At 48.9% G+C, this 287,752-nt stretch overlaps 1 protein-coding gene, 1 long non-coding RNA gene and 1 pseudogene across 6 annotated transcripts; 1 reads left to right on the forward strand and 2 right to left on the reverse strand.

Moving 5' to 3' along the window:
- Positions 1-32,098: 32,098 nt before the first annotated feature.
- Positions 32,099-226,113, forward strand: TPD52 (tumor protein D52). Of its 5 annotated transcripts, none has more exons than XM_054708230.1 (7): positions 32,099-32,225; positions 93,367-93,482; positions 96,391-96,539; positions 97,891-97,992; positions 106,785-106,826; positions 108,245-108,305; positions 108,579-108,857. In XM_054708230.1, exons 1-7 carry the CDS (start codon positions 32,207-32,209, stop codon positions 108,690-108,692), a joined length of 603 nt encoding a protein of 200 aa, XP_054564205.1. In that variant the 5' UTR covers positions 32,099-32,206; the 3' UTR covers positions 108,693-108,857. The 5 variants fall into 5 exon arrangements, with proteins under 5 accessions (XP_054564205.1, XP_054564207.1, XP_054564204.1 ...); XM_054708232.1 differs by lacking the exons at positions 32,099-32,225; positions 106,785-106,826; positions 108,579-108,857 and adding exons at positions 93,107-93,232; positions 132,353-132,534; positions 225,706-226,113 and having other exon boundaries at positions 108,245-108,293; XM_054708229.1 differs by lacking the exons at positions 32,099-32,225; positions 106,785-106,826 and adding an exon at positions 93,114-93,232 and having other exon boundaries at positions 108,245-108,293.
- LOC129147194 (uncharacterized) lies at positions 88,067-88,967 on the reverse strand. The gene is made up of 2 exons (XR_008554526.1): positions 88,711-88,967; positions 88,067-88,347 (listed from the first exon to the last, which is right to left on the reverse strand). It is a non-coding gene; the product is annotated as an uncharacterized LOC129147194 (long non-coding RNA).
- LOC129147274 (transcription factor BTF3-like) lies at positions 161,391-163,301 on the reverse strand (annotated as a pseudogene).
- Positions 226,114-287,752: the final 61,639 nt, after the last annotated feature.

Genomic DNA, 287,752 nt, shown 5'->3' on the forward strand with positions numbered 1-287,752 from the left:
CCAGGGGCCTCGCTGTGCGGGGGAGTTGGGTTCATGGCACAATGTTTGGCTGCTTCATGATCGGCCTGAGGACCGACCCCGTTTCTGTGTGAGGGGGAGGGTCCGTCTGGGGAGCACGAGATACATCCTTGTTGAGTGAAGAGGGATGACTCAGTCAGCCCGTCCGGGCGGGGGTGCGGGTGGTTTGTGAGCTGGGCCTTTCCAGGCCACCGGCACCGGCACCGGCACCAGGGAGGGCTGCCGGGCACGCCGGCTCCCCACTGCGGGCACTCGGAACCATGCTGGTGTCCACCTGAGGGAGGGCACGGGGCGGCCGTGGAATGACAGGGGGCGGGAGGCAGAGGCAGGAGCCCCGGCCCGGTTCCTAGCCATCCTCTCCTCTGCGTCTCCTTGTCTGTTCCCCTCAGACGCACAGACGCACAGACACACAGACACACAGACCCCGGCCACCAGGTCCGTCCCTCTGAGGAGCGGTGTAGTTTTCCACGGGCTGGTCCCTGAGGCAATGAAGGAGGTGCTGCGCTCAGAGTGCAATGGGGAGAAGGGGGAGGGCGAGGCCGGGGGACTGAGCCGGGCAGGCGGCCGGGGGAGGGCCACTGCCTGGTGGAGGGTGTACCCCCGAACCCGGAGGCCGCCCTGGGACATGACTGTGTGGATCCGCTGGGTCTGTGGGAGGGACATGCTATGGCTTCTCGTAGTTAGAGATGCTGTTTTCCTTCCAACCTGGGGGAGGACATATCCACGCACATATTTTAGTCTCTAAAGGGCTTTCCGCACAGGCCACCTCAGTATTTCTTAAAATATGTTTTTACTGATTTCAGAGAGGAAGAGAGAGGGAGAGAGAGATAGAAACGTCAGTGATGAGAGAGAAACATCGATTGGTGCCCCCTGCATGCACCCTACTGGGGAGCGAACCCCCAACCCAGGCATGTGCCCTGGCCTGGGATTGAACCGTGACCTTCTGCTTCGTGGGTTGACGCTCAACCACTGAGCCCCACCGGCCGGGCAGACCGTCTCAGCATTGGACTAGGGGTTGCTGTTTGTTGCCACCCCATCGGCCTCCCTCACACAGCATTCAGCACCCAGGACGTGCCAGGATGTGCCAGGGGCCTGGGGCCCCGAAGCCCTGGCCCATCTTCAAAGAGGCTCTGGTCCAGAGGGAGGCAGGCGGGCGGTGGAAGCACTTTGGGAGCCAGGACAGGTGCCAGGGAGGCTGCGCGGGAGGCTCCGGCTGAATCACAGTGAGCAAAGGCTCGGCGATTTGCTGAGTTGTTTTCATTGGGGGCAGCGGGGTGTGGGGAGGGGAAGGAGTTCTTGGAACTGAATTATTGTATTGTGCAAACTGGAAAGCAATTCCTTGTTGTTTAAGGGCGACGGAGGGACGGAGGCAGAGCCCTGAGCACGGCTTTGTCTCCACAGAGGCCGGTGGGTGAGACCTCCCCCTGGGGCAGAGCCGCCCACCCAGCCGCCCCCTCCCGCCCGGGACTCCCGCTCCGGCCGCTGCTCCCGTGGGAGTCACCGAGGAGGGAAGCATGGCCCCCGGCCTCGGAGTGACACAGTGTCACACCAGGTGATCTCTCCGAGGCTGAATCTGCGCTCTTTATCAGCCTTTCCCATCTCGGCCTGCTTCCTGGCATGTTTATCTCCAGAGCTGAAGGTTCCCAATGGGATTGGAGTCGGGCCAGCGAGGGAGCTCTGAGCGAGGCTGAGAATGAGGGAGCCCCTCGGGCAGGGTGGGGCGGCGGGACACGCCCTTCTTCTCCCCCCCCCCCCCCCCCCCCCCGTGGAGGGCATTTCTCTGCAGCGTGTGCCGCGTCCTTCCCCGGATGGGACGTGAATGGCCAGCGTCCCGGCTGGGCCCGGCCCTCATTTGTCAGGTCCTACGGGCCCCACACTGTGCCATCTCGCACGCAGTGTTGGGAGAGATGTGAAGCAGATGCCTTCAAACCACACACAAGAGAATAAATAAGGAGTCAGAACAGTTAACCTTTGCTAGAACCTTGCAGTTTACTAAGAGGGATGTCACTTCATTCCGCCGGCCAGTCGGCCCTCCGCGCCGGCCAGGTGTCTCCTCGTCTGAGGAAGAAAGCGGGGCCGGGGGGCTCAGCCACGTCCCCAGGAGGGCACGTGTGCTCATGACAGACGCAAGCAGCTGGGCGCCAGCATTGTGACCGCCGGGCCATCACCGACACCACTCACCGACCCGCAGGAAGGAGAAGTCCCGCCCCCATTGTAGGACACACGAGTCCATGTCTCTCCTACTCAAGATTTCCAAACCAAGTGAGGATAATAGATTCTCAGATCGTGACCCGCCCCCGGCCCCCTTCTTCCTCTAGAACCAACTTCGTCAGGAACACGAGTGCAACAAGCAGTCACTCTAAGGAGCACCTTCCCCACCATGGCCGTGGGGTGGGCCATGACTCAGCAGGTGCCTGGGGCGTGTGGAGGGCACACAGTGGGGCTGTGGGGTGGGCCATGACTCAGCAGGCGCCTGGGGCTGTGGAGGGCGCACAGTGGGGTTGTGAGGTGGGCCATGACTCAGCAGGCGCCTGGGGCTGTGGAGGGCGCACAGTGGGGTTGTGAGGTGGGCCATGACTCAGCAGGCGCCTGGGGGGTGTGGAGGGCGCACAGTGGGGCCGTGGGGTGGGCCATGACTCAGCAGGCGCCTGGGGCTGTGGGACGCACAGTGGGGCTGGGCTTTGTTTGAAGCCCTGACTCCCCTCCTCCCCACAATGGACGAGGCCTCAGATGTGTGGCCTCGTACCTTCCTAGTTCCAAAGGGCCTTCCACCCAGACCTCAGCTTGGACAGCCCTCATATAAAAATGTAACAATTACAAATAGCAAACCAAATAGACACACTACTGCCTGTCTTTCAAACACATGAGCACATGACAGAGAGGCGCTATGATAATTTCTTGCTCAGAGAATTTTTGGTATTAACGTCCTCCCCACTCTGCCGCAAGGTGCACTCAAGGTGAATCCCCAGAGCCTAGTGGGTGTTTGCTGCTCGGCAGTATTTATTGACCGGTGGGCTGACCCTCCAGCCCACACCGGGGGCAAGAAACAAGAGTCAGGAGAGGAAGCAAACCCTGAGTCTGCTGAGTGGGGATGGGGCTGGGGTGCTGGCGGGTGTGTGCTCAGAGGATTTTAAATTTAGCCAAGGCTGCTGTAGTGGAGGGTGGACCGAGGCCATGGCCTGGAGACGAATTCCGAGTTCCGACAGGGAGGACAGGGTGGGAAGGAGGTGGTGCAGGAGCACGAATTCCGAGTGCCGAGTGGTGAGGACAGGGTCCCTGAGAGCAGGCATCAGATCTAGTTTACGTCTCCAGAACTATCCTGGCTTTGCCTGGCCTTGAGGACGTAATTTTATCCCGCCTCCCCTGTTTCTTGTCTGTAAAATGTGAACAGCAGGTGCCCATGTCAATGGCTGGTTGGTCTTAGCTTAGACCAGGCAACGTGTGTGAAGTCGGTTGTGAACGGGAGACCGCACCTGAACACGCCTGGGTGGAGGGGGCACGCTTGGGTAGGCGCCCGCATGGCTGGGAGGGCACGGTGAGCGCTCCCCGGAGGAACGGCTGGAGGAGGGGGAAGAGCTTGGCAGACTCTCGGCGGGCAGGAAGTTGGGAGAGCATTTCAGGATAAAAAGAGACAAGAGGAGGAGGTGCTTAAATGAACTGAGGGAGGGTGTCAGCTGGATCGATCATGTGGGGCGTCCTGGGAGGACTAGAGATCAAAGGGATCATCAGGGCATCTTGACTTGTCCCTGAGCCTCTACCTCCGTGCGCAGCCACCAAGCCAAGGGGTCCTCTCCCCTAAGCCCTGCAGGCCGTGCCTGCGGACGCCAAGGTGCTTGGTGAAGGGGGCGGGGTCAGGGGCTCTCTTTTTCAGACGGAAAAGTGGAGCACACATACCACCCAGATGGAAAGGACCTCTGACAAGGACAGAGGCCACGTGTAACGGCCATATTTTGCCAAACGCAATATGCCGTCAATTTTAAGATGAATAGCTATTTTGTAGCTCACCCTGGAGAAAGACGGCTGCCACATCACAACGTCTCATTCTGATTTCCCAGATGGAGACACGGGGGCAGAAATGCAGCATCGTCAACAGAAGCAGGCACTGCTGAGTCCAGGTGAAAGGTTAGCCATGACCAGCCAAGTGTCAGATCGCTCGTGTGTATTTAACAAGCCCGTGTCTAGTGCTCCTGGTCCTTGGTAAATAATACTTTATTTAATCCTTGAAGCAACCCTGTGAGATCAGTACTGTTGTCACCCATTTTACAGACCAAGAAAGGGAGGCACCGAGAGGTTAAGGAACTTCCCCAAAGTTAATCAGTGAGGATGCAAGCTGCCACCCCGGCCGCCTACCAAGCACAGCCCAGTCCGTCCTGCTCAGCACCGGGGTGTGTGTGGGCCAGTCAACGCTGGGTGAATGAACACACGAGGGAGTGAATGAACGGAAAGGACAATCAAAGCCAGGCTGCCGGCACAGAACTTAGCCTGAGTGTCTCCGCCGTCCCTGCTCCCTCAGGAAGAGGGACAGCGTGTCTTCTGCAGGTTCAAGGTTGTGGGGCACTGTCACGTTCTCAGGGAACTGAGAAAGCAAGCGCAGGGCGTGGGTGTGGCCTGTGGGAGGGAAGACACATTGCAGGAGAGTCAGCATGGCGGTCCTGTAGCTGCTCCTCCTGGTTCCGCTAACTGTCCTCTGAGGATGAATCAGACCGCCAGGCCCGAGGAAGCTCGGTGTGGTGGCAGAGAGCGCCACCTACTGCGTGGCCATCCAACGCGGGAGAAGTTCACCAGGACGCGCCGCCGGAGGAGGGAGGAGGGAGGAGAGAGGATGGGCTGCAGAAAGGGGCCCCACGGAGGCCAGGAGGCCGATGCACCCGCAAAGGGTCTTGAGCTGAAAGCCACCTTCTTATCCAGGCCACGCGGAAGCGAGCAGCTTAGGAAGCCGTCTTGGGAAGAGGTTGAAGGTCAAGCCCTGCTTGTCCCCAGCCCTGAGGACTCTGCCGACTTCTGAGGCCTGACCTGGGCGGGGCTTCCATCCAGCCACTGTCACACTCCAGCCGCAGAGGGGAGGACGGAGCTCTCGGGAGGAAGAAACCCTGGGGACTGAGTTTCTCCGTGTGCGGTAGAGAGGCGCCCATCGCATCGCCACTCATTCGGTGATAATGACTGAGCCGCTACCAGCTGCCAAGCACGCCCGGGACCGTGAGAGAGCAGCCCCGCGTCCAGGTGCCTGCCGCCAGGAGCTCACGGGGCGAGGGGAGGCCCTGATGGAAAATGAACAAGCACCCCAGTAATTTCAGACAATAAAACCAGAAAGCAGGGTTAGAGTGGTGTATCATTAGCCACTACCAGTGGTCTCGTGAGATGGTATCACTCGCACTCTGCAGGCCCGGAGGTCAGGTAAGTGCCGTGGAGAGGCAGCGAGTGAGCGCGGCCGGGGCTGCGGGGTCTCATTCCGTGCCTCTGGGGCCCCAGCGGGCTCCCCGGCCAGGGGCTGCCCAGGAAGGAGGCGAGGTAAACACAGCCGCGCCGCTGGGTCCTTGCCGATCGGCAGTGCATTGGCCAGGAGGCTCCCTCCACTCTCTACATCCAGAAACTGGTGTGATTTTTTCATCACATGAGCCCCGTGTTGGAGGACACGTGGGCTTCCTTGTGCTGCCCCTTAAACTGCCGTTTCCCAGGGGCGCTCTGGGGTGTTGGGCCACGTGGTGTCTGCCCAGTCGCCTGGGGGGACGGGGATGTGGGGGCCCTCAAGGAAGGGCTCCTTTTGTGTGGGAGCTGGGAGGATGTCCCACCGCCTCTCGTGTGTGTCCCAGGCGGGGTCTCCACGTGGTCCCAGCCCCCCTGGGGCTGCGCGGAAGCCGGAAGGGACATGTGTTTCCTCTCCTGCTCGGGGCCAGGCCGGGGTCACGGACTCGGGTGAGCAGGGCACTGAGACCCTCCCGTCGGATGAGGGCAGAGAATTTATGGTGGTTTCCAAGCACAGGGTGGGTGCGCCTTGCAGCCGAGCTTAGCCAGACAGGAAGGCTGAGTCTGCCGAGTCCACTGCACAGCCCACTGTCCTTGGACCCACGGAGGACAGGGGCCGCGTGTCACCCACACACAGGCCCCGGGCGTGCCGCGGGCACCGTGGACGCCAGAGGGACCAGCGCAGACCCCCCCTCGCCACCCAGAGCCTGCACTCCTTCCAGAAAGCCAGGCTCCGTGTCCTGAGCGCTCGCTGAACGTGAACCAGCCGCGAGCACTTGGAAGAAATAGCCCATCAGGAGGCGGAAGGCAGCCAGGGCCGCCTCAAGGCTTTTAAAGTGAGGGCCGTAGGGCTGATGATGCCAGCACCCGCCCCGCGGCCTCCTGGGCGACTGGGGTCCTCGGCATCCTGCCCGCATCCGTGACGAATTGTCCCTGAATGTTCCCCACGGTGGGCCCTGAGGGGACCTTCCCCGCAGAGCAGGGGGGCGGGGGGCTGCGCTTGCCACTCCTCCCCTCACCTCCTGAGTGCTCAAGCCCAAGAGGAGGTCCCGCTGTCACGTCTCCCTCCTGGGTCCGGACCCCTGGGGGGAGCCCTGATGAGGGGCAAGTGCCCTTCCTGGAAGCCCCACCTGCCGGACACTTGGCACGTCCCCGCGTGACTCTGGCTTCTGTTTTATTATCATGGGTCTGTCATGCGGACCCGGGGGACCTCATCTCCGCCTAGCGCTGCGTGTTGACTATGACAACGACGTTTCCTCCGGGCCATTGTCCAGGCGGCAGGCTGGGGAGAGCGGGCAGGTCTGAGCCCGCAGGGGTACAAGCCCGGCCAAGTGAGCGCGTGGGGCGAGGACCGTGGGGCGAGGACCGTGGGGCGAGGACCGTGGGGCGAGGACCGTGGGGCAGCCCCAGAGGCAGGCGGGTTTGAGAAACTCGAGCTGGGGTGGAGGGCAGGCGTGGGTGGGGGCAGGCGTGGGTCGGGGGCAGGCGTGGGTGGGGGCAGGCGTGGGTGGGGGCAGGCGTGGGTGGGGGGCAGGCGTGGGAGGGGGGCAGGCGTGGGTGGGGGGCAGGCGTGGGTGGGGGCAGGCGTGGGAGGGGGGCAGGCGTGGGTGGGGGGCAGGCGTGGGTGGGGGCAGGCGTGGGTGGGGGGCAGGCGTGGGAGGGGGGCAGGCGTGGGTGGGGCACAGGCGTGGGTGGGGGGCAGGCGTGGGTGGGGGCAGGCGTGGGTGGGGGGCAGGCGTGGGAGGGGGGCAGGCGTGGGTGGGGCACAGGCGTGGGTGGGGGGCAGGCGTGGGTAGGGGGCAGGCGTGGGAGGGGGGCAGGCGTGGGAGGGGGGCAGGCGTGGGTGGGGGCAGGCGTGGGTGGGGGCAGGCGTGGGAGGGGGGCAGGCGTGGGAGGGGGGCAGGCGTGGGTGGGGGCAGGCGTGGGTGGGGGGCAGGCGTGGGTGGGGGCAGGCGTGGGAGGGGGGCAGGCGTGGGAGGGGGGCAGGCGTGGGTGGGGGGCAGGCGTGGGTGGCGCGCTGAGGGGCGCAGGACGTGCGGGGACCTGAGACATAGGCCACTCGCACTAGTTCAAGATCCCGGCTCCTGTGCTTACCAACCGAGAGTCCTCTTAGGCGCCTCATCCACCTTGAAATGTCAGACCCACACCCCCACCCCCACCCCACCCCACACACCTCTGCCTTTTTGGGAGGGCAAAAATCATTTTATAGTTTTTATAATTTTTAAACTGACTTTTTTTGCCTGCAGAAAGCCGTATGTAATTAATGTAGGAACTCGGTGGACTGGGAGACCGTGTGTGCCGGGAAGCCATGGCCACAATCTATACCATTAGCTTCGTCCGCTCCCCGAGCGTCTTCCTGCCCCTGTGATCAGTCGCCATACCGTTTACCCTCTGCTTTTGATGAAAAATAACATGCCTGTCCCCCCGGGAGGGGATGACGCCATGTGGGGAGATTTGTGTCACACTTCGTGCCTCTCTGACAGCCTCCATACAGCCACGCGTTCGTAAATGACACCGTATTTGGTTATACACTTCGGCTTACAAGGTCCTTTCCAAAATCACCCTTCCACCCCATGTGGGACAAGTGAAGCACGGGAGTGTGTGGGTGTATTGTGGGTACTTAGGTTTCTTTCATAAACAGCTGTATGGCTTTTGGGAAACTCAGATTGCAGTGAAGTAGGCATTTAGTTAGCTGTTAATTGGAGAAAGCAAACGACACTGGTCTGCGAGAATTGCCATCGTTCAAGTCCCCACGCGAGGGCGGCAGCCCTGAGCCACGGGCCCAGCGGTGGGCGAGTCATCCCCCCCACAATGCCGTGCTCTCCATCCGCCCTGCCCACCTGTCTGCATGTGCCCGCAGAAGGCGTGTTGTGAAATCCTGCCTTCCCTCTTGCATTTCACCGGGGTTTTCTACTGAAGTGACGTGCACTCAGCTCCGGCACACAGCTGACTCCAGCCCCTTAGGAATGAAGCTTCCTTTTTTTTATCATAAATTATGAGGTGACATGGACAGGGGTGACGTCACATCCACATGACGCAAGACAGCCAGGGAGAGGACCAGCTGGCTTTTAAATGGCATCAAAACTAAGCTGGGGCCGAGGCCGGTTTGGCTCAATGGATAGAGCATCGGCCTGCGGACTCGGGGGTCCCGGGTTCGATTCCGGTCGAGGGCATGTGCCTTGGTTGCCGGCACGTCCCCAGTGGGGGGTGTGCAGGAGGCGGCTGATTGATGTTTCTCTCTCATCGATGTTTCTAACTCTCCATCCCTCTCCCTTCCTCTGTGTAAAAAATCAATAAAATATATATATAAAAAAAAACTAACCTGGGCATCTTGGTTTCTGGCTGTAAGAGTAAGGAGCTCAGAAAAAACACATCAGCGAAAATAATTTATATCACGCACGTTCCTTTTCTTCAATGGCAGCATCTCAGAATAACCAGCGGTGGGTGGGAATTCAGACATGAGTGAAGCTGGCAAAGTAGTGGGTCAGAAAACTAGGCTCTACAAAATGGGACCGCGTTCATGCTGCTGGCCATGTCCGGAGCTGACGGGAAAGGGCAGACCGGAGGCTCTGAAGAGGTGAACAACACACAGGAACAGCTCCTCTGGGCCCAGCCTGCGCTTCTGCTCTTGAGAAATCAAGGCTGACTCCTCTGTATGTTAGAAACCTGCCAGTCACCATTCTGGGACATTCTACTTAGTCACCAGGATAGCAGTCCTTGCCCCTTATTGCTCTCTCTCCTCAGGTGGGGGTGGTGCTGAAGTTCCACTCAAAGGCGAGGGACCCGAGCAGCCTGAAGTCAGTGCATGACCAGAAATCCCATTCCTAGGACCCCACCCAAGTGAGATGGAACCACACGTCTACACAAAAACTTGTCTATAAATATTTATTTTTTAAAAATATTTTTTCTATTGATTTTTAGAGAGAGAGGGAGGGAGAGTGAGAGGAAAAGAGAGAGAGAGAGAGAGAGAGAGAGAGAGAAGAGAGAGAGAAACATCAGAGAAAGTGAAAATCTATGGCTGCCTCCTGTGCGCCCCCCTATTGGGGATCAAGCCTGCACCCCAAGGCCTGTGCCCTGACCAGGAATCAAACTGGAAACCCTTAGGTGTACCGGAGTATGTTCAACCAACGGAGCCACACCAGCCAGGGCTTTTCTACAAATATTTATAGCCATATATATATATAATCTTTATTATTGAAAATATTATGATGTCCCTTTTTTCCCCCATTGACTCCTTCTAGCTTGTACCCGGCCCCTGCCCCAGGCCTTCACCACTCCATTGTCTGTGTCCATGGGTTATGCATAGATGCATACAAGTTCTTTGGTTGATCTCTTCCCACCCACCTACTCCCACCTTCCCTCTGAGACTCGACAGTCTGTTCCATGCTTCTATGTTTCTGCATCTATATTATTCATCAGTTTATTTTGTTCATTAGATTCTACATAAGAGTGAGATCATGTGATACTTTTAAAAATATATATTTTATTGATTTTTTACAGAGAGGAAGAGAGAGGGATAGAGAGTTAGAAACATCGATGAGAGAGAAATATCGATCAGCTGCCTCTTGCACACCCCCTACTGGGGATGTGCCCGCAACCAAGGTACATGCCCTTGACCGGAATCGAACCTGGGACCCTTGAGTCCACAGGCCGACGCTCTATCCACTGAGCCAAACCGGTTTTGGTGAGATCATGTGATACTTGTCTTTCTCTGATAAGTAGCATTTTTTATGATAGCCCAAAAGTGGAATCAACCCCAATATCCCTAAACTGGCAACTTGGTAAGTAAATGTGGTATATCCGTACAATGACATATTGCCCAGCAATAAAAAGGAACAGAGTACTGATATAGGTTACAAGTTGAAAACATGTTAGCAAAACCCATCATTCACAAGAGGCCCCATATTGGATGTTCCCTTTCTATGAAATGTCTAGAATAGATTTATAGACAGTTAATGGATTAATGGCTGCCTGGGGCTGTGGGGGCAGGGGAATCGGGAGGGAATGCTGATGGGTAAGACATTTCTTTCTGAGATGATGAAAATGTCCTAAAATTAGATTATGGTGATGGTTGCACAGCCCTGTGCGAAGGCTGAAAAGCACCGGAAAAAGTTAAGGGGCCTAACACATGGACCTAAACTCATGCTTAGTGGGCAGGGGCTTTAAAAGGGGTGTGTGTGTGGGGGGGCGGCTTGCTCTCCTGGGTTTCTCCAAAGGAGGGATAAGGGGTGGGTGAGAAGAGCTGAGCTAACTAACCTCGAGGAGCAGGAGGATGAAGAGTGAGATGGGGGAAGTGTGGAAAGGAGGAGGTTAGCAGAGAAAGTCAGTGCTTTGGTCTCTTCTCCGGGGATCCTGGTTAGCTTCACGCGGGAGCAGCCAGCGGCTGACCTGGAGCCCAGGCCCTCCTGTCTCTCGGGCAGCCGCTGGGCAGCCGCTGGGCAGCCACCCTCCCTCCTTTCAGGCAGATGCCACCTCCCCGCCTCGAGTCCGTGACCCAGTGTGATTCCCCTCGGCGGCTGTGGGACTTGGGAGCACGGACCTGGTGGCGAACAGCAGAGGGCGCTGTTAGCATGGGAAGTCCGGGCGGGGGAGCCCAGCAGGAAGTGGTTGGATGAGTGGGCGATGCGAGATTGCATCTAAGCAATCAGCCAAGAATAACAGGCTTTAAATTTGGAACACAATCGGCACATCTTGAAATAATGACTTGGCACATCTTGAAATAATGATTTGGCACCCGTTCCACTGTATGAAAATAAACCCAAACTCCAACAGTTCATTCCTAGAGGGGTGATCTGTAGACCGTCTGGACCTTTCTTTCCTCGGGTGTGTATCTGAGGATGGAAATGTCTTTCCTCGGGTGTGTATTTGAGGATGGAATGTCTTTTGCTCAGGCATTGGGTAGGTGTTCTGGTGCAGCTTAAAGCCGTCATTCCCACGCGCGTGCTGCTATCGATGGATCTTAAAAAGGAAAACCGCGTCACCCGCACGCACACGCATCGCCTGAACGCGCTGCCGGGGAATGGGACTCCAGGACGCAGTACGGTCAGGGACTATCTGACAGAAAAGGGCGGGGGCGGATTGTTGGCTTTTTAATCTAGTTTTCCTGCCAACTCCACTGCGTGAGAGCATAATATAGCTGGATTTATTCAGCGCAGGCGCGGTCCAGGCACTGTGCTAAATGCTTTCCAGCTTTGATGTAACAGCATCTGCTCCCCGGAACTTCTGTTAAATGCAGAATCTCAGGGGCACCCCAGACCCACGGACTCAGAATCTGCATTTTAGAAAGATTTGAATGCACATTAGTGTTTCAGAGGTACTTTTCTGCTATGTATGATCTTATTAAATCCCCATAATCATCCCCAAACCAAGGTATTATTATCTCAATTTTAAAGTGGTAAACTGAGGCAAAGAGAAGTTGGGTAACTTGCCCAGTGCAAAGTTGCTTTCATGCCCACAGCCTTGCTCATATTGCCTAAGTGTGCCTCTCCTTTACCTTCTTCTGTTTTCAGATGCATGAAATGGACATAATAAGCATGTCTGCCTTGCTATCATATTGATTAGTCACTGAATACAAATGTAGTTGAGATCCTTAAAGTAAAAGCGCTTCTAATGGGTCACTCACACGAAGTCAAGTCTAAGCGTTCCTTTCATGGGAGTATTTTCTTTACCACAAGTACTATTTATCACAAGTGTGTTTTTATGTTTGTCTCACCTACTTTTCACACACCAGGTGGACTCCTACCCCAGGGCCTTTGCACTTGCCCCACAGATCTTCAGGCCTAGCTCTCTTCCTTCCTTCAAGTCTCTGTTTAAATAGTACATTCTCTACAAGCCTTCCTTGACTACCTTATCTGAAATTACAATGGCCCTTTTCTAAGAAAACACTTTAGGAAATTAATATCTACACTAATAAAAGAGAAACATGCAAATTGACCATCCCTCCACTACACTCACTAGCCAATCAAGAGTGAGTATGCAAATTAACCCAACAAATATGGCAGTTAATTTGCATACACAGGCATGGAGCAAAGACTGAAGACAGTGTGGAAGGAAGCCAAGCACGGCAGAAGGGAGTGAAGCGGCGGAGAAGGGAGGGAGCGAGGCATCGAAGAGAGGGGGCGAGTTGGCAGAGATGGGAGGGAGCCAGGCGGCCGCAGGAAGCCCTATTCTTGCAGGAATCTTCCTGCAATGGGCCTCTAGTAAATAATAAAATAAAATAAAAAGGAATAATAAAATAAAAGGGAAAGAAAGATTCCCAAAATTGAAGCAAAAGAGAAGGCTTTATTCAAAACTGAGAAAGCAATAAAGAGAGAAGTCGACAGCTAAAAGGAGGAAAAGATCCACCCCTCTCTCACCTTCCAGTGGCCAGGACACCGAAGCTCGGAAGGCAGGCCATGTCCCTCCAGAAGAATGATCCCACGAGGACTAAGTTTGACCTCTGTGCTGCCCTCAGGTTGCCTGCGACTTCCAGGTGGGCCATGAACAAATGGAAAGCAACAACACATGTGCTCAGTGTGGTTGTCAAGGGAGGGGTGAGCTGTGAAGAAGCTCTGCAAACCCTGATGTGCCAAGGTCAGCACCCCGGGGACAGCAGCAGCCATCCCGGATGCCAGCCCACCATGATGCCTTGAATGCTGTCGGCAAAGCTGCAATTGCCTAATGCAATCTAGCTCACTAGTTTTAACATATTAAGGTTTTCTGTGACCCAAGGAAAAGTATTATAACTGTGTTCCACATCATGCCTGTGCACGCATACATGTGCACACAGACACACGCCTGCCTTATTTCTCTTCTCTGCTTTATTTTCCTCAGTAGCACTTTTTTAAAAAAAATCTTTATTGTTGAGAGTATTACAGCTGTCCCCCTTTTCCCTTCCATTATCCCCCTCCACCTGGTTCCAACCCCACCCCAGGCCTTCACCACCCTATTGTCTGTGTCCATAGGTAAGATCTTTGGTTAATCTCTTCCCACTGCCCACCAGCCCGTCCCTCTGAGATTTGTCAATCTTTCTATGTTTCCATGCCTCCAATTCTATTTTATTCACCAGTTTATTTTGTTCATTAGATTTCTTGTTCGTTTATTTTGATTTTTAGAGTCAATTGTTGATAGATATGTATTTATTGCCATTTTATTGTTCATATTTCTTCCTCCTCCTCCTCCTCCTCCTCTTCTTCTTCTTCTTCTTCTTCTTCTTCTTCTTCTTCTTCTTCTTCTTCTTCCTCTTCTTTCTCCTCCTCTTCTTAAAGCATACCCTTCAACATTTCATGTAATACAGGTTTGACTTACTTTTAATTCTAAATGAGAGCTTCTAAATGAGAGGACTTACAACCAGCAATATTGGTTGTAAGTCCTTCCTTTTCATCACTTTGGATATTTCTTGCCACTCCCTTCTGGCCTGCAAAGTTTCTGTTGAGAAATCAGCTGACAGTCATATGGGCACTCCCTTATAGATAATTGTTTTTCTCTTGCAGCTTGTAAGATTCTCTCTTTGTCTTTAACCCTTGGCATTTTAATTGTGATGTGTCTTGGTGTGGGCCTCTTTGGGTTCCTCTTGTTTAGAGCTCTCTTTACTTCCTGGACTTGTAAGTCTATTTCTTTCAACAGGTAGGGGAAGTTTTCTGTCATTATTTCTTCAAACAGGTTTTCAATATCTTGCTCTCTCTCTCCTCCTTCTGGCACCTCCATAATGCGAATGTTGGTACACTTGAAGTTGTCCCAGGAGGCTCCTTGCACTATCTTCATATTTTTGAATTCTTTTTTCTTTTTGCTCCTCTGATTGGGTGTTTTTTGCTTCCTCATATTTTAAATCATTGATTTGATTCTTGGCATCCTCTACTCTACTGTTGAATCCCTGTAAATTATTCTTTATTTCAGTTAGTGTATGCTTAATTTCTGAGTGGTCCTTTTTCATGTCTTTGACATTCTCACGATGCTGCTTGAAAGTCTCACTAAATTCCTTGAAGCTCTCATTAAGATCCTTGAGTAATCTTATGATCATGTTTTTGAACTTTGTATCCAGTAGTTTGCTTGCTTCCATTTCTTTCATCTGTGATGGTGGCTGCTTCCCTGTGTTCATTTCTATGTATTAGGTAGAGCTGCTATGTCTCCTGGTAGAGTGGCCTTGTGTAGTAGGTGTCTTGTAGGGCCCAGTGGCTCAGCCTCCCCAGTCACCTGAGCTGGGTACTCTAGGTGCATCCCTGTATGGGCTACATGCACAGTCTTATAGTTGATCCTTAGTTGCTGTTGGCATCTCTGGGAGGAATTGACCTCCAGGCCAATTGGCTGTGAGGACCAGTTGTGACTACAGTGGGAGAGCTGCTATGCAGAAAACACCCCTATGGAGCAGGACTTGCTTCAGTGTGGCTTTGTTGCTCACTGAGTCTGCCTCTTGAGTGTGTCACTTGTGGATGTGTAGAGTTGTAATCTGCTATGGTCTGAAGCTGCCCACCAGGTGCACTGGCTCTAGGGACTCCCGGGAGGTACAAACTCAGCCACTGCCTGGGGACACCCTGCAGAGCTATTTGTATTGGGCTTGGAGGTGCCCAGGTGAGGCCCAGCTGTGAAGCAAAGCAACCTGGAGCTAGGGCTGGTCTTGGGCCTTTTATCAATAGGTTTGGGGCACGCTGTCACCAGCTGCAGCTTGTTTGAAAGATTTTAGAAAAGTCTGAAGCCTGAGCAAGAACAGGCCATTCACATGGAAAATCCACTGCAAACAGGTTTGGTGGGGCTGCAAATTGGATGGGACAGGGTCTCAAGGAATCACCAGGGGGGAGCAAACAGATGTGGCTGCCAGTCAGCCTTACGAATGGGGAGGTCCCAGCCCAGGATAAGCACCCCTGTCTGAGTGAAAGCTGCCCCTGAGTTCTTGCCCTGATGCCAGACAATCCAGTTTCCCCCAAAATGTGTCTGGCTCCCCCAATGCTGCCAACTGGGGCCTGGCGCTGGAGCTCAGAGCAAGCGGGGCCTTGTAAGTTCGTGGGCCGGTCCTTTAAAAGGAATACCTGGGTCTCCAGCCACCTCTGTGTCACTCAGCCATAATCCCCACTGGTTTTTACAGCCTGTAGTTATGGTGACTTCTATTCACAGCTCTGGGACCCAGGGTGGGAGGTCTGGTGTGGGGCTGGGACCCCTTGCTCCTCACGGATGATCTCAGCATAAACAACCTCCCTCCTGATTAAAAAACAACAACACAGCACATGTGGGTGCCGGTCCAGCCCATTCCGTGCCTCTGCGCACCCCCACCCCCAGTCTCAAAGTGCTTTCTTCTTTACTTCTCTAGTTGTAAGACTTCCATTCAGCCAGCTTTCAGGCAGTTCTGCATGATGGTTGTTCTGTATTTCATTTGTAATTTTGATGTGGCTGTGGGAGGCAGCGAGCATAGGCAGTCTATGCCACCATCTTGGTTCCCTCAGTAGCACTTTTTTACAACCTGGTAAATGTATGTTATTTCTTTACTTGCTTGTTGTTGTTTTTTTTTCCATTAGAATGTACTTTCCCGTGAAGCACAGGATTTCTGTTGGTTTTTCTGTTCACTGTGCACCCCTCCCCGACCCCCGCTCTTAGACAGGCACCTGGCACAGCACAGGAGCTTTAACATTTTAATGTTTGTTGAATGAATGAGTGAACAAGTGAATGGTTCCTACATGACTGCAAACTTCTGTAGATGTTGGGCCATATTTTACTCAGTTTTATACCTCAAAATTCTAGCAGTGCGATTAGTAAAATAAATGCGTATTGAAACGGAGCTGCTGTCTTGAGAGCATCCTTACAGAGGCTTAGGCCACCGGTGTCCTTTTCTCTGTGTTCAGAAAAGACCAGGTCAAAATCTGGGCTTGTGCCACAATTCATAAGAGAAGCCCAGTCAGCGGTAAGAAGGGCCTATTACATGTGGTGCATCTCATGTCTTCACCATAAACTCCCTGGAGAACAGACTCCAAGACAGATAAAAGGAGAAATTGTTATTTACAAACCAGTTAACAGTGAAGCAACTGCTTATCAAAAGCAATAAAAATGGAGACAGCTGGGAGCAAGAACAGTTGGACTCTCACGCTCCTTGCGGGCCACGTCTCTATTTGGGAGACTCCCACTTCAGAGGGGTTTGTGATGAAAGCAACCCATCTCTGGTCCCTTTGGCGGACAGGCATGCATCCGGCTCATCCCAGACCCCCATCGGTCAAAACACAGCTGGCTCTAAAAATAAGGAAGTGGGCCCTGGCCGGTGTGGCACCAAAGGTCACTGGTTCGTTTCCTGGTCAGGGCACTTGCCCGGGGTTGGGGTTTGGTCCCTGGTCAGGGTGCGTGCAGGAGGCAATGGGTTGATGTTCCTCTCTCACATCGATGTTTCTCTCTCTGTCTCTCCCTTTCCCTTCTTCTCTCTCTAACATCAATAAAAACATATTTTTTAAAAAAGGCAGGAGAACGGGAAGGAGGGAGAACACACATGTCTCCCATAACTCACTGGAAAGTCTTAGGACCTGCTCAAGACGCTCTCCTCTCTGACCCCAAATCCCATAGCATTTTCAGGTTCATACAGGCACCAGCTCCCGGCTCTCTGACTGGAGAGCCTGCCACTTAGCCTAAACATGTTCCCAAACCCAAAGTCAAAAGCTCAGAACTCCAACCTCGAATAATCCAACCATAGCTGCTCTCCAGCAGCGGTAACTGTGTCCCAGGCCGGTGATGGAAGGTCCACAGCTAAGCAAGTTCTCTCTGAACAAGCCAGGTGGACTGGGCGAGGCGAGAGCTGGAAAAGGCGAGAGGTAAGATCTGGAGAGACAACGCAGCCCGAGCACAGGCGGGCCCAGGACAGGGGGGCTGGCTTCTGGGCGGTGGTCTGGAGGGCAAAGAGGGTCATTACTGGCTCGGGGTCTGAGAGGGGCCACGCTTGGAAGGAACTTGGTTGGGAACACACGGGTGGCAAACTTGAGCCCCAGGGAGAAGGCCCCGCCAGTGCACCTGCGAGCTGCTTCAGGGTGGGCAGTCTTTATCAGAGGTCGGCGTGGAGGGGCGGGGCCTCTCTGTGTGCAAAAGAGTGAACTGACATCAGCAGCGCGTCCGGGAGGCTGCCTGGGGTCCAGCGGGCCGGCAGCGGCACCGAGCCTCGGGCCACCCAGTGGCAGCAGTAGTTCAAGCGCAGGGCGCGCTGGGCAGCCCTGTGATGTGGCCCGGTTCCAGGGCACGGCCCGGCCCGCTGCGCTGAGAAGGCGCGCGGCCTCAGGGCCCCGTGGGACAAGCCAGAGCGACTTCGCTGGGTGTTCCACAGGCTCCATGGGGCAGCCACCTGGAGAGAAGCTGAGCTCTTAAAGGCAGAACGTGCTAAGCTTTTCCACATGTTGGCACGCGTGTAATAGCATGTGTAGATACACACGATGCTGCTCACCTCCAGAGAGCCATCTCGGGAGCTCAGGCTGGTTCCAACGCTCAGCTACCCCGGGGCGGAGGAGTTCCATCCTGAAGTTAACCCGTTCGGGGCGTAAGGAGCCCAGGCAATCATTTGTGGAGGAACAACGACAAAAAATCAGGGACATTCACTGAGGCCTAGATTTTACAATGTGTTTAAACCTGTTTCCAGAAACTTCATTTACCCTGGAGATCATCCCATTTCCTTCAAGGACGGTCAAGCAGTATTCACAGCCCAGCCTCAGCCCTGTCCCTCTGGGTCCAGAGTGCAACGATGGCCAATGTTTAGAAAGTGAGGGGGGTCTCTCCTCCTTAACACTTGCCCTCTAGGCCCTTCTTCATAGCCAGACACAGAATCTCCCCAATGGAAAGAGCCCCCCTCCATCGGAGCGAGAGATCCGTGAAATGTCTTTGAGCGAGAACCTTCACGCTGGCCAGCTTCTCTCTGGTCCCCACGATGAGGAAAGAGCTGGCAACTCCTCCTGTGACGTGTGAGGAGGAGGGCCACTGTGGTGACAAGAGGGTGGGACAGTGGGTTTAGAAGGGGTGCCAATACTTTGGCTGCTAAGCTTCTGCGACACCTCCTTTCAGCGTCTCTGAGAAGGTTTTCCAGCCCTGCCTCCTGACCAGGGTCAAGGTCCAGGCCACCACGGAGCAGCCCTGCCCGCCCGTCACCACCCTGTCTCAGGCGGAGTCTTGGCAGTTTGCCTGAACTCCAGCTGTAGGCCTGGGGTCAGGACAAGCCATTTGACAGAATCGCCCAATAGTGGAACGTTCAATAAGTAAGACTTTTCCAGCCAATCAAATATGCGGTCCTCACTGTGGCATTTATGGCCCTGAGGAGACCTAACCCTGGAGTTTCCCCAGAGGAAGGTCTTGGGAGAGGGGCCGGGGCGGGGGAGCCCTCCGGGAAGCCTGTTTTCACAGGAGGCCGAGGCGCAGGCGCCGAGCACTGGGAGGAGGCCTCTTGTTCACCATGTAAACCCTCGGGGCTCCCACTCCTCCAAGCCCCGATTCTGGGCAAATAGTATAAAGATGAGCATCAAAGAGGAAAAACAGAGAGGAGAGGAAGGAATATAGAGGGAGGGAAAGAAATGAAAGAGATGAAACCACCAACATCGCAAATGGGACCCGTGAGAGACTAAAAAGACGATAGATGAGATGGTCAGAGCTAATATCTCCAAATTCAAGAATAAAAATGTAAAATATTTGGGAAGGCGATTTTCCAATATCTAATAATATTTTAACAGTTCATACCTTTTGACTGAGAAACACACTGCTTAGACTTTATCCTTCCGGTTGAGTCACATGAGTGCATGAAGATGTGTGTTCACGGGCATCCAAAGCAGAATTATATTTAAAAATGAAACATTAGACACAACCTGAACTCCCCCAACCAATTAAGTCCCCGGCTCAGCCTCGGCTTTTCACCTCTGCCCCAGAGCCCGTCCCCTGTCAGGTTGTCAAGGACTTTGCTCCTACGGCCACCTCATCATAAATCACCATTTTTCTCTCTCAGCTGGACCAATTCGCATTAGTGCGAAACATGATGTCATTGTCATTAAAAAACACAAACAAAAAACCGAGCAAGGCTCTTCCTCGACTTTGTCCAGTTGCTCCATCGTTTGCTCAGCTTCGAGAAAACCCCTCCATCAGTTTTCTCTCCCAGATGTTTCTATTCCCACGACTCCCATCTTCTCGTTAACACCCGACTCCAGTTTCTGTCCCCGCCACTCTCGGGGCCTAACCCTAACCCTAACCACTGACCTTCACCTCCTATAGCAGTTTTCGGTCCTCATCTCACTTTCTGTGTTGAAGTGTTGGGCTGGGTAGACCTGTGGGAGACCCATTCCATTGTTCCTAACGACGGCTCCTTCTTCACACTGCCCTGCCCTTGCCCACTGCTGGGTGTGGAAAGCCCTGGGACCAAGGCCCTCTCCTCCTCGGAACTTGTATCCTCCTCCAAGTATCACCCTCCCGTGGCTGTAAATACATCACGTGTGGAAGACTTCTAAATCGTATGCCCAACCCTCTTGTCACCCCTGGGAGAACTCCACCACCTCAACATGTCCACGGTAATGTCCAATAGGTCACCCCACCTTGCCATGTCTAAATCAGGGCTCTTCCTCCCCCCCATGTCTCCTCTCATCCCTACTAAAAACCTTTCGGGACTAAAAGAAATAAAAATAAGTAAATACCGTTGGAGACTTTCCGCTGCCCCTAGAATAAGTCGTAGACCTCTCTGGTTCCTTAACAGGCCAAAGCCCACGTCCCATCCCTGGCCCTGAGCGCCAGCTCTTCCTCCCCTGAACGCCCTCCAGGGCACCCCTCATCCAAGCTTCTGAGAGTTTCCTTACTTCCCGGTTCATTCTCTTGAGGAGAGTCACTCAGGAACAACCAAGAATAAAAGTTCTCCTAGCCCTTCCTGCCCGCTGGGTCCGTCCTCTGAGGCACTTACCACTCACCTGCTTGCTTGTTTGCCTTCTCTATGGCCTTCTGCTTGTGGACAAGGACGCTGGGGATGCCATCGCCCACTGCTGCCTCTCCCCACCCAGAGCAAAGCCTGCTGGGAAACAGGTGTTGTGGTTTCTGAACCAATGCATGGCTGCTGGGAAACCTTTCAGACATATTTAACTGAAAAAATGACATATACAGTCAAGTCCCATTAATAGTCATACTAATAAATACCTTAGTATAGATTTATATGCACTATTTGAATGAATGCATGGGGAAATCTTCAAGATATATTTTTGACTGAGATACAATTGACATATACTCTTGCATAAGTTTGGTGATTTGATATTTATATATTGCCTGGGCTGTGGCCACCGCCAATGGCCCCGAGCGGTTTATCCCAGTCCTGCGAGGGACAGCGTGGGACACGAGACCGGGCGCGATGCGTGCGGGAGACAGGAGAGCTGTGTGCTCTGTTATGTCCCATTGCTCAGCAGATAATCTATTTCTATTGAATTATGTGAAGAGAAGCAAAATGCTACCTTGATCGAGTTATGAATATCGCCTCGCAGCGTGGGACGTATAGAAACGGGCATGGTCGCTCATCTTCAAGCCATAAGCGAGGACGAACCGGAGAGGGGGAGCCGGACAGAGCGAGCGAGGCTTCCGTGCGAGGGCTCCCTTCTCACACGCTTTCCAGGCCCTCTCATCTCGGGGATCCCCCAGCAAAGACGGGGCAGCCCCCGGACAGTGGCCGGAGCCCACGGGCTTCTGGGACTCAGTGTCTCTCCCTGGTCTGAGGTTTACTTTCCTGTGTCCTTGAGTGACACGTGGTTTCAGAGCTCCAGGTCAAAGGCACATTTCCTTCCACAGCGCACACGTTCCGTGCACTTTAGCATCTGTCCGTGCAACCTGAACATTCCAGAATCGGCCAGGGCAGCAATGATTCAGGACCTCCCAAGGCCAAAGGTCAAAGGCCACTTAGCCAGCTCAGCACCTGACCGGCAGCTCCAGCAAGGCAGTCCTCTCGCCGCTCCCTTCTCCCTCCCTCCCTTTCCCCCCTCTCCCTCCCTTCTTCCTTCCCCTCCCCGCTGTCCCTCCCGCCTTCCAAATCTGTTCTCATCCCAACTTCAGGAGCCGGAGCCCAGCCTGAGGAGCCGGCACCTGCCGCGTGGCAGTGACAGCGCTGTCCCGCACGAGGACCTGGCCACCAAAGTGTCTCACTCTGGCTCCTCCGAGTTTCCGTTCCCGAGGTTTACAGTTGCTGGAACCTCAACCCCTGTGTTCCCTCCAGGTTTCCTCCCCCAGGATGTGAATGAACAGCATCACACGTTCACCAGGAGGAAAGCTGCTTTAAGGTGTGGCCAGGCGAGCCCTGAGCAGCGGGCGGGTTTAAAGGCGGCAGCAGCGGGCTCGTCAGTGGGGCGCTCGTGTCTGTGTCCCTCGAACCTCCGAGCCAGGGAAGGCCATCTGCTGGGGCGGCAGTCACAGCCCGGCGGTCATCGCTGCGTGAATTCCTACGAGCCTTCACCTCCACACTCTGCAAATCTGAAGCAAGGCTGCCAGGCTTCCGGGGCTCTCAGGGAGCCACAGTAAATCCGACACCGTCCTCACTCTAACAGGGAATGGAGCCAGCCAGCTTCATTACAGAGCACCCCAAACACCCCAAATCAGCGCGGCTGATGGTGGGCGCAGTCCCGCCGGTAGGTCCCTCCCGTGTACTGTTGCACTTTCGTCCTGTCTGTCTCGGAAACCCCCGCAGGGACAGTGAATGGGGTCTTTGTTTCATTCTCTGTGAGGACTGGCACTACATTTTTCTCCAGGCGCTCAGGTGGGTGACAGAATAAAATGGCTGCTGGAGCCAGAGCACGAATGAATTCACGCCCACTCCCTGTTCATCAGACGTTGTCCCCACAACCAGTAACAACCACGCCCCAACTGACGCACATCTGTTCCTCTCGGGGGCAGAACTGCTTCTGGGTGCACAGCTGAGGGGGTTACTGTCGGACTGGTCCCCTCATTTGTTAAACAGCCACGAGGGGTGGATGGAACGATGATTCCTCACAGATGTCCACGTCCTGACCGACACCGGAGCATGTATAAGGGAAAAGATCAGGATTTCAGCGCAGAGGGAGAGGGCCTGGCCAGGGAGCTCAGTTGATTAGAGCATGGTCCAGCTATGCCAAGGTTGAGGGTTCAATCCCCGGCCAGGGCACATACAAGAATCAGCCAATGTATCCGGCCGGTGTGGCTCAGTGGTTGAGCATCAACCTATGAGCCAGTAGGTCATGGTTTGATTCCTGGTCAGGGCACATGCCTGGGTTGCTGGCTTGATCCCCAGTAGGGGTTGGGGTGTGGGGCATGCATACAGGAGGCAGCAAATCCATGATTCTCTCTCATCATTGATGTTTCTCTCTCTCCCTCTCCCTGGCTATCTGGAATCAATAAAAAAATTAAAACAAAAAAAGAATCAACCAATGAGTGCATAAATAAGTGGAACAACAAATCAATGTTGCTCTCTCTCTCTCTCCTTCTTCTTCCTCTCTCTCTCTCAAATCACTTTTTAAAAAAAGAGAGAGAACATAGGGAGAAAGACATAATTTACGGAGCGGGGTAGTTTACATAATGGTATGCCCACATCAAGCTTGGGAGGTGGGCTCCCTCAACTCAGAGAGGTTAAGTAACCTGCCCACCATCACACAGCTAGATAGATATTCAGTCCAGATTTAAATCCCTGTTTGTCTGACTTAAAAGCCCATGATTTTTCCAGCATTCCTTTAGACTTTATAAGAGAAAGGGGATTGAAATTTCTATCTTGAAACACTAGTTTGGCTTAAGAAGACATCTTATACAGTATATCTTTATCATCAAATAATCTTTCTGTGTGAAACGCTGCCCATAGTTCACGGCTGCCACTCTGCCGGTCCTGGTCTATTTATTATGTTTGCAAAGCACTTTTACAAACTGCACCGTGACCTTCCAGGGGGGTCCAGAAGGCGGAGGTTGCTCCTCCTCCCTTCCGCTGACAAGAGCTCCGAGCTCCCAGGCCGCTGCCCAGCCCGTGTCTGACGGCACAGAAAGCGGCTCCGGGCTCCGCATTTCACTCCGGGCCCAGGGCACTGGCCTCTGGGAGCGGCCTTCCCATCACGGCCAGAAATGTGATTGCAAACATCTTCCGGGGCCGGAACTGGGCTGTGGTCAGCTGGCAAGTCGGCATTTAGGCAAATGAGCCCGGAAACCGTGTGCTGAGCTTGGGAGTTATTTTGAGGTCAAAAGCCAGCCCTTCCCAAGCTGCGGGAGGCCCTCGGCAGCCCCGGAGCAGTTCTCTGAAGGCCGCTGTGTCCTGTGACCTGCCTTCTCCTGTATCCTGTGTGCTAGCAAACACACAGGCTTAGGGGAGGCGCGGGCATTTTACTTTTAGTTTTAATGGTGTAAAAAATACAAAACAACCGCATTTCTTTCTGAAGTTCTTTTGTATAAACACTGTAGTTTCTCTTCTCCCTCCAAGCTGGGTAGCCTGTGTTCATTCGTTTCCAGGAATTTTTCTTTACACAATGTAAACGCATTCCCGCAGCCGGGAGGTAAGTCCGCAGCAGCCAGCCCTTCCTTTGGAATTAGGCCCCACCCCCTGTCCTCCCCTGGGGACACCCACAGTCAGTCAAGCAAACCCACTGAGCACCCCCTCACTGTTCACGTAAGTTTACATGCTTTTCTAAAATGTGCACAAATTGTTCAGGGAATTTTGCATTTACTTGTTTATGATTTCAAGTGTTACTTTAAGGTCCCATTGATGTTTCTTGTATATTTACATCTTCATGTTTGTTTGTTTGTTTTTAAATATATTTAATTGGTTTCAGAGAGGAAGGGAGAGGAAGAGAAAGAGGTAGAAACATCAATGATGAGAATCACTGATGGGCTGACTCCTGCACGCCCCCTACTGGGGATTAAGCCTGCAACCCGGGCAGGTGCTCTTGACCTGAATCAAACCCAGGACCCTTCAGTCTGCAGGCCGATGTTCTATCCACTGAGCCAAACCAGCCAGGGCCATGATTTGTTTATTTTTAACCCACTATTTTGAAATGCAAAACTCATTGAATGTTGTGCTTGGTTTTATTTTGACAAAACAACTCATATTTCTAGTCTCCTCCTCCCCTTCTACTTACCTGCTGTGCATTCACAAATATAAAGGATCTGATTTCTGAGCATTTTCATTGCTTGAAATTTTGAATGAATTGGTGCTTAAAATGGTAGAATGAGACAAATGATTGTCTACTACACCCACACACATTTAGCCGGCCACAGTGAGAACACACTGTTAGCGGAGTACTTACAAGCAAGCGGCTTACTTCGTTCTAAGAGTCATTTCCCACATTTTACCATTTCTGAGATTGAGATCGGCCTTACGGCCGGTGTGGTCAGAGCGTTGATTCCCAGTGCTTTTCTTTCTTGGCGTCTGATAGACACTGACGCTGCATCGCTAAGAGCGTAGCATCTTAGACTCGAGTAAATACAATAGATACGAGGACTGTCCACATGTTGGGCAGACGACCTCGTGTAATCCTCCACGCAATCCCATGGCATAGGCGCCATTATTCTCCGCATTTCACAGAACAAGGGCCTAGATGGAGGAAGCTGCCCCACTGCCTGTCGGCTCCACCACGGGCTGCGGCAGGCTGAGGACACCAGCCGGGGTGGGAGGGGGCTTCGATTCGTAACTTCCATGGGAAAAAGACTCTCAGTGTGGCCAGCAGCAAGGCACCAACAGGAAGTCACCGAACATAGAATCGGGAAGGCAGGCACCAGCACGTGGAACACATCACCAGTTAGAAGTCACCCAGGAGCACACGTGGCACAGGTCCCCTCAGAAGACCCCGTTAGCTGCCTTGCCCTGCCTCAAACCATGCCCAAGCCCCATTAGCTTAATCTAGAGCCAGTTACCCCTGAACTCTACCTCACACTATTTCCAGTTACCTGAACTGGTAATCCCCTTCTTTTCTTTAGTTCAAATTGAGTTTCTATCACTTAAAATCAAGAGTATTGATGAAACCCTGGCCAGTGTGGGCATTGTCCCGTGCACTGAAGGGTTGCCGGTTTGATTCCCATCAGAGGACATGCCCAAGTTGCAGACAGTCAATGCCTCTCTCTCTCTCCCTCCCTCTCTCTTCCTCTCTCTCTAAAATCAATTTAAAAAAACATATATATATGTTTTTTTAAAAAGAGTACTGATGAATACAGCAGAGACTTACAAGATGTGCTAAGAATTATTGTTTAAACCTTGAAAGTCCAGTGTAGTCACAAGCAGAAGATTTTAATCACATGAATGATATGGTCAGCGTATTTGACTTTCTCTGGCTGGTCCTGAGTTGGCAGCAGGATGAAAAATAAGGAAACTGGTTGTCGCTGCCCAAGTCCTGACGGCCCTGGGCTGTCTGCTGGGGCTGTGGTTGGCCTCTTGGACTGGCGGTGGCTCAGGGTGTCTTGTCCTAAGTGGGCCTGGCCATCACCCATTTCTACATTTAGTCTTTCGGGACCCTCTTTTGGTCGTTCTCTGACTTTTGAGAAGTTTACCAACTCAGGGGATGCTTGAGATCTAGATCTTTGATTCTTGGGGTTGTCCAGCTGTCTCCATAGCCAAGTGTTGAAAGATCTCCTTGACTTTTTCTATGTCATCATGAGCACCACCCAGCCAGAGCGTGACTGAGCAGATGCATTTTAAACTGGAGAGAATACAGTGCGCCACATCATGGCCACTATGGCAAAAAGCAGAACATCTGCCCTCACCTGTAAGGTGCTTCAAAACCAGGAACCCCGCAGCCCAACCCAGGACAAGAAAATAAATCCCACAGGCCTGGAGGCTCAAGTTAAGCAAGCCAACCAGCTTCATTCCTTCAGATGGGGCATGGTCTCTTTATCTATTCTAGCCTACTTTCTTTCTTTTTGTTAAATATATTTTTATTGATTTCAGACAGGATGAGAGAGAGGGGGGGGGGGGAGACAGAGAGAGAGAGAGAGAGAGAGAGAGAGAGAAAGAGAGAGAGAGAGAGAGAGAAACATTATTGATGGGAGAGAATCATTGATCGTCTAGCCTGCTTTCTTGATCCAAGTTCAGCAAGAAGTATTCGCAGTGACCAAAATGCCCAGGACCAGCGAGCAGGGACTCGGAGCCACGCTGTTGTCTGTCCTACTCGTGCCAGAGGGCTGTGGCTGACCTGTGTCCCATCGCGGGCAGAGTGGTGCTGCTGTAACGTCCGCCAGAGCTGGTGAAATGTTTGTCACTGCCGTTTCATTTGTATGGATTTCCACGTTGAGGAATATGTTTTATTTATTTATAAATGTTTTATTTATTTTTTTTTATTTTAGATAGAGAGGAAGGAAGGGGGGAGAGAGAGAGAGAGAGAAAGAGAGAGAGAGAAAGAGAGAGAGAGAGAGAGAGGTGAGAGAGAGGTGAGAGAGAACATCGACTGGTTGCCTCCCATAAGCCATGACTGGAGATCGAACCCACAACCTGGGCATGTGCCCTAACTAGGAATCAAACCTGCGACCCTTCAGTGCACAGGACGACGCTCCAACCAACTGAGCCACCCGGCTAGGGCTAAACATTTCTTAAAATCATGACTTCATGAAAACGCTTATTTCATTAAAGAAACTTTGAAGTTATGTCCCATAAGAGCTGCCCTCAGAACATGGCTTGTTAAGAGATTTTAAGCATTTAGCAATCTTCCTCAAACTTGTTCAGCTCCCAAGATGTAATCTGATGGACACAGAATTCAAAGCGGCTTAAACACATACAAGGAAGATGAAGTGGTGTATGGCTTTCTTAACAAAATCAATGCCCTGAGCCACTTCCTGTGATGGTTGCAGGATCTCCTCGTCTGACTTGCATTAGCGCAAAGTGCGCTTCCTTGCCATATCCATCTTTACACCCTTTCCAGGTTGTTTATTTCACATTCACAGTCTTCAAAGCCGAGAGAATGCAAGGCTGTAATGTTTTCTTTAGCAATTAAATGCTAATTACCTGACGTTAAATCAGTACTTCTCCAAAACTGGCTTTTGGTTTCTAGGATCTCCTAACTCTGGGTGATAACTTTTTCAAAATTATGATATCACTAGTGTTTCCGTTGCAGGAAAAATCCTGCAATAGGATTTCCTGCTGCACTCTACCCCGCCTCCGCTCCTCCCTTGTTGCCCGCCCCGCCTTCTCCTCCAGCCCGCCTGCTTTTCCCTTCGCCCCTGGCTTCTTTCCATGCTGTCTTGATATGCAAATTAGCCGCCATCTTTGTTGGGGTAATTTGCATACTCGTCCTGATTGTTTGGTGGGCGTGGCTTGGCTGGTGGGCGTGGCTTAGGTGTAGCGAAGGTGCGGTCAATTTGCATATTTGTCTATTATTAGATTAGATGTGCTCTTAGTTGTTTGACTAGAGTCCCAGTGGTCGGCAAACTCATTAGTCAACAGAGCCAAATATTAACAGTACGATTGAAATTTCTTTTGAGAGCCAAATTTTTTAAACTTAAACTTCTTCTAACGCCACTTCTTCAAAATAGACTTGCCCAGGCCGTGGTATTTTGTGGAAGAGCCACACTCAAGGGGCCAAAGAGCCGCATGTGGCTCACGAGCCGCAGTTTGCCGACCACGGGACTAGACAGCCAGAACTGCCCGATAGGGTGGCCAGTCAGCAAATGAAATCACAGGGACTCATTAAGAATTTGTGTGTTGCAAACATTGCAGGGGCTATACTTACACTAAAAGTTATTTCTTGTTCATGTAAAATTCAAATTGAACTGGGTGTCCTAGATGTTATCTGGCAGCCCCAGACTCAGGCTCCTGGGCGCCCCTGGGCTGGGCCCAGGCTTTAGAATCTGCCCACCTGGGCCTCTCATCTGGGTGAACAGTCCTTGGGGCCAAATGGACAGGCCCACCCATTCCTACCCCCTCCTTACACCCTCACTGGGAACCTACAACTAACTCCCAAACCTCCCTCCTAAACTGCCCTGGATGTGTTTTCTGGACATTCGTTTTGGGCTTTTTCCCAGGACAGAGTTTTTTGTTGTTGTTGTTAATTCTCACCCAAGGATACTTTTTTTCATTGATTTTTAGAGAGAGTGAAAGGGGTGGGAGTGGGGAGGGGGAGGAGAGAGAGAAACATCAATGTGAGAGAGACACAACAATCCAGGTCCATGCCCTTGATCGGGATTGAACCTGCGACCCTTCGGTGTGCGGGCTGCCGCTCTAACCACTGAGCAATGCCAACCAGGGCTGTGTGTGTGTTTTAAATGAAGGGAGTTCTTTTTATTTTTATCCTCACCCGAGGACACGTACCCGAGGACATGTTTAGAGGCAGGAAGACGTGTTTAGAGATAGGAAGAGAGAGGCTGAAAGCGTCCTGAATGGGGATCAAACCCACAACCCAGGTATGTGCCTGGACCAGGAATGGAACCGGCAACCTTGAGGATTGCACAGGACAACACTCACCAACGGAGCTGCATGGCCGGCCGGAGGCACTTCTCTGTGCTTTCTGCTGGCTCTCAGGGGGTGGGCCCCGAGGGCGGAGCCAGTTTCCACTCACCATGCACAGCATCCCTGTCCTTCTAGCCCCTTGAAAATTTCCATTTCTTTCGATTCATCTGCTTTAGGGGGGATTTCCATGTAGACATTTTACCAACAAATGGGTGTTTGTAAAAAGAAACTGAAAAAAGGAACCGTGTCGCCATGAACAGCAAGGACGCGGCAAAGTGAATCTAGTGTCTTCCTCGCGTCCCGGGCCTTTGAGGGGGCGGCTCAGCTCTGCCCGGTGATGGGTGCAGTGCTGGCCGTTCTCCCGGACCCCCGGGTGCGCCACCCCGGTCTGTTGGTTTCAGAAGGAACACAGCCCCAGCTGCACGTGCCGTTTCTGGTTTGTCAGGAAAAGAAAAGCAAGTAGCGGGAAGACACAAGAGAAAAGCAGGCTTCTGTGGAAATCCCCTCACTGGGCTGTCTGTGGTGTGGACAGGGCTTACTTAACCTCACAGAAAGAGTAAGTTAATATTTACCTGCGGCTCGGGATCGCATGGGCACACCTGTGCTGGTACATAACAAGAGGGGATTTTTGAAAAATGCCTTGTTGTTTGTTAGGATTGCATTTGGCTCCATGTAACCGGAAGCCAACTAGAGCGGCTTCAAGACGTCAGGGGCTGCCCTGGCCCGGGGCTGGGTTGGTCGGAGTGTCGTCCCGATACACCAGGTGGGGGATTCAGTCCCTGGTCAGGGCACATACGAGAATCAACCACTGAATGCCTAAAGAAGTGGAATAACAAACCGATGTCTCTCTCCTTCCCTCTCTCTCTCTCTCTCTCTCTCAAATCAATTTAAAAAAACCAAAATGCCAGGTGTTTATTTCCTCCCCATGCCCCTGAGGACCCAGCTTCTTTCTGCGTGTCTCCTCTGCAGAGGGTTTTGCTTTCATCCTCTGCTAGCAAATGGCCGCTGACCTTCTAGACAGGAAGGGGGAAGGTGAAGGGTAAAATAATGTTGCCAACTCTGTCTTCTTCTTAAATGATTACTTTTTTAAATATATTTTATTGATTTTTACAGAGAGGAAGGGAGAGGGAGAGAGAGTTAGAAACATCGATGAGAGAGAAACATCGGTCAGCTGCCTCCTGCACACCCCCTACTGGGGATGTGCCCGCAACCAAGGTACATGCCCTTGACTGGAATCAAACCTGGGACCCTTCAGTCCGCAGGCCGACGCTCTATCCACTGAGCCAAACCAGTTAGGGCTTAAATGATTTCTTGGAGGTTGTGACGAGCTAACTTTGCTCATATCTGGCCTCTAATGTGGCCTCTAATGAGAGAGCCAACCCCAGCTGCAAGGGAGGCTCAGTGGCCAGGGTTTCTGCTGGACACTGCTCGCCCAAACAACGTCTGGGATCTCTTAGAAAGGACAGTGGAAAGCAAGATACTGGGTGGGCCGCTAGCCTTCTCTGCCACTGGTGGACGGCAAATGCATTCTTTAAAAAACCAGGCATTTTTCCTCCCAACATACATTAAATAGATATGAGTAGAATAAATAATATTTCTAGCCCAGCTGACGTGGCTCAGTGATTGAGCGTCGACCTATGAACCAGGTCACAGTTCAATTCCCATTTGGGGCACATGCCTGGGTTGCAGTCTCTCTCCCCAGTGTGGAGCGTGCAGGAGGCAGCCGATCAGTGATTCTCTCTCATCATGGATGTTTCTGACTCTCTATCCCTCTCTCTTCCTCTCTGAAATCAATAAAAATATCTTTAAAAAATAATATTTCTAACCAACATTAGTGCTATTGATTTGTCCACAAGTTAGCCCATAGGCTGGGAGATTGTCTCTCCAGATGTTACAGCTATACGGTAGATCTGAGCAGCAGCTAGTCAAAAATTCCTTACATAATGGAATTCTTGCCAATGCCAAAATTTACTGTACCATTACACTTCAAAAGTAAGTTTAAAAAGGCAGACTATTGCGCATCTTTGTTACCAACACTGGGTTGTTAGCAGACACAATAGACCTCATTTTAAAATGCGAATATGAAAGCTAAACTTACAGTATTGTTCAATGCATGCTCTCATAAAAGGCATGAAAGCAAGGCCAGCATGGCCCTTGACCCGCTGGAGCTTATCAGCTAAGAGGCTATAACCTAGTAGGACGTCTGGCTGTAGCAGTGGCCTGATGGGTGCCAGGCATGAGTGGCACCCGCAGGAGGCGGGTGCAGTGGGCGCAGGAATCAGAGGGAGGTCTCCTGCGTTTGCAGAGGGCAGCGCATGGTCTTCAGCTGACTATGACAACTAAACACACCTGGAGAGCAATGCCACGCTGCAGGCTGGAGGTCAAGGCCAAGGCCAAGGCGGAGTCTCCAGGTAACACCGGAAGAAGTTGCATCACCCGCAGGCTCAGCTGTCTTATGAAACCGAGGTGCCACCTTGGAGTGACAGAACCGAAGTGCCTTCATGGAGAATGAGTAACCGCAGTGCTAATGGTAGTAACCACACGTCCTGCTCCAGGCCCTTCAAACTGTCCGCTTGGTCAGTGGACACCAAACCTCAAAGTGCATTTCCAACAGAGCCTGCCGGTAGTGCTGCCGGCTGGTTAATTTAATGCATCTAACCCTGCACTCAGAACAGTTCTATTGCAGGAAAACCTTCCTGATTTGTCGCAGGAAAACGCGCGCTTTCTGTGAAAAGATGGGAGGACATGAAATTTGGAGATTCGGTGTCGTTTTCGCCATTGGGACCTGCTGAAGTCGGCACGGGGATGATTTCCGTCGGAGGGCCGATGGGGACGGCAGGGAAAGGCATTTCTCCAGACCCTTCCGTGCGTCCCACTCTACCTGAGCGCAGGTGCTCGGGGGCGGGGGAGGCAGCGCGGCCGCCTCGCAGGAAACGACGCCACACCTCCCGCGGCCCCGCCCCCGCCCGCCGCCTCCCGCGGCCCCGCCCCCGCCCGCCGCCTCCCGCGGCCCCGCCCGCCCGCCCGCCGCCTCCCGCGGCCCCGCCCCCGCCCGCCGCCTCCCGCGGCCCCGCCCCCGCCCGCCGCCTCCCGCGGCCCCGCCCCCGCCCGCCGCCTCCCGCGGCCCCGCCCCCCGCCCGCCGCCTCCCGCCGCCTCCCGCCCCCCGCCCCCCGCGGTCCCGCCCCCCCGCCACCCGCGGCCCCGCCCCCCGCCTCCCGCGGCCCCGCCCCCCCGCCTCGCGCGGCCCCGCCCTCCCGACCCGCTACGTGGCGGCGCACCGGGCGGCGGTCAGGTGGTTGGGAGGCGCCGGACGCCTGGGGGGGGCGGGGACTCGGCGCCAGTGGCAGCGGAGCGAGGAGGAGCCGGCGGCGTGGTCGGAGCGGGGCCGGCGGCGCGGGGAACGCGAGGTGGCGGCGATGGAGCGCTGCGAGCCAGGTGAGGGCGCGGGGCGAGGCGGGGGGCGCGGGCCCGGATGGGGGGCGCGGGCCCAGCAGGTGCACGGCGTCCTCGGCGCCGCCCGCACCGGCGGCGGCAGCTCCGGGTCCGATCGCGCTTCCTGCTGTGACCGGCTGGAGGAGGGCGCTGGCGGCCGGAGGGACCGGTGCAGGGAAGGTTCTAGGAGGCGGCGGCCGGCCGAGCTGCGTTTTGGGTGGAAGGCGGCGCGGAGCGAGTGCCGCACAGCTCGCTCTTGTAACAGTGGAAACTGAGGCACCGGGACCGGGTCCTTTCGCCTCGCAGTGTGGCAGCAGGACCCGTCTCTCCTCTCCTGGTGGACGTGGGATCTTGTTGGCGTTGGATCTCACGGCGATGGTGGGACGCAGACTTTTAACATGCCGGGTGTCCGCAGCCGTGGGGTGGTGTCTGTGGGGTTACTTGGGGGCGGGGGGAAGGCGGCTTTTCCTAGGAAGGGTCTTCTTTTACCCTCGAGATGCAGCTCCAGCACACAGAACCCAGCCTGTTCCCACTGCTCAGGGCGCGCCTGGTTCCGAAAGCTGGATTCGCCTTGCGGGGATCCTTGTGTGTGGCCTTGCAGGGCAGGGCCAGCTTTCAGGGTTGCTACCTCCTGGAGGAACTGTAACGTGCGCAACACGCTTTAAAAAGATGCAGAAATGCTAAAAAACACAACCGAGAACAACCGGGCCAATTTAGAAAGTTGGGGTAGAAATGACTGTTGTTTTGAGCCTCAACTCAACAGTTTTCATTTTTTGCTTATTACCCTCCAGTGTTTTCCTTCAGGCTTCTGTGTTTTATGTAAATAAAACCATATTTCATTGATGTATGTTACTTAAAAGTATGTTACTTTTGAGAAGTTGTAAGATTCTTTGGAGCCTTCCAGCTCTTACTTTCTCACCCATCCTTCAAGTTATTCTCACATTGAGCACTTACAATATGTAATATGTATTTTACATATCTGTATCTGTATTTTACATATGTATATATACACGCGCACACGGACTGTCTATGTTTTTAACTTCTTGAGGGGAGAGGCATGTCCTTTATCTTTGTCCAGGGTTGGGTAACATGGTGATTTGCACATAGTAGCCATTCAGATGTCCGAGTCAGAAAACTCGTCACCAGCCTGGTGTGTGTTGTGAGGAGGAGGCAGGGCCGCCATGGAAGCCAGCACCGTCCTCATTTTGAATGGGAACAGTTGGGGTGTCAGACCTCAGCATGCACTTTTGCCCGTGTCTTCCATTGCCATAGTTAACACGACGTGTTTAGAACGACCATGCTTGGTACTTGTCAGTAGCTGTGTCCGACTTAGGTGAGTGGAGGGACTAACTTGATTGGATTTTGGTTCCAGCTCCTCTGGTAAGAATCAGTATTCCAACTGGCTGCCGCACTCCGCTTGGTTTTTGTAGGACGTGTGTGTGTGTGTGTGTGTGTGTGTGTGTGTGTGTGTAAGACATAGTCATGTTAGTCTTTGTTTTTTTGTGTGTGTTTTTTTAAATATATTTTTATTGATCTCAGAGAGGAAGGGTGAGGGAGAGAGAGATAGAAACATCAATGATGAGAGAAAATTAATTGATCGCTGCCTCCTACATGCTGGGGGTTGAGCCCACAACCAGGGCATGTGCCCTGACCAGTAGTCGAACTGTGACCTCCTGGTTCATAGGTCGACCCTCAGCCACTGAGCCACACTGTTAATCCTTGCATTTAATCGTTATTCCTCCTCTTCAAGTGGAGGGATGGAGACTGGTCTCAGAATGACAGGTGAGTCGCCTGCTGGGAAGGTCAGCGGCTCCCTGTGCAGCTGTGGGTGACGGCCACGGAGCCTTGCCTTACACGGCTGGTTCCATCTGCCTGTCTCTTTGGCCTTTTTATCTTTATGTCCCACGGCGCACAGTAGGTGCTCAGAAATGTCTGGGGGTAACCTGCAATGGAAGGGGAAATGCAGGAGCCCCTTCCAGCTGTCAGAACCGCTGGTGACCTTCCAAGTTGGACTCTCGATTTCTCCTTCCTCCTGTCTCCTGCTCTTTTTTCCTCTGTAATTTTAAAGGAAGTGGAGCTGTGTGGTTAGGTGGAGAAAGTTGCTGATGAGGCTGTGCAGGGCTTGGGGGAGGGGTGAGTTAATGTGAGGTTTTGAGCTGCTGGAGTGGATGGCTCAATCTTCAGTGACTCAGGGAGATGCCTGGCTTAGCGTGGAGGCGGAGCCTAGGATTGTAAACCCTACTCACTAGCAAATAATGTTTGCTGAAGCAAGGCTTATCCCTCTGTGCTTGGCTCTTGAATTGCGATTATTTTGCATAATTTTTAAAACCAAATCAGAACATTTTTACTGAATATGTGTGGACTTCCTTGCATTTATCTGTCCCTTTAAAAACACACCTTTAGATGCAAAATTAAATGCCCTGCCTCTTGTCTTAAATGCATTTCTCTATTGAAAGTGTCTCCTTTACCTTCTTTCCTATATGAAGCTGTCAAAATGTATCCTTTGTGTTGTTCAGCAGAGCTGTAGAGTTTGGAAATGAACAGTTTTCTTTGTGTCTTCAGTGGCACATTCTAATACTCTACAGTGTCAGGCTCCGATTCTAATAGTTCTCACCGTCCTCTGTACCAAGACTTTGTATAAAATGCTCTCCTTAAATTGAGAGCTCAGTCAATGTCAAGTGGTTTAAAATATACCTGAACCTGCTGATGCCTGTCGAGAATTTCAACGTGTTAAGCCCGGCACAGCACGTCTAATGTGTGTGGTATTTCCTGTTCTGTGCTAACTAGTGCAAACACGGTAAAAACCTCCCTACTGCTTTTTATGGGGCTGAATAAATATTTATGCTCGCTACTCTGTTAGTAATAACCTCTAGTTTGGCACCATTATATGGAAGTGATAGTCAACTAGTCACTAAGCGTTTTTGTGTTTTAATTACACACACACACACACACACACACACACACACACACACTTACTTTATTTTAAGCGGGGAAGGAAGGCCAAAGAAAGTGGGGAGGAGGGAAGGCCGAAAGAAAACGGTGACACAGTAAGATGTCACTGTGACTTGAGCATTGTAATTAAGCCTGAGAGAGAACAAAAATGTGAGGTGTCGCTTACTGAAAAGTAAGACAATACGGAGTCGCTGGGTAACAGGGGAGGTCTGGTCTGCTCACGGATCTTTAGGTGCGAGCAGCCCAGGTTCTCGGTTTCTTTGGTCAAGTCTCGCGTTCCATATGGCGCTGATGTCTTTGTTAGCTCACACTCACTTCCTGCATTTATTTTTGTGCGGAAGCCTGCCTGGTCCCCAGGGAAAAGCTTAAGTGGTAGGAGGAGGGGTCATGAGTGGTTAGCAAGATCTCAACGCGGAATAATTCATGCACACAATCTGAACAGCTCCCAGTTCAGAGCAAAAAGAACACCCAACCCCCTGACCTTCACGGAGCCTTTGTTGTAGGTGCAGATCGTTTTATTTTCCTTTGGGGGTTCATTATTTATGTTTTAATTGTTGGCTGCATTTAACCTCCCTCCGGAGACTCTGCCAAATGTTACTTAAACTGGGTGGGGACTAGCTATACAGAAACCATAATCTCAGCGATATATTTTTGTTAGTAAATGTCCGAGGGATTTAATGTTTAGTGGAAGTTAAAAACCGTCTGAGTTAAAAGTACTTTTTTGGTGGTTGAGAATAGTTGTTCATTTTAGAGAAATCAGTAAACACAGGTGGAGAAAAAGAAAAGAAAATCACTTGTAATCCTGCTCTGAAAAGCCACTGAGAGCATATTGGCTTATAGCCGTCCACCTATCTAAATTTCTCAGCAACTCCCGAAGTAATCTCCTTTGAATTTTTTATTCTATTCCTTGCCTTAAAAAAAACTCACTGTATTTTAAAACACTTCTCCAGCATCATTTTGACTAGCATGGCCAGGTAATTAATGCACATGACACAAAATTCAAAATGACTAAAAGGTTGCAAAAGGTAAACCTCCCTGCCAGTCTTGTCTCCTGGGCTCTGTCCCTTGGATGGCAATGCCACCACCGTTACCAGTGTCTTCTCTACCCACCCAGAGAGTCTGTGTATGTAGTTTCACATACGCTTTTATTTAGATACATAATGCGGTATGCACTTGTGTGGCTATATGACATACACAAATTGTTTAGTGCCTACCTTCACTTAAATACAGTGTGTGTTGCCGAAACCGGTTTGGCTCAGTGGATAGAGCGTCGGTCTGCGGACTGAAAGGTCCCAGGTTCGATTCCGGTCAAGGGCATGTACATTGGTTGCGGCACATCCCCGGTAGGGGGTGTGCAGGAGGCAGCTGGTCGATGTTTCTCTCTCATCGATGTTTCTAGCTCTCTGTCCCTCTCCTTTCCTCTCTGTAAAAAGTCAATAAAATATATTTTAAAAAAAAAAATAAATACAGTGTGTGTTATTTTTTTTAATTTTTTTATTTTTTGATCCTCACCCGAGGATATTTTCCCATTGGTTTTCAGAGAGAGTGGAAGAGAGAGGGAAAGATAGAGAGAACTGTTGATGTGAGAGAAACACATTGATTGGTTGCCTCCTGCATATGCCCCAACCAGGGCTGGGGCTGGGGAGGAGCCTGCAACTGAGGTACGTGCCCTGGACTGGAATCAAACCCAGGATCCTTTGGTCCGAAGGCCGATGCTCTATCCACTGAGCCAAACTGGCCAGGGCCAATACTGAGTGTTTTAGAGGTCCTTTGACATGTAGAGTGGCTTCCTTTTAATGACTATTTATAGATGTGTATTTGTAGATGTATCATGTTATTGAGGGGAACCAAAGTTTTGCCATCCCAGATATGCTTTTTGGTTTATTGATTTTAACCTTTTGCACTCGGATGTCGAGTGTGACTCGACACGGTTAGCATTAGAATAAAGGAATCGAGAAAAAAGCAAGTGAGTGCAAAGGGTTAAACTGGTTATTAAGAAAAGAAAGACTCCCACAGCCCAAGTGCCCATGAGTAGATGAGTGGATAAAAAAAACAAACACACCTCTGGTACATTTATACAACGGAATACTGTGCAGCTGGAGCCAGCATGGAGGGACCTGGAGAGCATTAAGCTAAGCGAAATAAGCCAGTCCGAGAAAGACAAGTACCACATGATCTCGCTAATATGTGGAAAGTAATGAACAAAGCAGAACCAGAAGCAAACGGAGATACAGGGAACAGACTGACCGATGTCGGAGGGGAGGAGAGGAGGGAGGGTTGCATGAAGAAGGTGAAGGGATTAGCCAATAAACATAGGCATAACCCATGACACCGACCATGGGGGGTGAAGGCCTGGGAGTAGGGGTGGATGTGGGCAAAGGGGAGGGGATGGGGGAAGTCTGCAGTCATGTCAACATTAAAATGTTAAAATAAAAACAGTATCCCCCAAAAAAGGAAGACTCTGAAAGAGCTCTGACCTGCCCCCACCTGCCTAAAGACATTCAGTAGAAAAACCTGCTTAGAGGAGGGAGCGTCACCTCGCCCAGCCTGTTGGTTGGACCTCCTTCCAGGTCCCATTGTTTCTGGGTGGCCCAGAGAAAGGTTACGCACTTGCTCTTTCTCGTCTACATGTGAATGACCTGCTTCCCTTTGGAAATCCTAGGCCCCTGCCCCCTTCTCTTTTGTCCGAAGTGGTACACCAGCTGCAGCTGCCCAATGCAACGTCTTTGGGTCCCACAGTCTTACTGCACCCCACATGTGCATCCGCCATAAACCTCGGACACTCCCTCCTGCTGATCTGTCTCATATGAATCTGATGATCGGCACGGCTAGAACTTGGAAGGTGGAAGGGAAGCGATTTTTTGTGTCCCCACATTATGTACCGTAAGGGCGATATTTAACTTGTTCCCTGCTGGTGGAGCCTTAAAACAAAGCTGCAGCAGATAGATGTGTGTCCACGCCATCCCATAAATGTGTGCTGTGCCCGTGGGAAGCGTTCTTAGGAGAATGTGACTGTTCAGTTTGACGGTGTGGAATCCTGCTCCGAAGAAGCGGTGCCAGTTATAGACGGGCCAGCCCCGGCTTCCTCCGCCTCCCCGCCGGGTGCTGTCACACTTTGTCATCTTTGCTTCTCTCGTAGGGGAGCAGGTATATGTTTCATTATGTATTTTTCTTAAAGTGAAGGTGGTTGTATTTCATTTGATAGGCTTAAGACCTGTATTTCATTTTCTATGAAATGTCTGTTCATATACTTGGCCAATTTTACTATTGTGTTATTGGTCTTATTCTTCTTGATTTGTAAATGTGGCCCCTGTCCATGATATTAATTACTAATATGTTTTTTCCTAGTTTGTTGTTCCTTTTTTGACTTTATAGTGCCCCCGCCCCCCCCAAGCAGAAATACCAATTGATGGTTTTTTATCTTTAGCTTCTAGCTTTTGACTCATTCCCAGAAATGCCATCCTCACTTGGTGTGTATGTTTTTATAGTTTTAGTTTTTACATTTAAATCTTACATCCATCTGGAGTTAATATTTTAAAAAATATGTTTTTATTGATTTTAGAGAGAGAGATAAAACATCGATGAGAGGGGAACATGGATCAGCTGCCTCGTGCAGGTCCCTTACCGAGGACCAAGACCGCAGCCCGGGTGTGTGCCCCCTCCGGGAATCGAACCAGTGACCTCTTGGTGCATGGAATTATGCTCAATCTCCTGAGCCACACCGGCCTGGCTGGCGTTTATTTTGATAAAAAGTGTGATGTGTCTGGAAGAGTTATATACGCTCTCCCTTTCCTTTAAAAGGTATTGTTCAGAAAAGCAGCAGGCTGTGGTAGCGCCGTGGGCAGGGACGGTAGGGAGTGTGTCCGCCAGAATGTGGCCGTGTGTCTGTCCTCGTGGGTCAGAACTAGTTATACATGTTTAGGGCAAAGAATGCTAGACTTGCAGTTATGTCTGGGTGGAAAATTGAGCTTCATCATTTTCTGGTTATGAGATACTGGATAAGTCACAAACCTCTCTGAGGCTGACGATACCTCATGATAACGTAAGAAACATTCCAACCTGTGAAGAATTTTTGTGAGTTGATTTGAGCCAAACTGTTGACAAATGCTGGGAAGCAGAACCTCAAGGGATTGAGAGAATGCTCCGGAGAATGGCAGTTTTGCACCTTGTTTTATACCTCACAATCGAAGGAGGAGACGCAGGTGGGGTACATGAAGTCCATTGGTGATAGATTAGGGAGGCGGGAGAAAGTAAAGTGGGGAAACCTCTGGGATTGGATAAAAGGTAGAATGATGGACACACACCTCTTCGGCTTAGGTGGGTGCAGGATAGTTAACAGTCAGCAAGTGGCTCAGTAACTGAGGGGATTTGTGGCCTCCGCAGAGTGGTGCCTGTGAGGGGTCCGGAAAATTGTTGTGACATTCCAGTGATATGTAATCGTAGATGCAGAAAGACAATAGACAGGCTCAGTTAGGGCAGAAATTGACCTTTGTCAGGGAGGTTCTGGCCTAGGACATGACTACCCACCATAAACTGCTTTCAGTTACAACGTTTTCATTTCAGACCATCCTTTGTGGTTCCTTTAGGTCTCCGAGTTTGCAGGGCCGCCATGCAGGCCTGCCTTGAGCTGGTCAGGTCAGCATGTGGCCCCTTTTCGTCCACACTCACGTATTTTGGAAATTAAGGAGAAATCTGTGACTAGCACTAGCACTATAACTAGAATATCTCAATATCTTATAACCAGAAAATGATGAAGCTGAATTTTCTACTCAGACATTCAAGTCAGTACATACTTATTGTGAAACTGAAGATAAGCTATTTCTGTAAAATGCTCACCCAGTGGTTCCCATTTCAAATTAAACACTTCATTTCTTCAGCAGCAAGTGCAAGCGTACAACGAGGCCACTCCAGCGAAATGGGTGTGGATGGCTGCGTGACCGTGGCCGCCGAGGCAGTGGACAGCTAGGCCGGGCCTCTGTAAGGAAAGTGGGTGATCTTCGAACTTGGACTTGAAGGCTAAGTAGGAAATCTTTATAAGAGAAAGAGGGGCATGGAAGGGAATTGGGGGTGAGATCTGGGGTGCGGGTCTGAGGGCAAAGGGGTTGGAACGGGGGTAGAATCTAGGAAAGGAAGAGCAGATGCAGGAGGGAGGGTCTGTCCCATTGGAGCCCTGGTCACCCAGAGCTGCATAACAAACCGCCCACACCTCGTGGTCTAAAACGGCAGCCTGGACTGTGGCCACAGAGCTGTAAGGTGCCTGGGCTGAGCAGGGGCAGCTCGGCTGGGCCGCTCAGCCTCAGTTGGGACCACTGCCGCCTGCGGCTGGGACCATCCAAACGACCACGCGAGGGCCGGTTGTTGTGGGAAGACACGGATGGCTGGAGGTCCGGCACCTGCTCCCCCGTGGTCTCCGGCCCACACAGCCTGTTTGTTGAGGGCTGTTTGCTTGCCTGCGTGAGTGTTTTCTCTGGAGACCATGCTGTTGGCCCAGCAGCAGGCGCTCAGGAAGTTAGCTCAGGGCTCCCCCGGGGGAGTCCCAAGAGGGAGGCAGGGCGCAGCTGTGTGGCTTTTTATGACCTGTCTCGAAGTCACGTGGCGTCACTTTTCTCTCATTCTATTAGAAATGGGTCACAAAGGGCCCATTCAGGGAGGGGGGATTAGACCCCACTTTTGGTGGAAGGAGTGTTGACTGTGTGCATGTTTTATGGCCACCCCAGGTCCTGTGGCGCATGTGCATGGCAGTGAAATCTGGGGCTAAGAGAGGAGTGGGCAGAATGTCATGGTTTGGGGACCTTGGCACAGGTGATGTTTGAAGCTATCAAGTTGCTGAGATGATTTCGAGGAAAAAGTGGAGCAAACAGGACATTTCAGGGAGGGGAGGGGAGGGGAGGGGAGAGGCCAAGCAGACTGAGGGGGAGAGTAGCTGTAGGCCTTGGTGACGAGGACAGTCGGGATAATGCTGAGATGCAAGCCCATAGATTGGGTGGGGGTGCGGAGAAGGAGGGAAGGCCTGGTGGGTTCGGGGCCTGTGGAGTGGAAAAGGGAGGCAGCGCCAAAGGCCAGACTGCTCTTTCCGGAAGCCCCGTGGTGTTCGGAAGGGACGTTGGGGGTAAGTGATGGTGATTTGCTTGCCTGTGCTTGACATTTGTGTGTGTTTGTGAAATTAGCGAAGAAAGTGGAGGCAGGGGGAGTAATGGGGCTTACTGTTCCTATAGTATTTGCCACTGATTTTAGCAAAGATGCGTTTAATGCCAAACGTATTTGAATAGTCATATCTAGGCTTTGACCTTCAAGCAGCTCAAGTCTCTAAGCAACAATTCACTTTAACGTGCAAGAGCCTTGCAGACAGTAAGAGCTTGTTAAACATCAGCGGCTGAAAGTAGTATCCTGAGCCTGGGTGAGACGCAGGGGAGCCGACAGGTGACATTTGAGCCAAATCCTGGGAACGCTGTGATGTTTTCCCCGCCGGTGGTTTCTCAGGGCGACGTGAGGTGGGCCGTGGGACTGACCTGTGCGTGATTATTTGTCCTGGCTTCTTGCACTTTGGAGTTTTCATTCCCAGTGGCCGCCCCAGACTGAAGAGGCAGTCGGCTACTTGCTCGGTTGTGGTTGAGAGAGAGGCAGGCCTTCGAGGCCTGTTCTGCTGATTGAGAAATGGTGCGACTGCTCCGTGCTCCGTGCCCTGGGCTGGAGGAGGAGGACTTGGCAGGTTCCTCCCGCTTTGGGGGCCTGTGTTCCCAGGTGACAGCCCCTTCCCCAGCCCACTTCCTCTGTCAGCCCTGGCGGGGGCTCAGGCCCGGGTCCCTGCCTGCTGGCGGCCTCTGCTGCACTGGGCTCCCTGCAGGTCTGGTGGCGTTCCCTGGCGTATCCTGTGCGTCACGCGGCTGTGGATGTTACACCTGAAGGGCAGTGAGCGCTGGTGAGACAACCAGCTTTGCCGAGGGCGCTAGACAACTGATGATCCCAACATCTGAGCCTTAGGCCTGCCGTGGCACAGCAGCCAGCTCTCTCCGTGGGCTGTCTCCGTGGGCTCTGTCCGTGGGCTCTGTCTGTGGGCTGTCTCCGTGGGCTGTCTCCATGGGCTCTGTCCGTGGGCTCTCGTGGGCTCTGTCCGTGGGCTCTGTCCGTGGGCTCTCGTGGGCTCTGTCCGTGGCTCTCTCTGTGGGCTCTGTCCGTGGGCTCTGTCCATTGGCTCTCTCTGTGGGCTGTCTCCGTGGGCTCTGTCCGTGGGCTCTGTCCGTGGGCTCTCTCCGTGGGCTCTCTCCATGGGCTCTCTTTGCGGCAACGCTTCTCCTTCCTCCCGCCCGCAGCCTCTCTCTCTTTTCCTGACTTTTTTTCCCACCGAATTCCATTTTCTTCTTTCTCTTTTTATCTTCCCCGACTTGGGCCAGAAAGTTGTTTTTGCTTTGCTTTTATTGAAGGGATTTCATGGACTCATTCAATATACGTAATGTATGTTTCTTATTAGTATTAAAAATTTTTCCAGTAAGAATTAAAAAAAAAACTCTGAAAATGGATTTCCTAGGTTTTTTTTCATTTATTATTAATTAATTACATTGCTATTGCAAAGCTAATTTAGGTCTCTCTCTCTCTCTCTCTCTCTCTCTCTCTCTGTGTGTGTGTGTGTGTGTGTAATGACTCAAAGTTTAGAAAAATATTTCAAATTATTGGAAATTTCCAAAAACCATACTTTATCAGTTTAACTCTTTGGGTTTCTGTGTAATTCCGGGCAGAGTGGAAACACTTGGAGGCCATATAATTTTTAGAAGCGTTAGGAGATGAAGAGGAAACCTGATGTTTCTTTCGAATCCGGTGCCGTGCCCGCAGGGACTGTCGCATTGTCCCTGCGCTGACACCGGCTCCAGGTGCTGGCCGCCCTTCCCTCGGCCTCGGACTCTCAGGACACTTCCCACAGGTAAGAGCAGGGACCCAGGCCCAGCCCGGCTTCTGACCACGTGCCCACCTGCCAGTCCCCTCGTCCTTTGGGGAATTTCTCATGTGGGCTTTTCCCATTAACACCACACGTCGCATTCATGCCTCTGAGCTGAACAGAAGGAAAACGTCATTGTGTCCTTCGAGGACAGTCCTGCTCCTCTTGCTGTGGAGGCTGGAGGGGTGAAGGGGGGAAGCAGCGGGGCGGTGTGGCAGGCGTGGCCTTTCACCTTGAGGAGTGAGGTCCTCGTTCTTTCCACCAGCGCGTGAGAAAAAGAAGGAATTTGCTGGTGGCACCGCCCTTACCGAGGCCTCCTGGGTCCTGGCTCCAGCCACGTGATGTGGGCGGTGAACCCCTTATTTGGTCCCTGCACTCGGCAGCACCCCCAGCGGCCACCACACTTTGTTGTTTGTTTTTTGGGGAAGAAACTGTGGCGGTCATTGAGCCCCTCCAGGTACTGGCGTGTGTAAAGCAGCTGTGCTCATTCTATTTAGTATTTCTCTGTGATTTGCAGTAATTCTTATATATTTTTTGCATAAGCTAAACGTAATCTGAGTGGAGAAACATGTATAAACACTTCTTTTTAATAAGAGCCTGGTGACCTCGGAATCGTAAGCACCCTTCCCCCATCTCCCCCTTGGTGCGTCAGCATCCGTCTCTTTGAATGTAGATGTTAATTAAGGGGCCAACACACTGATGGAAATATAACCTCGTCCGAATGAAAGTGAAAACCAAGGCAGGCTCGCAGTGTTTGCTCACTAGTGCGTGCCCCGCCCCCTCCGCCTCCCCAGCACCCCCATAAGTCAGTATCCAGGCTCTTAATCACAGCGCTGACTGAGACGCAGGCCTCCCGGATCGGGTTTCCTGTGCAGGGAACCGGCCTGCGGAGGCTGTCACAGGGGGCAGGGCTCCGGAAAGCTGCTGCCGGCACAGCGGTGGGCAGTGCTGGTGGACAGAGCGGGGCGCGGGGTTGAGTGGTGGGCAGTGCGGGGCGCGGGGTTGAGCGGTGGACAGTGCGGGGCGCGGGGTCGAGCGGTGGGCAGTGCGGGGCGCGGGGTCGAGCGGTGGGCAGTGCGGGGCGCGGGGTCGGGCGGTGGGCAGTGCGGGGCGCGGGGTCGGGCGGTGGGCAGTGCGGGGCGCGGGGTCGGGCGGTGGGCAGTGCGGGGCACGGGGTTGAGCTGTGGGCAGTGCGGGGCGCGGGGTCGAGCGGTGGGCAGTGCAGGGTTGAGCTGTGGGCAGTGCGGGGCGCGGGGTCGAGCGGTGGGCAGTGCAGGGTTGAGCTGTGGGCAGTGCGGGGCGCAGGGTCGAGCGGTGGGCAGTGCAGGGTTGAGCTGTGGGCAGTGCGGGGCGCGGGGTTGAGCAGTGGGCAGTGCAGGGTTGAGCTGTGGGCAGTGCAGGGTTGAGCTGTGGGCAGTGCGGGGCGCGGGGTCGAGCGGTGGGCAGTGCGGGGCGCGGGGTTGAGCGGTGGGCAGTGCAGGGTTGAGCGGTGGGCAGTGCGGGGCGCGGGGTTGAGCGGTGGGCAGTGCAGGGTTGAGCGGTGGGCAGTGCGGGGCGCGGGGTCGAGCGGTGGGCAGTGCAGGGTTGAGCGGTGGGCAGTGCGGGGCGCGGGGTCGAGCGGTGGGCAGTGCAGGGTTGAGCGGTGGGCAGTGCGGGGCGCGGGGTCGAGCGGTGGGCAGTGCAGGGTTGAGCGGTGGGCAGTGCGGGGCGCGGGGTCGAGCGGTGGGCAGTGCAGGGTTGAGCGGTGGGCAGTGCGGGGCGCGGGGTCGAGCGGTGGGCAGTGCAGGGTTGAGCGGTGGGCAGTGCGGGGCGCGGGGTCGAGCGGTGGGCAGTGCTGGGTTGAGCGGTGGGCAGTGCGGGGTTGAGCGGTGGGCAGTGCAGGGTTGAGCGGTGGGCAGTGCGGGGCGCGGGGTCGGGCGGTGGGCAGTGCGGGGCGCGGGGTCGAGCGCCCGTTGCGTAGGAGGGGGTAGGCCCAGCCGCGTCTCAGACCTGGCCTTGGTGACTGTGGGCCTGGCTCCTGCAGGCTCCCGGAGGGCGAGGGCGCGGCGGCCCCTCCTCTCCAGCTCAGCCCTCTGCCTGTGGGTGGGGATCAGAGTGGGGGTGGAGCTGGAGGTTCAGGGTGGACCTGCTCCTGAGGTGGGGGCCGTGGGGGAGGTAGAGGCAGTTCACTCTGCCTCCTTCCCTGGGCCTTGACAAATGTCAGCTCCAGCAGGTGTCTCCAAGGCCCGGCCCAGCAAGGTGGCTGCCCCGGTTGCTCAGTCCGGCTCAGGCTCTGGTTCCTGTGGAAAGCTGCGTCTCAGGAGATGCTCAGACCTCTCGGGCGAATCTGCACGGGAAACCAGTCCCGTCCGGTGTCCGCTTTAACTTAACTCGCATTCTGGTTCTCTTCGGGATAGATGCAGGACCAGGGGGAGTACAGGAGGGCCCTGTGGCATATCGCAGACCTCCTCCGCACGTGCTCAGTTAAGTCTGTCCTTCGGAGGTGAGGGGTAAAAGCCTCTGTTCCTGATAATGGGATTAGCAGCTATACTTGGTGTTCAGCTGAGGCTTGGCAGTAAGAGTAATCTGTTCATCTCTACCCTGGTTATACTCTCCATGTCAGGGCAAATCTTTTTCCTTTAATTGGATGTTTCTGCTCTGTGAGGCTAGAATAACGCTCTTGCTTCATCTTCTCTGGGTCCAGGACCCAAACTGCTTAAACAGTAGACATCTGGTCTTGTTAAAGGAAGAGGCGAGTTGGCCGGGTGTGGGAGCCGAGGAGGCGAGGCGCTCAGGTTCAGAGCAGCGGGGTTTTTCTCGGCCCCGGTTGCACACAGCGGCTTCCTTGTCCTCTGGTCACTTCAGCGTGGGTTCCGCTCGTATCAGAGACCAGCGGGCTGTGATGACCTCGAAATATCCAGGACAAGAAAGCCTGACACTGGAGCAGCCATGTCCCCGCACCCAGCCCGAGAGCGTCCTTGTCTTCAGCCTTTTGTCTCCAGTGAAATTTGAAGAGTTCTTTTTATAAAGAGCGAAACTTCTACCTGATGGTTAATCGCAGAGTTGAGATAAGAATACCTAGGCCATTGGTTCCCAGCCTTTTTCTGGCCACGCCCCACCTACTCGTCTCTAAAATCCTGATGCCCCCACCCCCCTCCGTGACATAGAATTCCTGTTATTCAAAAAGTGACTCCTATTCACGTGGAGGAAGCCCAGAAGGCCACTAACTTGGTCTAAACAAGCTTCCAGAGAACATGGCATCCACGAAAGAGAAAAACAAAAGAATGAAAGAACGGTTGAAGTACTGAGGAAGAAATCACTAAGAAATTGTTTAAAAAATAATATGAAGTGATGTGAAAAAATAGCAAATAAAGTTTCAAAACATAATAGAGAACTGAAATGCTTAAATATGTCAAAGTATATATTTATCTGAGACCCCTAGAACCATAAGAAATGCAAAAAAGTCACTGTTAACAACTCATTCTCGAATTGCCCCCCTTAAACATCACATTGCCCCCTGTGGGGCGTGTGCCCACGTTGGGAGCCACTTTCTCACCTGGGGCTAAACCAGAGCTGCTAGGCATCCTGTAAAATGTGCCTTCTCGGCCCCTCACAAGTTCCACCGGACATGGGCTCGGGCTCCCGTCACTCCTGTACACGCCCCGGAACAGTGCTGCTCAGCTGCCCTCCCCTCTCGGACCCTGGATTGATAGGAACGGCCCTCGTCAGCAATGGAGGCTGTGGGTCCAAAGTTCACTTTTTATGGGAAGTCATTAGGAGAGTTCTCCAATCTGGACATTGTTCCTCATGTCAGACAAGATTTATAACCAAATGCAGCCTTCCCGTGCCCTCCACCTCCTAAACCGGTTATTCCTTTTCCCGTGCTGTCCCCGCCGTGATCAGGTTAGGTGAGCCCACAGGTCCTGGTAGTCACAGGGGAGTTGTAGCACCAGTAAGTGGGTGTGACATCCTGGCACCACCATTCCTAGTATTTTGGATCTCACAGATTGGCAACATTAAAATTACGGAGTTGGCCCAGCCTGTGTGGGTCAGTGGTTGAGCATCGACCTACAAACCAGGAGGTCACGGTTCCATTCCTGATCAGGGCACATGCCTGGGTTTCAGGCTCAATCCCCATTTGGGGGTGTGCAGGAGGCAGCCAATCACTGATTCTCTCTCATCGTTGATATCTCTCTCTCTCTCTCTCTCTCTCTCCTCTCTCTCTCTCTCCTATTCTCTCTGAAATCTATAAGAATATATTTAAAAAAAAATAAAATTACAGGTTGTCATTTCCTTGTTTTCCTAAGTCATTAAAAACAAAAAGCCAACATTTAAAAACGTAAGTGTGAGATTTTTAACACCTCTTTACCCCCTCCAGAGTCAGGAAGAATATTATCTCAGAATAATGGGCATTGCTTCTAAGTTCAGTTTTGAGGGGAAAAGTTATTTTTCTCCTTTTGCCTCAGACACTGATTTAGTGTGGAGGTGCCCTAGTATGCTGAGGAACCTGTCATTTCTTGAATGTCTGGATTCGTCTTTCCTGGCTTGTCGTACCCTTCGAGGTGCTCCTAAGAGTGACACGCTGGGGTGGGGTGGTGTTTAACGTGCCCCCCTGAAGGAGGAGGAAGAATCTCAGGACCCCTCCAGCCACTCGTTCCCACCCTTTGAGCGTCTGCCCTGTGCCGGGCCCTGAACCAGGTGCTGGGCGAGAAGCAGAAGGGTCCCTGTAGCTCAGCTCTCCCTGATGGTGTGAAAACGGTCCCGACTTCGGTGGCGCTGCTCAGAGGTCACCTGCCTTCAAAGACCTTTACCCGTGGCCGTCCTTCTGGCCACGAGCCCGGCTTAACCAAGGTCCCCGCTGTCCCTCTGAGCTTCTTGGGAGCACCTGCTCTTAAAGCAGAGATGCCCTTCCATCATCAGGAAACCTGAGTACCGTTACCTCCTTCTGCTTTGGGGTGTGAAAGTGCCCTAATAAATGATAACCATTTGTGCTCATTCTAACAGCAGGGCTTCCCAGATTTAGAACGAACCCCCCTAGGAGTGCTGCAGCCTGAGACAGGCATGCGTTTGAACCCATGTGGTGTGTGGAAACAGATTACAAAATAACCCACAGTAACTCATTGCAGTGTGCATTCTTTCCAAACGACCAAGGTCGGAGGGGCCTACTGGGTTTTAAAGAGGTAAAGTGCTTTATTCGATTTTTGTTTTTCTGTTACGATTGCTTGGATGTGGTGCTGAGGCGATTGGGATGAGAGAAATGGGAAGAGCCTTGGGTTCTGAGCGGCTGTAACGAAGCGGACACTGAGGCCTGGTGAAAGGGACGGCCACCCGCCAGCCCCACGGGACCCTCGCGGGCACTCCTCTTCTGGGTGAATTCGGGAATCTAATTGAAACGGGCGTTTGCAGGGCGAGCAGGGGCCTCTGCGTTGTGTGGCATCTAATGAACTCCCCGAAGGAGCACTGTCTGGACCTGATACATATTTCATGTCGGGAGGAGCTGGCCTTCCTGGGCTGGAGGGCCTGCTGCGGTTGCTATGGAGAGGCGGCAGGCCTCGGCTGTGTGAGGACGCCTGGGCCTCAGGGAGGGGAAAGGCCATGAGACCTCAGCCAGCTTGCAGAGCCCCTGGTTGTGATGGGTATCGACCCTTTCCCATGTCCCCCTTAAGGAGATGCCCACTGCTCAGCCTGCAAACCCCAGAGGAACCTCAGTGTTTTTCAAGTTCTGCGTTAGTTTAGTCACAAGTGGCTTCCTATTGCAGAATCCTCGCCTCATATGTTGGGAAAATCAACATGTAGTTTATTTACTACGTGTTCGTAATATTATCATGAGATTCTTCATGGTGGAAGAAAGAACAAAATATTACAATACCCGTTTGCCGGACAAGGATTACTTTCATTTGAAGAAGTATGAACGCCCAGGTTGAGTTGGACTATATTTTGAACTTTTAAAAAAAGCTTATTATAGAATTTGTTACCTGTTATTTAAGTTTTGGAATCTCTTACATGGATTTCATCATATAGGTTAACCCAAAAATGAACTAATATGCTATTTGTCATTGCTTAAAAATTTGATCTCTGTATTGCATGAATGTGATGAGAACATAAATAACATTTTAAAAAAATGTTTTGCTGTTTTCTGTCTGCTTTGGTACCTAATACAGGGGAATATATTAGAATCTCAACCACTTAGCACATGTGCTTCATGTTGAAATGGATCTGTTCAGCCCCTACTAGGTGTTTTAATGTTGGGTTACGGGATATCTATAAGTTCTAGAAATGGTAATTTCTAGTTAATTGATCAGTTGGTTGCTTTTAAAGTGGTGGGCATTGTGCTAACACTGAAGCTTAAGCAAACAAAACAAGAAATGAGTGGGTGGCTCCGACCCCGACCCCGACCCCGGAGGAAGGTGCAGGCAGGCGGGGGAGGCATGTGTGTTAGCCACGTAAGTTACGTGGGTGAGACGTGTAATTAGCTGGGGCATGCTGTGGGTGGCCTCTTGCTAAGCTGTAATGAGTTTTGGTCCCAGAGCAAATGTATGTTCCAAAAGATCCCGACTCTTACATTGAGGCTGGGTGTAAGTCCAGAAGACAATTTGAGGGCTTTCTTCCCAACCCAGGAGCCCCTTTGGGGATTTGTAGCAGCAAAGACAGAGAGAGACGCGCTAATGGAGTCCTCTTGCTAGGGCCCGACCTGCCCGGGGGCGCAGGTCTCTGTCTCCGGAAGCGGAAGCGGCTCGCGGGGCAGGAGGTGGACATGAGGAGCAGCTCTGGGTGTCTCACAGAACCCTGTGGTGGGCTCATGAGCCTACTCAGCAGCTGCCTGGAGAGCGGTATGGTTCACAGGTGGGGGATCCGAGTCCGGGGAGCGGGGCTTTCTTCCCGGTCGTGTGGTTCCTCTGTGTGGACTCAGGGCGGACACCCGCCGGGCCTCACTCCCACGGTCACGCTCCCTGGCACTGCCATCGGCTGCTGGAAGCGACCCTGCCTTGCGGGTGCTGTTCTGTCCACCCTGCAGTGCCTGCTCCCCCCACTCCCCACCCTCTCCTGAGGGTCATGGGGAGGTGGAGGAAGCGCAGGGTCCGTGCTGCCCAGTCTGATTTGGTCTCTGGCTGCCCCCATTTTCTGAATGTGGAGCTAAATGCAGTCAGGCTTCTCCGCTGCCCGCAGGTGTGGTCCCTGAGCAGGCCAGGCCCGCTGCCCTCAGGTGTGGGGCTGAGCAGGCCAGGCCCGCTGCCCTCAGGTGTGGTCCCTGAGCAGACCAGGCCCGCTGCCCTCAGGTGTGGGGCTGAGCAGGCCAGGCCCGCTGCCCTCAGGTGTGGGGCTGAGCAGACCAGGCCCGCTGCCCTCAGGTGTGGTCCCTGAGCAGGCCAGGCCCGCTGCCCTCAGGTGTGGTCCCTGAGCAGGCCAGGCCCGCTGCCCTCAGGTGTGGGGCTGAGCAGGGAAAGCCCGCTGCCCTCAGGTGTGGGGCTGAGCAGGCCAGGCCCGCTGCCCTCAGGTGTGGTCCCTGAGCAGGCCAGGCCCGCTGCCCTCAGGTGTGGGGCTGAGCAGGCCAGGCCCGCTGCCCTCAGGTGTGGGGCTGAGCAGGGAAGGCCCGCTGCCCTCAGGTGTGGGGCTGAGCAGGCCAGGCCCGCTGCCCTCAGGTGTGGTCCCTGAGCAGACCAGGCCCGCTGCCCTCAGGTGTGGTCCCTGAGCAGGCCAGGCCCGCTGCCCTCAGGTGTGGGGCTGAGCAGGCCAGGCCCGCTGCCCTCAGGTGTGGTCCCTGAGCAGACCAGGCCCGCTGCCCTCAGGTGTGGTCCCTGAGCAGACCAGGCCCGCTGCCCTCAGGTGTGGGGCTGAGCAGGCCAGGCCCGCTGCCCTCAGGTGTGGGGCTGAGCAGGCCAGGCCCGCTGCCCTCAGGTGTGGGGCTGAGCAGACCAGGCCCGCTGCCCTCAGGTGTGGTCCCTGAGCAGACCAGGCCCGCTGCCCTCAGGTGTGGTCCCTGAGCAGACCAGGCCCGCTGCCCGCAGGTGTGGTCCCTGAGCAGACCAGGCCCGCTGCCCTCAGGTGTGGTCCCTGAGCAGGTCACGCCCGCTGCCCTCAGGTGTGGGGCTGAGCAGACCAGGCCCGCTGCCCTCAGGTGTGGGGCTGAGCAGGCCAGGCCCGCTGCCCTCAGGTGTGGTCCCTGAGCAGGTCACGCCCGCTGCCCTCAGGTGTGGTCCCTGAGCAGGCCAGGCCCGCTGCTCTCAGGTGTGGTCCCTGAGCAGGCCAGGCCCGCTGCCCTCAGGTGTGGTCCCTGAGCAGACCAGGCCCGCTGCCCTCAGGTGTGGGGCTGAGCAGGCCAGGCCCGCTGCCCTCAGGTGTGGTCCCTGAGCAGGCCAGGCCCGCTGCCCTCAGGTGTGGTCCCTGAGCAGGGAAGGCCCGCTGCCCTCAGGTGTGGTCCCTGAGCAGGGAAGGCCCGCTGCTCTCAGGTGTGGTCCCTGAGCAGACCAGGCCCGCTGCTCTCAGGTGTGGGGCTGAGCAGGCCAGGCCCGCTGCCCTCAGGTGTGGTCCCTGAGCAGGGAAGGCCCGCTGCCCTCAGGTGTGGTCCCTGAGCAGGGAAGGCCCGCTGCCCTCAGGTGTGGTCCCTGAGCCGGCCAGGCCCGCTGCCCTCAGGTGTGGTCACTGAGCAGAACAGGCCCGCTGCCCTCAGGTGTGGGGCTGAGCAGGCCAGGCCCGCTGCCCTCAGGTGTGGGGCTGAGCAGGCCAGGCCCGCTGCCCTCAGGTGTGGGGCTGAGCAGGCCAGGCCCGCTGCCCTCAGGTGTGGGGCTGAGCAGGCCAGGCCCGCTGCCCTCAGGTGTGGTCCCTGAGCCGGCCAGACCCGCTGCCCTCAGGTGTGGGGCTGAGCAGACCAGGCCCGCTGCCCTCAGGTGTGGGGCTGAGCAGTCCAGGCCCGCTGCCCTCAGGTGTGGGGCTGAGCAGGGAAGGCCCGCTGCCCTCAGGTGTGGTCCCTGAGGAGGCCAGGCCCGCTGCCCTCAGGTGTGGGGCTGAGCAGGCCAAGCCCGCTGCCCTCAGGTGTGGGGCTGAGCAGGGAAGGCCCGCTGCCCTCAGGTGTGGGGCTGAGCAGGGAAGGCCCGCTGCCCTCAGGTGTGGGGCTGAGCAGGGAAGGCCCGCTGCCCTCAGGTGTGGTCCCTGAGCAGGCCAGGCCCGCTGCTCTCAGGTGTGGGGCTGAGCAGGCCAGGCCCGCTGCCCTCAGGTGTGGTCCCTGAGCAGACCAGGCCCGCTGCCCTCAGGTGTGGGGCTGAGCAGGCCAGGCCCGCTGCCCTCAGGTGTGGTCCCTGAGCAGGGAAGGCCCGCTGCCCTCAGGTGTGGTCCCTGAGCAGGGAAGGCCCGCTGCCCTCAGGTGTGGTCCCTGAGCAGGGAAGGCCCGCTGCTCTCAGGTGTGGTCCCTGAGCAGACCAGGCCCGCTGCTCTCAGGTGTGGGGCTGAGCAGGCCAGGCCCGCTGCCCTCAGGTGTGGTCCCTGAGCAGGGAAGGCCCGCTGCCCTCAGGTGTGGTCCCTGAGCAGGCCAGGCCCGCTGCTCTCAGGTGTGGTCCCTGAGCAGGCCAGGCCCGCTGCCCTCAGGTGTGGTCCCTGAGCAGGCCAGGCCCGCTGCCCTCAGGTGTGGGGCTGAGCAGGCCAGGCCCGCTGCCCTCAGGTGTGGGGCTGAGCAGGCCAGGCCCGCTGCCCTCAGGTGTGGGGCTGAGCAGGCCAGGCCCGCTGCCCTCAGGTGTGGGGCTGAGCAGGCCAGGCCCGCTGCTCTCAGGTGTGGTCCCTGAGCCGGCCAGACCCGCTGCCCTCAGGTGTGGGGCTGAGCAGACCAGGCCCGCTGCCCTCAGGTGTGGGGCTGAGCAGGCCAAGCCCGCTGCCCTCAGGTGTGGGGCTGAGCAGGGAAGGCCCGCTGCCCTCAGGTGTGGTCCCTGAGCCGGCCAGGCCCGCTGCCCTCAGGTGTGGGGCTGAGCAGGCCAAGCCCGCTGCCCTCAGGTGTGGGGCTGAGCAGGCCAGGCCCGCTGCCCTCAGGTGTGGGGCTGAGCAGGGAAGGCCCGCTGCCCTCAGGTGTGGTCCCTGAGGAGGCCAGGCCCGCTGCCCTCAGGTGTGGTCCCTGAGCAGGGAAGGCCCGCTGCCCTCAGGTGTGGGGCTGAGCAGGCCAGGCCCGCTGCCCTCAGGTGTGGGGCTGAGCAGGGAAGGCCCGCTGCCCTCAGGTGTGGGGCTGAGCAGGGAAGGCCCGCTGCTCTCAGGTGTGGGGCTGAGCAGGCCAGGCCCGCTGCTCTCAGGTGTGGTCCCTGAGCAGGGAAGGCCCGCTGCCCTCAGGTGTGGTCCCTGAGCAGGGAAGGCCCGCTGCCCTCAGGTGTGGGGCTGAGCAGGCCACGCCCGCTGCCCTCAGGTGTGGGGCTGAGCAGGCCACGCCCGCTGCTCTCAGTGAGAACCTGGAGAGCCGACCTGGCAATGTGGGATCAGGCCTCTGAGCATTCACAGCACAGGATAGAATGACCTCTGCTGATTAAAGAGTGACCTGTGAACTTGACTTCAGAGACAGGAGGCAGTAATCCTGGTGATGGAGCGTCCAAAGCATTTTCATAAAAAAGTCGTATATAACCAATTCATACATAGAGTATGTGCTGGATTGTGTGTGTGTGTGTGTGTGTGTGGTGTGGTGTGGACTCAGGTGGGCATCCCTGTGGGTGTTGTTTGCCACCGGGAAGCCTTAGCGGTTGTTACAATGCTTACTTTCCAGAAACTCGTTAATCTCTTCCAGGCCGTTAAAGGCGCAGAGGCCCTGTGTCTGGGTCCGTGTTCCTGGGAAGCAGCGGCCATGCAGCCAGTGTGTGTGTCACAGGGGGACCAGGGCTGGGACTCTCCGGGCCTTGGCATACAACAAAGGCACATTGTTGCGCTGAGAGCATAAATAGGCCTCTTTTCTCTTCTTGTCTCCAGTTCGATGTGACGTTGGCATTGCTGATGGTAACAGAGCTCCCTCTCCGAGCTGGCAGAGTGTGGGTCCAGGAAAAGGACCAGAGGCCGAGCTGGGCCGGGGGCCGGCATGGGGACTGTGGGGGACACTTGGGAGGGTAGGAGAAAGCCATTCTGCTTTGTTTAAATTAAAAAAATGTGTGTAATTGTTGACATTAGTACCGATGTCTCCTATTCCCCCTCTTCCCCCCCCGCCCCCCCCCCCAGTCTCCGCTCTCCTCCCCTCTGGCCTCACCACAGTGTGATGTGTCCACGGGCTGTCATATATGTCATTTGGCTGTTCTCTTCACCTTCTTCCATCCGTCCGCCCATCCACCTCCCTTCTGACGTCTGTCAGTCTGTGCCATGTCTCTATGTCTCTGGTTCTGCTCGTCAGTTTATTTTGTTCTGGTTGAGCGTGTTTTGTTGGCCCGAGGCGCTGTCCGGATCCACGGCTCCTGCCTTGTTTAGCAGGGTATTGCTTTCCCCTAAGGGAGGGCTTATGCCCTTCCAGTTCTAGATCACACTGCATGCATTTTATAATTTTAGATGTTCTAAAAGTTTGCAAGACTGAAACTCTGAAAAAAATATTTTTTTCCCCATAAAAACACTATCCTAGATGCTGATGGGCATGGGGTTTCCTTTGGGGGTGATGAAATGTTCTAAAATTGGGTCTTGGGGATGGTTTCCCAACTCTGTGAACAGACTAATAACTACTGAATTGTGCCCAGTATGTGCGTTATGGCTCAGTAAAGCTGCTACTATATTAAAAAACAAAACACTGTCCTAAATATTATCTAGAAAAATCTCAGCCTTCCCTCCTCCCCGCCAGTCTCTTGGACATGGGTGTTCAGTACACACAGGTGACAGGATGTTGAGAATGGAGCTGAAATAATCCAAGTAGCATAGGCAGGTGAGGGGGCGGCGGGCGGCAGTGTGGGGGGTCAGCTCCAGGGGGCAGTGCAGCAGCAGGGTGGGCAGGCTGGGCCAGGAGGGGTCTTCTGGCAAGAGGGAGGGAGATGGTGGATGTTGTCCGGGTGCCACACGCCCTGCAGACCTGGGTGGGAGGGGCTGGGTGCAGGTCAGACGTGAGTCTTGTGTTTGAAAGTTGGGGATGCTCGTATTTTGTCCAAATCTGCTTACCTTGGCCTTCTGGATCTGGAAGCCATGTGATGACAGAGTGGGCTGGAGGCCTGACAGTGGATGCTTTTGGGGGAATTCTGGGAGGGGGGTGAGCCACAAGATCTTCATTTTCAGAGTGTCAGTGTCCTTAAGTAGCCAGGTGAAGAGCCCGATCAGGTACCCAGACTGACGAAGGCCAAGAGGTGTGATGTGGCACGAAGGCAGAGCCCAGGCCAGAACCCAACAGCTACCGAAGATCTGGTTACAGGCTTTGGGGTGGGGTGTTGAGTGACTTTTTGGGGTTCATTTTCAGTTTTTTCATTTGTGTATCCTTTTGTGTGTTTTTTTCATTTTTCTTTTTCAATTACAGTTTATGTTCAGTGTTATTTTGTGTGGGTTCCAGGTGAACAGCATTGTGGTTAGATACTTTTGTTTTGGCAACGTTAACCCAAACTGGGAGGGGCCTGCTGTTGAGGGCTCCGACCGACCAGTTTTCGTACTTTTGAAAAACAATGCATGTCAGGGCAAAGGAGTCCAAGCGGTACAGAGGAGTGTACAGTTACAACCAAACGCTCGCCTCGACCCATTTCCCAGGCACAGCTGCCCTCGTCAAGCCCCGGGTGTTCTTCTGGAACGGGTGGGGAACCTTTTTTCTGCCAAGGGCCGTTTGGATATTGATGACATCATTCTCGGGCCATACGAAATTATCAACTTGAAAAATTAGCCTGCTGTATTTGGTCACACATTTAATTAACTCACCTCTAATGCCTTGGCAGGGCCAGACCAGATGATTTCACGGGCCTCATACGGCCCGCGGGCTGGATGTTACCGCCCTGTTCTAGGAACATCATGCAGGTCATGTGTGTAGCCATTTAAAAAACCCAGGTGGGAACGGGTCATACACTGTTCTGCACACTGATTGTTTTAACTAACACGTGTCTTCTTGGATGTTTTCCTTCTCTTACACATGTGGATAGATCTTTTTAGAAAAACAGCTTTATTGAGATATAATTTGCAATCAATAATGACCATCCAGTTTACCTCAAAATTCACTCGTGAGTGTACGACTGGTTGTTAGTAACCCTGCAGAGCCCGCGCCGTCCCCAAGCCCGGCTGTGGGCCGGTCCGTTAGCACCGTGTCTGTTTTCTGTCCCGCACGTCCCCCCCGGGCGGCCACTCCTCCTTCCTGTCTCTGTGAATTGATTTTACTCTTTTCACGGCACCGTGGCTCATTTTGTGGGAGTACAAAGATGTGTTTCACTGGTCTCTATTCAAGCAAACTTAGTGTTTTGCTGATTTTTATTTTGCTGCCTTCCTACTTCCTTTTTAAAAAATTGACAAGGTTGAAAATTTGCCTCTGAGCGAGAGTGGGTAACAGGGATCAGGGAATTTGAGTACGGGCTGTGGGCTGTTGGATTTTCCAGTCCCTAGCTGTAGGACTGGAGAACTGTAGGGCCTGGGTCATGGATTACCTACATTTGAATAGAAACGGCCCGCGGTCCTCCGAGATGAGGTGGAAGCCCAGGCGTTAATGTGTTTTACGGATGTGCAGAGAGGAGCTAAGTATTGCCATGCGTGGCCGAGGGGAGTGTCTGACGCCGGCTTTCCTGTCTCACCGTTGTCTCTCAGGAAGACTTTAGGATTGCTGCGTGTTCTGGAGTGTGTCTTGGGGTCTATTTTTCAAACTGCGTGTTGGGTTGTGGATTCTGACCAGCTGTTTTTTTTTTTTAATGAGGTGGAACAGAAGAATAGTAAGTGTCTTACCTGTTGTCGTTAACCTAAAGTTAAAAAGGCAAAAAGGAGAGGCGATAAGCGTTTATTTGGGATCACAGAATTGCAGTTTGGGGAGCACAGATTCAAACAGAAACCCAGATACTGAGGACGGGGTTTTTACGAGAAAGGGGAAGGGATTCCTGTTGGTGCTAACAAGCTGAGCCACTCCTGCTGGGCCTGGCGGTCACTCACGCTGTCCTCCGACGAAGCCATCTTCAGCAGTCCCCTGGGCAGGGTGGGCGGCCGCCTGCTCCACCAGCCGCTGGTGGCAGGCGCAGGGCGTGGCCCAGTCCCGAGGTGCAAGGAGCCAACGGGGAGGCAGCTCCGGGATTGGCTCCGCTGATGTCAGCTGTCACTAATGCTGCGCATCTAATGGGAGGTGTGTGTGTGTGTGTGTGTGTGTGTGTGTGTGTGTGTGTGTGTGTGTGGTGTGTGTGTGTGTGTGTGTGGTCTGTGTGTGTGTGTGTGTGTCTGTGTGTGTGTGTGTGTGTGTGTGTGGTCTGTGTGTGTATGTGTGTGTGTGTGTGTGGTCTGTGTGTGTGTATGTGATGTGTGTGTGTGTGTTGTCTCTGTGTGTGTGTGTGTGTGTGTGTGGTCTGTGTGTGTGTGTATGTGGTGTGTGTGGTGTGTGTGTGTGTGTGCGTGTGTGTGTGTGTGTGTGTGTGGTGTGTGTGTGTGTGTGTGGTGTGTGTGTGTGTGTGTGTGTGTGGTCTGTGTGTGTGTGTGTGTGTGGTCTGTGTGTGTGTGTATGTGGTGTGTGTGTGTGTGTGTGGTCTGTGTGTGTGTGTGTGTGTGTGTGTGGTCTGTGTGTGTGTGTATGTGGGTGTGTGTGGTGTGTGTGTGTGGTGTGTGGTGTGTGTGTGTGTGTGTGTGTGTGTGTGGTGTGTGGTGTGTGTGTGTGTGTGTGTGTGTGTGATGTAAGCATCTGCAGTGTTGAAAAGTGGGTGCCTTAGTGGTTACAGTTTCTCAATTTCAGTCCAGGGAACAAATGTTACATTCAAACTTCCTGCATCTGAGCTGTTTACAGCCCTCCCAGGTGAGAAGACAGGACGGGGCGTCCATTGGCTCGGAGACCAGCTGGGAAAGTGAGCCAACTTGTCTGGGAGAGTGGGAGCTGGAAAAGAAAATGCTCAGGCAAAACTCCTGTGTGAGCCCATTTCTCTATCAAAACAATGTTATTTCCAAAGTTCTAAAGAGGAACCTTTGTGTGAGCATTAGTCAGTGTATCAGCTATTCAATTCTGGATTTTTTTTACTATAACAAGACCTACATCTAGACTAGGGAGGTGTTCAGAACATTTAATCTCATCATTATCTTGTAGTTGGAAGTACCAGGAATTGCACTGTGACCTCCTGGCTCATAGGTTAATGCTCAGCCACTGAGCAACATCAGCTGGGCTTGAATTTTTTTTTTTTTTTTTAAGAGTTTTTGTTTTGAGACAAGCTGATGTGAGTAGTAGGAACAACCAAGAGTTTTTCATTGTTAATAAACCCATGGACATTTAATGTAAATGAGGAGGTGATGAGAATGAGCTGGGATCTTGCTTATACATTTAAAATCTTGAAAATAAATGAAAGGACATAACCCAAATTTACCTTCAAGTTACAAGACATTCAAGCCAACCTCATAATTTAAAGTTTTAAATGATCCTATAATTCATATTTTTACCAGAGGCCCGATGCACGGAATTTGTGTACAAGTAGGCCTTCACAGCCGCAGCTGCCCGGATCCCTCCCTCACAGCCGCGTGGCTGCCTCGATCCCGCAGCTGCAGCCCCGGAAGGACATCTGGAAGGACATCTGGTCTAATGAGCATATTACACTTTTATTATTATAGACTATAGGCCCAGTGCATGATTAAATCATGCACGGGTAGGCTGTCTGTCCGCTGGTCGGACCCGGTGTGGCCAGCAGCTCCGAAGTCCCTGGGCCCCTAGGGCGAGGCGGGGCGGGGGCGTGGTCCTCCTGCGGCCGGAGCCCAGGCCGGGGTCTTGCCTTCGCCTCCCACCCAGGAAGGCTGGGGCCACCGCCACCTCCTCTGCCTTCCGGCTCCCTCATGAGCCCTCCCTCGGCCGGCCCGCGTGGAAACCTGCGTCCTCTCCTGCGGCCCAACTGCCGCTAGACTCGCCAGACTCCTCCCCCGGGAGTTGCGCCGCCTGCCCACCCAAGCCGCCTCATCAGCTGGGGCCTCCAAATGCCTGGCTCGCTGCCCCAGAGGCTCCTTCTGTGCCGCAGCACAGCCACGGTGCAGACGCTGAGCTCACGCCACCACTGGCGACGCGAGCTCAGCGTCCTGCCAGCCCAATCACCACCCCGGCCACCCTGAGTCCCGCCCCCTGCGCCTCCTGCTGGCCCAATCGTGGGCATAGCGGAGTGATGGTAATTTACATATTACCTTTTTATTATGTAGGATGTTGGACTATGTGAGTACCCTGTCCAGAGTACACCGATGTTCAAGGCCACTCTGAGCAAGGACACAGCAGTTGTACTGTACGCACTGCGCAGGCGTACCTTCCTTTAACCCAAATATTGATGTCACTATTTGGCAGGAAGCCTCTTTTGTCTAAGTTGGTATAAGGATGTGTTACTGACCAGCTGGCGCACGGCTGCTTTTCTAGCTCCTATGTTTGCTGGGCTGTTCTATGTGACGACGGCTTTGGTAGCGGCTGCCTTGTGAGGCTGCTGTGAACAACTGTTTTGTCTGATGGCTCCTTGTTAGCAGTGGCTACTTGGTCTGCAGTAAAGCCTCTCTTACATGCCTGTGACTTCTCATGTCTTCTCCGTCCACTACCCGGCATCCACAGTCCCTGGCGGAGAAGGACCCCTGCTCCCACAGACTGTAACACTCCCCAGGATGCAGTCATTCTGGTATATTCCATCCTTCCTCACCCTCCAAAAAATCCAGATGGAAAATGATCTGGAGAAATTTGGAAAACATGAAAAAAGTGAAGAAGTGAATGTTTTTAAAAATTATTGCAAATTTTGATGGAAATGGTAAAACTTTCATTGATAAATTATAACACTTCCTGTAAGATAGGTAGATTAAAGGATGTGTACCTGAAATTCACAGTCAAATATTTTACTTATTGCAAATAGAATACATAAGGCATCATGATATGTCTTTTCCTCCTATGCATAAAGTATAAGTTAGAATAAATGCTAAAGGTGAAATTTTATTTTATAAATTCTTAATCTAATATATACAAAATGGACAAATTCCAGGTGAAATAATAAAGGCTGACACATTGTAGGACATTATAAATGAGATAGTTATTTCTTCTTTTTATTCAGTAAGGAGGTAAAAGTGTCTATAGTACAATGGACAGTGGGCAATTTGTGTAAGATAACCTTTGACATTTTTCAGCAGCTCTCTGATTTTTATGAACTCCTTTTGAGTAAATTTATTTTAAAAAATTAAACAGCACAGGGAAGTATTAACTGAAAAGCAGAAGCATCCTTATCTACTTCCCTGATCACCTGGTCCCATTTCAGAGAGAACAGCTGCTAATGGCTTCATATTTACCTTCATATTGCTTTATGATACATCAGTGTGTGTGTGTGTTTGTAGAAATTACAAATGGGCCTGTATTTGTCAGGTTACAGGTCACAGGATAACTCCTGTAACAAGTCAGCATTTCAGTGGCTCCACATAGTGAAAGTTTAGTTCGCACTCACACCGTGGACCAGTGTGTGGTGCTGGTCACGGTGTCGCTCCTTGGCGGCTTTGTGTGAAGGAGAAACCGGTGACGCAGGCTCCTCCTGGCTGCTGGCTGTGTTCCGGCCCGTGGAGATGTGAGAGAGAGAACATTAGAAGTCGCAGGGGAGGTTTCCATGGGCCGAGCCTGAGTATCAGGGCCCATTTGCACCTGGGTTGCAATAAAGACAGCCCTAGTCCCACCGTGAAGGCCTGATCACGAGTTCTCACGAAAGAAGGGTCATGAGGTTTTAGCCAAATGAAGTAATTTGCGTGGTTTTCAGTTTTCTCAGCTATAAAATGGTAATGATAAAACCTCGTCGCCCATCGTGATTTTTCTCTGATGGCCTAAGTGCGATAGTATATTCAAAGGGCAGGGGAATCTGTAGGGTAGAAATAATAATGAAAAACACAATTCTTTTTGTCTTAATTATGTAATGACTGTGTCTTATTACCCATAGCTCAGCTGGAAATCAGCGGAAATATTCCAAATGAGTAAAGAAAAGGGTAAATAAACTCAGACCGGAGGCCTGTCTGTAGACCAGGCCGCTGCTTGAGAGGTGAATCAGGTGATCACCCAGTGCAGGTGTGGGGTCTTGCCGGCCACCGGCTAGGTCTGGGCTTGGTGTGCTTTGGGACTAACTTCAGGCATTTGTACTGAGAATATAATCCCAGTAGGAAGTCCCTGTACAGATGCACGGGTTCAGGGGCAGATAGTGATAGTGCCTGTTCCAAGCGGCCCCGAGGCTTCCCAGGCTGAGTTTGGCTGGTCTGCGTGGGGTGGTGTACTTTTTTGTTTTTAATATATTCTTATTTCAGAGAGGAAGGGAGAGGGAGAGAGAGACAGAAACATCAATGATGAGAGAGAACCCAGGCATGTGCCCTGACCAGGAATCTAACTGCGACCTCCTGGTTCATAAGTGACGCTCAACCACTGAGCAGCACAGGGCGGCCGGGGTGGTCTCCTTTATACAGTGTTTTGTTAGCTTTGTAACATGGTGTCATGAGGATGCGTGAATGGCTGCACTGAGAAGGAACAGGACTCTGAGCGCATTTGAAAGGCATTCAGTCAAAATGTGTGACCATTGTCTCTTGGTTGAATTGAATAAGGTGGCCTCTTACCTGGCACGGAGAGAAGGGTCCCGGCACCTCGTCGGAGTTTGGGGTTCCTGTCACATCTTGCCTTTTCTGGGGCTGTGAAGGGTGGAGTTGTGCTGTGTTCACCTTGAATAAATCCTAGTTTTAAATAGATTATTTGTTGTTGGTGAGAAATGGTAGTGTTGACTTTTAGTCGTCTTGGTAACGATCTTGTACCTAGATGGCTATATGCACAAATTTTGTGGGGGTAGAGGAAGAGAAACCCAACATAAATGAATTTGAATGTTTACTTTAGTGCAGATTTTTTGGCATTAAGTACCACACGGGTACTGTCTCTAGAACATAAGACATATGGTCATTAAATAAACCCTGCTTGCTGAGAAATATTTGTCTTTGTTGTGTGTGGGTTTTTTTGGCTGAAATAATTATAAGAATTATAACTTTTTTTATTTTTAAAAATATTTTTGATTTCAGAGAGGAAGGGAGAGGGAGAGAGAAATAGAAACATCAATGAGAGAGAAACATCATTGATCAGCTGCCTCCTGCACACTCCACACTGGGGGTTAAGCCCACAACCCAGGCATGTGCCCTGACCAGAAATCGAACCGGTGACCTCTTGGTTCATGGGTCAACACTCAGCCACTGAGCCACAGTGGCCGGGCAACTTTTGGGTTTTGTATCTTAGAGCAGTCATCAGTTAAATTATGAAAATAATCTCCTGTAGGTTTTCTGACATTTTTATTGGGTATATTTACTAATGTTTACCTATAGCTTTTTATTCCATCTGGAATTTCTGTCCTGAGTTAAGGACAGGGTTATCTTGGCTGATATTAACACTTGTCATATATAAATTTCTTTGTGTACAGGGATCTGTTTCTGGACTTCAGTACATTTTATTGATCTGCATATCTCTTCTTTTTTTAAAACTTTCTTTTATCCTCACCAGAGGATATGTTTAAAAATTTTCTTAAATTGATTTTAAAGAGAGGAAGAGAGAGAGAGAGAGAGAGAGCGAGCGAGAGAGAGAAAGAGAAAGAAATCTGTTGCCTCTCATAGGCACCCCGACCAGGGATCAAACCCACAACCTGGATATATGTCCTGACCAGGAATCGAGCCCACACCTGTGGCCTTTCAGTGCACAGGATGATGCTCCAACCAGCTGAGCCACATGGCCAGATCTGTGTATCTCTTCTTATGCCCGTACTGTGTAGTTTAAATGACCACACAGAGCTCTTATTCTTTTAATTATTTTTAAAAAGTTTATTTTATTTTACATGGTGTGAAACAAATTTTAAGTGAACATCAAGGAATAAAATAAAAATTGAAATTTCTCTTTCTTTTTTAAAATATATTTTTATTGATTTCAGAGAGGAAGGGGAGAGAGAGAGAGAGAGAGAGAGAGAGAGAGAGAGAGAGAGAGATCAATGATGAGAGAATCATTGATTGGCTGCCTCCTGCATGCAGAGAGAGAGAGAGAGAGAGAGAGAGAGAGAGAGAGAAAATATCAATGATGAGAGAATCATTGATTGGCTGCCTCCTGCATGCCCCCACCGGGGATCGAGTCCCCAACCTGGGCATGTATCCTTGACCAGAATCAAGCTTGGGACCTTTCAGTCTACAGGCAGACACTCTATCCACTGAGCCAAAATGGCTAGGGCTGAAATTCCTCTTTCTTTAATCCATTGTGCATAGTCTCTCCTTTCCCAGTTTTAGTTACTGTTAAGTTTCTTGATTTTTTTTCCCCAGAAAATTTTTATCTGTGTTCCAGCACACACACTTACCCATGGGCAAAAGTGTATTAAAATGGGACCATGATCTATATACTATATACAGTATTATCCTTTACCTTGCTTTAAAAAACAGTTTTATTGAGGTAAAATTCTCATACCATTCAACTCACCCAACTACAATGAGATACCACCTCACAACTGTTACAGTGACTGTTATTCACAAGACAAGCAGCGACAGATGTTGAAGAGATTGTGGGAGAAAGGGAACCCTCATCCACTGCTGGTGGGAATGTAGACTTAGTACAACCACTGTGGAAAGCAGTCTAGCGATTCCTCAGAGAATTGAGAAGGGAGCTACCGTACGACCCAGCCACTCCTCTCCTGGGTGTATACCTGAAAACCTCAAAATCACGTATTTGCAAAGATACATGCACCCACCCCTATGTTCACTGCAGCATTACTCACAGTGACAAGACATGGAAACAGCCAGTGTCCCACGATAAGGGCTGGATAAAGAAGACGTGGCCCATACACACAGTGGAATACCATCAGCCGTAAGAAAGGATGAAGCAGCGCCATTGGCAACAACGTGGGTGGACCCTGAGGACATTGTGCTAACTGAAATAAGTCAGGAAAAGCTAACAACCATATGATTGCACACACAGGTGGGATATAGAACTGAAACTCATGAACACAAACAGCAGTGTGGTGGTTGCTACAGAGGGAAGGGGTGGGGGACAAGAGGGTCCTAATACATGGTGACAGGAGAAGGTTTAACTTTGGGTGATGGGCACACAGTGCATACCCAGATCTTGTAACATAGAAACCCACACCTGAAACCTATGTGTCATGTTGACCAATGTCACTCCGGTAAAATTTAATAAAACACAAAGCACACCAAACTATTGATTTTAAATGGAAGTGTTGAAGGCATCCACCATCTTCCTGCTTCTCTTCCTCTGTTTAATCTTCATTTACAGAGCAAATGCTATAAGAAGGCAGTTTCTGTTTTTGTTTAAAAGTTAAAAGGGACCAGTTTAAAGCATTTGTCTTCCTATTCAGCTTGTCATGATCACCAGGGTCTCTGGCACCTTCGGAGCTGGTGTCCCTGTCATCCGCCCTCTACAGTTCTTGTCCTCTGATTTTCACATCTCAAAATTTGGAGGCCAGCTTTGCCCAGGGCCATGGTCGGCAAACTGCGGCTTGCGAGCCACATGCAGCTCTTTGGCCCCTTGAGTGTGGCTCTTCCACAAGATACCACGGCCTGGGCGAGTCTATTTTGAAGAAGTGGCATTAGAAGAAGTTTAAGTTTAAAAAATGTGGCTCTCAGAAGAAATTTCAATCGTTGTACTGTTGGTATTTGGCTCTGTGGACTAATGAGTTTGCTGACCACTGGCCCAGGGGATTATCTTTCTAAATCAAATTCTCTGATGGAGACGGAATTTGGAATTTCTCTGTTTTGATCATCATGCTGGTTAAACGTTGAGAAGGCTGCTTCATGGCAATGCTGGGGCCACGTTTGCCTTCTTAGAAACCCGTGGGAAGAACGAGGGCCACGTGGTGGTTGTATCAGACAGCGATGGGTTTGCCATCTTGCTTGGCTGTTTTCACTGTATTTTTCCGAGGAGAAAAAAAAGACTTGAAGGATCAAGTGTAGGCCTTGAACATGGTGTCCTACTTCTGTATTGAGTAGATGTCTGTTTCTGTTTTAGAAAGATGTTAGACCCCTCGCCTGCGGGGCAACATTCTTTGAAGATGATAATACTCCTCCATAAATTTAATGATACTCTTTATTTAGCCAGGAAGCAGACATTCGATTGATTTTTTAAAAAAAATTTTTTTAGAGAGTGGAAGAGAGAGGGAAAGACAGAGAGAAACATTGATGTGAGAGAAACACATAGATTGGTTGCCTCTTGCATGCACCCCAACCAGAGTCTTGGCTGGGGAGGAGCCTGCAACCAAGGTACATGCCCTTGACCAGAATCAAACCCAGGACCCTTCGGTCCACAGGCTGATGCTCTATCCACTGAGCCAAACTGGCTAAGGCAGAAGCAGACATTTGAACCGCTACACTGTTTTTTAAAATGCACTGGAGGAATTTAACCAGATCTGCCCGGGTGGGTGTCTCCGTGGCATTAACAATGGAGTTTGATAATTCAGTCATTCTTTCTTCAACGTGCACTCAGACCTGCCCTGGAAGCTGCACATGACGATGCTCTTGGTGACCGCTCAGGTACTCATGGCTGGTAATAGCCCAGCAGGTGAGTCTCAGCGCCCTGGGGATTTCCCCAGGTAGGGTCTGGACTGGGTGACATTTTTTTTAAAAATTAATTTTTTAGAGCAGTTGTAGGTTTACAGAAATTGAATAGATAGTATTGAGAATTCCCATATCCACCCCTCCACCCAGTTTGCCCTATTAGTGTAGTACATAAGTTATAACTGATTAACCAATATTGATACATTATTATTAACTAAAGTGCATAATCCTATATAATAAAAGGCTAATATGCAAATTGACCAAACAGCAGAATGACCTGTCGCTATGACTTGCACTGACCACCATGGGGCAGACACTCAACACAGGAGCTGCCCCCTGGTGGTTAGTGCGCTCCCACAGGGGAGCACCGCTCAGCCAGAGCCGGGCTCACGGCTGGTGAGCGCAGTGGTGGTGGTGGGAGCCTCTCCCGCCTCTCTCTCCTCTCCCGCTCAAGCAGGCCTAAGCCATCAGTCAGACATCCCCTGAGGGCTCCCAGACTGCAAGAGGGCACAGGCCCCCCTCCCAGAGTGCATGAATTTTGTGCACCGGGCCTCTAGTTTACATATAAATGTCTAACCACCATGCTGTACACGTAAAACTAATATAATATTAAATGTTAACTGTAACTGGAAAAATGTAGGAAGAGTAATAAATCAGTTTGGTGGTTGGCTAGTATTCTTAGCCATCTGATGTAAAATGATGAAACAGCATACCTAGTTCTTTCCTTTCATCTGTCCTGGACGGCATGACCAGAATTGCGTGATTTCAGGGTTCTGGGTACTTTCCAGGAATGCATTTCTCCCCTCCCTGCCCCTCGCACGCTGCATCTTCCGTTATCCTGTCCTTCCCCGCGGAGAGAGCTTCCTGGAATAAACACCATTATGTGCTCTTTTGATAAATACCTGTTTGCAGTGATGTTTGATAAAACGGAGAAGAGGCGGTAAGGAGCGCTCACAGCCACAAACCCAGGTGTCATTAGTCAGGTGTGCAGTGTCGGGTTCTCAGCCGCAGGCCAGGAGCCAGGCTGCCTGCAGCCTCCCAGCCATGGATTCGGTTTCGAGGTGACGTGTGGCATGGCATTTGACCTTTAAAAGGAAATACGGGAAAAATTGTGTTAAAAAGGGAAAGGATGGGAAATGTGTCATTAGAAATGGCATTTCTTAACCAAAGTCACAGGTTCAGATAGAAATGCTCTACATTTTATTATGACACTATTTCTTAATAAAATTTAGGACAAAATGGGCAATATTTGTGCTGTGTATTTTTTTTAATGGCTGCCCATGGGAGAGGCCTAATTAAGTTATTAGGGTTTAGAGCAAGCCCAGCGGCCTCCATGTCTAACTTGCTGGTGGAGTGGAGTGTGTTGGTTATGCCTCAGCTTGCTGACGATGGAAGCTCATGGCCGGGTGTTAACTAAGAGCCTGCTGGTCGGAGCAGCTCGCGCACTCCCCGACCCTCTAGCTGCTGGGAATAGCTGTGTGCGCGTGGGAGCTTTTCCTAATTAAAATCTGCTCCCCAGTTTGTTTATTCCCTTCGGCTCTGACATTGGGTGTGTTTATGCCCCCTCCTCACAGCCAGTCAGCAAAGTGGAAACATTTGGCTTGGAAGCAACGCCTTGACCTCCCCGTCAGCTCACCGCAGAGCCCCTGTGCTCTGTCTTAAATAGATTACCTCTCGTAGACGGAGTAGCCTGCTCTCACCGCTTCCTCCTGGGCCATCCTCCAGACGGGGTGTATGGCTGTCCGTCCAGACTAAGTAATCCCTGCTGAAAAGGCCAGGCAGCCGTGTGCCCTGTCGTGCCATAGCCAGTTCTGTCTCCTGGTCTACACTTGCCCGCTTTGTGGCCCGTTAGGATGGCAGGAAAAAAGAAGCAAAAACTCTTTGGCCACAAAATCTGTGTCTTCTTTTTAAAGAGATACCTATTTGGGAAGTGCTAAGACCACGTGGAGTGACGGGTCTTGAGAGCTTGCTCAGGCTTTATCCTAAGGCAGACGCCGCCGCCGCTGTCTAAACAGGCCTCAGCAGTCTCGCACCCCTCCCCCCCCACCTGTACAGTGGGGAGGGACCCCTCCTTCAGCGCGGTCCCCGGGTGGTCTGTGAACACGTGAAAGTGGGAGAACTTGGCTCTGAGCCTGTCGTCATGGAAACCACCTGGGTGAGGAGGGACCCGAAAACTGAAACAGCTCTGTTTAAAAATGAAAACTGTGGATGTTGCAGTTAGTGACCTGGTACCTACGGAATAGCGAGCTCTTGCTATGGTTTCCTGTTGTGCTAACGAAACTCTCCGGTCAGAGCAGGAACGCCGCCTGTGCAGGAGGGCGACCTCCTGGCATAGTGAGGCCTCTGTACTTTTGGGATCCAGCCTCCCACTCCCTCGTGATGGAGAATTCGGGCATTTTTTGACATTTATCAGCAGGTCCTGGTTTTCCCCGTTAAAGGCTCAGCTGGAAAATATGTTTGAAAATAGGTTGAGGGGGAATAAAGTCTTGTTCTCATTATAACTCCTGCTCTTCACTATTTCAAAAACCATTTTAAAGGGAAGAAAGGCCCCTGGCCTGTCTGTGGGACACAGAATCGATTTCAGTTATTTTGGGAGGACAGAAAAGCATCCCGCTGGGAGGTTGGAGCGCCTGCCAGGTGAGAATTTCCTTGCAAGTCCATCGGTCAAGCAATGTTTAACCTTGTGATTGGGCAGTCAAGTGGACACAAAAATTAACCATTCCATATGGGCCCTTGGGTTCCTATTTTCAATGATGTATAACTTTGCTGTCCTTAATTAGGTTGTGGTTAAATTGTCCCGTATTTGTCCAGCTGTAACCCCTTCCCGCTGGCTGCCGTGGTAACTCGTTCCTGTGTCTGATGTCAGTGCCTGCCTCTCCAGTTGGGTAATGGCATTGTCCGTCTGTGTGCACTCTGAGGCCCCCCAAGAGAATTTTTGTACCTGTCATAGCTTTTACATCAGACCATCCCTTAAGTATCTTTCAAAATCAGGGAGAACCTATCCAGACCTATTTGAGTGATGTGTTAATGGGCAGGTGGAAACTTAATATTCTTTATAGTTGTTTGTTCTTCCTACATTTCCATCTGCAACAGCATGAGTCATCTAATGGGCTGTTGCTCTGTAGTGCACTTTGCTGGCCAGACTGAAGGCTGAGCTGCTCAGGGGCGCCCTCTGCTGACACGGCCGAGCATAGGTACTTTCCTGGGGTTGTGTGACATGGATTTCTCCCGACAGTTTCTTTCTCTCGGCTAGTTGGTCTCTCTCTCCAATTATTACACATTTATAGATCATACAGAACAAAGAGTTTTGGAACCTTCTTTGTTTATGGACTGTCTCAAGAATATCTTTCCCTGTAAAACATACACATGTCCTCACCATCATGTTAATGTTGGTGTCATTTTCTATTATGTGGTTGTTCTATTTAGCATTTAAACCATCACCTTTAGCAGGCACATGTGCTGTTTTTCCTCCACTTCAGGTAGCACTAGAATGACCATCCCTTGTGCGCATACCATTCATAGATGACTTGTTAAGTTGAGCTGGATGAGTGGGTAGGAATTTGACAGGTAGAAATACAGGGAAAAGAGGCCCCAGTTTAAGAAAATTGTCTTGTCGAGTTCAAAATGTGTCTGAGAAACAGGAATATCAAGTTTGGCTGAAACGTGATTGAGGTAATAATGGGAAGTGGTTGGAAGGTAGGACTTTTTCTACTGAAATGATAGAATCCAACCTGAACCATAAGTGGAGTCGCATAGAAATGTATCTATATATATAAAAGGCTAATATGCAAAGTGTCCCCGTGGGTGTTTGACCTGGAGACCAGGAGTTCTATCGCTCGTTATGACATGTGCTGACCACCAGGGGGCGGCGTGGAACAAAGGAAGGCCCCAGCCAGCAGCCGGCAGCCGGCAGCCGGGGGAGGGAGGCCCCAGCTGGCAGCCGGAAGGCCCTGATCAGCCACAATAGCCGGCCAGGCCTAGGGACCCCACCTGTGCATGAATTTTGTGCACCGGGTCTCTCGTTTGTTTATAACTGGGAAGCCAGGACAGCTGGCTGGAGTGGCCCAGATGCGGCTGCGCCATCCCTGACCTGTCTCTGTGTCTTCCTCTGCCCCTTCCCAGTCTCCGCATGGGTTTGTCTGCTGCCTGTTCACCTGGCAGAGCAAGCGCCTCCTGACCTCTCCAAACGGAGTCCCTCTCTCTCATGACTCCTCCCGGGAACATCAGGGGAGGCCTGGAGGTGGTGCTGTTTGGGTCAGATGTCTGCCCTTAGGGCAGTCCCTGTGAGCAGGGGATGGGGAGCCTGCAGGGGCCGGATCTGAAGCACAGTCCACGCCTGGAACCAGGGCACAGGTGGGGTCTGTGGGGTGCTCTCCCGCGCGGAGCAGGTGAGGTGGAATTCCTCGAGGAAAGGAGGGTGCTGGGTGGACACACAGCAGGCTTCTGTCCCGTCACAGATGTGGGCGGGTCTCTACCTAAACACTCCAGGTCAGCTGAACGTGGCCAGTGACCCAGAGCGGAAGGGCGCGAAGGACATGGAGTGCAGGTTGGGTAGCAGGTCTGGGGGCGCCCCATAGAGTGGGGGAAGACTTCGGGACCTGGTCGTAGGAACATTGCGAGGGAACCCGGTAAACTCAGCCTGGTCCCTGTTGATACTGAAGTACCTTTGGAACGCCCACACGGCGAAGTCCGGCAGCAGAGGACTAAATCTTTCCTGGTGTTCCTCCTTCGGGCCCACGGCAGACAGGGAAAGAGCTGCACCAGACCAGACGCTTCTCCCTGGAGCCCGACTGCAGCGGTAGGCGTCCCCGAGTCCCCCTGAGCCTGTTTCTGCCTCTGGTGCACCCTCCGCACCCTCTCCAGACAGACCTTTATAAAACTCTCACCCCGTCTCTGCCTGGCTCACACCCTCCAGTGGTGCACCCTCCGCACCCTCTCCAGACGGACCTTTATAAAACTCTCACCCGTCTCTGCCTGGCTCAGACCCTCCAGTGGTGCATCCTCCGCACCCTCTCCAGACGGACCTTTATAAAACTCTCACCCGTCTCTGCCTGGCTCAGACCCTCCAGTGGTGCGTCCTCCGCACCCTCTCCAGGCTGACCTTTATAAAACTCTCACCCGTCTCTGCCTGGCTCAGACCCTCCAGTGGCTTTTTGGCACATTGTGTGAAGTGTAAAAGTTTGTCACGCAAGGTCTTCAGTGGTCTGTCCCCAAGCTACGTTCCCATTTTCTGTATCTTACAACTCTCTTCTCCTTGGTGTGGGACCTTGAGTCAGCTGGGTTTCTGCCAGTCCATTGACATGCCCCATGCTGTCCCGCCTCCGGCCTCTGTCCACTCACCTCACCTGCTGGAATGACTGGGTGGGACCTGACTGGAGACTGATGGCCAAGAGGCAGGGTGTGATGTATCCGTCCTGAGATTGTACCTAAGCAGGTGGAATAGTAATTTCAGATATCTCTTAAATGCTAAATCCTCACATTTATATACTGTGGAGAGTGGCTACAGCGTTTGGACAGATTCAAGCCTCGGACTAATAGAGGGCACAATCCTCTTGTGGCAAAGTCACATGCAGGTCCCAGCTTGGAGGGCAAAGCCCTCCCAGCACAATTATAGCCAAAGGCTATAGTTGTAAGCTTGACCTTATGGTCCGAACCTGTGGTCCCAGGTGGCTAAGTCCATGGTTGGTAAACTGCAGCTCGAGAGCCACATGCGGCTCTTTGGCCCCTTGAGTGTGGCTCTTCCACAAAATACCACGGCCTGGGTGAGTCTATTTTGAAGAAGTGGAGTTAGAAGAAGTTTAAGTTTAAAAAATTTGGCTCTCAAAAGAAATTTCAATCGTTGTACTGTTGATATTTGGCTCTGTTGGCTAATGAGTTTGCCGACCACTGGGCTAAGTGATATAGGCTGCAGGAGGTGCAGCAAGTGCTGCCAAAAGAAAGCAGGTGCATGTAATTGAGTAGATTCGAAACCCGCAAGAACATTGTAAACATCTTGACCACGCCCTTACTTTGCCTCATGAAATCTGGCTGTAAAATAAAGACTCGGCTTGCAGCCTGTGGCACTGTCTCCCCATCTGAGAGCAGCGTCCCACCTAGCCCCAGCTTTATTCTCTTGTCTGTCTTCTTTAATCCTTCACCGCACCCCCCTCAGGTTCACCCCTGGCCATGCTAAGCGGGGCACAATACACAAGACCTTCTTCATTCCACTTTGATCAGCCAGACCTTCAGGGCAGGCACCACAATGGAGAATCAGTGCCCCTGCCAACGAGGACGAGGGCTCGGGGCAGGAGCACGCCCAGCTCTGTGTGTTGCTGCTGTGGACGAGGGAGCTGGGAGGGGAGAGGGCTTCCAGGAAGAGGTGGCGTTTCTGCCTGGGTCCTGAAAGATGAATGACTTTAGAAGGAGAAAAAAAGGTGGCACTTCAGACAGAGGGTGTCGCGTGGCCTTCACGACTGCAGATTAAGGGCTAGGGGTTTGGAGGGACGGTGACAAGTGTGGAGGTGGCTGTGCTTATGCTGTCTGTCAGCATTGCTGACTCTGTCTTGGCTCAGGCTGCTCTAATAAGTGACCATGGACTGGATGGCTGATGACAGTGACACTCATTTCTCCCAGTTCTGGAGGTGGCAAGTCCAAGGTCAGGGTGGATCTGATTCCTGGTTGGCAGATGGCTGTTGTCTATTGTGTCCTCCATGGTCAGAGAGACTTGCAACACTGTGGCTCTAGGAGGGAGAGCGGGTGTGGAGAAACACTTTTTCTGCCAGTGAGAGACCAGTGCATGGGGTGCTCAGAGGATGGGGACCCCATTAACCACACTCTGGTCCAGGGGCAGTCCTGTGGTGCCTGTCCTATCGCATAGGAGGTCCTGTGGATCTCAAGAAACCAGACAATTCATTCTTTCAAACAGTAATAAAAATTATTCTATGTCTAAATATGGAATGAACAGCCTCTACAGTTGTCCACATTTGGGTGTCTTTTAGGAGAAAAATATAGATTGCTTGTTGCTAAAATTCAATTTTTTAAAAACTTAAGTAAGATAAAGACTTGCCCAAAATAGAGTACAACATGAGAATTAAAAAAAAAAAAAATAGAATATGGCCCAGCCAGTGTGGCTCAGTGGTTGAGCATTTATCCATGAACCAAGAGGTCACGGATTAAATTCCCAGTCAGGGCACATGCCCCAGTTGTGTGCTTGACCCCCAGTAGGGGGCGTGCAGGAGGCAGCCAATTTATGTCTCATTGATGTTTCTATCTCTCCATCCCTCTCCCTTTCTCTCTAAAAAATCAATAAAAACATTAAAAAAATAGAATATGAGTCACGAATTGGGACAAATATAGACTGTGTTGGTGCATATACAGTGTATACACTAGACACAGTCTTTTTTTAGGGCTTCAGATATTTTAGGTTTTCTGTTTGCTTCCAGTCGAGGGAGAATATATTGGTTCCCTTTTTGTCTGGTAGGTTTGAAAAGGCAGGGTGGCTTTCTTGTCGTTCTGCAGTGACAGACCACGCCCACCTAAGGGGTGGCCCTTCTCTTTACTCCTCAATAGCAGGTGAGCCGTGCGGGCGGAAGCCCGGTCCCCCGGGTGTAAAGAAAAGAAACTGGTGTAAAGGAAGGAATCTGGTGACGTGGACATTCAGCCTGAGGGGCGGGCCGGGTGCACTTTTCCTGCACCTTTGCCCACAGGCGTGTTGCGCCTGCAGAGCGGGGCCTGAGTTCAACAAAGCGGGTGCAGGCACACGGGGCGCTCGGCCTTGGGAGTTGATTCTTCTCTGCAGGACATGTGACCAAAACCGGGTCTTTCAAGAAGAGGAGGGGGCGGGGGAGGGCGGGGAGGGCAGGCAGGTCAGACTGAGGTTTTGGTGTACCAGCTCAGACTTAGATAAAATGATGGTGGAAATACAGCTTTAATTCTGTACCAGGTTGTACTTAGAAAGCTGATCGCGAACGCAGGAAGCGTGGCCTGGAAGTGCGCTCTGATCCGTGGAGAGGTGCCGGCCCAGATGGAGTGGCGGGTTACTGCCCGGTAATCCTCCCTTGTCCTGGGGGATTAAGTCTGCGGGGCCATGTTGGTCAGCTGACTGGTTAAACACACAGCAGACCTGGTGGTTCTTGAGCCCGTGCCCGTGTGGCGCTGCTGGAACTGTTTGGCACCTGTGGGCGCGTCACAGGCTGGCCCTCCTTTGTTGACCCAGGAGAGCCGCTCCCCCGCTGGTTCCTGGTTCCGTTGCCCCCCCACCCCACCCCCAGCAGCAGCTGGGGAGCAGCAGCTGGGGAGCAGGGCGGGGCAGCGCCTCCTGGGCTGCTGGGTGAAGCCGTTTATCGGACGAACGCCTGTGCGACTGCGGCCGTGAGGCTCCGGGAGGAGGCCCCTCTAAACCCTGGACTCCTCGGCAGGCGGGGGTGTGGCCCGCAGCTGAAGGACACGGTGGTGGCCAAGCCATGCTCCCCGCTTTCTGGAATGGACCTGGGGGCGATGGAGCCCGACGAGGACTACCAGTCCCCCTTTGATTTCGCTGCCGGAGTGAACAAAGAGTACCTGTACCTGTCTCCCAGGGGCCACCTGTCGCCGCCCGGGTCGCCTGTGCCGCAGAGACTCGGTAACCACGAGTGTCCCGAGTTCACTCGGCTGTCCTGAGACCTCGGCCCACGTGGGGCTGGCCTGGCTTTGAAATGATCTGTGTAAGGAGGGGCTGGGTGTTGCTGTGTAGGAGCCAGTGGACAGGGCTGTTGCAGATCCAGGCAGAGACAGGGCTGTTGCATGCGTAGTGTGTGTATGTAAGTGCAGAATTGTGCGTGGGCTTTCGATTTCGCTGCTTATATGAGTGTGAGAGCTCTTCTGATCACTCGGAACTCATGAGCTGTTAAGTAATCTAAATGGGGGGATCAGGCCTCTGTTCCCAGTCGCCTGTACGGTTTCTGAAGACATCTACCCCCGGTTTCGCCTCCCCCAAGATGACAGCATTCCGTAAAAGAGGGACTTTTTAAAAACGCCGTGGGATGCGGGACAAATTGTTAAAAATCGGGACTGTCCCGCCAAAAGCGGGACGATCTGGTCACCTTAGCATTTCAGGTCCTACTTATGCCGGAGGTGGTCCTGGATTTTGTCCTGGAACAAAACACGAAGAGCAACATTCGGAAACACCCCGGCAAGAGGTCTTTTAGACAGGAAAACTCAAAGCGGCTGTTCTTTGGCCATTCCTGCATCTGCTTGCGCCAGAGTGTTCTGAGGCCAGGGCTGCCGTTGGGTCAGGGTTTGAGGGTCCTGAGGGCCGGGCTGCCGTCGGGGTCAGGGTTTGAGGGTCCTGAGGGCCGGGCTGCCGTCGGGGTCAGGGTTTGAGGGTCCTGAGGGCCGGGCTGCCGTTGGGGTCAGGGTTCGAGGGTCCTGAGGGCCGGGCTGCCGTCGGGGTCAGGGTTCGAGGGTCCTGAGGGCCGGGCTGCCGTCGGGGTCAGGGTTCGAGGGTCCTGAGGGCCGGGCTGCCCTCGGGGCTCCGGGCCCAGGAGCGCTGGGCTGCACAGAGCGGGGACAGCCTGAGCACCACAGGGCAGTTCGCTCTGTCACAGCTGACGGTTGGCCACGGGGAAATGACCGCATCTGTAACTTACCAGAGAAGCAAGCTGATTTTCCTAGAAGTTCATTTTCTCCTTCATTTGCTCTTCGTAAGCTGAAAAGGGAGTGATCTAGGAAAAACAGACACGTGTGCAGTGTGAAACCTCGTTGTCCGTGTTCGGGCTGCGGTTTGCAGCCTTCTCTGAGGGGTGGTGGCAGCCTGTAGCCCGTGGGGTGCGGTCTGGGGTGCAGGAAGGGAAGTGTGGAGGGGGCGCTAGAGCTGGTCTCTGGAGTTGGGAGCTGCTGCAGCAGCCTGGTGCCGCCGGGCCACCTCGGGCCTGTCGCAAAGGGGTGCCTTCCCTGTGCCCGGCGCCTGAGGATGGGCCGTCCGTGCCGACCTCTAGCCCTGTGTGGGGGGCTGTCCCAGAGCAGCACGCGGAGGGAGGGGGAGTTCGCGGTCGGGGACAGAGTGAGACGGGCGCAGTGCCTGACTTCAGGTTGAGCTTGGGGCCCACGTGGCCCCAGGAGGATTCGTGGTGCTGGTCTTAGTCCTCGGGGTCTGTCTCAGCTCCTTTCCCTCCCCGTGGACGCAGTTGCTGTCTTTGGATGTTTTCTGCTAGAACAAAAGCAGTCGGTAGGGTTGGGCACCTTGCCAACAATTAGGATTTCAGTTCCCAGGAGCAGCCTGTAGGGGTGTGGGCTCACAGCAGAGTGACCAACAGAGACCAAACGCAGGCGCCCTCTAGGGCTCAGATTTAGAGTTTTGCTTCAGTTGGAATAAAGGAGGGGAGAGAGCATTAAAACAAACAGCAGTCACCGTAGCCACCCTCTAGTAAGAACAGCTTGGTTCTCAAATGCGCCCACGGAGGGGCCTGGCTTGGTCCTCCCCGCCAGTCCCGGCCCCCAGGGCACGGGCGGCCGCGGTGTTTGAACATCGGTGATGCAGGGGCCTGGGTGGATGGCTCCTGTGTAGGAGCTCTAGGCCGATGGACCACCCAGCCATTTACAAGCTCCTGTGGCTTTGGCCGCAATGCATTTTCTTAATCAGCCGACGAGAAGTGCTCAAAAAAGGACTGACGTTCAAAGGAGTCCTACTCGGAAAGGTTGGGAACATGGATCTGAAACACATATTCTTTGATATTTATCCAAAATGCCATCCCGGGGCCAATGAGGAAATGACGAGATTTAATCTGTGGGCAGAGTGTTCCTGAGAAGCAGTCTGCGTTCAGGGCAGGATGAGGGCCGGCGGCTGGAGCCGAAGAGGTCTTTATCGGCCGGCCGCTGGCCCCTGTTCAGAAGTGCCTCAGGCTTCTGGACTCCCAGTCCTCAGCAATGCACATGCCAGCGGCTGGAGCAGAACTTACTCTTCCCATGTGTGATGGACTCTGAGATTTTAAACTGTCCCATCGATTCTTTTGAAAATGGGTTTCACAACCCATAGTCTGAAAAACATTAATTTCTAGTAAGTTTCAAAATCTGGAATATAAGCTCCATTAGATGCCAGTCTTCCCCAGCACCTGGAATAGTGCTTGACATCTGTGGCTCAACACATATTTGCTGAGTGAATGAATGACTGGATGGATGAATGGATGGATGAATGCATGAATGAATGGATGGAACTGGCAAGGACTAGTTCACACTCTGGTCCATTTTACAGATGTGAACATTGAGGCCAGGAGAGGTGTTGTGAACTCGCCACATCACAGAGCTCAGTTCTTAAGCCAGTGTTTGATTTGTTGTTTTTTTCTTTAGTTCCCACTAGTTTGGCCTCCGTGGTGAGGATATTATGGAACAGGCTGCTCACTCGAGGGTAACCTGTCCTTTGATGAGGGTTACTGGACTAGTTGATGCTTGTGCCGTGTGGACCTGGACACTGTGTCATCTGCAGTGGCCGATCACGGGCATGGCCTCGGGCGGTGGCTGGGCCGTTTTCTCTTTCCTTCTGTGACCACCTACAAGGATAATTTCCCAAAGGGTATTCACACCAGATCTCTGCCTCTTAAGGATTTTCCAGTGTCAGGAGGTTGCAGTCCCGGTTTATTAAAAAGCAAACTTGGGTTGTTTCTCGTGATTTCAGGAAATAGGAGTCATTAAAAAACCTGACATACTTAATGCGGTCATATTAAACCTAAAAGCACTGGAACAAACACACGGCACGGAAATGCCTCAGCTCGGAGGCCTCCTGGTTGCTGTCCTACTTCCCTTGTGATTTCTGCTCGGGGTCATGCACTTCCTTTTAGGAAGCGGCGATCACATCTGGAGGTTTTTCATGATGGCAGAGGTCTTGGTTAGCAAACTTGTCGGTGGCACACTGAGTGAAAATCAGTGCAGATTTGGAGAAACGTAGACCCTCCTTTTTCCTAGAGAGGAAATTTAAGGGTGTAAGCGACTTCCTGTCTGGGAACCCCCCAATCTCTCCGTCACTGACCTTCCTCCTCTCTTTTGTGGGGTGCCCCATTGTGAGTCTTGCATTTGGTTAGGGTTGTGGGGGATGATGGCTCCGAAGGCGTTGCCTGAAGACTTATTTATTTTTTTAAGATGAAGGAGATTTAAGGGTCCGTTTAAGAATACCTGGAGGAGCCCTGGCTGGTGAGCTCAGTGATTAGAGAGTCGGCCTGAGCACCCAAGGGGAGGGTTCGATTCTTGGTGAAGGCATGTCCCTGGGTTGCAGGTTCAATCCCCTGCCCCGTCAGGGTACCTGCCAGAGGGAACCAATCCATGTGTCTCACATCGCTGATTGCCTCGCTTCGCTTCTCCCTCCCTCCCTTTCACTCTGAAAATCAGTGGAAAAGATATCATCGGATAAGGACAACAACAATTGTTTAAGGAGGGAATTAAAAAGAACACCTGGAGGAGGCAAGTCAGGCATTTGGAAATACGTGCTCTGCCTTTGCCATGTCTCCTTCCTCCACCCCCCCCCCCCCCACTGACTCTGTGGGAGGTTTTGTGAGGTGAGGATTTGGAGGGTGACCTTTTCGGGGGGAGCTGGTCTTGGGAGCTCCCTCTCCCTCTGTGCTTTAGTGCCGTGTGCCCTCCTCAGCCCTGACCCCGCCCAGGGCATCTCCTGGGTTCTTGGGTCTTTCTCAGATGGGGTGGCACAGGCTTCCTGGCTCCCTGTTCCCGCTGCCTGCTCTGTGGTGGCGTTTCCCCCTCTGCGGCTTACTGACCTCGCCACGGGCACACGTGGGCAGTGACGGCCTCAGGAGCTGAAAGTTTCCACGGCAGAGAATCGGTGTCGAGCAGGAGGCATCAGATGCCCCTTCGCCTTAAGTCCCTGGGTTTCACCCGGGCAGGCGGGTCGCCACCCCCTTCGGGCGTTTGGCCACTTAAGCAGCTGATGCTGAGATGCCTTTGGTTGGCATAGCTGGGCGTGGGGAGCGACTGCTGCTGGCATCCAGAAAGCAGCCGCCACGCGGTGAGGCACGGAGAGCCCCACCACCCGGGCTCACCTGGCTCAGGATGTCCATCAGGCTGTGGCTAAAGCCCTGTCTTAAGTGGGGCCCTGGTATGTGGGGCCCCTGGAGAGGACCGCTGTGGGGGGCCCTGTGAACACCCCCTGCGCCTCCGGGGTTCTGTTACATCCGGAAACAAAGGCCAAGGCCGAGAATGGGACGCCAAGCACAGACCTCGGAGGGGAAAGACCTGTGAGCTTTGGATGTTACCACCGGAGGTGTTTGGACACAAGCTTACCTCTCTTTGTGTCTCTTGGTTTAAAAAAGGGGGTGCATATTTTCCTCTTGTTTGTGCTTAAACAAAACAGTCTTTAGACACTGGAGTTTCTTATTCCTACTCTGGTCTTAAAACGTTGTTGCCTCTTTAAGACTAAGAGGTGGATACGGTTTTGTTGACAAATTTCTGGGGCTTGATTATAACTCTAACCAGTTAGAGATTTCCCCGTGGGGGCGGCTGGATTCATGTTGTTCCTGTAACGTCACGGGTACCCCGCCCAGACTGCCACGGCACGCGTGGCTCTGTGACGTGAGGCAGGGCCTGCTCCAAATGTAACTCCTTCGATAGGTTATGAGGCAGAAGTTGTATTTTTTTCTTAGAAAAGTGACATTTTAATATTTTAAATAGAAAAACGTTGGTAGTTTTCACCACTGAGAAGGAAATGTGTAAAATAAAAAGCTCGAGATGTACGGTAGAGGAGGAGGAGGACTGAGTTCTTACCGCGGCCCTCACCCAGCGTGGTCCTCCCTGCAGTTCACGTTCAGGGAGTGTCGCTGGCGGGGGGCCAGGCCCCGGCAGGCGGTGCCACACGCTGGCCGAGGAGGCGGGTGGGGACTCGGTGCTGGGCCCGGGTCCAGCCTCGCGGGCGGGTCCTAAGAGCAGTAGCTGGTACTCCCGGGGCCTTACACCCAGAGCAGGGCCTGGTCACAGGGCCGGGAAACCCTGTAAGGGCAGGGGACACCTCACACGGCCTCAGTAAATGGGACGAGGAGGGGTGTCAGGAATGGAAAACACGTGCAAAGACGTAAAAAAGGGAGCTTGCTTTGGAAAGAGAGGGTGGAGCTGGTTGTACAACACTCTGAATGTAACTGATGCCCCCCCCCCCTTCCCCCCGAATTGTACGCTTAAAAATGGTGAAAATGGCCAATTTAAAAACATTAAATGGGCAGAAAGTATGTGAGGTAGTTGATGTTATTTTACCTTTTGAGTTAATACATTCCTTACAAAACCAAAGCATGGCTGCGGGGAGTGGCACGAGATGGAGTGGGTGTGGGTGGGCTCCACGAGCAGGTGGGCCATGGCAGGAGTTAAGGGGAGGGGGTGCCAGGTCAGAGTCAGACTCACTGGGGCAGTGGTCAGTGGGCTGGAGGGGACAGAGAGCATCAGGGAGCTTTGGGGGCCAGAGTCTGAGCAAGAAGCAGTGAGCCTGGGCTGAGGCCGACGGCGGGGCTGGAGATGAACCGTTTCCGGGGAGGGCCGGAGGCCCAGGGAGGCGGTGGGAACCGGAGGAGCGGACAGGCAGACCGAGGCTCAGAACTGGATGCCTCGGAGACGTCCCAGGTGACCCTGCCCGGGAACCGTTCCTGGTTGAAGGGGCAGCGGAAGGCCACATGCCAGGTTGCAGGGGGAGGGGAAGAGATGGAAGCGAGGGAGTGAGCTGTAAGCCCAGCTTCGTGGCAGAGCGGAGGAAGGAGAGAGGAAGTCTGGGATGACTCGTGGACGTGGAGAGGTGGGGACGACAAATCCTTGGGCAGCATTAGCACGTGCCTACTCCTCATGTTCATCGCCCTTTAGGATATTCTTATGCAGACCCAGAGAGGGGGTGGCATTGCCCTTTTGTTTTTCTTCAGCAGGTAATGGGGTTAGGGCTCAATGTCTTAGGGCGGTTGCAACATACTGAGTGGCTTAAAATAACAGAAATTTCTTGTTATTTTATATTTTTAAAAATAATTTTTCAATTATAGTTTATGGATATTATATTAGTTTCAAGTATACAACCCAGTGATTAGACATTTATATAACTTACGAAATAATCACCCGGTAAGTCTGGTTCCCATCTGACACCAAGTGTAATTATTGCCATGTTACTGACTGTCGTCCCTGTGCTGTGCTTTACGTCCCCGGACCGCTTCGTAATTACCAGTTTGTACTGCATCCCTCGCCTCTCTCACGCATCTCCCACACCGGCAGCCGGCAGTCTGCTCTGTACCTCAGGCTGTTTCTGTTCTGCTTGTTCATTTAGTTGTTATTTTAGATTCCACACGTAAGTGAAATCACATGGTGTTTGTCTTCCTCTGACATCTCACTCTGCATTCGTCCTCCAGGTCTCCCTGTTCTTGCAGATGCAGGTTTCGTCGTTCTTTATGGCTGAGCCACAGCCCGCTGTATCGGCCCCACTCCAGCCATTGATCCAGTGAGGGCACTGGGTTGCTTCCATATCGTGGCTACTGTAAATAATGCTGCCGTGAACATGTGGGTGCATTGGTCCTTTCAGTTGAGCATAAAACAAGAAATTTCTCGTATCTCAGGTCTGGAGGCTGGAAATCAAAAATCAAGGTGTCGGCGGGCCACACTCCACGGCACCTGAAGCCTCCAGGGCTCATTCCAGATCCTGGTGGTCGCCGCAGTGCTGGCCCTCCTGGCTGTGGCTGCATCACTGCAGTCCGCTCCCTCACCTCAGTGCCCCCCAGTCTCCGCTCCCTCACCTTCAGTGCCCCCCAGTCTCCGCTCCATCACCTTCAGTGCCCCCCAGTCTCCGCTCCCTCACCTTCAGTGCCCCCCAGTCTCCGCTCCCTCACCTTCAGTGCCCCCCAGTCTCCGCTCCCTCACCTCAGTTCCCCCCAGTCTCCGCTCCATCACCTTCAGTGACCCCCGGTCTCCGCTCCATCACCTTCAGTTCCCCCAGTCTCCGCTCCATCACCTTCAGTGTCCCCCAGTCTCCGCTCCCTCACCCTCAGTGCCCCCCAGTCTCCGCTCCCTCACCTTCAGTGTCCCCCAGTCTCCGCTCCATCACCTTCAGTGCCCCCCAGTCTCCGCTCCCTCACCTTCAGTGCCCCCCAGTCTCCGCTCCCTCACCTTCAGTGTCCCCCAGTCTCCGCTCCATCACCTTCAGTGTCCCCCAGTCTCCGCTCCATCACCTTCAGTGTCCCCCAGTCTCCGCTCCCTCACCTTCAGTGCCCCCCAGTCTCCGCTCCATCACCTTCAGTGTCCCCCAGTCTGTGCTCCATCACCTTCAGTGTCCCCCAGTCTCCGCTCCATCACCTTCAGTGTCCCCCAGTCTCCGCTCCATCACCTTCAGTGCCCCCCGGTCTCCGCTCCATCACCTTCAGTGTCCCCCAGTCTCCGCTCCATCACCTTCAGTGTCCCCCAGTCTCCGCTCCATCACCTTCAGTGTCCCCCAGTCTCCGCTCCATCACCTTCAGTGTCCCCCAGTCTCCGCTCCATCACCTTCAGTGTCCCCCAGTCTCCGCTCCATCACCACACAGTGTCCCCCAGTCTCCGCTCCATCACCACACAGTGCTCCCCATTCCTGCTCCATCACCTTCAGTGTCCCCCAGTCTCCGCTCCATCACCTTCAGTGTCCCCCAGTCTCCGCTCCATCACCTCAGTGTCCCCCAGTCTCCGCTCCCTCACCTTCAGTGTCCCCCAGTCTCCGCTCCCTCACCTTCAGTGTCCCCCAGTCTCCGCTCCCTCACCTTCAGTGTCCCCCAGTCTCCGCTCCCTCACCTTCAGTGTCCCCCAGTCTCCGCTCCATCACCTTCAGTGCCCCCCAGTCTCCGCTCCCTCACCTTCAGTGTCCCCCAGTCTCCGCTCCATCACCTTCAGTGCCCCCCGGTCTCCGCTCCATCACCTTCAGTTCCCCCAGTCTCCGCTCCATCACCTTCAGTGTCCCCCAGTCTCCGCTCCATCACCTTCAGTGTCCCCCAGTCTCCGCTCCATCACCTTCAGTGTCCCCCAGTCTCCGCTCCATCACCTTCAGTGTCCCCCAGTCTCCGCTCCATCACCACACAGTGCCCCCCAGTCTCCGCTCCATCACCACACAGTGCTCCCCATTCCTGCTCCATCACCTTCAGTGTCCCCCAGTCTCCGCTCCATCACCTTCAGTGTCCCCCAGTCTCCGCTCCATCACCTCAGTGTCCCCCAGTCTCCGCTCCCTCACCTTCAGTGTCCCCCTGTCTCCGCTCCCTCACCTTCAGTGTCCCCCAGTCTCCGCTCCCTCACCTTCAGTGTCCCCCAGTCTCCGCTCCCTCACCTTCAGTGTCCCCCAGTCTCCGCTCCATCACCTTCAGTGCCCCCCAGTCTCCGCTCCCTCACCTTCAGTGTCCCCCAGTCTCCGCTCCATCACCTTCAGTGCCCCCCGGTCTCCGCTCCATCACCTTCAGTTCCCCCAGTCTCCGCTCCATCACCTTCAGTGTCCCCCAGTCTCCGCTCCATCACCTTCAGTGTCCCCCAGTCTCCGCTCCATCACCTTCAGTGCCCCCCAGTCTCCGCTCCATCACCTTCAGTGTCCCCCAGTCTCCGCTCCCTCACCACACAGTGTCCCCCAGTCTCCGCTCCATCACCACGCAGTGCTCCCCATTCCTGCTCCATCACCTTCAGTGACCCCCAGTCTCCGCTCCATCACCTTCAGTGTCCCCCAGTCTCCGCTCCATCACCTCAGTGTCCCCCAGTCTCCGCTCCCTCACCTTCAGTGTCCCCCAGTCTCCGCTCCCTCACCTTCAGTGCCCCCCAGTCTCCGCTCCATCACCTTCAGTGTCCCCCAGTCTCCGCTCCATCACCTTCAGTGTCCCCCAGTCTCCGCTCCCTCACCTTCAGTGTCCCCCAGTCTCCGCTCCATCACCTTCAGTGTCCCCCAGTCTCCGCTCCCTCACCTTCAGTGTCCCCCAGTCTCCGCTCCATCACCTTCAGTGTCCCCCAGTCTCCGCTCCCTCACCTTCAGTTCCCCCCGGTCTCCGCTCCATCACCTTCAGTGCCCCCAGTCTCCGCTCCATCACCTTCAGTGTCCCCCAGTCTCCGCTCCATCACCTTCAGTGCCCCCCGGTCTCCGCTCCATCACCTTCAGTTCCCCCAGTCTCCGCTCCATCACCTTCAGTGTCCCCCAGTCTCCGCTCCATCACCTTCAGTGTCCCCCAGTCTCCGCTCCATCACCTTCAGTTCCCCCAGTCTCCGCTCCATCACCTTCAGTGTCCCCCAGTCTCCGCTCCATCACCTTCAGTGTCCCCCAGTCTCCGCTCCATCACCTTCAGTGTCCCCCAGTCTCCGCTCCATCACCTTCAGTGCCCCCCAGTCTCCGCTCCCTCACCTTCAGTGTCCCCCAGTCTCCGCTCCATCACCTTCAGTGTCCCCCAGTCTCCGCTCCATCACCACACAGTGTCCCCCAGTCTCCGCTCCATCACCACGCAGTGCTCCCCATTCCTGCTCCATCACCACGCAGTGTTCTCCGTGTCTCTGTATCTTTACATGATGTTCTCCTTCTGGATCTCTGAGTCCAAATGTCCTTCTTCACATAAGGACACCGGTCTCGGATGAGGGCCCACCCCATCTAATATGATGTCATGTTCCCTGGGTTCCATCTGCAAAGACCCTGTTTGCAGTACTGGGGCTCAGGCAGTCCACTGTACCCTTTTTGGAGGACACAACGCAACCCAGCACCATCTGATTTCAAAGTTCATGCTTGTCTCTTTCTGTTCTTTAAAAAAATCTGTCCCCAGTTTCTTCTTCTCTGTATAGTTTGAACTCAATGATGCAAGATTCTGTTCAGATCTAAAATTGTCTGACAATGGCTGAAAAGGTTTTTTCTAAAATGTTTTTGTACTGACTTCAGAGAGAGGAGGGAGAGGGAGAGATATACAAACGTCAGTGATGAGAGAGAATCATCGACCGGCTGCCTCCTACACACCCCACACTGGGGATTGAGCCGGCAACCCAGCATGTGCCCTCACTGGGAATCGAACCATGACCTGGTCAACCACTGAGCCATGCCGGCCGGGCACAGCTGGCACGGTTTTCATTGATGGGCACAGAAAGTCGTGAAGGAAGCACTTGGTCTTAATTGGGTGAAAAGTCAAGGACTGTTGGGGTGGCTGCTCCCACATGGGGGCCTGGGCTGCAGGAGGTGCTCACTGGACTCCCCATCATGGCTTCATGGTAATTGTAGGTTCGAAATTCGAATGAAAAGGCTTCGCTTCCTTCCCGGGCTGACGTTTTGGGGAGTATGGGGGAGCACGTGGCTGTCCGTGGGAACGTGCAGAGAAACCTCATTGGAATAAACCCTTCCCCATCAGCCGGGTCCCATAGAACATCTTAGCATCGGCTCTGACCCAGCCCTGACTGAGGAGGAAGAGGCGTTCAGACGGGAATCTTCCCCTTCCTCGTTCTCCCCGCTTTCCTCGCGCATCACTCACGTTCTCGCTGAAGCCTGACGAACTTCCTTCTCCTCAGACTAGCGAGTTCCTCGAAGTGGGAAGCATCGTATTTCAGCACAGCTAAGGCACCGCAGGAACTTTTTGCCCTTCTTTTTAAATCTTAAAGAGTTTACTGTCTTACAGTTCCCATGAGTGGGTAGTTGGAAGACCCCACAGATTTCAAGAGGAACCATTGTTTTATGTTCCATTAAGGGGGAAAATTGCTTTAAGTTAAACTGGGGAAAAAAGTTTATTTTTACTTAAGATTTTAATTTTATGCTCATGAACATCCTTTCAGATTTGTTCAGACACATACATTGGTCATAACCCTCCTGTGCACCCTTTATAGAGAAAAATAAGTGTAAGTTTTCCAGAAACACATCCACGTGCCCTAACTTACCGGAATTGCTTGTCAACTAGGAGTAATCCGTGTTTGCTTTGCTTATTGAATGAATGGGAAAACGCCCGAGATGTACCCTCTCTTAAGAGAGCAGTCTCCATGGTCTGAGCCACTCCCACCTGCTCTGGAAATGTTGAGGCCGGGTTGCAGGTGATAAAGCAACTCTGCCCCTCGGACTGCTTACCTGGCAGGCTGCACAGTGCACTCAAGGTCACAGCTGCGAAAGGCAGAACTGTGCCTTAGGTTTGATGGGGACGAAACTCTGGTCTCTGTCCACCTTCTCCATCGCCCCCTGGCCCCAGCGGCCTGTCTGTGGGCTCCAGGCTCCCCCGCCCCAAACTCTCCAAGGGGACCTCATGGGTGAAATTGAAGACTGGCAGACCGTCTGTCTGCACAGCTAGAAGAAGAATTGAGGAAGTGGCTAAAATGTTAATAACCTGGGGGACAAATTATTGCCAATATTCAGTCACTTGGGCTCGATCGTGGTACCTGTGACTCCAGGGATCCCCGTGCGTCCCCACACCCTGTGGGGAAAGCCTGGCCCTCTGCGTCCACCCTCCCTCTGGACTTGGCCTGTGACCCCCCTGCTCATTGGACTCTCTCTAAGAATAAGAGGAAGAGGTTAGTCAGAGAGACCTGCGTTTGAACGTCACCTCTGTGCGCAATTTGCTGACCTCGGAGGGCCTCAACTTCCTGACGGAAATAAATACCCATCCCGGTGCCGGTGGGTAAGTCTTCTGTTTTTATTGATTTTTTATGAGATAACATGGAAATCTCCCTGGTGGCGTGTTAGACCTCAATAAATATCCGTCATATTTCATCCTCCGCCGAGTTTTATATATCTTTTTTTTATTTTATATTTTATTGATTTTTTACAGAGAGGAAGAGAGAGGGATAGAGAGTTAGAAACATCGATGAGAGAGAAACATTGATCAGCTGCCTCTTGCACAACCCCTACTGGGGATGTGCCCGCAACCAAGGTACATGCCCTTGCCGGAATCGAACCTGGGACCCTTGGTCCGCAGGCCAACGCTCTATCCACTGAGCCAAACCGGTTTCGGCTTCCGCTGAGTTTTAAAAGCAGTTTTCCATCATATTTTGAGGGGGAACATTAAAGTTAATATCCAAGTAAGAATTTTTTCGATTACTTATAGTTTTGAGTAATGGGTATATACAGTAAAACGTTTCCATTTCCCAACTTTCATGTTGCGAGTGAGAAATTGGTATCTTTTCTCTCCAAAGCCAGATTTCATCTCTACAGTAAATACTGCTCTCCCACTGGGCATAGGGGAAACGGGGCAATATTAGCTAGGAAATCCCCTAAGGCAGCCGTCAGCAACCTCCCGGGCCTCGCGGACCGCCCGCGGTCTGCTGCTCTAAGGCCCCGTTGGGACCCGCAGGTGTGGGAACGGCCTGTTTGGACCTGATGGAGCAGTTGCTTTTGATCTCATGTGCCAGGTTCCTGTACTCTGTGCAGGTTCTTATTTATTGTTGCTTCTAGAAGCTTCCCAAGTCTGACCTCTTAGTTCGACTCTTTATTTGTATTTTGGAAATCAGTGATTTGAAGCGTGTGCTTTCGAATCAAACCATCGAGGGCCCACACCCTAACTGCCCCGTGTTTTCCGATGTGACCACGGGCAGGTTAACTTCCCTGAGCTTCAGGTGCCTCTCCTGCACGTGGCTGGTGACCCCGCCTCGCAGACACGCTGCCTGTGAACGGTGGACCCCCGGACCGCTCCGCTCGGAGAGGGCAGCCTGCGCTCCGTGGTGGCTGTGGCGGTGGATAGTGTTCCCGGGTCACGCCTGTCTGCGGTGCTGGTGATCTCAACACCCCGCCCCCCCCCCCCCCCCCCGCCCCCCGCCGTTCTCCTTCTGTCCTCTGCTTCCTTTGATTTCCCTCCCGTGGAAACCTCGCCTTTAAAGAATAATGCTGATAATTTGCTGCCACCTGCAGGCTAATATGGGGAGAGCAGGGCACGTAATGTGCTAACTTCGATTCTGAATATAAAATCTCAAGGTCATCTTGGAGGCCCCAAGGCCAACGGGGGGCAACCCCATGACCCCATTTTCTGAGATATTCTTTTCCCCTGGTACTCTAACTAAATACAGGAATGATACTCGAATCCCTTTAGATTCTTTCTGGAATTGGGCAGCTATGCATAAAGCACTCTTAGTAACCAGATCCTGAAGTTTCCTGCTTAAGTAGATTTGCAAAAGGCTGTTGATGAAAAAGTATGAGTCTTTGTTATTTAAGCCACGGTTTAGCATCTGAGTTTTGGGGTCTTGGTGTGTGTGGGGGGGTGTCTTGTTCTAGTTGGAGAAGTAGAAAGGTCTGAGGGAAACATTAAAAGTAAATAATGTTGCCCTGGCTGGTGTGGCTCAGTTGGTTGGGTGTCATCCCCTGGGCCAAAAGGTTGCTGGTTGGATTCCTGGTCAGGGAATATACCCTGGTTTGGGGCTTGATCCCCGGTAGGGGCGTGCAGGAGGCAGCCAATCAATGTTCTGCTCTCACATCAATGTTTTCTTTTCCCCCTCTTCCTCTCTCTAAAAACCAATTAAAAAAAATCTTTAAATCACATTTATAAGGAACTCTCGTCTGGTTCCTTCTGTGGTGGCTGTATGATTGCTGCCTGGATGCCTGTCTTCCATTTTCAGCCTCACACGCCTTTGTAAGGTAACCTGTGTCGGGATGCATTTGCAAGCACACGTGGACCCGGGATGGATTCTCACAGCGCCTTGCCCGCAGTTTGAATCGCCCGCAGTTGGAGTCCGCGCCGTGTCACTGCCGAAAAGCAGGGGCAGGCCCAGTGAGGCCTGGGTGCGGAACTGCAGGGGGAATTTGTCCTGAAACCATAGGGGACGACTGAAGGATTTTAACCCGGGGAGGGACAGGATCACATTTCTGTCCTAGAAACAGCACCCAGGCACCCGTTCACAGCTGCTTAGGGGAACCTGTGGGAGCAGTTATTCTTCGAGCCTCGCCACCCGACTGCCCCCCCCCCCGCCCTGGTGGTGCTGCAGGAGAGGCCCCGGTCTGCCGGCCCCCCCAGTCTGTGGCTTCAGTGGGTTCATGTGCATGGCTGTGAACACCTCTCCGTAGGCACCGTTTCGATGTTGTTCTGCTAGTGATGGATGTCGTTATAATGATAGCTACCATTGTGCAGGTAACATACAATAGGCTGGGTGGCAGGTGTCCTTGTACCTTACCGGATGTACACGCTTGTGTGTCATTGACTCGCCCCTCCTCGTGGCCTGGCTGCTCGCTCGCGCCTGTTGAACGGTGCGGTGTTCTTCCTTCTTCCTGTCCACCTGGCGGCTAGTCTGTCATCGGCTGCGGGCCCCCTGCTCTGGGCGGTGCCACATGCTGCCGTGGCTGAGCTGGCATTTCCAGGGATGATGTGAGGCGGGTGGGGAACAGCCATGGTGTCTGGGATGCTCAGTGGTCCCCCGTAAAAGCACCTGCTGCCGTGGGAGACTGAACACACGCACCTGTGACGTGGAGGCACCTGTGACATGGGGGGAACTGTGACAGGGGGGTAACGGTGACAGGGGGGCACCTGTGACATGGGGGGTAACTGTGACATTGGGTTAACTGTGACATGGGGGGTAACTGTGACATGGGGTAATTGTGACAGGGGGGTAACTGTGACATGGGGGTAACTGTGACAGGGGGGTAACTGTGACAGGGGGGGTAACTGTGACATGGGGGTAACTGACAGGGGAGCACCTGTGACATGGGGGGTAACTGTGACATGGGGGATAACTGTGACATGGGGGTAACTGTGACAGGGGGCACCTGTGACATGGGGTAACTGTGACATGGGGGGTAACTGTGACATGGGGGTAACTGTGACATGGGGGTAACTGTGACAGGGGGTAACTGTGACAGGGGGGCACCTGTGACATGGGGGTAACTGTGACATGGGGGCACCTGTGACATGGGGTAACTGTGACAGGGGGGAACCTGTGACATGGGGGTAACTGTGACATGGGGTAACTGTGACAGGGGGGGTAACTGTGACATGGGGGGTAACTGTGACATGGGGGCACCTGTGACATGGGGGTAACTGTGACAGGGGGGGTAACTGTGACATGGGGGGTAACTGTGACATGGGGGCACCTGTGACATGGGGTAACTGTGACAGGGGGGAACCTGTGACATGGGGGTAACTGTGACATGGGGGCACTGTGACAGGGGGGGTAACTGTGACATGGGGGTAACTGTGACAGGGGGGTAACTGTGACATGGGGGGTAACTGACAGGGGGGTAACTGACATGGGGGTAACTGTGACATGGGGGTAACTGTGACATGGGGGTAACTGTGACAGGGGGGTAACTGTGACAGGGGGGTAACTGTGAGAGGGGGGTAACTGTGACATGGGGGGTAACTGTGACAGGGGGGTAACTGTGACATGGGGGTAACTGTGACAGGGGGGTAACTGTGACATGGGGTAACTGTGACGGGGAGCACCTGTGACATGGGGGCGCCTGTGACATGGGGTAACTGTGACAGGGGGGGTAACTGTGACATGGGGGGTAACTGTGACAGGGGGATAACTGTGACATGCGGTAACTGTGACGGGGAGCACCTGTGACATGGGGGCGCCTGTGACATGGGGTAACTGTGACGGGGAGCACCTGTGACATGAGGGTAACTGTGACAGGGGGGGTAACTGTGACAGGGGGGTAACTGTGACATGGGGTAACTGTGACGGGGAACACCTGTGAGAGGGGGGGTAACTGTGACATGGGGGGTAACTGTGACATGGTGGGCACCTGTGACAGGGGGGTAACTGTGACATGGGGTAACTGTGACATGGGGGTAACTGTGACATGGGGGGTAACTGTGACATGGGGGGTAACTGTGACATGGGGTAACTGTGACAGGGGGGGTAACTGTGACATGGGGGGTAACTGTGACATGGGGGGTAACTGTGACAGGGGGGGTAACTGTGACAGGGGGGGTAACTGTGACATGGGGGCACCTGTGACAGGGGGGGTAACTGTGACATGGGGGGTAACTGTGACATGGGGTAACTATGACATGGGGGGTAACTGTGACATGGGGGGTAACTGTGACATGGGGTAACTGTGACATGGGGGGTAACTGTGACATGGGGGGTAACTGTGACATGGGGTAACTGTGACATGGGGTAACTGTGACAGGGGATAACTGTGACATGGGGGGTAACTGTGACATAGGGGGTAACTGTGACATGGGGTAACTGTGACATGGGGGGTAACTGTGACATGGGGGGTAACTGTGACAGGGGGGGTAACTGTGACATGGGGGCACCTGTGACAGGGGGGTAACTGTGACATGGGGTAACTGTGACATTGGGGGTAACTGTGACATGGGGTAACTGTGACGGGGGCACCTGTGACATGGGGGCGCCTGTGACATGGGAGGTAACTGTGACATGGGGGGTAACTGTGACAGGGGGGCACCTGTGACATGGGGGGCACCTGTGACAGGGGGGGTAACTGTTACAAGGGGGATAACCGTGACATGGGGGGTAACTGTGACATGGGGACACCCGTGACAGGGGGGTAACTGTGACATGGGGGGCACCTGTGACATGGGGGTAACTGTGACATGGGGGTAACTGTGACATGGGGGGTAACTGTGACATGGGGGGTAACTGTGACAGGGGGGTAACTGTGACATGGGGGTAACTGTGACATGGGGGTAACTGTGACAGGGGGGTAACTGTGACATGGGGGTAACTGTGACAGGGGGGCACCTGTGACAGGGGGGTAACTGTGACATGGGGGTAACTGTGACATGGGGGTAACTGTGACAGGGGGGTAACTGTGACAGGGGGGTAACTGTGACAGGGGGCACCTGTGACAGGGGGCACCTGTGACATGGGGGTAACTGTGACAGGGGGGTAACTGTGACATGGGGGGTAACTGTGACAGGGGGGTAACTGTGACATGGGGGGTAACTGTGACAGGGGGGTAACTGTGACAGGGGGGTAACTGTGACATGGGGTAACTGTGACAGGGGGGCACCTGTGACAGGGGGGTAACTGTGACAGGGGGGTAACTGTGACAGGGGGGTAACTGTGACATGGGGGGCACCTGTGACAGGGGGGTAACTGTGACAGGGGGGTAACTGTGACATGGGGGCACATGTGACAGGGGGCACCTGTGACATGGGATGGGCAGGCGGGCTGTGACACAGTAGTAGAATTTAAGGGGCACGAGGAGCTCGGTGAGCAAGGTAAATAACATGAAAACGTGGTACTTTTAAAAACTTAAGGTAAAGAAACCATGATGAGCAACATGCTAACGTTTTAAACAAAGACAAGAGCAGGATCAGTTCTGTGCAAAGCTGTTTTGGAGCTTGTGGCAAAATTTGGGTATTTGCTTCATCGTGGGCTCTGAATTAACTTTGATTTTTACAAATGATTACATTAAAGGGTTAAAATTACTCATAGTGAGTTTTTTGGTGCCCCCTTAAATTTTGCACCGATGCTGTGGGGGCTCACTGGGTGGTGGGTGGAGGTGAGGACAGAGGTGCTGCCCCCTGGTCTTGTGCAGGAATGCTGGGACTGTGGGCTCTGCCTGCAGGACGATCAGGCCCGCTCCGCCCCAGGGCAGCGGGCGCCGCTGCGACTGGTCTTGAAGAATGTGGAGAGTTCACATGGGTGCTGGTCTTTTCTCTGAATATACACATTAGGGGTTGCTAAGGGGACCTGGATAATACACACACACACACACACACACACACACACACACACACACACATACATGTATATATATGTATATGTACAGGGTGGGGCTAAAGTAGGTTTACAGTTGTGAGTATGCAAAACACAGTTTATTCTTATATTATTTAACTAAAGGCCCGGTGCACAAAATTTGTGCACAGGCAGGGTCCCTAGGCCTGTCTGGCGATCAGGGCCAATCTGTGGGGCGACTGGTGGGGTGATTGGAGCCCCCACTCTCACCCGCCTTGGTGACCTGGCACTGCCTGCTCATCAGCCCTGCCCCCCACTGCTGCTGCCAGTCGCCTCCTTCTGTGGGGCAACCAGTGGGGCAATTGGGGGGCCCCCGCTGGCACCCACCTTGGCTGGCGGCCTGGCGCCGCCCACTCGCTGGCTCCACTCCTTGCTGCGAGGTCGGGGCCTGTGGGCTGGGGCAGCTCCTGCATTGAGTGTCTGCCCCCCTGGTGGTCAGTGCACGGCATAGCGATCGGTTATTCCACCGCTTGGTTGATTTGCATATTAGGGTTTTATTGCATAGGATTATTGTATTATTTTCCATACAAATAACTGTAAACCTACTTTTGCCCCATCCTGTATATGAGCACGCCACACACACACACACACACACACACACACACACACACACACATAAAAGCTACGAGAAGGTGTTTCCTACACCCACTCCCTAGTGGAAGGAAACAGGCCGCGTGCTCAGCGGTTCCCCCTCGCCGCGGGGTGCAGTGTGGGTTCACAGCCAGAGGAAGCTAGAGCCTCTGGAGCGCCCCCCGCCCACCCCCGCTTCCTGAGAATTACTAGTGGTGCGAGTCACTAGTTTAGAACTGCAAGCCTCCCAAGATTTCATTCCTGGCCTTGTCCCTCCTCTGCTTAGCATGACTGGGGACGTGAGCAGAAGCTGAGCAAATGCTGTGTTTTCTAAGTTCCAGCTTTGGCAGAGTCGAAGCGGCGGTTTTAGTGGTTAGCGCCGAGTCTCCTGTGGCCTTTCTGGGCCAACGAGGTTGGTTCAAGGGCCAGAGAGATGATGCGTGGGCCCACCCTCATTGGCTTGATTCTGGTGGGGTCGGGGTCGGACGTAAAGGCAGACCGTGTTTAGCTTGCATGTCTCACAGCCTTTCTTTGTAACCCCGACAGGTCTGCTGAGAACAGACCCGGTGCCCGAGGCAGGAGAGGATGCTGCTGCCGCCATCAGTGTCACGGAGACCCTGTCCGAGGAGGAGCAAGAAGAGCTGAGGAGCGAGCTCGCGAAGGTGCGGGAGCATTCCCCCCGGAGCTGGCCGCTCTGCACTTAGACTAAAGCGCCGCTTGGTTTTCGGAAGCTCTCGGTGACATCCGGCAGTCAGGGCCAAGGGAGAGGAAGCGGCGTGTGTTCACTTGTCCCAGAGCGGGAAGAGCAGGAGGGGAGAGAGAATCACTTTGTTTTTGCACGAGGGAAGGTACATTTGGGTAAAGTGGGTCTGGGGAGGAGGGTGATGAGGAAATGGATGAGACGGGTCTTCCTACGGTTAATACCCTTGGCTTCCTGTCTGCATCCGTGACTTTGTTCTACCCTGGGCTGCGGTTTGGATATCAGCACCTTTGAACCTGCTCTCTCTCTCTCTCTCTCTCAGAATTAACCATTTATAGTGTACAGTTCAGTGGTGTTTGGCACAGTCATAACGTGTGCAACTGCCACTTCTGTCTCGTTCCAAGCATTCCCAGCACCCCCAGAGGAGACCCACAGTCATTAGGCGGGCACCCCCCGGGCCCCCCTCAGCCCCTGCCAATCTGTTTCTGTGGGTTAACCTGTTCTGGATATTTCGTAGAAATAGCATTTTCCGGCACGTGACCTTGTCCCTGGTTTCTTCCGTTCAGCGTGTTGGTGGGCGTCCCCCTCCTGTCGCATGTGCTGGTCGTCACTGCTTTTCATGTGAATGACAGTCCACCGTCTGAATCGACCGTATTTTGCTTATCCATCCATCCATCCATGGACATTGGGTGTTTCCACCGTTTGACTCACAGAGACTGAGGAACACTTGTGTGAAAGGATTGTTTGCGTGCCTAATTTCAGTGCCTTTAGCTATAAGCTTGGAGATGCTGTGCCATATGGTTATTCCACAGGACTCTTTGGGGAGCCATCAAAACTGTTTTCCGCAGCAGGGACACCATTTCACATGCCCATCAGTACATCCCTGCTGCCAGCGTTTGCCATTTTCTGTCTTTTTTATTATTTTATTATAACCTATTAAGTGATAACTCGTTGTGGTTTTGATGCTGTTTACTAGTGACCAGTGCTATTGAGCATCTTTTCTTGTGCTTATTAGCCATTTGCATATATTCTTTAGAGAAATGTATATTCTAATCCTTTGCCCAGTTTTTCAAAAACTTTTTTTTGGTCTTTTTGTTGTTGAGATAAGAGCTCTCTATGAGATTTGCAAGTAAGAGTATGATTTTCAGATGTTTTCTCTTCTTCAATATGTTGCCTTTTCTTTCTCTTCATTGTGTCTTATTGCACAAAAGTTCCACATTGTGATGAAGTCCAGCGTATTTTCTCTTTAATTGCTTGTGCTTCTGGTGTTATATCTAAGAACTTATTTCCAAAACTGAGATCATGAAGATCTATCCCTGTGTTTTCTTCGAAGACTCTCAGAGCGTATATTTAAGCCTTCGATCTGTTTGGAGTTAATTTCTGTTTATGGTTTGTTGGCGTACAATTGCTCGTAGTACTATTCTCTTTTAACCTGTAAGGTCAGTAGTGATGTTGCCACTTTCATTTCTGATTTTAGTTATTTGTGACTTCACTTTTATTTGTTGTCGTTCCAGCTAAAGGCTTGCCAATTCGGTTGATCTCTTTAAAGAACCAGTGGGTTCCTTGATCTTCTCTGTTGTTTGTCTGTTCTCTGTTTCATTTACCTTCACTCTTATCTTTATTACTCCCTTCCTTCTGTTCGCTCTGGGCTGAGTTTTCTTTTCTTTTTCTAGTTCCTTAAGGTATGCTATCGCATTGATTTGAGATCTTGCTCTTTCCTAAATGTAGGCCTTAGAGCTGTCACGTCCCCTTGGCGCACCCCGTTCACTGCGCCCCGTAAGTCTTGTGTTGTGGTTTTGTCCATCTGAACCTACATAAGATGGACAGGTTCCTAAAAACTCATAAATGACCATAACTGATCCTCCAAAAAATAGAAAATCTGAACAGACCCACAACATGTAAAGAGATTATATCAGTAATCAAAAACCTCCCAAAAAAGTACAAGACCAGATGGCTTTACTGGTGGATTTTACCAAACATTTGAAGAATGAATGCCAGTGGATTCTTCCTCACTCATTCTAAAAGGCGGGATTAGCCTGATCCAAAACTCAGACACGTGTCAGCCTCATCCTGTCCTGCCTGTGCTCGGGGCTTCTCCACGAAGTCTTTCCAGCTCTGCTCCCAGGGCATTTCAGTGCCTGAAGCCAGGTACTTGTGAGGGCCTCCTGAGTCACCCACCTCCTCACACCAGGCACCTCACTGGTTGTTGGCCCCACGGGGGCGGGGGGTGGCTGTTCTTGGAGCCGGGCCCACTTCCCACCACCTCCCTAAGCGGGTCAGTCAGCACCAGGTCCACAGGGACTTCCATGGGGCCGGACGCTCAGGGAGACAGTTAGATCTCTTCGTGGCTGTGGCTTTGGCAGGCGCTGGGGCTGATGTTTCCCATACAAACGCAGATGGTGTATGCAGAGAGGTTGGATTTTGTGCGTGTTTTGGTGGGAGCTGGAGATTAGCTTGAGATAGTATGCAGATACCGGGTTTTATGGGCATTCGAGTAGAAATGTCCAGCAAGACATGTGGGCCAGAGGTCAGGCGAGGGGTGTTAGGGTGATGGGAATGTTATCTGGGTAGAGGTTTGAGTCCTGAGGCTGTGAGACAGCTGAGTAAGGACGTACAGGGACAGGGGAGAGGGTGAGGGACTGCAGAGGACCCCGCCACATGGAAATAGCCGGAGAGGAACGAGAAGCCTCACCGGAGAGATGAGCACATCGCCAGTTTATTAACAGCATCCTCTGTTATCTAGAAAGAGACAGATACAGTGGATCAAACATCGTTTCAGAATGACGAGAATTTTGAGCATAGTTTTGCACTAACAACCTTAACTCATTGAATGACCTTGCTGTGTTCTCACCCCAACCTCTTGCTGGCAGGTGGAAGAGGAGATCCAGACTCTGTCTCAGGTGCTGGCCGCGAAGGAGAAGCACCTGGCGGAGATCAAGCGGAAGCTGGGCATCAGTTCCCTCCAGGAGCTCAGGCAGAACATCGCCAAAGGGTGGCAGGACGTGACGGCGACGCCTGCGTAGGTCCCCTGGACCACACGCTGGTCTTAAAGGGCGCCTTTGCTCCTTTTGTCTGGGGAGGGACTAGGGAGGCAGTGAGGACGAGTCTGCAATTTTCTTTGTACTAAGCAGGGCACTTTCCCCTAACGCTCCGGCGTACCTCAGTCTCCTGTGACTTTGGCCTTCCAGACTGTTGAAGGGACTAGAAAGAAAACCAGCCTCAACATGAGTCGAGGAAATACCATTTACGTTCCAAAAGTGTTCTGTGTGGACTTGCCAGACCCGCACATGTCGTTTAGTTCTGAGGAACGGGGTAGAGTGGGTGGTGAGAGAACCTGAGACCAGATGGGATCAGGGCAGTCTGAGTCACAGACCGATCAGAAAGGGGGGCAGGATCCTTCTGCCCTCCTCTCTATTCCCAGGAGACTTTCGGGTCACCACCTCTGACACGTGCTGGCGGCAGAGGCCCACCCTTCAGCTTTCAGTCATTTCGATCACATGATGCGTTTTGTTTCCCACACGAGGAGGAGCACACGTCTAGCAATAGATTCCGAGCTGTGCTCTCTGTCACCTGCATTCAGTCCCATCTGCTGAGCTGGGGACCCGCAGCAGTGAGGCCCACTGACCTGACATGACTGCACCCGGGTGCCCACCCCGGGGCCCCCTTCCACCCAGACATGGCGGCAGTGGGAAGACACGCAGGAAACCGTGACACTGCGTTGGTTTTTCATATTGACCGCGAAAGGGTCGTTCTTTCCTATAATGTGGGTTCTGGACCCCTTTGCCGAGGGCTTTGCTAATCCCTGGGGAGATGAGAGAGGGAGGCGGTGAGTCAGACCTTCGTGTCCCCGCAAACAGCACAGCCAGTTGTCACGGTTATTCTAAATATCAGACCTGGAGGTCTCTGTGGAGCGTCCACCAGCCCTTATCGGGTGGCTCTGCAGACGTGCCGCGTTCCCGAATTCTTCGTGCTCATTCGGTGCATGTGGGTAAGGAAGTGCGCGTGGGCCGACCTTGCGCCCGGCCCGTTTGTAGGGAGGGACTTGTGGAAGGTGTGTGAGGAATTTGACTTCATCTTTGTTTTGTTTGCTTACCCGGCCAAGGCGAGGGTAAGAGGGGTCCTTTCTCCCAGCCTCTGGCTCACTGTCACTGTTGCTCCGGGACTACTTTTAGCCCTCGCCCTAACCGATGGCCCTTCCCAGGCCTCTGTCCTCTGGCTGTCCGGGCAGCGCAGAAGGTTGTGTCCGCGGTGATGGTTAAGGATTTGGATGCCGTGATGAGGCCGACCCGGTCATGGGAAGGATTTTAGATGATCTAGAAATGAAGGTCAGCTTCCCTTTCTTTGATCTGTTCTGTTCTAATTCCATACAGATACAAGAAGACATCTGAAACCTTGTCTCAAGCCGGACAGAAGGCATCGGCTGCTTTTGCATCGGTGGGATCGGTCATCACCAAGAAGCTGGAAGACGTCAAGTAGGTCCTGCTTTTCTGGCTCGTTCTGTGGCTGAGGCAGATAGCAGTGTGCGTGGTTGCCTCAGTGCCCCGGCTCTGGTTCCTGGTGACCCTGGATTCCGTGCCAGGGCAGCGGCACGCCTTCAAACCAGGGCCTGCAGGTCCCCCAGGCCTGGCCCTCTAACCTTTAGGTATAGTGTTCACAGTAACCACCTTACGAATTCATTTAAGGTTCTTGAACAATTCTGGTTGTGAACTTTTGTCCTTCGAGTCCTTCCTGATCATATGGAGTTAGTATGCCCCTTGTATGCAAGTTGTAGTCATGGGCCGAGCCTGGTGTCTCCCTGGGGGTGAGTCCAGGAGCACCAAAGCGCATGCGTGGCCTGAGACCTGCCTTGCCTCTCCGTGGTGCGTTTTCACACAACGGAGACACGTACCACACTCACGTGTGCATTGCTATGCACTCATTTATAGGCTGTATCTGTGTTCCTGCTTATGCCCAAATCTTGATTTTGCACGGTTGCTTTTTGTTTTGCAGTTCTGTTTTAGTTGAGTCTGCAGACTTCTCCTGGCCATGTTGATAAACCCGCTTCCCGTGTGTGCCCCCACCACGTGGATAGAGTAGCACTGGAAAGGATGGATGTGGCTTGAATTGGCTGCGCTTCTGTTGGCATGAAAGATTTGTTTTAAAAACAAAACCCTTAGATTGCATGTCTCTGTGCTTTTCGTTTGTGGGGACAGACCTTACAACCAGAATTTTGTTGGCTGAACAACTTTGTCGTCCTGAGCATAAGGCGGTGAGCGCAGCGTCCTTGGACCTGCTCACGATGACAGCCCCCTCTCACGCTCTCAGCTCCTGTCTCGCTGACTCAGCTGGGTCAGAATCCAGCTCAAACCTGACTTTGGAGAAGGGGGTGATTTAATTGTTTTAGATTTACCCCAACTTCCTTTCTTTTTTAATGCTGGCTCTGGCTTCTTGCAGATTGCAAGCCTTTTCCCACTCCTTTAGGTAAGGAGCGTCCGCGCCGTCAGGCGGCTCAGCGGTCGTCTGCCGCGTGTGCTTCCTTAGGTTGTGGTGCCGAGTTGGATGGTCGTGTTCGTCCGCTGCCTGACTTTCTTGCGTTTGGAATACTTTTCTCTCGGGTGCTGTTCCTGTCTCTAAGGGAGGGTTTCTTGTAGGCCATGGGTAACGAGTAAATGAAAGAACTTTTGACATTGTGGCTCAAGGGCTGTGCATATGATTTTGACATGCCTTTTTTACTTTCATTTTTGTAAAGAAACATCTCTGCCATGGCGTGCAGAACCCCTCCCTTCTAACGTCTGACTGTGTGTGCGGTGCGTTCATTTCTTTGGTGCCCTCGTAAGGACGCGTCTGCCTGCTCCCGCGTGCGCTGTGCCGGCCCGGCTCGCACCGGCAGTCTGTCTCCTACAGCGGGCCCGAGTGTCTTTTATGTATGTGGCAGATATACATACGATAAAATGTGTGTATGGTAAAACACACATGAGATAAAATATACTAATACTCTGCACTTTTTAGTACCTGTTTTACTAGCTTAAAGTTTTACTATTTATTATTTCTTTTCCACCGTTATATTCTTTAACTGTGCACTCAGGGACGTTTCCCGGGCGTTAAAGGGAAAATAGAGTCTATTGGGCCAAAAGGGAAAGCCCATCAAAAAGACGTCAGGCCAGATGGTGCCTTCCAGAAGGAGCCACCGCGATGCTGGGGGCACCGCTCCCTCCCCGTACAGATGGCTGAGCGTTAGGCAGGCGGCCAGGGTGGAGGGGTCCCTGGAGAGCAGGCGGAGGGCTGAGTGGTCGCCATCTCTGTCCTGCCATGCGAACGGTCTTCTCGGTCACTCGCTATCCAGCTATTTGTCTTCTTAAGCAAACGGGGACTTATGGCGGAGGCCCTTCTGTCCTAGGGACACAGCCCTGCAGGTCAGAGTAAATGTCATGTTGAGATAAATGAAGTCTAAATATTGAACCATCTAAAGCTAAAGTGTGCTTTAAAAAAGCAAGAAGTCAGTGATAGGATGGGGATTCTTTATCTTCAGTGTTCAATTAAAAATGGTCTAAGTGATAGAGACTTAAAATAAAAAATACAAAAAGTCAATGAAACCAAGAATTGATTCTTTGAAAGGATAAACAAGATTGATGAACCATTAGCCAGACTCACCAGAAACAGAGAGAGAGGACCCAAATAAACAAAATCAGAAACGGAAGTGGAGAAGTAACCACTGACACCACAGAAATACAAAGGATTGTAAGAAAATACTATGAACAACTATATGCCAACAAGCTGGACAATGTGGATGAAATGGACAAATTCCTAGAAAAATACAATTTTTCCAAAACTCAATCAGGAAGAATCAGACAACCTGAATAGGCCAGTAACAACTGATGAAATAGAAGCAGTAATCAAAAAACTCTCAGCAATAAAAACCCGGTCTGGATGGTTTCACAGGGGAGTTTTGCCAAACATTCAAAGAAGAACAAACACCTATCCTCCTCAAACTATTCCAGAAAATCCAAGAGGAAGGAACACTTCCAAGCTCTTTTTATGAGGCCAGCATTATCCTAATTCCAAAACCAGATAAAGACACTACAGAATAAGAGAATACAGGCCAATATCCCTGATGAACATAGATGCTAAAATCCTCAACACAATTTTAACAAGTTGGGTCCAGCATTGCATTAAAAAGATCATGCACCATGACCAGTGGGATTTACTCCAGAGATGCAAGGCTGGTGCAATACCCACAAATCAATAAACATGACATATCACATAACAAATGGAAAGTCACATGATCATATCAAAAGATGCAGAAAAAGCATTTGACAAAATCCAATACCCATTTTTGATAAAAACTCTCAGCAAAGTGGGAATAGAGGAAGTATATCTCAACATGATAAAGGCCATATATGACAGACCTATAGCCAACATCACACTGAATGGGCAAAAACTAAAACCATTTCCCCTCAGAACAGCAGCAAGACAGGGATTTCCACTTTCACCAGTCAGGTTCTACATAGCACTGGAAGTCCTAGCCACAGCGATCAGACAAGAAGAAGAAATAAAATGCATCCAAATTGGAAAGGAGGAAGTAAAACTCAATATTCTCAGATGACATGATATTGTACATAGAAAACCCTAAAGACTCCATCAAAAAACTACTACACTTAAAGAATTTGGCAACGTAACAGGATACAAAACTAACACCCAAAAATCGATGGCTTTTTTATACACCAATGATGAATTCTCAGAAAGAGAAACTAAGAAACAATCCCTTTTTGTTGCTTTTACCATTGCAACAAAAAAAATTAAGATACTTAGGAATAAATTTAACCAAGGAGGTAAAAGACTTGTACTTGGAAAACTATAGGACATTGAAAAAAGAGATAGAGGGAGATATGAACAAGGAGAAGAGTGTACTTTGTTCATGGATTGGTTGAATTAACATAATTAAAATGTTCATACTATGCAAGGCAATCTAATCTATAGATTCAATGCAATCCCTATTAAGATACCAATAGCATATTTCACAGATCTAGAACAAATATTCCAAAAATTTATATGGAACAAAAAACAGCAACACCTTGAATAGCTGGAGCAATCTTGAGAAAGAAGAACAAAGTTGGAGGGATCACAATACCAGATATTAAGTTATACTGCAAAGTCACTGAAATCAAAACAGCCTGGTACTGGCACAAGAACAGGAATATAGATTAAATGGAACGGAACAGAGAAGACCCCAGAAATTGACCCAAACCATTACACTCAATATTTGACAAAGGAGGCAAGAGCATACAATGGAGTCCAGACAGTCTCTTCAGTAAATGGTGTTGGGAAAATTGTACAGATACATGTAAAAAATAAAATAGACCACCAACTTACACCATACACAAGAATAAACTCAAAATGGATAAAATACTTAAACATAAGATGGGAAACCATAAAAATCTTAGATACCAGACATATCTTGTAGCAATATATTTACTGATACAGCTCCTAGGACAATGGAAACTAAGGAGAAAATAAATAAATGGGACTACATCAAAATAAAAAGCTTCTGCATAGCAAAGAAACCATCAACAAAACAAGAAAGCCCACTGCATGGGAGAACATACACTGAGTGGCCAGATTATTATGATCTCTGACTGCATAATAATCTGGCCACTCAGTGTATGTATGTATATATGTCTGTCTGTCTGTCTGTCTATCTATCTATTAGAGGCCTGGTGCATGAATTCGTGCATGGGTGGGGTCCGGCCAGCCTGGCCAGGGGGAGGGGACATGGGCAGTTGGCCGGCCTGCCTGCTGGTCGAACTCCTGGTCGAGGGGACAATTTGCATGTTAGCCTTTTATTATATAGGATATACACTGAGTGGCCAGATTATTATGCGTTCAGAGATCATAATAATCTGGCCACTCAGTGTATTTGCCAGTGTTACATCCGATAAGGGTTTAATCTCCAAAATTTATAGGGAACTCATACAATTTAACAAAAGGAAGATACACAATCCAATAAAAAAAATGGGCAAAGGACCTAAATAGACACCTCTCGAAAGTGGACATACAGAAAACCAAGAGACATATGAAAACATGCTCAAAGTCACTGATCCATCAGAGAGATGCAAATCAAAATGACAATGAGGTACCATCTCACACCTCAGAATGGCTATCATCAACAAACGACAAGTGCTGGTGAGGATGTGGAGAAAAAGGACATACAGATGGCCAAGAGACATGAAAAAATGCTCCAAGTTACTGATGTATGCAGTAGTAAAAAAGAAGACTCTCTTACCCTCTGAGACAGCATGGAGAGACCTGAGAGAATCCTGCTAATGAAACAAGTCAGAGAAAGACAAGTATCTCATGATCTCACTCATATGTGGAATCTAAGTAACACAATAAACTGGTGAGGGGAGTGGATCCAGAGACTGGAAGCACGGAGCAGAGTGTGGAATCTCAGAGGGAAGGCGGGGAGGGCGGGTGGGTGGGTGGTAGTAATCAACCACAGACCTTGTATGCATTTATGCATAACCCATGGACACAATAGGGTGGTGAAGGCCTGGAGAGGGGGCGGGGGCGGGGAGCTGGAGGGTGTCAATGAGGGAGGACATGTGTAATACTTTCAATGATAAAGATTTTTTTTAAATGGTCTAAGTGCTCCAGGTAGCTGTTTCGACAGTTTTATCTAAAGCTATGTGAGTCCTAATACATATTCAGTCCCATCATCCATCCTGCAAACATCTAAGTGGCTGTTGGAGGCAGGTCCAAAGCACAGCCCCTCACCCATCATGGTTCCTTTGGGGAAGACAAGGACATCGTGGGTGGGTGGAGCGGGGAGGAGAGTGGGCCTGGCAGGGAGCTGGGAATGGAGAGCTCTGTTCCTACCTGGTTACCAAACAGTGCTCGGTGTGATCTGAACACAGACCTGAAAGCCTGTGGCTCTGGAGAAAGGACGTTTGGTCAGGATGCGCACTGCTTTCGCTCTCCCTTTGGAAGAGCCAGCAAATGCGCGCAGGCGGAGCCTCAGCGCTTCACGGAAAGGCACCGTGGCGCTGCTCCTCCCCTCCTTTCATCTTTCAGGAAATGTTCCTGAGCCATGCGCTCCTCCTCCGATGCGCTCCTCCTCCGTTGCCAGCCCTGTTTTTAATAACCCATTGCGTGCCAATATGTGTGAGTTAAAGTAAGGCTTTTGGTTAAAACTTGGAAATGAGAGAAATAAGATTATCTTTGAAAGCTAAATTTGATAATTCTTACAGATTAAAACTTGGGGAAAGTTATTTAAAAAATAATTTCTAGTCCAAGAAGTCCTGATTGTAATCGGGTTTAATGTGTTCGTCTATAATAGAAAACATACCTAACAGGAAACATGTAAAGAAAACCACATCTTTTATTTATTTTATTTTTCAAATAAGTTTTTATTGATTTCAGAGAGGAAGGGAGAGGGAGAGAGATAGAAACATCAACGATGAGAGAGAGTCATTGATCGACTGCCTCGTGCACGACCCCTACTGGGGATTGAGCTGCAACCCAGGCATGCACCCTCGACCGGAATCGAACCCGGGACCCTTTGGTCCACAGGCCAGTGCTTTACCCACTGAGCCAAACCAGCTAGGGCAAAACCACATCTTTTAAATCAGTGAGTCGCAGAGGCAAATACAGGCCATTTGCCCCGAGGACCCCTCAGGGAGGGAGCTGGGATAGTCTCACTCTCAGCAGCAGGCGTTTTCTGGACGTAGGCGCCCTGAGAGTGGCCGTTAATCCTGTTAAGTCCCCTTTGTTCTGGCTCCTCGCTCACCCAGAGGACAGTGGCAGGCATCTCAGTCTGCGGGAATTGTGGGTATTCTGCTGAATGGAATTGTAGGCTCAGCAGCAGTTTTTATTTTATGTTGTCAATCAATAAATTAGCATTTGGGATTTGGATTCTGTCTTAAGCCTCTAGCGGGTGTGTGAGGGGGGGCGGCGAGGAGGAGGGATCTGTATATGACGCCCTGAGAGGCAGGTGCAGTGCGTGTGGGAGGCGGAAGGAGTGTTAGCCTGGAGGCCCTCTGGGGACAGCCAGCTTTCCCTGGTGGCGTGTTCAGGTACAGCCTCTCCTTTGCTTACCTTCTACATATATGTGCTCAGCACTGACTCTTGCTTTAATGTTTTGAGAAAAAACAAAAAACATTAAACCACCCCTTGGTTCTGGTGTTGAACATCCATGCTAGAGTTATTAATAGCGTATATAATAATTCAGTAGCCTCGTTAGGCAAGTATTTTTGGTATACTTAAGAGGAAGTGCTAATTTGTCTTTATTTCCAAAGGAGATTTTCTTTTTAACATGTGTTTCTTTATATAAGCCTATAGCTATTTTTTACTTGTTCTGGGTTCCTCTGCGTTCTTGCAGCTGGCACCTGGTCCCCAAAATGTCTTCCTGGACATTTGAGCTCAAGTATCTACCACTGACCGACCGCGGCTGAGTGTCCTGATCACAGCCTCTCCAGACGAGAATCCCAATCGTCTGAGCTCTCTTTTTTCCATTCAGTCCAAACAGTTCGTAGATCACCAGGAGGTTAGCTGTGGTCCAGGTGTCATGTGACGCTGGCCCAAGTGCCAGTGGCAGTGTGGCTGTAGGCAGCTTTTTTAGGGTCCCAGAAGGGCCAGTAACGTCTGGAGTCCTTATACTGTGTTGATTTTTATTAATTTCCATCCTTCAAATATGGATCCAACATCAAGCATGCAAAGAATTAGAAGACTTCTCTCAGAATAGATTCCCACCATTCTAGGACAGAGAGAATGCTGAGCTGTGTGCATCTTTTCCTGTGTTATGAAGACATTAAATCTGAAGATGTCCACGTGGTTGGTTTACTCATTATCTTGACTACACCAGCTGCCAGCATATTTTGATTTATATCAAGGTCATACTTCATATTATTACATATTAATGCAAAGCTAGATTTGGGGAACTGCACTGGAAACACGCTGTCACTTGTAACAGCTGAGTCTTTGAGAAAATTAAATCACACACACACACAATTTTTAAAAAGAATAGAGAATTAGCCCTGACCGGTTTGGCTCAGTGGATAGAGCATCGGCCTGTGGACTGAAGGGTCCCAGGTTTAATGCCAGTCAAGGGCATGTACCTTGGTTGCAGGCACATCCCCAGTAGGGGGTGTGCAGGAGGCAGCTGATCGATGTTTCTCTCTCATCGATGTTTCTAACTCTCTATCCTTCTCCCTTCCTCTCTGTAAAATATCAATAAAATATATTTTTTAAAAAAGAATAGAGAATTAATACCTTAAATTGTCTGTCAGAGTGTTTGTTCTAAGCCGAATAACAGCATCCGTGGGATTCAGTGACTGTGAGCCCAGGAAAGGCCATCCTGTGAGGTAGCCTCTGTGGGAGGCGGCTGAGAGGAGGCGACCTTGACCCTGAGCGGTCAGTGAACGCATTGCCCTTGAGTAAGAAGTTGGTCCTAGTCAAACAGGGGCCGAATGTTATTTGGATGACCATTAAGAACATTTCATTTAATTGATAGGAAATGCAAGTGTTTCTTACTAGAAAACTAATATGACTACTACCAAGGAAGCATATGTAAATCATTAATATCACCAAATAGGCGATTTGCTTTGAACTTTCCTGTTCTGGTGACAAATACGTGGGAGAAAGATGGTCAAGGAGCCCTCCCTGGCCTGGCTGGTATGTGTGTGTACCTGTATGTGTGCGCACTGATTTTTGAGGGGAGGTGGTGAACATTAAATTGGGAGTCCCAAAGACCTGGGTTCCATTTAAAAAAAAATTATTTTCATTGATTTTAGAGAGGAAGGGAGAGAGAGAGAGAGAAAACATCAATGATGATAGAGAATCATTGTTCGGCTGCCTCCTGCACGCTCTCTTCTGGGGATTGCTCCTGCAATTGGGCATGTGCCCTGACCGGGAATCCAACTGTGACCTCCTTGTTCATAGGTCAACGCTCAATCACTGAGCCAAACCGTCTGGGCGATCTGAATTTCATTCTTGATTCCGCCGTAACCTTTGGTGAATCATTTACTTCTGAGCCGGTGCTTGATGCCCAACAGATCCAGGTGGAAACAATTTCCACGTGCTGTAAACATGCAAGATTGAACTGCTGGCTGTTAACTACTGGCTCAGGAATGGAAGTACATATTAGAGTAACTTTGACCCCCTCCACCTCAAAAAGTAGATAATTCTTTACAGTGCCACAGGAACATGCTTCTAAGAGCCAACTTCTGTTTATTTTATCATGTCTCATCACCCGTGTACTAACTTCATTTTTCTCTTTTTAATGCTGCCTTAGTATACGCTCCATTCAGCATTCAATTAGCATGCCCGCTATGAGGTAAAGTATATTTTTACAAAGTGTTGTTCGTCTTCTGCTTTCTTAGTCTTTGATGAGATGATCACCAGGAGCTTTCTGAAGTAGAAGCCAGAGTTCTCCCTAAACAAACCGCTCCTTTAGGCTCTGGATCAGTTTTCAACTGCTCCTCCTATCACGATAGGATGGGTGTGAGAGCTCCATTAAATGTTGTGATTTCTTAAAAAAAATTATTTGTTTTATTTTGTAAATCTATTGTTTTATATCTGAAATCTGTTTCATTGAAAATATGACCACGACTCATCAAATAAACCCTTTCTTTCTCACGAATACCGGTGCCGGACCTCTGTCCACCGTAGCTTAGTCACACTCCCCTTTCTCCACCCTCTGTTTCCAAGTCCCTCATCCCACGGGGACATTTGGAGCCACCGTGACTTAATTCTGTCCTCTTTCATCGGGACGCCCTTGCAGATCCTACAGGTTAGGGCCTCGCTTGCCTCCCTGGAGAGGCAGGTGGAGGGTCTCCAACAACCTGTTCGGCCTAACTGTCCGTGGGCACAGAACCACCTGGAGGGCTTGTGAAGGGCCCCTGCTTGCCACCCCCTAGAGTTTCTGATTTGGTCCGTCTAGGGTGGGACCTGAGGATCCGCATTGTGAACAGGTTGCCTAGAGCTACTGATGCAGCTGGTCTGGGACCACACTTTGGACTGGCTGCCCATTGCCACTGTGGAAGGAGGAAGGCCCTGTCCCCTCCCTCACCTTCATCTCGGTAGCAGGAAGGATATTCGAGGTTGGGTGGATAGTAAACGGCAGCCATCCGATCGGAGCGACCAAGGCCCTGCGACCCCCCTGGATGAACGTGGATGGGCATGAAGGCGTGGGAGGGGCTTTCCGTGGGCACAGAGCTTCTGCCCCGGGGCAGCTTTGTGAAGAGGCTGAGCCAGGTTTCTGGGCTCCTTCCCCATCTATTATGAAGCCCCCGGGAAGCTGATTCCTGTTACGGGACTGCCTCCGGTTGGCCTGTCCTGCCTGATGTGGATTCACGCAGGAGTTGTGCCAGGCAACGTGTGGACTTAAACACGAGTTCTAGAGCATGGTGCCTTAGCCAGACTAAACTGACCCAGCAGGGACATGTTGGTTGGGGAAGTGACAGAGTTGGTGTGTTACCTGACTTGTTTTGTTGTCACACATGCACTTGACTATATCTCCATTTATATGTCTTATACCGGCTTTGTTCCTGGGCCAAAGGCATCCCTGTAGAAATCTTAGAATAGAAGTGGACAGTTTTCCACCTGTGTGTGCGCCTGCACACCTGTGGGGTCAACCAAGATATCTGTTCTTCTGCTGAGAGTAATGGCTACGAGGAGTACAGTCAACTAATGATGTTTTCAAAATTTGTGGCTTTCTTTTTTTACTATATATATATTTTTTTCTCTCCATAGAAACTCCCCAACTTTCAAATCATTTGAAGAGAAAGTTGAAAACCTAAAGGCAAGTAGAGAGGTGAACATGGCTTTTTTGTTATCTTGCTTGCTGCCTGAACTCTCTTTGGTGTGGGTAGATTACTATTTTTAAAATATTTAAAGAACTTTAATAACTTTATTATTTACATGATTAATATATTTAAGGTGATCCGTTTTAATCAGTGTTCTGAATGTTTTGAGTGTATGTTGTAGCATGGTAGCATCCTAAATGCTGAAAAGAAATGTGTAATTTCTTAGAGTCAGCTAAGTTTGTGTTTCATGATATCTCTTTCTTTTTGAACTTCTTAAAAAGTCTAAAGTAGGGGGGCCCAAGCCTGCCGGAGGCGATTTCGGAGACGTCCTGACTTCGACTGCCAGTGCCACGGCCTCGGAGCCGCTTCCCGAGCAGACGCAGGCGGGCCCGTGAGTGCTGCCTGTGCCCACCTCTGCCAGATGCTGCCAGCGAGACCCAAGCACATCTTGTCAGCGTTCGTCGCCGAGAACTCCCTCCCCGCGTGCTTTCGTTTAGCCTTGTGTATTCCTTTGACTAGATAGTCTGTGGGTTAAACAAATAAAAATACCTTCACCTCTGTCCCTGGGAAACCCCTTCACTGTGCCTTTCGGGCCCTTGACGTAGGCAGCACCATTACACACCGTGGTACCCAGGAGCCTCGCGGGGATGCCTGGAGCAGAGGCAGGCTGTCCGCGTGGCTTTCCTGCGTTCCCAGATCGCTCTGGGTCTGGGCTGCCAGTTTGGTCTTTGTCTTCTCTATGATTTTCTTTTCCTCCTTTTTCAAGCCTCTGTATGTTTGATTTCTAACTAAAATTGTTCCTTTAAGTTTTCTGAATCCTGGTTATTAAAAGTCTTGGCATAATTTCCTTCACCTCCAAGGGGAGAACTACCAGCTGCAGACATTGTGGAGTAGACATTGTTTGGGTGTGAGGTTATCTTAGATCTTGGGTGTCTGAAGACAGAAGACTAAGTACATCAGCTCTACATCCCACTAGTTATCTATATATAGAAAAGCCCAAGCAACCGTTACGACCGAATGACCAGAACTACCGGTTGACCAGTCACTATGACGCACACTGACCACCAGGGGGCAGACACTCAACACAGGAACTGCCCCCTGGTGGTCAGTGTGCTCCCACCGCCAACCTCCCACGGCCGGCCAACCTCCCGTGGTCCCTCCCTGTGGCTGGCCAACCTCCCGCTGTCCCTCCCCCCGTCTCTCCCCCCCGGCCAGCAATCCCCAATTGGCCCAGCCCCAATTGGGACTGGGCAAGATGGCCTCGATCATGGAGGCCATGATCGCCGGCCAGGCCTAGGGACCCCACCCATGCATGAATTCGTGCACTGGGCCTCTAGTAGTTTTATAAGCGACAATATGTACAGTAATTCTAACTCCTTAGTGACTGGAGAGTGGGACCCCACATCCTTGTCACCATTTGTGACAGTAGTCATTTCAGTGCACTGGTTCTTATGCCACATACATCCCCTGTTTTTCACTGGATTAAAGTTGTGTTTCACAGAATGCGGGATAACATTCTGAGCCAAGCAGATTGTGTTATCAGTAGGTTGACATAGGAACACTCTCATCAAATAACAATTCAAAAGCCAGAAGTTTTTCAGACCTAGCTAGAGGTAAAAATGCTAAAATCAGTCACATTAGGGAAATCATTGCTGTCTTCATTTAATTCATGTCCCACCATTTAAAAATAAGAAGCACACAGAGTTATCTAATATAATTTGAACAGATTTTATACTAAGGGGTTGGTGATAACTCCACAGGATTTAATGCATTAATAAAAATCAACTCACCATTTTCTACTGACATGTTTTCAGTGTGTTAGAAATTATTACATGATTCTGCAGACGCGTGCCCTGCTTCAAACACTGCGTGTCAGGACTGAGTGCACCGAATACTCTGGAAGGAACTGCATGGAGGCATGTGCTCTGTTAATTGTAACAGCTACTGATTCGTCACCACTACCCTTTCCTTCTGCTGTGTATGGTTATGGCTTACAATGTTGTATTTGTTATTTATCAAGTTGTGATAGTTTTATTATTGTTTATGCCCGATGTTAATTGCCAAGCTTGGAGTGACCTACAGCGTTTTTAAAAGGCATGGCTAGATTTACTTTGACGGAAATTATCTTAGGAAACCACATTTGAAAATGCACAGGTGTTGACTGTTCTAAAGTAACGTGCGGCCCGTCTTGATTATCAGAGCTTGTTAGCACTTACGATGCAATGGGAACCTGCGCTATTCTGTGTAAGAGCTTAATAAACTCTGTGTGCCAAAATGTAGGCCTCGATATTACTATGAGACCAATGGTCCGCAAACAGCTTGTTGTATTAAATCATCAATGGGTGTCTCTGCTTTAAATCATTGCTTAATGGGATCAGGCTAACACATTATCAATTATTTCCTTATACAGGATTTAAGGCGTAGGTCATTGCAGCATTGTCCCAGAGGAGGAGATCTATAGAAATATGTTTCTTTTTTAAATAGAAATATTGTGGCTACTTGGCATAACTGTTAAGTTATATTTTTCTACCAACTATGTCAACTTTAATTTTTTTTATCACAATATCTTTTCATTATATTGTTTCTTGAGCATCCCGCTGTTACTATCTTTTCAACAAGGCAAAATGGAGTAAGATGGCAATTTTTTTAGTTACGTGAAATATCCTCAAGTCTCTTTAGCTTATGCAGAGAAGGGATAGAAATGGGGGTAGAAATGGGCTGGGTGTGAGGGGGTTTAGGCGATGGCTGTGAAAGGAGAAATCAGAGAATCACTACACTTAATCTAAAATGATTTAATTTACTGCATAGTAAGTGGCCTCTTAAACGAAGTAGTCAAAAGTAGGGGGAGGGTGAATTTAGAAAAATAGAGATGGATTTGGAAATATTACTCAGAGTGGTCTTTGTGAGGATTCCATGTTATGAACGCACAGCTCCCTCTGTTGTGTTTTATGTTTGACATAAGAAAACAGCAACTTGAGAGCAAACTCTCAGATATTCAAGGACTCAAGAAGTTTCTGAGAAGAAAATCACCTCTGAAGTGTCCCCTTCTTCAAAGGAACTGTCCTTGGTTTATGGAGTTTGTGGGAATAAACCAAGAATTCTTATGCTGATGAGGCCAAAGTAATCACTGGAAGAGAGAACTCACTGGATTATCATCTTGGTAACTCAAACTACTGAAATAGAGGAAAAAGCATGTTTAATTTAGGATCACTATTTCTGGATCTGTTAATCAAGAAATGCACACTGTCTATTTTTCTTTTGTATAGCATTTGAAAACAATAAAAATCCTATACTTTGGGTTTGGATCTTTTTGTGTGTATCTCCTGAAAGGTGGGACAGCTTCTCTCCCGTCCCTCCACGTCCTGGACATGGAGAAGCACAAGCAGCAAACAAAACCGAATCCGGAGTCAAACTGGAGGCTGCGTGCTGCCCACACAGCCGTCGCAGGCGGAGGTGTGTGTGTGCCAGAGGGGCTGCTGGGAAGGCCCTGCCAGGATCCCATCGATTTCTCTTTTAGGATAATTTGATCGAGGTCTAATTGACACCAAATGGCTCAAACTTAAATGTACAGTCTGGTGTTTCAACATGTGTGTGCATTCACCAAATCACCACCACAGTCCAAACAATGAACAGGACCCATTGTCCCCCTACCAGTTTCCTATGCCCTTTTGTTGCCTCTCCCTGAGGCCCTCAGCCCATCTCCAGCCAACCCTTGATCTGCTTTTTGTCACTAGTTTGTGTTTTCTAGAATTCTTTATAAATTGGATCATATTGTACACGTTTCTTTATAGCTCTGAAAACCCAGATGAAAAATTACATAATTTTGCCCTGAGGAGACATTTAGCAACCAACTAGTGATTGTCCCATTGTGATTTGATTAATTATAGGGACTATGTTAGGTTTCAGTGAATATAAAGCAGTATCACTTTTAAAAAAATATTTTTTTATTGATTTCAGAGAGGAAGGGAGAGAGAGAAACATCATTGATGAGAATCATCGATCAGCTGCCTCCTGCATGCCCCCTACTGGGGATCGTGCCCTTGACCGGAATCGAATCCAGGACCCTTCAATCCACAGGCCAACACTATCCACTGAGCCAAACCAACCAGGGCAAGCAGTATCACTTTTAAGTAAACCTGCAACCTTCGGTTTCACAATTTTCATACTGTCCTCACTCTGAAATCCAGATGAACCAAAATAAGGTAAAATAACTCACTGAAACGGTAAGCCACCCGAGAGTGGGGTCTGCATATGCCTGTCACCTGCCAGGATTTCATATTTAGAGAAATGCTGTAAGGCAACTAAAATTCTTGCCAACTCTCATATGTAATTTTGATGTTACTTAGACTGGCTGGTAGTGGTTATTTTAATGTGGTTTTCCTAGAATACAGCAAAAACCAATTTTGTTTGAATATTTTTAAGTGGGTGATGTCTTTCATTTTAACACTCCATTTCAACGTGCTTTAAAGTCACCCCTTGGTTTCTAGGCTTGAATCTCTGTTCTTATTTTTCAGTTTGCCTATTTCCCAGTATTCCCTTCTTCCAACTCCTTAAATGTTACGCCTATCCCCTCTCATCGACATGAACTCCCTAATGATCTTATTCATCTCTCTGGCTGAAAAGACTCGAGATACTAATATCTCCCCATGGTATGGCTAGCCCTATCCTTTTTTTTCCAGGTTTTCATGCAAGCTTAAGAGGCATGCATTCTAATCACCTCCATATCGCCACTAGTAGTCACTCTACTGAGCATCCAGTAAGTGCTGGGCATTGTATGCTCATTTCCTTTACTATTTTACTCAAGGATGTGGCAGCATCACCTTTTCATAGATGAGATCATAGCCAGGGGATGTGGAGCCAGGACTTGAACTATTTTCTATGCACTTTCCTTGCCATCGGCCATTTCTAACGTTTTTACAAAGCATACCAACTACTTGCAAGCGATAGGGGGGAAAGGCCTGTATCAGTGGTCGACAAACTCATTAGTCACCAGAGCCAAATATCAACAGTACAACGATTGAAACTTCTTTTGAGAGCCAAATTTTTAAATTTAAACGTCTTCTAACGCCACTTCTTCAAAATAGACTCGCCCAGGCCGTGGTATTTTGTGGAAGAGCCACACTCAAGGGGCCAAAGAGCCGCATGTGGCTCGCGAGCCGCAGTTTGCCGACCACGGGCCTATATGCTAAAGAAGGTGTGGTTCAAGGGGAAGAGCAGGATCAGAATCTCGGTGCCATGAAGACACTGCATCAGAGCTGATGCTACGGTTGGTGCTTGAACAGGCAAGGACCGTGTGCGGATCCCTCCTCGCTGATATGCCCAGTCCTCCCATTTGAGACTCTGATGCTGTACCAAAGGCAGAGAACTTAGCATAACTTGAAATCAGCTGATACAAACTCACTCATATATTAAAAACTTGAAGATTTGTCCCAAAATACCTGTTGTTAGAATCCTTAAGGAATTTATCATCTGGCTGAGGCAGGACAGGAACACAGTACATCGGTTATTTAAGAGCTGGGATGTTACTAATCCCATTTGTCCTGTAGATAGTGATGTAGGAGGTTTACACACACTTCCTTAAGTTTAACACAGGGTCTAGTAATTTGGTTTTACCAGAGAGGGAATCAAATTAACATTAAATTGGGTTCATTTTTTATTTATTTGTTTTTTATTTTTTTATTGATTTCAGAGAGGAAGGGAGAGGGAGAAACATTAATGATTGACTGCTGGCCGCCTCTTACACGCCCCCTACTGGGGATGGAGCCCGCAACCTGAGCATGTGCCCTTGACCGGAATCGAACCCGAGACCTTTCAGTCCGCAGGCTGATGCTCTATCCACTGAGCCAAACTGGCTAGGGCGAATTATGGGTTCTTAAGATCACAGGCCAATGTTCATTGTAAGTTACCACACTTCTCCCTGAAGTAGAAGGAAACAGCAACAGCCATACAGAATAATGCAAAAATGTCTTACACAAGACTCAAGTAATGGCAAGGGAAATGCATGGTTTAAGTGCCCCGAAGGAAGAACTCACTGGAGTGGAATTTATCTTAAGCCCCTTTTTGTAAGGATTACCTTACAGTTGGCTAACAGTAAGTCTGTAATATTCGACTCATAGTTATGCACCATTCCAAGGTTAGTTTACTTCTGGTGTTTTGTATTTTGTCTGACCATGCAATTGATGAGAACATAAAGGCATTATTAAAATAGGGGCTCTCTCACATAAAAATCCCTTCTGTCAAAGTGCCTGCAAATAAATTGGGAAGGGTGCTTGCCGTCTCCTCTCAAAATAACTAATCATCCTACCTAATAAAATGGTAATATGTAAATTACCATCACTCCACTACGCCCACGATTGGGCCAGCGGGAGGTGCAGGGGGCGGGACTCGGGGTGGCCGGGGTAGCTGATTGGGCCAGCGGGACGCTGAGCTCTCGTAGCCAGCCGCGCCATGGCTGTGCTGCGGAACAGAAGGGGCCTCTGGGGCAGCGAGCTCACGTCCCGCCGGGGACCATCAAAAGCGGGGGAGCTGGGTGCCTGTCTGCTCCGGCACCAGGCCTTTCAGAAGCCTCCGCCGAGCCGGAGGCTTCTGAAAGGCCTGGTGCACCAGCGGACAGGCACCCAGCTCCCCTCGTGATCGAAAGCGAAAGCGTGTAGGGGACCCTACACGTGCATGATTCAATCATGCACTGGGCCTCTAGTATATAAATAATTACATAACTAATTAATATAAGATTGTTGGGTAGAAGATGGTTGGGCAGCTTAATTCGTAAACACTTGTTCAATATGGTATTGGGCTCGGTTTTGAAGAGTGTGGGCAAAATCTGTGAATTAACATTGGGGAAGAAACACGGAGAAAAATCACGAGTGTGGGTGGGGCGGGGCTCTGGTGGAGCATATTTAAGCACATTCCGAAATCTCTCAATCCTCCAGAAGGGACTGTAGTAAGTAGAGATGACAAGCAGGTCTCGGGAAGATCAGTGTTTTTGAAACGTGGGTGGACGGGCCACAGGAGAGGCAGAGACCAACTGGGCGCAGGATTTCACAAAGGTCTGAGGCCGGTGTTGGCCGTCCAACAGCAAAATGGGGGCGCAGACGCTGAACAAAATTACTGTAAGTCAACTCTATGGCGTATTAAGAAGTGCCAAGTGGAACAGCGAATACCCGGGAGCCCGACAGTGCGTATTTGGGGTTCCAACGAAGACCTGAAGAGCGGGGGGTGGGGGGGGGTGGGAGACGAGCCTTGGGTAAGGTGACCAGACGTCCTGCTTTTGGCGGGACAGTCCCGATTTTTAACAATTTGTCCCACGTCCCGCGGCGTTTTAAAAAAGTCCCGATTTTTGGAAAGAATGAACGACAAGCTAGGGAACGGCGGGAGAACGGGAAGGGAATATACGGTTTTCAGCAGCCATGTGGCTATTTAGCCAGGATATGAGTTTTATATTATTTTTGTTAATTTTATAATGTTAAACTTTAATAATAAATAATTGTTGAGAACTGATGATCGAGAACTGCTTATCAAAGTTCGCATTGTTGATCAGTTGTTAGAATTAGACCACCATTGTTTGGACTTAATGAACAATGGCATTTTTGGGGATTGGCAACGACGAAAACATTTTGTAACTGTCTCTCAGACGATACACATCGTACTGCGTGCTAGTAAGCTAGTTAAACAAGTGATGTCATTACAAATCAGCTATTCAGATAATTTAGGTAAGTAATTTATGTATTTATTTCATAAATACATAAATTTTCTTGAATTTAGCAGACAGTACTCGTATTGTTTATATTTTATAGTGGCGGCAAAAAGTCTAGCGCCGGCCTTGAAAGTGACACTTACGACTTACGTTACGGCAAATTCAGAGGAAAAATAATACAGGTTTGTTCATGTAATTATGTACCTACTTACTGTGTTTTTAAGCAATATGTATATAATAATTTATAATATAATTTTAAATTATTTTTTTAGATTTTTAACATAATGAGTAAAAGAGGATGCAAATTCAATGATGATCTACGAAGTGAATTTCCTTTAATTAAAAAAACCAAAAGCGATTACAATATAGACCAAATTTTTAATCAAGAACCCCCCCCCGCCCCCCCCCCCCCCCCGCCAATGGTGTCCCGCTTTACCAATGTTAAAATCCGGTCACCTTAGCCTTGGGGCCACCTGGGCACAGGCGCAGGCGGCGGGACGGCATGTGCAGCAGGACAAGGCCCTCGGGATGCCTGGGAGGGCGAAGTTCCTGGGCGAAGAACGCTTTCCCCGCTAAGCGAAGCGGGCCGCGGCCAGCACCGGACCTTCGGCCGCGGACTTAGTCCAGCCAGGAGCCCAGGCTCGCCTCCAACTCCGCGCATGCGCTGACTACACCGCGCCCCGCCCGCAGTTAGTGCTGCGCGGTCAGTGGGCGGGACGACGGAAGCCCCGCCCGTGACCTGCGCGCTGGCGGAGAGGTTGAAGGTCAGAGGTTCAGTCTGGAGCCGTCATGGCCGCGCTGTGTCGGCCCCGTGCCGTGACCGCCGAGAGTCGTTTCCTGCGCGTGTTGTTCTTCTCTCGGCCCTATGGAGGCTCGGGCGCTGAGAGTGGCTCCGGGAACCAGAGTTCCGCGTCCGCGGAGGACAGAGCGCGCCCAGGCGGCTTCGCGAGCGCCCTGGAGAAGCACTCGGAGTTGCAGCGGAAGGCGGAGCTCGGGCCGTCACGGGTGAGTCGCGGGAGCTGCGCCAGGGACGTGGGAGGCGGGGCCTTGGCCGGGGTCGGGGCGGAGCCCGGGGTGGGGGCGGGGCCTGGCGCGGGGAGTGGAGCGCGGAGCCCGGGGTGGGGGCGGGGCTGAGGTCCTGGGCGGGGCCTGGGGCGGGGCCTGGGGCGGGGAATGGAGCTCGGAGCCGGCTTGCTGCTCGGCCCTCTGGACACTTTGAACGGAGCGCGCGCTGTTGTAGTTTCTCCTCTTGTTGCGCTTTTGTGCGGCATTTACGTGCTGGACCTTCGCGTTGCCTTCTGATGCGATCTAGGGCGACCCCTGGACTCGGAGGCGAATCGGACTCACACCAGAGAGGCTGGGCTCTCTGCTTGTCTTGTAGCCCCAGTGCGATGCTTGGTGCCTGGCGTGCAAGGTTCTTCATGTTTGTTAATTCAGTGGGTAGGTGAATGAGAGAATTAGTCTCTGTGAACTTGGGCAGAGCAATCTAAGCTGTCAGGGCCTCACTTTGCTGTAAATGACAAGAAAAAAATTCCCATCTGACTCAGGCAATACTTTTGTAAATACGATAGAATTACTAGAGAAATGAAATCGAAGAAATAAACATAAATGCAAGCCAGATTTTAAAAAATTATTAGATTAAGCAGACGTGAAATTGGATGTCTGACAATGTTAAATTATATTAAAAAAAACAACAACGCAGTTTCTGTACTTACTATCTCTTTGGGGTCCAATACCAAACAGCTCACAGACTGGTGGTGTCCTGGATTATAGGATAAACTGACTGGCATCAGTCTGTGGGCTGTCAGTGTTTGCTGAAGGGATGAATGAATGAATAGTACACATAGTGCATATTTGAACTTCAATTGAGATATCTGTGTGACTGCTCAAAAACAGTTGTACAAGTGCGAATAGTACAGTTATGAGCTCATCCAAAATAATAATTGGTCAAAAACAGTTGTAAGAGTAATAAGGTAACCGAACATACACTTGTTTGAAGTTTAACATTAATTGGAAGTGCTTTCCTGACATGTTTATGCCGAGGAATATGAGCAGTTATTAGGTGTTGAGAGTCAACTTTGTGAAAGGGCTTTCACTTTACTTTTTGAAATTTCTAGATTTTTAAATTGAAGAGTGTCCTGAGATTACAAGATGAATAAAATTCCTCTTTATTGTGTGGTCGAGATTAAAAAAAAATTCTTTATTTTTGAAAGTATTACAGGTGTCCCCCTTTCTCCCCCATTGACCTCCTCCAGCCCGCCCCCCTGCCCTAACCGCCCCATTAGCAACATCCCGTAGGGTGGGGCTGAGGGCATGCTCCCTAAGGCCACAGGTAGCCTGAGACTCAGGGTGCCCATCCAGCGGGTGAGTCAGGGATGGGCCCGCCAACTACTTTCTTCTCCCGCCCTTGCAGATCACCTCCAACTACCAGCACCCAAGAGCCTCAGGTGTGCAGGCAGCCTCCTGCGGACACGAGCAGCTGGCTCCGCCTGGCGGGTTGTGTGGTCAAGATTTTTTTGGGGAAAAAAATTAAGTTTACTAAGTAATATTTGCTTACTTTAAAAAGAACTTAAATAGCACTGAAGGTTATTGTGGGATATGTAAAAGCTCCCTTTCTCTTTTACTCATTTTCTCAAGGCTGGAGGGTGTATTGTTTAAATTAAAAAAAAATTTTTTGGTCTTTTTAAAATCTTTATTGTTGAGAGTATTACACATATTCCCCCCACCCTCTTCCCATTATCCTCCTCCACCTGGCTCCGGCCCCACCCCAGGCCTTCACCACCATATTGTCTGTGTCCATAGGTAATGCATATATGCATATAAGTTCTTTGGTTAATCTCTTCCCATCTTCTTCTCCCCCCTTCCCTCTGAGATTCCTCAGTCTGTTCCATGTTTCCATGCCTTTGGTCTATTTTATTTATCAGTTTATTTTGTTCATTAGATTCCTTGTTCATTTATTTTGATTTTTAGATTCAGTTGTTGATAGATATGTATTTACTAGAGGCCCGGTGCATGAAATTAGTGCACTGGGGGCTGGGGGTGGGGGCTCTACCGGGCCTGTGCCCTCTCAGGGTCTGGGACCCCACGGGGGATGTCTGCCTGCCGACTTAGGCCCGATCCCTGCTGAGTGGCGCTCCCCCTGTGGGAGCACACTGACCACCAAGGGGCAGCCCCTGTGTTGATCATCTGCCCCCTGGTGGTCAGTGCGCATCATAGCAATTGGTTGTTCTGCCGTTTGGTCGATTTGCATATTAGGGTTTTATTATATAGGATTGCCATTTTATTGTTCATATTTTTTATCTTTTTTCTTCTTCTTCTTCCTCTTCTTAAAGAATACCCTTCAGTATTTCATGTAATACAGGTTTGGTGATGAGCACCTTTAGCTTTTTCTTGTCTGTGGAAGCTCTTTACCTGACTTTCAATTCTAAATGATAGCTTTTCTGGGTAGAGTAATCTTGGTTGTAGATCCTTGTTATTTATCACTTTGAACATATTTTGCCACTCCCTCTGGCCTGCAAAGTTTCTGTTGAGAAATCAGAAATCTCCCTTGTAGGTAACTAACTGCTTTTTTCTTGCTGCCTTTAAGATTCTCTCTTTGTCTTTAACTTTTGGCATTTTAATTATGATCTGTCTTAGTGTGGGCCTCTTTGGGTTCCTATTATTTGGGACTCTCTACACTTCCTGAACTTGTAAGTCTACTTCTTTCACCAGGTAAGGGAAGTTTTCTGTCATTATTTTTTCAAACAGGTTTTCAATATCTTGCTCTCTCTCTTCTCCTTCTGGCACCCCCATTATGCAAATGTTGGTATGCTTGAAGTTGTCCCAGAGGCTCCTTACACTTTCTTCATATTTTTGGATTCTTTTTTCTTTTTGCTCTTCTGATTAGGTGTTTTTTTGCTTCCTCATATTCCAAATCGTTGATTTGATACTCAGAACACTCTACTGTTGAATCCCTGTAAATTATTCTTTATTTCAGTTTGTGTATGCTTAATTTCTGACTGGTCCTTTTTCATGTCTTTGATGTTCTCACTAAGCCCCTTGAAGCTCTGTGGGAACCATGCTAATGAGAGCACAGAGGCCTGGTTATTCATACACCAGGATGTTCAAGGCTGTTCTTTCATGAGCCCAAATGGGATGTCCAAGGACTCTGAGCCTGGGAATCATAATCAGGCTAAGATACCGAGCGGGTGCAAGGACACAGTACACTGTGCCCTTCTGTAACCCAAATGATTGATGTAACCCAGCAGCTAGCATCTTTGTCTCTGGAATAATATACAGGTTACTGATAGGAGTCTGCTAGAGAAAGCAGCTGGGCAAAGTAGAGTGTGTAAAGAAGCAGAGGTGGCAGACATAGAGACTGTAGCTTCTATGTGTGCAAGAGAGGCTAGAGAGCTCAGACGGGGAGCTGAGAGTCGATACTGCTACGACGTAAGGCTAAGAGCTCACAGACAGCTCAGATATAGCTACCATGTTAACCAGCCAGTGTGCTGGGCAAGGAAGACAGGAGAAGCTGCTGAGGCTGAAGCTCCAAGGGAGAGCTCAGGTACTATTGCTGTGTAAAGCTAGGTGTCTAGAGGCAGCATGCGGCTGCTCATATAATAGCTGTAGGTTCAGAGACTAATGCTGCTTTGTGGGAAAGATGTATCTGTTCACCAGCCGGTGTACGGCTGCCTGCCTGTTGTATGGACTTTGCTGTGGAGAACTGTTTTGTCTGATGGCTGTATGGCCATTGGCTTCTGCAGTAAAGACCCATTCTTATATACCCACAACCTCGCATGGCTTCTCTGTCTGCCCCACCACCGAGAATTGACCTGTGTCTCAGTGAGCAGAGGATAAAGGAGGAACTTGGACTAAGTTCCCAACCATTAGTACAGTGGGCAGGGTTCGAGAAGGAACCAGCCCTGGTGTAGTCAGGAAGAATTTAGAATATATGGACACAGAACAACTCAGAGCGACAATGCTGAGCAGTGCTCCTGCTGGCTCTGACAAGCTCTCATTAAGATCTTTGATTATCCTTATAACCATTGTTTTGAACTCTGTATCTAGTAGTTTGTTTGCTTCCATTTCATTTAGTTTTTTTTTTTTTTTTTTTTTAGATTTCTCCTGTTCTTTCATTTGTGACCTGTTTCTTTTTCTCCACATTTTGGCTGCTTCTCTGTGTTTGTTTCTATGTAGTAGGTAGAGCTGCTATGTCTTCTGGAATTGGTAGAGTGGCCTAGTGTAGTAGGTGTCCTGTAGGGCCCAGTGGTTCAGCCTTCCAGTCACCTGAGCTGGACACTCTAGGTGCACCCCTGTGTGGGCTGTGTGCACAGTCTTGTTGTAGTTGAACTTTGATTACTATTGGCGTCTGGGAGGAGTTGACCTCCAGGCCAATTGGCTGTGAAGACCAGCTGCGACAGCAGCAGAAGAGCTGCTGTGCAGGAGACAATCCTGTGGAGCAGGATTTGCTTATGTGGGGCTTTGGTACTTACTGAGTCCGCCCCCTTGAATGTGTCACTTGTGGATGTGTAGAATTGTAATCTGGTATGGTCAGAAGCTGTTCACCAGGTGCACTGGCTCTGGAGCCTCCTGGGAGATGCAAAGTCAGCCACTGCCTGGGGCCACCCAGCAGGAGCTACAGAGCAATCTGCAGATGGCTGCTACTTGTGTTGGGTTTGGAAGTGTCCAGATGAGGCCAAGCTGTGAAGCAAGGCAGCTTGCTGCTAGTGCTGGGCCTTGGGCCTCTTATTGATAGGCATGCTGACTCCAGGTGCTGCTTGTTTGAGAGATTTTAGGAAAGCCTGAAGCCTGAGCCAGGACATATGGAAAAGCTGCTGCAAACAGCTCGGGTAGGGCAGCAAATTGGGTCTCAGGGAATCATTAGGGTGGTGGAAACAGTGTGATCCAGGTTGATGGAGCCTGCAAGTCAGCTCTGTGATGGAGAAGATGTCAACATAGGAACAATGCACTCTGTGAGCACCCCTGTCTGGGAGAAAGCTGCCCGAGTACTTGCCCTGATGCCAGTCAATCCAGTTTCTCCCCGAATGCCCCAGGTTCCTTTTAAACTGCTGCCCCAGCACTGGAGCCCAGAGGGATGAGTCTGAGTAAGTCCATGTGCTGGCCCTTTTAAGAGGAACTTCCTGGATCTCCAGCAGCCTCCCTGTCACTCAGCCACAATCCCCACTGGTTTTTACAGCCTGAAGTTATGGGGACTTCTCTTCCCAGCACTGGGAACTGGGCTGAGGGATCTGGTCTGGGGCTGGGAACCCTTGCTCCTCACTGGAGGCCTCCACAGCTGAGCTATCCCTCCCCATTAAAAAACACCACACGTAGGTGTTGGACCAGCCTGTTCCATGCTTCCTACCCGTCTCAATGTGCTTTCTTCTTTACTTCTCCAATTGTAGGATTTCCATTCAGCCAAATTTCAGGTGCTTCTAAATGAACGTTGTTCTGTATTTTAGTTGTAATTTTGATGTTGAGGGAGGCAGCGAGTGCTGCGTTTACTTACTTCGCTATCTTCCTGAGTTCCTCCTGTATTTTTAAAATGGCAATTTCCAGAGATTTTATATATACACTGGAAGCCCGATGCACAAAGATTCATGCTAGAATGGGCTTTCCTTTCCCTGGCTGCTGGCACCACCTTTCCACTCTGGCCCAGCCCCTTTCCGCTCAGGCCCCAGAGCCGCCTCTTTCTGCTCCAGGAGCCTCCTCTTTCCGCTCCGGCCCCGCCTTCCCATGCTGCCAGAGGCCCTGAGAGACCGGGGGTGGGGCAGAACGCCTGGCAAGTGTCCCGCCCCGTCACTCGGTGGCTGAGTATGTAAATTAACCGCCATCTTTGTTGGGTTAATTTGCATATCACTCCTGATTGGCTGGTGGCATAGCAGAGGTACGGTCAATTTATGTGTTTGTCTATTATTAGGTAAGACTAGAGGCCCGGTGCACGAAATTCATGCACTTGGGGGTGTCCCTCAGCCCAGCCTCCATCCTCTCCCAGTCTGGGACTCCTCAGGGGCTGTCTGCCTGTTGGCCAAACTGGCAGTTGGACATCCCTCTTGCAATCCAGGATCCCTTGTTCCTTACCACTCTCCTGCAGCGGAGGCGGGGGAGGCTCCTGCCACCACCGCTGTGCTTGCTAGCCGTGAGCCCAGCTTCTGGCTGAATGGTGCTCCCCCCGTGGGAGCACACTGACCACCAAGGGGCAGCTCCTGCGTTGAGCGTCGCCCCCTGGTGGTCAGTGCGCATCATAGCGACTGGTTGTTCTGGTCGTTCCACCGTAACGGTCACTTAGGCTTTTAATATATAGACTAGAGGCCTGATGCATGAAATTCGTGCAAGGGGCTCAGCCCTCGCAGCCCCAGCTTCATCTGGAAGGTCATCTGGAAGGATGTCCGGTCTAATTAGCATATTACACTTTTATTATTATAGACTAGTGACCCGGTGCACAAAATTCGTGCACGTTAAAAGGGGATTAATTAGAGGAAATAATTTAATATTGCTATTTGCCCTTTCTCTATAATAGAAGTGTCAGAGATGAAAGAAAATTAGTAAAATGTATGTGAAAACCTTCCTCCTATCAGAGTCTGGGGCACACTATGGGACCCAGAGTCAAGTCCCCGCCCACCCACATGCACCTCAAAATCGCGTGAGACCCAGACCCAGCCGCCCCCCCCCCCACCACTGGGCTAGATCCAGACCTGGCCAGTCCCACCCTTGTCAAGCCCTGCCGGGCAGGGTGCATAGGCTCAGGTCCCCTGGCCTGGCGCCAGGACGGGGGGGCATGGCCTGAGGTCCCCCAGCCCAGACCGGGGCAGGGGGCATGCCTTGAGGTCCTCCGTCAAGCCCTGCCAGGTGGGGGACATGACCTGAGATCCCCTGTCAAGCCCCGCCGGGTGGGGGGCATGGCCTGAGGTCCCTGTCAAGCCCCTCCAGGCAGGGGGGGGGCGTGCAGCCTCAGGTCCCCTGGCCCAGCACCGGGAGGGGCCTGAGTTCCCCTGACCCAGCACTGGGGGTGCACCTTGAGGTCCCCCATCAAGCCCCACTGGGTGGTGTGGGGCACGGCCTGAGGTCCCCTGTCAAGCCCAGCCAGGCAGGGGTCGCAGCTTCAGGTCCCCTGGCCCGGTGCTGGGGCGGGGGTCGCAGCCTGAGGTCCCCTGTCAAGCCCCGCTGGGCGGAGGATGCGGTCTGAGGTCCCCTGGCTGGTGCCGAGGCGGGCGGTGCAGCCTGAAATCCCCTGTCAAGCCCCACCTGGTGGGGGGCATGGCCTGAAGTCCCCCGGCCTGGCGCTGGGCAGGGGGAGCAGCCTGAGGTCCCCTAGCCCAGCACCAGGATGGGAAGTGCACCTTGAGGTCCCCCGTCAAGCCCTGCCAGGTGGGGGACACGGCCTGAGGTCCCCTGTCAAGCCCTGCCAGGTGGGGGACACGGTCTGAGGTCCCCTGTCAAGCCCTGCCGGGTGGGGGGCATGGCCTGAAATCCCCTGTCAAGCCCTGCCAGGTGGGGGACACGGTCTGAGGTCCCCTGTCAAGCCCTGCTGGGTGGGGGACACGGCCTGAAATCCCCTGTCAAGCCCCACGGGGGCGGGGGAGGGCGTAGCCTCAGGTCCCTGCTGATTGCTTGTTAAGGCTCCTTATGGGAACTTGGCCTCAGCTGTCAATGAAGCCATCTTTGTGATGGAGTGATGGTCAATTAGCATATTCCCTCTTTATTAGATAGGATAAGCTCATTAAGTATAAGTGTAATTATACTTAAAAACACACAAATTGGTTGGTACAGTTTTGAAGTACATTATTACTGTTTCAGAGTCTAAACTCTGGATCCAGCAAATGTTGGTTTGAATTATGGTTCTATTATTTACTAGCTTGTTTCCTTGGAAAATTACTTAATATATGTGTATCATTCCCTTTTAAAAAAATACTTTTATTGGTTTCAGAGAGGAAGGGAGGGGATAGAAAAATAGAAACATCAATGATGAGAGAGAGTCATTGATTGGCTGCCTCCTGCACGCCGCCCTCCCCCCCCTCCTCGGGGATCAAGCCTGCAACCCAGGTATGTGCCCTTGACTGGAATTGAACCTGGGACCCTTCACTCTGCAGGCTGACGCTCTATCCACTAGCCAAACCAGCTATGGCTCATTCCCTTTTTTATAAAAGAAAAACCTATGTCATGGGATTATTGAGATTAAATGAATTCATTATGTAAACACAGCATAAGTGCCTGAGACTTAGTAAGCAGTATATTTTAGTTGTTACTGAAAATTGCTATTTTTACTTAAGTATGTATAACTTCAAATATTTTTCCTTCTCATTACACATGTGTTGAGTGTATATACCTCTTTGAAAAAAATATTTGCTTGGTATTCCATGGCATAATTTATTTAACCAGGCTCTCATTAATGAGCCTCTAGGTGTTTTTCTGTTTTATTCCCCCTTTAATACAGACAATGCTACAGTGAACATTTACATTTTTGCATATTTATGGACCATATGCTGGGTCACAGTGTACACACAGTTTGCATTTTTGATAGAGCCTGTTTGTGCTACATCCCACTTACAGTGTGTGACAGTGCCTGTTGCCTCACCCCCTTATCCATGTGGGGTATTGTAAGTGGACTTTTTTGATATCACTTTGAGATTTTTATCAAAATAATGGCATGTTTACTTTTTTTACTTAATAAATTTTAAAAATGTTTTTATTTATTTCAGAGAAAGGAAGGGAGAGGGGGGGAGAGAGAGAGAGAGAGATAGAAACATGTGATGAGAGAATAATCTATTGGCTGCCTCCTGCATGCCCCCTATTGGGGATTGAGCCCACAACCCAGGCATGTGCCCTGACCGGGACTCGAACCTTGACTTCCTGGTTCATGGGTTGATGCTCAACCACTGAGCCATACTGGCCGGGCAAATGGTATCAATTTGAATTCATAAAATACAACTATATCAACAGAAGACTACATGTATGTTATATATATTAGGGCTCTATGTAAGATTAAGATTCCATTTGTAACATGGCTTCTGCTTAAAAAATTTTTTTGGAAGATAAACAGTTTGCTGTTCTTTAAACAAATCTATATTTCTTTACCTTTTCTCTTTCCCCTGGAATTAGTGGCCCTGCCTGCAGAGTCCATTGGAAAAGCCGCCTCTTTAATTAGGCCTTTGTCATCTCCCCAACCAGATGAAACTCCTTTTGAATGTCGGGGCTTTGTTTTATACTATCTTTATGGTACACACACAACTCTTAAGTTATATTGAAGTCATTGTGAATTTGTTTTATCCTCTTTTCTGTATTACATTAGGGGTCATTTTTATTCACCCTTTTAAAAAAAAAGAAAAAAAAAGTTCAATCCTCACCCGAGGAGTAAGGATGTTTTTCCCCATTAATTTTTTTAGTGAGTGGAAGGTGGGCGGGGGAGGGAGGGGAGAGAGAGAAACAGCTATGTGAGAGAGACACATCCTGCACTCAGCTTGCCTCCCAAACTCATCCTGATCAGGGTGGGGTATTGAAACTGCAACCCAGGTATGTGCAGGCTGACGCTCCAACCACTGGGCCACTCTGGCCAGGACTCATTCATTATTCACCCTTTTCATTCCTTGCATAATGCCTTACACGTAAGTAGGGATTGAATATATATTTGTTGATTTGAATTGGAATTAAATTTATTCGGTTCAGTGGTTGAAATTGTACCCATTGATTTAATTCTTATCCTAAAAGTCCAGACTTATGTGTCTGTATGCACACCTCAGAAATAAGTGATATTCAGCCCAGCTGTCATGGCTCAGAGGTCAGGGTTCGAATCCCAGTCTGGGCACATGCCTAGATTATGGGCTCAATCCCAGTGAGGGGTAGGCAGGAGGCAGCCAATCGACGATTCTCTCTCATCCTTGACTAGTAGCCCATTTGCACGAAGATTCGTGCAATAGACCTTCATTCACCTGGCTGCCTGCACCAGTTTTCTGCCGGCACCGGGGACCCAGGCCTTGGCTGTGGCCACCGCCTTCTGCCTTCTTTCAGGGTCCGGGCTTGGCCCTGGGCGGTGGCCTTGGGCTCGGCTGCACCCAGCGTCCCTGCTACAGATCGCAAGAGCCGACCCCCAGTGATCTCATGCAATCGGTGCAGGCGCCCAAGGCCGGGAAAGCCAAGGCCGGGAAAGCCTCGGGCGGCTTTCCCGGCCTTGGGCTCCGCCACACCCCAGCTTCCCTGCAACAGTTTCCTGGTGGGTGTGGTTGATGGGCGTGACTTGGTTGGTGGGCGTGGCTTGGGCATAGCGAAGGTGCGGTCAATTTGCATATTTGTCTATTATAAGGTAAGATGTTTCTCTTTCTCTCTCTCCCTCTCTGAAATCAATAAAAATATATTTAAAAAAAGAAATAAGTCTTATTCAGTAAGAGCCAAACAAGTTATCTTTAAAAGGAACTTTCCCCTGCAGGTAGGAATTTAATCATGAATTCCTTATCCTCAAATGTCTGTGGATAGTTTAAATGACATGAAATGCCATTGTTTTGTGTGAGGTTTGTAGGCGCCCTTTTCCCATTTACCCACTTCTCTTTCCCTTGCCTCGTTACCTTTAATATTGGTTTATGCATCTGTCTCTTCAACAAGTGTGTGTTTTTTTCCATTTTTTCAGGGTAGGGACCAAGTTCTTTTCATTTTTGTGACCAACATATAGACACCCTAGTTTCATATATATATATATCTTTTTATGTGTGTATGTATATATACATATATACTTTTAAAAAAAAAAATCCTCACCCGAGGACATTTACTCTTTTTTAAAAAAAAGAAAAAAAATTCAATCCTCACCCGAGGAGTAAGGATATTTTTTTCCATTGATTTTTAGAGAGAGTGGAAGAGAGGGAAAGACAGAAAAAATATCTATGTGAGAGAAATGCATCGATTGGTTGCCTTCTGCATGCTCCCTTACCAGGGCCTGGACCGAGGAGGAGCCTGCAACCAAGGTACGTGCCCTTGACCTGAATCTAACCCCGTCCTTTTTGGTCCACAGGCCGACTCTCTATCCATTGAGCCAAACCGGCTAGGGCTATTTTTGAAGTCTGACACCTTTTTCTTATTTCTTTTATTAAAAAATTTTTTTAAACCTTTACCCCTCTTGTTGGTAGAGATTTATAGAACCTGTTAAGCCAGTTGGGAGCTCATCACCCATTTTATAGCCACAAGGTGGCAGTAGTTGAGCAGAGATTGGTTTTATGCTTTATGAGTATTACTGTTTTTTAAGGTAGAGGGTGGCATATTACTCTTCAGCACATTGAAAAAATGGTTTGCAAGAGTTTTTAAGACCACACAATAGAACATTGTATTATTTTAAGATGGAGAATAACATTTACTATTTTAGCTTATTTATTTGGAATACTGATGTTACAAGACAGTTTATAGTTTCATTTTAGTGATAGATTTTATGCAGATATTTTGTAAATGTTACTTTTTCCTTTATTTTGGAAATTGATTTCAGAGGAAGGGAGAGGGAGGAAGAGATAGAAACATCGATGACGAGAGAGAATCATTGATTGGCTGTCTCCTGCACACTCCACACTGGGGATTGAGCCCACAACCTGGGCATGTGCCCTGACCTGAACTGTGACCTCCTGGTTCATAGGTCGATGCTCAACCACTGAGTCACGCCAGCTGAGCTACTTTTCACTTTTTCATGAACATTTTTATTGGCATTTTTTATTTCAAAATGCTGGAATATCCCAGTCCACAGAATACTTAAATCAGAATATTTATATTTATATATATGTGTGTATATATATATATATATATGATTTACTGGGAAAGGCTAAAATATAGCTTATTTAAAGGATTTTTTTCTATATAAGAGGGGAAATGCTCATATTTTGAATATGTTTTAAGTCTGTTAAATTCATGTAGTAGCAATATCATATAGTTTTATTTAACCTTTTGTTTTCTCACCAATTTTATATTGACAACTTTAAAAATTATATCAATATTTAAAAAAACTAATATGTAACAGAATGTTGAAAATATTTGTGTGTAACCATAGTGCTGCTGGTTTTACATTAGCGAATTCTAGGAGCATTATTTCTGAGTTTGTAATAAAAATCTTCTGAAATCTTTAGTTTCAAAGTGGAATCTAACATTTTCAAAGCGTGTTTAAAAGAAATGACCAGTTAATATAAAAATAATGAAAGAGTGTGTTGGAAGTAGCTATGAATCTCTAGGGAAAGTAAGTTTTTGTCAACATCAATAAAATGTTTATAAATAATACTATACATTTTCTAAAAAAAAAAAAGAATATATTCTGCATGTATTTGTTTTGTGGGTGATCATATGATTTATTTCTAAGCAGTCAGACTCTTATGATTTCTTAAATTAGCATTAGCTTTTACTATTTTTATATCTTTCTTGAGTCTCATTTTTGCTTGAAAATCTTGCTCTCCTTTATTAAAAAATATATATTTATATTTTTATTATTATATATAAATATATATATATATATATAACGACAGAGAGTTAGAAACATTGATCAGCTGCCTCCTGCACACCTCCTCCTGGGGATGTGCCCGCAACCAAGGTACATGCCCTTGACTGGAATTGAACCTGGGACCCTTCAGTCCGCAGGCCGACGCTCTATCCACTGAGCCAAAAGGAGGGCCTTGCTCTCCTTTTAATGTGTGTAGGCTTTGTTTTATTTTGATTTTTCTTTTAAATGTCATATTAAATTTTTCTTTTATTTACATTAAGTTTTGTAACATGATTACAACTCTTGGGTTTGTTTTGATCAGCATTAAATAATGGGAAATAAAGGAAACTCACGTTTGAATGGAGCCTGGTTTGTAGGGTGGGGATATGGGAATAAAATTCAACAGTGTTGATGCAGTTTAAAGCTTTGGGTACTGTGGTGTTGGCAGTTGGCAGAGGGTGCATGAATGGTAGATGCCCCATCCAGGAGTAGGCTGCTCAACAAGTGCCTTGGCCTAGTTGAGACATTGGGTTTTCCCACAGGAAATAAGTGCAAACTGAGGCAGAGAATATTGATACCAGAGAAATGTAAACTTACGTTCATATAAAAACCTGTACACAAATGTTCATAGTAGCTTTACTTGTAATAGCCCAAACTGGAAATAGCTCAGATATCTTTTCAGCTGATCAATGGTTAGATAAACTGGTCCATCTGTGCCATGGAATACTACTTAGCAATACAAAGGAACAAGCAGCTGATTTACACATCAGCCTGAGAATCTCAAGGGAATCATGCTGAGTGAAAAAAGCCAGTCCCAGAGGGTTACGGACCCTGTGATTCCATTTGAGTGACGTTCTTGAAATGACAAAATTATAGAGATGGGGAACAGATTGGTAGTTACTGAAATTTAGGGATGGGGTGGGCAGAAGGGAGATGGAGAGCAAAATGTAGCGCTAGAACTGTCCTGCAACTGGACTGTGGTGGCAAATACATGAGCCTTCCTATGTGATAAAATTGTATAAAATCCGAATGCGATGGGTGTAATGTTATACTGTGTCTTACCAGATGTTACCATTGGGAGAACTGGGACAAAGGTGCGGGGATCTCCATGTGTTATTTCTTACCATTGCATGTGTATTTACAGTGGTCTCAAAAATAGGAAGTTTAATTTAAAAAACCATTTCACTAGTCTGTCAGGCCCAGCACTGGAAAGACCAACCCCATTATCCCACATCATTTCCTGTAAAATGATTTCTTTGGTTAGAAGCAGTGCTGTGTGGCATATCATGACTATGACTATGAAATTCTCTTAGTTTATGGATGGTGGTTTTGATGGAAGCTTTGTGGGCAGGGAAGGCAAATCCATATTCCGAGTGTCTATTCCAGTGATAATATACTCATTTAGAGTGGTCCTGTGTAACCACCCTGCCACCAGGGGCCGGCTGACCCTCCCCGGCAGTGCTGCTGTATTGGAAGCTTAGTGCTGGTCTCTGCTCTTGGCGGTTGGTCATTTAGCAGTGTTGAGTGAGTATAAGGCAGTGTTTCTTCCCACAGAAATTCAGGGTCCTGCAGCCTTGGCGAAATTTCTGGTTGTCCGGTGGTCCAGGACATGTTGAGATACCCCTCCGGCCCCTGCCACGGAAGCACATCCCTGCTGCCAGGCCACTGTGTTCTTGAACCCATTTGCGAGGGGAAAGAGCTTGACTGATGTCCACAGGACTGGTTGTCTTGTCCCCTGATTATTAAGCTTCCTCTCTGCTGAAGAAATCATTCCCATGTGACTCATTCGTTCTTCCACTCTGTGTCCATTCAGAGAGATCTATGGTAGCTACATGTCTTTCCCAGACCACCTGTCATCTATTTTCCAATTATGTTACTTCTAAATCCCCGACCATCCAGCAAAATCATGGGTCACTTCACACAAATCAACATAGATTCATACCTTGGCCCTGTCTTTGTCCAGGCAAAATGATCATTCAGGTGAACTGCTCAGTGTGGCTATGCCTTCACCACTGTCCTTCAGTCACCTGAGAGTCACCTGGAGAGGCTTGTCAGAGTCTCCATTCTGCGTGGCACGAGGCACAGATACGTCCAGGCACCCCCACGTGCCGGGTTGTAAAGGCCGAGCAGTAGAGTAGCCTGCCTGGTGGCCTGGACCTGTTGCAGAGCCTTGTCTTGTTCTGGGCCCCAGTCCGAATGGGCAGCTTTTCGGGTCCCTTGGTGTAAAGGTTGGAGAGGCATGTTCAAATAAGGTATTTGTTGCCTCCAAAATTCAGGCCCTGGTGAGCATAGGTTTGGAAAAACTGTAAGTTTTAAAAAAGTAATCAGCCTGCATTATTCGTTCAGTCATCCCTCAGTAATTCCAGTATGTAAAACAACTAGAAAGTGACAACACAAAACAATTAAAGAAGCTGTTTTCCTTTGAATAAAATTATAACAGGGTCAAGCCATTAAAAATACTGCATTATGAACTCATGTTCAGCTTGCTAATTGCAGGACCCTTAATCATTTTTATCTTACTGTGTGAAAATTGTATTACAAGAACGGTCACTCTCCCTAAGCCTGAATTGGAAGGCATGTTTTTGCAGGTGGTCAGTACTAGGAGTAAGTCCGTCGCCTCCTGGGATGCCCTCCTCACAGGCTCAGACTCCCCTCCTCCCCAGGCAGGAGGCTTTGTCCAAGGCCACTCCGAACCCTGCTCAGAGTCCTGGTTTCACTCGGCCACCCGGCCACGCTGGCTCCTCTTCACGAAGTAAAAGGAAAAAATGAAGTTGAAGAGTATACCTGGCTTTTTAAAGCAAAATCCTATGTAAATCTCTTTTACGATTGCTGCAAAATGTAAATATACAGCAAACTGACTTTTAAACTTCCCCAGTAAGATTTTATTATATCCACCGTATTATATCTTTATATTGAATTATATGCACATAAATACCTCTTTTCATATTTAGGGCTCTCTGAAAGGCGTGGAATCCTTCGCGTCTATGCTGAGACATTCTCCTCTCACTCAGATGGGACCTGCCAAGGATAAAATCGTCATTGGGCGAATCTTCCATATTGTGGAGAAGGATCTTTACATAGATTTTGGCGGCAAGTTTCATTGCGTGTGCACAAGACCAGAAGTGGACGGAGAGTAAGTACAGTCATTTCCAAGTGCTTTAATAGTGTTTCCATAAAGTTGAGATATTTCTAAAGTAGATTATTGGACTTTAGTTGGTGGTTTTAAAAAAGACAGAAAATATGCTTATTTCTCTCATAATGCCAGTTTGCCAAGTTGGGGCCAGATTCATGTCTTCTCAAAGCAGTGAAAATAGTTTTGGGGAAGAGTTGACTGTTCATCCTTTGTTTTCCCAAATGATAAACAGCAGTCACGGCGTAAGCCCTGTGGCTCTGGTTCCACAGTCTAGCAGTTCTTTCTAGCAGTGTGCTCGGGGGTGGCTCACTGCAGCCGGACTGCACCTGCCTGGCTGCCTGCTTCCTTCCCCCTCCCTCCGGGACACGCTCTGATGCCGGGAGCACAACTACCGCTCTGGGTCTACGGACAGTTTTTCTGAGAAAAACTTTCTACTTAGCCAGTTCTTTGTTGTCCAGTTTCCAATTTATCCGGGAAAGGAGGGTTATACTCTTTACAAAATAGTTGTCCAGTAGAGATGCTTCGGTTCTTTCTGAGACCCTCCTCCGGGGCTCTTACAGCTGCTTGTCACTTAGCTTTGAAAGTATACTGATCTTACTGTCTACAATATTTTATTTTTATTTTTATTTCAGAGAGGAACAGAGAGGGAGAGAGAGAAACATCAATGATGAGAATCATTGATTGGCTGCTTCCTGCACGCCCCCTACTGGGGATCGAGCCTGCAACCTGGGTATATACCCTGACAGGGAATTGGTTGCGGACCTCCTGGTTCATAGGTCGACACTCAACCATTGGGCCATGCCGGACGGGCTACCATATTTTAAAGTACTGTTTCAGTTATGTTGCCTTTCTACTTGAATCCAAACCAGAATTTGAGGGTGGGAGACATTTAATTCAAATCTTACCTGTAGCCTTTATCATTGGTGGAAAGATGACAACACCAAATGGGAAGCGATGAGATCTAACAGGTCTCTGGTCTCCACTGCATGCCAGCAGGTGTAGAGGACATGACAGGATGCAGCAGCTGACTGGCTGGACACATGTTTGCTCTCTGCCTTCATGTCAGGCCGCTGACTGCACATACTCTGGCAGATTCCTGCTCTGATGTATTTATTTAAGTGACTTTAAATAAGATGTAAGTATTTACCTAATTTGTTTATTATTCATCAGCCTGACCTTTTCTATCCCTTTTGAGAACCATTTTTCTCTTCATTTAGAGTTGTGTGTAGTTGAATCTATTCTACTGTAGGATCATTTAAATATTAATAAGATACATGAAAACTCAAATTTAATAAAATACCCAGCTTAACAAAATGGTTTAATTTTTTTATTATTGCTTTCAATAAATTCAGTGGCCTTTCAAACTTGGAGTAATGGATAAGATCAGAAATCATTTGGGTTAACCGAGTATCCGAATGAGTGAGGCACAAGCCTTTTAATAAGTTCTATAACTTTTTTTCTTTTACATTAGTTTTTGGGTTTTTTTTTTTTTTTTGAGAAAAAACTTTTGTTTATTAACTGACAGTGACTGATACAGGGTAAATGAATAATTATTTTACATTAGTTTTTGATTATGGCTTAAAGAAACGGTTTTGGCCTTTGTCCCAGGAAGCGCTAGAGTTGTGCAGAAAGGCTGCCGCGATTGCTCTGGGGCGGAGCAGCTCTGCATTCAACGTTTAAAGTGTGGGGAGTGGTGGTGGATATTTCTACTACAAAAAAGTAAAATGTTTGAGAAACATTTTTAAAAGAAAAATTAGTTCTAGAAATACACTACATTAATAGTAACATTCAGAATATAAACTAGTATTTAGGCATGTTCAGTAGTGTGATCTAGTTAGAGTGAATTGCAAAATAGAAATATTATAAGTAAATTTTGAGATTTTAGAGGTGTGGATGGGGCCTAATTTTTACAGTACCCACCTCAAAAGTTATAACTTATATTGTTTTTCTTTCATATCAGCTTCTGTCTTGCAATCAGAAATTATATTGTAACAAATCAGAATGACTCTGGCACTAACTTCTGGTAATTAATTGAAGTAATGACTTGCTGAGTTAATGAACATTCTCTTCTTTTCTATAAAACCCACTGTTGATACCAGTACTACATGGACAGTTAGAAAGTAGATGTCCTCTACTAACCTGGGCACTTTTGCTTCTTCCAGTTGAGGTATATCTTTAGCAAAAGCTAGTTGTGTTTGTTCCAAAACCTGTTTATATTCTTGTTAAGTAATATATTTGATTATTGCCTAAACTAATAAAATATGAGTACAGAAAGGGTTTTTGTTCTTATGAAATATAATTTTGGAAAGACTTCTCATAAAGGAGAGATTTTGTTTTTAAACAAAATTGTTATTGAATTTGAACGAGTAAACCATAACTATTGGAGGGGTCAGATCATAGAAATCTGGAAGGAATTGCTTTCCAAATGTCCTTCTGTCCCCGTTTTACACTGAAATGGCTGCCTCTGGCCATTGCAGACACTGCAGTGGGGGATTGTTTGTGTCAGGAAATCAGCACCGGGCCCCAGGATTGAGCCTCTACTCGGGGAGAAGGCCTGGCCCCACAGTAGGACATGTGCATTAATCGCTAAGTTAATGTCTTTGCAGCATACGAGTATATTTTTTAACGAGTCCTCACTTCAGTCTACTTTTCCATGAAGCACTCCTATGAGTCAGAGAGCTTCTGCTACTTAAAAATATAAAACACTCTGCCCATCATGTGAAGCTGCCTGCCCTTTTCTTCAGACATTTTTCCTGTGTCAATAATACGGCATACACTTTCCCAAACTGGTCCTAGTGTGGATTAAGGTCCCTTTTCCTATCCCAGTGGTCGGCAAACTCATTAGTCAACAGAGCCAAATATCAACAGTACAACGATTGAAATTTCTTTTGAGAGCCAAATTTTTTAAACTTAAACTTCTTCTAACGCCACTTCTTCAAAATAGACTCGCTCAGGCCATGGTATTTTGTGGAAGAGCCACACTCAAGGGGCCAAAGAGCCGCATGTGGCTCGCGAGCCGCAGTTTGCCGACCGCGGCCCTATCCCATGTGATAATCATGATAGCTAGGTTTTTTAAAACCTACATTGGACTTTATGTATGTCATCTGATTTATTCCTCCTTAAGAAGCATAGAAAGTGGAAGCTATTACCCCCATTTACCAAATCAAGAAAATGAGTCTCTGAGCATGAAGCATTCCAGTCATACAATTGCTTATTACCAAGGCAGGGGCTCCGACCTAGAGCTGTGTTACCAGTGCCGGGAATGTTCTCTTCACTCTCAAGTGCTGTTCTCTAAATCCTACAATATAGAGTTCTTAATATCTCATAAAAACCTCCTAAAACAGTCTCACATAGGAATCAGTTTAATGCAGGGACCTTGAAGGCATGTGGTAATGAAGCTTGATGGAGGTCTGTTCAAGAACTGTAGGTCACCTGTTACAGTGTCTTAGTTACGGTGTCCATGGTTATGGTACACCGGGGCCCTTGGTGTGGTGTCCACAGTGTGCTTGGATAGTGTTACCAGCAATTAGCTGATGAACAGTGGGTCCAGGTTTTGTTTCAGAATGAATGCTTTATCATAATTATAGTGATACCTGTGGTTACAAGAACTTAATGTCTGGCAATTATTAGTAGCTTAGAGTCAGCATCCCTGTAGTTACTTGGGAATAATAAGTTTATTCTACAAAGCGTAGAAAGTTGATTCTTTATAGATGTAATACTTAATTTTTAATTATTAGATTGATTCTTTTTGTAAAATGTCATCTACTTTCTTTGAACATTGTTAGACCTAAAGTAGTTTAACCTGCTTTTTTTGGTCTTTGTTTTTGATGACCAGGATCAAAGTAATAAACATTAATTTCTGTGTTGTATCATAATTCAAATATATAGAATTATTGCTCCTTAACCACATTACCCCCAGTTATGTAGTTTTTGTGTTTCACCTATGGGTGTCATCTTTTTTTTTTCTGTTGCTGCTCCTGTGTTTGCATTTTTAGCTTAGACCTCTTAATTTCTTCTTCTAATATTCTGATGCCTGGGAAACTGGTTACCAGATTTGTTGTGCTGAAAAAATAAGAACAACTAGTGCTTGAGTAAGAACCTTGCAGCCTCTTCTCTAGATAAGTGTGTGCACTTGGACTTCAGCGTGCATTTTGACAGCTCCAGCAGTCCTCAGCTTAACTCTGCATGGGTTCTGTGGGGACTTGATGCCACCAGATAACTGACTTCCTGAAGAGTGAGGTGTGACCGGGTTGCAGTCCTGCCTGTGTTGACGGCTGTTCACTGAGCTCTCGATAGGGTTTGTCACACATCGGAACAGTGTATGCTGACCTGGTCAGGTGCTGAGTGTCTTTGACATGAGCAGATACTGTGGTTGAGACTTTAACACCTCCAGCAGGACCAGTAGTGAAAATAACATGGATTATTGGATCGCAAGTACTATTTGAGGTGGTACCAATTCCTACAGTGAATTTGTAAGTAAATCAGTAAATTTCTTAAGAACATCATTAAGTCCAAAATATTGCTTTATGGTGTTGATTACTTTGGTTGGCATGGAATATACCTATAATACATTTTATGAGTCTCAAGAATTAAGCTGTTTATTTTATTTTTAAATAAAATGGGTCATGTACAGTTTTTCATGGAGTCAGCAAATATTTAATGAGCCACCTGTATGTCTAATGCTAGCGATGTACAGATTAAAGGCAACCCTTGCTCTCAGGGAGGTGATGGTTCAGTTGTGGGGATAGAGAGTGAACATACGTATATAACAGGTTTCCTGGCTTCTGTGGGGATTTGGAGAAGAGGGGATCACTGAACCTGTCAGCTTGTGCCAGGAGGTTTCCCAGAGGAACTAACATGGAACTGAGTTTATAGGGTGGGTGATGGTAGGAGATAGAAGTGGGGAAGGTAGAAGGGAGCCGCACTTGCAGAATACTTAGCGAGAGAGAGCCTGGCTCTGCTGGGGACTCAGGTGGCTTCCTTGGCTTAATTACATGATGAGAATTACGTGAATTACGCCTGAGGATCAAGAAAGGAGATTTTCGTTAGCAGTTTAGGGGACAGAAGGACCAGGTCTTGGTGACTGAGTAATTGTGAGTCGTGAGGCGGAAGGAATGATGTTTGGTTTCAGATGTAAATGACTATGTGGATAGTAAATTGGGTTGTATTGGTTGGGTAGGTGGGGGAGGGGATGTATTACATTGATATTTTTGCCAGCTTCAAAAATTAAAATGCCAGATTTAGATCGGTTTGATGCTGTCATTCCCACTCATGGTCATAATACTTTTGATTACTATCAGATAGAAATATAAAATCCTTGTGGTTAAATCATGCTTATCTTTTGGCTAAAGGGCCAAATTCTCTAAATCTTTTCATTAAGTTGTATTTTGATTTTTCATGAATGGTATACTTTTCTGTAAAATCCTGAAGTCCAGTTTTATTTTGTAAATATATTTTTGTTGATTTCAGAGAGGGAGAGATAGAAACAGCTATGAAAGAGAATCATTGATTGGCTGCCTCCTGCATGCCCCCTACTGGGGATCAAGCCCGCAACCTGTGCATGTGCCCTGACCGGGAATTAAACCCTGACTTCTGAGGTTCACAGGTTGACGCACAACCACTGACCCACGCCAGCTGGGCTGAAGTCCAGGTTTATAAGGGAAGTCCACTTATGTTTTAATGTGTTCATGAAGATTACATCTTTTAAAGCATTATTTCTACACTGGCATCTTTGTCACAACACACATGATTGACAGCTCTGAAATCGAAGTTTCAAAACAAGCCTGATTGGCAGTTCTAAGGTAACTAGCACATGCACTGAATATTATTTGTACTTTTGTGTGACAATAAGGTGGAATAAACAAGCTGATTTCCCAGTCTTTGTTTCCATTTCAGGTTGTATGATGTATCAGATCAAATGAAGAGTGAAGGGATAGATGTTGAATGTTTCAAAAACTGAAGTTTTCAAGGTGTATTTGTGGGGGAATAGAGAAAATAAGAATTTGAATGAAGCGGTTCTTTTTATTCCAGTGGATGTTGTACACAATTAAAATGCGTGTTTGTTTTTCAATAAATTGGTGATTGAAAATTATTATATTAGATTTTTATTAAAAGATCTCTGGTTATTTTTTAGGAAAAAAGAGCATCTGTTATATTTAACCTTTTAGTAAGACACCTTAAGACTATGTATAAATTATAAAATATGATCTCAGAAATGTTCTGAGTTCATGAAACACTTGTAATTCAGTCTTTGAATAGCATTAAGATAGAAAATACAAATAAATTAAAAAACCCTAAGCTCACAGAGACAGGAAACAGATTGGCGGTTGCCAGAGGGAGAGGCTAGTGGGCAAAATGAGTGAAGGTGGTCAAAAAGTACAGATTTCCAGTTATAAAATAAAGAAGTCATGGTGACTATAGTTAATAACACTGTGTTGCATATTGGAAAGCTCCTGAGAGAGTAGATCTTAAAAGTTCTCGTCACAAGAGAAAGTTTCTTGTGTAACTGTGTGGTGACACATGGTAACTAGGTTTACTGTGGTGATCATTTTACAATATGTACAAATATTGAATCATTACGTTGTACACCTGAGACTAATATAATGTTATATGTCAATTATACCTCTATAAACAAGTTTAAAAATTAATAGCATTAGTGGTCACCCCCCTGCCCCCAGGATATATGGCATAGCAATGTTTTATTGGATTGATTTATTCTATTGGATTCTATTTGATTGATGTGTGAACTTGATTTGCTTTCACGTAGCATGTTCACATATGTATAGCTGTATTATCCCAGAGATTGTGTAAGTTTATATGTCTAGTAAGGTTGTCCTATATGCCTTCCCAGGACTGTAAAAGTTAAAAGTGAATCTGGAAACTATGATGGTGGCTGCTTGTTAAGGAATGCAAGTAATTAAGTGTTCCCACAAAAGCTTTGAAGTTAATATCTTAATAGGACAAAGAGGAAAATAAGTCAAAGCTGTACTCCCACAATTAGTTCAGGCTGTAGTTCTATTGAGTTAAGAGTAGGTTTAAAAAAATTAAAAACTATCTTAATAGGAAGCGTGAGTTCTATTTTAGTTTATAGAATTTTGTATTAATTTAGATTGCCACTTGATAACATCTAGAGACTTTCAGAGACCCAGAATGTCAGCAAGTATTTTCTAATTTGTGATTAATAAGAATAATGATAGTTAACATTTGTTGAGCACTCTCTATGCGAGGCACTTTGCTAAGGGATTTGCAAGCATCATTTTCTTTCATCTTTACTACTCTAAGGTCCATACTGATAGAATCCTTACTTAAAAACACTAAGGAAAGAATAGCTTACAGAGCTTTTAAGCAAAGTACCCAAGGACAAGAGCTAGTAAGTTATCAGACCTGAGACAGTGTGGCTCTAAGTCCATGCTTTATGCAAACCAAGTACAGTTCCAGGTTTGTATGTGGTTTGTTCATTTTCTCAGCAATATTTACTGAGTATGTTAATTACAGTGTGCTGACTGCAGTCAGGAAGGATCGCGTGCTATTTTTAGGAGAGACACATGGAGCACAGGGGCACAGGAATGCATGAATAAAGGCTAAATGAGCGATAGGGTCAGGTAGGCATACAAGTGTTCAAAGGGGAAAGAAGTTAGAGAAATGATAGTTGAAATGGTTTTATAAACCAACCAAATAAGGGCCTCCTCAAAGCGATAAAACTTGAGCTAGATTCTGAAAGCTCGAGAAAGGGTGTTGGGAGAGTGAGCAAGGCACAGATTTGAGAAAGAGCTGGGCAGGGTTGTATGAATTATCTACAGCTGTGTAGCATATTCTCCAAAACTTAGGGGCTTACAACAGTAAACATCCTCTCACACAAAGGCTGGAGGTCAGGAACCCAGGAGTGTCTTAGCTGGACAGTTCTGCCTCAGGGTTTCTCCTGAGCTTCAGGCAAGATAGTGGCCAGGGCTGCAGGATTTGTTTCCAAGGTGGCTCCCAACATGCTGGCTGTGCGCAGGAGGCCTCAGTTCCTCATGAGGGCCTCTCCTGTGGGCTGCTTGAGTGTCCTCACACATAGTTAGCTTCCCCAGAATGAGTCATCTAAGAAGGAGCAAGTTTGGGGCAGTTGTGATGTATTTTATGACCTGGTCACACATTGTCACCTCTCCCATATTGTATTCATTAGGAGCAAGTCACTAAGCCCAACCCACACTCAAGGCGGGGAGGGTGTTAGTCTGCACCTTTTAAGAGGGAGATGTGTACCAAATGTGTGCACATATTTTAAAAGCACACAGTGGTCAAGAGCTTGCAGCTTGGCCGAAGTTTTAGGGCGGTAATGAAATATTTTCTTGGCTAGACAGGCCAGGATCCTTAAAGGGAAATTCTGAATTTCAGCTTAAATAGTCATGACAGTGGAGAGCTAGAAGAGTGGCTTTGGGAATTGGTCTTTTGGACGATGACCTAGCAGTGTTGTGTGAGAGGCATGGGCACAGCAAGCCCAGCTCTGAGGCTGCTGTACAACCCCGGAAGGGCCAGTTCAAGGGCCAGTTCGGGGCTGGGCTAGAGTGAGAGGTGGGAAAGGAAGCTAGGAGAGGCTGCTCAGAGAAATGACAGGTTTCCAGCCCCAGAGACTGAAAAATAGAAGTCCCAGCAGTAGGGAAGTGGGGTAGAGTTCGGCTGTAGAATAACAGACCTGGAATTAGCAACTTCATGTTGGCCTCTTTCTTTATTTCCTGCCTTTATCAGCAACAAAACAAAACAACCAAAAACCAAGGGCCGCAGCATTAGTGCAGCTGTGGGTTTGGGCCACATGAAGCCGGAGGGACTGGTTGGAAGAAATCTCGCCGTGTTCAGGTCGAAGCAGCCTGTTAGAGCAGCTTTATTTCGCAAAGTGAAGTGCAGGTTTGAAAATAGCAGATGGGAGTCCAGAGACCTTGCCAGGTGCCGTCAGGATGTGTTCTCAGTGTCCAGCCTCCGCCAGCGCTCTCAAGACTTGCGTTCATTTCTGGACTTCTCTTTGCCTTTTTTACTCCTAGCCTCTTGTTCCTCTTCGCCACCTCCTTAGCTGGTAAATCAAGCTAAGGTTTAATCTGCATGAAATTGCTGGCTTTTAAAAAATAGTTGAATAACTGAAATTTTATTGGATTCAACCTGATACTCCCTAGATTTCCTATTCTCTACCTTAAATTTTCTTTGATCATCTTTCTAAAGAGATTGATAAAATTGGGCAACATTTTACCTGTTTCTCCTTCAAACTATTGTTCTATTCCTCTGTCCCCTAGATTGCCCTGGTTTCTAAATTCCCATTTGTTCCTCAGTTCAGCCCACCTGGCCCTCCCTTGCCATTGTGCGTGTGTCAGGAACCTTCTGGCCACCTTCCTTCCCGCAGCTACCGCATGCTCTATGTAGGCAACACTGTGCCTTGCCTGTTCCCTTTTCTGAAATTGTCATAAAACTTCAACATCTCCGTCTACTTCCCTGTTCTTTTTAACATTCCTCTAAAAGTGCTGTACAAAATTTAGAGGATAAAAATGGTAGGGAGGAGACACAGTAGTTTTTGCATGTGCTGGGAGGTTGAGTAGGGCAAGTATCAGGAAGGACATGGGAGTGGATGACAAGAGGCTGGGTTCTAACCCTGGGCTAATTGAACCAAGAGAATTGTTCTAAGAGCTGTGTTTTGGCCTGGCCAGCATGGCTCAGTGGTTGCGAGTCAGCCTATGAAATAGGAGGTCACGGTTCGATTCTCCATCAGGGCACATGCCCGGGTTGTGGGCTCCATCCCCAGTGAAGGGCAGCAGGAGGTCAATGATTCTCTCTCATCACTGATGTTTCTCTCTCTCTCGCTCTCTCTCTCCTCTTTCTCTCTCTCTCTCTCTCCCCCTTCTCTCTCTCTCTCCCTTCCTCCCTGAAATCAGTAAAAATGTATTTTTTTAAAAAGAGCATTGTTTTGGAGTGCCTCTATTTTAAAAGCCACAGCATTATCATAATTGAAAAACACTTTGTATGCCGATAAATGACACTTATAAATGTCTTCATTCATATGTATCCCTTTTTCTTTTATTTGGTAAATTAGGAATCAGTGTAGCCCTATACTTGAAAATGTGATTTTTTGTTTTTAGCTTGTTTTAATTTTTAAGGAGAGATTTTTCCATAAGTATATTACAGCTAGGTTTCTTTTTTTTTAAATTTTAAAATATATATTTTATTGATTTTTTACAGAGAGGAAGGGAGAGGGATAGAGAGTTAGAAACATCGATGAGAGAGAAACATCAATCAGCTGCCTCCTGCATACCCTCCACTGGGGATGTGCCCGCAACCAAGGTACATGTCCTTGACCAGAATTGAACCTGGGACCCTTCAGTCTGCAGGCCAACGCTCTATCCACTGAGCCAAACCGGTTAGGGCAGCTAGGTTTCTTTTAAAGTTTGAATTCAGAACCTTAATTTGGACCTAAAATAAAATACTTTGTGTTTCTTTTTAAAATGCAAATTAGCGATTAAATAGGTGTAATTGGTCCTTAATTAGTACTGATTGAGCATATTATAACTGTTCATATGGATTTTATGCTGTTGCCCATGTCGTTTCTTTAATTTTTTAAGCAAATCTTTTTCTTGATGTATTTTTCTTGAAAGCATTTTCTTTTATATACAGTTCTTTTTCAAAATGGGGTTAGCAACTATTTGCTATGATATATAATGGAGAGAGCTATACTTCTCTTAGTGTGGAATATATGATTTGAAATTACTTGGTTTCCAAACTATATTGCTATGAATGCACATATTTTGAGACTTAGTATCTTTATTAGAGTTAACCTTACTTCAGAAGTTCTATTTTACTCACCACCCATTTTTTTTGGTTACCGTATTTTCCGGCGTATAAGACGACTGGGCGTATAGAAGATTTTCCTGGGTTAAAAAGTCGTCTTATACGCCAGAAAATATGGTATACTGATTTATTTTGTATTTATTATAAAGATATATGCCAAACTATTTTTGAAAGTTAATAGCTAAACATAAACTCTTTAAATCTGAAAATCATTTCCAGATATGAAATATCTTTTTTCTTTAAAAAAATATATTTTATTGATTTTTTTACAGAGAGGAAGGGAGAGGGAGAGAGAGTTAGAAACATCAATGAGAGAGAAACATCAATCAGTTGCCTCCTGCACACCCTCTACTGGGCATGTGCCCACAACCAAGGTACATGCCCTTGACTGGAATCGAACCTGGGACCTTTCAGTCCACAGGCCGATGTTCTATTCACTGAGCCAAACCAGCTAGGGCAAAATATCTTTTTTCTAATTGTCATTGTAAATATTTTAACCTTCCTGTTTTCTGGATGTAATTTATTTAGAAACTTTAATTCTGAATTTAGCTTGTCTTTCAAATATAATGCCTTCACAGTGAATTTTTTAAGTTCTTTATTTCATTTATTTCACTGAAGGAAACATACGAAATTTGAAGGAACTTGTTCCAAAAGTAAAGCTCAGAGAATATGCTAGTTTGTAATATAAGGTCTCTGTGTTAGTAATGGTCATGATGGTGATGATGTTCATGACTGAGAGTAGCAGCAGCCACTTCCTAAATTTTAGGACTGTTATGAAATTCTTCCTCTAAAATAATCTGAAGTCACTTTAAGAAAATAAACATATGCTATGTGTTTTGGTAAAAATAATTTTAATATGTGGCATAGTGCTTTGCAGATTATAAGTTCATCATAAATATTCATTGCTTACTTTTTTGATAGACAGGAGTCACAAAAGCATTTAGCTAACAACAGTAGAGTGTTGCAATTATTGTTTGAGATATACTGTCTTAGAGTTTTATTGGTGTTATAAAGGAATAAAATCACCTTCATTAAAGAGGATTGAGTATTCCTGTTTCAGTAAAGAATTGAGAGCCATCTAAGTTTTGAGAAGAGAAATAAAATTAATGTTGACTTCAATGAAAATTTCTTATTTTCTAGAATTGAAAATTAGGAGCTACATGTTCTTATCTTCATAGTTGTCTAATCTATCTATATATATAAAAGCCTAAGTGACCGAATGACTAGTTGACCGGTTGCTATGATGCACACTGACCACCACGGGGCAGATGCTCAACACAGGAACTGCCCCCTGGTGGTCAGTGTGCTCCCACAGCCAACCTCCCATGGCCGGCCAACCTTCCGTGGTCCCTCCCCCTGGCTGGCCGGCCCCAATCTGCCCAATCGGGACTGGGTGAGATGGCCCCTGTTGGCCCCGATCGCTAGCCAGGCCGAGGGACCCCACCCATGCACAAATTTGTGCACCAGGCCTCTAGTATCCTACCTAATAAAAGAGTAATATGCAAATTGACCATACCTTTGCTACACCCACAAGCCACGCCCACAAGCCACGCCCACCAGCCAGTCAGAGCGAGTATGCAAATAAACCCAACCAAGATGGCTACAGCCACAGAGAGCAAGGTTTCCCAGGCAACGGAGGAAGCCAAGCTTTCTGCCTGCCCTTGCCAGCCTAAGCCTCCACTCAAGCTACAAAGTTTCAATTATAGAAGGTAAACAAATCCAAACAGAAATGGCGGCAGCCACGGAGCTGGAGAGACCAGGCCAGGGTTGCCCCCGGCAATGGAGAAAGCCAAGCTTTCCACCTGCCCTGGCCGGCCTAGGCCTCCACTCCAGGCTACAAAGTTTCAATTATAGAAGGTGAATTAACCCCAACCGAAATGTCTGCTGGCCATGGAGCGAGCAGGAGGCTTGACTCCGCTCCAGGCTACAAAGTTTCAATTGTAGAAGATAAATAAATTCCAGATACCAGGGCATCTGCTTGGGTCGCCAGGGGGCGTGGCTGGCCTGAAAACCACCACAGGCCCCTTTCTCAGGCCGCCCCATGCCCCAAGGGAACCCCCACCCTGATCCGGGACACCCTTCAGGGCAAACCAGCTGGCCCCCACACCTGCACCAGGCCTCTATCCTCCTATCTAATAATAGACAAATATGCAAATTGACCATACCTCCGACACACCCACAAGCCACGCCCACCATCCAATCAGAGCGAGTATGCAAATTAATCCAAACCAAGATGGCTACAGCCACAGAGAGCAAAGTTTCCTAGGTAACAGAGGAAGCCAAGCTTTCCGCCTGCCCTTGCCAGGCCTAAGCCTCCACTCAAGCTACAAAGTTTCAATTATAGAAGGTAAACAAATTCAAACAAATGGCGGCAGAATGGAACTTGAGAGAGCAGGCCAGGGTTGCTGCCGGCAACAGGGGAAGCAAAGCTTTCCGCACACCCTGGCTGGGCCCACCCGCTTAAGGCAACAAAGTTTCAATTATAACCCCAACACAAATGGCTGCCTGCTTCGGAGGGAGCCCCAGGCTTGGCTCCGCTCCAGGCTACAAAGTTTCAATTGTAGAAGGAAAATAAATCCCAGATACCAGGGCCTCTCTTGGGTTGCCAGGGGGCGTGGCTGGCCTGCAAACCACCACAGTCCCCTCGCTCAGGCCGCCCACACCCCAAGGGAACCCCCACCTGATCCGGGACGCCCTTCAGGGCAAACAAGCTGGCCCCCACCCCTGTACCAGGCCTCTATCCTATCTAATAAAAGTAATATGCAGATTGATCATCACTGCAACACACAATATAGCTGCCCCCATGTGGTCAAAGATCCTGCCCCCATGTGGACACAAGATGGCCACCACAAGATGGCCAGCAGGAGAGGGCAGTTGGGAGGCACCCGGCCTGCAAGGGAGGGCAGTTGGAGGTGATCAACCCTGCAGGAGAGGGCAGTTAGGGATGACCAGGCCGGCAGAGGAGGGAAGTTGAGGGCAAACAGGCTGGCAGCAGAGTGGTTAGGGGGTGATCAGGCTGGCAGGCAGAAGCGGTTAGGGGCAATCAGGAAGGCAGGCAGGCAAGCAGTTGGGAGCCAGCAGTCCTGGATTGTGAGAGGGATGTCCGACTGCCCGTTTAGGGATCCGACTGCCCACCGGGATCGGGCCTAAACGGGCAGTTGGACATCCCTCGAGGGGTCCCATATTGGAGAGGGTACAGGCTGGGCTGAGGGACAACCCCCCTCCGTGCACGAATTTCGTGCACTGGGCCTCTAGTCCTATCTAATAAAAGAGTAATATGCAGATTGACCATCACTGCAACACACAATATGGCTGCCCCCATGTGGTCAAAGATCCTGCCCCCATGTGGACACAAGATGGCCACCACAAGATGGCCAGCAGGGGAGGGAAGTTGGGAGGCACCAGGCCTGCAAGGGAGGGCAGTTGGAGGCGATCAAGCCTGCAGGGGAGGGCAGTTAGGGGTGACCAGGCCAGCAGAGGAGGGAAGTTGGGGGCAAACAGGCTGGCAGGGGAGCAGTTAGGCATCAATCAGGCTGGCAGCGGAGTGGTTAGGGGGTGATCGGGCTGGCAGGCAGAAGCGGTTAGGGGAAATCAGGAAGGCAGGCAGGCGAGCAGTTGGGAGCCAGCAGTCCTGGATTGTGAGAGGGCAGTCAGACATCCCTCGAGGGGTCCCAGATTGGAGAGGATGCAGGCTGGGCTGAGGGACACCCCCTCCGTGCACGAATTTCGTGCACCGGGCCTCTAGTTATCATAATAATTATGTGTGTTATGTGCTGTTGACTTGGCTCAGACTTCTGGTGACCCGATGAGTGAGTGACATTCACAATGTCCTGTCCTCAGCTCTGCTCAGCTCCTGTAGACTCATGCCTACGGCTTCTTTTATGGAGTCAGTCCATCTCATATTTGGTCACCTTTTCCTGCTGCCTTCTCTTTTTCCCAGTGTTGTTGTCTTTTCCAAAGAACCTTGCCTTCTCATGATGCACCCAAAGTAAGACAACTTCATTTGTCATTTTTGCCTTCAGTGATGTTTCAGGCTTAATTTGCTCTAAGGCCCTTTTGTTCATCTTTCTAGCAGTCCTATGTATCCCTAGAGTCCTCCTCCAACATTGTATTTCAGATGAATTATTCTTTTTTCCTGTCAGTCTTTACTGTCCAACTTTCACATCCATACATAGTGATTGGGAATATGAGGGTGTAGATAGTTTTGGCTTGGTCTCTCATGATGCATCTGTGTATTATTAGGTTTTCTTTTCTAATTCTTCCATAACTGCCCTTCCGAGTCTCAGCCTTCTTGTGATTTCTTGGCTGCTGTCTCCATTTGAATTGATGAGTGAACTAGGGTAAGCAATCTTTAACATTTTCAATGTATTCACTGTGTATTTCTTCTGTAGTCAGATTTTATCATCTTTTTTTTAATCCTCACCTGAGGATATGATTTTCATTGATTGTAGAAAGGGAGTAGAGGAAGAGGGAGGGAGAGAAGGAAAAAGGGAGGGGGGACGGAGGGAGGGAGGGGCGGGAGAGAGAGAGAGAAAGAGAGAGAGAGAGAGAGAGAGGTGTGAGAGAGAAACATCCAATTGCCTCCCGCAGGAGCCTGGACTGGGCATTGAATCCAAAACCTGGGAATGTGCCCTGACCGGAAATTGAACCACAACCCTTCTACGCACAGCCAGGGCAGATTTTTGTTTTCTTGGTGTTCAAATGGGGTCCCGCTTTCTTCTTTCACTTTCATCAGAAGTTATTTCAAATCACTGCTACTTTCTGCAAGTAAGATGGGGTCATCTGCATCTCTTAAGTTATTGATAGTTCTTCCACCAATTTCCACTCCTTCCTCTGAGGTTAGCCCAGTTTTTTGTATATGTTCTGCCAGAGATTGAACAAATAAGGGGACAAATGCACCGTTGTCTGACACTTTGCCTATAGGAAACCATTCTGTCTCCATATTCTGTCCCCACAGCGCCTGCCTTCTCCACCAGCTTGAATATCCCACATTTCTGGTAGCTCTTACTATGGTGAGTTGCTTTTCTAAGCATCATTGTCCCTGAAGAGAGAATTTCTGAATTTGAATCCTGGTTCTGCTACATATTAATTGTGTGATCTTGGGCAAGTTGCTTAACTTCATGGGAGCCTCACTTGTCTTTAAAATGGACGAATGAAAACAAAATAAAATGGATGAATGAAATAATAGTACTTACTTCACATGATTGGGTGGGAATTAAATGAGGTCACCATGGTCTTCATTATCTTGAAGAGCCGACATGTTGACCCTTTTCTACATGTCAAGCAGACACTGTACACCGTGCCTCACTGACATGCCTACTTCACAGGTGAGGAGAGAGCCTCAGGGGATCTGTGGCTTTCCAGATCACTTAGCCTCGTTTCACTGCACATGGCAGAAAGCTTGATGACTGTGGCTTCGACATATGGAGACTTATTTTTCTGGCAAACGAATTCTGGACGTTGGCGGCTTCTGGGGTCTCTTCCGCAACTTGGCAGCAGCCGGCTGGCTGCCTGCGTCCTGCGCTCTGGGTGCAGCGAGGTGTCGGAGTCTCTGGGGCAGCATGTCTGCGTTTCCCGCAGGAAGACATGGGAGGGACAGTCAGCTTCTGTCTCCTCGTCTGGAAACAGACTCTAGAATCCTCTCCAGATTTCAGCCTACCTGTCCTCGATTAGCCCTGTGTAAGACGCCCCTCCCAGGCTCCGGGGAAGGCGCTGCAGACGTTAGGGATGAACAGTATTTTGCATTTTTCAGAATAAAAATTACTTACCTTTTTAGGGTGGCTGAATTTTGAAGGTAAAGTTGTGTGTCCCGCCCTATCGTCAAATAAAAATATAAAACAAAGCAAAAATTAGTAACTGAATGCTTTTCTTATTACTAAGATATGTTTGTTTTAGATAATTTCTGATAACATTTTTCAACTTTCTATAGTCAAGAAAACATAATACGTAATTAAAGTAATGAGTTTTTGCTTCTTTCCGTTCTAATTATTATGATTTAACTCATGAGTAAATGAGTTTGTTCTTTGCTCATTTCCTAAGAGTAGCTATTCACTGATTTCATTTTCTGGAAAATTATGTCATGATTCTTGGAAGCTGCTTATTTATTTATTTATTTATTTATTTATTTATTTATGTATTGTTTTGGTGGTTTTATTTTTTGGTGTTTTTTTTTTCTTCCAGAGATGGGGGTAGGGTGAAGAACGGGTGAAATTAGGTCATAATTCAAATTTTCTATTCACTTCTCAAATACATAACCATAGCTTATTCTTTTATTCTGTCTTTTCTATATTTGATGTAAATTACAGTGACTTTTGTAGAGAAAGGGTAAGATCCAGTAAGCTTGTGAGCCAGGAACATTATTTACTCTTGTAGGCATGGAGATCGAGGCTGGAGGAGTTCCGAAAGCCGTGCCGAGTCAGGAACCCCGCGTACCGTGGAGCGGGGGTGGAGCCAGCTTGCTCCACAGTGCACTGTGGGGATGCAGTCCCGAGCATTCTGTCCACTGAGGACAGCTTTCTGTTTCTTTTAAAATACAAATGACATGTTCACCAAATCAAACACACCTCTACTATCCCTTTTTACATTTCAGCAACCTTTCGTTGTAATAATCTTTTGTAAAATAACTAAGAAATATTATCTATAATAATAAAAGCATAATATGCTAATTAGACTGGACAGCTGAACGACCTTCTGGACAACCTTGTGGACCTGCGAGGGCCGAGGTGGCTGCAAGGGCTGAGCCCCTTGCACGAATTTTGTGCATCGGGCCTCTAGTTAAGTATAAGCCATAGTTGATCTTAGGCCACACTCTGATTTCTGTTTTACCAAATCACTTATCAGAGATATTATCAAGTAATTTTATCTAAGGTCAGGTAAATTCAGCCATTGGCTAATGCAGGGATGGCTGTTCCCACATTGACCTTTCTAGTCTGAATTTCAAAGTATGTCTTTTTAACTCATGACATTGCAGTGTGGTCGTTTTACATTTCTGTATGTACTAGAGGCCCAGTGCAGAAATTCGTGCACGGGTAGGGTCCCTAGCAGCTGCTGCTGCTGCCAGCTGGGGGGGGGGGCCTCCCTTCCCCCGGCCGCCTGCCGCCACCAGCCCCACCCCCTGGTCGAACTCCCGGTCGAACTCCCAGTCAAGGGGACAATTTGCATATTAGGCTTCTATTGTATAGGATAGCTCTATTTTCAGGTTCATTTTTTTTTGAATTAGGTAATTAACCAAGCAAAATATTTCTAGTTGCATTTAAAATATATTTTGATTTCAGAAAGGAAGAGAGAGGGAGTGAGAGAGAGAAATATCAATGATGAGAGAGAATAATTGATCAGCTGCCTCCTGCACACCCTGCACTGGGGATCAAGCCTGCAACCCTGGGCATGTGCCCTGAAGAGGAATCGAACCGTGACCTCCTGGTTCATAGGTCTGCGCTCAACAACTGAGTCACACCAGCCGGGCTCTAGTTGCATTTTTATAATAGAAAAGAAAGTAGAAAAAGTATATGTACATCTGTCATTGTAAATATCATCAAATGCATGTGCTCTGTTACGTTAAAACTGTGTGTGGTGATGAATGTGAGCTAGACTAGTTGTGGTAGTCGTTTCACAGCATATACATATCTCGGGTCATTACATAGTACACCTGAAATTAATGTTCTATGTCAGTTATATCTCAATTTAAAAATATATTGATAAAACTAAAAATAAACAACATACACACACCAAAAAACCCCACAACCTTCAAACATCTACCAATCATTTTGGTGAATGTCCTTCTAGTTTTTTCATCTTAGACTCAGATTTTTGTTTGTTTATGGTTTAGTCGATTTCTTTGCTACCCAGGAAGCACACCTGATAAAAGAAAGCAAAGTCCCTTGTTCAGAATATAGTTTTCTGCATAGTTTATAAAGATGTACCCAAATTGATTACCAAAACATTAGACAATAGCTCTTTAATGTCTTTATATGGTTGAAGATGCTAGCTTTTATTTTATTTTCCAAATCAGCATACTGCATTTATGTGGCCGTTGAATACCCTACCCATCAGCTTTTTATCTTAAAGACTTTTTTTTCTAATGAGTAAAAGTATGTAGATATCACCTCACTAGATAAATTCTAATTTAGTTTTTGGGAATATTTGATTTGTCCTTTTTTATTTATGTTTAAGATTTCCCAGTATTGTAGAATGTTTAACATGTATCTGTAGCCCATGTATAATACTTTCATATGGTTTAAGTAATGTATTTACTACATGTTAACCCTTTTTAAAATAACATTTTAAAGCTCTCTTTCTGTGTTCTGAACTCTGCATCTGAATTTCATGTAAAAATAGTGTGTAGTTTAAAAAAATGTATTTATCAATTCTTAGGTGTGTTTTTTTTCAGTTACCTATTAGCAGAGAATAAGAAGTTTGTACTCATGATCTGATTAGTTGTGATTTTAAAAACAAGAACTTTCTGATGGGTGGGGATGTAAAATGGTGAAGCCACTTTGAAAAATATTTTGGCAGTTCCTTAAGTACTTAAACAGAGTTACCATATGACCCAGCAATTCCACTCCTAGGTATGTGCCCAAAAGAAATGAAAACATGTTCACTCAAAAACTTGTACACAGCCCTGGCTCATGTGGCTCAGTTGGTTGAGTGCACCAGAAGGTTCTGGGTTCATTTCCCAGTCAGGGCACATAACAGGTTGTAGGTTCGATCCCCAGTTGGAGCAACCAATCTGTTTCTCTTTCACATCGATGTTTTTAAAATTAAAAAACAAACAGACTTGTTCACAGATGTTCATATCTGTATTATTCATAATGACCAAAAGGTGGAAACAACTCAAATATCCACCAACTGATGAATTGATAAACAAAATGTGTGTGTTTGTGTATATAGTCCATACAATGGAATATTACTCAGTCCTAAACGGGAGTGAAGTACTGATACATGACACAGCATGACCACCTTGAAAGCATTATGCATGCCAGTGAGAGGAGCCAGTCACAAAGGGCTACATGCTGTATGATTTCATGTCTGTGAAGTGTCCAGAATAGGCAAATATTTAGAAGTAGAAAGTAGATTAGTGGTTGCCAGGGATGAAGGGTTAGGGCCTGGAGGGATGATGGTTAAAGAGTACAGGGTTTCTTTTTGGAGTAATAAAAGTCTTAAAAAATTGATTGTGGTAATAGGTGAAACTTTAAATGGGTGAATTGTATGGTATGTGAGTTATATGTTAATAAAAGAAACTTGTCTGTGTAAGAATGGCAACATAAGGGAGTCAAAAGACTCAATTTCTTCCTGTTCTAGTTTTGTCAGCTTGAGCAATTCACACATCCTCTTTGATCCTCTGTCCCATTGTCTTGTTGATTTTTTTAGAGCCTCCCCAGTTCTAACATCTATGGTTTTAATGTTGGGGAATGATCTGATGACAGCTGTCAACAAATAAGCATTTAGGCACACTGATGGCTCTTATTCCACGGTTTCCCCATTGCAGGCCTCGCCCTCTTCTCCCCTATGGTGGCTTCTAAAGGGAAGCTCACTGTTTGTTTGTATTAAAGAGCATTTTCCCAAAGTTACTGTCCAGTGCAGTTCACCTCATTTCTTAGCCCAGACAATGCATGTGGTGCCACACAGTCTGCTCTGCTGTCACACAGCGTCAGTTACTCCGTTAGAAAGCATGCTAAGAGCAGCCCTGGTCACTGCGACGCTGGTCAGGGCCTCAGCAAGTAACCACTGACTTTATTTATAGCAGTGTGTGTTTTGGATTCACAACATTTTATCTGTTGTAGACATAGTGTGTTATTTGCTTGGTTGCTTTATAATTGTGATAGTTTCATGCCACCCACTGTAGGCTGTTGTGCAGTGCTCTTTCTAACCACAAATTAAGGAGTTATTTTTCTGTGGTTCAGTCATACACAAGGATTGTATTGCAAGAGTTGACAGAGCCCAGGTTCCATAAACAGTTTTTTTGGAAGAAATTTAGCAGAGCAACTAGATTTTTGGTGCTGAAAACATTGGAGGGCAGAATTCAGATGCACAGAATATAATTTGTTAGTCATAAAATTGTTGAACATCTTGCTATAAAATGTCAGATGAGGGATTTACTGAATGTTCTCTGGTTGGAATATGGCAGCAGTCCTTTCAATAGGACAGAGTTGTAGGAATTTCCCTACCCCGAGATCAGGGCATATTTAGACTTTTGGGGTCATGGGCCCACTTGAGAATACGTGAAAGCACCTTGTCAATGTAGGCAAATGTATGCATGTACATTTATGCACACCTTTGCATGCAATATTAGGGGTTCTCAGACTCCCCTAACACACACATGGACCTAAAGAGCCATGATCTAGAGATACGGGAACAAGGTAGGTTTTATCTACTGGAGTCTTCTAGTGGCAATTTGGAGTTGGAGCCATGTGGTCCTGATGGCAGTGCGTAAGGATGCTGACCTTGGTGGAAGATAGAGGTTGTCCCCATGATAAGGTGCCTGGCTCTTTTTTTTTTTTTTTTACTTTTACTGCTGTGCCCAAGAGTGTACAGTAGTAGGTGCTCTTTCAGTATTTGCCAAGTAAATGAGGAGATCCCAGGAGAGGGTGTTCTTTGGAAGAGCTGACTCTTGTTTCCACATCTCGCTGTACCTTGTTTCTGTCCTTTCCACCTGAATAGCTGATATTTGAGAAAAATATCAGAGTCCACCTAGTGATACCCCAGCTGTTCGCTTTAGATCCGAGCACCAGCTGAGTTTTCCTGTTTACGTCTCTCCTTGCACAACCATGTTGCAGATGGCCAAGTTTTCCTATTGCTCTGCCTTTTCCACTTCAGGTATTACTTTAGAAATTAGAGAAAGAAAGGGCAGGGTTCATAAAAAGGTTTTGTATTGTTTCTAGTTATTTTGAAAACCTACAAGATTTTTTGAAATATATATTTGGCTAAAATTTCGGTTTTATAAGTGATAAAAATTTTGCTCTGCAATTTCATTCCAGAGTTCTCCATTCTGTCTTTATTTAGAAAATAATAACCCAAAGCTAGAACCAATACTTCCTACTTCTTTGAAAATCAAATTGATAGCTCAGATTTCCAAATTGTTTCTGCCTGTCTAGTGAATGACTTCAAAAGACAATCTAAATCTTTTCCATAGAAATGACTTTTTTCTTAAATAGATTTAGTAGATCATCCTCAGTCACCTTTTGAGAAGTAAATGAAAATAAGTTATATTGTTAAATTACTTTTTTCAAAGTTTTGTACCACAAATAAGAAAGGGAATTCTTAAATTGATCGGAAGCTAACATAATGACTAATTGCTATAATCCAGGCAAATATTTTGCATGCATTAGCTCACTAACTAACAATTATATTGGGCACACACTGTTATTATTCCTGTTTTACAATGAAGGCAACTAAGGGCACAGAGAGGCTAAGTGACTTGTTCAAGGCCATGTGTTCTTCACTCATTAGTTTCCAACCTTGACAGTCTGGTTGCAGGGTCGTACTGTTCACCACCACACAGACTGCCTCTTAAACTCTAAGGCAGGAATAAATGCTACAGGCAGTCAAGGGAGGCTTCTCAGAGGCAGTAACATTTGAGCTGACTCCTAAAGAATAAGAAGCTCCCTAAGTAGAGAGGAGCTGAAGGCAGATGCGTGGCTGCCCAGCAGTATGAAGGGAAGAGCTGGGCAGGGAGAGTAGGAGGGAACGAGACTGGGAAGTAGGTTGGAAGCAGATTGTGAATTGACTGGCACTCTGTTCAGGGAGTCTGGGCTGACTTTTTGTTACAGAGTAGTCCCAAGACACAAATCCGAAGACGGATGCAGGACTGGTTCCCTCAGAATCAAGCGGGGAGCTCGTTAAAAAGGCACCTTCCTAAGCCCTGCCCTAGGGGAGTCTGATTCCGAAAATCAAGGTGAAGGCCAGGAGTCTAGGTGGTTCCGGTGGATAGAAAGGCACAGTGAGGCCCTCTGCTGTGAGGAGCTAGGAGAGAATTTTAAGCATGGGATGTGACCGGACAGTATTTTTCTTTAAAATGGAAATTATTGAAGCTAGTACAAAAAAATATTGGAGATTTGGAGGCAGGAAGATCAATTAGGAAGCTATTCTAAAAATTCAGAAGAGATAAGGTCTTGAATGAAGACCATGGCTTTGTTGCTGGAATGGGGTGGGGGGACTGATTAAAAAGATATTTTATTTATTTATTTTATTTTTTAAAATATATTTTATTGATTTTTTAGAGAGTGGAAGAGAGAGGGATAGAAAGTTAGAAACATTGATGAGAGAGAAACATTGATCAGCTGCCTCTTGCACACCCCCTACTGGGGATGTGCCTGCAACCAAGGTACATGCCCTTGACCAGAATCGAACCTGGGACCCTTGAGTCCGAAGGCCGACACTCTATCCACTGAACCAAACCGGTTTCGGCTAAAAAGATATTTTAGAATAAGACTAATCCTATTTTATAATAGACAAATATGCAAATTGACCATACCTCCGACACACCCACAAGCCACGCCCACAAGCCACGCCCACTATCCAATCAGAGCGAGTATGCAAATTAACCCAAACCAAGATGGCTACAGCCACAGAGAGCGAGGTTTCCTAGGTAACAGAGGAAGCCAAGCTTTCTGCCAGCCGTTGCAGGCCTAAGCCTCCACTCAAGCTACAAAGTTTCAATTATAGAAGGTAAACAAATTCAAACAAATGGCGGCAGAATGGAGCTTGAGAGAGCAGGCCAGGGTTGCCGCCGGCAACAGGGGAAGCAAAGCTTTCCGCACACCCTGGCCGGGCCCACCCGCTTAAGGCAACAAAGTTTCAATTATAACCCCAACACAAATGGCTGCCGGCCGGCCTCGGAGGGAGCCCCAGGCTTGGCTCTGCTCCAGGCTACAAAGTTTCAATTGTAGAAGGAAAATAAATTCCAGATACCAGGGCCTCTGCTTGCATTGCCAGGGTGCATGACTGGCCTGAAAACCACCACAGGCCCCTCGCTCAGGCCGCCCCATGCCCCAAGGGAACCCCACCCTGATCAGGGACACCCTTCAGGGCAAACCATCTGGCCCCCATCCCTGTACCAGGCCTCTATCCTATCTAATAAGAGTAATATGCAGATTGACCATCACTCCAACACACAATATAGCTGCCCCCATTTGGTCAAAGATCTTGCCCCCATGTGGACACAAGATGGCCACCACAAGTTGGCCAGCAGGAGAGGGCAGTTGGGAGGCACCTGGCCTGCAAGGGAGGGCAGTTGAGAGGGACCAAGCCTGCAAGGGAGGGCAGTTGGAGGTGATCAACCCTGTAGGAGAGGGCAGTTAGGGGTGACCAGGCCGGCAGAGAAGGGAAGTTGGGGGCAAACAGGCTGGCAGCAGAGTGGTTAGGGGTGATCAGGCTGGCAGGCAGAAGCAGTTAGGGGCAATCAGGAAGGCAGGCAGGCAAGCAGTTGGGAGCCAGCAGTCCTGGATTGTGAGAGGCAGGCAGAAGCGGTTAGGGGCAATCAGGAAGGCAGGCAGGCAAGCAGTTGGGAGCCAGCAGTCCTGGATTGTGAGAGGGATGTCCGACTGCCCGTTTAGGCCCGATCTCTGGGATCAGGCCTAAACGGGCAGTCGGACATCCCTTGAGGGGTCCCAGATTGGAGAGGGTACAGGCTGGGCTGAGGGACAACCCCCCTCCGTGCACGAATTTCGTGCACCGGGCCTCTAGTAAATAAATAAGTAGGAAGGAGATCGAGTTAGGAGTTTAGGCTGAGCAAACAGGTGGATAGTGATGCTTCACCTCAGTGATGGCCATACTACCATACTTATCTGTGCAATTAGGATAACATCAATACGTTGTCTCAGATAGCTGACTTGAGGTCAGGTAGAGGGTTTACTATAGAAAACAAAAACTCAAGATTTTTAGGACGGGCTCCAGGGAGAAAGGGCTGAGCAGTCTGTCAGAGGAGTCTCTCCTTGCTGGCCATGGCAGAGAGAGTGGACACCTGTCACTGTGACCTGCCAGCTTCCGAGGGCCGTGCGGCACACTGCTCTCCTGCACACTCTCCTGCAAGCAATTCCAGTTCCGTCCCTTGGATTTGGGAATGGGAACAAAAGCAAGAGAAACTGTTAGCCTATTCACATGTCTGGGGCTTTAACTTGTAAACCCGAAGGCCTTGAGCAGCCTTCTATGCCATGCTGACTGGAGGACAGAGAAAGCTGGTTCAGAGGAAGTGGGGGGATTATGCAGACATGAGAGTGAAGAGGGGGCGGGGAAGGGAAGATACACATCACTGCCGAGTCTCATGGCTCTTGTGTCTGGGCGCAGCCCTTCTAGAATCTGCTCTGGGGTTTCGTAAGGCCTCCATGTATCCTATAAAAAATCATGCTTCCTCTCTTTCTTCCTAAGCTAGTTTAAGTTAATCTCTGTTTCTGGTAGTATTACAGTATTATAGTATTATAGTAGGATTACAGGCCGGGCCTTCATCTTTTTCTTCCAGGGTAGGCATTTGGATTGAGTGTTACCAGAACGAGCACTTCCGGGTGGGAACACAGTAGTACATATCCAGTACATGTCCAAGTACATACCCAGTGTATCTCTATACATTTAATTCAGAGCTCTGCTTTTTACGTCCTTTTCCTTCCTTTTTCAAATGATTCTTTGATTCTTGCCAAGTTTTGTAGCCAGTTTATGAATATAGAGAAAATGGAACTTATTCAGCGTCTTGGCCTGTTTGGGCTCTTAGAATACCTTACATGAGATACCTTAAACACCAAACATTTATTTCTCACAGTTCTGGTGGCAGGGAAGTCCCACCATATAGACACCAGCCAATTCCATGTCTGGTAAGGACCTACTTCCTGGTTCATGGACTGCCAACTTCACATCATGTTCTCACGAGGCAGAAGGGAGGAGGGAGCGCTGTGGGTCCTCTTTTATAAAGTCTCTAATCCCATTCATAAGGGCTCCACCCTTGTAATATAATCACCCCAAAGGCCCACCTCCTAATACCAGCACTCTGGGTGTTAGGATTTACTATATGAATTTGGAGGGAGAGGGAGAAGAAAAGTTAAGTCCGTAGCATTTGGGAATCAAGATTGCTCTTAAATGCATATATGCAATTGCTCAGCAATTTTTAGAAAAGGATGTGTACATTGGAGTCAAAGAATCAAAATGTATACCTTCCAAGATGAAAAACTATACCTTGGGATAGCCTAGTCAAAGAAGGTTCCTAATCAATATGAAGTAAGATAGAAAGCTTATTATCTATACTAATAAAAGGGTAATATGCTAATTAGACCAGACCTCTTCCAGATGTCCTTTTGGACGTCCTTCCGGACAAAGCCATGGTGGCAGGGGCCAAGGCAGAGGTCGTTATGGGCTTTAGGCTGGCAGGGGAGGGCAGTAAGGGCTGATCAGGCCAGCAGGGAAGGCAGTTAGGGTTGATCAGGCCGGCAGGGGAGGGCAGTTAGGGGCGATCAGGCTGGCAGGGGATCAGTTAGGGGGCCATCAGGCTGGCAGGCAGAGGTGGTTGGGGCGATCAGGTTGGCAGGGGAGCAGTTAGGGGCATCAGGCTGGCAAGTAGAGGCGGTTAGGGGCAATCAGACAGGCAGGCAGGCGAGCGGTTAGGAGCCAGCGGTTCCGGATTGCGAGAGGGATGTCTGACTACCGGTTTAGGCTCGATCCTGCAATCAGACATCCCCCAAGGGGTCCCAAATTGGAAAGGGTGCAGGCCAGGCTGAGTGACCCCCCTCCCCCCATGCACGAATTTTGTGCACCGGGCCTCTAGTCCTATATAATAAAGAGGTAATAATCAAATTAACCCTCATACCCTCACAAGATGGCTGCCTATGACCAGGCTGGCAGGAGGGTTAGTGAGGGACAACCAAACAACTGAACAAGCAGGCTGCATGGGGTGACTAGGTCAGTGGGGGAGCTGGCAGGGGGGGCAGTTGGGAGCGATTAGGCTGGTGGGGAGGGACAGTTAGGGGCGACCAGGCAGGCAGGCAGGTGAATGATTAGGAGCCAGTGGTCCAGGATTGTGAGAGGGATGTCCAACTGCCGGTTTAGGCCTCACCACCGGAGGGAGATGCTCCGACCAGTAGATTAGCTTGCTTCTGGGTTCCGGCCGATCAGGACTGAGCTAGATGGGCTGTACATGCCCTGGAGCCCTCCCGCGGTCCCTCCCTGGCTGTTCAACCTCCCATATCCCTTCCCAGCCCTGATCATGCACTGGTGGGGTCCCTCGGCCTGGCCTGTGCCCTCTCGCAATCCAGAACCCCTCGGGGTATGTCAGAGAGCCAGTTTCAGCCTGATCCCGCAAGCCAGGCCGAGCGACCTCACTGGTGCACGAATTCGTGCACCGGGCCTCTAGTAATGAAATAATATTAGTCACATTTCCTGTCTAGTATACAGATTACACTGTGCTAATCAGATATTCTTTTTATGAATGATGAAAGGACTAAAGCCAGGCAAACTTCAGGTTATTAAAACATTAGTTTTTAAGAAGTAAAGTGCTATACTAATATCTATTACTGGAGGCCCAGTGCACAAATCCATGCACCAGTGGGGTCCCTCAGCCTGGTCTGAGGGATTGGGCCAAAACCGGCTCTCGACATCCCCCGAGGGGTCCCAGATAGCGAGAGGGTGCAGGCCAGGCTGAAGGATGCCACCAGTGTACGATCGGGGCTGGGGAGGGACACGGGAGATTGGCCAGCTGGGGAGGGACCACGGGAAGGCTCCAGGGCATGTCCAGGCCCATCTCGCTCAGTCCCAATCAGCCAGACCACAGCAGCAAGTTAACCTATGGGTCAGGGTCAGAGCATCTTCCCCCTGGTGATCAGTGCACATCATAGCGACTGGTTGTCCAGTCGACTGTCTGCCCCCTAGTGGTCAGTGCATAGTTAGCGGTTGATTGGCCTTAGCATATCATTAGCATATTACGCTTTGATTGGTTGAATGGTCTACCAGCCAACAGGACACTTAGCATATTAGGCTTTTATTATATAGGATGTTATATAGTACACTTGAACAACTTTGCCAATTTATATCTTTTCATGTGATTTTTATGCTCTATTTGTATATAATATACAAGTTAAGATTTTTAAGAATAAGTGAAATCAGTCATATGGAATGAACCTTTAAATTAGTGCAGATTTTTACTTCTGACATGGTTCTTGGTTGGTATTGCTATTCTTTGACTAACAAATACATGTACCAGATAGATGATAGATAGATAGATAGATAGATAGATAGATAGATGGATAGATAGATAGATAGATAGATTGATTCATTTATTTACTAGAGGCCCGGTGCATGAAATTCATGCACGGGGTGGGGTGGGGGGGTCCCTCAGCCTGGCCTGCATCCTTTCCAATTCGGGACCCTGCAGGGATTGGGCCTAAATTGGCAGTCGGACATCCCCCTCACAATCTGGGATTGCTGGCTCCTAACGGCTTGCCTGCCTGCCGGCCTGATCGCCCCTAATTGCTCCCCAGCCGGCCTGATCGCCCCTAACTGCTCTCCTGCCGGCCTGATCACCCCTAACTGCTCCCCTGCCTGCCTGATCACCCCTAACTGCCTCTGCCTCGGCCCCTGCACCTGGGACCCAGGTTTCCCTCCCTCTGGCCAGCCGCAGGCATCCGGGACCCCCAGCAGCTCGGCCTGGGCTGGCTGCAAGCACCAGGACCACGGGCGGCTTCTCCCAGGCCTCCTGCAGCCGCAGGCACCCGGGACCGTGGGTGGCTCCTTCCGGGACCATGGGCGGCTTCGCCCGGGCCCAGCTTTGTCAGAAAGGACTCCAGAAGATGTCTGGTCTAATTAGCATATTACCCTTTTATTAGTATAGATTTCTAGGCAAATAACTATTAACCTGTATAAAACTTTATTCCCAAGCTTCTTTAGCTTACTTAGGTGCAAAGAATGATTTATGTATAAGCAAAAACTGAAAAGAGCTGCAGTGTCCAGGGGCGTTGGGCTAAAAAATATTGGAGCTCTAGATTTTATCAGATCCATAAACAAAATTTGAAAAAGCAGTCATAATGTAAAATAGCAACTCCCAGAAACTTCTTCAAGTTTATCTTCTTCAGAGTTGACTCAGTTCACTTTGCTTCATTCTTGGAAGCCTCATCAGATCCTCACAAGACCTGGAACTTCTCTCCATAGCGAGTGGCGCTTTTCCACCCACAGATTGGGCAGAGCTTCAGCCCGTCTCCTGACACCAGTCAGACTGTCTGACGAGCTGGTTTAAGATGCGAGGTAGCACTTCTGTCGGCTGCTCTGTCCCAGCATGGCCTGTCATGGTTTGTGAACATATTTACCCCTTCAGTACCAGAGATATTGTCACCCCTGACTTCTGCAAGGGGAACTGAAGTTTTCTATCACCTGCTGTAGCCGTTCCGTGAACTACCTTCTTCTTTCTTTCTGTGCACTTGTGCCTGCAGTTTGGCGAGTTTCTCTTGGTTCATGATCGTTTCTTTCGTCTTGTTGGAGAGGAAATGGACCAAGAGGGGACTAGGGCTGATGCTCAGGAGGTTTGGGGCAGACCAGCTGAGAATAAGCGCCACAGAGAGATTTAAACATGGAGAGGCACTCTGACAAGTTGTTGAAATGGGGGATTTTTTTTACTTTTAAGTAATCACTTATATGGTTAAAGCATCTATTCTCAAAGAAGTTATTTTTCATTAATTCACTTTTTTGCATTGGCAGAATCATTACAGATATATTAACATGTAAGAAAGATTGAATTCATGTGCATGAAACTAATTAAGGTTGTGTGGTGATGAGGCTTTATGAAAGCAGTTAAAAATTTTTTTACTCTTTGACTCCTGCTAGACTAGAGGTGGTCAGCCCTGCCTGTTCTTCAAAAAGGATAAAAGGACATCCCTTACGCGCATTTTATTTCATAGTAAATCATCATTCTGAGGCTGCTGTGGACATATGGCTTTATTCTACGTCAGAAGCTTCTAAGAAAGTGACTTCTTTTCTTTGCTAACTACAAGAATAAGGATAGCACTACTTAGCAAGTCGGTGTAGATGCTCTCACAGGAATATTAATGAGACAGTATCATGTAGTGCTTTGAGCACAATATTGGTTAGAAGTCAGATTGCCTGGGTTTGCTTCTTAACAGTGTAATCGTAAGCAAATTTCTTAATGCTCTATTTTTCATTTTCTTCACTGCAAAAATAATGGTACTTTAGATAAATCACTTAGAAGAATATCTGGCCCCTGAAATAGCAAGCACTTAATTAATGTTCGTTTTTGTTTTCTTCCTTGGGAGTAATTATTAGTTGTACATTGATGTAGATTTAGGAGAAAATTCAAATCATATACTTTTTTTAAAGTTTTAATATTAATAGACGTGTGCATTCTATATGTAGCTGTGTCACCCACAAAGCTTGACTTCATCTGTTTCCTAGAGACCATTAAAAACTGCCTCTGGTCAGTGAGAAGTCCTCATGGACTCAGGGTGCTGGCGCTCAGTAGAGACACCTTACAGTGCCAGGTCCTCCTTTAGGTACCTCCAGTGTATTAATTTATCTTATCGTCATGGCAACCAATCAAGTAGCTACTAGTATTGCCTCAATATTTATTTATTTATTTATTTATTTATTTATTTATTTATTTATTTATTAATACTCGATATGTTTTCATTGATTTTAGAGAGAGACAGACAGAGAAATATCAATGTGAGAAACATCAATAAGTTGCCTTTTGTACGCTCTCTGTCTAGGGATCAAACACACAACCTACGTCTGTGCTCTGACGGGGAATCGAATCTGCAGCCTTTTGGTGTATGGGACGATGCTCCAACCAACTGAGCCAGTTATTTTTTGAGTAAAGGAATGGATAGACATGCCATTTTACAGATGCCGAAATGAAGATCTGGAGGGCTGATACACAGCTAGTAGTTAGTAGAATCAGAATTTGAACACAGTCTAATTCCAAAACATGTGTACCTTAGATGCAGATGCTGTCCTGCCGAGATGTCTTTGGCTTTGGGCAGTGACATGTCGTTCAGCACTGGCGCTGTCCCTCGCTCTAGCTCCGTTTCCTTGGCCAGTGCGCAGCACACCGTCTTCCGCTACGGAGCTGCCTGTCCACACCTCCCTGAGTGGTCTCGGATTCCATTTTACCCCTGGCTTGGGTTCCTAATTGTTACACCCCTTTCCCTTGGGAAGTAGGCATAAAGAGGGGTGTGCATATACTGGGGACAGAACAGCATTGACACACGCGGGTGAAATGCCACTGCCAGCCTGGCTGATGCGGCCCTGCCTGGATCCTGCCTCCTCACCTGCTTGCTGGCCCGGATCCAGCTGTCTCTGCTGAGTCCTGGCTGCATTACTTTGGTTCCTACTTTGAGTCAGTTCTGATTTCTCTTTGCTTGTAACACAAGCATTTGAAAAAGAAGTAGGAGATACACGACAGAAGCCAAGTGAACAATAATTCAATCAACAACTATATTAATGTCAAGCTAATAGTGACTTTTCTAGGCACCCTAAGTAATGCATTCTTTGTACTTGAACTCAAAAATCACTCTCCTCATGTGAGGTGGGGTGGAAGGAGCTTTAGCTGGTGACTTTCCCGGTCTCACTTGGCCTGTCATGTGCATGTGGACCCACTGCTGGCCGCAGGGAAGAGGTGGAGGTTCTTCCGCCCGCACTTCCTCGGCTGTGTCGCCCCATTGAGCTGTGAACAGTGGCCGAGGACAAAAGCTGCATACACTGTACAAACAGCACCAGAGCGGCAGGACACTGACTCATTCTTCCCTCTGTGTGAGAACTGAGGGGGCCTCCATTCATGGCCTTTGTGGTGGTGTCTGTCAGCAGCGCCGTCTGAGGCCAGGCCTATTGTGTTGGCCAGTGTTTCTTATTGACCCAAGTCTGTGCCTGCTATGTTCCCAGGGTCGAAGTTGCGAATGAGAGAATGTTTGAAAAGGGGTAATCATAGGCTAAGTGCATTTGTGCATTGTCATCTGACCTATTAAATCTAAACTGCGTGCCACGTCAGTGCAAACAGGTAATTATACAGTCACAGCTGCAGCTATTGACATCGGTTACCGCCCCCACCCGCCAGGGGAAAAATGTGTTTTTGTCCTGTGTCTGGAGTCTCATGTGCTGCACATGAATGAATTTTAACTGAAAATGACAGTGGGTTAGGAGGACTAGACGATCAACAAGGTGCGTTCTGTAAAACAGCCCCTCACAGCGCCGGCATGCCTTTCCCTGTGGTAACCCAGGGTTTTCCCTGTTCAGAGGGTCACCGTGGCTCAGTTTTCGTTTGAAGGAGTGTGAGGTGGAGGTGGTGTTCATGTTGCCATCCTGGGCCACCGTCACTTTGGAAGGTCTGCCTCTAGCAGCTTGTTGCTTGTTGCTTGTTGCCCTGCTCCTCCAGGGACGATGTGTTGGCCAGAGTTCCACGCTCCCCACCATGACAAGTACACTGGAGTGAGCGGGGCTGGTGGCTGTTAATTATGTTGAAAAGTCTGTCCTTTCTGGTTTCTCTGCCAGAGAGCAGAAGGTATGAATTCATCTGTCCTGCAGAAGAGCCACTCTTAAGGTAGAAGAAAAGGAGTTTAGGAATGTTCTCATCACCATGCAAATCCAGTTAGCCCTGGAGCACTCTGCGTGCATTTCCACTCCCTCCACAGTTCATTCTTTCACAATATTGGGTTAAAGGCCTCGTGGGTGATGGGCTCTGTGCGGGGTGTGGGGTGCAGTTTGAAAGTACAGTCTGTTAGCTTCTGATTCACGCTGTCCCAGGGGGCGCTGTGAAGTGTGTCAGGAGTGGAATGACAGGAAGTAGAAGGACACTTTTAAGACCTATAACTTCAGGGTTTTTCTAAGTTTTTCCCCTAAGGTTTTGACACTTGGACACTGCATTAAACATCCAGGAGAACTCCAAGTGGGTGGGTGCAGGCCGCATTGGGCCTGGGTGGGAAAGCACTGGGATGCCTGAGCGGGGAGTGTGCCAGCTTTGGAGCCAGAGTCCCGCACACCCGGCTAGCTCCTGCCTTCCTGCGTGCACCGCAGTGCTGGGCTGGCTGGGCACACAGGATGGCAGTCCAGTGCCCCTGCATCCCAGGTACTGGAGAGGCAGTGACAGTAATGGTAACTCTTACCCTCCGGGACTGAGTAAAATGCCGTCTTTTCTTAATAACTGTCCTCACCGCAAGCACAATTTTGAAAAAAAAATGGCATAGTGATTGAATATAAGTAGAATAAATTATACAGCAAAACCAAAGACTAAATATGTTCTACCTTTGAAAATGTGGGCCAGTAATGAAGACATATTCCTTCCTCTTCAAAAATAATGTATTTCCTATTAATGTTCCCGGGAAAGTTGGCCTCTCCTACCTGGAACACTATGTGGCATTAAAATATTTACTACATCATGTCGTGCACCATCTTAACCCCCAAAAGTGGCAACAATTTTCAAATTCTTATAATGAAACTAGAGGCCCGGTGCACAGATTCGTGCACCAGTGGAGTCCCTCAGCCTGGCCTGTGGGGATCAGGCTGAAACCGGTTCTCTAACATCCCTTGAGGGATCCTGGATTGGAAGAGGGCTCAGGCCAGGCCGAGAGACCCCGCTGGTGCATGATTGGGGCCAGGGAGGAACTGCGGGAGGGCTCCAGGAAGTGTCCGGCTCAAATCACCCATTCCTGATTGGGGCCAGCCAGCCGAGGAGGGACTGCGGGAGGTTGGCTGGCTGGGGAGGGACCATGGGAGGGCTCCAGGGCGTGTCTGGCCTGTCTCACCCAGTCCCTATCGGCTGGTCCACAGCAGCAAGCTAACCTATCTATAGGAATGTCTGCCCCCTGGTGGTCAGTGCACGTCATAGCGACTGGTCAAACAGACACTTAGCATATTAGGCTTTTATATATATACTAGAGGCCCAGCTCACAAAATTCATTCGTGGGTATGGTCCCTAGGCTTGGCCTGCGATCAGGGCCATGTTCCCCAGCTGTCCACAGCTGGCCCCGCCTCCCACTGCCACCCACCCTTAGTTCCCTGTTCGTCATCAGGTGATCAGTGCCTGACGGCCAGGGAAAGGGACCAAGAGGTGGTCAGTGTGCCTCTAGTGACTGGTCCAGCAGTTGTTCTGGTTGTTCTGCCTTTAGGGTCAATTAGCATATTACCCTTTTATTATATAGGATATTTTTTTACAAATAATTTTTTTTTTTCATTTTTTTAGGGCGACTGTTTCACATACAGAATTGTTTTGATAGATACCAAGTGGAATCACTTCAAAAGACTTCATATTTGTAAGAAATGACAAAACACATGCCGACTGGAGCCTTGATTTGGGAAGAACATGGCTCGTGGCCAGCAGTTGATTAAGCCAGCCTTGGGTTTGGGCCACACAGTGATGGATAGGTGTGAGAGGTTCTGGCTTCCCCACTCAGGATACTCCTGTGGGTCCAAGTGGTTGTTAGGAAGGGTGGCAATTGGTGCTCTTTTCCTCCGAAGTAACAGGAGTTGTACTAGTACTAGGTATACCGGTTAATAATGCGGATTTTTTTTCCAATTTTTTTTATTAAGGTATTATATGTGTACATATCTTACCATTGCCCCCCCCCACCCCACTCCCATATATGCCCTCACCCCACTCCCATATATGCCCTCACCCCCCAGAGTTTTGCGTCCATTGGTTATGCTTATATGCATGCATACAAGTCCTTTGATTGATCTCTTATCTTCCCCACCTCTCCCTAACCTTCCTGCTGTAATTTGACAGACTGTTTGATGCTTTACTGCCTCTGTATCTATCTTTTTGTTCAAGTTTATAATGTTCTTTATTATCCATAAATGAGTGAGATCATGTGGTATTTTTCTTTCATTGAATGGCTTATTTCACTTAACATAATGTTCTCCAATTCCATCCAGGTTGCTGCAAATGGTAAGAATTCCTTGTTTTTTATGGCAGCATAATATTCCATTGTGTAGATGTACCATAGTTTTCTGATCCAGTCACCTGCTGATGGGCACCTAGGCTGTTTCCAGATCTTAGCTATTGTAAATTGTGCTGCTATGAACATAAGGGTGCATATATCCTTTCTTATTGGTGTTCCCAGGTTCTTAGGATATATTCCTAGGAGTGGGATTACTGGGTCAAATGGGAGTTCCATTTTCAGTTTTTTGAGGAAACTCCATACTGTTCTCCACAGTGGCTGCCCCAGTCTGCATTCCCACCAGCAGTGTACGAGGGTTCCTTTTTCTCTGCATCCTCGCCAACACTTGTCGTTTGTTGATTTGTTGATGATAGCCATTCTGACAGGTGTGAGATGGTACCGCATTGTTGTTTTGATTTGCATCTCTCGGATAATTAGTGACGTTGAGCATGTTTTCATGTGTCTCTTGGCCTTCCTTCTGTCTTCTTTGGAAAAGATTCTATTTAGGTCCGTTGCCCATTTTTTTATTGGATCATTTATCTTCCTTTTATTAAGTTGTATAAGCTGCCTGTAGATGTTGGAGATTAAACCTTTATCAGTGATGCTATTTGCAAATATGTTCTCCCATGCAGTGGGCTTTCTTGTTGTTTTGTTGATAGTTTCTTTTGCTGTAAAAAAGCTTTTTATTTTGATGTAGTCCCATTTGTTTATTTTCTCCTTAGCTTCCATTGCCCTAGGGGCAGTATCGGTGAAGAAGTTCTTTTGGCATATGTCTGAGATTTTGCTGCCTGTGGATTCCTCTAGTATTTTTATGGTTTCTCGTCTTATGTTTAAGTCCTGTATCCATTTTGAGTTTATTTTTGTGTATGGCGTAAGTTGGTGATCTAGCTTCATTTTTTTGCATGTATCTGTCCAATTTTCCCAACACCATTTATTGAAGAGACTGTCTTTATTCCACTGTATGTTCATGCCTCCTTTGTCAAATATTAATTGAGCATAGTGGTTTGGGTCAATATCTAGATTCTCTATTCTGTTCCATTGATCTATATGTCTGTTCTTGTGCCAGTACCAGGCTGTTTTGAGAATAGTGGCTTTGTAATACAGCTTGAAATCTGGTATTGAGATCCCTCCTACTTTATTCTTCTTTCTCAGGATTGCTGTGGCTATTCGGGGTCTTTTTTTATTCCAGATGAATTTTTGGAGAGTTCTTTCAAGGTCTGTGAAATATGCCGTTGGTATTTTAATGGGGAGTGCATTGAATCTGTAGATTGCTTTGGGTAGTATGGACATTTTAATGATGTTGATTCTACCAATCCATGAACATGGTATGTTCTTCCATCTGTTTACGTCTTCCTCTATCTCTTTTTTCAGTGTCCTGTAGTTTTCCGTGTATAGGTCTTTTACCTCCTTAGTTAAGTTTATTCCTAGGTATCTTAATTTTTTTGGTGCGATGGTAAATGGGATTGCCTTTTTAGTCTCTCTGTCTGTAAGTTCACTATTGGTGTATAGAAAGGCCATAGATTTCTTGGCGTTAATTTTGTATCCTGCTACATTGCCGAATTCATTTATTATGTCTATTAGTTTTTTGACGGAGTCTTTCGGATTTTTTATGTACAATATCATGCCGTCTGCAAATAAAGACAGCTTTACTTGTTCTTTTCCAATTTGGATGCCTTTTATTTCTTCTTCTTGTCTAATTGCAATGGCTAATACTTCCAGTACTATGTCAAACAGGAGTGGTGAGAGTGGGCATCCCTGTCTTGTTCCTGTTCTTAGGTGAAATGGTTTTAGTTTTTGTCCATTGAGTATGATGTTTGCTGTGGGTTTATCATATATAGCTTTTATTATGTTGAGGTATAAGCCTTCTATTCCCACCTTGTTGAGAGTTTTTATCAAGAAAGGGTGTTGGATTTTGTCAAATGCTTTTTCTGCATCAATTGATATGACTATGTGATTTTTATCTCTCAATTTGTTTATGTGATGTATCACGTTTATTGATTTGCGGATATTGTACCATCCTTGCATTCCTGGGATAAATCCTACTTGGTCATGGTGTATGATCTTTCTGATGTACTGCTGGAGCCGATGTGCTAGAATTTTGTTGAGGATTTTGGCATCTATGTTCATGAGGGATATTGGTCTGTAGTTCTCTTTCATTGTGTTGTCTTTATCTGGTTTTGGTATTAGGGTGATGCTGGCTTCATAGAAGGAGCTTGGAAGTGTTCCTTCTCTTGAATTTTTTGGAATAGTCTGAGGAGGATAGGTTTTAGTTCTTCCTTGAATGTTTGGTAAAACTCTCCTGTGAAGCCATCAGGCCCCGGGCTTTTGTTTGCCGGAAGCTTTTTGATGACTGCTTCAATTTCGTCCATAGTTATTGGCCTATTGAGCTCTTTTGATTCTTCTTGATTGATTTTTGGAAGGTTATATTTTTCTAGGAATATGTCCATTTCCTCCAGGTTGTCCAGTTTGTTGAAATAGAGTTGTTCGTAGTATTTTGTAACAATCCTTTGTATCTCCGTGGGGTCTGTTGTTATTTCACCTCTTTCATTTCTGATTTTGTTTATTTAGGTCCTCTCTCTTTGCTTCTTGGTGAGCCTGGCTAGAGGTCCATCAATCTTGTTTATCCTTTCAAAGAACCAGCTCTTGGTTTTGTTGATCTTTTGTATTGTTTCTTTGGTCTCTATGTCATTTATCTCCGCTCTGATCTTTGTTATTTCCTTCCTTCTGGTTACACTGGGCTTTTCTTGCTGCTCTTTTTCTAGCTCTTTGAGTTGTAGGGTTAGGTAATTTATTACCATTGTTTCTTGTTTTTTGCAATAGGCTTGTAGAGCTATGAAATTCCCTCTCAAGACTGCTTTCACTGTGTCCCATAGATTTTGGATTGTTGTGTTTTCATTGTCATTTGTTGCCATGATGTTTTTTATTTCTTCCTTGATCTCTCTGGTGACCCAGTCCTTGTTTAATAGCATGCTGTTTAGTCTCCATGTGTTTGATTTCTTTCGATTGTATTTATTGTAGTTGATTTCCAGTTTTATGCCACTGTGATCTGAGAAGACGCTTGATATAATTTCTATCTTCTTGAATTTGAAGAGACTTTGCCTGTGACCCAGCATATGGTCTATCTTTGAAAATGACCCATGTGCACTTGAGAAGAATGTATATTCTGTGGCTTTGGGGTGAAATGTTCTGAAGATGTCAATTAATTCCATCTGGTCTAGTGAATCATTTAGGATTGCTGTTTCTTTGCTGATATTTTGTTTAGAGGATTTGTCCATTGGTGATAGTGGGGTATTAAAGTTTCCTACTATGATTGTATTGCTATTAATCTCTCCCTTGATATCCTCCAGGAGTTTTTTTATGTATTTGGGTGCTCCTGTATTGGGGGCGTATATGTTTACCAGAATTATTTCTTCTTGTTGGATTTCTCCCTTTAGTATTATGAAGTGGCCTTCCTTATCTCTTGTTATGGCATTTACTTTGAGGTCTATTTTGTCAGATATAAGTATTGCTACCCCAGCTTTTTTTTTCATTTCTGTTTGCCTGAAAGATATTTTTCCATCCCTTCACTTTCAGTCTGTGTGAGTCTCTTGTTCTGAGGTGGGTCTCTTGTAGACAGCATATATATGGGTCATTTTTTTTATCCATTCAGCCACTCGATGTCTTTTGATTAGAGCATTTAGTCCGTTTACATTTAAAGTTATTACTGAACGGTATTTGTTTGTAGTCATATCTATTTTTGCGTCTGTATTCCTTCTTACCTGTTTATTTCTTCTTTTTACAGTATTCCCTTTAGCAATTCTTGCATTGCTGGTTTGGTGGTGATAAACTCCCTGAGCCTTTTTTTGTCTGCGAAGCTCCTGATTTCCCCTTCAATTTTGATTGATAGTCTTGCTGGATATAGTATTCTTGGATTCAGTCCTTTGCTTTGCAACACTTTGTATACCTCCTTCCATTCACTTCTAGCTTGTTGTGTTTCTGTTGAGTAATCATTTGACAATCTGATGGGTGTTCCTTTTTAGGTAACTCTCTGTCTCTCTCTTGCCGCCTTTAAGATTCTCTCTTTATCATTTATATATGCCATTGAAATTATGACATGTCTTGGTGTGGGTCTTTTGGGGTTGATCCTGCTTGGGACTCTCTACTTGTGTAACTTTTATCTTTCCCATATCCGGGAAGTTTTCTGTCATTATTTCTTCAAATAGATTTTCTAATCCCTGCTGCTCTTCTTGTCCTTCTGGCAGCCCTATTATACGCATGTTACTTCGTTTCATGTTGTCCCGAAGCTCCCTTAGGCTTTCCTCCTGCTTTTTAATTTTTTTCTCCATTTGCTGTTCAGATTGAGCTTGTTTCTGTACCTGATCTTCTAACTCACTAATTCGGTCCTCTGCTTCTTGTAGTCTACTGTTGAAACTTTCCATGGTGTTTTTGATTGTAGCTATATCACTTTTCATTTCTTCCTGATTCTTGCATAAGTTGTTGATTTTCTCATTCATCCGATGTATAAATTCCACGACCATTACTCTGAACTCCTTTTCGGTCATGTTGCAAGCTTCAGTTTCACTAATTTCCTTTCTTGGCGACTCCACATTTTCTTTCCTCTGTGGGTTATTTCGTTTCCCCATTCTGGCTATCACCAGAAAGCTCAAGCTTCCATTTGCGTGGACCTGGGCCGTGTGCTGTGGGGACTTCGCTCCACCCGAGTTTCACTGAAGTGCTCTGACACTAGGACGTGTGGCTGCCTTTGGTTGGTGGGAACTAGACTTGCCCAGGGTCAGTGTCCACAGTGTTCCGTGTGGTCTCGTGTGCACACTTAGAATCAGGGGCCCTGTCTGCACCACACTGTTGGTATGTGCCGAAAATGAGATCCTTAGCATGTGCCAGGAGTCAGAGTTTCCCTGTGTCTGCACCAAGAATCAAGTGTCAGAGTCTCTGTTGCCTTGTGCGGTTTCTCATTGAGAATCAGAGTCCCTGTGTGTGCATGCACCAACAACTGGGGTTGCTGGCTCTTAGTGTGAATGCGCTGGGAGTCAGGGATCCCAGGCAGCTGTGTCCGGCGTGCCAAATTCCCTGAAGTGGAGCTGCGTCCTGTGTGTGCTCTCTCTACTGAGCCAAACCGGCTAGGGCGCACACTCTCAAATTCCTGAAGGTGAGCTGCCTCCGTGCACTCTCTCAGATTCCCCGAAGGGGGGCGGAGTCCGTCCTGTGCACCAAATTCCCCAAAGGGAAGCCCCTCTGTGCACGCTCTAAGATTCCCCGAAGGGGAGCTGTGACCCGCAAGCCAAGTTCCCCCAAATTCCCCAAAGGGGTGCCCTCTGTGCACACTGACAGATTTCCCCGAAGGGGAGCTGCTTCTGTCCCGCGTGCCAAATTCCCTAAGTGTCCCTGCACAAAGCTCTGCAGCTTGGGCGAGGGGCGGGTCTATCAGTTACTGTGTCGCTATCCACGAGCCTACGGGGAGGGGGATAGGCTCTTTGACTCACGGGAATCTGCCGGGAAGTCTGGATTCTTGTTGTTTGTTGGTCTGAAGCTATGATAGCAGTTCTCTGTCCCCAGTGGCTGCAGGGTCCTGGTTTGTGTCAGAAGCCAGGATCCGAGTCTCAGGCAGCTCTGTTTCTCAAGATGGCGTGGTCTCTGCGTCCGCACCAGCCGCCGAGAAGTGTCCGCTTTGTGCGCGGGGCTCCGCCGTCTAGGACTGCCCGGTTAGGCAGCCCCTTGGAAGACGTGCAGAATCTAACTGACCCTAGCTCACACACACACACACACACACACACACGTCTACACTCTCCTCTATGGGTTCCTCACTCACACTCTCTCTCTCCCTACCTTCCTGCCGGTCGCCATCTTTTTCGCTTTTTCTGTTATAATAATGCGGATTTTGTAATCAAAGAAAACACGATAATTTCAAGAGAAATATCAAAAGTGCTTTATTCAAAGTAATGTCCATCGCTAGCTACACATTTCCCCCATCTTTCAGGTAATTTGTGGATATCGTCCCAATGGAACTTTTCTTGTTTTGAGGCAAACTATTTAGAGACCCCATTTTCCACTTCTTCGTACGTTTTGAAGTGCTGCTCAGAAAGTGCATGTGCCATCGATCGGAACAAGTGGTAATCTGAGGAGCAAGGTCTGGTGAATATGGCGGGTGGGTTAATACTTCCCAGGCAAGATCTTTTAAAGTGTCTTTAACTGGTTTTGAAGTGTGTGATGGTGCGTCATCATGAAGCAAAATTACTTTGCCGTGTCTTCTGGCCCATTCTGGTTGTTTTACAATCAAAGCATAGTTCAAATTGATTATTTATTGTTGATGGCAATCAGTATTAACAGTTTCACCTGGTTTTAGAAGCTTATAATACACCACCCCTTCCTGATCCCATCAAATGCAGAGCATTGTCTTTCCGAAGCAATTTGGCCTTGCAGTCGATGTTGATGGTTGACCTGGATCAACCTATGATTTTTAAAAATATATATATTTTATTGATTTTTTACAGAGAGGAAGGGAGAGGGATAGAGAGTTAGATACATCAGATGAGAGAGAAACATCGATCAGCTGCCTCCTGCATACCCCCCACTGGGGATGTGCCCGCAACCAAGGTACATGCCCTTGACTGGAATCGAACCTGGGACCCTTCAGTCCACAGGCCGATGCTCTATCCACTGAGCCAAACTGTTAGTGCTCAACCCATGATTTTGTGCGTTTGGGATTCTCAGAATAAATCCACTTTTCATTGCCAGTCATAATTCGATGCAAAAAAGACTTTCTTTCGTGCAGTTGAAGCAACATTTTACTGATGACTTTTCGGTTTTTCATTTGTCTTTCGTTCAGTTGATGTGGCACCCATTTTTCTTCCTTTAAACTCTTTCCCATTGCTTGTAAACGATTGAAAATTATTTGCTGAGCAGCGTTTAATCTTTCTGCAAGTTGTTTTTGAGTTTGACGCACATCTTCATCCAATAATGCTTGTAATGGTTGGTCTTCAAACTTTTTCGGTTGACCTGGACGTTCTTTGTCTTTCATATCAAAATCATCACTTTTAAAGCATTTAAACCAGCATTCACAAGTATCTTGAGATGGAGCATGTCCACTATAAACTTCCCAAAGTATGCGATAACTTTCAGCAGTACTTTTCTTCAAAATAAAGTAATGAATTAAAACTTCCTGCAAATGTTCTTTTTTTGGCATGAAATTCGACATTTTTAAGCATAAAAATATCTATGATGTTAACACCTTCAGAAAATTTGACCTGAAGTTTTGAAGGTTGTTGTCAATACAACAAAATAGCATACATATCAAATTGTATATATATCAACATATGTGTAACTCCATCTATTGAAAAAATCTGCGTTATTAACTGGTACACCTGGTAAGTACAAGTTGAAGGGCAAGAAGAACGGGAGTGGTGCACGGATCAGCCGCACAGCGGCCCCTGGCACCTTGGTCCATTGCAATGGCCTCGTGGTTATGAGAACATTGTAGCAGATGTGTGTTGCTGGAGAATGTGGAAGGAGAAAAGATTAGTTACTTCCTCGTTGTGTAAAGTGGGATGCTCTGTTGTCAAAGAGAAAATAATTAGCCCGGTAATCGGTTTCCTGCATTTCTCCTGAATCCAATTTAGATTTTCTTAACTTACCTTCAAATGCAGATCTTCTCCGACAGCAGATTGTCTGGGCTCAGTTAGAGCACTCGGTGTCCTGGTCATGAGCCCTCACTCTCTTTGAGCAGGTAGTTACCTTTGTTCAGGAGGCGGGCGTGAGCAGGGTTACGTGGGTCCACAGAGGCGATGGCGCTGCCTCGGCAGAGCTTCCTCCACGGCCTCCACCATCGAAGCACTTCCCTCACTCACCCTCGTCCTGCTGGTCTCAGGGAGACCCAGGCACTGCTGCTTTCTTACAGGTGGACTAAGCGTTTGATCTTTTCATTTTGTGAAAGAGAAAGCTCTACCTCTGAAGAGGGCCCTTTCTTTTTAATGAACAGCAGGGGCTCTGGGAGTTCCCAAAGCTCTGTAATGTTTGGTTCCTGCGGGTAAAAGGATTCACAACAATGCTTTTTTCTTAATGGAAAGGTTTTTTCCTGTGGTTAAACATGACTAAAATGTGGAATTCTCTCGTTCTTTTCTCCAAACCTTAACAAATAAAACCGAACTCTCCGTATATTTGGGAGTGGTTTCCTAACGCCCGCCGTAGCTGAGCCCCTCCTTCCTTGCAGTCCGTGCCAGCAGCCGGTGCTGGGCGGTGGGTCCCTGGCTCGTTCACCTGCAGTGCAGTGGGCTGTCTGCCCATTTCTGTGTTGTTGGGAAGCGTGGAAGCATATCCAGTGCTTTGCAAGTACTCGTGGGTGGGTGCAGCGCAGCGGGGGGTGACATCGGCCTTTCCAGTGGCTTCCTTAGGCTCTGGCGAAGAGCCAGGGAAGAGCCAGGATCGGTAGGAAATGGGACAACCTCAGAAACCAGGGGGTCTCAGCATCTTGGCCAGGTCTGGACTGTTCAGTAGCAGGCTGTGCGGTGCCCACCTGTTGTGGGGAGTGAGAGGCTGCCCAGGATTTTCCCATCGCTTTCTTTTTGTATCTGTCTCTTTAAGAGCAGGCCGGAGTACCTGTCCTCAGCAGGTGGTGACTCGCTGCAATGCTCTGTCCGTTCAGGGAAGGACAGCCTGCATGTGTGGAAAGCCGTGTCCCCGTGAAACGGAGTGCGGTCAGGACTGGAGGTTTGGAAGGATCCGTGGGGAGACTGGGCAGTGCTGAGAAGGTTGTCAGTCAGTATTCAGCCTCCCTGCTTTTCCAAGAAAGGAAAGTACTATAGTTGTGTTGTCCTTATTGATAAAATGAGTATTGATCACAAGACTATGAGCCTTGGAAGCAAAATATTATAAATGTATTATTTTGTAAAACATACACTAGTTTTGTGAAGCATACAAATCTAAAAGACCAAGGATTTTTTAAAAAATATATTTTATTGATTTTTTTACAGAGAGGAAGAGAGAGGGATAGAGAGTTAGAAACATCGATGAGAGAGAAACATCGATCAGCTGCCTCTTGCACACCCCCTACTGGGGATGTGCCTGCAACCAAGGTACATGCCCTTGACCAGAATCGAACCTGGGACCCTTGAGTCCACAGGCCGACGCTCTATCCACTGAGCCAAACCGGTTTCGGCTAAAAGACCAAGGATTTTAATTAAATATTTTCTGCTTGCCTTAATTAGCTAAAATGAATTGATTTGCTATTTGGATGGTTCATAACTCAAAGTTTTAGGGCTAAAGCTTCTGTGGGGGAATATTTATCCTATATAATAAAAGGCTAATATGCAAATTGACCAAACGGCAGAATGACTGGTCACTATGACACGCACTGACCACCAGGGGGCAGATGCTCAACACAGGAGCTGCCCCCTGGTGGTCAGTGTGCTCCCACAGGGGGACTGCCGCTCAGCCAGAAGCCCTGAGCGGGACTCATGGCTGGTGGGTGCAGCGGTGCTGGTGGGAGCCTCTCCCGCCTCCGCGGCAGTTGGACATCCCCCGCGGGCTCCTGGACTGCGAGAGGGCACAGGCCGGGCTGAGGGATCTCCCCCCTCTCTGAGTGCATGAATTTTGTGCACTGAGCCTCTAGTTTTATATAAAAAAAACCTGTATTATGAGTGCGCTTGAGTTTCTATCTGCTGAAAAGCCTTTCTAGGTACAAGTATTTCACATAGCGGAAACCATGTCCATTTCATTTGGAAGGAAACTCCTTTTGTCCCATTTATTTATTTAGGGTGATATCTAAGTTAAAAAACCCCCACTATGTACAGGCAACAAAAGTATAACTTAAAATCTGGTAGTTGTTAGAAAAGGCTTCCTTGTGTCTTTTCATTTAGAAAAGCCAATTGTCTTGTGACTCGTACAAATGGGTAGAGCAGCAGCCCTGGAATGACAGCTGTTTCCTTCCTGTTTTACAGCCTCTGTGTAACAGATCTGAGCTCAGCCTGTGGCCTGCCCTTTGAAGCATGACTTAATAATATGTGCCCTTCATACCAGGGGAAAATTAATAACCGTACTTTGGAGTTGATTTACTGCCACAGTTCAAGTCAGATTAACAATAGAAGGCCATTAGCTCAGTAATTTTTGCTGCATTTGAAGTAACATATTCCTGTACACGTTAATGTTTTATAAGCTCACATGTGAAAACAGGAAGGAAGTTCATTTTAAAGTCTGTGGCTCCAGCTGTGACAGGGCATGTGCTGGTGTCTTACTCACACATGTACTCTGTGCTCACCGTGGACACGCTGTGTTATCCCTTTAACCCTCCAGACCAGCTCGTAACTCCAGATCTGTGCCCAAGGCAGTGTTGTGTGTCTTGTGAGGCTGCATCATTAGGTTCCTAGAAATTTAGAATGATTTTATCTTCCTGGTGGAATTCCATTTGTCATTATGAAATGTTCCTTTTCATCTACTAATGCTGCATGCCTTGACATCTGCTTTGTCTCCTATAAATACCGCTGCACCAGCTCTAGTTTAGTGTTTGTGTGGTGTATCTTTCTCCATCTTGGTACTTCGAAACTCTCTGTGTCTTACATTTGTTCAAAGTAGGACTCTTGTAAGCAGCATTTAGTTGGGTTTTGTTTATCTATCCAGTCTGTAGTCCTTGACTTTTAATGGGAATATTTAGATTTTTTACATTCATGTAATTACTGATATTTTTCTGTTTAAATTAACACCTTACTATTTGTCTGCCCCTCCCCCCCCCCGCCCTTCTGTTTTTAAATGTGTTTAACAAAGAAAGGAGACAAATTTCCAACAACCAAAGAAATTCGCTTAACCAGAGGGCCCCATCTCCAAGGTTTTGATATAATCAGTGTTTTCTATATGTATCTTTCTACTGTATTTTCACACATACACTTAAAGTATAAATATATTTATGTATAACTATATGTAATTAATATATTGTATACTTAAAATTACAATCTATATATATAAAAGCCTAAGCGACTGGGTGACCGGTAGCTGTGACATGCACTGACCACCAGGGGGCAGATGCTCAACACAGGAGCAGAAACCACAGGCATGGAAACATGGAACAGACTGATGAATCTCAGAGGGAAGGGGGGAGGGGGAGAGTGGGAAGAGATTAACCAAAGATCTTATATGCATACTAGAGGCCTGGTGCATGGATTCGTGTACCGGTGGGATCCCTCGGCCTGGTCTGTGGGGATCGGGCCAAAACCAGCTTTCCGACATCCCCCGAGGGGTCCCGGATTGATAGAGGGCACAGGCCAGGCCGAGGGACCCCACTGGTGCAGGAATCCATGCACTGGACCTCTAGTTAGGATATAAATTAGAGCTGTAAATTTTTATTTATTTATAACTTGTATTTGTGTATATTATATTTATTTATAACTTAACTTATTTATAAAGTTTTAATATAAATTAAAGTATAATATAAAGTATATAATTATAAATTATATTGTATATTTATGTGTAAATATATACAAGGTGGGGCCAAAGTGGATTTACAGTTGTAATACAAATAAATAATGCAATAATAAATAATATAAGAATAAACTTTCATGTACTCATAAGTATAAACCTACTTTTGCTCCACCTTGTATTTGTATATAATTATATTTTATATATAACTAAATATATGTTTTTACATGTATATAATATATAAAATTAGAAACATATATGGAGCTGAATGCATATTTATTTTATGCATTATGTATTAGAATCAAATGTAGCAAAGGAGATGGAGCAGCTCTGCAGCCAGGGAAATCCGCTGCCAATCAAACCTTGACCCACGTTTAGGGAGTAAACTTAGTGCCCCTGAGCCACCATAGCCCTGGGATCAGGGTCCCGGCCCTGATGGGTACTCAGTGTGGGTGGATGAAAATGGAAAGGCCGATGTCACCATTGGTTCAGAGAAGTGGAGCCAACAGGAAGTACAGGTACAGTAGGGGACTTACTTTAAGGAATTGGCACACACAGTTGTAGGACTGGCAAGTCTGAAGCATGCAGAGCAGGCAGGCGGGCTGCAGGCTCAGGAGAATTTCTCCTCCAGGAAACCTCAGCTATTGCTTGTAAGATCTCCCACTGCCTGGATGAGGCCCACTCACATGGGGGCAATATGGATGGTAGGCCAACCCATTCTCCAAATTGCTTTCACAGCTTCACCTAGGTTTGTGCTTAATTAAATAACTGGGTCCTGCCCTGGCCAGTGTGCTCAGTGGTTGGAGCATTGGCCTGAGCACCAAAAGGTGGTGGATTCCTGGTCAAGGGCACATACCTGGGCTATAGGTTCAATCTCCGGCCCCGGTTGGGGCATGCACGGGAGATAACTAATCGATGTATCTCTCTCACAGTGATGTTTCTCTCTCTCCTTCCCTCTTTCCCTTCCACTCTCTCTAAAAATAAATGAAGAAATATCCTCGGGTGAAGATTAAAAGAAATAACTGGGTCCTTGCAGCCTGGCCAAGCTGACACAAAACTAACGATCGCAGATGTGGAACATCAGTCAGTGTAGAAGAAGCGAAGCACAGAGATGTTCTTCTTTTTTTAAAAAAAATATATTTTATTGATTTTTTTACAGAGAGGAAGGGAGAGGGGACAGAGAGTTAGAAACATTGATGAGAGAGAAACATCGATCAGCTGCCTCCTGCACACCCCACACTGGGGATGTGCCCGCAACCAAGATACATGCCCTTGACTGGAATCGAACCCGGGACCTTTCAGTCCGCAGGCCAACGCTCTATCCACTGAGCCAAACCGGTTTCGGCACAGAGATGTTCTATTGGCAGTGCTGCCTACGAGATAAGTGAAATGACCGCTCGTGGGACACGGCAGCCACACCCAGGCACGAGGCCCATGGAGCAGCCACTGCAGGCCCAGCATTATGGGGAGGTGTAAGGTTGTATCAGGAAGAATTCACGAGCACCCCGATTCCATCCTTCACCGTGACGGCCCCATCTCTGTCCCCCAAGTACAAATGTGAAGAATCAGAGAGGAACCATTAGAAGCGTTGCGCCGAAGCTGTCACCAGGATAGCACTGTCACCAACAGCCAGCGCCACAGCAGGGTGTTAGCAGCTCTGCTTCTCTGCACTCATGGCGGGTGTCTGCCTTCACCTCTGTGTCTGTCCACCATCTGTCTAGCTTTCTATTAGGGTTTGCCTTCTCTCCCTCATCCTTCTTTTATCCTTCATTTATTTTCTCAGTTGTTCTAAAAGGAGTTTTAAGTCATTTTTGTTTCATGAATGAAATGGATGACGACTAATTCTTAACTTCCTGGAAGAAGGCTAGTTCTATGACTCTCTAGTATGCATAGTTCTAGCGCTACCACTGCTCTGGATCAACCGTACACACGATGCAGCTGCCAATGGTGAGGAGACTCTGGTAGACCCCTGCCCTCCACAGCAGCGCGCCGAGGGAACCGGCTCCCTGTCCTGTGCGGCCGTGAGGAGACTGCACCCCTGTCCCCGGGCATCATGACGCACGCAGCCAGAGTGGCACTGGAGTCTTTAGAAGCCACAGTGACGGCCGCAGCCTGGGGAGCGCAGCAGCTGCTGCTCGATGTCTCCCCCGGTGAGAGCACCTTCCTGACAGGTTCTCAGGCTCAGTCTGAGGTCAGAGCGGGATTAGGACAGGAACCCGCTCACACGGACAGCTGCTCCGCGGGCAGGGCGCTGACTTCAGCCCCAGGGCTCCTGAAGAATGCGCAGTTAGTGTCCGCACTGCCAGAGGTGACCTCTGAGAAAGCTTCAGTGTGGGTTTAAACTGGACTTTTGTGAGAGATCATGATGTTTCCCAGATCAGATGAAATTGTTGTCCTGGACCTGTTTTTTTTTAATGTTTCTTCCTTTTTTTTTTTTTTTTTCTTAATGTTTTTATTGATTTCAGAGAGGAAGGGAGAGGGAGAGAGAGACTAGAACCTGGGACCCTTCAGTCTGCAGGTCAATGCTCTATCCACTGAGCCAAACCGGCCAGGGCCCAGGCCTGCTTTTGGATGCTTTACCTAACACAAACTTATTAAATATATCTGATTGTCAATGTTACTATCCAGCCTTCCCTTTGTCACTATCAAGGGACAGGTCACTTGCTTTGCAGATCTAGGCCGCTCTCGAGAGAGGCCAGAGAGCTGCCCAGGAGGAAGGAGCGCTGTTGTGGGTGCCGAGGAGGCAGCGCTCGGCTGCGGAGCCCAGGACGCGGCTGCTGCTGCACTCCCTGCGCTGCATGTTTTGCCTCATTGAGCTGAGGTTCCAGCCCATTTGGATCCTGATACCAGAACGTTCCATAGGAAGAGCATTTCTCCCTGTACACGAAAACTACTTCATGTCACTCTCGCCAAGTAGAGTGTGTGGGAATTTCTGTCCCCAGGGGAAATGTTTGTTCCTCTTCCATGAGTACGGCATGCAGCTCACTGATGCTGAGCCTGAGTTTGGAAGGCTGGGGTGGGAGGAAGGAGGCAGGCTCATCAGAAACGTAGTTTTCTTCCTAATACCCTGTGTTAAGTTCATGATAATGCATCTCCATCTACATAACTAAAATTGTTTGTATCTATTTGTGATCATAGAAACCATTGAAAATATTCTAACAAGTTTTGGAAGAGGGTGTTTTTAAGTGTTTCACTTAAATATGGGCTTGGGAATACGTAACATTTACGTGAGAAAAGGAGAGTTGGGAACATCTCAAAGGAAGGGGCAGTTGGTTTCCAAAGTTGCTACAATAGGTTCCGTGAGATCTGTGTTACTGTCCACAGTGCGATATATGTGTCAAGATCCTGTCAGCTTTCAGGTCCTAAACGATAAGGAAATTTTGTTTCAATAACAAGGAACCCAGGGCCGGGAAGTTACTATGTTTAAGAGCCTGACTCCCTCCTCTCGGCAGTTCTCCTCTAGACCCGCCTCCTCTCCACAAGGGTTGTGCTCAGGCCTGATTCTTACGGTAACAGTGCGTGTACCACGTCCAGACTGGACAGTTTACATGCGCAGAAAAGGGGCTTCCTGTGTCTCTTTTGGGGTTTTTGTTGTTTTAATTCTCAACTGAGGACATTGATTTTTAGAAAAAGCAGAAAGGGGGGAGGAGAGACAGAGAGAAACATCAATGTGAGAGAGACACATCGATTGGTTGCCTCCCCAATGTGCCCTTACCGTGGTGGGGGATCAAACCTGCAATCGAGGTACATGCTCTTGAACCAGGAATAAAACCCTGGGCCCCTCAGTGTGCGGGGCCCACACTCTAACCATTGAGAACCACTGGCCAGGGCTCTTTCAGAGTAAGAAACCTTTCCCTGGAGTTCCCCTGCAGACATTCTTCCCTGTGCCATTGGCAGAATTTCGTCACATGCCGAGCTGCAGCAGCCTTTGCCAGGCGGAGACCACCAGGACTGACCAGACTTGTCAGGTCTGCTGGCGCCGGAGCCAGACAAACCTGGTTCTGGCCTGGTTCCGCCACTGACCGAGGTGCTCCAGTTAAAGGATTTCACTTCTCTGAGACGGCTGAGCTCCTCTGTAAAAGGGGGTTGATGCAGCTTGCTTTTCAGAGGCATTACTAACATTTCTTAAGTTTCTACAATGTGCCAAGCACTGTGCTGCATGGGGGAGTAGACTTAATCCTCAAAACAAGCCTGAGAAGTCGGGATATGATCTGGTTAGATCCGGGGGTCGTTTTCTACAGCCGACTGGGGCAGCACTGGGAGTTGACAGTCTGCAGGTGCAGGGAAGCGTGGGGTGCCCAGAGGAGAGGCCACAGATGATTGCCATAGTCAAGGGGTGACATTTTGATGATGTAACTTTGGGCAGTGACATTGGGATGTGAACCAAAGATGACTTCATGAAGTATTTAGAAAATAGTAAGCGATGGAACTGGTCTTTAAAATAGAGCATTAGGATTCAGAAGAGTGTTAGATTTCCATCTAAAGAATGTTGAATAAGCAAAATTTGGTCTTGAAATTGTGTTAGATCTTTTTTGATTGGTAACTAACATAAATTAGCTTTTGTTGTTTTAGGAATGTTTCTCAGCACTTTCCCTCACCTTCATTGTAAAGTGGGGCTTACAGTATGTACCTTATTGGGTAGTTTCAAGGATGTCCCAAGTTAATAGGAATACTGACTCATGATAGTACTTGGCACATGAGTGCTCAGCAGGTGTTAGCTATTTTTATTTTAATTTGCACAGAATTACTTGCTCTTTCCTTTCCTCCCACACCTTTTTTAGACCATGCAGATAATCTCTATAGTTTTGAAAAATTTGAAGTCATGATTTCTAATACTTCATGAGGTTTTACGTTTATTCAGATGCACGTGGAAGTAAAGGAGGAGAGTCTGGAGCTGCACATGCGCCTGAGCCGAATCCGAGGCGGGAAGCAGTAGTGGCGCTGGGGACACGGGGGTGGCGCAGTGGAGGAGAACGTAGCTTTAGGAGCATGCCACAGTGGAATGCTCTCTGTAGTGAGAATATTGCATTCCTGTAAAATAGGAGAGGAATGGCCAACTCTTCAATCTTTTTAAATAGTAAAACCTCTTTTTAACCGTAATAACTACAGGAAATAGAATGGCAGCCACTAGAATGTCCATCACCTAGAATTAACAAACACTGACATTGCCACAGTGGCAGAGATTTTATAAAGACTTCTTTTTAATCAAAGAAACAGAAACCAATTGGTTAAAAAAAAAATGAAGCCTCGTTTTGTGTATTTGGGTGAAGACAGCTGAGGAAACTGCAGAATTCGAGTGGCTGCCCTTGTTCTTAGTCCTGTCACACTGCCATGCGACTGTTTCTTTGGGTGGTGGCATTCCACATGGTGACATAAAGGCCCAAACTCCAAGGTTACTAGACTTATCGTGGCATTCATGTCGTAAGGTACATAAATGTAGAATCACTGTGTTGCACACCTGAAACTAATATAATGTTGTGTGTCAACTATCCTATATAATAAAAGGGTAATATGCAAATTGACCCTAATGGTGGAACGACCAGTCGCTATGATGCACACTGACCACCAGGGGCAGATGCTCAATGCTGGAGCTGCCCCCTGGTGGTCAGTGTACTCCCACAGGGGGAGCTCCGCTCAGCCACAAGCCCAGCTGATGGCTGCGAGCACAGCGGTGGTGGCAGGAGCCTCTCCCACCTCCTCGGCAGCAATAAGGATGTCCCACTGCTAAGCTGCAGTCAGACATCCCCCAAGGGCTCCCGAGCTGCCAGAGGGATGTCTGACTACTAACTTAGGCCCGAACCCCCAGGGAGCGGGCCTAAGCTGGCAGGTGGACATCCCCCGAGGGCTCCCGGGCTGCCAGAGGGATGTCTGTCAGCTTAGGCCCTATTCCCCAGGGAGCGGGCCTAAGCCAGCAAGTGGACATCCCCCGAGGGGTCCCGGACTGCCAGAGGGATGTCTGTCAGCTTAGGCCCTATTCCCCAGGGAGCGGGCCTAAGCCAGCAGGTGGACATCCCCCGAGGGGTCCCGGACTGCGAGAGGGTGCAGGCTGAGCTGAGAGGGACCTCCCCCCCAAGTGCACGAACTTTCGTGCACTGGTCCTCTAGTACTTTATTTTTTTTTTAATTTTTTAAAAAATATATTTTATTGATTTTTTTTACAGAGAAGAAGGGAGAGGGATAGAGAGTTAGAAACATCGATGAGAGAGAAACATCAATCAGCTGCCTCCTGCACACTCCCCGCTGGGGATGTGCCTGCAATGAAGGTACATGCCCTTGACCAGAATTGAACCTGGGACCTTTCAGTCCACAGGCCGACGCTCTATCCACTGAGCCAAACCGGTTTCAGCATGGGCCTCTAGTACTTTAATAAAATTTAAAAAAGGAAAGAAAACCCAGACTCCTTCCATTTTATGGTTCTGCCATGTTCAGCACAGCATACTGTTTCTGAGATTACGGAAATTTTAAGTTTATTAAAATTAAAGTAGAAAACAGGAATGTTTACAAGTTAACACATTAAGCACCCTGTCAGTCACTGGTGACTGACACTATACTTTCCATCTGGAAGACAAAACAGGCTGGGTGCTTAATGTGTTAAAGTAGAAATCAGGAATCTACACTAATAAAAGCGTAACATACAAATTAACCACCACTCTGCTACACCCACAAGCCACACCCACCAGCCAATCAGGATTGAGTATGCAAATTGACCCAACCAAGATGGCGGCCAGCCACGGAGCAAGCAGGAGGCTTGGGTTTCCCCAGCAATGGAGGAAGTCAAGCTTTCCGCCTGCTCTGGCCGGCCCTGGGCTCCGCTCAAGGCTACAAAGTTTCAACCATAGAAGATAAATAAATCCCAGATACCAGGGCCTCCACTTGGGTCGCCTTGGGGCGTGACTGGCCTGAAAACCACCACAGGCCCCTCTCCCAGGCCACCCCACACACCAAGGGAACCCTCACCCTGATCCAGGACACCCTTCAGGGCAAACCAGCCAGCCCCCACCAGTGTACCAGGCCTCTATCCTATCTAATAAAAGAGCAATATGCAAATTGACCATCACTCCCAACACAAGATGGCTGCCTCTATGTGGTCAAAGATCCTGCCCCCATATGGACACAAGGTGGCCACCACAAGATGGCCAGCAGGGGATGGCAGTTGGGAGGGACCAGGCCAGCAAGGGAGGGCAGTTGTGGGTAATCAGGCCAGCAGGGGAGGGCAGTTGGGAGGGACCAGGCCTGTAAGGGAGGGCAGTTGGGGGCGATCAAGCCTGCAGGGGAGGGCAGTTAGGGGTGACCAGGCCAGCAGAGGAGGGAAGTTGGGGGCGACCGGGCCTGCAGGGAAGGGCAGTTGGGGGGGACCCAGGCCTGCATGGGAGAACAGTTGCGGGGGGACCAGGCCTGCAGGGGAGGGCAGTTGGGGGGGACCAGGCCTGCAGGGGAGGGCAGTTGGGGGGGACCAGGCATGCAGGGGAGGGCAGTTAGGGGCAATCAGGCTGGCAGGGGAGCAGTTAGGCATTAGGCTGGCAGGGGAGTGGTTAGGGGGTGATCAGGTTGGCAGGCAGAAGCAGTTAGGGGCAATCAGGAAGGCAGGCAGGCAAGCAGTTGGGGAGCCAGCAGTCCTGGTAGGATCGGGCCTAAACGGGCAGTCGGACATCCCTCGAGGGGTCCCAGATTGGATAGGGTGCAGGCTGGGCTGAAGGACAACCCCCCCCCCCCCCCCCACGTGCACGAAATTCTAGTGTTTATATAATTGTTAGGTTTCGCTTCTGTGCATAGAATGCTGAGAAATCTAAAATTAAAATGATCAAATCAATGTAGTATCCCATAAAGAAAACAATTTAGAAGCAGAATGTGTTATGGGTAGAAATCGGTTGTGTTCATTCTTTCCTTCGCCTCTGCCGCTGTTGTCACCTAGCATACTGCACACAGTGTGACAGGCCAGCAGAGAGCCTCGGAGCCTTGGCCTTCTACACTCCCTTCCTGGACAGACTATGCAGCTGTCGTTCTGCTGGTGCAGTGGGGCCTGGTTTGCCCAGGCAGCTGCTAGCCTGACTTCACAGCTGGGGAAATAGCACTTGGTATTAACAACCAAATTTAACGCAAGTATGAACAAGATAATTGGCAGCAGGGGAGGGAGGTCTCTTAATCTAAGATCTCGCCCAGATTGAATGAAATGGGGCTATTGATTCTTCCCAAAATACAGGTAATTAAAGAAGGATATTGAAGTGTTAGTTGAGTTTCCCGCCAGCCCCCCAACCCCTTCCCAGAATCTCTCCTTCCTGAGTGATTTAGGACAGGAACATACTATTGTGGGCTTTTGGTTTTATTCAAAAGTAGGCCACATATTCAAAATTCCTTCATCTGTGGGCAGCATATGAGGTTGTTTTCTTATGTTAACTATAGTTATAGCGTGTTAGAAAATTTTAAAATATTTATTAAGTTTTTAGTATTTTAAAAGCAATCCCAACAACAGTTTAACTAACTGTAGATGATGCAAGTTTGCAGATGCTGGCCCAGATCGGTCTGTTAGGCCAGTGGACGCTGGTGTTCTCAGGAACTGACCCCACAGCAACGCTGACTCCAGGCTCCTAGTACTGGTCCCCTTGGCTTTGTTTTCAGAAATTTCATGGAAGAAACTAGTGTTGTAGAAACCAGAGGATGCAAACATTGCCCGGAATAGTCATTGAGCCAGAAATTGGGGGTAATTCTGGGATTTGGAGACATTCAAAATCCCAGAGGTCTCATGCCTTCACTGGGAGCAGTCAGTCCTCGGGATTAGCCTCCAGAGGTAACTGTAATGCTTGTTCCTGCCATGACAATGTGTGAATCTTTTGAAATTGTGACTTCATTTCCCCTTCTCCCAAAGGCATTCCTTCCTCAGTGCAGCCTGGGCTAGCGGGGCTCAGTAGTCTCTGTGGCATCGATTTACCCCTTTCCTGTGGGATTAAATACAGGCCCTGAACCTCCTGAAGCAAACCAGAAACGGTCCCCTGCAGCTGTAAGTGCACTTGCTCTGGTCCCTTGTCACCTCAGCAGGAAGCTGTGCACTGGGGGCTCTCAGTTGATATCAGGTCTGTCTGATGTGCTTACTTCTTTATTATTTAATCTCTTCAACACACAGGGTGGGCAAAAGTAGGTTTACCTTAGTATGGAACATAGCACAATAATCTTACCTAATAATAGTCAAACATGTAAATTGACCGTACTTCCGCTACGCCCACAGCCAATCAGAGTGAGTATGTAAATTAGAAGGCCAAAGATGGCGTCTGCCCAGCTGCTTCAGGCGCGGAGTGGCCAGGCAGGGCAGGACGCCTGCTATGAGAGGGAGGGTGCGGGGGGGCGCGAAGGGATCTACAGGAGCAGAGTGCCACAGCGAAGACGAAGATGGCAGACTCCAGCTGGAGTCTGCAGCAAAGATGAAGACGGCAGACTCCGGCCGGAGTCTGCAGTGAAGCAGCGAAGACGAACCGGCCGGAGCCTGCAGCGAAGACAAAGATGGCAAACTCTGGCCAGAGCTCTAAAGTAGCTACCAAAGATTGTATGTCTCACTTTTTCTTAAAGACACATCTTTTTCTAGGATTGAGGCTCACATTCCACTAACCTGACTTAAAATTTTAATTTTATTTTTTTAAGCATAGGTTTATATCACTGATTTGTCTATTATATTTATAAATGATGGCTTCTTTCCAGGTATTCCAATACCTACATCCGAAAAATAATGAAATATAATCAGTGTTATGCTCTTCCTTCTTTTTTATGTGTGAGAAACTCTCAACAATTCTCTCTACCCCAAGGGTACTGTGGATTGCTGTACTGTCAATACTTTTCTCCCTTCCCTTTGTCCAGTACAATACGCCTCCCTGTCCCTTTTTTTGAGAGAGGTGGTAGGATTTCACCTAGCATTTCAAATGTAGATGATGCATTGTTTGGAAAAGTTGGCTTTGAAAAAAGTGGTTTAAACCTAAGTGAATTATCACCTAGGTTGTGTGTGTACCTAGACCAGCAACCCGATACTGTGGGAAAGCTACATGCCACCTTTGGAGACGGTGGAAAAGAAAGATTCTGCTCTATAGTTTCTTTTGCTGTGAAATAAAGCAGGGCTTCTTCATCATTTGTCTGATGTTCTTTCCAAATCTGTGGTATACACGCCACCCTGCAAGACTGATGTCAACAGCAAAGTTTAGAAGAGAAACTTTCAGCATCATTTGTCTCGGGTAAGATTGCTGTAATGACAGCCTCCTGAACAGAGCAGAGAACCTGTAGGTAAAGAATGTGGAGTGCTAAAAACAGCGGCCACAGACCCTGTGTGAAAAGCTAGTGTCCTCTTACCAGACGTTTCTGCTGTGTGTGTAACCCATTCATCTTCCCCACGTGTAAAGAATCAGGGTACCTGGGGATGAGACCCAGAAATCAGCCTTTGGCAGCCCCCCCACCCCCAGTGACTGGTTACTCCCAACTGCCCTCCCCTGCTGGCCTGGTCGCCCCCCAACTGCCCTCCCCTGCCAGCCTGGTCGCCCCCAACTGCCCTCCCCTGCCGGCCTGGTCTCCCCTAACTGCCCTCCCTTGCCGGCCTGGTTTCCCACAACTTCCCTCCCCTGCTGGCCTGATCGCCCACAACTGCCCTCTCCTGCTGGCCATCTTGTGACGACTTGGGGGCGGCCATCTTGTGATGATGCGAGGGCACGAGGGCCACCTAGGCTTTTATTAGTATAGATATACAGTGAACATTTTCTTTTTACCACTTATTCTCTTAAACATCCCTTTTCTTGGTTGTATAGTACTCCTTGTAGAAATGTATCATTTATTTAACACATACTCTGTAGTTGAATATTTGACTAGTTCTAAATTGTTTCTATTTTAAATAAAGCTACAGTAAACATCCTTCTGCTCAATCTCTCCTCACTTGTATGGGATAAAATCTTGGAAGTAAAATTGCTGGGTTCACTGGCATAAACACTCATGCTGCTGAATTGATCTCTAGAAAGGTAATCTATACTAATAAAAGCCTTGGGGGCGATCAGGCCAGGAGGGGAGGGCAGTTGGGCGTGATCAGGCTGGCAGGCAGAAGTGGTTAGGGGCAATCAGGCAGGCAGAAGTGGTTAGGGGCAATCAGGCAGGCATGCAGGCAGGTGAGCGGTTAGGAGACAGTGGTACCGGAATGTGAGAGTGATGTCCGACTGCCGGTTCAGGGATCGGGCCTAAACAGGCAGTCAGACATCCCCCGAGGGGGTCCCAGATTGGAGAGGGTACAGGCCAGGCTGAGGAACACCCCCTCTCCCCCCGTGCACGAATTTCGTGCACCAGGCCTCTAATACTCATATAAATTACCAACTAGTCTATTCCGTGGCAAACATGGGCACTCTATTTTTAAATATTAAGCATATTGATAACAAAAGTATCTAGATTTAATTTGCATTTATTTGACATTAATCAAATTGAACATTGTTTTTCTTTTGTTTGGGGAGCAGATAAAAGTTGTGGGCCTGTAACTTGTAATTTTTTTCTGGAGAATTCTTAGTCATAGTCTTTGTCCATTTGTCTCTTGGTGTGCCTTAATTTCTTTAACTTCTTTAAGCCCAAATATTGATGTGAGGTGAAGACAGGCATAGCAGAAGTCTTTCTTGGCATAAAATACCAAAATGTAATATTCTTATGGAAATAGTAGCTTATGTTGTAAATTTTCTGCAGGAAACATGCAGTTTACAAGTTTTTATTCTTAATGGCATGTTACCATTTTTTAGTATTTTATTTGGCTTTATCACTCTATAAACATAAATGAAGTTTTAGAATATTTGCAGAATTGGATAGCTTCTTTTTATTAATGTACTGTTAGGGGTCTTCACCTTTAAAGTAAGCATTCTTCCAGTGATCACAAGTCTAAGTTCAGATGAAATCAGAAAATAAACTTGACTGTGTTTTCAGGATTTGAACTTGATAGTAGATGGCAGATGTAGTTGTATGACTGTCGTGTGAAACAAACAAACAAATAAATAAAAGGGATAAAGAGGGGAATGAAAGACCATTTCCTTACCAAGCAATCATCCAGGGTATTGTCTAGGAAATAAAAAAGGAGAAAGCAGAAAGGACAAGAAAGAAAGGAGCAAGAAGAGAGCCAGTTCTGTGTGCTGCCGCGCACACAGATGTTCCTCTTGGCAGCCTGCAGTCTTAGGCAGGACTGGGTTTCTGCAGACGTAGAATGTGAGCCGCCTTTGTTGGGGACAGAGTGCTGTCTGTGGTGGGAACTGAGCAGTGATGTATTGTTGGGTTGCTGCAATTTTCAGTGGAGACAGTACATTCTAGTAGCTTTGTGGGTAGTGGATTGTCTCAGCCAGGCCTGACTAATGACACACTCCTCTTGGCAAAGTTCCTTTAAAAGGTAGAGCTGGCCGAGTTCTGGGTCATGGAGCCTGTCCCATAACTTGGGCATCGGAGTGACTTGCAAGCACTAGTTTTGTCATCCAACAAAGGAGTTTGTGACTATAAAGTTAGAACTGTGACCATTTTTCAAGTGGAATATTTCTTTTTTGGTAATCACTGAACTAGTCTAATTCAGAATTGTTAAAGAAAATACCCTTTTAATTGAGTTCTTTCTTCTCAACCTATAGTGTTCATTTAGGATAAGGTTTTGTTGCAAAATTGAAAGTGTAAAATATACATGTTTTGCATTTTAGCTATCTCTTTGTGTATACTGGAATGTTTTTTGTTTGATATTTAAACCATGTGTTTAAATATAATCACTGGAGAGCAAAGGTGAGTATTCTGTCATTTGCTTGCTAGTGTTAGCTGTTTTGGTCTTCCGTATACTTGACTTGAGGTAGAACAATTAGCTGTGCTGTACTAGATGTCAACAGAGATAAGGTTAAATTTTGTACTTTAAGAATTGATTGAGTTTTTTAGTTGCCCGTCTCTTCCCCCTCTTTTATCTATATATATAAAAGCCTAAGCAACCGAATGACTGGTTGACTGGTCGCTATGATGAGCACTGACCACCAGGGGGCAGGCACTCAAGGCAGGAGCTGCCCCCTGGTGGTCAGTGCGCTCCCACAGCCAACCTCTTGCGGCCGGCCAACCTGTCGTGGTTCCTCCCCGCAGCCGACCGGCCCCAATCAGCCCCAATCGGGACTGGGCAAGACAGCCCCAAATGACCCAATCGGGACTGGGCAAGGCGGCCCCCATCAGCCCCAATCGCTGGCCAGGCCGAGGGACCCCACCCGTGCACAAAATCATGCAACGGGCCTCTAGTGTTAAATATAATATAGAATGAATTTTTTCACATCCATCACCTTACATATTTTTTATGAGAATGTATAAGTTCTACTCTTAGCAGATTTTAGTTATACAATATAATGTTATCAGCTATAGTCACCATGTGATACATTAGATCCTCAGACCTTATTCTTCTCACAATTGAAAATTTGTATCCTTTTACCAATCTCTCCCTATCCCCCCCGCCCTGCCCCTAGCCCCTAGTAACCACTTTTCTACTCTGTTTCTATGAGTTTGACTTTTTTTAGATTTCACAAGTAAGTGATATCATGTAGTATTTGTCTTTCTATGTCTACTTCACCCAGCATACGGCCCTGAAAGTCCACCCATGTTGTGCCAAATGGGAGGCGTGTCCTCTTTTTCATGACTGAATACATTTCAGTGTATGTAGACACCACATGCTCTTTACCCACTCTTCGCCTGATGGATACTTCGGTTGTTTCCATATCTTGGCTGTTGTGAATAAAGCTGCAGTGAACATGGGAGTGTAGATATCTCTTAGATATTCTGTGTTGGGTGGTGTAGTTGTTTTTTTATGCATACCCAGAAGTGAGAGTTTTATTTTTAATTTTTGAGGACTCCGCATACTGTTTTCCGTAGTGGCTGTACCACGACCATTGTCATCAACAGTGTAGAGGTTCTTTTTTCTCCACATCCTCACCACCGTCAGGTGTCTTAGAAACCTCTGTGATTGTCCAGGCCGCCTTCTTTGTTCTTGTGGCTCCTGGTAGTTAAGGGTCTGGAATGAATTTTAATGGCCTTTTAATTGCTTACATAAAATCTGAACAAGAAGGGAAAGAAGACTATAAAAAGCAGTAGAGCCTGGAATCTGTAAGATCACTCCTAATTGGATGGGTTGTTGAATGTTCGTGGAGGTTTAGAGCTTGTAAGAACCATTGAGATCTAGTCAACTCTGTCTTTTGATAGAAAAATGTGAGACCCAGAAAAATTAGAGAGGAGCCCGACCCTGATTATAAAGCTCCTAATTCGCATATTTAACCTCTCCTACATCCTTGGTCTTGACATCCAATCAAAGCAGCATTTATGTCCTAAGCTCCTACTCCAGTGAAGGATTCCTCAGATGTGCATCTTACCTTGAGGAAACCCACATTCTCGTTAGAAAATAAGCCAGTCTCTCATTAAAAGTTGTTGGTTACGAGAGATTTAAGTAGTAGTTCAAGACAGTAGTAGGAGCCAGATCTCAGAGCACTACTTCCTTAATGGCCAAGTGAACTTGCAAACCAATTATTCTTGAAACTCAGTAAAAGGATATATATCTTCAGGCTGGGGTGGTCAGAGGAAGACCTTGCACATAGACATTGAGTTTTGAGGTAGGGCTGGATTTTCTTGACCTCACTGCTGAATTTCCTGCTCCTTTTATTTTATTTTATTATTATTTTTTTAATATATTTCTTATTGATTTTTTACAGAGAGGAAGGGAGAGGGATAGAGAGTTAGAAACATCAATGAGAGAGAAACATCGATCAGCTGCCTCCTGCACACCTCCTATTGGGGATGTGCCCACAACCAAAGTACATGCCCTTGACCGGAATTGAACCTGGGACCTTTCAGTCTGCAGGCCGACGCTCTATCCACTGAGCCAAACATGTTAGGGCTCATGCTCCTTTTATAAAATTCACATAAAAGTCAGCTTTTCTCCCACGGGTCCCTGACCTTTCTTTACTAGTAGAGCTTCTAGTATTAGTATTCTACATTTCATTATAGTTGTTTATCTCCCCCACTAGACTCTGAATTCTTTAATACCCAGACTTATCTTCATATACTGAGTATCTTGCTTGGTACATAATGGTGACAAGTACATTTCAAATAAATGGAACACTTGCATGTACTTGCACAAATAGGAATTTATATGACAACTAGAGGCCTGGTGCACGAATTTATGCACGGTTGGGGTCCCTCGGCCTGGCCAGCAGTCGGGGCTGATCAGGCCCGATTGGGGCTGTCTCTCCCAGTCCCGATCTGGGCTGATCAGGGCTGGCTGCAGGGAGGGACTGCGGGAAGTTGGCTGGCCATGGGAGGATGGCTATGGGAACGCACTGACAACCCGGCTGGCTGTGGGGAGGGACTGTGGGAGGTTGGCCGGCCACGGAAAGTTGGCTGTGGGAACACACTGACCACCATGGGGCAGCTCCTGCGTTGAGCATCTGCCCCCTGGTGATAAGTGCTTATCATAACTACCAGCTGGTCGTCCGGTCGTAACAGTCACTTAGGCTTTTATATATATACTAGAGGCCCGGTGCACAAAATTCGTGCACATGGGCGGGGGGTTGTCCCTCAGCCCAGCTTGCACCCTCTCCAATCTGGGACCCCTCAAGGGATGTCCGACTGCCCGTTTAGGCCCGATCCCACCGGATATCCCTCTGACAATCCAGGACTGCTGGCTCCCAACTGCTCGCCTGCCTGCCTTCCTGATTTCCCCTGACCGCTTCTGCCTGCCAGGCTGATCACCCCCTAACCACTCCGCTGCCAGCCTGATTGATGTCTAACTGCTCCCCTGCCAGCCTGTTTGCCCCCAACTTCCCTCCTCTGCCAGCCTGGTCACCCCTAACTGTCCTCCTCTGCAGGGTTGATCGCCTCCAACTCCCCTCCCTTGCAGGCCTGGTCTCTCTCAACTGCCTTCCCTTGCAGGCCTGGTCCCTCCCAACTGTCCTCCCCTGCTGGCCATCTTGTGGTGGCCATCTTGTGTCCACATGGGGGCAGGATCTTTGACCACATGGGGGCAGCTATCTTTTTTATATATATTTTATTGATTTTTTACAGGGAGGAATAGAGAGTTGGAAACATCCGATAAGAGAGAAACTTAGATCAGCTGCCTCCTACACACCTCCTACTGGGGATGTGCCCGCAACCAAGGTACATGCCCTTGACCGGAATCGAACCTGGGACCTTTCTGTCTGCAGGCCGGCGCTCTATCCACTGAGCCAAACCGGTTAGGGCGGGGCAGCTATCTTGATCTTGTGTGTTGGAGTGATGGTCAATCTGCATATTACTCTTTTATTAGATAGGATAGAGGCCTGGTGCATGGGTGGGGACCAGCTGGTTTGCCCTGAAGAGTGTCCTGGATCAGGGTGGGGTTCCCTTGGGGCGTGGAGAGGCCTGGGCGAGGGGCCTGTGGTGGTTTGCAGGCCAGCCACGCCCCTGGCGACCCAAGCAGAGGCCCTGGTATCTGGAATTTATTTACCTCTACAATTGAAACTTTGTATCCTGGAGCGGAGCCAAGCCTCCTACCCGATCTGTGGCTGTCGCCATTTCTGTTTGGATTTGTTTACCTTCTATAATTGAAACTTTGTATCCTTGAGTGGAGGCCTGGGCCCGCCAGAGTGTGGAAAGCTTGGCTTCCTCCATTGCCGGGGAAACCCAAGCCTCCCTTCTGGTAGCCATCTTGGTTGGAATTAATTTGCATACTCACCCTGATTGGCTGGTGGATGTGGCTTGGCTGGTGGGCGTGGCTTATGTAGCGGAGTGATGGTTAATTTGCATATTACTCTTTTATTAGAGAGGACTAGAGGCCCGGTGCACAAAATTTGTGGGAGGGTGGGCCCTCAACCCAGCCTGCACCCTCTCCAATTCGGTGCTGAGTCAGGCGGAACCATGATCAGGGACTTCAAGCCTACAGTAGTACTGTGAGGAATAAAATTCTGATGTTTAAGAACCCCGCTGGTGGTATTTTGCTGTAGCAGCCTAAGCAGAATAATGCACATGTATGTACACTTGGTCTTAGCTAAAGGCCGAGAAGCGATTATCACATGTGTACATATAAGCAGCTGTAGGAGTAGACGTTGCTTTAGCAATGGAAGCTCTGCCTCCCCAGATGGCACCATGTCTTTGTCAACTGCTATCTAAGGATCCAGCTCCTTTGCCAAGTCACCCGCCCGCCCCAGAGAACCTCTCAGCCAGGTCGCCACTAGTTAGGACAGGAAGTAGATGGTTGTACACCTGCCTAAGTTCTTTGTTAAACCAACAGAGTGCAAGGAGTGTATTAAAGGAATCAGTTCAGCTCTGATTCCTGGGTGAGTTAGAGCCAAGACAGAGTGCTAGCCACAGGGCTCCATGTGGCGGCTGCGGCTGGGAATGGATTCACCGCACAGCCCCCCTCACTGCCATGCTCATGCCCACCCATCCACTTCCTGTTCCTCCTCAGTCCACCCTGCATCATCCCCTCCCTGCATCCCCCCCACGTCCCCGTTCCCCATGTCCCCCCTCCCCACGTCCTCCTTCCCTGCATCCCCCCTCCCCGTGTCCCCACTTCCCCAAGTCCCCATTCCCCATGTTCCCCCTCCCTGTGTCTCCCCTCCCTGTATCCTCCCCCCCGCATCCCTCCTCCCTTTATACCCCCTCCCTGTGTCCCTCCTCCCCGCATCCTCCCCTCTCCATGTCTCCACTCCCCGTGTCCCCCCTTCCCGCATCCTCCCCTTCCCGTGTCCCTCTTCCCCATGTCCCCCCTCCCTGTGTCTCCCCTCCCCGCATCCTCCCTTCCCCGTGTCCCTCCTCCCCGTGTCCCCTCTCTGCATTCCCCCTCCCCGCATCATCTCCTCCCCTTGTCCCCCTTCCCGCATCCCCCTTCTCTGCATCCACCCACCTCATCCTCCCCTCCCGGTGTCCCCCCTCCCTGCATTCCCTCCCCGCATCTTCTCCTCCCTGTGTCCCCCCTCCTGGGACCTCCCTTCCCTGCATCATCCCTTCCCCATGTCCCCCTTCCCTGTGTCTCCCTTCCCCGTGTCCCTCCGCCCCTCTCCGCATTTCCCGTCCCCACATCCTTCCCTTCCCATGTCCCCTCTCCCCGCATTCCCTCCCCGCATCTTCCCCTGTCTGTGACCCCACTCCTTGGTTCTCCTCTCCCCAGGTACCCCCCTCCCCGGGTACCCCCGCTCCCCGTGTCCTCTCATCCTTGCCCCACAATTTCCTTTCCACAGAGCAGCCAGACCGGCCTTCCCTTCTGTTGGCTTCCCATGAGCGCCTGCAGTAAACGGGTGTGGAGCACCCATGGCCTGCTCCTGCCTTGCTCGCTGCCCCCGACTCCCTCTAGTCTCCATGTCACATGTTCTCGTGCACATCGGCCTTCCTTGTTGTTTAGATCTGCCCCCTTTCTCCTGTCTTTGAACTGACTCTCTACCTGGACTGCTGTGCGCCCCTCTTTTCCCAGCTGGCTCCTTCCTGTCGCTCAGGGATCCCCTCAGTGTCCCTTCTCCAGAGGTTCCTCCCTGTACAGTGTGCGTGCTCGTCCTGGAGCCGTCTCTCTGGGCACTGGCCGCCCTGCACCCAGAGCAGTACCTGCCGCGGGTGGGCGGTAGCACTCACGCCAGCCCTTCTCCCTCGGGGCTCACAGTCTGTTCCCATGTCCCTGGTCCCAAGGACCCTGCTGTCAGCAGAAAGGCCCTCTAGCGCCTAGAAACACTTCCCAGAAGTCCCGCTGCTGTTGCTCATCCGGCAGATCCGCTGTTGACGGCCATGGAAAGTTAATCTCAGCTTCTTTGAACAGGACATCTTTGAAGACTGTTGTCAACTGCTGTCCTGTGGCGTCAGTTTGAGCCCAGAAAGCCTGACAGCCAGACCTGCACTGCTTGTGACCGAAAGTAGCTAGACAGGCCTCAAGTGTTCGGTGTAAACCAGGCCTGTCCTGGCTGGACTGCTGCTGAGCATAGACCAAGTCCTCTCTGCCTTCCCTCAATTCCCTGCAGTCCCAGCAGGCAGAGGCGATAGAAATTCCACTTCACAAAACGGACAGCCTGGCCCAAGGTGACGCAATGTTCACATAAAAGGAGTGAATCAGGGACAGCGTTGTTCCTGAACACTGTCAGTTGGCTTGTTATCCAAGGTTTTGGTTCTCTGACCAGTAAACCGATCAACTATGGCTCTCTCTAGCTGTCAGTGTGACCCGATATATGCTCTCTGAACAGAACTCTGCTCTCCATGCACCTTTTCTTCCTCCCTACCCCCAGTGATTTTTAGAGTGGAATGGAGCGGGGGGACACAGGAAGAGAAACATAGATGTAGAGACACATTGATTGATTGCCTCCTGTACGTGCCCCAACTGGGCGGGGATCGCGCCTACAACCAAGGTCCGTGCCTTTGACTGGAATCAAACCTGGGACCCTTCAGCCCTCTGGCCTACACTCTGTCCACTGAGCCCAAACAGCTGCTCTGGGATCTTGAGACTCCCTTCCAGCCCTCCCTCCATTTTGTAGGCACTGACTTAGGAAGTCCATTTACGTGGGCCAGGCAACTGGAATCAGATACTCTCTATAGTTTTGGGGTCGGGGAGCGGGGGGAGTGAACGCTCATCAGAGTTAAGAGTTTCCTATTAGGGACCACAATCCCTTTGCGTTGTGAAGGAAAATTTTACTTGACTCTTCTACCTGGTCTTACTTTAAAAGCATAAGAATTTATTCAGAGATACTTATATTAGTCATATGCTAACCTAACACTGTTCTTTTGGAATTTTAGTATTTTTTGAATGTTTGTTTTGGGTAGTAAAAACTTTAAGATAATATAATTACCTTATCACAAGGAAGTAATTGGAACCATATACTAAACAAAAACAAGCAAAAAAACCTTTTATTTACTATTTTAAGTAACAAATACAGGATGGGGCAAAAGTAGTTTACAATTGTTTGTATGGAAAAGAATCCACTAATTAACACGTTTAGCGCCAAGCCTGTTTGTCTTCCTTTCCGTTTAGCCCGCGATACCTGATTTCACTGATACCCGATTTTCACCAGCGACTGACGAGGTCTGGACGGAAAGTATAGTGTCAGTCACCGGTGACTGACATGGCACTTACCATGTTAATAAGTACTAATACAAGAATAAACTGTTTTGCATACTCACAGCTGTAAACCTCTGCTGTGTGTGGTATTTCTTTCTTTGCAGAATTTTATTCCAGGGATATTTTCCTCTTGACAATATTTTACTAGCATTTAGCACCAGGTCACCCTGCAGGTGCCAGTCTGCTCAGAAACACTTTCGTTTCTCAGATGGGAAGCAGCAAGGCCATCGACCTGCCAGCATGAGCCCGGGTCTCTGTAGCCACTCCTGTTCCGATGGGAATGACCCAGAGACAGGGAATTCCCAAGCCTTCCAAGGCCACACTCAGCTGCCCAACGCCGAGGCTGCTCTCAGGGCTAAAGTACGTGGGTGCTGCTGTGAGGTGGGATGCCACGTTCAGGAGCAGGTGTGACGACCGATGGTGGGGTAGCAAGGCATCCAGTGCAGACCCCAGCTTACAGAGCCGGTTGCAGAAGTTCGGTAGCATCGAGAATATATATTTACTCTGGTTTTTCAAACAGCCTGTCCGGTGCCTGATGTGTATGGTGTAGTGCAGCCCGGGAGGTGGAAGTTCAAAAGTCCACATGAACCAGGTTTCTTAAAGATAGTAACGGGTCACAGAAAAAGATAGCTGTGTTTGGCCTTTTCACGTCTCTTCTCATTTGCATAGTAAGAGGATGGTTTAGAAATTGCCTGCCTAGGGAGGGGTCCAGTAGCTCTTCTTCCTGGTCAGTTAGTGTGCGTTCTCTCTGGAATGGAATTGAGCAGCCATCTAGCCAGCAGTCATGTCAAGAGTCATCTTTAGCTTTCGGTGTGGGCCAGATGGACAAGCAAGTCGCGTGTAGCAGCTGCTGCTCCCTGGAACTGAGGCCGGCCTCTGCATGTGGCGGTCATTAACGAGGGCCGGCTCTGGTCTGCAAGACTGAGTGCTGAAAGGTGCCCCCGATTGAGAGTGTTTGCCACACATACGACCTCCCTCTGACTGGCCGTTCTTTTCTGATTGGCCGTCAGCTCTCTGCTCTCTGAGGCTGGAAGACCTAACCGGCACTCTGAGTCCATCAAAAAGCTGGAAATGGAAGGAGCTGATGCATCTAATCAGCCCTTACTAAATTGAAACTCCATTGCCACTGCGATCATCCATCTGGAATTCCCTGTGATTTCCTCCATTAACACACAAACAAGCAATTCCCTTGTAGCCAGACCACCTGACGTTCTTCCTCAGATTGACCTGAAACCTGCTCAGTGGGCCTCCTCGGACTTCGACCCGTTTTTCTCATTTCTGCTTTTTTGAGGCACACGAGGCAGACACACGCAGCAAATACCTCTTTTCCTTTTCTCCCCAACATGCGGAATGCCCTTCCTCCCTAAGTTCTTCATGCAGCATAACCGGTTCTTTCACTGTCGTCCTCGGGACAGGCCGCCACCGTGGCCCTGGGCCGCGCTGCCCGGCGTGCAGCACAGTGCGGAGGAGGGAGACGGTACGATGTAGGATATACACTGTGCTAATCCCGCCTAGTCCCGAGTTAACCGCTTAGGAAGCAAAGCCACATTGTTGACTGTTACTGACTTTGCAATGATCCAGAACCACCGTGTCACCTAGTGCCTTTATTTATTAATTAATTAATTAATTAATTTTTTTTAATTTCTTTATTGATTAAGATGTCACATATTTGTCCTCATCTCCCCATTCCCATCCCCCACCCCTCCCCACACATGCCCTCACTCCCCTGTTGTCCTTAACCATTGGTTAGGCTCGTATACATGCACACAAGTCCTTTGGTTGATCCCTCCCCCCTCCCCCGACCCTCCCCTCCCCTCCCTCTGAGGCCCGACAGTCTGATCAATGCCTCCTTGTTTCTGGTTCTGTTCTTGTTCATCAGTCTATGTTGTTCATCATTTCCCGTAGATGAGTGAGATCATGTGTCACTAGAAATATAAGAACCGAATGTGAGACGAGCAATAATAGTTATGCTGACAGGCAAATGAGTCAGTCTGTAGTAAGTTTCTTTCTGGACCAACAGTTCTTCTGAGACCCAATTTCAATGTCCACCAGTTCCTTATGTGTACATGTTGGCACTGACTTTTCAGCTCTGGATGGTGGACAAATGGTGGTAATGCAGGTCCGACTCCCTCTGGTTTGGTCTCGCCCGGACGCAGGGGCGCGGCTTCACCCGTACTCAGGGGCGCACGGCCTCACCCAGACCTGGGACCCAGCCTCACCCGGATCCAGGGGCGCGCGGCCTCACCCGGACCCAGGGGCATGGCCTCACCCAGACCTGGGACCCAGCCTCACCCGGATCCAGGGGCGCACAGCCTCACCCGGACCCAGGGGCATGGCCTCACCCAGACCTGGGACCCAGCCTCACCCGGATCCAGGGGCGCGCGCGGCCTCACCTGGACCTGGGACCCAGACTCACCCGGATCCAGGGGCGCACGGCCTCACCCGGACCCAGGGGCACGGCCTCACCCGGACCTGGGACCCATCCTCACCCGGATCCAGGGGCGCACGGCCTCACCCGGACCCGGGCTCCAGTTTCACCCGGACCCAGGAGCGTGCGGCCTCACCCGGACCCAGGGGTGGGTGGCCTCTCCTGGACCCAGGGGCGCGGCTTCACCCAGGCCCGGGACCCAGCCTCACCCGGACCCAGGGGTGCACGGCCGGGGGCGCGTGGCTCACCCGGACCCAGGGGTGCACGGCCGGGGGCGCGTGGCTTCTCCTGGACCCGGGACCCAGCCTTACCCGATCCAGGGGCTCACGGCCTCACCCAGACCCAGGATCCAGCTACACCCGGACCCAAGCGCGCGTGGCCTCACCCGGACCCAGGGGCGTGGCCTCACCTGGACCCAGGACCCAGCGGGGCTTCGTCTTCTTGATCCCAATTCCTGTCGGTCAATTCCCTCTCAGCAATTCCTTCAGCCATTTTCTCAAAGCTCCAGGGCGGCTGCCACAGAACTCACTGGGCAGCGGGCTCGGCGAAGCTCCAGTGCGCCCAGTGTGCGGCGGCGGGCTGGTCCGAGGTCACTGCAGCGGCACTTGGGTCTGCAGCAGCAACCAGTCGCCGGGCGAGCGCACCTGGATCTGGGACCCAGTGGGGCCTTGTCTTCCTGATCCCAACTCCTATCAGTCAATTCCTTCTCAGCAATTCCTCCGGCCATTGTTCTGGATGGTGTCTGCTCTGTTTTCTAGTTGTAGTTTCAAAATTGTTGTGTTAGGCAACAGTCAAGCGTCTGCCCTATGCCGCCATCCTGGTCCTCCAGAAGATTCTTAAGTAACCTTATAAATGTGGTTCTGAACACTGTGTCGTCCATTAGGTTACTTTCCTTCATCCCTTCTATTCGTGACCTGCTTCGGTGTCTTCACCTTTTGGCTGCCTCCCTATAGCTCAGTTTCCCCAATCTCCCTAGGTGGTTGCTCTTGGTACCCCCCTTTGTGGGCTGAGTGCAAAGTCTTGGTGTTGTTAAGCCTTGATTGCTGTTGGTACACTGGGAGGATTTGACCTCCAGTCCAATTGGCTGTGAGGGTCAGCTGTGTCTATGCTGGGAGACAGCCTTATTCAACTAGACTTGCAAAATTGTAAAAGCCTCTGTGCTCAGCTTGGATGGGGCGGAGTTTCAGGGTGGAGCCTACAGCCTTGGCTTCCCGTCAGCCCCGCCCTATGAGGTTCCTGTGTCTCAGTGTCCCTCTGTACTCCCTGCAAACACCTCTGAGAGAAAAGCACCCTGGAGCTTCGCCCGCTGCCAAACAGTCTAATCTCTCCCCCAATGAATCTGGATTCCCAGATTCTCGCCCGGAACTGGGTTTCAGTGTAGTCGGAACTGGGGCTCAGTGCAGTCTGGCACTTTTGTCTCCTTCCCACCAGGGCAATTCAGCGGCACAGGCAACAGTCCGTCCTCTGTGCAGATTCACGTGCGCGCCTCCGGAAGTCTGCCTTTCGCCGCTCCTCTGCATTTCCGCCCCATAGCCCAGATTCATTCCCCCAGCATGCACCTGGCTTCCCAGGGTTTCGCCCGGAACTGGGGTTCAGTGCAGTCGGAGCTGGGGTTCAGCGCAATCTGGAGCTTTTATCTCCTTCCCGCTAGAGAACACCGGCCAGGCCGTCAGCCGCCCCTTCCTCTCCGGCTCAGTCCTCCCCGCACACGCGTGTGCTCGTGTCTCCGCCCGTGTCTCCATACCTCAGGCTTTTACGGCTCCTCTGATTTTCCTTGTGGTTTTCTCTTTCCTTCTAGTTGTGGGCATTTCAGTCCGCCAGCTTTCCTGTGGTTCTGGATGATGTCCGTTTGACTTTTAGTTGTATTTTTGAAATTGTTGTGCCCGGCTGTAGGTTAGGTGTTTAACCTATGCCACCATCTTGGTTTCTCTCCTGGAGACGCAAAGCTGCACGCATGTCAAGGATCAAAGGGCATAACCTTTGGGGCTCCCCAGCCATGGGGAAAGTGGAACACCCTAAGTGCCTTTAAATGACGTACTTTCTGGACTGTATAGTCGGTTGTCTTTTTTCTTGTTAATTTTACAGAACTTCTTAGGCTTCAGTGCCCCTAATCCTATATAATAAAAGGCTAACATGCAAATCTGAACTGCAGAACAACTGGTCGCTATGACGTGCACTGACCACCAGGGCGCAGATGCTCAATGCAGGAGCTGCCCCCTGGTGGTCAGTGCACTCCCCCAGTGGGAGCACCGCTCAGCCAGAAGCCCTGAGCTGGGCTTACAGCTGGCCGGTGCAGCGGCAGTGGCGGGAGCCTCTTCTGCCATCTCTGCAGCACTAAGGATGTCCGACTGACAGCTTAGGCTGTCAGGATGCTCCTGACATCCCCTGAGGGCTCCCGGACTGCGAGAGGGTGCAGGCTGGGCTGAGGGACCCCCCTGAGTGCATGAATCTCGTGCACTGAGCCTCTAGTTTTCAATAAGGGGCATGAACTGGAGTGTTTAATAAACGTACCCAGTTTGGGGTACAAAGGGCAGATATTAACCAGGAAGCCCTAGGGGTCCTTCTACAGCCAACCTAGCGTCAGCTCTGTCAGTACTGGGCGGTGTCTGCACCCCCCTCCCCCCATGACTCTGGGTCTTGTCCCACAAAGCAGGCTGTTGAGACCTCTGGATGGCAGCCTGGGCCTGATTCTTGTAGGAAAGAGTTTTCGCTCTGACCCCTGCAGCCCACACAAGCCATTGCAATAACCACCTCTTAAGGGCTTGGCTTCCCAGAGGCACCTGAGGAAGTCTGCCCTCTGGCTGAGAGGGCACAGGCGTCGGGACCCACCTGCTGAGAACTCTGCCTCCCCCAAGGAAATGGCCAGCGGCCGGCTTCTCCCCCAGGTTGCCTCCGTGGGTTGGGGGGTGAGAGAGCCTCTTTCCGGTTGGTTTCTCCTTACCTCGTGTAGATGTTGAGTAGGTGTTTGTTGAAAATTCAACGATACTTACTTGGTAAGTCCGACAGCCGGAACAAGATTAAAGGAAGACTCAGTCACAGTCAAGCCTTGATCTTTCTCTAACTCTTCCTCTGTTCTATACCAACAAACTTGTCTCTGGCAATAAATGTATATATTTTCTTCTCTCATAAAATAAAAATTATACACCACAAGATATAAGTAAGCCCTTTTGCTTAGATGCCATAATACTAGCTCCAACTTGGGTCCCAGCTTTAGTTCTCAGCATATCTCAGGTGCCTGAAAGGATTTCCTCCTCGGTTCCCTCTGGACTTTTTGGGATTATTTTGATATATATCTTTAATTCCCTAACAAGTGTACAGAATAGACGTTACATAGAAGGGCAAAGCTAGAATTGAGATTTTAAATACCAAATGTGAGACAAGCAAAGTTGTTTTCCAGTATGAATATATATATATTCATATTCTGATCAGCAACACTTTTTTTTCTAAAAACAGGCAACATGGTTGTTAGCTGATAGGATTGTCCTTTCCCAAATTCCTTAGCACACCTGATCTTTTAACTCTGAGAAGAGTATGACTGTCGTCATTGATATCATATGTAATTATCTGTATAGTCCACATCATTAAAAAGGGCACTTATTGTTGGACATGTTAAAATGTTTCATTTTCACATTTCATAAAATAAATGAAAGCTTAAACAAAACAAAACTTTTCTGTTGGTTGTGGCACAAAATACCAATTAGCAGGAACCTGGTTTAAAAGAAAACAAAATCATACATTTATATTAGAATTGCAGAAACAGATGAAAATCCTTAATCTAGGATGATTTCAGTTAAGGAAACACAGTTTGGTGTTGTGAGCAATATCCCTTGCTTGTTACCTCAGGGCCTGTAGGTTTCCAGCTGCAGGTTTCATTTTCACCTAGTTCAGTGGTCGGCAAACTCATTAGTCAACAGAGCCAAATATCAACAGTACAACGATTGAAATCTCTTTTGAGAGCCAAATTTTTTAAACTTAAACTTCTTCTAACGCCACTTCTTCAAAATAGACTCGCCCAGGCCGTGGTATTTTGTGGAAGAGCCACACTCAAGGGGCCAAAGAGCCGCATGTGGCTCTCGAGCCGCGGTTTGCCGACCACTGACCTAGTTGATAGGTACACCCTCTATAGCAGTGGTTCTCAACCTTCCTAATGCCGCGACCCTTCAATACAGTTCCTCATGCTGTGGTGACCCCCAACCATAAAATTATTTTCGTTGCTACTTCATAACTGTAATTTTGCTACTGTTATGAATCGTAATGTAAAGATCTGTGTTTTCCGATGGCCTTAGGCTCTGCAGCAGCGGTTCTCTAGATGTCTTCATCGGAAAACACAGATATTTACATTACGTTTCATAACGGTAGCAAAATTACAGTTATGAAGTAGCAACGAAAATAATTTTATGGTTGGGGGCCACCACAGCATGAGGAACTGTATTGAAGGGTCGCGGCATTAGGAAGGTTGAGAACCACTGCTCTATAGTGTTTTTAAAGGGGTATGCAGTAGTTTTTTCAAGGGGCTTTTGGTAGTAATTCAGGTAGCAGAAGTTATGATTATAGTAATTTTTGTTTCCCACTTACATCTTCTGATGACTGGGATAATAAATGAGGACTTAAGGTTTGTGCTGTGTTTTAAGTTTTAACGAGTGGGAATCTGAGAGCCGGAGAGCTTTAGGAGCTGCTGTGCCGGCGGGCACGGTGCGGAGGGTGCGGTGAGAAAGGGTCTGCACAGGCAGCCACGGGTCCAGCCGAAGGAAGCAGCAGGCTGGAGGGTCAAGGAGACACAGCGGGCCGGCTCTGAAAAGTGAGACCAAACCAAACACCACAAGTGGTCGCATATAAAGGTCAATTGTTAATTGAGTGTTTAAGGCCATAACAGTATTTGATGTAGCCAATTAAAAGTCTTAAATGTTTGCATTCTGTATATGTAATCAGTTTTACACATAATATCAGTTTTCAAACACTTAAATTGGATAAAAGTAGAATAAAATCATAGAACTACAAAAGTCCTTAGGTCTATTCTAACACTGCTGTTTAATGATGAGGAATGCCTAAACGTTCATTTAAAAAAACAAAGTACACACAAGATACACACATATTCTCTCTCTCTCTCTCTCTCTCTCTCTCTCTCTCTCGTCAATTGCTGTCTTCACATATAGATCAACACTACAGTAAACATTTGTCAGAATTAGAAAAAACAAACTGGTGTTAATTTAACCATTAGTAACATTTTCATTTTTTCTCTTCAAAAAAGAAAAGAAGAACTTATTTTTTTAAGTCTTAAAACTTTAAATAGGAATTATAAGGAAATCAGAAAAGGTTCTAAACTATTTTAACTTAATTGGATGAAAACATACATGGTTAATAATTTCAAAAGAACTATTTTTACAACCTCTGGAAATTATGATTACAGCAAGACAGCTAAATTGACTAGCAAAGTCAGAATTCCTCCCAATATTCTCTCTGGATACTGAGGTTCAGGCTGGGCCTTGTAATTGTCAGCTTAGTGTTATTTGATGTATTTGTATGAAAGAACTAGTCAGAGAGACTCTGCGTTTTCATCTACTAGTATGAGAGCCCCCAGCGGCACTGACAGACGCTGAGGGTGTCTGTGGAAGGAATGTCAAAGGAAAGTCTTCAGACCATGTTTCTAACACAGAAATGCAAAACCAGATTTAATTGCCCTTTTCCTAAAGCGCTCAGACACGCAAGCTCATTTACACGGCATATGGTCTGAAAAGTGCCCGGAAGACAGCAGCCCCGGAAGGCCGGGGTGAATCCATTCAGGCTGCGTTCACAGCGATCGGCCGCAGCAAGCATGTGAAGCGAAAAGAGCGAACACACCAAGGCTCACTTCACTTTGATGTGCTCACTGGAGACATCTATTTGCCTTTCAAGACAGCAGCATTCAGTGGTTTTAATATGAAATACAAGATTTCTGAAAAATAAATATCTGGGTTTTTTTCCTAATTAAAAAAAGATGTAAAAAAAAAAAAAAAAACAGAAATCATTGCCTGAAGCTGTGGAGATTTTTTTCTGATAATTTTTAATTCAGTGGTATTTGCTACCACCGAAAGTAATCATTTTTCTAATGGGGAGCAATTAAAATAATGAGTTGGATGGCAGCAACATTGCTTACATTTTATTTCAAAGGGAAGACATTTTAAGACTATATGAAGTGGTAAATTCTTACAGCCCCAAAGGGATTAAGTTTACAATTCTTGCAAGAAGTCGCAGGTAATTGAGAACTTAAGAAAAGGAAGAGGAAAGAGTCTGTGGATCCTCTCAGACCACTTGGTGGCCTTAAGCAAGGACTTGACATCCACGTAGCTTACTTTACATCTGCAGCATGGGGAAGTGTCTTTCTGGAGAATTTCATTTAACCTCTGTAGCTAATAAGGCAGTACCGTTGCTGTGTGTCTGGTACGATGTCACATGCAGATTTGAAGAAGAATACAAAAATCAACAGAAAGGAAAGACGTGTTTGTGGTAGGGGGTAGTAACGGCAAACGTGGATCTGGTTGTTTATTATCGCTGGTTCTAATTAGTAATTACTTATTATAACAAACTATTTCAAAGTGTTATTTTTCCTGTAAAACTAGCCCTTCTGCCACAGTACACGTTGATATGTTGTAGGAAAATATCTTACTATTTTTATTGTCACTTTGAAACTGTCTAGAGCTGCATAGTCACATGGCTATTTAAATAAAAACAAAATAAAATTAAATGTAATTTAAAAGTTTAATTCCTCAGTCAGACTAGCCCTATTTCAACTGCTCAATAATCACATTATATAGAGTGTTTCCATTATCACAGAAAGTTATGTTGGGTCGCAGTGTTTTGGTTTTATTGATAATTGTAATTAAGGTTCAGTGCATTCCATTGTAAGGTAGAAACATCAATCATTTGGCTCAGCTGATAAGAGTGTCGGCCTGCGGACTGAAGGGTACCGGGTTCAGTTATGGTCAAGGGCACATACCTTGGTTGCAGGCTCCTCCCTGGCCCAGGCCCTGGTTGGGGCGCATGCAGGAGGCAAACAATTGATGTGTTTATTTCTCTCTGTCTTTCCCTCTCTCCCACTCTCTCTGAAAATCAATGGGAAAATATCCTTGGGTGAGGATTTAAGAAAAAATAATCATATGTTTTTAGATGATAGGTATAGAGGAGACTGGTCTCCTGTCAGTGCAAAGATTAAGCAAAGTTAAACTGTAAACAAGGGACATTTAGCACACATAGCAAAACACAAAAATGAAACGGAGGTGTTGCTTCTGGTGATGCAATTTTCTGAACAGTGAGTAACACTTGCTAAGGTTCTGAACAACGTCCATCTTCCATCACTTTACACTGTAATCACATTCTTAGGAATTTAGTGTACACTTAAACTTTTATTAAAATCACACCACTGTTTATCTTCGGTAGACACAGTTTCAGGCTCAATGTCTAGGTCAGAGGCAGGGCAACATTGTACAGAAGAGTTCTCTGCATCACAGAATATCTTTATCCCACCCCCTCTAAATATCAACCCGGTAGCGTAACCACCAAGACGTACCTCCAAACATTTCCAGCACATCTGGTATAAATATTCAAGGTGGTGGACCCTTCAGATAATGTTCATAAGCTGGTTCCTTTGTTGTTTATATTTTCTTGATTTTTCTTTTTGTTCAATATTTTGAAATTGAAATATAATGCTGCTGTGGCCCAAGTTCTTCTTTTAACACCTGTCATTATTTATTCCTATTAAAGTTAAACTTAATTAATTGACCAGGAGTAATGAAAGAAAAATTTCTTCTTTAAATATGTTATGGCCTTATGTCTTATGTCCATTAGAAAATGTCTCGGACTGAGTAAGTAGAAGCTACACTTGACACTCTCCCAGGACCAAACTGGAAATATAACTAAAATACAGAAAAAACACCCTGAAAATTCAAATGAAGACTAGCTGGAGAGAACCCTGATAACCTGGGACAGAAAGTGGAGTCCACAGAGGCTGGTAGGAAGTACGAAGATGCAAAAGGGATGGCCAGGTTCCCCCAGACAGCAGCTGAAGGTCTGGAGGAATATCTCAGCTGAGGAGGTTTCCCACTGAGATCTCTGAGGTCTAAACCCCAATCTGGGCTCCCCAGCCTCGAGCACCAGAACTGAGAAAGGTGCCCACAGAACATCTGGCTGTGAAAAGCAGCAAGGTTGCTGTCTGCCAGGGAGAGAAGACTGGAAATGCAGTCACCCCCTTTATAGGGCCAACACACAAAATTTCATGTGCAGCCACTCACCTTGGGCTCCAGGAGAGGGAGGGCAGAGTGGACTGGAGCTCTGCGAGGAGAGTCCAGGGCTGGGGACTCTGGGGTTGGAGCTTGGAGAGCAGCCACCCTGGATTCCTGTGCTGAGTCATTCCCTCATGCTTCCGAGGACATCTTTTTCCCTGGACCTTTGCTATCCAGGCAGTTTTTGCCTAGGGAGAGGCAGTTGCCCCACGCTCTGGTCTATAACCTGAGGCCAATCAGGGCTGATAACAGTCAGACAGCAGGCAGAAGTGGGTCTCTGGAGGCTTTGCGTCTTTGCCTGATCTGATTCTGGGCCCTGGGCTAGGAAAAGCAGACCCTAGTGCATATCTTGGTCCTTTCTAAAGACACCCAGCTGAGGGAGCCACAAGCTGTGGATTGCTGATAACTCCAAACAGGATACACAGGGCCAGTCAGAAACTGTCTAACATTGTCCTGCACTAAAAATTGGGTTGTAGCAGATCTACCTAATACATAGAAACAAATTGAAACAGGCAGCCAAAATGGGGAGACAAAAAAATGACCCCCGAATGAAAGAACAAGAGAATGCTCCAGAAGAAGAGCTAAATGAAATTGAGCTAAGAAATTTATCAGATATAGAGTTCAGAATAATGATGGCAAAGATGCTCAACAGCATGAGAAAAGATATAGTAACTATGAAAAAAGATCTGTCAGAAATAAAAAATGACATATCACTAATAAAGAACACATTGGAAGGAAAACACAGCAAATTAGGGGAAGTCAAGGATCAAATCAGTGAATTAGAAGACAGGGTAGAAAAAAAATCATTCAGAGAACCAAAAAGAAAAAACAATTTAAAAACAGGAGGACAGCTTAAGGGAGCTGTGGGACAACATGAAACGTAACAATATTCTCATAATAGGAGTGCCAGAAAAAGAAGAATGTGAGCAAGGGGTAGAGCACGTGTTCAAAGAAATAATGGCAGAAAACTTCCCTAGCTTGGTGAAGGAAAAGATCACACAAGTCCAGGAGGCACAGAGAGTCCCAAGAAGAATCCAAACAGGCCCACACCCAGGCACATCATAATTAAAGTGCCAAAAATTAAAGACAAAGAGAGACTCTTAAAGGCAGCAAGAGAAAAGCGATTTGTTACCTACAAAGGAGCTCCCAAATAAGGCTGTCTGCTGATTTTTTATCAGAAACTCTACAGGCGAGAAGGGAATGGCATGAAGTATTCAAGATAACGAAAAGAAATGATCTAAAACCAAGATTACTTCATGCATCGTTTATCTTTCAAAATAGATGGTAAAATAAAGAACTTCCCAGACAAAAAGAGTTCATCACCACCAAAACAGCACTGCAAGAAATTCTAAAGGGACTGCTATAATGAGAAGAAGAAATAGACAGAGAAACATAGGCATACAGAATTAAAATGGCAATAAATAAGTACCTATCAATAATACCCTTAAATGTAAATGGATTATATACTCCAAGCAAAAGACATAGGGTAACTAAATGGATTAAAAAACATGACCCAATTATATGCTGTCTATAAGAGACCCACCTCAGAACAAAACACTCACACAGGATGAGAGTGAACGGATGGAAAAAATTTTCTATGCAAATGGAAACAAACAAAAAAGCTGGGGTAGCAATATTCATATCTGACAAAATAGATTTCAAAATAAAGGCCATCACAAGAGACAACAAAAGTTACCACATAATACTAAAGGGGTTGATCCAATAAGAGGATAAAACCCTGGCAAAATATGCACTCAATATAGGAGCACCTAAATATATATATAAAAAATTCTTGAGGACTTTAAGGGAGAGAGTGACAGAAACAGTCATAGTAGGGAACCTTAAGACCCTGCTGACTTCACTGAATAGATACTCTGAACAAAAAAATTAACAAGGAAACACTAACTCTAAATGACACAGTGGATCAGAAATTTCTTAAACATTTATAGTACATTTCACCCCAAAACTGCAGAATATACACTCTTCTCAAGTGCACATGGATCATTCACAAAGATAGACCACATGTTAGGACACAAAACAATTCTCTAAAAGTTCAAGAAGATTGTAATCATACAGAGCATCTTCTCAGGTCACAGTGGAATTAAATTAGAAATTAACTACAGTAAAAACACTCAAAAACATTGAAACACATGGAGGCTAAATAGCATGTTATTAAACAATTAATGGGTTACCAATGAGATCAAGAAAGAAATAAAAAAAATTCCTGGAAATAAATGAAAAGAAAACTCAAAATCTCTGGGACACACCGAAAGCAGTCCTGAGAGCGAAGTTCATAGCATTACAGGCCTACCTCAAAACAAAACAAAACAAAAAACACAAAAAACAAAAAAACAAGAAAAATTAGTAATAAACTATTTAAACCCTACAACTTAAAGAAATAGAAAGAGAATAATAAGAAAAGCCCAGTGTAAGTAGGAGGAAGGAAATATTAAAGAGTAGAGGATATATAAATGACACGGAGACTAAAAAAATCAATGAAACTAAGAGCTGGTTCTTTGAAAAGATAAACAAGATTGATGAACTGAAAGCCAGACTGATCAAGAAACAGAGAGGACCTGAATAAACAAAATCAGAACTGAAAGCAGAGAAGTAACCATTGAAACCACAGAAATACAAAGGATTTTAAGAAAATTCTATGAACAACTGTATGCCAACAAACTGGACAATGTGGATGAAATGGACAAATTCCTAGAAAAATACAATCTCCCAAAACTGAATCAGGAAGAATCAGAAAACCTGAATAGGCCAATAACAACTGATGAAATAGAAAGCAGTAATCAAAAAACTTCCAGCAGGAGAAACCAAGATGGTGGCATAGGTAAACACCTAAACTGCTGCCTCATACAACAATTTCAAAACTACAACTAAAAGCCAAAACAGACATCATCCAGAACCACAGGAAGGCTGGCTGACTGGAAATTCTACAACTAGAAGGAAAGAGAAAAGCACACTGAGACTCACAAGAGCTGCAGAAGGCAGAGGTACGGAGGCGCGCGCGTGCGTGCGCGGAGAGGGCTGGCAACTAAGTATGTGGCTGGCTTTCTCACTCGTGAGGGAGACAAAAGCTCCTGACTGCTCTGAACTCTGGTACCGGGCGAGACTCTGGGGACCCAGACTCATACAGGGAGAACCTGGACTGTCAGGAGAGAAAAGCTCACTGAGACTCAGAGGAACTGTGGAATGCAGGGATACAGATGCACACGCGCATAGAGGACTGGCAACTGAGTACGCGGCTGGCTTTCCCAATTGGGAGGGAGACAAAAGCTCCCGACTGCTCTGAATTCCAGTTCCGGGCAAGACTCTGGGGACCCAGACTCATACAGGGAGAAACTGGACTGTCTGGCAGCAGGCGAAACTCGAGGGCGGCTTTCTCTCAGAGGTGCTTGCAGTGATTACCAAGGGACACTGAGACCCAGGGGCCTCTTAGGGCAGGGCTGACGGGAAGCCATTGCTGTCTGCTCCGCCCTGAGACTCCACCCCATCCAAGCTGAGCACAGAGGCTTTTGCAAGTCTTGTCTCATAAGGGTGTCTCCAGCACAGAAGTTCTCCCAGCATAGACACAGCTGATCCTCACAGCCAATTGGCCTGGAGGTCAATTCCTCCCAGTGATACCAACAACAATAAAGGCTTAACTACAACAAGATTGTGCACACAGCCCACAAAGGGGTGCACCAAGAGTGTCCACCTCAGATAACTGGAGAGGCTGAGCCACTGGGCCCTATAGGACACCTAGCACACAAAGCCACTCTATCAACTCAGGGAAGCAGCCAAAATGCGGAGACAAAGAAATAGGTCACAAATGAAATAAATGGAGGAAAGCAAACGACTGGATATAGAGTTCAAAACCACGGTTATAAGGTTTTTTAAGAATTTCCTAGAAAAGGCCGATAAATTTAGCGAGACCCTCGAGGATATGAAAAAGGACCAACTAGAAATTAAGCATACACTGACTGAAATAAAGAATAATATACAGAGATCCAACAGCAGACTAGAGGATCGCAAGAATCAAGTCAAAGATTTGAAATACAAAGAAGCAAAAAAACATCCAACCGGAAAAGCAAAAAGAAAAAAGAATCCAAAAATATGAAGAAAGTGTAAGGAGCCTCTGGGACAACTTCAAGCGTACCAACATCAGAATTATGGGGGTGCCAGAAGAAGAGAGAGAGAAAGATACTGAAAACATTTGAAGAAATAATGACAGAAAACTTCCCCCACCTGGTGAAAGAAATAGACTTACAAATCCAGGAAGCGCAGAGAACCCCAAACAAAAGGAATCCAAAGAGGACCACACCAAGACACATCATAATTAAAATACCAAGAGCAAAAGACAAAGAGAGAATATTAAAAGCAGCAAGAGAAAAACAGTTAATTACCTACAAGGGAGCACCCATACGACTGTCAGCTGATTTCTCAACAGAAACTATGCAGGCCAGATGGGAGTGGCAAGAAATATTCAAAGTGATGAATAGCAAGAGCCTACAACCAAGATTACTCTACCCAGCAAAGCTATCATTCAGAATTTAAGGGCACATAAAGAGCTTCACAGATAAGAAAAAGCTAAAGGAGTTCATCACCACCAAACCAGTATAATATGAAATGCTGAAAGGTATCCTTTAAGAAGAGGAAGAAGAAGAAAAGGTAAAGATAAAAATTATGAACAACTAATACATATCTATCAACAAGTGAATCTAAAAATCAAGTGAATAAGAAATCTGATGAACAGAATAAACTGGTGAATATAATAGAATCAGGGGCATAGGGAATGGACTGACAATTCTCGGGGGGAAAGGGGTGTGGGGGATGCAGGAAGAGACAAAAATCGTACACCTATGGATGAGGACAGTTGGAGGGTTTGGTAAGGGCAGAGGGTGGGGTGGGAACCAGGTGGAGGGGAGCTATGGGGGAAAAAAAGAGGAACAATTGTTATAATCTGAACAATAAAGATTTATTAAAAGAAAAAAAAAAACTCCCAGCAAACAAAAGCCCTGGTCCAGATGGCTTCACAGAGAAGTTTTACTAAACATTCAGAGAACTAACACCTATACTATACTCCTTAAACTATTCCAAAAAATTCAAGAGGAAGGAACACTTCCAAGCTCTTTTTATGAGGCCAGCATTATCCTAATTCTAAAACCAGATAAAGACACTACACAATAAGAAAACAGGCCAATATCTCTGATGAACATAGATGCTAAAATCCTCAACAAAATATTAGCAAATCATTACCAGCAATACATTAAAAAAGATCATGACCAAGTGGGATTTATTCCAGGGATGCAAGGCTGGTACAATATTTGTAAATCAATAAATGTGATATATCAAATAAATAAATTGAAAGACAAAAATCACATGATCATATCAGTAGATGCAGAGAAAGCGTTCAACAAAATCCAACATCCTTTTCTGATAAAAACTCTCAGCAAAATGGAAATAGAGTGATCATATCTCAACATAATAAAGACCCTATAGACATCCCTACAGCGAACATCATACTCAATGGGCAAAAATTAAAACCATTTTCTCTAAGAACAGGAACAAGACAGGGATGTCCGCCTTCACCACTGGCGGGGCTATTGAGGGGCCCCCGCTGACACCTGCCTTGGCTGGCCTGGGGTCTGTGGGCTGGGGGCAGCTCCTGCTTTGAGCATCTGCCCCCTGGTGGTCAACACTAGAGGCCCAGTGTATGAATTCATGCATGGGTGGGATCCCTCGGCCTGGCCAGCGATCGGGGCCAATCGGGGGGGCTGGCTGGCCAGGGGGGGAGTGGCCGCAGGAAGTTGGCTGGCCACCAAGGGGAGGGACCGTGGGAGGTTGGCCGGCCATGGGGAGGGACTGTGGGAGGTTGGCTGGCCGGCCACAGGAGGTTGACTAGCTGCAGGAGGTTGGCTGTGGGAGCGCACTTACCACCAGGGGGCAGCTCCTGCATTGAGCATCTGCCCTCTGGTGGTCAGTGCGTGTCATAGCAACCGGTCCTTCGGTTGCTTAGGCTTTTATATATATACTAGAGGCCTGGTGCACAAAAATCGTGCACAGAGGGGGGTTGTCCCTCAGCCCAGCCTGAACCCTCTCCAATATGGGACCCCTCGAGGGATGTCCAACTGCTCGTTTAGGCCCGATCCCGGTGGGCAGTTGGATCCCTAAACGGGCAGTCAGACATCCCTCTCACAATCCAGGACTGCTGGCTACCAACTGCTTGCCTGCCTGCCTTCCTGATTGCCCCTAACCGCTTCTGCCTGCCAGCCTGATCACCCCTTAACCACTCTGCTGCCAGCCTGTTTGCCTCCAACTTTCCTCCTCTGCCGGCCTGGTTACCCCTAACTGCCCTCTCCTGCAGGGTTGATCACCTCCAACTGCCCTCCCTTGCAGGCTTGGTCCCTCCCAACTGCCCTCTCCTGCTGGCCATCTTGTGGTGGCCATCTTGTGTCCACATGGGGGCAGGATCTTTGACCACATGGGGGCAGCTATATTGTGTGTTGCAGTGATGATCAATCTGCATAGTACTCTTTTATTAGATAGGATAGAGGCCTGGTACAGGGGTGGGGACCAGCTGGTTTGCCCTGAAGGGCGTCCCGGATCAGGTAGGGGTTCCCTTGGGGTGTGGGGTGGCCTGAGCGAGGGGCCTGTGGTGGTTTGCAGGCCGGCCATGCCCCCTGGCAACCCAAGGGGAGGCCCTGGTATCTGGAACTTATTTTCCTTCTACAATTGATACTTTGTAGCCTGGAGCGGAGCCAAGCCTGGGGCTCCCTCCGAGGCAGGCAGCCATTTGTGTTGGGGTTATAATTGAAACTTTGTTGCCTTAAGCGGGTGGGCCCGGCCAGGGTGTGCGGAAAACTTTGCTTCCCCTGTTGCCGGCGGCAGCCCTGGCCTGCTCTCTCAAGCTCCATTCTGCAGCCATTTGTTTGAATTTGTTTACCTTCTATAATTGAAACTTTGTAGCTTGAGTGGAGGCTTAGGCCTGGCAAGGGCAGGCGGAAAGCTTGGCTTCCTCTGTTACCTAGGAAACCTTGCTCTCTGTGGCTGTAGCCATCTTGGTTTGGGTCAATTTGCATACTCGCTCTGATTGGTTGGTGGGCATGGCTTGTGGGCGTGGCTTGTGGGTGTGTCGGAGGTATGGTCAATTTGCATATTTGTCTATTATTAGATAGGATATATATATATACTAGAGGCCTGGTGCACAAAAATCGTGCACGGGTAGGGTCCCTGGGCCTGACTGGCGATCAGGGCCAATCTGAGGGGCAACTGGCAGGGTGATCGGGGGGCCCCCGCTGACACCTGCCTTGGCTGGCCTGGGGCCTGTGGGCTGGGGGCAGCTCCTGTGTTGAGCATCTTACCCCTGGTGGTCAGCATGCATCATAGCGACCAGTTGTCCTGTTTCATCGATTTGCATATTAGGCTTTTATTATATAGAACTAGAGGCCCGGTGCACGAAATTCGTGCACGGGGGGGGGGGTGTCCCTCAGCCCAGCCTGCACCCTCTCCAATCTGGGACCCCTCGAGGGATTTCAGGCGACCGGGCTGATCAAGGGAAGGCACCAGCCCCATCACCCCGCTGCTGCAGCCACTGCCAGCCACTGCAGCCACCAAGGTGTTTTCATCAACACGGACTCTAGTCCCTTCACTGTGAAAAAATGACAACTTTCATTAGGCATTTTCAAGATGTGTCTTTCATAGGATATGCATTTCTTTTTTTTTTAATCCTTACCTGAGGATATGTTTCCATTGATTTTTAGAGAGTGTAGAAGAGAGAGGGAGAGACAGAGAGAAACATCAATGTGAGAGGGACACTTTGATTGGTTGCCTCCTGCATGAGCCCTGACCATGGGCGCCAGGCTGGGGGGCATGCAGAGACCCCTGGACCGCACTCAGCGGTGGCCGCCGGGGTAACCACACACCCCAGAGGCCAGCAGCCATCCCCCCGTCGAGGGCGCTGGACTGGGGGCGTGGATGCGAACTGCCGCTTGGTGCCGGAGCTCTGGCAAGCCGCTGGGGGCGAGAAGGGAACATCCCAGTGTCCCAACGCCCCCGAGGCCAGCAGCCAGCCCCACCATGGGCGCCAGGCTGGGGGGCATGCAGGGACCCCTGGGCCACACGCAGTGGTGGCCGCCGGGGTCTCCACACACACCCGAGTCCAGCAGCCGGCCCCCCATCGTGGGTGCCGGGCTGGGGCGTGGACCCAAACCGCCGCTTGGTTCTGGAGCATTCCCAAGTGGCTGCACCCATAGGCTCCAAGTGGCCAGGGGGCGTTCTGGGACCCCAGCCGCTCAGGACCTAAGCGCGGGCCTATGGCTAGGAGCAGCCTGGGTCTGGAGGATGTTTCCGGGACCCAGGCCGCCGTTTGGTGCTGGAGCATTTGCAAGCGGCTGGGGGCGGGGCAGGAACATCCCCATATCGCCATGGCGACGCAGGGATGTTCCCGCCCCACCAGGCCGCTTGGCGCCTGCACCCATAGGCTCCAAGTGTCTAGGGGGCATTCTGGGACCCCTGCCGCTCAGGACCTAAGCGCGGGCCTACAGGCTAGGAGCGGCCTGGGTCCAGAGGATGTTTCTGGGACCCAGGCTGCTCAGTGCCTGCATATGCAAATTAACCACAATCTTTGGGTTAATTTGCATATTCACTCTGATTGGCTGTGGGCGTAGCAAAGGTACGGTCAATTTGCATGTTTCTCTTTTATTAGTGTAGATAGTACTGGAATCCTAGCCATAGCAATCAGACAAGAAGAAAACAAAAGGCATTCAAATTGGAAGGGAGGAAGTGAAACTCTCACAGATGACATATTTTACATGGAATACCCTAAAGCACCAAAAAACTACTGGACTTAATAAATGAATTTAGCAATGTAACAGGATACAAAATCAACACCCAGAAATTGATGGCTTTTTATGTGTCAATAATGAATTCTCAGAAAGAGAAACTAAACAAACCCATTTACCATTGCAACAAAATAACTAAGATACTTAGGAATAAACTTAACCAAGGAGTTAAAAGACTTGGGAAACTGTAGGACATTGAAAAAAGAGAGAGGAAGATACAAACAAGTGAAAGAATATACCATGTTCATAGATTGGTAGAATTAACATAATTAAAATGACCATACTACCCAAGGCAATCTACAGATTCAATGCAATCCCTATTAAAATAACAACAGCATATTTCACAGATCTAGTTCAAATACTCCAAAAATTTATATGGAACCAAAAAAGACCCTAAATAGCCACAGCAGTCTTGAGAAAGAAGAACAAAGTTGGAGGAATCATAATACCAGATATCAAGTTATAGTACAAAGCCACTGGTATTGGCACAAGAACAGGCAGATAGATCAATGGAACCAGAACAGAGACCCCAGAAATTGACCTAAGCCATTACGCTCAATTAATATTGGACAAAGGAGGCAAGAACATACAATGGAATCAGGACAGTCTCTTCAATAAATGGTGTTGGAAAAAATAGATACATGCAAAAAAATAAAACTAGACCACCAACTTACACCATACATAAGAATAAACTCAAAATGGATAAAAGACTAAAATGTAAGTCGTGAAACTATAAAAATCCTAGGAGAAACCACAGGCATCAAAATCTCAGACATCTCTCATAGCAATATGTTTATGGATACATCTAGGGCAAAGGAAACTAAGGAGAAAATAAACAAATGGGACTACATCAAAATAAAAAGCTGCAGAGCAAAAGAAACCATTAACAAAATGAACAGGAAGCCCACTGTATGGGAGAACATATTTGGCAATGATGCATCTGATAAAGGATTAATGTCCAAATTATATACAGAACTCATACAACTTAATAAAAGGAAGACAATCCAAAGAACCTAAATAGACACTTGTCCAAGGAATGCAGACTGGTGCAGCCACTATGGAAAACAGTATGGAGTTTCCTCAAAAAATTAAAAATGGAGCTCCTATTTGACCCATGATCCCACATCTAGGAATATATCCTAAGAAACTAGAAACACCAATTAGAAAGGGTATGTGTTCATAGCAGCACAATTCACAGTAGCCAAGATCTGGGGAAGCCCACATGCTGGGAATGAAACGACAATAGTGGTCACAAAGCGTGATCACTGTGCAGATGAAATGGGGCCCTTTTCTTTTACCTCAAGAAGCTAAACCAGACTTAAAATCTAGAGTGGGACCTTTTTTAAAAAATAAAATTTATTGGGGTGACATTGGTTAATAAGATTATATAGGTTCCAGGTGTACATTTCTATGCTACATCATCTGTATCATGCATTATGTGCCCACGACCCACTATCAAATAATCATCTGTCACATATATTTGACCCCCTTTTCCCTTTATCAAGCCCCTCACCCCTTCCCTCTGATAACCACCGTACTGTTGTCTGTGCCTATGAGTTTCAGTTTTATATCCCACATATGAGTGAAATCATATGGTTCTTAGCTTTTTCTGACTGACTTACTTGGCTTAGCCTACTGTTCTGAAGGTCAGTAGATAACCTTTAGATAATCCTTTGAAATTATAGCAAAATTATGTTTATGGGTATTTATCCATTTTCTTTGAAGAGTCCATTGATGTAATCAAAGGAACGTGGAAACTAGTTAAATATAAGAATGATAAGGCTTTTTAGAAAGAAGATTTCGAGGAGATGGATCCAGGCTATGAAATCAAGAAGGGGTAGTTGATTAGGGTAGAAGTTTACTACTGAAATGGTCAATTTAAAAAGAAGCTATAAAAATGCTTCTTGGGAGAACAAATAATGAACCTATAGAAATTATCTTCCCCTTTCAAGAAAAGGTGCTAAAAATAAAGTAGGTTCTTAAGAGGCTTAACACTATCAAGAATTAGAGAATCGAGAGTGATGGGAGATAGGTACGGGTAGACAGCTCTGCAGTCTTCCTAGAGCCACCGTCAAGAGAGTAGTAGGTAATCTGTGACCCTTTCGCAACTGACAATTTATGCTACTTTCTTGCAGTGAATGCTGGGAAATGTGGACCATTAGATGTGCAGTTCTCTGAACTTTACTTGCTTTTGTCCAGTGCTATTTTGCCTCACATCCTCAAAGGAAATTCAGCATTCATTTCAAAAGAAATTGTTTTTGTTTTTGTGGAACATTTAAGTTATCATATATTAGGGGCCCAGTGCACAAATTTGACACCTTGAAAGGAACCGTGGGCTGCAAGGCTGCGGTGGGCACAGGGGCGGGTCTCGGCCCATCCTCCACGCCCCCACCCGGCCCCTCTCCCCACGGCCCCAGTCCCCTGCATCCCCGCTCCTGCTGCCGCCGCTCCCACACGCTGACGGTCCTGGCCCCGCTCGCACCTGCTGACGGCGCGGAGCAATTGGGGCCTTGGAGCCGGTGCCAGCGGCAGGTGCAAGCGGAGACTGCTGCCCCGGTCACCCCTCAGGAGCAGGGGGAGGTGGAGAAGCCCTCAGGGGCAGTCGGGGCTGGCAGCCGCCACTCACACCGCTGATGGCACTGAGTGATTGGGACCGGTGCTGGGCACTGGCAGCGGGTGCGAGTGGCGGCTCTGGCGCTGGCAGGGGTGCGAGCGGTGGCTCCAGTGCCGGCAGCAGGTGTGAGCGGTGGCTCCAGTGCCAGCAGCGGGTGTGAGTGGGCCGGCGACAGCAGCAGGTGCAGGTGCCGGGCAGGACTGTGTCGCGTGGGAGCAAAGAATTTTCAGTAACCACCAGAGACTCTCCCCGATGACAGCGACCGGCGCCCTGCCTTGGTCTGGCGTCCTGCCGCGGCCAAAGCCGCCGTGTTCCGCACACGCCCCCGGTGGTCAGTGCACGTCATAGAGACTGGTGTTCGGGTGTTCTGGTTGTTCTGCCGTTCGGTCTATTTGCGTCTTAGCCTTTTGTTATACAGGATTTTAACGGAGGAATGCTTATACCATTAAATTAGTAGGGTTTAAATCCAAGCAGATAGTGGAAGGAAACCCGCCTCTAAATTTCTCTCCAGCAGGACTCTTTACTGATTTAATTACAACTTGGAATTCCAGCCGGGAGTGCCCTGTTTTCTCCCTCACTCAGCCCCGGTGGCAGGGTCACTGCGCTTGTTCCATGGTGGGGGCGGTGATGATGGTGATGACGAGGATGGTGCTGGTGGCGTTGGTGATGAAAGCTAACATTTATCGAGCATTTATCAGGGTTTCGCATGTAGTCACTCATTTCGTGCTCACAGGAGCCCGGGAGGTAGGCATAACTAGGAACCCGTTACAGATGGGGAAACGGAGCAGGGACAGAGGAACTAGCCCAGAGGCACGTGTCGGTAAGTGTAAGGCTGGGACGTGCCTCGTCCTCTGGCTCCAGAGCCCTTGTTTTTAAGCTCTGCACGGCCTCTCTGGCTTTTCATACTCAGGCCACCATCCTTGAATAAAGTGACTGTATAGACTGCACAGGCAATCTGGGAGAAGAGTTTCCTGGCAGATTCACGTTAATATCGTCTGGAACAGTGGAAGCCCACCTGGGGAGACTGTAGTATCGGGGTTCAGACTGCAGTCCTGGAAGCCCACCTCGGAGGACAATGGCAGAGCCTGGCCAGTGGTTAGAGTGTCGTCCCGATACGCAAGGTGCGGGTTCCATCCCGGGTCAGGGCACATACAGGCGCAGCCAGTGAACGCATAAATCAGTGGAGCAGCAGATGGGTGTTTCCCTCCTCTCCCCCTCCCCCTTCCTTGTTCTCTAAAAATCAATAAAACATTTTTGAAATACATGGGCAGAAATGGAGTTCTCAGAAATACATTACTTCTTTCTTTTCCTTTTATAGAGTTTCAGAGTAAAAGACCGATAAATTCCTCATCGGTTGTCTGGCAGCCGTTCCTCTGGAAGAACCATTTCCCAGAGCGACGGGCTGTCCGGTCTTTCGGGAAGGGACTCCGGGTGCACTTCTCCAGTTCGTGACGTCACTGCCTGACGGTTTTTGTCTGAATGACTGGCCCTGTGAGGCTCTGTCATCACTTACGGAGGACGTCTGCTCTCCGTGAAGGTGGTTTATGGGCCGCAGAGTTCTGTCCGCGGTCCTCGTCTTGCTGGCCCTTTGGGGCGGGGGCTGTCACGGTGAAGGTCATTCTCGGGTGACAGAGCAGACAGCATCGGAATCACGGGGGGCGGGGGGGGGGGATTCCCAGGTCCCATCCCTGCTCACCAGATCATCCTCGGGTTGCTTCCCTCCATTTGCATTTTAAGCAAGCACGCAGGTGATCCGATGGCATGGGGAGTGTGGCACCACTGTTCAGAGGCTCCAGGACGTGAGCACGCATCGCCTCCTGGGGGGGACAGCTGTGACCAACCACATCCCTGCCTCGGGCGAGAGGGAAGATAGCGCTTACAGAGGGATAACGGTGACACAGAGTAAAAACCTGGCACCATAGCAGTAGAACCAGCTACAGTAACCGCCCCCCACCCCCACCCCCGTATTTGCCGTTTTGCTTTCCACTGTTTCGGTTACCCACACTCAACCTCGGTCCAAGAACATTAAACTGAAAATTGCAGAAATAAACTATTCCTAGATTTTCAGTCGCTTGCCGTTCTGAATAACATCATGAAATCTCCTGCCGCCCCTCCATCCTGCCCGGCACATGGCTCCTCCCTGTGCCCAGCGCCTCCGCGCTGTGGACGCTCCCGCCAGCTGGTAGGCAGGGGTCAGATCCCGTCCAGGGGTCGCAGTCCTGGTGTTCGGGAAGCCCTAACTGACGTCCTAACGGCCCGGCGCTACTCACGTAACCTGCATCTCAGTGTGTGGCTGCAGTTGTACTTCGTTACTAGTTATCGTTCATCTCCTGCTGTGCTGATGTGTAAACTCTGCAGCATCACCGGTAAGGGCGTGGGGAGAAACAGCACGTATCAGGCTCAGGCTCTCCCGGGGTCAGGTGCCCACCGGGGGTCTTGGAGCCTGCCCCCTGCGGATAAAGGGGGCCTGCTGTACTCCCGACAGCAGAAGTCCAGGGGTCTTGTAGACTTCTTCTTTTGTTTCCTGTCCGTTTGGGGGACCGTCCTTCGTCCAGCACACACGCAGCCTGCAGTTGGCTTTTCATCTTTACCGGCTCACGGAACAGGTCGCAGACTTTCCATAACTTTTAGAGATGAAGGCAAAGCTATCGTATTGTTATCGCTGCTGCATCTAAAAACAGGGACAGTTTTGTCTCCTGTAATTACCAAGCACTCGGGCCCTCGTGGTGTGGCCGTTGTATTTCTGAGCTGGGATTGCAGCGTTTGCATGACAGACCCGTCTGCGCGGAGGGCTCCCTGTGCTCAGAGTCCTTCCCGGTGACCGTGACACGTTCGTCTCTGCTCAACAAAGCCACCGTGCCCTCCCATGGCTGGTTATAATCCACCTGTGAGCAGGGCCCCTAAAAACAAGGGAAAAGAAATGGACCCGTTACAAACAATGGAAGGAAAGAGAACTAGCACTTACCGTCTCTGCCAGGCAGGGTTCAGAGAGGCTGAGTGAGGAAGACACCGTCCACCCAGCTGCCGGGAGCCAGGAAACTAGACCTTCAGGACCCTCGCCAGCTGCTGGCTCTTACCGGCGAGCGTCTTGCTAATTTATTGGCAGACAGCTGAGCCCCTGCCGCTTTGGCACGCGCGGACACAGGTAAGCACAGCCAGATCGTGGGCGCAGTCTAACGGGAGACCAGAGGCGCACAGGCCCCGGTACAGGGAGTGAGGGCCCTGCGGTCGGGCTGAGGGCTGCGCGTTCCGGGTGCTGTCCCGTTCGGTCTCCCCACCGGCCTGCAGAGCCCGCGTCTCTGGTAGCCACAAGGAAGCTGTGGTTTAGAGGAAGCAGCGGACGAGGTTCCCGGCCAGGACGCTGCGGGGCTCGGGTTTGCGTCCAAGTCCAGGACTGCAGAACCTCTGTCTTCCTGGCCATCCAGGGCCGACCCTTCCTCTGGCAAGGCGTGTCGCGGCTCTCGGGAGGGCATCTGAGGCCATCGGCCTGGTGTTTAAGAACCGGCAGGACGCAGAGAGACGGGCGTTCCAGCAGTGCCAGCGACAGAGGCCAAGGGGCAGAGGAAGACGATGCGTGCGCTCGGCCATTTCCACGTCAGCATTCCAGGGAGAGCCCGGGAGGGCTTGTCAAACCTCAGCTTTAGCCAAGCACTGTGGGACTTGAGGGGCTAAGGTGCAGAGATATCTGTGTCCAGAAATGAATAAAACTTGCTAACTCGCTGGATGTTGCAGGGGAGGAGGGAAGGCAGGGCCACATGAATGAACGCTGGGTAACCGAAGCCCTGTGCTCCGAAGACGAACGAAAGCATCCCCTGAGCACAGTGCTGTGGGAAGTAGTGTCGGCTCAGCCTTGCTGGAACTCACTCGGTTCCCCAGGGGTCACTTCCTGTGGAGTATCCTCTGTGATTGTAATTTCCCAAGAACATAAAGCGATGTCTCCGTTTCCTCTTCCATTTTTAAAAATAAAGACAGAAAATGTCATCTCTGCTGTCAGGCACACACGCATACACGCATACACGCACACACATGTATATCCTATGGAAGGACTGGGAAATGCGACCAACTTTACTGTTCTCCAAACTTTACAAAGAGGACATGACTTCTAGAATCAGAACAATACCAAGTCAGATAGCCTACATGTTCACTTCATGGGCCACTCAAATTCCTCCAGAATGCCTAGCCCGACACTGTTTATGATATTGTCTGCCAAAACCGTTGTCCAGTGGCTTTTGGGGAGAGCTTTGTTTCTTCATTTTCTGCATGTGTGGAATTATTTTAATTTTAAAATTAACTTGAAGTATTTGAAGTATTTTGATTTTAAAGATTTGTGTTTTTTTTAATCAGTAGGGATATTTTCTCTCTCCCATACCTTTCTGTAATGCTGATGTTTAAACTCTTAAAGTCATTGATCAAGGAAGAAAGGTAAATGAGTGTCAGTTTTTATTTGGTGTTGTATTGGCTATGTTATTGATCAAATTGAGTCATCATGCATGTTATCGCCGGATTACTCTTTAATTACAATCAGTCTCCATTATTAAGTACTTTGCACTTAGATTCTGTTTTCAATTTTGCTTTTATAAAATTTCCTTTAAAAGAAGATTTCAATTTTAGAAGAAAAATGTATCTGAAAACCTTTTTTGTCACCTTGATGCTCTCCAACTTTATAAATGAATGATATATTAAAAGAAATGTCAATTTCAAGAACCAACTTGTTTGAATTTCAGTTTGGAAAATATTTTTATTTTGGTTATAAGAATCTTTAAAGGCAACTTTAAGATGAAAATTCTGACATAACTAAATTACTTTTATGTCAAAAATTATTTATCAGATACTGGTGTTAATTTCTTTATATTGAGCCAACACAAATCAGTATTAGAATGTGTATTATACTTTAAACTAGTTGTTCATTTTATGCAGAATTATGGATTTTTATTTTTTTTCTGTTTAGGAAATACCAGATCGGAGCCAGAGTCCGGCTGCGGCTGCTGGATCTTGAACTGACGTCCAGGTTCCTGGGAGCGACCTCAGACACGACTTTACTGGAGGCGGATGCCGTGCTCCTGGGGCTCCAGGAGAGCAGAGACTCCAGAGCACGAGAGGAGCCTCGCGAGCAGTGAATGGACTTGCTTAGTGCCCTCCCTCCTTCGTGGTACAACCCAGACAGTCATCAGCAATGCAGTTAGAAACTGACTAAATGATTGAAAGAAGACACTGAAAGCGGTAATTGTAGCTCTTGTTTGTTAGAGTTTCCTTAGCTGTGCCTCCCTTCCCCTTTTTGTACCATTTTCCCCTGTGTTTGGGATAGTGTAACCTGTACTGAGCAATGTGTGATTGAATAAACACGCTGTGAGCTGTGTGCCGGCACTGTTCGAACCCCAAGAACAGCAGTAAGCAAGTTAGACAGTCGCTCGCATCATGGAGCTTACCCTCGGCTAGGGGAAATAGATGACAAATAAGTGAAAAACAGTGCAGTGATGGCGAACCTATGACACGCGTGTCAAACGTAGCCATTTCTGATGACACGCGGCCGCTGAGGCGGCCGCATGCCGAGGATGAAACATTTGCTGCTCCTGAGGATGAAACATTTGCGAAATAATGTTTTTTCCTCAAAGTGACACACTACCCAAGTTATGCTCAGTTTTTTGGCAAAGTTTGACACACCAAGCTCAAAAGGTTGCCCATCACTGACATAGTGTATTAGAGAGTGACGTGTGCTAAGGACAAAAATAAGAAGGGAGGGCTGAGGTCCGAATAGACATTTTTCCGAAGAGGACATACAGGTGGCCAGGAGGTCCGTGGGAAGGTGCTCGGCATCCTGGAAAGGCACATCCGAACCACAGCGAGGTACCGCCTCACACCTGCTAGGATGGCTGTTATCAAAAGGACAAGAAATAAGTGTTTGTGAGGACGCGGAGAAAAGGGAACCCTCATGCGCTGTTGGTGGGGGGTCGGTTGGTACAGCCACTATGGAAAACAGTATGGAGATTGCTCAAAAAATTAAAATAGAGCTACCAGCATTCCACTTATGGTATTTATCAGAATAAAATGAAAACACTAACTCAAAAAGATGCATGCACCCCATGTTCATTGCAGCATTAGTTACAATAGCCGAGGTATGGAAACAACCTAGGTTGCTGGATGAATAGATAAAGAAGATAATGCTAAATATATAAATTGGAATATTACTTGGCCCTAAAAAGAAGAAGATCTTGCCATTTGTGACAACATGGATGGGCTTTGAGGGCATTATGCTAAGTGAAATAAGTTAGAGAAAGCTATACACCACATGATCTCACTGATATGTAGAATTTAACAAAAGGGGAAAAAACAAGCCCATGGATATAGACTAGAGAATAGATTGGTGGAGAGGGTAAGGAGGATGAAATGGGGGAGGGGGTTAAAAGGTATAAATTTCCACCTATGAAATAAGTCATAGGATGTAATGTACAGCATGGTGACTATAGTTCATGATACTGTATTGTAATTTGCCAGTTGCTAAGAGAGTAGATCTTTCAAAAAATTTTTTTCTTAATATATTTTTATTGATTTCAGAGAGGAAAAGAGAGAGATGCATCAATGATGAGAGAGAATCATTGACCAGCTGCCTCCTGCACACCTTGAGCCTGCAACCCGGGCATGTGCCCTTGACTGGAATCAAACCTGGGACCTTTCAGTCTGCGGGCTGACACTCTATCCACTGAGCCAGGCCAGCTAGGGCAAGAGAGAAGATCTTAACCCTTTGCACTCGCTTGCTTTTTTCTCGATTCCTTTATTCTACTCGGGATTTAATTTTTTAAATACCCCAGATTTTACAAAGCGCGGCAGTAGAATAAAAAACGAGTTTCTTTTCATACAAACTTATTTATTTGGATTTTTTTATATTTCAAATTATTGATACATTCAAAGTATAAAAAGAGCTGCTACCGATGCTAACCATGTCGAGTCATACTCGACATTTGAGTGCAAAAGGTTAAAAGTTCTTTTTACAAGAAAAATTTGTGATTATGTATGGTGATCGATGTTAACTAGACTTACTATGATCATTTTGAAATATGTAAAAATATAGACTCGTATATCTGAAATAACATGATGTTATATGTCAATTATAGAAAAAAATAAAGCAGGGGCCCTAGCCGGTTTGGCTAAGTGGATAGAGCGCAGGCCGCAGACTGAAAGGTCTGGGGTTTAATTCCGGTCTAGAGCATGTACCTCGGTTGCAGGCTCGATCCCAGGCCCCAGGCAGGGCATGTGTGGGAGGCAACCAATCGATGTGTCTCACATCGATGTCTCTCTCACTCTGTCTATCCCTCCTCCCTTCCACTCTTTCTAAAAATCAATGGAAAAAATCCTCAGGTGAGGATTAACAACAATAAATAAATAACGCAGGGAATGGGGTTATGTTGTCAGGCTGACAGACTGAGATTGAACTTTAGTGTGGTGTCAATGGAAGGCCTCACAGATTCACTGTTTTTATGGAAAAGATTTTATTTTTCCACTGATACAGTATTTTGAAAAAACTATTCTATGAGCTTTTTATTGTTATTGAAGTTAATTTATTTATGACATTATACTGGTTTCAGGTCTACACCATAATGACTTGATATTTGTACATAGTGTGACATGATCACAGTAAGCCTAGTTAACATTCGTCACCATTCATAGTCACCAGGAATTCACTTGTGAATAATAGCTGAAGGGAACAGAGTGAGCTACGTGAGCCTCTGGGAAGGAATATTCTAACAGAGGGAAGGGCCAGTGCAAAGGCCCCGAGGCAGAACTGTGCCTTTCCAGTTTAGGGAACGGAGGAAGCCGAGCATCTGAGCGGAAGAGGAGGAGTATGGAGTACGCCCTGCAGAAGTGAGAGGCCTTGCAGGTCTGAGGATGGACTTGGGCCTTTAATTACTCTGAGATGGAGGATCACTGGTGGAATTGAGCAGAGGAGGGATGTGCTCTGACTGACAGGTTAGCAGGATCCCTTGAGTAGACCAGTTGAGTAGACTGACCAGGAACTGGGGCAGCAGCAGCAAGACCTGGAGGAGATTGCAGTGATCCCGGCGAGAGGATGGCGGCTGGGACCAGGGTGGTGGCAGTGGGGGTGGAAGGCTATCTGGATATATGTTGAAGGTAGAGACAAAGGTACTTCCTAATGCTGGATGTGGAGTATGTGATCAAGAGAGGAAGGATGACAGCAAGTGTTTGGCCTGCACAATGGAAGCGTTGAGTTGCCCTTAACCGGGATAGGGAAGGGCGGGGTTGAGCGGCCTATGAAGAGTCAGTTTGGACGTGTTAAATCTGAGATGCCTCTTAGCCATCTAAGTGGAGATGTTCTGAAGGCAGTTGGACATGTGGGTCTGGAGTCCATGGGAGAGGTTTGTACAAAAGATAGAACCTTGCAAATCACAAACATTTTATACTCCAATTATGTAGGTCAGGAGCCCAGAGCAAAGGTCGCCACTAGGAGAGTGCCCTGTTAGTCAGGAATAGCCCGTTGCTGGTGGTCCCACTGAGCTCAGTCCCTGGAGATGCCAGGGAGTACCACTTGGCCCGCACACTGTGGTGGCCTCTCTGGCACAGCAGTGGGAGGCTGTCTCCTAGCTATCTCCTCGAATCAGACTGACTCCCTCCTTGTAAACCACGGTATTGGGGTAGAATTGACATGTAAATGCTGAACATAAAGTGTATAACTCAAGGAATTTGAAGATAAGTACACAGCCATGAAGCCATTACCACATCAAGGTCAAAGGCATTTCCATCACCCAATGTCTCCTCCTGCTCCTCCCTCCAACCCTTTATTTAAGGAGATTTTTTTGAGAGAGAGAAAGACTGCTAGCAAGATGGAAGTCACTATTGTACCTGACTTAATCACAAAAGTGACATTCCAAAAAAAAAAAAAAAAAGTGACATTCCTTAGGTGTCGCTATATTCTGTTGGTTGGTAGCAAGTTGAGAATAGAGAGGACTAACACAAGGCTATGAATGCCAAGAGGTGGGGACATTGGGGTCACCCGTAGGGTGCCTGCTGATGTATGTAGAAGGCAGGTAATTTTCTGTCCAGTTTATAGTCTCTGGGTCAGGAGTGGCAGGATTTGGACCTGGTAGAGATCACAACATTTGGTCTTTGGGCAGAGGCTGTGATTGGATGAGGCTTGGGGGTGAGGGTCATGGATGTGAGTTAGTTACACACTCTGGAGGGGTGTGGGTAGTTGTAACCAAGAGGACAGCTGTGACAGATTGAATGTTCACCCCAGTCCTTGAGTCCCCTAGAGTGGAACCCTTGCTACCGTCTCATGATGGATGGGGTGAGAGCCCGTGTCACTGAGGAACTCGTTTCTGTAATTGGTTTAAGCCAAAGACATAAGTAAGTTCAGGAAAGATTTAGTTGACTGAATGGTAAATCCAGATTTGGGTATTAAAGGAGACCAGGGGCCCTGGCTGGTTGGCTCAGTGGATAGAGCGTCGGCCTGCTGACTGAAGGGTCCTGGGTTTGATTCTAGTCAAGGGCACATGCTCGGGTTGCTGGCTCGGTCCCCAGTTAGGAGGCGTGCAGGAGGCAGCTGATAAATGATTCTCTCATTGATGTTTCTCTCTCCCTCTCCCTTCCTCTCTGAAATCAATAAAAAAATATTTTTAAAAAAGGGGAGGGGGGTGGAGACCAGGGGTTTGAAGCAAATCCCCAAACTTCTGAGGCCAACGTGAATGGAATACCACGAGACTCTGATACCACAGGCTGGTCAGACCACGGGGCTGACCCAGTATTGCATTACCTATATTCATATCATTTGGTTTTTAAAAATAAATACACATTTTAGTATAAATTCCTAAGGGGAACATGTAGTTTATTTGAAAAGACCATAGTCTTTCCCCATGTTTCTCTTAAACTAATTACAAAGCACTCAGATGTTCTGAGCCAGAGGATGTAGGAAACTCGATGAGCAAATGTCTTATGTACATTCCCATACCTGCCTTCTACATGTGGAAATGCGAACGGTTTGGAATGTAGCCTCTTAGCCTCCAGGTAAGGAATTCTATGGACCCTGAAATCATCCTGTGGACAGATGAAATCTTTAGAGACCAAAAAATGGCTCAGATTACTACCATTTGCTTCACAAAATTGCCTGCTTGAAAAAACAACCCCACTCTTCTGCCCTACTCTATGTCTCAACTCATTATGGTTTGGGGAAAAGTGCACATGAGGCTGTGATAGCAATAATTATTGCAAATGAATGAATAAAGGCAAGCAAGATCCTATGTCTTTTCCAGGCAACACTTAAATTCAGCTTTCATTTTAGATGCAGCAAATACCACAGAAGCCAGTAGAGAGAGATGATGTCCCAGCCCCCAAACCATTCTGAAAGGAGTGGGAATTCCACTCAGGCAGGCAACTGAGACAAGGATTGTGGGTAAATGCTGCAAGCTTATTGGCCAGAAATAATGGCATGTCTCAGTTATGTTGCTGCATAACTATCTTTTAGACATCATTAGTGACGCCCAGTACTACTAACTTCCCAAAATAGAACCACAAAATGGATGACAATTTAGGTGATCCCATGCCTGTGATGTTTTTAAAAAATTTTCTGGTGCGTTAGTCATTTCTAACTTTGATAACACCTTCCCCTTTCCCACGCACGCTCTGCTGCAGGAGTTAACAAAATTCGACATGACTGGTGGACCAGAAAAGTCCTGGTGGATCCACCCAGAGGACATTATAATCTAACTTCAGTGCTACCTTGTAGGTGCAAAGCCAGAACTAGAAAAACCAGAAAAGGCCACGAGAACAAGGGAGAGTGATTATAAAGTTGGCCCCGCTGGTAAACCAGAAATTAGTCTCACGTGAGGTGAGCTAACGTTACAGTGCTTATCCTATATCAGTGGTCGGCAAACTCATTAGTCACCAGAGCCAAATATCAACGGTACAATGATTGAAATTTCTTTTGAGAGCCAAATTTTTTAAACTTCTTCTAACGCCACTTCTTCAAAATAGACTTGCCCAGGCCGTGATATTTTGTGGAAGAACCACACTCAAGGGGCCAAAGAGCCGCATGTGGCCTCTCGGGCCGCAGTTTGCCAACCACGGTCCTATATAATAAAAGCCTAATATGCAAATTGAACAGCGGAACAACTGGTTGCTATGACATGCACTGGCCGTCAGGGGGCAGGCGCTCAATGCAGAAGCTGCCCACAGGCCCCAGGCCAGCCAAGGCAGGTGCCAGCAAGGGCCCCCCAATTGCCCCACTGGTCACCCCACAGAGGAAGGAGACTGGCGGCGGCAGCGGGCCCCCCTGCTCCTCCCGATCGACCTGCCTGTTGCCCCACAGATTGGCCTTGATCACCAGCCAGGCCTAAGGACCCTACCCGTGCATGAATTTCATGCACCGGGCCTCTAGTCTTCTCAGTATTTCTCCAAGCCCGCCCGGTGGGGTTGTAGGACGTCCTCTGTGGTGAATGTCCACCATGTGGGCCGCATGGCCGCTTGAGAAAGGCCGTGATGGGCAAGGAGGACCACAGAGCCCCCAGGTGATCAAAGGCAGCACAGCAGTCCCTCTAGTGAGAACTGGAAGAAGCTCAGCATTTGGCAGCTCATTCAATAGCACAGAGAGGGGACCAGGGCGCCTCAGCCACATCTGTCCTCACAGAGCGAACCTCTGCCCTGGTTGGCGACCCCCTCGGATGCCCTCATTCTCATACTGAATGGTGCTGGTTCATTCCAGAGTGGTCCCATTATCGCCACGTGAAACTCCCCCAGCTCCGCTGCTTCTTGTGGCCACAGCCCCGCGGGTGAGACTGTCCTCACCGAAAGGGGACACAAGCAGCGGAGCCGCGAGGGAGGCCCGCCAGATGGCCTGTGTGACGGACAGCTCCTCACCAGTCCTCCGCGGCGCCCTCTGTGCTGATTCCGGTCACGTCGCAGGACCTCAGAGCAGGTGCTAGAGCGGCTCTTCACGTCCCTCCCAGGCTGCAGTGGAAACGGAGAAACCAGCAGCGCAGTGGACAGCCATTTCACACGACCATGCACGCTTTTATCGGCACACGTCCCAGCTCTGTGCCGGAGCTACCCGTGTTCCTGATCTCGGGTTCAGCGTTCCAAGTCTGATTCCAGGGAGAAGCGAGGGGACCCGTCCCCCTGCCTTTGTGGACCGGAGAGTTACCTTAAATATGAGGTCATCACTTCCTGATGGGTATTCTGGCCACATCAGGCTTTTAAATGTTTCTTTTCCAAAGGAATCATGTTCAGAGAGACTCTTTCTGTCTCTGGCAAAAGCAACATCTCCTTTCTAGATCTACACCTGTGGCCCTTGTTAAAGTGAGAGTGAAGAATAGCACACACGTGTGCAGTTCTCTCCCTCAGACTCCCTAACTCCATAGCACACACGTGTGCAGTTCTCTCCCTCAGACTCCCTAACTCCATAGCACACACGTGTGCAGCTCTCTCCCTCAGACTCCCTAACTCCATAGCACACACGTGTGCAGCTCTCTCCCTCAGACTCCCTAACTCCATAGCATACACGTGTGCAGTTCCCACCTCAGGCCCCTGACTCCATAGCACACACGTGTGCAATTCCCACCTCAGGCGCTCTACCTCCGTGTTTTTTTACTTTCTGGTCAGATCTTGATGAGTCATCTCTTTGTTGGGGCCCTCACCAGTACCTTTCAATCAATGCTGGCTAAAGGCACTGGAAGCATTATCAGTTTAAAAACTCTTTTATCCTCCTCTTACCTGTGTTGAGGTTACACGCAATCCGTGTAAGTATATGGTGACAGAAGATGTTTTGACTTTGGGCAGTGGGCACACAATGCAACATATGATGTACCATAGTAATGTACACTTGAAACCTATATGACCCTATTAACCAATGCTTTAAATCTGATTTAAAAACCCATTTATTTAAACAAACAAAAAACCAAACCATGACTAAAGTGTTGGTAAGTTTTCTTTCTTCCTCATGTAGTCTGCATTTAAGTTACTATTATTTAGTAATTTAAAGCATTAATGTTTATGTTGAGTCATGGGTTTACTGATGCAGTAGAAATCTTCCTACCTGCCCCTTCGGGACCTGCACATGTGGGTGCAGAAGCGCCCAGAGTTCTGGAAGCCTCGTCTCCAGCTGCCACTAACCTGCTCAGCCCCAGCGTGTGTACAGCGCAGGCCTGAATGTGGCCTTGGCCTCCGCCTTGGCCTTGGCCTCCGCCTCCCACGCCTCATCCGGCTTCCTGCGTCTTGTCACTCAGGCCAGACAGTCCGGCTCAGCCCACCCTCCGGCGTCGGCAGGGCTCAGATGGGCATTTCCAAGGTAGTGGGAGCTTGAAACAGAATAAGCAGCCAACAGGAATATATGTTTCAAGCAGGTATTATATGTTCACGTTTTCTCATGCCTTGGATTCCTTTCCAGTTTTTTCCTGGTCTTTTCATTTGGGTTGCACATGTCTTAATATTCTCAGAATAGCTTATCTTGAACTCTCGCCATTGGTTCTGTGCAGAACCCTGGAGAACGGCGCCTTTTGGAAAGCCACATACCGCTGTGCCGTGTTGTAGCAGCATTCCTTCCTCAGGAGCACAGCGCCAGCACAGCCCGTCTGCCCAGGCGCCCGCTCTGCCAGAGGGAACAGTTTCGCAGTCTGTGCCTGCCCTTTAAAACAGCTTTAAAGGAAAAGAAGCCCAGGAAAGCACGGAGAGGCTCTCACCTCTGACGGTGGGCAATTAGTCTTTTCCCTCTGCTGAGGGATTGGCACCTGGCCTGTCACCGTGGAAACTATCTGTGGCTTAACCAGCAGGAAAGCTCCGGGGACTGCCTGGAGGGGGCATTCTCCAGCCCCTGGCACATTCCTGCTCCCTAGAGGTTTTCAGTGAGGAATAATAAAAAATGAGGGGGGAATAGAAAAGCATAAACACCTGGATGAGCAGAATGCAGTCTGAGGATCCTGTCTGGTATTTAAACTCTGTAAGTCCTTGGAGCAAGAGAACCCACCTGGGCTTCCCAGGGGCTCCTTAAAAGGCAGTGTGGACATGAAATGTTCCCTCTGACACTATTCTGGGGACCAGGGGTACAGGCGTGAGCACAGCCTCTGCAGGCCTGGGACCAGGCGTACAGGCGTGAGCACAGCCTCTGCAGCCCTGGGACCAGGGGTACAGGCGTGAGCACAGCGGTGCAGCCCTGGGACCAGGGGTACAGGCGTGAGCACAGCGGTGCAGCCCTGGGACCAGGCGTACAGGCGTGAGCACAGCCTCTGCAGCCCTGGGACCAGGCGTACAGGTGTGAGCACAGCCTCTTCAGCCCTGGGACCAGGGGTACAGGCGTGAGCACAGCCTCTGCAGCCCTGGGACCAGGGGTACAGGCGTGAGCACAGCGGTGCAGCCCTGGGACCAGGGGTACAGGTGTAGCACAGCCTCTTCAGCCCTGGGACCAGGGGTACAGGCGTGAGCACAGCGGTGCAGCCCTGGGACCAGGGGTACAGGCGTGAGCACAGCGGTTCAGCCCTGGGACCAGGCGTACAGGCGTGAGCACAGCGGTGCAGCCCTGGGACCAGGGGTACAGGCGTGAGCACAGCGGTGCAGCCCTGGGACCAGGGGTACAGGCGTGAGCACAGCGGTGCAGCCCTGGGACCAGGCGTACAGGCGTGAGCACAGCGGTGCAGCCCTGGGACCAGGGGTACAGGCGTGAGCACAGCGGTGCAGCCCTGGGACCAGGGGTACAGGTGTGAGCACAGCGGTGCAGCCCTGGGACCAGGCGTACAGGCGTGAGCACAGCCTCTGCAGCCTTGGGACCAGGGGTACAGGCGTGAGCACAGCCTCTGCAGCCCTGGGACCAGGGGTACAGGCGTGAGCACAGCCTCTTCAGCCCTGGGACCAGGGGTACAGGCGTGAGCACAGCCTCTTCAGCCCTGGGACCAGGGGTACAGGCGTGAGCACAGCGGTGCAGCCCTGGGACCAGGGGTACAGGCGTGAGCACAGCGGTGCAGCCCTGGGACCAGGGGTACAGGCGTGAGCACAGCCTCTTCAGCCCTGGGACCAGGGGTACAGGCGTGAGCACAGCCTCTGCAGCCCTGGGACCAGGGGTACAGGCGTGAGCACAGCCTCTGCAGCCCTGGGACCAGGGGTACAGGTGTGAGCACAGCCTCTGCAGCCCTGGGACCAGGGGTACAGGCGTGAGCACAGCGGTGCAGCCCTGGGACCAGGGGTACAGCATGAGTAGTGTGGCTGCAGCCCTGGCCTCCCGAGCTTGCACTGCAGTGTGGAAATGCTACTACACACATACTCTCAAGAACAAATATATAAATATGTAAGTTTGGCAGGTTCCAGAATGAAAAAGTTCAGTTTGCATGGGAATGCCTCTGAAAAGAAATGGGGTGGGGGGAACTGGGAGTGGGGTAGGGAGAAAGGCAGGCATCTACATAGAATGACTGGCAGTATGAAGACCCAAAGGTATCTACACTAATAAAAGAAAAACATGCAAATTAACCATCACTCCGCTACACCCACAAGCCACGCCCACCAGCCAATCAGGAGCAAGTATGCAAATTAACCCAACCAAGATGGCAGCCGGCCACGGAGTGAGCAGGAGGCTTGGGTTTCCCTGGCAATGGAGGAAGCCAAGCTTTCTGCCCGCTCTGGCCAGCCCTGGGCTCCGCTCAAGGCTACAAAGTTTCAATTATAGAAGATAAATAAATCCCAACAAAAATGGCTGTGGCCACGGAGTGAGCAGGAGGCTTGGGTTTCCCTGGCAATGGAGGAAGCTAAGCTTCCTGCACACCCTGGCCGGCCCAGGCCTCCACTCAAGGCTACAAAGTTTCAATTATAGAAGATAAATAAATCCCAACACAAATGGCTGCGGCCACGGAGTGAGCAGGAGGCTTGGGTTTCCCCTGGCGATGGAGGAAGCCAAACTTCCTGGCCTGCCCTGGCCTCCACTCAAGGCTACAAAGTTTAAATTATAGAAGATAAATAAATCCTAGATCCCAGGGCCTGGGGGCGTGGCTGGCCTGCAAACCACCACAGGCCCCTCACCCAGGCCACCCCATGCCCCAAGGGAACCCCCACCCTGATCCGGGACACCCTTTAGGGCAAACCAGCCAGCCCCCACCAGTGTACCAGGCCTCTATCCTATCTAATAAAAGAGTAATATGCAAATTGACCATCACTCCAACACAAAATGCTGCCCCTTTGTGGTCAAAGATCCTGCCCCCATGTGGACACAAGATGGCTGCCACAAGATGGCCAGCAGGGGAGGGCAGTTGGGAGGGACCAGGCCTACAAGGGAGGGCAGTTGTGGGCGATCAGGTCAGCAGGGGAGGGCAATTGGGAGGGACCAGGCCTGCAAGGGAGGGCAGTTGAGGGCAATCAAGCCTGCAGGGGAGGGCAGTTAGGGGTGACCAGGCCTGCAGGGGAGGGCAGTTAGGGGCAATCAGGCTGGCAGGGGAGCAGTTAGGCATCAATCAGGCTGGCAGGGGAGTGGTTAGAGGGTGATCAGGCTGGCAGGCAGAAGCAGTTAGGGCAGTGGTTGGCAAACTCATTAGTCAACAGAGCCAAATATCAACAGTACAACAATTGAAATTTCTTTTGAGAGCCAAATTTTTTAAACTTAAACTTCTTCTAACGCCACTTCTTCAAAATAGACTCACCCAGGCCATGGTATTTTGTGGAAGAGCCACACTCAAGGGGCCAAAGAGCCGCATGTGGCTCGTGAGCCGCAGTTTGCCGACCACAGGGTTAGGGGCAATCAGGCAGGCAGTCAGGCAAGCAGTTGGAAGCCAGCAGTCCTAGATTGTGAGAGGGATGTCCAACTGCCCATTTAGACCTGATCCCGGCCCTCGAGGGGTCCCAGATTGAAGAGGGTGCAGGCTGGGCTGAGGGACACCCCTCCCCGGGCACGAATTTCATGCACTGGGCCTCTAGTATGAGATATAGTTAGATATATATAAATAGTTGCTCAGACTGAAAAAAAAAAAAGGACCAACACGTAGAAGTGTCAGGCTCACCATGGGACAAATATTGTTTCAGAAGAAAATTGATGCTGGTGTCAACTGATGTTCGCTGGAACTAACTCAACACCAATAGGAATCCCCAATTTAAGGTGCGATGAAGAAGGAAAGTTCTTTCATCAGTGCAGACAGCTCAATAGTGTTACAGCTCAATTATGAAGCAGCAGCACGCTGTTCCACGGCTGTGAGGTGGCCCTGGGAGGGTATTGCTCCACTCTGGTCTGCCTGCCCCCAGCTGCTCCCCTCTGCGCTGCTCCAGTGGGGTGGCTGTTTTCAGTGTTTCGGCTCCAGCCAGGGGGACACATCTGTCAGCCTTGGATGGCAAGGGATTGATCCTCCCTGAGGCAGCGTGGTGCTGACTTATATAGAAAGAAGTCCCCACCCCTGGTTCCTGATTGGTCTGTCATCATGCAAATGAGGACTAAATCCTTGCAGTTTGGTCCATAAAACACTGTCCTGATTGGTCCGAATGGAGCCATTCTGATTGGTCAGGGAAGATGCTAAGGGGATGTAGCTGTGCAGCTTCAGCTGGACAGGAAAAGTCTCAGTCCTGTTGGTTGAAACAGGATTCTGGGAACTCCTATGAAAGGGCTGGCTCCGCTGTCAGGACACCGTGCAGTTCGGTGCCTGCTTCCCCAGGTGCAGCGTGCATGAGAGTCCGCTGTTTAGAGATGGTTGCTAGGCTCTGCTTTTAAATTTGAGCCCAATTAGCCACAGAAAACCTTGTTGGTAGATGTCTTCTTTCTCAGGGTCAACAATAGTTTACAAACCTGACAACTTTGAAACTGCTTTTTTGAAGAAAATGAAGAGTTTAAAAATTGAACTATCAATGGTCTAAAATGGTCAGTTAGGGGTGATCTAAAAATGTTCACATGAACTCTATTCGTTAGCGATTGAGTTCAACTGTGTGTAAGAGAAAAATAGACAACAGTGGCCAACGCCAAGGAGAGGTTTCCTATCCTCACACACGTGCAGAGCTAACCAGTGCCTGGCTGTTTGGTGGCTTCGGTCTCTTGGCCTCTCCCTCGTGACCACAAGGTGGCTACGGGGGCTCCAGCTCCAGTCACAATCTTGACTTTCCAGGTTGGGACAAGAGTAATGTAACGTGTGTATCAGGAAAGCACAGCCTTGGAACTCGTCAGTGGATTTCACATAAATTTTATTGGTCAGAACAGTGTCATATGCTCATTCCAAGTTGCCAGACAAGATGGGAAGTATTTTTTAACTAGGCATGAAAATTGGGTTCTGCTAACAAGGAAAAAGGCAAGGATGGTTGTGGAATGGACAACCTGGGGTTTTTCAGCCTCCTCTATCGGTGGAAATGCTTTTTTCCCACACCTGTCCAAGTGACTTCTGTTACATGTTTTCAAAAACCCTGCCTTTGGGGCATGTGTTCGTCATCCTCTATGACCCTGAAAGCCTGGAGGAGTCTGTTGTAATGTTAACAGGATGAAACCAAAGGAATCTCCTTGTGATGAGTCACTGAGTGAACATGTGTTTGGCCCAGGTTTGTTTACTGTGAGGGCGTGTCTTGTCCTGTTCCATCAAACCAGGGCATCTGTCTCCTGCTCCCCTGTGGCTTCTGTAGCTTGTCTGCTGTAGTTTGGGGGTGAAAGAAAACCAACAAATGGACTTGCTAAATGATTTAATTAATCCAAGACGTATGCCATTTCAGATCACTTGTTGCATTTCAGAACTCGAGATTAGCTTTGCCCACCAGTATTTTCTGAGATCTTGGTTTAATTGGACTTTCTCCTGGAGGAGCCGAGAAAACGATGGGTCTGCGTGGTGGAAGGCACCAGTAGGCACAGCTCGAGAAGCCACGTGGATGACCACAGCTGTCATACTCACGGCCTCAGGTGCTTTTCAGACATGGTAGACAGTTCTGTGTGGATTTGGGCACATTTTGTGGGGACAGTGCCCCTGAGGCACACGCCTCCAAGTGGTTGCCAGTCTATATGGTGGCCCCAATCATCTCTCCCTTCTCGTGTTCCCATTCCTGTGTAGTCCCTTCCCACACTGAGTCAGGGTTGGCCTCCGTGACCAACAGCAGTCGTAAGAGATATCGTGGCTTCTGCCTTGCTCTGTCCCGGATCACTTGTTCTGGGAGAAGCTGGCTGCAGTGCTGTAAGGCCTCTCAAGCGCCCCCCTGGAGAGGCCCCGTGAAGAGGAGATAAAGCCTACGGCCCGCAGCCAGTGATACGTCATCAGCCGCGGGGGTGAGCCGTCATGGAAACAGACCCTCCCGCCTTGGTTAAGCCTTCAGATGACAGAAGCCTGGTCAACAACTTGACTGCAACCCCATGAGTGACCGTGAGCTAGAATTACCCAGCTGCTTCTGGATTCCCGACTCACAGAAACTGAGTTCATCATTATTTGTGAGTTTAAGCCACTATAATGCAGCAACAGATAAAATATCACATACTTTTGCTTTCTACTTGGGGGCACCATGATACTGATGAGTGTTGGGTTGGCCCAAGCACGTGCATCGACCAGGAAGTTAACACCCTGAGAATGACCTTTGACTCTGGGATGGGACCTGCTGGGTGGAGGGACCTGCTTCCTGCCTTTTACGAGGACAATGCGGGAAGTGGGCTTCCCAGGTGGCCCCTGAGAAGAATCAAGCCAGTCTCCCAAAGCACTGTTTCCCTCCTCTGCTGTCTGGCCCTCCTCCACCTCCCTCCTCCTCCCTCAGATCAACCCCCACATGGCCTGTCTTCCCACGAGCTGAAGTCAGGCTCCTCCTTCGGGGAGTCCCGAGCGAAGTCAGTGCCCCAGGGCTGTTCGGAATGGGAACGTGCACGTGGACTTCACGGGTGACAGCAGCAGGCCCGGCCCGGCTGGAACGGGACGCGCACCCCTGCTCATTTTGTTGGGGCTTCGTTAGCGGTGCGATGCTTTTTACTTTCTCCTCTTGAAAAAGATGTGAGTATTTTTAGGTGTCAGCTTTGAAAGTTTCCTAATTAGACATGTACATGCCAAGGACCGTGACAAACCCTTTCTCTCGGCGTTAGTGAGGGATAAAATAGCCCCGGGGAGAAGGGTAAACGGTCCGTACTGCAGTCCTTGGTCCTCAGAAAAGCAAGCTCCTTCCCCGTAGGCTGATTGCCAAGTTCAGGCACCGTGAAGAAGCCCCTCGGGCCCTGGTGTCCTCCTCCCGCCTCCTACCGCAGCCTCCCGCTGTCCATGGGGAGGGTGGGCGCATCGCACACGTGCTGTTCTAAGGATGAGCTCAAGCTTCCTTCATTGTGTGGAGGGACCGTTTTTGGTTTCTGTTCACATACAGTTTGGATATGGCCTGGTTTAGGGTAACAGTGGGCGAGTTCTTTCAATTCCAACCAGACACGGAGCCCCAAGCCAGTGGGAGGCGAAGGTTTGTCTTTCAACACGTTTAGTCCGTGGGTCTTTTTTTGATGAAAAGAATGGTCCTCGCGCGCTTGGATTTCGTTCTCTTCACGAGGAGCTCGCTTGAATGAACTCATTGTGCTAACCAGCTGAAGTCTGGCTCCTTACAGCCGTTTGACCTCAGAAACCAAGGCTGCTTTCCTCTGGCTCTGCCGCCCTCGACGTGCCCGAGAGGCGGTCAGCAAGTGTGAGTCCAGGCCCAGTCCGCTGGCTCAGACCCAGGCTCCTTCAGCAGCCATTTCCTTCTCAGACCCTCTCCCCCTGACCTTTCCAGTGCAAACTCGGGCTGTGATGAAGCTCCAAGCTATCCTGTCCACGGGCAAAGTTTTCTGTGAATTTGGATTTAAACATGAGGATTCCAAGAGCGTTAGGCCATTCCCTCAACATGCAGAGAGTGCCGCCAGGGCCGGCTCGGCCGCAGATGGGAAGTGATGAAGGCACCGCCCCCTCCCCCTCCCCCCCCTCCAGGAGCCCAGCCCGTGGGAACTAGGACTTAATTTTTTAGAAAAGTAATGAGACTTTTAGTTGGTGTCATTTTTGAAACTTTCCAATGAGATATTTACAGACATTGTGCAATAATGACGATGGATGCGTGATTCCTATTCCAAACTCCCCTTTCCTGGTAAAATAACTACAATGGCTGCCATCAGTAAGTCAACAAACAACAGTGCTGACGAGGGTGTGGAGAAAAGGGAACCTTAGAACCTTGGCTGCTGGTGGGAGTGCAGACTGGTGCAGCCACTGTGGGAAACGGTGTGGCGTTTCCTCAAAAAACTAAAAATGGAACTCCCATTTCACCCAGTGATCCCACTTCTGGGAATATATCCTAAGAAACCCAAAGCACCAATCAGAAAGAATGTATGCACCCCTGTGTTCACAGCAGCACAATTTACAATAGCTAAGATCTAGAAACAGCCCAAGTGCCCATCAGCAGATGAGTGGATAAGAAAGCTGTGGTACATTTATACCATGGAACACTATGCAGCTGTAAAAAAGAATCTCTTACCCTTTGAGACAGCATGGAGGGACCTGGAGAGTATCGTGCTAAGTGAAATAAGTCAGTCAGAGAAAGACAAGTAGCACATGATCTCACTCATAGGTGGCATCTAATGAACAAAATAAACTGATGAACAAAATAGGACCAGAGACATGGATCCATAGAACAGAATAACAGGCCTCATTGGGGGTTTGGGGGGGTGGGATGAACCAAAGAACACATATGCCTATATGTAAAACCTATGGACACAGACAATAGTGTGAGGAGGGCCTGGGGTGGGAAGGGCTGGGTGGAGGAGGGCAAAAAGGGAGAAAATGGGAGACGTCTGTAATACTGTCAACAATAAAAAATACATAACTTTGCAAGACAATTGAACAGTCTTGGAAAGTGCCAATAAATGTTATCTCCACCAAGCCACGCGCATGTAATTCAGTTCTTTCCCCTCGAGGCACAAAAGTCTAGTTCCCTAGGTCTGGCTCTCTGCTCCATCTCACTCCGTGTGTCCATCATGTCCCCACCGTGACTTGTTCCTCCCGAGGGCAGGGACAGAAGGCTGCCCTGGGCGGCCCCTCAGCCGAGCCCCATGGGAGCTGAGCCTTCTGACCAAAGTGTCAAAGTGACCCGCTGCGGACTGGGCCCCGGAAGCTCGGAAGCTTTGGTTTAAGAGTCAGGCCCTGGAGCTCTTTGGAGAGCGGGAGCTTTGGGAGAACAAAAGGGTGAGGCAGGTCCCAAATGCGCTGGCGTTATACTAGCATTTAGAGAGAAGAGGCGGGGATGTGAGGAACAGCAGCGGGTTCTTCAGCAAACAGCACAGCACAGATGTTCATGGGAGTTCCATCCTCCGGTGCAAGTCACCACGGCAGACAAAGTCCTCATTTCGAGTGCATCGCTGTTGCTCAAAGCAGTTTCCGTCCGGAATTGTCTTCAGCTTTGGCACAGTAGTCTCTTGAATAGCCTCAGTAGATGGTATTTTACCCTTCAAGAGAGAATTTAATTTATTGTTAAAGAGTCAAATATTGTGATAGTTACGTATGGTGCCAGGTGGGTACTAGAAATTTCAGGAGGATCACTCAGTAAAGTGTGAGGTTGTCTAACCTCTATGCTGCAAACCTGAGACTCATACAAACTCATATTGGATATAAACTGTAATTGAAAAAAAAATATTTAAGTCAAAAGCCATTTAAAGCCAAATAGGATGAAAAAAATCTAGTGATCAAGCTGAGTAGTATTGTTTGTAACTAGAAAGTACAGAGGCTGGTTTGGGGTTTAAATATAAGGATTAAAGCTGGGCTTAAGCTGATCCTGAGGCAAAGCCACAAAAGCACCCCAAATGTGTTTTTGTAACAAGTTGTCAGACTGGGGGCTGACACAACAGACACGTATCTTCTCCCGGTTCAGGAGGCTGGGAGCCGAGCTGGAGGTGCTGGTGGGGTGGGTCCCCGCCTTCTCACTGTGTCATGTGGTCTTTTCTGGGCACATGCACCCTCGTAGCTCTCTGTGTGCCCACAGTCTTTTTTTTTTTTTTAAAATATATTTTATTGATTTTTTTACAGAGAGAGGAAGGGAGAGGGATAGAGAGTTAGAAACATTGATCAGCTGCCTCCTGCACCCCCCACCCACGGGGATGTGCCCGCAACCAAGATACATGCCCTTGACCGGAATCAAACCTGGGACCCCCCAGTCTGCAGGTCGACGCTCTATCCACTGAGCCAAACCGGTTTCGGCGCCCATATTCTTGTGTTTATGAGGACACTGGTCATACTGGGGCAGGGACCGCCCTACAAGCCTCCTTTTAACCAACCCCCCGTCCTCACATGCAGTCACACGCGGAGGTCCTGGGGCTAGGGCCTCCGCGTGTGAAAGTGGGGCCTCACCCTGGAGCCCATAGTGTGTCATTGCCGAGGAAGTAAGTGTGTGAGGCTCCAGGGCTTCGATCGGAATGACCGCATCGTTTTTACAGGGAAGTACTGGTGTGATGTTACAGGGCGATGGCTCCCACCTGGACGGTGAATGGATAGGCGAGGCGTGGCGTGTTCCTACATGGCAAGCAGTCAGCCTCCAAAAGGAAGGGGATCTGACATGCGCTGCAGCGAGGGTGAGCCTCGAGGTCGCCGTGCTCAGTGAAATCGGCTGAGGAAGGGCAGATACTGACGATCCCACCTTCAGGAGGTGCAGACAGCCAGCCACGGAGACAGAGAGGAAGGCCGAGGTGCCAGAGGAGGAGGTGCGAGGTGCGGCATGTGATTCTAGCTTTATAAAAATGTCCTGGGCAGTGTCCGCTGGGAGCTGCATCGGAGGATGGTGGCGATGGATGCACCACGTGAGTGTGCCTGATGACACGGAGCTTACACCGAAAAATGGTTAAACCGCCAAATATTATGATGCTACGGATAGTTCACCACAATAAAAAACTTTAAGTAAGTACTCTGTAGATCTTGGTGAAGAAAGAGAGCCTACGTTTTCCAGTAAATCTATTGAGGAAGACATAAATGTATATACAAACCTAGGGTACAGAGAGCCAGGAGCCACGGAAGTGGAATTGTCCTAATGGTTTCTGAGCTGTGGCCGTCTCAGTCAGAGACAGTAAGAGCGGGTTAGTACCTCTGTCTCTGACGCAACAGCGTGGATGCCCCCCGGGGCCGTGCTCCTGAGTGGGCCGTGTCCCAGGCACCTTGCCGCCCCTGCGCAGGCCTAATCTAGTTAAACCGTAAGTACATTCGGTCTGGCTCCCGGTTCCCTTTCCCTGCTCCTTGGCCAGCTGCTGTAAACTTACTTCCCCTCTCACTGGCCCGTGAGTGCCTTCAGGATGGAAGCCCTAAACCCCTTGCAGTCAATTACCCATCGCAGCCCCAGGTTTGCCATCCATGCACCACCGATCAGAATTATCCCTGCTTTCACCTCCTGCTCTAAGCCATCAAGCCAGTGATCCAATACCAGAGGGGCTTTGGTCATGGAAAGAAACATCGTCTATAAACAGATAGTGGTTTGTAATAAGATTAAACTGTGGGGAAAGTGTCTTGATTCTACCCATCACTTATAAAGAAAACAAATTCATACTAAAATGTAAATGACTGAACAATACCTGGCAGAAGGAGGCAATTCTTGTGGCCAGAACTATAGATGCCATTTCTTGTTGTGCTTTGCCACTCAGGGCCCAGTGCACCATTTTTCTTTCCTAGGCATTGAGGTCAGAGAGGAATTTTATTCGAACTTGGCAGTCCTCAGTTCTGAGCTCTTGACCATAATCAACCAAACCTACAGAAATGTCATGAGAAAGCGAACAGGAAGTCATTGCTTCTGCTGTCCGTATGCTTGACCACGGCGAGCCTTCTCAGAGGATTATTCTTTTTTCACAGGTGGCCAGTCGGAACCAGGCTTGGGATCACTCTGGCTTTCCTGGACTTGCTTTTCAGATAAATGAAAGTTGTACCAAAATGGCATTCCACAGGCTCACTGGCTTGAACAAAAATTGCTCTATTAAAGAAACAATTCTAGCTTTATAAAAATATTTGTATAAGTTGCTTTTAGTTATGAGAAAATCATTTTAAATTAAATTTATTGGGGTAATATTGGTTAATAATATTATGTTTCAAGTGTTCAATTCTGCCATCTATCTATTGCATTGTGTGGCCACCACCCAAAGTCTAGTCTCCTGTCACCACATATTGACCCCCTTTATCCTTTTAACCCTCCCCACCTTCCCCTCAGGTAACCATCACACTGTGGGCTGTGTCTATGAGTTTGTTTGCTGCTGTCAGTTTTATATCCCACATGAGTGAAATCACATGGTTCTTGTCCTTTTTCGTCTGACTTCTTTCACTTAGCATGATAATCTCAAGATCCACCCATGTTGTCACAAATGGCAATATTTCATCTTTTTAATGGTTGAATAGTATTCCATTGAATATATGTACCATATCTTTTTTTTAAAAATTACTTTATTGATTAAGGTATCACATATTTGTCATCAACGCCCTCCCCCCGTTCCCTTCCCAAACCCCCCCACCCCACACAAGCCCCCCTCCCCCTGTTGTCCGTGATCACGGGTTAGGATCATATGCAAGCACACAAGTCCTTTGGTTGATCTACCTCCCTTGTCCCCACCCTCCCCTACCTTCCCTCTGAGGTCTGACAGTCTGATCACTGCTGTTCTTGTTCTTCAGTCTATGTTGTTCATCTTTTCCCCTAGATGAGTGAGCTCATGTGATACTAGGAATACACTTATAGGAACTGAAAATGAGACAAGCAATAATAGTTATGCTGAGAGGCAAATGAATCAGTCTGTAGTGAGTTCCTTTCTGGGCCAACAGTTCTTTTGAGTCCCGGTTTCTATGTCCAACAGTTGTTTATGTGTTCATAACAGCAATGATATTTCAGTTCTGGATGGTGGACAAATAGTGGTAATGCAGGTCCGACCCTCTCTGGTTTGGTCCTGGGCAATCTGCAGTGACGCACACCTGCTGACTGCTAGTATGGCAAGGCATCGTCAGCGTCTTCCATCTCTGGACTGTTTCTCTTCTGACTTCATGGCTGGAGCACTCCTTACGTACCATATCTTTATCCAATCATTGGTCGAAGGACACTTGGGTAGTTTCCACTCTCGGCTGCTGTGAATAATGCTGCAATGGACGGAGGGGTTGCTGGGTCAATGGTAGTTTTGTTCTTAAGTTTCTGAGGAGCCTCCATGTCGTTTTCCATAGAGGCTGCACCAGGTCACAGGAGGGACTCTTCCTTAAACACAGTTCTCTGTACAGTGAACTCCACTCAACTCTCCTGAGAGAAGTGTGATTTCTGAAGTGTCAGGAGGCACTGTGACCTGATTCCATCCTGAAGCCGGTCTCAGGGCATCGGGGCCTGAGCACAGCAGTCGGCGTCACTCTGTGGTATTGAGAACAATGGCTCTCGGTCAGGGATGCTGAGTTTAACCTTCCCTGGCAGCAACAGGCGGCACTGAGGTTCTTCCTTTCCCTCCCACCCGCTCCCACTCACATCAGTGCACTAGCGGATAGCTCACTGCGTGCTGTGTCCAAGGCCCCACAGCGCCCGCCCCTGTCCTTTCTGCACTTCACGGCCCACTATGGAGCCTCCTCTTTCTCCTCCAAGACAGTGGACATGTGCTCTGAGCATGGAGTCCCACAGGCCGGACACCTCCTAACGGCAGGTGGGCCGCTTTCCGAACCTCCAGAAGCTGGTTCTACCATCGGAAACCGGTTGCTCTGAGGTAAATAAGGTAACAGCACATGCACGCGGTAGGTGCCAAGTAGGGGGTGTTGCCCGTGCCTGTGACCGGGCACAGAGCGGGGGGCCCCACTCAGCCCCCAGCTGCCCCTGTCCCGGAGCTCACACAGGCGGGGCGTCCAGATGTCACACGGCCACTAGTGGTGACCCCTGAGGCCGCAGAGCATGTGGTGCTGAGCGGGCCACAGCCTGCTGGGCATCCCAATAGCTCAAGCTCCCTCACCCCGAAGCAGAGTAAAGGTGACGTGGAGGGGAGGAGCCGGAGGGTTTGGGGACTGGGAATCCTGCCCTGGGAGCAGAGTAGTCTAGGCCAGGGCCGGCCAGCCTGAGCCTGCTGCTGCCCGGGTTCGGATGAAATGACTTCAGAGGAAGGGGCTGGTGTCTAACTGAATCGGGTGAAGGCCCCCTTCGCGGCCCCTTACATAAACGGGGGACTAGTAATGAGCCGGGACGAACGTGGTTACCTCTCCAGGGCTGGCCTGGGCGGCCCCGCCAGGCTGGGTTTTCCTCCAACTTCTCTCTCCAGGGTTCCTCTTTGGCTCTGGCTTTCAGACAGGTTGCACCAGGGCCGGAGGGGATGAGGCCTCGGGAATGCAACTCAGGGAGAACGCAACCTGAGGAAATGGGGCGCCGCCCCCCCGCCCACTCTGGGCGCACAGCGAGGGGTAGGGGTGGGGGTGGGGGAATAGAGGCGCCAGGCGCCCTCGGGCCTGCGGCTGGGAAAGAGCCGCCCGCCGACCCCGCGCCCCACGGGGATCCCTTTACCGACTGGCGCGCTCTGAGAAGCCAGTGCTGGACTCGAGGCAGCTGAGTGGGCGCCCAGCGGGGAGGAGGGGCCCAGCCAGGGAGCTGCCGGGCGCCGGCTCCTGCCAAAACCAGCTGAGCCGGATCCTCAGCTTGTCCAACGTGATGGCTCCCCGGCCCGGGCGTCAAAGGACACGTGTCGGCCTCCCGCCCGCAGTTAGGGCGCCGATCACTTCTCAGGGCCTTTCCCTGTCCCTTTTTTAAAAGGAGTGTGCCAGTGGCATCTGAGAGTAAATAGTAGTAGTAATAATAATAATAATAATAATAATAATAATAATAATAACGACGACGACCCGCGCAGCTTGGGTTCTCCCTCGCTGGCCGCTGGGTCAGCTGCTTGTCGCTAAGTGTCCCCAGAGGCGGGGCTGGGCCGGACGCCGCGCAGCGATCTCCCCGGGCGCCCTGCGTGTGTGCACCGACGCCTTCTCCAGCGGAGGCAGCGTGGGACCCGGTGCCGCCGGCTGCGCTTGCACACTCGCTGTGAGTGAGGCGGGCCGCCGGCTGCGCTTGCACACTCGCTGTGAGCGCCCTGGGCTGCCGGCTGCGCTTGCACACTCGCTGTGAGCGCCGTGGGCCGCCGGCTGCGCTTGCACACTCGCTGTGAGCGCCGTGGGCCGCCGGCTGCGCTTGCACACTCGCTGTGAGCGCGGCGGGCCGCCGGCTGCGCTTGCACACTCGCTGTGAGCGCCGTGGGCTGCCGGCTGCGCTTGCACACTCGCTGTGAGCGCCCTGGGCTGCCGGCTGCGCTTGCACACTCGCTGTGAGCACGGCGGGCCGCCTTCCACCTGCCCCGGGCGCGGGCGGGAGCAGCCGTCCGCCTGCGGGGCCGCTTACACACACCCGGCGGGGAGGCGCCGCGGCGCGCAATGGCCCGAGTCGGGGGCCTGGGGCTCGGTTTCCAGCCTCGCCACCCACTGGCCCGCCTCCCGGCTGTGCCCAGCGCCACGGGGATTAGAGATCCGTCCGTGCGGAGCCGGCGCCGGGAGGAGGGGCCGCAGCACCACGCGCCCCGCTGGCTCCGATCCCGCGTCCTCCTCCGCTCAGCTCGCTTCCCTGTCCGTGGGCTTCGTTCCATCACCGGGGGCGCGCCTGTGCCTGCGCGCACGTGAGTGTTTGGGGACCTGGGTGGCGTTTGGGTTCAGAATGAGAGCCACCCCCTTAAACACTCCGGAAGGAAGCCGGTCAACCCCAGGCCGCGGCAGCCGGACGGCCGGGGAGCGGCTTAGCTCCCAGACTCCCCGCCGCGTGGTCGCGCGGCCGGTCGTCGATTCTCAGGAGCCTTCTCTGGCTGGTCAGGGGCATCACAATGACCTTTAAGTTTCCTGCTCGCTTCCTGGCCGTGTGCGAGCGCAGGCCTGTGTTTCAAACACTGGAAGGGCCTGGAGCAGGTTCTGTGAAAGCGGAGACCCGCGCTGAGCGAGGCCCGCGTCCGGGCACTGACAGCTGCTGTGGACAGAGCTCCCGGCCCTGTCGGGGCCGCCGTTCGGGGCCGGGTGGTGGACCCTGACCCTGACACCCTGTTATCCAGGCATGTACCCCGGCCTGCGGAGTCAGCAGTGCGGTCAGCAGTGGCCTGCTTTCAGCGTCCTCCCACTGCCCGCACCCGCACCCGCACCCCGCACCCCCAGGCAGGGGAAGGGGGCCTCAGGGGATAATGTACTGCGTGTGCGTTCCTGCTGTGCCTGAAGGCTGGCGCCTTTTGGACGCAGCCTGGCCAATCTGTGAGCCATGCACACGGCTTCGCTTCTGATAAAAGGAACTTTGTGGTGTGAAGGGGTGTGGACTTGTGGGCAGGACTTTACCTTCCTAAATCCAAAGGAGTCCACTAAGCCTTGTGCGTCTCAGGTGGCATGACAGACGCCTGGCCAGAGCGCCTGCCTCCTTTTACTTTATTACATGTTCTCCAGGGACCCCATGCTAGGCAGTAACTTTCATGTTTTAAAAAGTCTAACTCGGGTTCAGATCCCTGAGTCCCAAGGGCAGACACAGGCACCTGGGCATGGAGTCCACGAACTCGAGGACTCCAGCTCTTCTCTCCGGGGAAGGCCTCCCTCAGCCCTCCTGCTCCTGAACCCAGTCTCACGGGAAAGTCACCAGATGCAGTACTGTCATGCCAGGTCCCACTCTGCCCACAGCACCCGATCTACAGACTTACTAACATTTATGTCCAGCTTCCTGAGCTGAGCAGGAGAGGTCAAGGATGCAGTTTCTGCCTCCGGTTCTGCCCTGCTTTGCTGGCCTTACATACGTGCCTGTGTGCAGACGTCGCTGTGTGCATACGTCGCTGTGTGCACACGTCGCTGTGTGCATACGTGCCTGTGTGCATACGTCCCTGTGTGCATACATCGCTGTGTGCATACGTCGCTGTGTGCATACGTCGCTGTGTGCACACGTCACTGTGTGCATATGTCGCTGTGTGCACACGTCACTGTGTGCATATGTCGCTGTGTGCACACGTCACTGTGTGCATATGTCTCTGTGTGCATACGTCACTGTGTGCATACGTCGCTGTGTGCATACGTCGCTGTGTGCATACGTCGCTGTGTGCACACGTCGCTGTGTGCAAACGTCCCTGTGTGCATACATCGCTGTGTGCATACGTCGCTGTGTGCATACGTCGCTGTGTGCACACGTCGCTGTGTGCATACGTGCCTGTGTGCATACATCGCTGTGTGCATACGTCGCTGCGCAGCTCTGTTCCGCCAGTAAATGCAGGCAAGCAGGAGCTGTCCCGGGCTGTGGTGGGGCTGAGGACTCGTGCTTGGCTCTTTCAGAAGGAAGTGCTCTGGTGCATTCATGCCGTGCCTCCAGCCCTCACTCTCACACAAAACTAGCAAACCAGAAAGCTCTTAAAGAAGCCGAGGAAACGAAGCACTGAAGGTTCCATGTATATCTTATTATTAGGAGATCCCCCTCCCCCTCGCCCCCCATCGGCTTCCTCTCAGGGCCTCTGCTCTTCCCCAAGGCCCGCCCACAGTGGACAGTTAGAATGGGGAAGATGGACATGGATGGCAACTAAAACCGGAAAGAGTGTTTAAGGCCCCAAACAAGAGTTGCACGGAAAGTTACACCAGAGGGGCCAGAGCACATGGGTCATTAGTGGTCAGGATCCAGCAAATCTGGAAAGAGACCATCTCAGCTTCTCAGGAGAACACGCAAAGAGGCAAACCGGGTCCGAGAGCCTGGTTGTTCCTGAGCCACGCAGAGGAGCAGGATTCAGGAGAACGGAAACAGCTTCAGAAATGAAATTCTGAGATTAAGATTTTGTTTGGCTTACATCAGTTTCAAGGATAACGGATCGAAGTTTCTAAACTTGATTCTAATGTTTGAATTTGGAAAATGTCTCATCTGACATCAATTTTAAAAGGGGGAAACCTCATGCTTGCCCCACAGCAGTGACCACAAAGCTACACTCATGGATTTGGTAATACCCACAGCTTCTTTGCTTTAGGAAAAGATGATGCAAACCATAATAGATAAATATTTGAAAAAGGATTTCGTGCCTTCCCTCTAGTCTGGTAGATGGTGTCTATTCCCCTAACACCCTCCACGCCTCCCTTCTCCAGTGACTGCAGGCGAGTCTATTTCTCTGCGCTGCTAGGGGGTCTCACATTTGTTGAGCACCAGCCGCGTTATAGGTGTTCACCTAAGTTTTCTTGGTTGGTTCTCACAATAATCCACTGAGAAAGGTATTTATTATCTTCTTTTTAGATGAGGAAGCTAGAGCTTAGAGAGGTAAGGCATTGGCCGTCATACATGTGGTAGCAAAAGCGATGGAGAGCGTCTTCAAAGCCGGGTCTGTTTGCTAAGCCCGATGCCCCTCCCTCTGCTTCCTGAACGCACATGGCTTGTTCATGCCGAGGTCTGGGTGCGCACAGTCTCCGGGCACCTACAAATGCGTGGGGCACGTCTGAGACTGAGTATCGGGGAAGCGTCGGAAACTTGCAATTCTCTCTTTCCCCTTTCAACAGAGACAGAAACATCAAGGGTGAGAGAGAATCACTGATCGGCTGCCTCCTGCGCGCCCCCCACTGGGGATCAAGTCTGCAACCTGGGCCTGTGCCCTGACCGGGAATCGAACCGTGACCTCCTGGTTCACAGGTCATCGCTCACCCACGGAGCCACGCGGCCGGCTGCATCGCGTTTATCATTGCTCAGGGGCTTACAATGCAGGTGGAGTTGCCTGGTAAACGCAAGTGCAAGAGAGGAACACGGCTGTTCTTCCTGCACCTGGAGGAGCCACGGCCAGCCGCGTGAGGGGCCGGGTTCCCCCGTGTCCGACACAGGAAGGAACGGAGCCTCTTAGCCGTGTGGTTCCCACACCTTTGTGTAGGCATCTGAGGAATTCTCAGGCCACGATCAGGTAGCAAGACAAAGTTTAGGTTTGTGAACAGGAAGCACTTCACCCAAGGCATCGAATTTCCTTTTTCAAAAAACATCGCGTTTCCCTGTGCTTTCTTTCCAGATAACACTGTTCGGCCCTCCATGCGCTAACATTTTAACTATTCACACTTCAGAAATAAGCAGGAGTACCATTCTCTCTTCCCCCACTTCTCCGCCCCCCACCCCCCGGCCCCTCCAGTGTGTGGTGGGAGGAGAGGGAGATAGAAAGTTGCTGAAAAGTTTGATTTTATATTTTTAAAATTTTCACAATGTTGAAACCTCAGCAGTCAGGCATAAAACACACACAAGAGTAAGTTTTAAAAGGCCTCCTTTGGAGGGAGAGCATTTCTGGATGGGTTGGATTCAGGCTCACGGTCTCCAAGTTCTACAGCGACTCCAGCCACAGGGACCAGTCCTGTTTCCATCTTTTTAATTGTTTATTTTTTTCAATTACAGTTTACATTCAATATTAGTTCACTGGTTTCAGGGGCACAGCAGAGTGGTTAGAGAAGCATATGCTTTACTAAGTGTTCCCCCGATATTCCCACCACTCACCTGGCCCCGTACATTGCAATATTCCTGACTATGTTCCTAGGCTGGAGTGCACACCCGGGACTGTTTGTGATGACCAATCTGCCCTCTCAGTCCCTTCCCCCTTCTCCCCCATCTCCCCGACTCCCTCCTCTTTGGCAACCATCAGTCTGTTCTCTGTATTTATGAGCTGCTTCTAGTTTGTTTGTTCATTTATATTATTTTCATATTCTACATATAAGTGAAATCATATGGTAATTGTCTATCTCTAACTGACTTACTTCATTTAGCATAAAACCCTTTAGGTCCATTCAGGCTGTCACAAATGGTAAGATTTCCTTCTTTTTTATGACCCAGTTGTATTCCATTGTGTAAATGTACCACAGCTTTTTTATCCGCTCATCTGCTGAGCGGCTTCCAAATCTTGGCGATTGTAAATAGCGCTGCCGTGAAGATAACGGTGTACATGTTCTTTTGAATCAGTGTTTCTGGTTTCTTGGGCTGTATACCCAGAAGTGAAATCACTGGGTCATAAAGCAGTTCCATTTTTATTTTTTTGAGGAAACTCCATACTGTTTTCCCAGTGGCTGCAACAATCTGCATTCCCTTTTCTCCACCTTGCCAAACATGTTCGTTGATTTGTTGATAGCCAGTCTGACAGGTGCGAGGTGGTACCTCGTTGTAGTTTTAATTTGCATCTCTCGGATGATCAGTGATGTGGGACATCTTTTCATGTGTCTGCTGGCCATCTGTGTGTCCTCTGTTTCCATCTTTCTAAATGGCAGTGGACAGTGTCTCCGTTGGCAGGATAACTTTCATGTCTCAGTGTTCAAATACATATGCATCTTGGAGCTGAGCATTCCAGAACGGCTTCTCCTGAGAAATACTGCGGAAGGAATCAAGTCGTGTCTTTCTCCATTCCCCCACTTTCCTCTTCACCAGCAGTGTGAGAAGGTGGGCACAGAATGTGGAGACCACGAGCCGAGCAGCTGAATTTTGGTAGCCACATCTGGGGTGCCTTTCTAGGAAGTGGTAGCTAAGGAGCTGTTGGCCTGGTGCGGGAGGAGCCCCAGGTTTGCTCCAGAGGAGCCTCTGAATGTTGGAGGTGGAGAATATACTTTAGAAGCAGATTCAACACACACAGCACGCTGTCACTTATTCCCCCTCCATCTTGAAGCCGAGGGCCAGGACTCAGTCCTCACCCTGTTGTCTTATCTACACTCACTGCCCAGATGACCTCATGGGGCCTCATGGCTGTAACCCCACATTTGGATTTGTCGTCTGAACCCTTCCAGAACACCTGGCTTATATGTATCAGCGTTTTCTCCACCTCTGTTCCATGGTGTCTGGTCAGCATTGCACACCCTTCTGCTGCCCCTTACCTCCAGCCTCCCACAGCCTCTGTCCCCGCTTTATTGGGCCACTTGCTCAGGTCAAAGGTCTTGGAGTCACCCTTGACCCTTCTCTTTCATGTACATCCCATTTGGGATTTCATAGCAAACCCTTTGGCTCCACCTTCCAGACCTCCAGAACCCACTCCTTCTCACCACCTCCACTTCCACTTCCCGGCCCAGCCCAGCATCTCCCGCCTGAATCAGAATCACGGCAGTAGATTCATCCCTCCATGGTTTTCCTGCTCTACCTCTGTTCCTTTATAGACATCTCTAACCACAGAAGCCAGGTGAGCATTCAAAACCCAGCCAAATCCGCTCGTTCCTGTTGAAAATGCGCCATCTCATTCAGAGTAGATGCTCAAGTCCCTGGAAGGGCCTATGAGTCCTGCACGCTGCCCTGTGCGACCCTGAGCCCCCAACCTCACTGCCACTGTTTCTCCATCAACCCCTCCTCGCCACACTGACTAGTGCTCCCCTAAACTTGCCAAGGCCACTGCCCTCAGGGCCTTTGCACTCACTGGTCCCTCTGCCCGGGGTGATTTCCCACCCCCCTCAGCCTCCACCAATGTAGACATCCTGAGCCTGGCACCTTCTTGCCTCACCTGTTCATTTCTCAGAGTCCTGCTGCGATCACCTTGACTCAGAATGTCAACCCGCACGCACCTTCCTTCCCCCTTCCCGTCTAGTCCTGCCATTGCTCAGACTCGGTGCTGCAGGAAGACTCCCCCACTTCGGGGGAGGATCCGAATGCTGAGTCCCTGCCTTTTCCTTTTAAAGCAAAGAGAACAGAAGCCAGCCCGAGGCCTGCTCCTGCTGTGTTAGGTGTGGAGCCATCACCGGGCAGGGAGGAGGGGTTAAAACGCTCAGGCAGATCAGGCACCTTCAGTGGCTGAAGAAAAAGCAGAAGGAAAGCGGCGCCCACTGCCTATCTGCAGCCGGAAGGAGCACTATCTCTGCATCTCAGGGTGGAAGACCAGCGCCTCCGAGTCCAGGAACAGCCTGTGCTGGACCAAGACCAGTGATTGTTGAAGGTTATGTAAAAGGCTGTTGGGGAAAATTTAAAAAGTCGTATCACAGCGTTCTGTTTGTTCCCATTGTCAGACTGAGCGTGCGCCAGGGCCAGAAGGAAGGAAGGAAAGACGCGGTCAGGCAGCAAAGGGCGCACGTGTCAGCAGAGCCGCGGTCTTGGCTCCGGAGTGCAGACCGGACCCAAGCCCTGGCTGTGCTGTGAGGGGCCCGGGCGCAGCTCGAGCTGGTCACACCCACGCCTCTCCCCGCCCGGCTGCGGGGGCCGGTCCTCCTCCCGGGGTCTGTCCTTCATGGCAGAAAAAGCATTCGACAAAATTCAACACGCTTTTTTTTTTATAAAAACAACAACAAAAACAACCCACAAACTCTCAGCAAAATGGGACTAGAGGAATCATGCCTCAACATGAGAAAGGCCATGTATGACAAACCTACAGCCAGCACCACACTCAGTGGGCAAGAACTAAAGCCATTTCCCCTAAGATCAGGAACAAGACAGGGATGTCTGCTTTCACCACTCTTATCCAGCACAGCACTGGAAGTCCTAGCCACAGCGATCAGACAAGAGGAAAACAAAAAGGCATCCAAATTGGAAAGGAGGAAGTAGAACTGTTATTCACAGATGACATGATATTGTACATGGAAAACCCTAAAGTTTACAAAAAACACTAGATTTAGTAAAGAATTCAGCAATGTAGCAGGATACAAAATTAACACCCAGAAGTCAATGGCATTTCTGTACACCAAAAGTGACCTTTCAGAAAGAGAAACTAAAACTAAAAATTCCATTTATCATTGTAACAAAAAAATTAAGATAATTAGGAATAAACTTTAAACTTAACCAAGGAGGTAAAAGACCTGTACTCAGAAAATTACAGGATGTTGAAAAAAGAGATAGAGGAAGATATAAACAAGTGGAAGAATATACCATGTCCATGGGTTGGTAGAATCAACATCATTAAAATGTCCATACTACCCAAGGCAATTATAGATCCAACGCAATCCATATCAAAATACAAATGGCATATTTCACAAATCTAAAACAAATACTTCAAAAATTCATATTGGAACAAAAAAGACCTTGAATAACTGCAGCAATCTTGAGAAAGAAGAACAAAGTTGGAGAGATCACAATACTGGATATCAAGCTATACTGCAAAGCCACTGTAATCAAAACAGCCTGGTACTGGCACAAGAACAGGCATATAGATCAAATGGATCAGAACAGAGAACCCAGAAATTGACCCAACCCATTATGCTTGATTAATATTTGACAAAGGAGGCAACAACATACAATGAGTCAAGACAGTCACTTCAATAAATGGTGTTAAGATATTGGACAGATACATGCAAAAAAAAAAATGAAATTAGGCCACTAACTTACACTATACACAAGAATAAATTAAAAATGGATAAAAGGCTTAAATGTAAGTCATAAAAGCATAAAAATACTAGAAGAAAACATAGGCAGCAATATATTAGTCATGTCTCATAGCAAAATTTTCACTGATACAATGCCTAGGGCAAAAGAAACAAAGGAAAAAAATAAGCAAATGGGACTACATAAAAATAAAAAGCTTCTGCAAAGCAAAAGAAACCACCATCAACATGAAAAGGGAACCCACTGTTTGGGAGAACATATTGGGCAATGATACCTCTGATAAGGGGTTAATTTCCAAAATACTCTTACAATTCAACAAAAGGAAGACAAACAACCCAATTAAAATATGGGCAGAGGACCTGAATAGACATTTCTCCAACGAGGACATACAAAAATGCTCAATGTCACTAATTATCAGAGAGATGCAAATTAAAATGACAATGAGGTATCACCTCACATCTGTTAGAATGTTTACCATCAAGAAATCAACAAACAAGTGCTGGCAAGGATGTGGAGAAAAGGTACCCTAGTGCACTGCTGGTGGGAATGCAGACTGGTACTACCACTATGAAAAACAGTTTAGAGTTCCCTTAAAAAATTAAAAATGAAACTGTCATTTGACCCACTACTAGGAATCCTATATAATAAAAAGCTAATATGCAAATTGTCCCCTTGGGAGTTTAACTGACCGGGAGTTCGACCACTCACTATGACATGTGCTAACCACCAGGGGGCAGCGTGGAATGAAGGAAGCCACCGACCGGCAGCTGGAAGGCCCCGATTGGCCCTGATCGCTGGCCAGGCCTAGGGACCCTACCTGTGCAGAAATTTTGTGCACCAGGCCTCTAGTATATTATAAGAAACCAGAAACACCAATCAGAAAGAATGTATGCACCCCTATGTTCATAGCAGCTTTATTTACAATAGCTAAGATTTGGAAACAGTCCAAGTGCCCACCTGTAGTTGAATGGATTAAAAAGCTGTGGTACATTTATACCATGGAATACTATGCAGTAATAAAAGAGAAGAATCTCTTACCCTTTGAGATCGCATGGAAGGACCTGGAGAGTGTTATGCTGAACAAAATAAGCCAGTCAGAGAAAGACAGGTATCATATGATCTCACTCATATGTGGGATCTGATGAGCAAAATAGTTTCAGAGACATTGAAGCATACAACAGACTGATATATTTCAGAGGGAAGAGGGAGGGGCAGGAAGATGTTAATCAATGAACTTATCTGCATATATGCATAGCTGATGGACAGGCAATCGTGCAAGGGAGGCTTGGGGAGGGGGTGGGAGTGAGGTGGAGGCCATTGGTGGAGGGGGGCGGGAAGGGAACATCTGTAATACTTTCAACAATAAAGAGAAATTAAAATAAACTATTAAAACTCTTTAAAAAATAAAGAAAAAAGAAGGTGTGTCTAGATGAAGCTCTAACTTACTTATTTCCTTTTGGTTCCTTTCAATTTTTTCTTTTGTCTTCCTCTCTATTCCATTCTCTTCTTCATCCTAGTCTCTCAGGATAGGCGGCATTTTATTCTTTTCTCAAATCTGCCTTCCATCCATCCTTTCAACCCCTCTCCTGTTTTTCTCCAGCCTCTGGTCTCTTTATTTTGACCTCTCTTTTCTATCTTCAGGTTCCCTCTCTCCACTGGTTCCCTGCACTGCCTACACATACACTGTTCTCAAACCCCTCAAGCCTTCACTTTTATCATGATTCCATTTCACCTCTATTTACTCTTCCATCTCTACTTCTGTTTTTATAATCAAACTAGAGGCCTGTTGCACGAAGATTCGTGCAATAGGCCTTCCTTCCCCTGGCTGCCGGCACCAGTTTTCCTCCGGCACCCGGGACCCAGGCCTTCGCTTTGGCCGCAGCAGAGAAGCTAAGCCTCTTCAGTCTTCAGTCTTCAGTTGTTTTCAGTCTTTAGTCGCTCTGCGCCTGCATATGCAAATTAACCTGCCATCTTTGTTGGGTTAATTTGCATACTCACTCCTGGTTAGCTGATGGGTGTCACGGAGGTATGGTCAGTTTGCATCTTTCTCTCGTATAGTGTAGACTAGAGGCCCGTTGCACGAAGATTCGAGCAAGAATAGGCCTTCCTTCCCCTGGCTTCACTCCCAGCCACAGGGGAGCCTGCAAGTCCTCGCTTCCGGCTGCCCAGGAGCCTGCAGGTCTTAGCTCCTGGCCAGAGTGCCGCTCCTGTAGCTCCCTCTTCCCCCTGCCCTCTCCTTCATAGCAGGCGTCCTGCCCCGCTCAGCCGCTCCGCGCCTGTGTATGCAAATTAACCCGCCAGCTTTGTTGGGTTAATTTTCATACTCACTCCTGATTGGCTGATGGGCATTGCGGAGGTATCATCAATTTGCATATTTCTCTTTTATTAGTGTAGATTCCTCAAAAGAGTTGCCCACTTTTACCATTGCTTTCTCTACACCTGCTGCTCATATCCTCATTGCTATGTTGCATGTGACTTCTCTGCTTTAACAAGAGGACAGCGAAACTGAAGGCACAGTGGCCTCCAAACAGCCAGTGAGCATGTGGCTGTGTGTATGGCATGTAAGGGATTGCGTTGGGTGTCCCATGGGACAGAGACTGAATCCCTTTCCTCCTGGGGCCCAGAGACAGAGGAGCTAATAAACGTGTGACGAGGGCACGGCCGTCTACCTGAGGGAGATGATAGTGTTTCACTCAGAGTCAGTCCAGCAGCTGAGCTTGGGGGGAGAAAGGAGGTGGATACGGTTGATGATTCTGACTCCTGTAGGAGAGTCAAGCACAGATGCGATGACAGAAGAAATCAGGAGGACTTATAAGGAGTGGAGACAAAGGGCTGGTCAAGGAATTCTTGAACTAGCTGGTACTTGGTCTGGAATCCTGAAACCTGGCTCAGATGTGGATGTTTGGAAGTCAGAAGGCTGAAGAGCTTGAAGGATTCCATCCCTAACAGACTGGACCACGGGAGGCGAGAAGAGGATGTCCCCTTCGGTGGAACGCCCCGTTGGCTGTAAGGATTTGGGGGAGGAGTGGCAACAGCACAGCACAGGGTGTTTGCAGGGGCTTATCGATCAGGTGTTTTCTACCTTTACTCCCAGGCAGGAGGTGATTTTACTGAATGGGGAGCACACGGCAGAAGGGCAGAGGGGGAGATCTAGTACTGGCTCTTCCCTTGCAAACTGTCTCGGTGGGTTTTATCAGCCTAATGAGGAGGGACAGCCCCCCACAGGCCTTCTCCCCACCCTCTTCTCTGTGCATCACACTCATACATGAGCCATTTGTATACCGCTTTCCCTGCAAGCTCTCCCTCCCCCTCGCCTCTCCCCTCTGGGGCTGCTGGCGGAGAGAAAGGGAACAATATTCCATTTGTGGGTGAAGAGAGGACACTCTGTGGAATGGTTAGAGCCGGAAACAATGCCCCAATGCAGGACTGCTCTTGTGCTCTCCCCTCCCCTCCCCTCCGCCCCCCGCCCCCCGCCCCAGCATTGTTTCCAACTGTGTCAGGACACCTCCCTCAGCACCAACCCAGGCAGCCAGGAATGCTTTCTGTCCAGTGGTTTCTAAGTTCCAGCCAATGTCACTATCAGTTGAAACATCGCAAATGAAAAAGCAGGAGCGCCCTCGGAGGCGAACACAGAGACCCAGCCGACGAATAAAACTGAGGGGCCGAAGCAATCGCGATCGGACGTCTGCTCTCTGGTCCCAGGGTGATACGTGTGAGCGTGGGGAGGTGCTGTTCTGCAGTCACCCCGTGACCACGCCAAGATCAGCAGTGAGAGCAGGCAGCGTTGGACGGGGGGCTCGCAGAGGACAGGGCCAGCCTGGGCGCAGCCGCACCTGAGCAAGACACAGCAATGAGCGTGCGGGTGAGCAGCCAGAGGAGGACGCAGCCGAGGGCTCTCGTGCCAGAGGAGCCACCCGCCAGCTCCTGTCAGTCAAGCACCAGGCACATGGGCAGGGGCCCGAGGGGCTCTTTCTCACTAAAGCTTCGCCCACACCCAGGTTGCCGGCTCTGCGGGAGCATTTGTGTGCTGTGCACCGCGCTGTTTGAATGAGTTAGATGTCACGGATACTTTACACATGTAATTTAATTTCTCTGATAACCCAAACGGAACCTTACCTTTCGTCCTCAACCCAGCTGCAAACCTTAAGTGGGCAGGGGCTGAGTCACCTGACCGTGTGAGCATGCGTGTGCGCTCAATGAGGTATAATTAACATATATCAACACAGACAGATCTAAAGTGCTCATTTGATGAGTTTTGACAATTGTGGACACTCTTGTAACCATCACCAAAAGCAAGATACAGAATGTTTGCATTATTCCAGAAATTCCCTCCTGCCCCTCTCCATCCTTTCCTATGCCCCGACCCCCAACAAAACAACCGCTTTCTGGCTTCTATCCCCATAGGTTAGTTTAGCCTGTTCTTGGATTTCATATACATGGAATCAGATCATCCGTGGCCTTTCGTATCTGGCCTCTCCCTTAGCGTGGCGTCGGTGAGTCATCCGCATTGCGTGTGTATGTTGCTCTTTCGTGGGTAGTATCCATTGTGTGCATGTCACGATTTATCCGGGCTCCTGCTGACGGACTTTGGGTTGACTGCTATACCTATTATGACTCAGGCTCTTTCTGTGGACATATCTTTTCCTTTCTCTTGGGTGAGTGTACCTAAGACTGAAATTACTCTCTCATTGGGTAGATGTAAGTTTCGCATCATAAGAAACTCCAAACAGTTCTTCAAGGTGTTTGTAACGTGTTAGCATTCCCACTCACAATGCATGCGTTTCGGGCACGCTACATCCTCAACACATCCGGCGTCAGTCTCCTTGTAACATCCTCGCTGTGTACAATGGCCTCTCACTGGGGCTTGCATTGCGTTTCCCTGACAACTGCGGATGACGTGCATTTTTACCTGTGATTGTTGGACAGTCGTATTTCTTATTCTGTGGAGTGTCCTTCACGTCCTTAGCCCTTTCACAGGTAATTTGTAGGCGCTCATTATATAGTCTAGACATGTCTTTTATCAGATATGTATGCAATTACTTTCGCGATTCTGTGGCTTGTCTGTTCATTTTCTTAATGGTGCAGAAACTTTTAATTTTAATGTGGTCTGATTTATAATTTATTTTATGGTTAGTGCTTTTTACATGCCATCTAAGAAATCCGTGTCTACCTCAACGTTGTAAACATATCCGGTTTCCTTCTAGATGCTTTATGGTTCCAGGTTTTATGTTTAGGTCTCTGATCCATCTCAAATTAATTTTTGCATATTGAATGAAATAGGGATCAAAGGGTTGTTGTTTTTTTTTCTGTGTGGACATTCACCTGTTCCAAAGACATTTATTAAAAAGACTTCTCTTTTCCCACTAGATTAACGTGGCATTTGGAAATTGGAAATCAATTGACCATATATATGTGGATTATTTCTGGGCTCACTGTTGTTGCATTATGTGCTTGTTATTAAATTCAGAATGGCAACCCCCTCATGCTACCCACCCCCCAAACTCAAGCAGATGGTCATTATATTACATATGTCTTATGTTTGTCTAGGGCGTGATACTTTTCAAGGCCTTTAGTATATTTACAATAGTATTAATAGTACTTAGCACTAATAGTATTAATAGTAGTATTAATAGCTATTAAATGTTTATCAGATGCTAGTATTGCTCTCTGCCCCTCCCACACATTTTTACATTTAATTATTATGAACCATTTTATATAGGTGTTATCTCCATTTTGTTGACGAGGAAACTGAGGCAGAGGGTAGTTAAACTAGTCTAACTGCCTAACATCGCATACCAGTAGGTCCTAGAGCTGGATTCCAACCAGCTCTGATGGCCTGAGAGTTTCGCCCTGGCCCTCCACGAGGGTCAGTGAGCTGCTGGAGCCACTTCCGGTGAAAGGTGCTCCCTGCAGACAACTCAGACGCCTCAGCAAGTGCCGGTGCTGCTGTTATCCCAGCAGAGACCTTGGCGTGCGTGGCCACCCTGTTAAGGGTGCACTCGACTTGTTTATCGGAGTAAACAGAGCAGCAGGTGGACTGGTGAGGCGTAGGGAATGTCTGCAGGCCTCACTCCTCCGGCGGGTGGTGGGCGCTGAATGGCTCGGGGCCGCCTGGGCCAGGAACTCCTCCGGGCACCACCCGGCCGGGGGCGGAGCATTGTGTCCAGTAACAGTCAGTGCTCCGAGCTCCCTGACTTTCTTGAGTTCACAAATGACTCTAGTGAGATGGGAGTCAATGTCTTTACTTGGAGTCACTGACTCCAAGTTTTCATAAAAACAAGCAAAGAAACAGACAAACCCAAACAGAGCACCAATGACATTTCTCGAGCAGCCTCTGTAGCTGCTGACAGTATTCTAATCAAGAGCTGTCGCCTTGCCTTCGTTCTTTGTGAGTTGAGCTGTCTTGGGGCTCATGGCTGTGAACAAACAGCAGTGGGCCGGACGGCTCACGCCCCTTAATCTGCTCCAGCCCCAGGAGGGCACAGGAGCAGAAAAACCAGCCTGGTTAAACGAGTTTGACTCCTTAAAGGAACCTGGATCATGCGTTTCTTTTCTCTTTGAAAATATTTCTGGGCTGTTATTTAAACACCACCTTAGACTGAGGAAAGTCTTCTGAGCTGCCAGATTGGAAAATAAAAAACCAGATACTGATTTGGAATTTCTTCAGCAGCAATCACAATGGCTGGGTTTTCATTCATTCACTCATTCATTCACTCATTCATTCATTCATTCATTCATCCCTTCATAATTCAACAGACATTAAAGAAACAGGCTCGAGCTGCATGCTGACTGGCCAACACTTGTGATCTGTGTACCGCGGCCTGAGTCACTTCCCTCTATCCTTAGAGGAACCACAGGTAGAAATAACATTCTCCCCTTGAATGGGATTCAGGTGGGTGATGGCGGAAGGGCCGATCAGTCAGGATGCCTTCACTTGAACTAGAGCGAGAAGCAGAAGGGAAGTGTCCTTAGGGTTCTGCTTCAGCCTTCAGTTACTCAGACTAGTGTCCCATCGATGGCGATGGCATCTGCCTTTATAGCTCATTCCATCTTTTCTTTAAGGAGCTCGTGCTGGTACTCCTTTGGGTAGATTTGAGCACATTAGAGTCATTTACTATTTGTGAGCTGGTTGAATGTTTGCAGATACTTCATTTTTTTAGTTTAAATGTGAACAGTACTCTCCGTTTCATAAGCTGGTCAACAGTGTACATGAATGTGAGGCTGACAGAAGCAAAGCTGACATTCTGGGGGAGGCGGGAGGCGGGCGGGGCAGCCACACTTTCTGCGGCGTTTCTCCTAACTGTCATGACGTGACAGTCTGTTGGGTGATGGTGAGCATTTCTGGTTATGGAAGTGGCTCTACCCGCTCGTATCAGCTCACGGTCATTTTCCAAAATACTCCCAGGTTTCTAGTTAAAGGACTGTTGCCACGCCAGGCCCTGGGTTACCGCCGATGCCTGCCGCCCGCACGGAGGACTGCGGCGAGGCCGGGAATGGAGCGCAGGAGACCCGACGCGGAGGCCGCAGGCTCCGCGGGCAGCAAGGATGGCCCCGGGGAACAGTGGAGAGCCCGGCGCACGCAGAGGCCGGAGGTGCCCGTGGCCTTGCACGTGGTCAGGAGAACAGCCCTGGCTGCCAGGAGCCCTGAAAATGGGCCATTTCTTCTGCTGAGCGCCTTTCCTGGAGTGTCTGAGCAGGGGAGCCTTGTGGACGGGGCTGGGGCAGGGCTGGGGTGGGAGCAGAGAGTCTTCTTGCTCCGGGTCCGGCTCCTCCCAGTGAGCAGCCACTTCTGACCTGGAGCTCCTCTCCTACCCTGTGGCCCTCACTGCCTCCCAACTCCGTCAGTTATTACAAGGCAGCAAGTTGCATCGCCCTGGGCTGTGTCTCCTGGCTGTTCTGAGGCTGGGGGAGGGGTCCCTCTCTTGAGACGAGGCTTTGCAAAGGGCTGATTCTTTTTCTGTGACGGAGACGTGACCAGGACACAGCCATAGGTGAAGTTCCAAGGGCCCGGACATCTATTTGCTTCATGTATTCTGTGTACAGATATACAGGATGCTTTTTTAAAAGAGAGGTGGAGAAGAGAGAGAGAAACCTGATGTGAGAGAGAAGCACCGATGGGTTGCCTCTGGTATGCACCTCCACCTGGGAGGGAACTCCTAACCTGGGTCTGTGCCCTGACCTGGGAATCGAACCAGTGACCTTTCAGAGCGCGGACCACACTCCAGCCAATTGAGCCACACTGGCCAGAGCCCCCTGATGATTTGAAGAACACTTCTTTCTTTACTCTCTCCCTCTCTTTAATGCATTGCTGTTTCTTACTCCTGTGGGGGCTACAAAAATTGAGTGTTTTCCCTCCCACCTTCTAAGTTCTTCTGGGATGGGCTAATAACCAATGAGCAGAGACAGATTAACCAGAGAAAATCAAAGTGTGATACACGTGCACGGGGAATTCACAGAGGCTGGAAACTCCGACGACAGTGAGGCAACATTGGGATGGAAGGCATTTGGACAATGAGAAAGGCGGGGTGGGGTGTTAGACTTCGGAAGTGAGAACGGGCGGTTTACAGGTAGTTGATGAAAAGGGGCCACGTGGGCAGAAACATCCGCTCAGGAACTATGGGGGGGGGGGGAGGTATCCAGCTCACAGGCACCTGCCGGAAGCCCTCTCGTTACTGTACTTAATTCAAATGAGGCAAAGGACAGCCTCAGATTTCTCTGAATCTGGGGCAGGAAAGGGGGGGGGGGGTCAAAGGTTCTTTCTGAGTCTGTTCTAAATAACCAGCTTAAAATCAATATCCCAAAAGCAGCTTCACGGTGGCAGAATTCTGGTCCCTTCACGCAGTTCCCTCTTAGCTCATGTTCCCGCCTTTAGGCTCTGAGCTGACTCTCCCGGCGTGCTTCCTGGGCCGAGGTGGGGGAGTGGGGGCTGGGGGTGGGGGTGGGAGCAGGATTCAGGGTGCAGGCAGAGGCTGGCGGCACCTTCCTCCGAACCTGGCTGCCACTACCTCACGTGGGCAAGCCCAGCCTAACTTATAGAAGCTTAAAAAAAAGTGCAAATTTAGTGCTTTGAAGTTATTCAGCGAGAGTAACAAAATATTATTTAGGGGGAATTCTTAGGGGTTCTGTTTTACTAAAAAGAGAACAAACTTCATTGTCAACTTATCCATTGTACTTAAATGGTGCATTAAAAAATTCACAGCATCAAAAAAGTGGTGCTTTTACTTGCTTTACAAATTCTACAATCAGTTTTATATCATTCGTTGGCTTAGTAAAACGCTTTTCATCCATAACACAAAAGTAGAAGTCATTTCTGTTTCTATCTGTGGTGTGGAATTTGGTTACATATGTATGTAACGGTGCCCTGCTGTGCCCATCACCAGTCACGGCTTCCTCTACTGCTCAGTGGGGTGGGTCGCCTTCATGGGGACGGTCAGGCTCTCCCGGACAATCAATTGGATCTTCTTGTCCAGCAAAGACGAGCGCAGCTGCAGGCCTCCGCGGGGCTGAGTAGAAGCAGTAGAATGTTCTGCTCATGGGCTCCCAAGTTTGAATTTGATATTACTTTTTTCAAGAGACGATGATGAGTTTCTAGCTCTGGGTTTGATCACCTCGTCTTGAAACGTCCCCCTTAGATTTTTTAAAAAATATATATTTTATTGATTTTTTTACAGAGAGGAAGGGAGAGGAATAGAGAGTTAGAAATACCGATGAGAGAGAAACATCGATCAGCTGCCTCCTGCACACCCCCCGCTGGGCATGTGCCCGCAACCAGGGTACATGCCCTTGACTGGGATCGAACCTGGGACCCTTCTGTCCGCAGGCCAACGCTCTATCCACTGAGCCGAACCAGTCAGGGCCCCCTTAGACTTTTGAGAGCATGCCGATCTTTGAGGGAGGCCTGGAAAGATATTCACTTTGTCACTCTGGGGCTTGAGTCTGAATACGGCATTTTAGAAGGAGAAGGAGGAAGAGTCAGACAAGGACAAGGATTCAGAAGGGGAGAAGTGACATGTGGGTTTGGGGTCCATGTGCCCACTGTGGTGTGCTCTGGGGAAACCCGGCAAGCCCCCCCACAAAGCACGCTTCCCAAAGCCTCCAGCAGTGTGCCTTTTCTCCGAGAGAACAGGGATCTTCCTAAGGAGGCAGCATGTGGGAGGTGCTGGGCAGGCCTTCAGTCCAATTAAAAGGCAGCTCCATCAGGGAGCACAGGCCCTGGAGCTGTCTGATCTCTGCCTCTGATCTGTCTCAGTGCAGCTGACAATTACAGCGCAGGGACTGGAAGAGCGGGAGTCCGGGCCAACCAGGAGGGAGGCGCTGACCGCGCACGGGCGGCTAATGACTAAGGGCTGTCAGATGTCAGAATGGGAATTGGCAATATTGTGGTTAAACGCCCACCACATGTCTCATTTGAGTCGTGCCCACTGCCTCCAGCACCAGTTCAAATTAAGTCCACATTAGTGCCCGGTGACTCACAGCTGTGCAGCACACACCCCTCTGTGCGTGTGCATGTGCGTGTGTGTGTGTGTGTGGGGGGGGCGGTTTGCATACCACACGGTGCCAGATAGAGATCACAAGGGCTGCCATCTCCCTCTGTGGGAATAGGCACCATCTAAGCCAAAGCCACCGTGATTTTACAAAACAAAACAAAACACCTCATGCTTCGGAAAATGGTGATCTGTACACTAGCTTCTTGGTGCAATGAATCCAGTTTCAGAAAGACAATGAACTCCACGTGGAACAAAGGGTGTTGTGGGTGAATGCCAGATCAGCTCAAAGCTCAGAGTACGCCCTGCCGAAGAGGAACGCCGTCCAGCCTTCTCCATGACGCGTCTCGATGATCTGATGAGATGCATGTTTGGGGCGGCACAATACTCTTTCTTTTTCAGAGGGACGTGTGCTCCGAGTCAGCCCCTGGAGCGGTGGCCTTGGTGCCCACCTGCCTAGCATTCGGTTAAGGGGTCTGCCCTGTGCCAGCGAACTCACAGCAGGCTCCCCATCCAGGCAGGCGGGGAGCAGGTGTCGCCTGGCTCCGAGGGGCTCTCGGATGGTGTCCAGGGACTTCGAGCTTTGAGACTGATGGCTGAGTTCCAGGCATCAGAGGTTTGTATGGGGAACACCTCATGCAGAAGTAGTTTGGGGTCCTGGGCATACATATGGTTTCATGATATGTGGTAAGTGGTAAGCAGAAGGGGTGGGAATTGCAGGGAGGAGGAGGGGGGTGCCTTGGCATTTCAGCCTGACTTCCCTGGGCTAGCTTTCAGAGTGCGGTCGGACTGGGGTTTCCTGGCAGCCTGTCTAGGACTTTGATCCTTGGGGTGAGGTGAGGTGGGATGAAAGAAGACAGAAGATGGATTGTGAAAAGTCCATTAAACTGGAAGTCTTATCATTTCTACGTAGAAAACGGTGAGATGAATAAACTTTAAACATCTGCCTCCCCTGGCTCCTGTCTGCACTGGGCTTCCACCCTCCGGAATTCTCCGTGGCATCAGTGTTTCTGCACAGCATTTCCGTTCCCTTTTCCATCCCCCACGGCCACACTGACCTCCCTCGTGTCCACTTCACGTGCCCGGGATCCAGCACTGCGCCTCGCGTACAGTAGGTGCTCAAAAAACATTTCCTGACCAAGTAAGTGTGAAGTAGAACAGGAGAGTCCTGCGTACACCCCTCCCCTCCCCGCTGACCACTTTTATTAGTGGCAGGCAGGTCCCGTCACCAACTTAGAGACACTCTACCTGCGTGAGTCACCTGGGCGCTCACCACGTACACATAGGAAGACAGAGAAAATATTCCGCCGTCACAGACAGAAGGCTTTTGATTTTATGTGCAAAATAAGCCACTGACGGCTCTTCTGCAGTGTGGACTGGCTGTTTGAACACGAGGTGAATGGAGCTGGTTTGCCCTTCTTGAACCCTGATGGCCTCTATGCTGAGTTTTTGGATTTCCCGAGTCTCCTTCACGTGGGCTCCATGTATGAAAGGAAACAAGGCCACCCGATGGCGAGCAGGGCGTCGGGACTTGGCCAGGGTACCGGGAGCCTCTCTGTTAGACGAGGTATGGGAACTTTGGGGTTTCTGGGATCTAGGCCACCAGGAACAATTCCCCACTGTTTTCCAGGAAGGCAAACAGAAGAGGGGGCAGGGGAAGAGAGCCTGGCCTGAAGAATAACCTTCCCATTGCCTGCACATCAGCCTGACAGGAGCCATTAGCTGTCAGGTGCTGGGCTTTGCTGTCAGAGGCCAATTTTCAGATTAGTGTTAATTGCAGGGCCCCGATGGCCTTTGCTCCCACCCGGGCCCCCAGCGGGCTTCCCTGCCCCACAGTGATGGAGCTGCAGGGTGGAATCAATTACTGGCCATTGGAGATTTTCCCACAGGCCCAGGCTTGGGACAGCTGGCCCGACTGTCCCCTGGGACAGGAGCCTGCAGCAGGGACAGGGCCGCCCTCAGGACCCTGCCGACAGTACACATGTTATTGACAGGGGCTGGCAGACATGCCTTGCCACCCGCTGGTTCCTCTCTCTGCCCCACTTGTGCCTGCCTGACGGCTAGTTTCTCCCGACGCCTCGCTGTCCACATGAGAGCAGATGGGGGAGCCTAAGGGTGAGTTGGCAGCTGGAGACCTAGAGAGCCGATGGTTTAGTTCCAGTCCAAGTGGGAAGGACAGGAACCAGGAGAGCAGATGCTGCTCCAGTCTGAAGGCCAGCAGGCTCGAGGTCCAGGAAGAGCCAGCGTTCAAGTTCAAAGGCAGGAAGAAGTTGATATCCCAGTCAGGCTAAAAGGCGTCCCTGTTACTCAGGGGATGGTTGGCCTTTTTGTTCTATGCAGACTTTCAACTGATTAGACGAGGCCCACGCATGAGGGAGGGCAATCTGCTTTACTGAGTCTACCAGCTTAAGTGTTCATCTTACCCAAACACTCTCCCAGAAACAGCCAGAAAAATGTCTGACCAACTATCTGGGCTGCTCATGGCCTCACTTAGTTAATTGCATATACATGCATATAATCTATAATAATAAAATTAGACCGGATGTCATTCCAGACATCATTCCGGATATGCTTCCAGATAAAGCCTGGGCTGGAGGGAAGCCTGGGTCCCGGATGCCAGAGGGAAGCCAGTGCTGGTAGCCGGGGGAAGGAAGGCCTACTCTTGCACGAATTTCATGCATCGGGCCTCTAGTCTATATATATAAAAGGCTAAGTGACCAACCGTTTGTCTGACTGGCTGGCACATATGACGTGCATTGGCAATTTAAAAATAAACGTTGACTCACGCATGCACGATACATATAAAGCTCTCACTGGCACCAATCGCAAGCATGTGTTTTGATCTGTCATTGTTGATTGTGAATTCTTAATATTCTTAATAGTATTAATAGTATTTCTTAATAGTATTACTCCTTCGGGAATGCTGTGTCATAAATTAAAATTGAAAGTAAGAGCAATCATCATGCTACTGAGAAATCTTAATACTAAATGGGGTCTTTGTAATGGTACTAGATTTATTATCACAAGATTGTGACCTAACATAATTGAAGCTAAAATATTAACAGGATCTGTGGAAGGAGAGGTTGTTCTGATTCCAAGAATTGATTTGTCCCCATCTGACACTGGCCTCCCATTTAAATTAATTTGAGGACAGTTTCCTGTGATGCCAGCATTTGGGATGACTATTAATAAATCACAAGGACAAACTCTAGACAGAGTAGGAATATTCCTACCTGAACCATTTTTGCACATAGTCAGTTATATGTTGCTTTCTCTTGAGTTTGAAGAGTGTGTGATGTTAAAGTTAAAGTTGTAAATACTTTAACCCAAGGGAAATTAGTCAAGCATCTGAAAGTGTTTTCACTCTTAATGTGGTATACAGGGAGATATTAGAATAAGTTTAATCAACTTATCAGTCATTGTTTGTATCAATGTTGTTTTTATATCATGTTTTTGTTGATTTTATATCATGTCTTTGTTGTTATATCATGTTGTTATTTATTAATCAATTTATATATTATTCTCATATACATTTTACTAATTTTCTTTCATCTCTGACACTTCTATTTTAGAGAAAGGGCAAATAGCGATATTAAAATATTTCTTGTAATTCATTTCCTTTCAATGTGCACCAATCTGTGCACCGGGCCACTAGAACTATAGAAACATTAACTCTTACGGTTCCTTTGGTTTCTCATTAGCCCCCCAAGGGGCAGCTTGGCCCATCAGATCACAAAGTTTGCCCCCTATGATAAATTCCTGCCTCTCCTGCCCCCCACGAAAAGTGTTAAATTCACAGAAGTGTTGCCTTCTTTGGGCGAGTGGGTTGGGGAAGACCAGGAGAGGGGCGGCAGAAAGGAAGGAGGTGCATTAAGATGGGTGCTCCTCTCTGCGCTCTCTAGTTTCAGCCCCGAGAGGGGGTGAGTTTGGTACAGCTGGGACCCACATCGGTCATGGATCTCCTTCCCTGCTCCTTCTCTGGGCCTCGGGGCGTGGCACTTCGCTGGGCATTACTATTGAATGGAGCGTTGCACCATGGTTGATTAGACCTGTGATGCTGAAAGAGATGCATCCTAGAATACGGCTTCCTGTGGACACCGGCTCGCCTGGTAGGTGCCCCTGATGCTCTATCCTCAGAGCTGGCTTAGCTGGATTCTGTGAGCCCTGTGGAAGGGTATCATTCTCTTCAGCCTTGCGTAGTTGTGAAAGCGGAAGAGCTGATCCAGGTTCTAGCGGCAGCTCTGCCCCTGGGTTCCTGTGGCCATGGGCACACACCTCGGAAGGTCCGCGGCCTCATCTGCACATGAACTAGAAGGTCCCTCAAGTTCCTGTTGAGGAAAGACTGTGAGGAAAGACTGTGTGGGCAGAGCACTGCTGGATGGGCATCTGAGTGAAGGTTTCTGCCTGGTCACCCTGCACCTGGAGTGCTGGTGATTCAGGCCAGTGCGCCGTGCGGGACCGTGGGCTGCACTGCTACCCGGGCTCCACGTCCTGCAGACACCCTGAGACCCGCCAGGGCCCGCCTGTCTCTGTGGTGTGGTGGAACATGCGCTTAGGATCATCAGTCTATTGGTCATACTTCATCTCAAGAACTTCCCAGAAAGAGAAGGTGATAGCAGGCCTGCCTTGGGAAGAAAGCAAGTGTAGGTACTAAGGTGAAAAGTTGTGGGATATCCACGGGGAGATTCCAGGAGCGACGGGAAATATGGCTGGGACCGAGAGAGCTGGATTTCAGAGTTATTTATATAGGGGGTGGTTCATAACCATGACCTTGTGCCCTTTTTAAAAACAAACATAATAACTGTGTATTTATACTTCCTAAAATCTACAGCATAAGTCAGACGATGTGACATGGAGCTATAAACATCTCTGAAGGATTGATGCATTTCAATGTCCTAAACGTGGCTCCCTCTTGCCTTGGGCGAGTCGTAGGGCTGAAGGGTGCTGGTGTCCAGCTGAGAGCAGGGTTGGTGGGGACCGTGTCCTGCCTCCTCCCACTTCCGCGGCAGGGACAGTTCAGTCTGTCTCCCTTTAGCTGAGACTAGCTGCCTGGTCAGTAGAAGTTTGGGAGAGTTTTCAGGGTCTGTGGGACGCGGTGCAGGGGTGAGGCGGGCACGCTGTGGGGGTGGGGAGGGCGGAGAGGGAGGGGAGCCTGGTACATCAGGAAGGTTCCTGCTGGGATCCTCCTCCGCACTCCGCTGGCCCAGGCGCACCATGGGCCCCAGTCCTTGCAGAGGCCCGAGCTCGGAGCAGAGGCCCCGGCTGACTTAGAGACACGATGATTAACTGGCAGCTTCTGTCCCACCTGCTGCCGCTCACAGGAACCACTGCACAGATGTCTGACTGACTGCTGTTGGCCTTGGTGTTCATGGTGCCCGTAACCTTCCCAGCAGCCAGGACGTTTTGTGTTCATCATGCCCATTTCACCCGGAAGCATCCCTTCTCCCCTCTCTTGCTCCAGCCGTGGGCCCTCTGTAGTCTGGCCATCGCCCTGCCCAGAAAGTGCCCTCTGGAAGGTCCAAACATTGGCAAATTGGTCTGGCCCGTTTTTCAGCACCATCACCCAGTGTGTCCCCACTGCCCACCACGGCCCAGGCCTGGGGGAGGATGGTTCATGCCTCGGATACTCATCCGTCAGCGCTGTCTCCCGGCCTCCCGCCTCCTGTCCATTATCCCACACCTCGAAGGGCGGTTTCCATTCACCATTCAGCTCATTGCTGCTCTGACCACCACCTATGCCGAGTGGCTTCCTGACCCCCCGCTGTCACTAACGTGCTTCTTGTGACGCAGAACACGGTTCCCTCCCAGCTTCCTCTTCACACAGCCCTTGCTTATCCGGAACCTGTCCTGGGAAGACAGTGCTCTGCAATAAGCGAGAGTTCTGAAAAGGGCTTCCCACTTTCGGGATGGACGTCTTTAACCCTTTGAATGGATGTCTTCCCAAAATACATCGTTTAGGATCTTCTTAAACAGAGAAAACAGAACATGATTTAACTTCCTCTTGATGTCTCGGAATTTTATTGTGAGTCAAGGTTTTGTACTCCACTGCAATACAAAGGTCCTGGGGGCTCTGGGGGCCACAAAGGGTCCTCGATTTCTGTGGTTATAAAGTTATTATGTAAACTTTTAAATAGACCCCTCTCTCCCTGTGTTTCATCAGGCCGTTACCTCTTACTTATGGCTATCAATGTACCTATCCTCAGAAATTCCTCTACCCTAATTTTCCAATTTCCATTGTTTACTGTGGGCATAGGAGACCCATAATCACTCACACACACACACACACACACACACACACACACACACATACACATGCGTGTACATTAGAGCTGTGTGTAAAGAATTGTGAAGTTTCTTCTGAGTTCATTAAATAGGTCGTGAGTTCTCTATATTGATTTCCCAGAGGCCATTTTTGTCCATTTTTTTGTTCATTTTAGCAAATGAAAGTTTCAACAACTAGAAAATTGTAAGGCAAGTGAGTCTGACATTGGTGAAAAGTTACTCCCAGATTGCTAGGCGTCATCTGTCTTTATAAACATCTTTATAAACATCATCATGATCTTCTCAAACCATGATCATTAAAAAACCCGCAGGTGCCAAAACAAGCTCTACCACAGCACTCTCTCCCTCATGGTCCTCTTTGGCACGACTCTGTGAGAGCTGAATAAATGAGCCAGGCTAATGCCCGTGGTCTTGATCCGGCATCTAGAAGGGTTCAGCAATCTGGAGAAGGCACTGTGCACAAATTAAATAAGAGTCCAGAGACGAAACATAATTTTGGAAGGCATTATGGGGAAACAGAGAAGACTTAACTAAAGGAACTAAGTTTTCCTCGTCTCAGGACTCTTTGCTTTTTATTAACACAATTTGTCCTAAGGCAAGGTAGATATATACTTCAAAGGGTAGGGTTTCCTATACACAGAACCATTGTCAGATTGGAAGAATTACCTTTGGCTGTTCAGGTGTTTGGCCAACAGGAGGCAATAACATGTAGATTGAAATGCCTTCAGCTGTCTGGCAGCAAGCAATCATTTATGCATCCTTTTCAGGTTTGGGGAAATGCCGTCAGCCATCTCCAGATGATTCAGCCCTGCTCACATCCTGGAATTGGCTTCCGGCACCAGGCCCTTCCACAGCCTGGGACCCATACCCGCCTCCTTGGGCAGAGACTGCAACCAAAGTCCTTTCAAGCTAAACGGAGGTATATTTTCTCTTAGGCTGTTGACTTTGACCCTGCGGCTTAGCAAAGAGCACTTGTGCACATTTTCTGGGTCAATTTTTCATCCACTCAGACAGCAGACATGCATTTTTGTCATCTTTAAAGGGAAACCAAACCCATCCACACCCTCCCCCCACCCCCATTCTGCTTTGTTCCTGCCAGTCCTTCACGGTGACACGGAGCTATTAATGAAGGGACATGGAGGTCATGTCCTCCCGTCCTCAGCCCCAGGGTGTGGGCAAGGTCGGGGCAGGGAAGGAGCAGTGTCCTCATTTTCAAAAACACAGTGCTCCCCCAGGTGGGCCTGCTCACCTGTCTGCCTCCGACTCTGCCAAGGTGTCTGCTTCAAACGCAGATTCCCGGCCGGACTCCGCGCTGCGGGTGGGAGCTCCCGGAGCCCGGGCTGCGTGCTGCATTCAAACCCAGGTGGTGGCTGTGTTTCTTGCTGACTTACTGAAGTCCGTGCATCTGACTCTCAGGCGAACACAGACATCGTTCAGCTTCAATCCCTACAGAATACGATTCAGAGTTAGGCTTTGTGGTAAGAACACTGCCTCTCATTTGTGTGGCAGCACTTCTAACCTTTAAAGTGTTTTCCTCCATCCGGCGGTGCCATGACCGCTATGGGGGGATGGAATCGCGGCCCCTTCGACACAATGACGTGGGCAAGAGACACGGACTCAGGAGCCGGGGCCGGCCTGGCACGCGGGCCTCGCAGCCTCGTGGCAAGCACATGGGTGTCCTGGCCCGGCACACGGGAGCGCTCCAGTCCCGTCCCTGGCACGTGGGTCCGGCCTCGGAGCGACCCGGGTGCTGCGGAGTGGGCTGCGCCTCGGCTTCTGGAAGTTGAAGTCACAGAACGGGGCTCTGAGACAGACTAGCTCACTCCTCTTCGCTTCGTCCCCGCACTGTTCTCATCCCCGCCCTGCCTCTTCCTTGCAGACTCAAACTGCAAAACAACTGGGACGTGAGGTGGGGGAAAGCCCAGCCTCGCTCAAGATGGAGGTGCTAACATTGGGGCAGCTTCTCAAGATTCGGGGAGACTCACCTTCCTCAAATAATGTTGCTTTATTCGGTGACATTCCGGTCATGACACAGCCTAACTTGGCCAGAATAAGTTTAAATATTTTTTCTTAAGACTGCTTCCTGAGCTGATATCAAAATGGCGGCTGAATAGAGTCGTGTTTGGAGTCTGGTCCTGGGGCGGAGAGTAGGAGCGACAGAGGTTAGCAGGGGGAGTGCATGTTGGCAAGCTAAGAGACAGCTAAACTCCAGGAGAAGGTGGGGGAGTGCTGGGCAGGGTTCCCCTGAACGTGCAGCACCCACAGGGGCTGGGTCCCCTCCCGGAGCTGCGGGCTCACCGGGCGCCTCACCATCTTGCAAGGAAAGGAGGATTTTATTGGAAACCTGACTTTCCGCGACAACTGCAAACACTGAACAGCTGTGAGCACCAGAACACCAGTCCCCTATCGGCGCAAACATTCGGATTCAAAGGAACTCTTCACTGCACCACGGAAAGGTCAGATTTTGCCTGAAATAAGGTGTGGTTTCTCATCCCCACGGTGGGAGAGGGAAGTGCACAAGCCACAGGACCGGCAGGAACCGGGAGGTCTGTGCCTGGAAAAATCTGCGGCAGTTGGAGCTGCCGTGACCTGTGAATGTGGAAGGGGGTCCTCTGAGCTGCTAACAGAAGTGACCTCTTAAAAGCAACTCATTTTAATCTGACGAGGAGGGTCAGACTAAGAATTTTCAAAGGAGTGCAGGCTCCTTAGTCTTGCGCGCAGACCCACTGTCGGCACACTTGGGCTCTTTCCGACTCTGATTACTAAGCCCAATACATAGGAAAACCCAGTTGAGGAATACCTTGAAAGACTGCAGGGGAAGCTGTTTTTCTGGAACCTGGGGAGCAGAGCTGGGTGTGAACATCGGAGAGGCAGCTCTGAGGCGCACACCTCCACAAACAGGTAGTGAGTGCCATAGAGGGAAAAAAAAAAAAAAAAAGCTAGAGAGGCCCGGAAGTCAATTCAGAAACACTGCTACCCAGGGGCCAAAACGCTAATTGCCTCTGGTGTAATAAAAAATAAATACGAGAAATTAAGACATGGCCGGCTTAAAAATCAGGACTTGCTTACAACACTGAAGAGCAGTGGAACGAAGGGAGCTGAAATACCGCCCAGACTGGGAAACAGGCATACCAAACAGAATAATAGAGGAAGTGAATGACAGCCGCTACTGCACATTTTAGTCTTCCTATTTTTTTATTTTAAATTCTTTTTTTAAAATATTTTTATTCTAATTTTTTATTTTCATTTTTGCATCTTTTACTTAAGAAACTAAATTGTTTTCTTTTACCTCACTCGATTTTCACCTTTTTAATTATTACATTTTTATTTTCAATCAGCATTATTATTACTATTATTTTACTTTTTTTTTTTTAATGTCATTTGATTTTCTTTCTTTTATTTTGGGATTAGTGTCCTACATTCTATTTGCATCTTTCCCTTACAATCGTTTTACCCTATCTCAACGCTAACATTATGCCATCACTCTTCTCCTAACCTTTCTCCTTTTGATCTCCTGTTTATCTTAACCCTTTCTGGCTTTAGATTTTCCCTACTTTTTCAGTCTACCCTCTCTTAAAATCTCACCCTACTTATATATCTAATTCCCAACCCCCTGCTCCAAGTCCATATATACCTCTCTCTAGGCTACCTTAAAAAATTGTTTTTCTCTCTGGCCTTTTGTTGTTGTTTGCTTGAATGTTGATTAGATTGAATTTTTATGCTTTCTTATGAGATTGTTTTGATTATTCTTTTTGCTTGGTTGGTTGGTTCTTTTGTTTGCTCTGTTTTTGTTTGTTTTTTACTTTTGCTTTCCCTTGCCTCACTTGATATTAGTTGGTGTTGTAGTTTGTATTAATCTCCAGGCTCGTGTTGCTGGAATTTGCTGGGATTAGTGGTTGTTATATTGGAGTTTACTCTCCCCATATATATAGTTTGTTCCCCTTGTCTCTCTTAGTATCATTCTTGTCTCTATTACTTTTTTTTCTTTTCTTTTTTTCCCTCTCTTTTCCCAAGTTCAGATTCACACTCTTTTTCTTTTTGTTCTTCCTTTTTACTCTTCCTCTTCCTCTCCTATTCCATAATTTGTCTTTCTCTGGTGGTTACCTTTATAGGAGGTTATTAATATCATGAATACAATTATGTTCAGTGCCTTGTGTGTTGTGCCTGGTTGTGTTGTATTTTGTACCTTTAAATCAACGCCGGAGAGAGAGAGAACTACATAACCAGACATCCGGAGAAGAGAGACCATGGGGAGACAAAGAAATAGCCCCCATAGGAAAGAAAAGCAGGCATCACCAGAAAAGGAAGTAAACGAATTAGAGGCAAATAACCTAACAGAGAAAGAATTCAGAGAAATGGTCATAAGGTGGCTGAAAAGGATGGAAGACAAATTCAACAATATGAGTAAGAACCAAGAGGAAATGAAGAAGAACCAAGAAGAAATGAAAAATGACATCGCTGCTATAAAGAACTCAATAGAAAGCATCAAGAGTAGACTAGATGAAGCAGAGGACCGCATAAGTGAGCTACAAGACAAGATGGAAAAAAATACCCAAGTACAACAGCTTCTAGAAACAAAAATTAGAAAGCATGAGGAGAGCCTAAGGGAACTTCGGGACAACACGAAACAAAACAACATCAGGATAATAGGGGTACCAGAAGGAAAGGAAACTGAGCAAGGAATAGAAAACCTGTTTGAAGAAATAATAACAGAAAACTTCCCTAATATAGGGAAGAAAAAACCCACACAAATGCAAGAAGCTCACAGAGTTCCAAGCAAAATGAACCCCAAAAGACCGACGCCAAGGCACATTATAATTAAGTTGGCAAACACCAACCACAAAGTAAGAATCTTAAAAGCCGCCAGAGAGAGAGACAGACAGTTACATACAAAGGAACCCCCATCAGACTAGCAACTGATTTCTCAACAGAAACTCATCAGGCCAGAAGGGAATGGAATGAAATATACAAAGTCATGCAAAGGAAGGGTCTCAATCCAAGAATACTGTACCCAGCAAGGCTATCAATCAAAATTGAAGGTGAAATCAGGAGCTTCACAGACAAAAAAGGACTAAGGGAGTTTATCACCACCAAACCAGCAATGAAAGAAATGCTAAAGGGTCTGCTGTAAAAAAAAGAAAGAAAGAAATAGGAAGCAAAGAAGAAACACAGGGGTATAGAATAAAAATGGCGACAAATAAGTACCTATCAATAATAACTTTAAGTGTAAATGGATTGAATGCCCCAATCAAAAGACACAGGGTAACAGATTGGATAAGAAAACAAATATATATCATATATCTGCTGTCTACAGGAAACCCACCTCAAAAAAAAGGACGCATACAGACTGAGAGTAAAGGGATGGAAAAAGGTTTTCCAGGCGAATGGAAATGAAAAAAAAGCTGGGGTAGCCATACTTATATCTGACAAATTAGATCTCAAAGTGAAGGACATAACAAGAGATAATGAAGGCCACTTCATAATACTAAAGGGAGCAATCCAGCAAGAAGAAATAACTCTGGTAAACATATATGCACCCAATACAGGAGCACCAAGATACATTAAAAAAACTCCTGGAAGATATCAAAGGAGAGATTGATAGCAATACAATCATAGTAGGAGACTTCAGTACCCCACTATCACCACTGGACAAATCCTCTAAACAAAAAATCAGCAAAGAAACATCAATCCTTAATGACTCTCTAGACCAGATGGAATTAATTGACATCTTCAGAACATTTCACCCCAAAGCCACAGAATATACATTCTTCTCAAGTGCACATGGGTCATTTTCAAAGATAGACCATATGTTAGGACATAGGCAAAGTCTATCCAAATTCAAGAAGATAGAAATCATATCAAGTATCTTCTCAGATCACAGTGGCATAAAACTGGAAATCAACTACAATAAAAACAACCCAAAGAAGTCAAACACCTGGAGACTAAACAGCATGCTATTAAACAAGGACTGGGTCACCAAAGACATCAAGGAAGAAATAAAAAACATCATGGCAACAAATGACAATGAAAACACAACAATCCAAAAATCTATGGGACACAGAGAAAGCAGTCCTGAGAGGGAAGTTCATAGCTCTACAAGCCTACTGCAAAAAACAAGAAACAATGGTAATAAATTACCTAACCCTACAACTCAAAGAGCTAGAAAAAGAGCAGCAAGAAAAGCCCAGTGTAACCAGAAGGAAGGAAATAACAAAGATCAGAGCGGAGATAAATGACATAGAGACCAAAGAAACAATACAAAAGATCAACAAAACCAAGAGCTGGTTCTTTGAAAGGATAAACAAGATTGATGAACCTCTAGCCAGGCTCACCAAGAAGCAAAGAGAGAGGACCCAAATAAACAAAATCAGAAATTAAAGAGGTGAAATAACAACAGACCCCGACGAAATACAAAGGATTGTTACAAAATACTACGAACAACTCTATTCAAACAAACTGGACAACCTGGAGGAAATGGACATATTCCTAGAAAAATACAACCTTCCAAAACTCAATCAGGAAGAATCTAAACAGCTCAATAGGCCATTAACTATGGAAGAAATTGAAGCAGTCATCAAAAAGCTTCCTGCAAACAAAAGCCCGGGGCCAGAAGGCTTCACAGGAGAGTTTTACCAAACTTTCAAGGAAGAACTAAAACCTATCCTCCTCAGACTATTCCAAAAAATTCAAGAGGAAGGAACACTTCCAGGCTCCTTCTATGAAGCCAGCATCACCCTAATACCAAAACCATATAAAGACAATACAATGAAAGAGAATTACAGACCAATATCCCTCATGAACATAGATGCCAAAATCCTCAACAAAATTCAACAAATTGGCTCCAGCAATACATCAGAAAGATCATACACCATGACCAAGTAGGATTTATCCCAGGAATGCAAGGATGGTACAATATCCGCAAATCAATAAACGTGATACATCACATAAACAAGTTGAGAGATAAAAATCACATAATCATATCAATAGATGCAGAAAAAGCATTTGACAAAATCCAACACCCTTTCTTGATAAAAACTCTCAACAAGGTGGGAATAGAAGGCTCATACCTCAACATAATAAAAGCTATATATGATAAACGCACAGCAAACATCATACTCAATGGGCAAAAAATAAAACCATTTCACCTAAGAACAGGAACAAGACAAGAATGCCTGCTCTCACCACTCCTGTTTGACATAGTACTGGAAGTATTAGCTATCGCAATTAGGCAAGAAGAAAAAATAAGAGGCATCCAAATTGGAAAAGAAGAAGTGAAGCTGTCCTTATTTGCAGATGACATGATATTGTACATAAAAACCCAAAAGAATCCATCAAAAAACTAATAGACTTAATAAATGAATTCGGCAATGTAGTGGGATACAAAATTAACACCAAGAAATCTATGGCATTTCTATACACCAATAGTGAACTTACAGACAGAGAGACTAAAAAAGCAATCCCATTTACCATCGCACCAAAAAAATTAAGATACCTAGGAATAAACTTAACTAAGGAGGTAAAAGACCTATACACGGAAAACTACAGGACACTGAAAAAAGAGATAGAGGAAGACGTAAACAGATGGAAGAACATACCATGTTCATGGATTGGTAGAATCAACATCATTAAAATGTCCATACTACCCAAAGCAATCTACAGATTCAATGCACTCCCCATCAAAATACCAACAGCATATTTCACAGACCTAGAAAGAACTCTCCAAAAATTCATCTGGAATAAAAAAAGACCCTGAATAGCCACAGCAATCCTGAGAAAGAAGAATAAAGTAGGAGGGATCTCAATACCAGATTTCAAGCTGTATTACAAAGCCAATGTTCTCAAAACAGCCTGGTACTGGCACAAGAACAGACATATTGATCAATGGAACAGAATAGAGAATCCAGATATCGACCCAAACCACTATGCTCAATTAATATTTGACAAAGGAGGCATGAACATATAATGGAGTCAAGACAGTCTCTTCAATAAATGGTGTTGGGAAAATTGGACAGATACATGCAAAAAAATGAAACTAGATCACCAACTTACACCATACACAAAAATAAACTCAAAATGGATAGAGGATTTAAACATAAGACAGGAAACCATAAAAATACTAGAGGAATCCACAGGCAGCAAAATCTCAGACATATGCCAAAAGAACTTCTTCACCGACACTGCCCCTAGGGCAATGGAAGCTAAAGAGAAAATTAACAAATGGGACTACATCAAAATAAAAAGCTTTTTTCCAGCAAAAGAAACCATCAACAGAACAACAAGGAAGCCCACTCTATGGGAGAACATATTTGGAAATGCTATCACTGATAAAGGTTTAATCTCCAACATCTACAGGCAGCTTATGCAACTTAATAAAAGGAAGATAAATGATCCAATAAAAAAATGGGCAACGGACCTAAACAGAATATTTTCAAAAGAAGACAGAAGGAAGGCCAAGAGACACATGAAAACATGCTCAAAATCACTTATTAGCCGAGAGATGCAAATCAAAACAACAATGCGGTACCATCTCACACCTGTCAGAATGGCTATTATCAACAAATCAACAAACGACAAGTGTTGGCGAGGATGCGGAGAAAAAGGAACCCTCGTGCACTGCTGGTGGGAATGCAGACTGGTGCAGCCACTGTGGAGAACAGTATGGAGTTTCCTCAAAAAACTGAAAATGGAACTCCCATTTGACCCAGTAATCCCACTCCTGGGAATATATCCGAAGAAACTAGAAACACCAATCAGAAAGGATATATACACCCCTATGTTCATAGCAGCACAATTTACAATAGTTAAGATTTGGAAACAGCCTAGGTGCCCGTCAGCAGATGACTGGATCAGAAAACTGTGGTACATCTACACAATGGAATACTATGCTGCCATAAAAAAGAAGGAATTCTTACCATTTGCAGCAACCTGGGTGGAATTGGAGAACATTATGCTAAGTGAAATAAGCCAGTCAATGAAAGAAAAATACCACATGATCTCACTCATTTATGGGTAATAAAGAACATTATAAACTTGAACAAAAAATAGATACAGAGACAGTAAAGCATCAAACAGACTGTCAAATTACAGGGGGAAAGTTAGGGAGAGGTGGGGGAGATAAGAAATCAAACGAAGGACTTGTATGCATGCATATAAGCATAACCAATGGACGCAAAACTCTGAAGGGTGAGGGCATGTATAGGTGTGGGGTGGGGGAGCAATGGTAAGATATGTACACATATAATACCTCAATAAAAAAAATTATTAAACAACAACAAGGCACAAAAAAATAAAAATAAAAAAATAAATTTCCCAGAGGGGAAAAAAAAAAAAAGACTGCTTCCTGCTTCTGGTCCTAATTGTAATCTGTAAACGCTGTGAGACGGAACTCGGAGGCAATGTTTCTCTTCGCGCGTTGGAAGACAGGGGACAGTATGGAGGAGGTGAGGGGGAAAGTCTGGAGGGGAAGTCTGGAGGAGGTGAGGGGACAGTATGGAGGAGGTGAGGGGGACAGTAAGTGTGGAGGAGGTGAGGGGACAGTAAGTCTGGAGGAGGTGAGGGGAAGTCTGGAGGAGGTGAGGGGACAGTAAATCTGGAGGAGGTGAGGGGAAGTCTGGAGGAGGTGAAGGGACAGGAAGTCTGGAGGAGGTGAGGGGAAGTCTGGAGGAGGTGAGGGGGACAGGAAGTCTGGAGGAGGTGAGGGGACTGTAAGTCTGGAGGAGGTGAAGGAACAGTAAGTCTGGAGGAGGTGAAGGGACAGGAAGTCTGGAGGAGGTGAAGGGACAGGAAGTCTGGAGGAGGTGAGGGGAAGTCTGGAGGAGGTGAGGGGACAGGAAGTCTGGAAGAGGTGAAGGGACAGTAAGTCTGGAGGAGGTGAGGGGAAGTCTGGAGGAGGTGAAGGGACAGGAAGTCTGGAGGAGGTGAGGGGAAGTCTGGAGGAGGTGAGGGGACAGTAAGTCTGGAGGAGGTGAGGGGAAGTCTGGAGGAGGTGAAGAGACAGTAAGTCTGGAGGAGGTGAAGGGACAGGAAGTCTGGAGGAGGTGAGGGGAAGTCTGGAGGAGGTGAAGGGACTGTAAGTCTGGAGGAGGTGAAGGGACAGTAAGTCTGGAGGAGGTGAAGGGACAGTAAGTCTGGAGGAGGTGAAGGGACAGGAAGTCTGGAGGATGTGAAGGGACAGGAAGTCTGGAGGAGGTGAGGGGGACAGGAAGTCTGGAGGAGGTGAGGGAAAGTCTGGAGGAGGTGAAGGGACAGGAAGTCTGGAGGAGGTGAGGGGAAGTCTGGAGGAGGTGAAGGGACAGGAAGTCTGGAGGAGGTGAGGGGAAGTCTGGAAGAGGTGAGGGGACAGGAAGTCTGGAAGAGGTGAAAGGACAGGAAGTCTGGAGGAGGTGAGGGGGACAGGAAGTCTGGAGGAGGTGAGGGAACAGGAAGTCTGGAGGAGGTGAAGGGACAGGAAGTCTGGAGGAGGTGAGGGGGACAGGAAGTCTGGAGGAGGTGAGGGGACAGGAAGTCTGGAGGAGGTGAAGGGACAGGAAGTCTGGAGGAGGTGAGGGGACAGGAAGTCTGGAGGAGGTGAGGGGAAGTCTGGAGGAGGTGAAGGGACAGGAAGTCTGGAGGAGGTGAGGGGAAGTCTGGAGGAGGTGAAGGGACAGGAAGTCTGGAGGAGGTGAGGGGACAGGAAGTCTGGAGGAGGTGAGGGGGACAGGAAGTCTGGAAGAGGTGAAGGGACAGTAAGTCTGGAGGAGGTGAGGGGAAGTCTGGAGGAGGTGATGGGACAGGAAGTCTGGAGGAGGTGAGGGGACAGGAAGTCTGGAGGAGGTGAGGGGGACAGTAAGTCTGGAGGAGGTGAGGGGGACAGGAAGTCTGGAGGAGGTGAAGGGACAGGAAGTCTGGAGGAGGTGAGGGAACAGGAAGTCTGGAGGAGGTGAGAGGAAGGCTTTCCGGCTCCAGCTGCCTGCCCTTATCTCTGTAGCAGGATAAGCCAGCTGGCTGGTTGTTAGCCAGAAGGAATCTTCTCATAGGAGCTGCATTGCTCTTTAAAACATGGCAACAATAAAAATAAACAGGTGACCTTGCCTGCCGCTTTGGGACGCACCATGAAGTGACTGAGAGGTGGGGAGCTGGCTGGGCCTCTGGGCCTGGAGGAGGTGTGGGTGCCCAGAGCTGAGCCAGCAGGCAGGAGAGCAGGCTCGGTTCCGGAGGCGCCTGCTTGCTGTGACACGTCCTTCCGAGTTCAGCTGCAGTAGTAAACCCTTCCCTGGGGCTTCCCAGGCCTGTCAAAGGGCCGCCACCCCTGCCTGCCTGAGCCCCTCCCTGCCTCCGGGTGGAAATCCTCTTCTTGCAGGAAGTGCAAAGCAAAGTTCAAAGCTTTCTCGTCAAAGAAAGTGTCTGATCCAGTATAACACGATTATGTGACAATTAGGCAAAAAAGAAAAAAAGGGGGAGAAAGCCAGGCCAGACCGCTCCGCTGGGCTGGCGTGTTGGCCGGCACCCCGCCTTCCCACAGGTACCAGCACTTCCTGGCTCCTCTACAGCTGCTCCTGCAAGTTCAGGTCGCAGCCGGGGGCTTCGGGCTATCTGGGATGGCATGTTCCCACCCAACGCTCCAGCTCAAGGCAGAGCGGCAAAGCGGGAAGCCGGGGGCCCGGGGCCCCACGTCTGGGCACTCTGTGACTGCTGGGCTTGTTTCCTGGCTATAACACAAGCCCAGTTCAACCCACGTTCAAGGGGTTAAAAGGGGTCATAAATCTTTCTGGGCACGGAAGATCCACCGAGAGCTCCCTGATGTCTTTTACATCTGTTTCGGGTTCTCAGCCTCCTCGGGCTCAGCTGCCTTTTCTCCAGCGATAACTCAGCCGCCCCTTTTAGCCGCTGAATGGCAGGGATAGGGTGTCCCCCTCAGAGCCCGGGGATGCGGGGTGAGCGTCCGGGCAGCAGGCAGGCCCCGGGGAGGCCCACTGACACCGTAAGTCTATACCCAGGGGCCTTGGAGGGCGGCACACAGCGCTGAGCCCGGCGGCGGGTGGGAGAGCGCTGGCTGAGGTTGGTCACACGGAGATTGAATTTCAGCTGAATTAGATCAGAGCTGTGGGAACAGCACCTCCTTCACACACACACACACACACACACACACACACACACACACACACACACACACACACGCCCGCCTGCAGGAGGATGTGGGAGGGGGAGGAGGCAGCTCACAGCTAACTTAATTACTGCACGGCCTCTCCCGGGCTTTAGACGGCAGGCTCCACCGTGTCAGGGGGAGATGGGCGGTCAGCGTGAAACACGCCCTGCTTGGGAGGGAGTCTGAGTGTCTTTAATGGAGGCCAAGTGCGATTAGGGAAGTATGGGAACGACTCGGCCTCCCAGACCCACAGCTGCAGAGCCAAACTCCAGAGAGGATTTGGGCGGCTTTAACTGGTACCTTTCGGGTTTGATGTTTTATAGCGTTTCATTAACATGCAACGTGAGCCTCGGTGCCAGGACTTGGCTGCAGGCACTGCCCTAATCTCCCTTCTCTGTTTCCTCACCCAACGCCCTTCCAGCGGCCCAGATGCCAGCCTTCCAGGGGAGGCGGGGAGGGCTGGAAAATGGGGGAGGGCTTTAGAGGGAACACTCGCAGTCTTCCTAGAGAGGGCAAGAAGTCAGCTGCTTTGCAGCCACCCCTGGCGGGGGGCGGAACCTTCCAGGAGGAGGGAGTGGGGCGCATTGGCCCGGGCTGCAGCAGCGCCTCTGTCCAGGGCAGCCAGGGCCGAGCATCCTGTACTCGCCAGGCTGTGAACCCGGAGCTTTCCAACGACCCTTTCCTTTCCCTGTCACTCGACAAGAGGCTGGAGCCAACACTCCCAGGGCAGCCTCCCCCGAACCGGCAGCTAATAGCCCCAGGCTGCCAGCGTCCCTCACTCTCCAGGTTTGCATTTGAGCCCAGCGCTGTGCATGAGAAAATGACCGCAAGAGAGGGCTCCCCCAAGGTCCTGAAGGTCCCCAGAGGTCCCGGAGGTCCGTGGAGATCCGTGTCTATTATCGCGCAGGGGAGTCTAGAGTGTCCGGGCCCGAGGAAACTGGCCAGGTGCCCCGGGGACGGGTGGTCACCCCTGTGTTAGAGACAGAGGCCCCGGCGTGAGGCAGGGACGGGCAGTCCCACTCGGGCTGGAATTCTTAGGCGCTCGCCCCTTTGCTGGGCTGGTGATTCACAGGAAGAGAAAATGAGAATCCTGACCAGAACATGGGTGCCATTAGGGCTCCCTGAGGTCAGCTGCACACCCAAGGGTGCATGGGGAGATGGCAGGGAGCCTGTGAGTCCCTGAACTTGTATTAAACACTCATATGCAAATGAACTATGTGTTCCCCCAACCCCCGACAGCATGCTCTTATGGATTCAACTGACTTTCAAGAGTCCACGACTCCCCCAGACTGAAGAACTACTCTTTTATATTAAAGACTAGAGGCCTGGTGCACGAGTTTATGCACAGGTGGGGTTTGATGTGGGGGTGGCCGATCGGGGGCAGGGCCGGTTGGGGGGAGGGGCCATGGGTGGTTGGCCGGCTGGCCCACCCCTGATCCTCCCCCATTGAGGGGACAATTTGCATATTAGCCTTTTATTATATAGGATTTTCCAAAGGTCACCTTGGGGGCATTGGCTTCCCTCAGACGCAGGGTCTGTCAGCTGTGGGGTCCGCTGCTCCGTCCATGCACCTCCATGGGAACAACAGCGAAGGGATGGCACCTGAGAGCAGGCAGGCACCCCACCCCCCACCCGCAGAGGGGCCGACACCCTGGTCCCAGAGCAGCAGTCCCAAGGCCATGTTCTGGGAGGACGTGTGAACAAAGAGGGAAACGTAAGTGAGAACCTTAAGGAGCGCCCGGCCCAGGTCACACTTGCTGAGCCTCTGGGAGGGAAGGCAGGTGCGTGCCCTATTTCTCCCATCTATCAGGTGAGGAACTGAGGCTCGAAAGCTCCCGAGACCGCCTTGCCGTTACCGCTCCTCGACGGGCGGAGAGCACCAGGTCTCCCGGGAACACGCTCCGGTGCTCTCCACGGACAGCCCCTCGGTGCAGCAGGATTCGATGCCAAAAAGGTCAAGGCCTCCAATGCAT

Source organism: Eptesicus fuscus, chromosome 19 (genome assembly GCF_027574615.1).
Source record: "Eptesicus fuscus isolate TK198812 chromosome 19, DD_ASM_mEF_20220401, whole genome shotgun sequence".
NCBI lineage: Eukaryota > Metazoa > Chordata > Mammalia > Chiroptera > Vespertilionidae > Eptesicus > Eptesicus fuscus.

Bases quoted from the DNA above. Each gene is read 5' to 3' on its own strand.
- TPD52 (XM_054708232.1), top strand. From the start codon at position 93,139: ATGCTGTGTTTTCTAAGTTCCAGCTTTGGCAGAGTCGAAGCGGCGGTT. The intron at 97,993-108,244 runs GTAGGTCCTGCT...TTCTCTCCATAG, and splicing joins AAGAAGCTGGAAGACGTCAA to AAACTCCCCAACTTTCAAAT. The intron at 108,294-132,352 runs GCAAGTAGAGAG...TTTCATATTTAG, and splicing joins AGAAAGTTGAAAACCTAAAG to GGCTCTCTGAAAGGCGTGGA.